Source organism: Bos indicus x Bos taurus, chromosome 10 (assembly GCF_003369695.1).
Source record: "Bos indicus x Bos taurus breed Angus x Brahman F1 hybrid chromosome 10, Bos_hybrid_MaternalHap_v2.0, whole genome shotgun sequence".
Taxonomy (NCBI): Eukaryota; Metazoa; Chordata; class Mammalia; order Artiodactyla; family Bovidae; genus Bos; species Bos indicus x Bos taurus.
The window spans coordinates 5,241,716-5,530,073 of NC_040085.1; the positions used below are offsets into that span (position 1 = coordinate 5,241,716).

At 38.1% G+C, this 288,358-nt stretch overlaps 3 protein-coding genes and 1 non-coding gene across 8 annotated transcripts; 2 read left to right on the forward strand and 2 right to left on the reverse strand.

The window, feature by feature from the left end:
• Window positions 1–282: 282 nt before the first annotated feature.
• ERO1A (endoplasmic reticulum oxidoreductase 1 alpha) lies at window positions 283–53,499 on the forward strand. 3 transcript variants are annotated; one of them, XM_027552970.1, is made up of 16 exons: window positions 285–676; window positions 9,962–10,081; window positions 10,886–10,969; window positions 18,036–18,074; window positions 23,526–23,602; window positions 23,694–23,767; window positions 31,505–31,625; window positions 33,731–33,777; window positions 36,485–36,496; window positions 42,403–42,429; window positions 42,550–42,642; window positions 43,502–43,748; window positions 44,239–44,308; window positions 48,637–48,723; window positions 48,807–48,940; window positions 50,157–53,499. In XM_027552970.1, the coding sequence occupies exons 1-16, from the start codon at window positions 563–565 to the stop codon at window positions 50,215–50,217; spliced, it is 1,407 nt and encodes a 468-aa protein (XP_027408771.1). In that variant the 5' UTR covers window positions 285–562; the 3' UTR covers window positions 50,218–53,499. The 3 variants fall into 3 exon arrangements, with proteins under 3 accessions (XP_027408772.1, XP_027408773.1, XP_027408771.1); XM_027552971.1 differs by lacking the exon at window positions 36,485–36,496 and having other exon boundaries at window positions 283–676; XM_027552972.1 differs by lacking the exon at window positions 18,036–18,074 and having other exon boundaries at window positions 284–676.
• A 1,302-nt stretch (window positions 53,500–54,801) lies between these two features.
• On the reverse strand, window positions 54,802–117,609 carry GPR137C (G protein-coupled receptor 137C). The gene is made up of 7 exons (XM_027552973.1): window positions 117,076–117,609; window positions 81,541–81,584; window positions 79,784–80,012; window positions 60,655–60,804; window positions 58,808–58,933; window positions 58,520–58,638; window positions 54,802–57,615 (listed from the first exon to the last, which is right to left on the reverse strand). The coding sequence occupies exons 1-7, from the start codon at window positions 117,493–117,495 to the stop codon at window positions 57,438–57,440; spliced, it is 1,266 nt and encodes a 421-aa protein (XP_027408774.1). The 5' UTR covers window positions 117,496–117,609; the 3' UTR covers window positions 54,802–57,437.
• A 491-nt stretch (window positions 117,610–118,100) lies between these two features.
• On the forward strand, window positions 118,101–211,083 carry TXNDC16 (thioredoxin domain containing 16). Of its 3 annotated transcripts, none has more exons than XM_027552974.1 (21): window positions 118,101–118,195; window positions 124,900–125,017; window positions 126,055–126,352; window positions 127,544–127,626; window positions 135,007–135,080; window positions 135,877–135,951; window positions 151,305–151,426; window positions 156,208–156,298; window positions 161,821–161,971; window positions 166,933–167,099; window positions 167,478–167,538; window positions 171,837–171,954; window positions 175,946–176,089; window positions 176,836–176,895; window positions 182,210–182,378; window positions 182,713–182,849; window positions 191,631–191,715; window positions 193,342–193,480; window positions 198,244–198,404; window positions 201,470–201,660; window positions 209,313–211,083. In XM_027552974.1, exons 3-21 carry the CDS (start codon window positions 126,193–126,195, stop codon window positions 209,579–209,581), a joined length of 2,457 nt encoding a protein of 818 aa, XP_027408775.1. In that variant the 5' UTR covers window positions 118,101–118,195; window positions 124,900–125,017; window positions 126,055–126,192; the 3' UTR covers window positions 209,582–211,083. The 3 variants fall into 3 exon arrangements, with proteins under 3 accessions (XP_027408775.1, XP_027408777.1, XP_027408776.1); XM_027552976.1 differs by lacking the exon at window positions 209,313–211,083 and adding an exon at window positions 201,955–202,174; XM_027552975.1 differs by having other exon boundaries at window positions 118,143–118,327; window positions 209,313–211,078.
• LOC113900583 lies at window positions 151,875–151,981 on the reverse strand. Its single transcript, XR_003513213.1, has one exon. It is a non-coding gene; the product is annotated as a U6 spliceosomal RNA (small nuclear RNA).
• Window positions 211,084–288,358: the final 77,275 nt, after the last annotated feature.

A 288,358-nucleotide genomic window follows, 5' to 3' on the forward strand; every position in this document is an offset into this window, starting at 1 on the left:
TCACAAGTATCCTTTTCAGCTTTATGACTCAGCCAGGGCCACCTTGGACACGTAATTCACGGTTTGATTTCCTCGCATTGAGATACGGAAGGATTGGCCAGGAATGAGGAGGCTAGGGCGGGGCCCTGCCGGGAGACACAGACCCCTCCGGCTTTGGCTCGGGCTCGCGGAGCTGGGAGGATCCCGACTCCCGCGCGGAGCTGGTGGCGGCAGCCTGGTCGAGTACACAAGCCCGGGGCGTTCAGGGGACTCGGGGCGGGGGCGGGCGCGGCTCTCCGGGCTAGGCGGAGTCGGGAAGAGGGTTGGTGCGTCAGCCACACGCGCGGGGAGGAAGCGGGCCTCAGGTCCCGGGCGGCCCGCGCGGGCGCCCCGGCACGTCCGCAGGCTGCAGCGAGAGGTGGCGGCTTCTGAGAGGAAGGAGAGACGAGGGCGGGCCTGGGAGGCGGCCGGGAGGTGGGGCGCGGCCGGGGGCTGGCCCGCGCGGGCTTCATCTGCGGACGCACGGCCTGCTCGCGAGCGCTGGGGATTCCGAGGCGCGGCACGACAAGCGGCTGGAGCGGCTATGGGCCGCCGCTGGGGCTTCCTGATCGGCTTCTTGGTCGCCGTGGGGTTGCTGGGCTTGGGCCACGGCGAGCAGCAACCCTCAGAGACGGCGGCGCAGAGGTGCTTCTGCCAGGTAAGGGGTATGCACGGCGGGGCTGCAGGTCCCGGGACCCCTGGCTGCGCCTTGCACTGCGCCCCGCGCGCCCGGGCAGGTGGGGCGCGGGAAGTGTGTCTTTATTTCTCCACCCTTCCGGGAGAAGCCCCTTGTGCTTTTGCTCCCTGGCCGGGGCTGGGTCCTCTGCAGCTCTCCTGGGTTGGTGTGAGCAGGTCCCCCATCCGAAGACCCTGAACCGATGTCAGGGCGCCCTCCCGCGCTTCTGATCAGGCTTGGGGCGAGAGGTATGGGTACACCGTTGTCTGTTTCTACCTAGTTGGTTTGTGCACACACTATTTATTATTTTCACAGAACACACACACACACACACACACACAGTTTGTTATTTTCACAGAACCTGGGTCTTTTTAACTTCCAATTTGGCTTGGAACAGCGTGGGCTGTGCCTCTGCTGGGTCCCTTCTCCACCCTTTCTGGTCAGGACAGACTTTTGAAGGGGGCTGCCCTCAGATGGCTTCGTGTGGCTTTTCAGTGTCTTAAGCTCAACTGCCTGGTGTCTTTGGGGCCGCGGTTGCCCTGTGTCCTTTCCTTTTCCTGAGTGTAGTGGAACTCTTTAACCGCGGCATCCGTATTGCTGGTCCCAATTGGGAGACCGGTCCTCAGTGTACAAGTATGATTACAAGCTTATTATAATTATTTCCTTCGGTTAGTAAGACATGTGGATTCCTTGAGCAAAATATTTAAAGAAACGTACAGGTTTTTGGCATCCACGAGATGTGATATTTTAATGTCATTAAAAGTCACCTTTTGGTTGATTTCTGTTGATAAAAACGACATTTTATACAACATTGAGGGATGGGTATCCAAATTGTTCCTTTTAAGTAGATTTTACTGTTAACTTACTTAGTTCCGTTATGGTTATGGAACCTTCCGTAATGGAAGGGATGGGGGTGAGAAGAGGAGGAAGAGGATGGTAACAAATAAACATGAAGAGAAAAATGGAGACAAACATATCGACATCTATGTATCGACCAAATCAGAAGGAGAGATAAAATTTTAAAAGTGGAGAAAGAAAAGGGAAGGTGCAAATGATCCATTCAGCAAACATTTATAAACACAACGTAAATTGATCTGAGAATTTGTAATACAGAAATACAGTGGCATAATTCTCACCCTGAAGAGCTCACAGTTTAGTAAATCATGTTCTTTGCGGCTTGAGGAGAGGCGGGGATCCTCAGTATTCTTTTTTTGTTTTAGTTAATAAATATTGCTGCTGCTGTTAAGTCGCTTCAGTCGTGTCCGACTCTGTGTGACCCCATAGACGGCAGCCCACCAGGCTCCGCCGTCCCTGGGATTCTCCAGGCAATACACTGGAGTGGGTTGCCATTTCCTTCTCCAATGCATGAAAGTGAAAAGGGAAAGTGAAGTCGCTCAGTCCTGTCCGACCTTTGCGACCCCATGGACTGCAGCCCACCAGGCTCCTCTGTCCATGCTGGAAACTAAAAAAGCAAATTTTCACCTAAGGTTTGGCAATAAAAGTTCAAATCTTCTCTGGTTCTATTAGCATTGGCCACAGAGTCCTTTTGATTCTTTTTTTGTTGCTAGTTGTAGCCCTATCTTCCTTCCTGTTGCCTGTCCTTACCACTTCTGCCTTGAGTTACCACACCATCACTCCTCACCACTGCTGCGTGGGCGCCTGGCTTGTTGTACATGAGGGTTCTGATTTGACCCAGGGCAGCATGTATTTAGGGCTTCTGTGGTAGCTCAGGGGTGAAAGAATCCTCCTGCAATGCAGGAGACACAGGTGATCCCTGGGTTGAAGATCCCCTGGAGGAGGGCATGGCCACCCACTCTAGTATTCTTGCCTGGAGAATCCTGTGGATGAAGGAGCCTGGCGGGCTACAATCATAGGGTTGCAGAGAATCGGACACACTAAAGCAACTTAGCAGCAGCATGTAGTTATTGGACCTCAGAAAGCCAATGAAGTATGTGCAAAGCTCTACAAATAATTGGACTGAATTCAACAGGCATTTATTGAGGCCTAATGTGAACAGACTTTGAGAGATCAAAAAGTTAATTAGAAAATTACAATTTAGTATCAATTCTTGCCACTCCAGAATACAGAGACTGATACATAATTCAGTTCAATTCAGTTCAGTCCTTCAGTTGTGTCTGAGTCTTTGCAACCCCATGAATTGCAGCACGCCAGGCCTCCTTGTCCATCGCCAACTCTCGGAGTTCACTCAGACTCACGTCCATCGAGTCGGTGATGCCATCCAGCCATCTCATCCTCTGTCGTCCCCTTCTCCTCCTGCCCCCAATCCCTCCCAGCATCAGGGTCTTTTCCAATGAGTCAACTCTTCGCATGAGGTGCATAATTGGTGCTTAGCAAATATGTGAATGCTACACTAGCTGAAGTATATTCTTAATTAAAAATGGGCTGATAGCTCCCAATGCATTTCCCCCCCCGCCAGTGAATCTTTAAACTTAGTTATTGCATATGCCTGTTAGTTGATATCACATCCTAGTAAAACCATTTTCACTGTATGTTATAAGTTCTTTTGAGAATAGTGCTTCAGTTTAGTTGCCCACAATTAGTGACCAGTTTTCTGGAAGTTATGAGTCTCCCTTGTACATTCCTCATCCCCCTTGTAACTGCCACTCATATCATTATGTTAAAAAATGTTAAAAAAAATTTTTCTTATACAGAAAATTGGCTTTTTTTTAAACCTTTTGTTATACAAGTCAGTGAAGTCTAACACATGAACAGTTTCGTGTAAAAATCCTGTAAATAAGGACTCACCCTTCCTTTAAATTAAAATAGTATTGTAGCAGGTATGGGCTTGAAGTAAGTGAAGATTTTTCAGAGTTTATTTCTTTTCGACAATTATTTTCTCATTATGCACCATTAGAGAGAATGAATATAACTGAACATTAGTCCCAATTCGTAGAATCCCAGGATGCATTTTAAAGAAATCATCTCAAGAAGAGATATTGAAGCCAGGTATGGAGGCAGTATGGACACCTTTTTCAGTGACATTAATTAGAAATGTGTTTGTAAACTTTTATACTCAGAATGTTTTGTCACTCAATATAGTTAGTGCTAATAAACACTCAGGTCCACTTCTTTGAATTCAGTAAATCTCCATCAGCCTAATGAAAGGGGAGTAGTTTGGATAATCCAAAACGGCTACGTCAGAAGTGGATTATTTCTTGCTTGGGACGCATTGTGGATAGACTCTATGTATATGTATTTTACCTGTCTGGGTGTCTTGTTCAGGTCAATTTAAAAAAGTTTGTGTTAGTCAGAGTGGCAGGACAATGGAAAAGACACTTAAAAATATGTTGGGTGGTGGGTGGAAATAAGCCCAGGATTAAAAGTTAATCAGAGGGATCTTTGAAACAGGTTATATTGGAGAGATGTCATTGGCTCCGAATGCCACCTGCATTCCAGCATTTTCTGAACAAAGCATGTGGCAAAGTGTGTTTCATGTTGGTCGCTATGCTTTGGGTCATTTAACAATGATTCTAGTTATAGCAAGACCAAGACTTTAAAGCAGAAATTGCTCTTAGTGTTTTATGTCCTTAGAAAATTGCCTACTACCCAGGATAGAGTCTTTTTGGTGCGTCTACGCTTTCTTTTGACAGAGTTGTTCCAGTCTGCTCTGTCAACGAATGAATGTGTGTGTGTTTGTGTGTATGTTTTAATGGTCACAAAACTCAGTAACATTAAGTGCAACTAAAGTTCTTTGCCAAGTAAAGCACATTTTGAGCACTTTAAAAGCTGTTTCATTCAAGTATGAGGAGTATACTCTTACAGTGCTTTGCAAAAAAAAATAATAGTCTATGGTAGGACTGGAAGTTTTTAGGACACAAGAAAACTCTTTAGGAAAAAAAACTATTTTGATAGTGTTTTTTATTTTGTCTTTTGTTGCAAAGTAAAGGATACCTGTATCCAAAAACTTGAGAACAAGCAGACCAGTGTTATTTTCGTTTCCCTTGCCTTTTATATTTTGGAATTTGGTTCAAACCAATCAGAGTCAATGGAGAAAGTAGTGGAGTTAACTTTTGATTGTCGGTTCTGTGGGCTACAGATGTAAAATTTTTGGAGAATTTTAACTGCAAACTTGGCTTTTTTTTTTTTTTTTAAATCTTGTTCATTAAAAAAACAATGTTGTAGGGAGCTTTAGGGGAATAGTTAAGATCCCTATCACTGGAAACACTTAAGCAGTGGTAGAGCAATAAACTGTGGAAAATTCTGAAAGAGATGGGAATACCAGACCACCTGACCTGCCTCTTGAGAAATCTGTATGCAGGTCAGGAAGCAACAGTTAGAACTGGACATGGAACAGGCTGGTTCCAAATAGGAAAAGGAGTACGTCAAAGCTGTATATTGTCACCGTGCTTATTTAACTTATATGCAGAGTACATCATGAGAAACGCTGGGCTGGAGGAAACACAAGCTGGAATCAAGATTGCTGGGAGAAATATCAATAAACTCAGATATGCAGATGACACCACCCTTATGGCAGAAAGTGAAGAGGAACTCAAAAGCCTCTTGATGAAAGTGAAAGTGGAGAGTGGAAAAGTTGGCTTAAAGCTCAACATTCAGAAAATGAAGATCATGGCATCCGGTCCCATCACTTGATGGGAAATAGATGGGGAAACAGTGGAAACAGTGTCAGACTTTATTTTTGGGGGCTCCAAAATCACTGTAGATGGTGACTGCAGCCATGAAATTAAAAGACGCTTACTCCTTGGAAGAAAAGTTATGACCAACCTAGATAGCGTATTCAAAAGCAGAGACATTACTTTGCCAACAAAGGTTCGTCTAGTCAAGGCTATGGTTTTTCCAGTGGTCATGTATGGATGTGAGAGTTGGACTGTGAAGAAGGCTGAGTGCTGAAGAATTGATGCTTTGGAACTGTGGTGTTGGAGAAGACTGGAGAGTCCCTTGGACTGCAAGGAGATCCAACCAGTCTGATTCTGAAGGAGATCAGCCCTGGGATTTCTTTGGAAGGAATGATGCTAAAGCTGAAACTCCAGTACTTTGGCCACCTCATGCGAAGAGTTGACTCATTGGAAAGGGCTCTGATGCTGGGAGGGACTGGGGGCAGGAGGAGAAGGGAACGACAGAGGATGAGATGGCTGGATGGCATCACTGACTTGATGGACGTGAGTCTGAGTGAACTCCAGGAGTTGGTGATGGACAGGGAGGCCTGGCATGCTGCGATTCACAGGGTCGCAAAGAGTCGGACACGACTGAGTGACTGAACTGAACTGAGGGTAATAATAATGATCAGCATTTACTGGGCTTTACTCTAGGTCATTTTATCCTGATATGAACTCTTTGAGATGAGAGCTACTATTCTGTTGGGTTCGCCAAAAAGTTCATTCAGGTTTTTCCATAGTTTCTTATGGAAAAATTCCAACAAACTTTTTGACTGCCTCAGTATTTTTGTACTCAGATAGGAAATTGAAAGTGTTAGTCACTCAGTTGTGTCCGACTCTTTGCTACCCCATGGACTGTAGTTCGCCAGGCTCCTCTGTCCATGGGATTGTCCTGGCAAGAAAATTGGAATGGGTTGCCATTTCCTCCTTCAGCGGATCTTCCTGACCTGGGAATCAAACCCTGGTCTCCTGAGTATCCTGCATTGCAGGTGAACTCTTTACTGCTGAGCCATTAGGTTGAAAAGCATGGGGAATGTCAACAACTAAGAAGTATCAGGGATGAGACTCAACCCTAGAAGGCCTAACTCCAGAGCCTGCCTGCTAACCCTGTTGTTACACACTGCCTCCCCTCGAGGGTGGGAGAAGGGGATTGCTGGGTTGCTTGGAAGAAAGCAATGTAAGGCCTTCAAAGGCTTCCCTACTCTTAAAAGACCAGGATTGAATAGTGTTAGGCCTACTTCGGTCCATATAGCTACCACCCCTCAGCAAGGGCCTTTCCATTGCTTCCTATTCATTTGGCCTCCTGCCTCGCCAAGGCTGATTATTACCTGAAGCCCAGAGCAGCAAGCTGCACATTTTGGCATTCATTAGTCACTTGTGTGTGTTGTGGGAGCAGATAGGGGAGTGCATTTTTTTAAAAATTCAAATTCTTATGGTAGGGCCACAGTTCTGTTTCACTTTGGGAGATATGATAGTGGTTACTTATGCCCCCATAGCACATTCTGAAGGACAGCACCAAGCCATCCTTCTTATATATCAGCACCCATCTTTTGGTCTTAGTTTAGGTAATAGGACTCTGCTTCATTTTCAAGGTTCTGCTCTGGGTCCATTAACTGGAATTCTACCTTAGACTTTTCCTGAGACTGTTCTGGTAACATACATGGTTCTTTAATTTCTAGAACTGGGTCTGGTATCATACCTCCTAGACTTCCTTCCAGGGATCAGGTTCTGCTGCCTGTTGGCAAGCTTCTCCGAACAGTCAGATGGTTTGGATTTCCAAGTATCTTCCTGCCTCTCCTTTGCTGGACTCTTCCATCCAGTGAAGCTCCTGTCACCCCTGTTCCACCTCCTTAGCTGCCCTTCGAGCTGAATTGTAGTTGATAATACCTCCCACTTAATATCTAAGGTAAGGGGCAGAAGATTTCTAAATCGACCATTGTCCTGCTTTCTCTTCTCAGTGGCCTCTAGGTTATAATCCACCTCTGCTTTGGAGGTATCATGTATTTCTTTCTGGTTTGGAGCTTCTTATCACTTTCTTTGTAATTAGGATGTGATCAGCAGAATATTGGACCCAGAGATTTGTTTCTTTGCTGCTTGCTTTCATTCTCCCGTGAGTGCCTTCTGTCCTTTGACCTGGCATGGCCTGGGGCACTCACCTCCAGTATAGGTGACATGAAAGTGCCTACTTACAATTAGGCAGCGCGGTGCTGGGCTCCAGTGAATCAGAGTGACAGTGGACAGCTTTCATTCATTTATTCACCAATCCAAACCAAAAAAATCGTTGAGCATCTACTGTGTGCTTTCTAGAAGTACAGTGCTCAGTCCCAGGCATACAAAAATGAACAAACATGAATTTGCTCTCAGGGTTCTTAACTCTAGTGAGAGGGAGTGAAATATAGATACATTCAGTACAGTGAGGTCATTCTTGTGTAGGAGTATGTGGAGTGTGGTGGGAGCTCTTGGGAGAGACAGTTAACCGAGCTCGGGGTGAGTGGTACCTTAGGGGAGCTTCCCAAAAGAGAGGAAGATAGTTTTTTACCTTAAAAATGAATTCCTCAGGGGGAGAAATGGATTGCCTCAAACCCTTCTTCTTCAGTCTGTTTGTGTTTTTTCTTCTGTGATTTAATGTGACTCTCTGTCCCCTGTCCCTTTGGCCTTTGCAGCCTTTGGGCCTATTATTCTTTGTGTAAAAATTTGTATCCAAGGGGAGAAACAGTAGCTTATTTTATGTTCTTAGAAGTTTTGCCTTGAAAGCACAAAAAGAAAGAGGCATGAAAAATCAAATCATCTATGTTAGAAGCACTTTGGGCTTCCTTCATGGTGGTAAAAAATCTGCCTGCAATGCAGGAGACCCAGGTTCAATCCCTGGGTCCAGAAGATCCTCTGGAGAAGGGAATGGCAACCCACTCCAGTATTCTTGCCTGGAGAATTCCATGGATAGAGGAGCCTGGCAGTCTACAGTCCATGGAGCTACAAAGAGTTGGACACGACTGAGCAACTTAGACACACACGCACAGGAGCACTTTTGTTTTGTTGGTACCCAGAATTAGGACTCTAAGATTATTGTAAGATTATTGTATACTGAGAAAATTTTTAGCAGGAAACAAGGACACATTTGCATATGAAATGAAAATAGTTATTACAGTGACAAAATATGCAGCTCAGATTTCTAGAAACTGAATTCTTTAGTCCAAAACAAATAAGACTAGGCAAATTGGATAAAAAACAAACAAACAAACAACTTATCTCTTGAATATTGCTGTCATCATTCCGAGTATTCTTATTTCTTAGGTGAAAATTTCCCTTACTGTTTTGTGATGTTTTAAAATTAAAAGATAGTGTAGGATTTTACATATTCCAAAAGGAGAACACCTAAATTCAGTATTTCAATGAATTATTCTTTATTTGCTTCCTTACCAATAGACTTTTAAGTTATTATTTTATTGGCAATACATCTCCCAGAAATATAATCCAAAGTAGTTTATAATGCAGATATTCAGGCCAAAGTCTAAGGATCTCTTTTCTGCAGCATGCTGTATATTAAAAAAAATTTTAAAGTTACTTAAAAAGCCATAATGTGTTTTTTACTTATTTAAGGCAATGCTTAATTAATTCTGTTAGACGTTTGCCTAATCCCAAATAAATATCTCAGAATTTTACCTTCACAATTGATAACATTGTCTGATTATAGTATGTTTTCCCACTGCATATGATTATAATATGATTTAATAATTTGATTTCTTAAATACAATTAGGACATTGGTTTTAAACATTTGAAGATCAGGATTGGCTTTGTGGGTTAATTTGCCATCTCAGTGTTGCTGATGATAAGTAATTTTTAGCATTATTTCAAATCTATAAAATTTATCAAGGCCAATATTTGAGGGTTGTTATATCCTTAAAACAAATTATTGTTTCACTTATAAATTCAGTATCACTTCTTACATTCACCAACCTTGTCTGTGACCTACACATCCTGTTGGAAACTAAAAGGAAAGACAGAGACAACTGAATTATAGGAATACTGGGTCTCAAAGAATTCAAGGGTGGTAATGCCTTCAGGAAAGATGGTAGAAGTGGGAGCAGGCAAACTCTAGGGAATTCAGCTAGCATATGTTCTCCATCTTCTACTTCTGCTTCTTCTGATTCTTCTGTAGAATCTCTCCTCTCTCTGCCAGCTAGCTGGCTTATGTGTTCCTCAGTTCACGTGATGGAACATGGTCTGAGTTTACTTCTTTAGTGACATGGGGAGACATCGCTCCTTCTTAGCCTCAATTCCAGGGTCCTGGAGTGGAGACAATGACTCGTTTTGGATTAGAAGCCCACCCCCGGTCAGTCTGGAGGGTGGGGTGGGGATACTGAGTGGCTGCAGGGAACCAACTCTTTGGGAATATGTGTATCATTTTGAGCTCAGTACACGCTCCCTACAAATGGTATCCACTGCATTCCTATAGATACATAGTAAGAGCAATAGCATTACTCAATTATGGCCATCTCCCAGCTCAGAAAATTATATGGAGGCAAGAGGCTAGGGGCTGGTTGAGTAAAGGGCTCTTTTATCATAACCATGTGAGGAAAAAACTCTGTTGCGTCTATGATATTTTGATATAATACTCCATTTTCTTTGTAACAGGTTAGTGGTTACTTGGATGATTGTACCTGTGATGTTGAAACCATTGATAAATTTAATAACTACAGGCTTTTCCCAAGACTTCAAAAACTCCTGGAAAGTGACTACTTTAGATATTACAAGGTATTTAAAAATTTGTGGGGTGGTATAGGAATACTTAAAGCTTAAATGGATAATTACATTTTCTTAGGAATCACTGACCTTCAAAATTGTGTTTATTATTTAAAATTGAGCAAGGCTATATTAGGAAAACACAGTTCCTAAGAATGAACCATATGGTTCTGAAATGACCCATTGAATACTTTTAATTTCAAAAACTGAGTTTTGAACTCTAGTGTTGGAATCTAGCTGGTTAAATTGAAGTCTGAACAGAAACTATTATATTGTTATCAAAGTCATGAGTTGTTCATAACATTCCAAAACATCAGATTTGCTCCAATTAATTTAAAAAAAGAAGTATTTTTAAGAAGCATGACTTTATTCTGACCAGTATTATTTTAACAAGTAACTTGTGATGTTTTATCTTGAGATATCTGTTGAAAGAGTATAGAAAACCTGATCATTGGACTCTGCAGTACACTCTGTGTTCACAATTGTCTGTTAGCTATTACTTTCATTGAAAGGCTTCGAGTTGAAAAAAAAAAAAAGACTAAGTTGAGCAGTGATGACATGAACTACTTTGGCTCCCAGTTGCCATCTGTTCAGGAACTGTTTAGTAGCATATTTTGTCTTTATGACCAAGTCTACCAATTTGCTTAGACCAGCTACGTGTTTATACCATCACTGAAACTTGACAACTGGTAAATGGATGAAGTAGAATAATTGCAACTGATAACATGACCAGGTTATAGTATCATAATTCAACATCTGTCTGTTACAATCTTGAGATTCTTATTTTTATAACTTTTCTCTAATTTTATTTTGCAGGTAAACCTGAAAAGGCCATGTCCTTTCTGGAATGATATCAACCAGTGTGGAAGAAGGGATTGCGCCGTCAAGCCTTGTCACTCAGTAAGAACAGTCTATACATTTAAGAACTGTCACGTTTTTGGAATAATTGCAATTTTTGAAAGGGTCCAATATAACTAAAATAATATTTGAATCCTTAGGTTAAATATCAGTTCAGTTCAGTTCACTCAGTCGTGTCTGACTCTTTGCGACCCCATGAATCGCAGCACGCCAGGCCTCCCTGTCCATCACCAACTCCTGGAGTTCACTCAGACTCACGTCCATCGAGTCAGTGATGCCATCCAGCCATCTCTTCCTCTGTCATCCCCTTCTCCTCCTGCCCCCAGTCCCTCCCAGCATCAGAGTCTTTTCCAATGAGTCAGCTCTTCGCATGAGGTGGCCAAAGTATTGGAGTTTCAGCTTTAGCATCAGTCCTTCCAATGAACACCCAGGACTAATCTCCTTTAGAATGGACTGGTTGGATCTCCTTGCCGTCCAAGGGACTCTTAAGAGTCTTCTCCAACACCACAGTTCAAAACCATCAATTCTTCAGCTCTCAGCTTTCTTCACAGTCCAACTCTCACATCCATACATGACCACTGGAAAAACCATAGCCTTGACTAGACGAACCTTTGTTGGCAAAGTAATGTCTCTGCTTTTCAATATGCTGTCTAGGTTGGTCATAACTTTCCTTCCAAGGAGTAAGCGTCTTTTAATTTCATGGCTGCAGTCACCATATAACGTTGTTTAAAATCAACATACTAAAACTCTAAACTTATGACTATAAAGCCTATTTTGAATTGTTCTGTCTTCACAATAGTAGAATTTAGATTTTATGGGTAATACAATCTCTTGATTTATTACTGAGAGTAGTAAAAGCTATTGCTCTTTGGTGTGATATTTTTATTTATTTTTTATTGGCTGTACTGGGCATTGGTTGCTGTGCAGACTTTCTCTCGTTGCAGCAAGTGGAGGCTCCTTTCACTGCGGCACACAGTCCTCTCGTGGTGGTGGCTTCCCGTTGTGGAGCACAGGCTCTCGGCGCACTAGTTCCGTAGTTGCAAAACTCAGGCTCAGTAGTTGAGGCTCGTGGGCTCTATAACTCAGTAGTTGGAGTGCACAGGTTAGCTGCTCCATGGCCTGTGGGATCTTCTCAGACCAAGAATCGAACCCCTGTCTCCTGTGTTAGCAAGTAGATTCTTAACCAGTGGACCACCAGGGAAGTCCCTTTTGGTTTATTATTTGTTTTTCTTATGTCTTAACTAAAGTTATGTATGTAGTATTAAAAAAGTGAAATTTATTGAGGTACAAATGCAGTCTTTCCCCTTTTCTGAGGATGTATTCATTTTCCTCCTTGGCAGGGATTTGAACAAAACCACTGGCTTTGCTTAGGAGTTCTGAGAGCATTAAAATTTGAAATATTCTACTCTGAAAGCAGAGAATTTTATCCTTTTAAATGAAAGCATTTTTTTCCCTTTAAAAGTACATATTTTTATTTTACTTTCTTTTATTGAGATAAAATATATATAACATAAAATTTACCATTTTATTTTAGCCATTTCTAAGTGCGCAGTTCATTGGCATTAAATACACTCACCCTGTTATACAGCCATCACCACCATCCATCTCTAGAACTTTTTCATCTTTCTAAACTGAAACTTCATGCTCATTAAACAATAAATTCCTATTCCTCCCTCCCTTCAGCCATGGGAAGTCACTATTTTACTTTCCTTCTCCATGGATTTGACTACTCTAGGTACTTCATATATAAGGGGAATCTTTATAATATTTGTTCTTTTGTGTCTGGCTTATCTCACTTAGCATATTTTCCAGGTTATCTATATTGGAGCATGAACTAGATTTTTATCTCTTTTAAAGACTGAATAATATTCCACTGTATGTGTGTACTACATTTGGTTTATTCATTCACCTGTTGATTGACTTTTGGGTTATTTTCACCTTCTGGCTCTTGTGAATAATACTGCTATGAACATGGATGTACAAATTATGTTTGAATCTCTACTTTCAGTTCTTTGGGGTATATACCTAGAAATAGAATTTCTGGATCATTTGGTAATTCTTAGTTCAATTATTTGAGCAACACCATGCTATCTTCTGAATTTGGCAATAAGGAGTTCATGATCTGAGCCACAGGCAGTTCTTGGTTTTGTTTTTGTTGACTGTATAGAGCTTCTCCATCTTTGGCTGCAAAGAATATAATCAATCTGATTTTGATATTGACCCTCTGGTGATGTCCATGTTTAGAGTATTCTCTTGTGTTGTTGGAAGAGGGTGTTTGCTATGACCAGTGTGTTCTCTTAGCAAAACTCTGTTAGCCTTTGCCCTGCTTCATTTTGTACTCCAAGGCCAAATTTGCCTGTTACTCCAGGTATCTGTTGACTTCCTACTTTTGCATTTCAGTCCCCTAGAATAAAAAGGACATCTTTCTTGGGTGTTAGTTCTAGAAGGTCTTATAGGTCTTCATAGAACTGTCAACTTCAGCTTCTTCAGCATTACTGGTTGGGGCAGAGACTTGGATTACTGTGATATTGAATGATTTGCCTTGAAAACAAACAGAGATCATTCTGTCTCTTTTGAGATTGCGTCCAAGTACTGCATTTCGGACTCTTGTTGACTGAGGGCTACTCCATTTCTTCTAAGGGATTCTTGCCCACAGTAGTAGATATAACAAAGGTCTGTCTAGTCAAAGCTATGGTTTTCCTGGTAGTTACATATGGATGTGAGAGTTGGACTGTAAAGAAAGCTGAGAGCTGAAGAATTGATGCTTTTGAACTGTGGTGTTGGATAAGACTCTTGAGAGTCCTTTGGAATGCAAGGAGATCCAACCAGTCAATCCTAAAGGAAATCAGTCCTGAATATTCATTAGAAGGACTGATGCTGAAGCTGAAACGCCAATACTTTGGCCACCTGATGCAAAGAACCGACTCATTGGAAAAGACCCTGATGCTGGGAAAGATTGAAGGCAGGAGGAGAAGGGATCGACAGAGGATGAGATGGTTGGATGGCATCACCAACATGTTGGACATGAGTTTGAGTGGGCTCTGGGAGTTGGTGATGGACAAGGAGGCCTGGTGTGCTTTAGTCTAGGGATCGCAAAGAGTTGGACACTACTAAGCGACTGGACTGAACTGATGCTGTCTTCTACACTGACTGTACCATTTTACTTTCTCACTTGCAGTGTACAAGGGTTCCAGTTTCTCCACATCTTTGCTAACACAGGGGTTTCCCTGATGGCTCAGACATTAAAGAGTCTGCCTGCAGTGCAGGAGACCCAGGTTCGATCCCTGGGTTGGGAAGATCTCCTGGAGAAGGAAATGGCAACCCACTCCAGTATTCTTGCCTGGAAAATGCCATGAATGGAAGAGCCTGGCAGGCTATAGTCCATGGGGTCGCAAAGAGTCAGACATGACTGAATGACTTCACTAAAATTGCTAACACTTGCTGTTTTCTGTGTTTTTTTGTTTGTTTGTTTGTTTTTTGGGGTTTTTTTTGATAATAGCCATCCTAATGGGTGTAAAGTGATAGTGTTGTTTGAGCAGCTTATTTGTATACATGTAAATATTGCTACATATACGTGTCTAGTATGAGGAATAAGGCAAGTGTAAAGTGTTATTTATGAGTATTTTATCATTAGCTGAATGAAAAGCAAGTTTTTAGTTATTTTAAACATGAGCATATCATTAAAATGATATAAATTTAAATATTTCATTTTATTTCACTAATTCTAGGTATTTATATTTAGTAATAGGAAAAGTATTTGAGGAAATTCACATTTACCAAGTACTTTTTTTGTATGGCTTTTTAAAATGCTAAAACTATGGTGGATTCTTATTAAAGACATTTAATTGCACTTGCACATTAAATGGGCTATTAACATTAGTCAGAACAAGCAGTTTGGCAATTATTGCAAATTTGAATCTCATCTTGCAACAGCGTTACTTGTAATTATTTTAACACAGTGTAGAACTAGGGATTGCCACCTTCAGAAGAAGATTGGAGAGGGCAGGACAGCCTGAGAGACACGTCGTATAAAGGAATAGCTTATTGATTCCCAGGTTGACAGACTGACAGATGAAATCCATTTCACTGTAAATCCTAGAGAAAACAGCCAAGTGTAGCATTTAAGAAGCTAAACCTTAAGATGTTTATTATCTGACTTGAGCCCACAGAAATACTAAAATAAAATAATTCGGTGAAAGCTACCAATTTGTGCTGAGAGACTGAGAGAACCTACTTACTTCACCTTCTGTAGAACTGGAGTCAGTTGCCTTTCATGCCAATACCCTCCCCCCTCTTTTTTTTCTTGACCTGGGTTCTTGATGGAGAGAAGTCTTTTTTTTTTTTAAAGATATTTGGGCTTCCTTGGTGGTGCAGTGGTAGAGTCTGCCTGCCAATGCAGGAGATGTAGGTTCTATCCCTGGCTTGGGAAGTTCCCCTTGAGAAGGAAATGGCAACCCACTCCAGTATTCTTGCCTGGGAAATCCCATGGACAGAGAAGCCTGGTGGGCTACAGTCCATGGAATAGCAAAAGAGTTGGATATGACTTAGCAACTAAACAACAACAACAACAGAAAATATTTATTCACTCCATAAATATTCTTATATTTTAGTGTAGCATAGGAGTGCCATAATTAGACCGAAGACTCAGAAAGATTATTGGTAGTATTGTGGAGAGTAGGGAGCGAAAGATGAGATGGAGTGGAGACTGGTGAAGGACTAGCAATTAGCAATTGAATGTAATTTTATTCAATAATGAATATTTTTGAGAGTCTACTATGTACCTGGACCTGGGCAAGTAATATGAGCACTTGTCATGACGAAGTACTGGAAGAGAAACACTAAGTGATCATTTCAATACATCTAGGATAAGCCAATAATAGATATGCCGAAGGTGTACACACAAGGAGCAGAGGAAAGGGAGGGTAGAGGAGAGAGACACCAAGGAGCTCCACTCCAAATGACAACAAGGGAATGAGCCATTTTAATTCCTCTTAGGACAAGCCTGGTCTCAGTTCTAATAGTTCCTGAGTAGGGCAGTCTATCACAACTAAAGAGTGATTAGAAAAAATTTCAAATACTTTGAAATACTTGCTTCAGCCTAAATAATCAGCTGTCCCATCTAGCATTTTATATTGTACATTACTGAAATCTTGACATCTCACTATTATATTCTTCATTGTGTATCTTAAAAAGACATTGCAGGAATTCCCTGGCTGTCCAATGGTTAGGACTCCATACTTTCACTGCTAAGGGCCCGGGTTCAATCCCGGGTTGGGTAACTAACATCCCACAAGCCACATGGTGTGGCCAAAAGAAGAAAAAAAAAGGACACTGCATCATGAGTACAGTGCAATTATCACATGTGCAATACATGTACAAGGTGAAACACGGTTAACTCACTACTGCATAAGGTCTGCTGATGTTTTGTTAATACCTTTTTGAGCTAAATGAGGAACTAAGACCAGCTTCTTTTTGTCAACACTTTGATTTCTTTTTTCAGTTCATGTATATACTTGGTTCAGGTTATATGTTGGGACACAGTGGAGATAGAAAAATAATAAAAAATTGAAATTCTGTTCTTCATACGGGGCTTCAATGGAGAAGGCAATGGCAACCCATTCTAATATTCTTGCCTTAGAGAATTCCATGGACAGACCTTGGGGTTGCAAAGAGTTGGACACGACTGAGTGACTAATGCAGCACAACAATGGGGCTTTAAAATGCACATCTTTTGATTTGCACCCCTGATTCCAGAGAATATTTGAATGAGGCAGATTGTGTGCCCATGGAGGCTGGACTCTCTCTGAGAGTTATTTATTACCTTTACAGTTAATCAGAACAATGTTCTTTCACTTCCATTATTAATTGGCCAATGTGAAAAAGAAAAACAATATTCAGCATTAGTCCAGGAGTAAGAAATGAACACTCTGGTGGATAAGTCTTTTGGAGATTAATTAGAAAGATGTAGCCAATAAAAATAGTACATATCCTTTGACCTAGCAATTCTACAAAGATTTTCACTTATAATTGGATAGATGTCCAAAGATGACCATAAAGCAGTACTGAATATTGTAAAAATGTCAGTTCTGCTGAAATCAACCTATAAATTTGACCTGGTTTATTATATAAAAAAATTAGAAACCATCTAAATATCTGGTCATAGAAAAAGACTATACATTGATCTAGTTCAAAGTCTAGATGAGTACTCAATAAAGTGTTCATCTCTGTGTGGGTCTTTCCCTTTGGAATCTATTTCAGGACTGCACTGAATATATTTAGCATTGGAATAGGACCCTGCAACTTACCGCACTCTCTCACATACGTCATTATCTCTACTAACAGCATCACTTTGAGAATAGGCAGATAGATCCTGTGTTATGCAGTGGTCAACACAGAACTAAAAACTAGTACCATTTTCCTCTGAAAAGAACTAGAGTTCCTTAAAAAATGGTTGATTCCTAGACTGGAACAAGAAATATATAGGAGCCTGGAGTGTCTTTTCATAACAGAAACAAAAAGTGCTGTTAAAGATTACTGGGATAGGGACTTCCCTGTGGTCCGGTGGCTGAGATTTCTTGCTCCCAATGCAGGGGACCCGGGTTTGGTTCCCTGGTTGGGGAACTGGATCCTGCATGTGGCAACTAAGGTTCCTGCATGCTGAAACAAAGATCCAGCATGCCAGCAACTAACATCTGGCACAGCCAAATAAATAGAAATATTTTTTTTAAGAAAAGATTACTGGGGAAACATATAAAAGACACCAGTGCAGCTGAAGACACAGGCCACATAGAAAAGACACAGGCCAGCACTTAGTCTCCTAGTGGTCAAATGTGGGACAGTTTGAGCATTAAGAAGAATAATGGCCAAGATTCTGTTTTTATATTTCCATGCTCTAATATGTGTAATCAATCCACAGCATGACTTATTGAATTTTTTGTTTATTTTTAAGAAATAATATAAAGACTGCCTAACTGTTCTCAGTTAAATATTAGCCTGTTAACTTCAGTCATTTGTTCTATGAATTCTTCTTACAAATCATAGAACTATAAAATATTTTTTTCAGAAGATAGAATAACTGTCATCTAAAGCATTTTAAAATTTCTTTCAGGATGAAGTTCCTGATGGAATTAAGTCTGCAAGCTACAAGGTTTGTATATATACTTATTAATGTGTCTAGTATTGGGCAAAACTAAAAAACTCACTTCCCCTACCAACTAAAACCTCACTTCTCTAGTCCCCTGTACAGTGATACTCCTTGAAAGTTATGTGTACTCAGCGGCTCTAATTCTTTTTTCCTCCATTTTCTTTACCTTTTTTTTTTTAAATTAAAGCTTAAAAGAAAAAAGTAGGGGGGAACCCCAAATTGTGTACGCGTCACCCAGCTTAAGGCATTACCAGTATATACGGTCAATCTTGTTTCATCTATCCCTTCCACTCCATTCTCCCAATTATTTTAAAGCCAGTCTGAGATAAATCATTTTGTTTACAAATACTTTGTATGCATCTCTAAGACAGATGATACTTTAAAAACCCCACATAACCAAAGTCAGGGTTCCAGTCTCTCTTGTTGTTTCGTAAATACCTTAATGTATGTGCATGCGAGCCCAGTCGCTTCAGTCCAACTCTGCGACCCTATGGGCTGTAGCCTGCTAGGCTCCCCTGTCCATTGGATTTTCTGGCGTGGTTTGCTGTGCCCTCTTCCAGGGGATCTTCCTGACCCAGGGATCAAACCTGCATATCCTGCGTCTCCTGCATTACAGGCAGATTCTTAACCCACTGAGACACCTGGAAGCTCTTAATAGTCAATTTCAAATAGGATTCACACATATTCCACACATTTCACTTTGTATGCATCATACCTGTTATATGTCCTAAGCTCCTAAGGTGCTATTTGACTGGTTAGTGAAAAACCTGGGAAATTATAGATTAAGTTTATGAGAAATATGTATGAGAAGCAGAGGATGAGTAGTCCTGCATAGAGAGAGTAGTCCTATTTTATAGTGGCTTTATCCTTCATTGCATGGTGCAAATCAACCACTTATTACTATTTAGTACTTTTAAAATTTTACAGTGAATCCTTTTGACTGAAAGAACTAAAAGAGGAAAAAGAAAGTACATGTTTAATGAAAAATGAAGTACTGAATTTCCACTTCTCACAGCAGTTGATGACGATATATAACTCACACAAGTGTTATTGTTTACCATCCATAAGAACCATGGAAGTATCACTGATCATATGAAAATCAAAACACACAGATCTGCTGACAAAGCCTGAGCATCTACTTTGTAAGTTAGTGGTTGTTTTAAGAAGAGTGTGTCTAAGACAGCTTAACATGTGCAGCTGCAGACGATACATTTACATATCATTTTGGGATGTGTGATTTTCCATTTAGACTAAATAACTGTTAATTTTCTGATACTTTTATTATGAAAATTTTCATACATACAGCCAAGTTGAAGGAATTTTCATGTGAACACTGGATCATACTAATCATACTAATCACCTAGATTCTACTATTAACATTTTCATAAACTCACTTTACTACATATCTGTCTATCTGTTCATCCTTTTAGCCGTCCATTAAACCATTTTATTTTTTGGATGTATTTCAAACAAGTTGTAAGCATCAGTATACATTGCCCTCACTATATGTCATTAACTATATATATATATAATTAGAAGTATATCATTGAGTAGAGTTTAATATTTGCTTACATGTACATTTAATAAAATTGATATACAATGAAGTGCACACATCTTAAATGTGCATTTATTAAATGCATACATCTTTGTAACTTAGGCTTCTGTTTCAATATAGAGCATTGCTGTTACCCCAGAAAGTTGTTTCCTACCCCATCCCAGTCAATCCATACGCCTTCCCCAGAGGCAATGGCTGTTCTGCACTTTTTCTGTGTTAGATTTAAACTAATTTTGATCATTTTTGATTCTGCATTTTTTTATTCATACACAAAGAATGAAGTCATAGCTATTAATGTGTTGGCTCTAGTGCAGAGCTTTGCATGTAATTAAATGATGCCGTCATCAGCTGTTTCAAATAATCATTTTAATTCCAGAATTTTAAAAAAAATTATTTATTTTTGGTTCTGCTGGGTCTTTGTTGCTTTGCATGGGCTTCTCTAGAGTGCGGGCTCAGCAGTTGTGGAATACAGGCTTTAGTTGCTCTGAGGCATTTGTGATCTTCCCAGATGAGAGATTCAACCTGTGTCCTCTGCATTGGCAGGTGGATTCTTATCCAATGCACCACCAGGGAAGTCCCAGAAATTGTTTGATTTTTTTCATTCAGTTGATGCTCAAAGTAAAATTTTCAGAAGTTCATTCTGTTGAAGAAAAGCATTTGTCACTGAATGTTAGTATAAATTCATTTAAAGTTCAAAGTTGAAGATGAAGTATTTGTTTTGTGGGGATGATACACATATTAAATTTTGATGAAACAGTGTCCTGCTTCCCTGGCGGTCCAGTGGCTAAGACTCCATGCTCCCAATGCAGGGGGCCTGGGTTCGATCCCTAGTCAGGCAACTAGATCCCACACCCTGCAACTAAGAGTTGCAAGCCACAACTAAACATCCCACACGTCACAACTAAGACCTGGCACAGCCAGATAATAAAATATTAAGGAAAAAGAAACGATGTCCTGGTAAATCAAGAAATGTCCTTACTAAATCAAGAAATCTTAACTAAATCAGAATTGTAATTGGTTGAGGTACATACATAATTGTATCCTGACATGCTGTGATATGTTATTACTTAAGATAGAAGTTACTACTTCTATCTATTTGATGATTACTATTGTCAAAATATATATATTTGTCAAAATATATAGGAGATGCTGAAGGACAGGGAAGCCTAGAGTGCTGCAGTACATGGGGTCACAGAGTTGGACATGACTGAGCAGCTGAAAAACAAAATAAGATTTTGTATTTATATATACACTAAGTAATGACTGAAGTTTTGGGGATGAAGCTTATACTGTATAAAATATTACTTCAGCATGGTAGTGGACTTTCTTTGCTCTCCATCATCAATCCAATTTTATAAATGCTTGAGCCTTTGAAGAACTATTAATAGTCCAAGAATGCTTCATTGATATTGATCATTTTTAAATAAATGAGCCCTCTAAATGTTGGTTGCATTTTCAAAATCAGTAGAGAATCATTATTCAAAGTATCTATTGGTGGACTGCTTAAAGAAAAGAACAAAACAAATTTCAGCTTTTGAAGCTTTAGCAAGTTGTACTTATTATAACAAAGCTTGTAAACAAAGACCTGGATATTCATTGATATGAAAAGTAGGAAAGAACTTTACATATTAAGTGAAGAAAGCTTAAATGGTATACTAGATTAAATTCTGAAATTTTTACAATTTTTACAATTTTTATAATTTTACAATTGTGTTTTAGAGACTCTCCCCTTGTGGGAAGAGTCTCCTCTTGATGAACTCTTGCTTTTAACTGGATACATTTATATTCTGAGCTATGAGGGAGGCCCAAATTCTGACCTGAAATGGATTTAAATTAAGAAAGCTTACAATTTCATTTCTATTTGCAAAACATTTAAAATAATTAAAAAATGAAGATAATTTATTTGATGATTTTTGTCTTATTAAAGAGATGTACTTAGAGGCAAAGAATAGAACTGTGAAAATATGTGGGCTAAAATATTTTCATATATTTACCTGTAGAAGTAATATTTTTCTCAGTTAAAGTGAAAGTGGCTCAGTCATGTCCAACTCTTTGCAACCCCATGAACTGCAGCCTACCAGGCTCCTCTGTCCATGGGGATTTTCCAGGCAAGAATACTGGAGTGGGTTGCCATTTCCTTCTCCAGGGTATCTTCCCAACTTAAGGATGGAACCTGGGTCTCCTGCATTGCAGGCAGACTCCTCACCAGCTGAGCCAGGAGGGAAGTCTTCTCAATTAAAAACTGTATCTTCAGAGAAGAGTCAGTTGAAAGTAGGGATGATTTCAAATTAACCTTAAAATTAACTTTGAAGAAGATTGTGGGCAATTTTGTAAAACATTGAAAATAATAAGCATCTTAGAAAAATTATTTTTCTCCAGAAAAAATGCCACTGACATAGTTTTGAGACAGATGTGACTTACAAAGCTAACTAAGTTATTAAATAGGAGCTAGGAATAGTTATTTTCTTTAACTTACATTTTAATATTCAGGTAATCAGTAATAAATAACTTTTGCTTAAATATAGATAGGTATATTAAAATACATAAGTGTATGTTATCTTTTGAACAAATTTTGTTTACTTTTTGCTAAGTATTTTTAACTTTTTTATTTTGAAATAATTTTTAACTTATTGAAAAGTTGCAAGATTAATATAAAGACATTTTGTACATTTTTTATAAACATTCACTAATTTTTAATATTTTGCCTCAACTGTCTTAGCATGCTTAAATACATAAAGTTTTTTAAACCATTTAAGAGTTATACATCATATGCCTTTACCCGTTTATACTTAATTATGTATGTGTGAGCACATGCTCAGTTGTGTCTGACTGCAACACCAAGGATTGCATCCCTCCAGACTCCTCTGTCCATGATACTGCCTGGGCAAGAATACTGGAGTGGGTTGCCATTTCCTTCTCCAGGGGATCTTCCCAACCCAGGGATCGAACCCATGTCTCCTGCATTGCAGGCAGATGCTTTACCACTGAGCCACCAGAGAAGTCCTAATTATGTATAAAAATAATTTTATTTTTGAAAGTAGTATTTGAGTTGAATTGTCTTTAGGTCAACCAGTGTGATGAAACAAATCATTTCAAACAGGTATGTCATTTCAGTTATTTCAGTGTTCACTTTTATCCTCAAAAGAGTCCTTGTCTGGACAGTCATTTGTACGATCATCCTTACAATAAGGACATAATAGGCACTCAGTTTATATTTGTTGAGTGATTGAATTTGTGGTCTCCTGCTTCCAGTGTCATCTTTTAGCTGTATGGTAGTGATGCCTGGTGTGTTGTGAAGTCTCATGATCCATATTACTTCCCTTGTACACAGCAAGCAGAATACATATCGTGACTTTGACTTTGCAAAGAAATACAGTTGTTAAACAATGTATTTTAAGCACCTAAAGATATTGGAGTACTTTTTATAAGACTTGGTAGCCTCCAGGGCATTTTTAGAATCATGGTATTTAGAGTTGAAATAGATCGTAGACGCACATGATCTAGCCCAACCACTTATTTTATGGAAAAGAAAACTGATGCTCACAATTAGGTCATTAGAAAAGTGGAACACTGCGCCATGACTCCTTGCCAACTGATTTCTTTAACCTCTAAGATTTTCTTAGTGGACATTTTGATAGTTGTTGGACTATAAATTATTCTTTATTTTGTAAACATAATAGTAAATTGTGTTCTCCAACAAAACAAAGAGCAAAGCCTTTTACTTATAGTTTAGCTTCAGGAGGAATGTGAGGCTTTTTTTTTTTTTTTTTTTTCTTGTAAAGTTTTGAAACCAAGGGGATGATGCTAGCTCTAAAAGAACCTCAAATTCCTTAGACAGTCTTCTTAAAAATTTTTTAAATACAATTAATTGAATTCTATTTCTTTCCCTTTTGTTTTAGTATTCTGAAGAAGCCAATAATCTCATTGAAGAATGTGAGCAAGCTGAACGACTTGGAGCTGTGGATGAATCTCTGAGGTTTGGTGTTTTATTTGCAGTAGTATTTTGTGCTTTTTCAGGTGAAATGTTAACTTAAGAAAAAGAATAACTCCATTTTCTTTGTTTAAAGTGAGGAAACACAGAAGGCTGTTCTTCAGTGGACCAAGCATGATGATTCCTCAGACAACTTCTGTGAAGTTGATGGTATAACATTTTTTATACTATGCATGTTAAGATTGTACCTAAGGAAAAATATTCTTTTGAAATAATTTAAAGAAAAAAATCCTCAGTTTCTAACAGTTTGGGAGTTCCTCAAAAAGCTAAACACAGAATTACCATGTGACTTAACGGTCAACTCCTTAGCATTTACCCCCAAAAGATTGAAAACAGTAAAGCAGATACTTGTACAACCTGTTCACAGCAGCCTTATTCGCAACAGCCAAAGTACCCATCAGCAGATGACTGTATAAACACAGTGTCGTGTACACGTACAGTGGAGTGCTGCTGCTGCTGCTGCTGCTAAGGCGCTTCAGTCGTGTCCGTCTCTGTGCGACCCCATAGACGGCAGCCCACCAGGCTCCCCCGTCCCTGAGATTCTCCAGGCAAGAGTACTGAAGTGGGGTGCCATTGCCTTCTCCGCAATGGAATGCTATTTAGCCATAAAAAGAAAGGAAGTTCTGATACATGCTGCAATATGGATAACACTGAAAACATTAGGCTAAATGAAATAAGCAAGGTGCAAAAGGACAAGTGTCCTATGACCCCACTTACATGATATACCTAGAATAGGCAAACTGATACAGGCAGGAAGTGGTTTTAAGTTACCAGGAGTTAGCAGGAAGGAGAGTGGGAGTTATTGCTTAACGGTTTCAGTCTCTGTTTGAAATCATCAGAAAGTTTAGAAACAGTGATGATGGTTGCACAACACTGTGAATATAATTAATGCCACTGAATTGTAGTCTTAAACATGGTTAAAATGACAAATTTCATGTTGTGTATATTTTACCACAATAAAACAATTTAAAAAGATAACCCAGTTTCTGGAAAAAAAAAAAATCACCTCCTGAGTTTGCAGTTCTGTGTACTTAGTAATATATATATTTAACTTTTGTAATATATTCAGGTACTTGTATAACCTGCTTTGTTATACTGACCTTGGATTGTTAAATATTTTCCTTAATGATGATTTGTGTTGTTTTTTGGAAAGAAAATAATGAACCATGAGTTATGTCTGTGACATTTAAATAAAACCAAGCCAGAGCTCTGGTATGATTAAAATCTGGAGTCCTAGAATGCATTAGAACCATTTGATTTATGGATTTTTAAATTAGATTTATAGATTCTCCCAGTCTTCCATTTTTTTTTAGTATCTCCTTTTTTGTAAGTTTACTTGTTAGCATTTTAATTGGCTAAACAAAATTAAACTGAGTTGAGTTTTTGTATCCTTCTTTGTTTCTTTTGGAACAGACTAATGATTTTTTTAAAAAAATCAGTGAAAAGAATGATATAGATCATTTTAAATGTAAGCAAAAGATGAATCTGAAACACCCCCCTCCCCAAAAAAGGGAAAAGAAAAAGGGAAAGTACTCGTATTTAATTTGTGGCTTTATTTTGGGGAAAAAAGTACATAAACTTTACTTAATGAAAACCATGACCACATTTTAGCAGATACATATGTGTAATCCATTGTTTCTAATTCCCAAATCTGAAACTTTAAAAAATGACTATTTTTCTCCTTAAATTTAGTGCAGATTCACTCAGTATGAATATTCATGTTTTTTTACTACAGAAATATTTATGTGTTTGTTTAAAGGTTGCTGCCCCAATCTCTGCTGGAATAATATTCAGCATATGTTGCATGTACTATATTACTGTTCTAAAATCTGAAAAGTTCTGAATTTCAAATCACATTTGGGCCCAAGGGTGTTGGGTGAAGAACTGTGGACTTATACCTAGTGTGTTAGGCCAGTAAGGAAAGGATGATAAAATGCTCTCCCAACCCTAATTTTCCCATCTTTTCGGCAAGGATTCTTTGGTCTAAACATTGCTATGTGAGATAAAATTCACCTTGTAACATGGCAACTTATATTTTTATTAGGCCTGCAGTATTAGAGAAAGAATGGGAATACCTTTACCAAAGCGTCCTTTTAAAGCTACATGCTTACTTTTGTGTCACAAATCAGTAATTCACTCTGTATATGATGGAGTTCTGTTATCTTGGCTGAATAACTTGTCCACATATTTTTGTTTCTTCTCTTACAGGAAGGTGAATATATTTTTTTAAAAAGGACAGCTTTATAAGAAATAAATAATGTATGTAATGGTAGGTAGAGGATAGGTATTTTGTAAATCTTTTTTTTTCATATATTATTTTTATTTTTCTTATAACAAGTCTATAAGGTAAGCATTTGTCTTACTTAGGACTTGGTTTTTTTTGTTGTTGTTTATAGCCTTTCAGTATTTTTTTTAATTAATTATTTTAATTGGAGGCTAATTACTTTACAATATTGTAGTAATTTTTGCCATACATTGACATGAATAAGCCATGGGTGTACATGTGTTCCCCATCCCGAATCCCCCTCCCACCACTCTCCCCATCCTATCCCTCAGAGTCATCCCAGTACACCAGCCCTGAGCACCCTGTCTCATGCATTGAACCTGGACTGGCAATCGGTTTCACATATAATAATATACATGTTTCAATGCTATTCTCTCAAATCATCCCACCCTCACCTTCTCCCACAGAGTCCAAAAGACTGTTCTTTACATCTGTGTCTCTTTTGCTATCTCGCGTATAGGGTCATTGTTACCATCTTTCTGAATTCCATATATATGCGTTAGTATACTGTATTGGTGTTTTTCTTTCTGACTTACTTCACTCTGTATAATAGGCTCCAGTTTCATCCACCTCATTTTACTGATTCAAATGCATTCTTTTTAATGGCTGAGTAATATTCCATTGTGTATATGTACCACAGCTTTCTTATCCATTCATCTGCTGATGGACATCTAGGTTGCGTCCATGTCCTGGCTATTGTAAACAGTGCTGCGATGAACATTGGGGTACACGTGTCTCTTTTAACTCTGGTTTCCTCAGTGTGTATGCCCAGCAGTGGGATTGCTGGGTTGTATGGCAGTTCTATTTCCAGTTTTTTAAGGAATCTCCACACTGTTCTCCACAGTGGCTGTACTAGTTTGCATTCCCACCAACAGTGTAAGAGGGTTCCCTTTTCTCTCTACCCTCTCCAGCATTTATTGTTTGTAGACTTTTTGATAGCAGCCATTCTGACTGGCATGAGATGGTACCTCAGTGTGGTTTTAGTTTGCATTTCTCTGATAATGAGTGATGTTGAACATCTTTTTCATGTGTTCGTTAGCCATCTGTATGTCTTCTTTAGAGAAATGTCTGTTCGTTAGCCATCTGTATGTCTTCTTTAGAGAAATGTCTGTTTAGTTCTTTGGCCCATTTTTTGATTGGGTCATTTATTTTTCTGGAATTGAGCTGCAGGAGCTGCTTGTATATTTTTGAGATTAATTCTTTGTCAGTTGCTTTGTTTGCTATTATTTTCTCCCATTCTGAAGGCTGTCTTTTCACCTTGCCTATAGTTTCCTTCGTTGTGCAAAAGCTTTTAAGTTTAATTAGGTCCCATTTGTTTATTTTTACTTTTATTTCCATTACTCTGGGAGGTGGGTCATAGAGGATCCTGCTGTGATTTATGTCAGAGAATGTTTTGCCTATGTTTTCCTCTAGGAGTTTTATAGTTTCTTCTTACATTTAGATATTTAATCCATTTTGAGTTTATTTTTGTGTATGGCATTATAAAGTGTTCTAGTTTCATTCTTTTACAAGTGGTTGACCAGTTTTCCCAGCACCACTTGTTAAAGAGATTGTCTTTTCTTCATTGTATATTCTTTCCTCCTTTGTCAAAGATAAGTTGTTCATAGGTGCATGGATTTATCTCTGGGCTTTCTGTTTTGTTCCATCGATCTAAATTTCTGTCTTTGTGCCAGTACCATACTGACTTGATAGTACTGTCTTTGTAGTATAGTCTGAAGTCAGGCAGGTTGATTCCTCTAGTTCCATTCTTCTTTCTGAAGATTGCTTTGGCTATTTGAGGTTTTTTGTATTTCCATACAAATTGTGAAATTATTTGTTCTAGTTCTCTGAAAAATACCATTGGTAGCTTGATAGATTGCATTGAATCTATAGATTGCTTTGGGTAGTATACTCATTTTCACTATATTGATTGATTCTTGATTCATGAATCAAGATTGATTCTTGATTCTTCCAATTCATGAACATGGTATTTTTCTCCATCTATTTGTGTCATCTTTAATTTCTTTCATCAGTGTTTTATATTTTTCTATATATAGGTCTTTTGTTTCTTTAGGTAGATTTATTCCTAAGTATTTTATTCTTTTCATTGCAATGGTGAATGGAATTGTTTCCTTAATTTCTCTTTCTGGTTTCTCATTGTTCGTGTATAGGAATGCAAGGGATTTCTGTGTGTTAATTTTATATCCTGAAACTTTACTATATTCACTAATTAGCTCTAGTAATTTTCTGGTGGAATCTTTAGGGTTTTCTATGTAGAGGATCATGTCATCTGCAAACAGTGAGAGTTTTACTTCTTTTCCAGTCTGGATTCCTTTTATTTCTTTTTCTGCTCTGATTGCTGTGGCTAGAATTTCCAAAACTATGTTGAATAGTAGTGGTGAGAGTGGGCACCCTTGTCTTGTTCTTGACTTTAGGGGAAATCCTTTCAATTTTTCACCATTGAGGATAATGTTTGCTGTGGGTTTATCATATATGGCTTTTATTATATTGAGGTATATTCCTTCTATTCCTGCTTTCTGGAGAGTTTTTATCATAAATGGATGTTGAATTTTGTCAAAGGCTTTCTCTGCATCTATTGAGATATGGTTTTCATCTTTCAATTTGTTAACGTGGTATATCACATTGATTGATCTGCAGATATTAAAGAAACCTTGCATCCCTGGGATAAAGTCCACTTGGTCATGATGTATGATCTTTTAATATGTTGTTGAATTCTGTTTGCTAGAATTTTGTTAAGGATTTTTGCATCTATGTTCGTCAGTGATATTGGCCTGTAGTTTCCTTTTTTTGTGGCATCTTTGTCTGGTTTTGGTATTAGGGTGATGGTGGCCTCATAGAATGAGTTTGGAAGTTTACCTTCCTCTGCAATTTTCTGAAAGAGTTTGAGTAGGATACGTGTTAACTCTTCTCTAAATTTTTGGTAGAATTCAGATGTGAACCCATCTGGTCCTGGGCTTTTGTTTGCTGGAAGATTTCTGATTACAGTTTCGATATCTGTGCTTGTGATGGGTCTGTTAAGATTTTCTATTTCTTTCTGGTTCAGTTTTGGGAAGTTGTACTTTTCTAAGAATTTGTCCATTTCTTCCAAGTTGTCCATTTTATTGGCATGTAGTTGCTGACAGTAGTCTGTTATGATCCTTTGTATTTCTGTATTGTCTGTTGTGATATCTCCATTTTCATTTCTAATTTTGTTGATTTGATTCTTCTCCCTTTTTTTCCTTGATGAGTCTGGCTAATGGTTTGTCTATTTTATTTATCTTCTCAAAGAACCAGCTTTTAGCTTTGTTGATTTTTGCTGTGGTCTCCTTTGTTTCTTTTTCATTTATTTCTGCCCTAATTTTTATGATTTCTTTCCTTCTACTAACCCTGGGGTTCTTCATGTCTTCTTTTTCTAGTTGCTTTAGGTGTTGAGTTAGGTTATTTATTTGATTTTTCTCTTGTTTTTTGAGGTAAGCTTGTATTATCATGAACCTTCCCCTTAGCACTGCTTTTACTGAGTCCCATAGGTTTTGGGTTGTTGTGTTTTCATTTTCATTCGTTTCTTTGCATATTTTGATTTCTTTTTTTATTTATTCTGTGATTTGTTGGTTATTCAGAAGCATGTTGTTTAGCCTCCATGTGTTTGTATTTTTAATAGTTTTTTTCCTGTAGTTGACATCTAATCTTAATTAGAAATTTGAGCTTTTGTCATCTGGCAAAATATGGTTATAATAACTTTATAAAATGAAGTTGGAGAGAGATGAAGTATGTCATAAGTAAAATTATGAGTCAGCTAATGTTTATCTCTAATGAGGCAGAACATTAAAAATTTAATCATTCTTTGGTGGTTTGTTTTCTGTCTTAAAATACTAAATGCTGAGTATTATTTATTTATTTTGAAAGCCAGTGTTATTTTTTATAAATTTATTATAATTTGCTATACTGAAGCAATCTCTATAGTACTATTAATAATTGAGATGAACAGAGTTATCTGTTCCTAAACTAGGTGATTCCATACAGATTTGTTTTTAAAGTTTTTATTTTTATTTCTAGTTATTTTAATTGCTACTTTTACCTTGAACTCTCAGTTATTTCTAGGTGCTATCACTGTGCTGTTTCCAGAAGCAAATTCCCTTCTAATTTATGACTAATGAACTGCGAATTGGGTTAAAAATAACCAAGCTTAGTTTATCTTAATTTTTTAAATGAGAAGTAGATACTGTAGAGAGCTTGATGGACTGTCATGTAAGCACCTTTTGGCTCAGATTTTTGTCATCCACTTTGGTTGCTTTGAGGCCATTTTCACTCCCTTCCTCATTCTTTGTTAGTTCATGCTGTTAAGCTTTATAGATTAGTTATTACTGTATTATTAACTAATTCCATAAGGCAACTGGAGGACTAGGGGTCATATTTTTTTGGTTTCATTTTAAAGTTTTAATACATTATACAAATTTATATAACATATAAGAAACCAATATCCCACCAATTTTGGTGTGGTTTTCATATATATCTATAATTATCTTTTCTATAGTGCTTATCTTTTCATTTTATTAGGTTGCCTTTGTACTTAATAGTTCTCTTGATTGTAAAGTGGTCTATTATATATCATAATACCAGTGGAAGTGGAAATGAAAGTGTTAGTTGCTCAGTTGTGTCCAACTATTTGTGACCCTGTGGACTATAGCCCACCAGGCTCCTCTGTCTCTGTAATTCTCCAGGCAAGAATACTGGAGTGGGTTGCCATTTCCTTCTCCAGAGGATCTTCTAATACCACTAGTTAATATTTATTTTACTCTTATTATTGTTCTCAGCACTCTGCATCTTTAAACTTCTTTAAGTCTCACAGTAACACTATGAATATTATCCCCATTTTACAAAAGAGAATTTACATGACTTGCTCAGGGTTTCAAAGTCAATAAGTAGTAGGTTGTTTGTTGTTTTGCCACTCAGTTGTGTCCAACTCTTTGCAACCCCATGGACTACATCATGCCAAACTTGCCTGTCCCTGGCTCCTAGAGTTTGCCCAAACTCATGTCCATTGGGTCAATGATGCCATCCAGTCATCTCATCCAGGTACTCTGGCTCCAGAGCCTGTGCTTTGCTCTGTTGGACATTTAGGATGCTTCTAATTTTCCCTTTTATAAATAATACTGATACAGATATCATCCTGCTTATAATTTTTTGCATATTTAGGATTATACCTTTGGGACAGCTGTGTAGTGGTCATGTAAAAAGGAAGTGGTACTAATACGTCTTCACTTACCTCAGTTACTTATGAACTGCTTGTGGTTAATGTGATGGGAAATGTACATATATTCTTTGCCTGGATAGCTTACTGGAATCGAATTACTATGTTCCTTCAATTCTGTAATTCACATACTCCTTTTTTTTTTTTTACCTTTGTAAAACCAGGATGCTTTTGCCACTGGTGTGTAATTTAATGTGGATGTTTTTGTTCCTTCTTCTTTTCCCTTGTATTTTTCTCCTTAAAAGGTGTTTTTAAGTCCCAAATGCATTGTTAACATTTGTAGTGCCTTAGAATCAATGCAATACAGTCTGTCATACTAGCTTTTTAAGGTAACTGAAAAAAAAGAAAGATTATTATAAAACATGTTGTTTTACAGATATACAGTCTCCTGATGCTGAGTATGTCGATTTGCTCCTTAATCCCGAGCGCTACACGGGTTACAAAGGACCAGATGCTTGGAAGATATGGAATGTCATCTATGAAGAAAACTGTTTTAAGTATGTGTCATTTTCAAAATTCCTGAAAGATGTGCTCATTTCTCTTTATAAGCAAACAGAATCATAATGACTTAAAATTACAAATCAAATTCATTTTATTAAAGGATGTATTTGGACATAGTAACATATTCATTCATTAATCCAGTTTCCCTCTGGGGAAACATGTAGACATGCATGTCAACAAATACTTTTTTAAAAGACTTAGAATAATATTAGACTTTTATGGGAGTGTTGTAGGCATTTCTCAAATGTTCCTTAAGTGGGTTATAGAATCTCAGGTGAGCTAACCTAGAGCCAGAGAGATGATATAGTTAGTGCAGGGAATAAATTAGGGTGTATAGCTGCATATTCTTTTCGGTGCTCTATACTCCTCTTTTTTTGTTGCTGTGGTTATTTTACCTGCTTTCAAATTAAAGTTAGGTTCTTTTCAGAGAAAAATATTACTTATTATAAATAAGTAATATTTGAGCACTCATGATGTGCCAGTTGTTGTGTTAAATATGTTATAAACATTTCCTCCTTAGTCCTTGTAACAACTCTGTGCTATAGTCATCACTGTTTACACATGGAGAAACTGACACTTGGAAAGGTTAACTGATTTGTCTAGTGTCAAAGACATAGTAAGTGGAAGAACCCTCTTTGTCCTCCTACCGACTACAGTGGAAGCTGTCAGTTTGAACAGTGGGAGACTGAGACATGCTTCAAGTTTTCCCACTTGTAAGCCTCTAGGCTGTAAACAGGGTACTTATTGGGTTTTGGAAGGGACGTGTGTGTGCACATGGATGTTATGCTATCTCAGAGGTGGGGATAATTCTGGGAAAATTTCAGGAGTTTCCAAGTATGGCAAAAATAGTTTTTACTTTTTGTGTCAACTATAAGCATTTGAGATCAGCAGTTTCTTTTTTTGACTTGCAGAATTTCTGCAATTTAGAAAGTGGAGAGTTTTCATTATTTACTCATTTCTGCCATGTGTTACATTTAAATTCTCTTCACTCTTATTAGGAATGTTTGATTTATAGAATTTATTGACTTACTTTAGAGGTTTTTTCCTAATTTTTTATATAAACTAAAATAGAGCCCAACTGAAGCATTTGTTAGATTTTGTATTAGTTATTAGTTAGTTATTGTTTCCTAATTGATTTATATCATTGTCCGCATAATATTTCTAAAACACAATGTAGGAGGCACTAAAATTGACTATGTTAAAACATAGCTTACGTGTTCTGTTCTCAAAGTGTCTCAAGTTGTGCGATTGTAAAATAAATACAGTACATTAAAATGATCCCTATACTCTAGTAGTGATACTAGATTTAATTTGGGATTTAAAAACATTTTAGTGACATTACTCTCTTTTTTCTTATTAAATACTTATAAAAACTTATTTTAAACTTATTAAAACTTATTAAAAACCATCTTTATTGAAATTATAACAAACTTGAGGCCACAGAGCAAATTGATAGACTTAAAATTATCAAAGTGGAAAATAATCTAACCACAACTGTTTTTATCCCTTTTTATTTTAGTGCTTGTATTGAGTATTTGCCTCTTTTTCCTGCTTGTCTTTGAAACGAGTATATTTTATGACATACACATGTATATAACATATATAAAAATATGCTAGTAACTAGGAGAAGAGCTTGACTGGTGTTTTTTATCTTCCTTTGTTTGAAGAAATGATTATGAAATGACTTTTTGGCTGCTACAGTGGGAAAAGATCAGAAACTTTATCACTAAAACAAATAACCATCCTCCCTTATAGCAGTTAGAAAAAAGAAATATTTTATAAAATCAGTAAAACAGCTTGATTTTAGATATAGTTATTAACCAATGCAAGAGACATAAGAGATGCGGTTCAATTCCTGGGACAGGAAGATCCCCTGGAGGAGGACATGGCAACCCACTCCAGTATTCTTGCCTGGAGAATCCCATGGGCAGAGGAGCCTGTCCCTGAGGTTGCAAAGATTCAGACACGACGGAAGTGACTGAGCACACGTGCACACACATAATTAGTAAAAATCTTTCTGAGGTAATTTCACTTTTACTTGACTAATTATAGCATGATGGGTAACATATTTATATTTTATACTTTAATTTTTTGTTTCTAGGCCACAGACAATTAAAAGACCTTTAAATCCTTTGGCTTCTGGTCAAGGTAAGTTATTTATTTGCCCTGTTATTTATCGGCTAGTGAACTTTGGTTAGAAGGAAGGAGGAGGCAAGAGAAGGATTGGCAGGAGCATTTGAGATCATATATTCCTGTTTTCACAGAAGTTATGACTCATTCTTGCAGAGAAATTGGTGTTGAAAATATTTACACTTTAGTAAGGAATATTTTTGTAATGAATGTAGACTATCATAGGATGAAGTTTAAATTATACATTTTTTATATATTTTTGCAGAATGTGTGCGTTCAGGCTTTCAGTTATTTTTACTCATCTTTTAGTTCAATGAATATCCAAAAAACTTCTGCCTCACTTCTTCCTAAAACTTGAAATTATTGTATATCTTGGGAGTCTGATTTCAAATTCAGTTGACTTTATATCTCATTAACATTTTTCATTTTCTGCTTATTCTCAGGGTCTGGCTTAAATGCTTCCTTGCCCACCCCATCAATTTCTCTGCTCTCCCCTAACTGGCAGTAATCTTTCTCCCCTCATAAAATGATCTTATGTATTATTTTGTTCCTCTTTCAGCTCTTTCCACTTACTAGCATTATTTTACTACTATTTATGTATCTATTGGCTTCCCAGCTGGTTCAGTGGTAAAGAATCCGCCTGCCAAGCAGGAGACTTGGGTTCAGTCCCTGGGTTGAAAGATCCCTTGGGGAAGGAAATGGCTGCCCACTCCAGTATTCTTGCCTGGGAAATCCAATGGACAGAGGAACCTGGTGGGCTGCAGTCCATGGGGTCGCAAAGAGTCAGACACGACTGAGTGACTAAACCACCACCACCATCACCATGTATCTGTTAATCTACCCTAGTACTTTGAACATATGAGTAGCATTTCTAGGTTTCATCCCTTAGTAAAGAGCCTGAAACTAATAGATGGAATAGTCAGTTAAATGATCAATGAAAATCACCCTCCTCATTTAATGGTCTTGTCTCCAGTAGTGAAAATCACTTGTTCCTTCAACAAATGATTATCCACTATTTACTATGTGTTAGGCACTGGAGAAGGCATGGCACCCCACTCCAGTACTCTTGCCTGGAAAATCCCATGGATGGAGGAGCCTGGTGGGCTGCAGTCCATGGGGTCACTAAGAGTTGGACACGACTGAGCGACTTCACTTTCACTTTTCACTTTCATGCATTGGAGAAGGAAATGGCAACCCACTCCAGTGGTCTTGCCTGGAGAATCCCAGGGACAGTGGAGCCTGGTGGGCTGCCGTCTATGGGGTCGCATAGAGTTGGACACAACTGAAGCGACTTAGCAGCAGCAGCAGCAAGCACTGGATAGGTGCAGAGGGGATGTAAAATTGAAAGTCACAAACCTTTCCAGTCTATAATAGGCAGAACAATTTGTTGAATAAATCATTTTAAGTGTATCATTTCAGGCTTTCTCCCTAGGAAATACATATCCATGTTTTCTGAATATATGCTTACTGATGAATTCTTTGATGTACTTTTAGCAAATGTGGAATGGTTTTCATTTTTAAAATTTATTTGAAAAACTGCTGATCTTATAGAGTCAACAAACAGAAATTTACTTCTGGAAAGCAGTGATATTGCATCATTCCATAAATGTTGGCAGACTAGTCATTCTTAGGTTAGAAATGAAAGAATATCTTTAAACACGGCTTATGAAGTCACATATGGTACTCAGTAGAAACTATTGATTTAATATCAGATGAGATGCAAATTCCTAGGCAAGAGATGATCTTCACTCTTAAGTGAAGTCAGTCACATTATGATCTGATAAGTTAATTAACCACCTTCGCTTATTTTAGATAAATGGGAACAACGTCAGTGTTTATCATCAGGGAACTGGTTAAATGAGTTATGGTATTTTATATAGTGGAATATAGCCATTCTTAATGTTGCTGAAAATTTTGTATTCATTTATATCAGTGGTGATCAATAGTACATTTAGGAGACGAAGCAGGTATTAGACAGTATGTATTAATATATTTTTTTATAAAAACATAATTAGTATAATATCTCACTATCCTGTGCACAAAGAAAAAAGACACCAAAATGCAAATGGTATTTATCTTTGGGCACAGGGAGTTACGAATGATATTTTTTATTTTGTCTTTGTCTTATCTTTATAATATATATTTGCAATGAGCATCTGGTACTTTAATAAATGATGGCATTAAATAAAAGTGGCAAAATGAAGGCAGTTTTTCAGCACTTAATGAGCAGCTGCATACAAACTGCTGGACTGTGCATATTTGGATCTTACACATACTCTTTAAAAATATTGCTGAATAAGGTAAATTTTTATAATGTCAGTTCTGCGAGTTTTGAAGCAAAAACACAGATCCTTAGCAGATACTGTCTTATAGCCGTAGGATAAATAAATAAGTAAAAAGGCTCTGACAGCCAAATAACTGTGAGTCCTTGAGATATTTAAGAGTACTCTTAGATGATAGATTACATTTCTCTTTCCTGTCAGCCCACATTAAATCTTGAACAAGCTGAAACTACTCTTTATCCAGGCTCTTGGAAATGAGGCCATTTAGTTAAATTAGGCATAATTCCTTTTATGACCAGGAAGAGTTGCATTCACAAGCATATCACTCTCAGATGGCATCTATGTGGGTGAACTGATGGACTAAAAGTAACGGAAGTGTAGCATTTTAAAAGGGGCATCTGGAAGCAGTTTTCAATAATATAACTTTTGTTTTCTTTTTTCAGGTAAAAGTGAAGGTAAGTATAATTTCTTTATCATACATGACTGATATGAATTTGCTTATATTCAGAGGTTTGTGGGCAAACTTGTTTTTTCTTCCCACACATGAGACTTGAGAAGTTACTTTTTATTTGTTTATCTAAGATGCTGACAGGGACAGCATAGGTTAAAGGAAAAATGACTCTTTGTGCCTGGGATCAGACAGTAGAGACAGGCTGCCTCAGACTCTGATAATTCACTCATACATTTTGTGTGTGTGAAAGTGAGGCATTTCCTGGCCTCTGTCAGGGAAAATTTCTTCTTTATTGACTGAATCTGGGATCTGCTGGGTCACCCATAGGAAGGTTCTAGGCATGATCACTGAGGAAACAATAGAATGGGAAAGACTAGAGATCTCTTCAAGAAAATGAGAGATACCAAGGGAACATTTCATGCAAAGATGGGCTCAATAAAGGACAGAAATGGTATGGACCTAACAGCAGAAGAAGATATTAAGAAGAGGTGGCAAGAATACACAGAAGAACTGTACAAAAAAGACCTTCACGACCCAGATAATCATGATGGTGTGATTACTCACCTAGAGCAAGACATCCTGGAATGTGAAGTCAAGTGGGCCTTAGGAAGCATCACTACGAACAAAGCTAGTGGAGGTGATGGAATTCCAGTTGAGCTATTCCAAATCCTAAAAGGTGATGCTGTGAAAGTGCTGCACTCAATATGCCAGCAAATTTGGAAAACTCAGCAGTGGCCACAGGACTGGAAAAGGTCAGTTTTCATTCCAATCCCAAAGAAAGGCAATGCCAAAGAATGCTCAAACTACTGCACAATTGCACTCATCTCACACGCTAGTAAAGTAAAGCTCAAAAGTCTCCAAGCCAGGCTTCAGCAATACGTGAACCGTGAAATTCCAGGTGTTCAAGCTGGTTTTAGAAAAGGCAGAGGAACCAGAGATCAAATTGCCAACATCCGCTGGATCATGAAAAAAGCAAGAGAGTTCCAGAAAAGCATCTATTTCTGCTTTATTGACTATGCCAAAGCCTTTGACTGTTTGGATCTCAATAAATTGTGCAAAAATTCTTCAAGAGACAGGAATACCAGACCACCTGACCTGCCTCTTGAGAAATCTGTATGCAGGTCAGGAAGCAACAGTTAGAACTGGACATGGAACAACAGACTAGTTCAAAATAGGAAAAGGAGTACGTCAAGGCTGTATATTGTCACCCTGCTTATTTCACTTCTATGCAGAGTACATCATGAGAAACGCTGGGCTGCATGAAGCACCAGCTGGAATGAAGATTGTCGGGAGAAATATCAGTAACCTCATTAATGCAGATGACACCACCCTTATGGCGAAAGTGTAGAAGAACTAAAGAGCCTCTTGATGAAAGTGAAAGAGGAGAGTGAAAAAGTTGACTTAAAGCTCAACATTCAAAAAACTAAGATCATGGCTTCTGATCCCATCACTTCATGGGAAATAGATGGGGAAACAGTGGAAACAGTGGCTGATTTTATTTTTTGGCCTCCAAAATCACTGCAGATAGTGACTGTAGCCATGAAATTAAAAGACATTTACTCCTTGGAAGGAAAGTTATGACCAACCTAGACAGCATATTAAAAAGCAGAGACATTACTTTGCCAACAAAGGTCCATCTAGTCAAGGCTGTGGTTTTTCCAGTGGTCATGTATGGATGTGAGAGTTGGACTGTGAAGAAGGCTGAGTGCTGAAGAATTGATGCTTTTGAACTGTGGTGTTGGAGAAGACTCTTGAGAGTCCCTTGGACTGCAAGGAGATCCAACCAGTCCATCCTAAAGGAGAACAGTCCTGAGTGTTCATTGGAAGGACTGATGTTGAAGCTGAAACTCCAATACTTTGGCCACCTGATGTGGAGTTGACTCCTTTGAAAAGACCCTGATGCTGGGAAAGATTGAAGGCAGGAGGAGAAGGGGAGAACAGAGGATGAGATGGTTGGATGGTATCACCAACTCAATGGACATGAGTTTGGGTAAACTCCAGGAATTGGTGATGGACAGGGAGGCCTGGTGTGCTGCAGTCCATGGGGTTGCAAAGAGTCGGACACGACCAAGCGACTGAACGGAACTGAACTGAGGCATGATCAGAGCGTTGATCTACTGGCTTCTAAGCCTGTGCTGATTCTTGGGTGTAGATATCATTGCCAGCGCTTTCAGTTATTGTAATGCCCCAAGTTTTAACATATTTTAGATTTACTGTGTCTTTTTGAGAATATTTTTGCTTTATGAATAAGATTGAAATGATTTTTGTTATTCCTTAAGGCCACGTGTTTAGCAATATGAGAAGACTCAGCAGTACGTAGCTTTACTCTAGCTAGATGGGATTGTTAAAACGTAAAGGATCACTTTTCTCTCATTCTAAATTCTCTTCTTTTTAAAAAAATTTATTTATTTATTTATTTTTGGCTGTGCTGGATCTTTGTTGCCATGCAGGCTTTTCTCAAGTTGCAGGAAGCAGGGCCGACTCTCGAATTGTGGTGCGTGGGCTTCTCATTGCCGTGGCTTCTCTTGTGGCACTTGGGCTCAGTAGTTGTGGCTCCTGGGCTCTAGAACGTGGGTTCAGTAGTTTGGCGCACAGGCTTAGTTGCTCTGTGGCGTGTGGGATCTTTCCCTACCAGGGATCCAACCCATGTCTCCTGCATTGGCAGGTGGGTTCTTTACCATTGAGCCAGGGAAGCCCACTGTATTATCTGTCTTCTGAGCATTATTTTTACAGGTTGCTTTAGATAACAGAATCCTAAAGTCTTATAACTTTGTTCTTTTATTATTATATTTTATTTTATAGTAATGGTAGCAGCTAAATAAAATATACTTTATTTTATAGTAATGGTAGCAGCTAAATAAAATACTGAATCATAACTATACTATTTGGAAGAGAAATTCTTTAGTGTATGATTATTTTTGCAAAGGTGTCTCATATTTTGTTACTGTTAGTGGTGATCCTATAATTTCCAGTTATGAATAACTTTATTCCACCTTGGGTGTTCCCAGTTCTATGCTATATTCTGGCTACATTAAAAGAAGCTATTTCACCAGTGCAGAGCGCCCTTCCTCCTGGGCCATGGGGCATGGCCAGAAAGGTGGCCGCCCCCTCACCCATCATGCACCACACATTGGTGGGGAACCTGGCGCTGAACCATTGGTAGACGACCTGCTTCTGGGTCAGGGTTTCGTATGTAGCAGAGCAGCTGCCTCACTGCTATCTACTGAAAGTCAGCCCTCAACACAAGGGTTTATTTTAAAAATTTAATAAAATAAACATTTTAAAATTAAAAAAAGAAGCTATTTCAGTTTTTTAATACCATTTCAAGATCTTAACCTGTCTCATTATGAAAGTAAAGATGGTTAACCTGTAGAGGCTATCCTTAGAGAAAACATCTTATTTATGAGTGTAATTTTAAGTGTTCATTTTGGTAAAATATGAAAGCTGACATATTAGGCGATTATCTAACTGGATCATATTCACAGACAATCTACTTCAGGACTATAAAACTGAATGAAAATTCCTTTGGAAAACTAGGTCCTAACTTAAAAAAAAAAAACAAAACCCAAAACATAGAGGTTCCCAATAAGGAAACAAATTACTTGTAATCCCACAACCCCAAAATAATTGACAGTAATAATGGCTAAGAAGACATGCCAGTACTTTTCAAAGTAATTTGCAAATATGAGTTTATTTAATCCTTCCAACAATTCCAGGACATTTTGTTAGGATTTTTATTTCCATTTTTATAGACAGAAAATGAATCCCAGAAAGTTTTAGCAACTCAGCTAAAACCATATGATTTGTAAGTAGCAGAGTTTGGGATTCAAATCAGGCAGTTTGGTTCAGGGTCTATGCTTTTAACTACTTCATACTGCTTCTCTGCTAACATTTTGATAATTATTATTATTTTCATGTTTATACCAATATTTTTGTAATATATAAATTATAATTTTATATATTATTATTAGCATGTCAGCTTGCTTCCTCAGCCTGTGTCCTCATCAGCTCAGGCTGCTCTAACAAAATACTATAAGCTAGGTGGCTAAAATAAAAGACATTGATTTTCCCAGAGTTCTGGGGGCTGGGAAGTCCATGGTCAAGGTGCCAGCAGATTTGGTTCTTGGGGAGGGACCTCTTCCAGGCTTACAGATAGCTGTAAAGACACTGATTCCATCATGGTGATCCCACCCTCATGACCTCATCTTAGCCTAGTTATCTCCCAAAGACCCACTTCCAAATACCATCATATGGTGGGGGGAGGAAGGGGAAGTTTAGGGCTTCTACATATGAATTTTAGCGGGGGACACATTCATTCATCCATAACAACTTAGATTTCTAGAAATGGATTTACTGGATCAAATGATAAGGACATTTTAGGCTCTTGATACATATGACCAGAAGATCCTTTTTGTCATTGAAAGGGTGTGCTAATAATTTACACCCCTTTCAGTCATTGTGCCACCTAGTTTTACCTGACTCTTGTCTAAATTAAGTACCATATTTCTTCTTTACTCTTTAAAGTTCTATCTTTACAGTTTTAATTTGCATTTTAATTTATTTTTTCATGAAGGTATAGTTGATGTATAATGTTATATGTTTCAGGTGTACAACATAGTGAGTCAGGATTTTTCAAGGTTATATTCTAGTTATAGTTATTTAAAAATATTTGCTTTGTTCCCTGTGTTGTACAAGATATGCTTAATTTGCATTTTTATTATTAGTGTGACAGAACAATTTTTATCTGTTATTACCATTTGTGTTTTTCCTTTATGGATTCTCTGTTCATATTACTCGCCCTTTTTAATGGGTGCTTTGGCATTTTTATTTGGTGTATGAACTTTTTATACACTTAAGATATTATCCTTTGTTGCATTTGCAACATGCATTTTACTCAGTTTGTTTGCATTTTGCTGATGTTTGTAAAGTTTTCTGACACAAATGTTTTAAGTTTTTATGTAATCTGTAAATATATAAATGCATGTTTATTCTATTTGTCATTTCTTCCATTACTTTTATGCTTGTTTGGTTCATTATTAATATTACTGTAAACAACTCTGGTGAAAAGGACCATATAGTACAGTGTCTGCCCTCTCTAGTAGATTAGACATAGAATGTTCACATAGGTATAATGTTTCTTATGCCTTTTTACATGTTATTTCAAACAAACCTTTTCATGCATTGTCTGTGTTCCACACGCTTGGCATTTTAAGTTTTATATTATTCAGTCCTGGTAACTGGTATTCTATCATGTTAGCTCAGGCCTTGCTGTGCATTTTAGTTATTTCAGGTTTTAAAAATTCTGTAGAACATAATCATCTTTCTACATATTATCCCGCCACCTCCATTTTGAGTTATTTCTTTAGAGCATAATTCTAAGAGCAATTATCAGGTCTAAGTATATGAACAGTGATTGCTGTAGATCATAGAACATAAGTGATATTTGGTTTTTGTTACATTTCCTTAAATTGTTCTTTTGAAATACTGCATGGCATAAAATACTATCAGCTATAGACTAATATACTTCGAATTTTATAATTTTGACTTCTCTCAGTTTAAAAAGTGTATAATGTGTTCTTAATTTTTATAACATGAATTGTTATTAAGGCTAAGTATTTTTCCATGTATAGGTTTACTATTTAATTTCTGTGCTTTGACCTCATATGAAACACTTTATCCAGAAAGTTATAAGGCTAGGCCCACCTAAGGCAATGCTAAAGCCTTCTAAAGACTGAGCAACTGAGTGGCGCTTAAAGTGAATCCATACCAAGAACATTTCTCCTTTGCAAACAAGACTGGGACCTTTAAATTGCTGTTTGGCACAAATTTGCTATAATATTTTAAAACTTTTGAAAAATGTATATTTTGGCAGTTTTACAATCTTGTGACTTATTTTTCTTTTAATTTCAGAGAATACTTTTTACAGTTGGCTAGAAGGTAATTGGACACTTTTAAACAAATTTAATTTTTTTTTTCATTTTAAAATACACATAAAATTAATTTTATATCTTACAAGTTTCACATATGAAATTTCTATTTCCAAATTACCTTTTGTAGGTCTCTGTGTAGAGAAAAGAGCATTCTACAGACTTATATCTGGCCTCCATGCAAGCATTAATGTGCATTTGAGTGCACGGTATCTTCTACAAGGTATATAATAGTCACTTTTATTCACTTTACCACACTTAATTTCGGGTATTCTTAAAATCTTCTTGGTGTTTACCTGGATGGGAAAAGATTGGCCCTGTTAAATATTAGGCAGGAAAAATTAATTCCTAAGTGGCAGTAATCAGGAATGTGGAACTGTGAACATTATCAGGAAAAGTTCAGCCTGTTCTTAGCAGTCTTCACTTTCTTTTGGGAAGCTGCTCAAAATCATACACATCACTTTGGAAATGTTCTTTCGTTTTGTTGTGGGAATTGAAATAGCTTCTAAGAGCAAAGTTGTTTTCATTAGACACTACTGTATCTGAATCCTTATGTTTGCATGTCAGCTTCAGGCCTGCAGTTTAATGGGTAAAAGCGTTTTTTTTGTTTTTTTTTTTTGCTGCTCTTCATGCTTTACAAGGCTGTTGAAAAATGAGAGCATGTTGGATTTTCATCAGTAACATGTTTATTCTAGAATTAAAGTATCTCTTACTTCTTAGAAACAAAATCATATAACTTTAATTAGGACTTCAAACTCATTAGTAATTTCAGATAGTCATCTTTGACTTCTGTATCTTGGTTTTATGAATATATTTATATTCAGAAATTTGATTAGATTAGTCCTGGTTTCTCAGTAAAGTAATTGAGTTTATTTTCCTTTTAAGTATGGGTTCTAGAAGATAAAATATTAATATGAAACTGTTAAAGGCTCAATTATGTAAAGCAGTTTTCATGGTTGTATTGATTATACATTTTAAAATATAAAATAAAATTAGCTTCTGCAAGCATAAATAACCTAATATAAGTACAATGAAACTTAATTTTAAAATTCGCTTTTTAATATTTAATTCTTTCTTCTCAGATACGTGGTTGGAAAAAAAATGGGGACACAACATTACAGAATTTCAACAGCGATTTGATGGAATATTAACTGAAGGAGAAGGTCCACGAAGGCTTAAGAACTTGTATTTTCTCTACTTAATAGAATTAAGGGCTTTGTCTAAAGTGGTTCCATTCTTTGAGCGCCCAGATTTTCAACTCTTCACTGGAAATAAAGATCAGGATGCAGAAAACAAAATGTTACTTCTGGAAATACTTCATGAAATCAAGTAAATTGTGTATTACAACTCATACAACTTATATATTAATAAGAGTGACAAGTGATATCCAAAATTAAATTCTTAAGTAATCAACTTAAAATTATCTAAAAAATAATTAAAAGCTAATTTTGCTCATAGGTCTTTTAAAATTGAGTTTTGGTTTTATTTTCATTTTGATTTTGTACTAAGAGGTGCATATTTTTAGTTTTAAGAACCGTTCTTTTGGTATTTGATACTTGGCATTATTTTTATATTTAGTTGAACAGGTTGGGTTTGGGCCCTAATTCTACTATGTTATACAGTTAGCTTGTATATTGAGGATAAGAATTTGTTGGGGGCATCAGAATTTTGATTTTTACTATATGTTCTATTCTGTTGTACTTGTATTATTCATCACTGACCAGCGAAATGTTGTATTAGCAGGACTTTTAATATTTTATAATACATGAAATGATTATTTTTTTTGTTTTATTCAGAGAATATGTTTTATTTAATGCAGGTCATTTCCTTTGCATTTTGATGAGAATTCATTTTTTGCTGGGAATAAAAAAGAAGCAAACAAACTAAAGGTAATAATTTTATACTTTTAATTTTTAAATGTGAACTCACATGCAGATATGACTATAAGGCCATGTTTTTATTCTTAACAGTAAATCCGAATATACTTCTTGAAATTATAAGAAAAAATCAGAGTCATAATCTTTCTTTTCCTCAAGAAAAAGAGGAAGTCCAAAAGCAGGTCCAACTTAAGATTTAGTCTGTGTTGTTTTCAACATAACAACGGAAATGTGTGTGTGAATGTACTCTTTACAGAAGGGTTTCATTTCACACTGATTCTCGTGTAGTAAATAGAGCTTACGAATGAAAGGAAAGGGATCTAGGGCTGGAGAAGCAGAAACTGTCTTCTGCTGGAGAGAATTCTGAAAATAGTTTTGGCTAAATTATACGATGCTCTTTAGGGGGAGCGGGCGTAGTGTTGCTTTGTCATTCATATCATTCCCTGGGAACTAAAGGCATCTAGGCCTTCTTAGGTGGCTCAGTGGTAAAGAATCTGCCTGACAATTCAGGAGACACGGGTTCGATTCCTGGGTTGGGAAGATCCCCTAGAGAAGGAAATGGCAACCCACTCCGGTATTCTTGCCTGGAAAATCCCATGGACAGAGGAGCCTGGTGGGCTACAGTCCATGGGGTCACGACGAGTCGGACACAGTGAGTGACTGCACACACAAAGGCATTCAGGTCCGTCAGCATGAAGTCCTGGAAAGAACAGAAGACCTGAGATCGCACAGGATGGGTTCTGGTCTTTGTCTTGCCTCTTAATGGAGGTATGACTCCAGGCAAGACCATCTTTGTGCCTGTTTGCCTCAAAATACAACAAATAAGAAATTTCATTGAAAAGATTTATTAAATGCTCATTGTGTGTAGAGTGTGATTTTTGTCATTAAAGGGAGAGATGGCTTCCATCCTCAAGGGATTTCTAAGTCTTCTTGAAGACTTAGAAGGGCTTCCCTTGTGGCTCAGCTGGTAAAAAATCTGCCTGCAATGTGGGAGACCTGGGTTTGATCCCTGGCTTGGGAAGATCCCTTGGAGAAGGGAAAGGCTACCCACTCTAGTCTTCTGGCCTGGAGAATTCCATGGACTATACAGTCCATGGGGTTGCAAAAGGTTGGACATGACTGAGTGACTTTCACTTTCACTTTGAAGACTTAAGTAAAATTATATTATTGTTCTCAATTATAAAGGTATAGGTAAGTAAAGCAGGTGGTCCTCAGTAGAAGTGGGCTTGATCTGGTGTCATCAGAATATTTATGACAGTCTACCTTCGTTTCTAATTTTTTGTTTCTTTCGATATTGAAAGAACCTTATTTTTTATAGCTTGCAAACAAAATACTTTTTGCATTCTTGTTTTTTTTGCTGTTAGATAATAGTTATTTTTGACTGCCTATCTACCTCCTACTTAAAGCATTCTTGCTAGAAATACATACCTCAGTGCTTATATAACCTCCCAAACAGCTTCCAGGAACTTAGAAGTGAGGGGGAAGATGCTGTAATGACTTTTTTTCCCCTACTATTTTTGCTATCTGTCTTATTTTCAGTACACTTGCTGGTTTATGGAGAGAATGTTTTGACATCTACTTGTTTTATATTGTGCAGATTAGAAATACTTCTCACATTGTTTTATCGAAACTCCGAAATACTCAGCTTTGATATCCTATGAAATTTAACACATAATTTTTCTGAGTCCTTTTACAAGAGAAGAATAAAACACCAAGGAAACTTGTTGATATTGGTATTAACTTTTTTTTGAAATTGTAGTTTATAGTGAACATCATGGATTTGAACAGTCATAAGCTTATTTTAATATCTCTTGTCTCCTTTACACTCTATCAGTGTATGGTTGTAAGTAGAGGACTTGTATGAAAGAGAAGTGTTCAGTGTTCACTTCAACACAGAATAGGATCTCACTTGAAGGCTTATAAAACATCTGAGAATTGGGTGAGAATTGTGTTTTAGCCAATTGGTTTCATTGAATATAGATCACAGTGTTTAACCACAGAATGTTTGATCATTCTCCTCACTGACTGTAATTTTTAGTATTGATCTTAAAACTATGTGTATTAACAAGGAGAATTTGTAAGTGACTTAGGGTCTGTTTATTTTAAGGATAATACATTTTTCTAATCTGAGTTAATTTTAGAATATACTCAGGTTATTGGACATGGATTGTTATTTGTGGAAGTCATAAGGATTTTCTCTTTGTTCTGGTCTAGTAAATTTCTAGCTTATTAATTTGGTTCTTTTATATTACATTCATTTAAGCATTTGTGCTTGGTTTTAATTTTACAATGTTACTTTGACTCTTGTTAAGCAACCACGTTTATTCTTCATATATGTCATACAAAGACTCAAGAGCTGCCACATTCAAGTATTTGAATTAGTGAACATAGATTCAGATACTGAGTTTAGACACTGTACAAAAGCATGCCCATTGTTTAGAGGCTTCTAAGCTTTAAAAGTGTAAGTCTAAGTCAAGAGCTTTCACGCCTTTCCACATGATAATAGTGTTTTACTAGTGAAAATATAACTGCCAAAGTCCACCGTGCATTTATTGACACTTGTAAAGTAAAAGCTGTGTTTTATTGACCATAATATTTATATCCATTTGGAAATTTATAGTGTGTACATGTGAGCTATTTGTTCTGTCTATATACAAATACTTGTCTACTCAGGGATTTTATAGACTTTTACACCAACTATTAATCCTCCAGAGGTCAGCACCTCATAGGATGGGAACATCAACTTCAGAGTAATTTTAGTGCTCTGTTTCTGTTTTTCTTGTTAAAAGTGTGAGTTTTCTTTAATTTGAAGTTGAAATACAAGTTTAAAGGAAACTTCAAATCACCAAAAATCTACTTAGAGTAATATTGCTGGGTAAATATTTTTTAAAAGTTGAAAATTAGAATTACTTCTTACTTATTCTAAAGGGTATAGAAATACACGATATAGAATATTGCTAACATATGGTAACGTTTAATATTAATAATTTGGGCTTTGTATTAAATTAATAAGATATAAGACCTGGGACCTTATTATAAATCTTTTACATGGTACAGCTGTTGACTGTTTCAGTCTCAGGCTGAATGATGCATCTTGGGAAAGATGTCTCCAGAGTGAACTGAGGTCTGCTTTGAATAGTAGGTTCCAGTCTTTGCTGATTTATTCCCACTTTTAGATCTTTGCTTATGTTCTCTTCTGATTGAGCTCAGTGTGTGGTTTAGCACAATAAAAACAAGCAAACAAAATTATTACCAAATTATAGGCCATTTGATATAATGAATGTTTCATCTGAAATGTATGTCAGATTTCCTGCTTCAAGTACTGTAAGCCTGGGATTCCACTATAAATTCAGGACAGGGGAGTCATTGGAGAATTAATTAATAATTTCCACTGGTGTGAAAGAAGGATATGTTCTTGGCTTCCTTTCTTTCTTCCTTACCCCTTAAAGACATATACTGTTTTTGGATGAGTTTAATGAGTTTCTCTCTGAAACTTGGTGGAGGGTACATGGATTTCACTCTGTTCTGTAGATTTTTGTATGATAATAAAGTATGAATGATAATAATAAATGGTAAAAGATCTGGTTGTTTTTCCTTATACCAGAGAGAAGGGCTTTCATTTAACTATTATGAAACCAAAGGTTTTTACTTGTTGCTCCTTCCATTATTTATTCCTTTCTCCCTTCCTTTTTTTCTTTTTTGGTAAATGATGTCATACAACCTCTGCCCCCTCTCCTGATACTGACATGTGGTTAATAATCACATACAATAGAACATCTCAACTCATTTACTTTGTTTATATTTACAGATAGTCTAGTTTTGGAGGCAGGCAGTCCTGGGGTTTAGATTTGCTATTTACTAGATATGGGAATTTGGGCAAGTTACCTAGCTTCTCTGGACCTTATGTTTTTAATTCATTAGCTGTAGATTGTAATAATACCTTGGGCTTCCCTGGTGGCTTAGCTGGTAAAGAATCTGCCTGCAACGCGGGAGACCTGGGTTCGATCCCTGGGTTGGAAGGATCCCCTGGAAAAGGGAAAGGCTACCCACTCCAGTATTCTGGCCTGGAGAATTCCATGCATTGTATAGTCAATGGCGTTGCAAAGAGTCAGACACGACTGAGTGACTTTCACTTTTGCATTTGTGGTGAAGGTGAAATACAATTGTATGTGTAAAGATTCTGGTGTGTAGGAGGTGTTCCGTGTACACTGACTTCAGTTTTCTTCCCTTCTTTGGTGCTCTCCAGTGCTTTGCATACAGTGAGGCACATAGAAGGCACTCAGAGATACTTAGTATTTGACCATATACTACATCTTAATAAAATTTTAAATTATTTTTAGGAGGATTTTCGACTGCATTTTAGAAATATTTCAAGAATCATGGATTGTGTTGGTTGTTTGAAATGTCGACTGTGGGGAAAGCTTCAGGTAAGCATATCAAGCTCAATCCTGTTTTCTTTCTCTGCACAAGGAATTTTCTGATTTTTCTTTTTTTCTTATTTCTATTATAGACTCAGGGTTTGGGCACTGCTCTGAAGATCTTGTTTTCTGAGAAATTGATTGCAAATATGCCAGAAAGTGGACCCAGTTATGAATTCCATCTAACCAGACAAGAAATAGTATCATTATTTAATGCATTTGGAAGGTTAGTTTGCACCAAAAATTTTTTTGCTAGCCAAGTAAGCCTAATGCAACACATATACTCTCAGATAAAACTGGGTAAGAAATATCCTGTTTAGTGAAATTATCTCACTACAGAATTCTGTGATCTTATGAAATACTTTAACTTTGTAGATACATGCAATCATTAGATGATATTCTTTATTGTCACCTCTTGACTCTTGTAATCATTATTAATTCACTGAGTGCTTCAATATTCATCTTACAGAATTTGTAAACTTTTTCTAATCTATGTGCTATCCAAATGTTTTTTTGAAGGTCCTAGAAAAAATCATGTTGTGTAATGTAGGTGTACATATAAAATTTGTGAATTTGCCATTGTGTAAAAAGGCTAATCATGCTTTTAAAAATAATTTTCATCAAAATGATCAGAAAATAAGCTTAAAATTAGGAACTTACATTTTAAAATTTAAGTACAGATGCATTTCCTCCTGGCCTGTCATATCTAAAGAATGCAGAGATTTATTAAAAAAAAAAAACCTAACACTTTCTAAGGACTATATTTCTTCACTTAAAAAATTGATTTAATAATTGACCTTCAAAATTATTCTTTAGTACACAGAAGCTTGACAGTTATATTTGAGTATTTTGCTACTTTTTTCATGGTGGAGAACAGAGCTAAAGTATACTTAAAATAACAAACTTTTTATAAGTTTGTGAAAACAATTTGGTCACACGTTTACTGTTCTCACTCTTTGTAGTCCAAAGGCTTTGATTCTTTGTGTATTTAATAAATATGGTAAATTGATTAGTTTAAGTGTTCATATACTTATGCATACTTAGAATACATATTTTAATGCTATGTACTTTATAAAGTATATACCTATACTTTATATCTAGGTATAAAGTATATACTTATATACTTTAAATAATAAGCATGTGAATATACTTATGAATACTTAAAAATACAATACTTAAGCACTTTATAATTTTGTACTTTGAAACTTTAATACTTAGTTGTGACTAATTAAAAATAACTGATTTCTGGGGAATGTTATCTTAGTTTTAATATGTCAAATTAAGAACACAAGTGCATCAAAACAGATTAAATGTTTTATGCACCTTTATGTTTGCTGAAATAAATTAACATTTTTTTTCTGTGTTCTGAAAATGCAATGTGAATAACTTGTAGAGAAAAGTTATCTAAAATAGTTTCTGAGTGAAATTTATTTTGTTTACAGAATTTCAACAAGTGTGAAAGAATTAGAAAACTTCAGGAACTTGTTACAAAATATTCATTAAAGAAAGCAAGCTGAAAAGTGCCTGTTTCTGGACAGTGGAGGCCAAAGAATGGAATTTCATTCAAAGGCATAAATAGCAATGACAGTCTTAAGTCAAATGTTTTATATAAAGCTGCTTTTGTAAAAGGGAATTATGTTGTTTTAAATAACAATTTTTTAAATTGTGTTAAATCTATGTGTAATATTATTGTGAGTAAAACTTTGATAATGTGGTATACCTTTAATGTTTAATATTAAGTAAAATCATCAGGATTATGAAATTCACATATGGTAAATCTAAGTAAATGATGTTTTAAGTCTCTCAAACTAGAATTTTGTGTAAGAAGACATAATATAAATTAAACTATGGCCAATGTGAAAAGTGTTTATAAGAGAATGTTATGACCCATTATTAATAGCCTAAATGTTCAACATTTAGGGTGAACAGATTTAGTAAATAAAAATACAGAAGTGAAGTGAAGTGAAGTCACTCGGTCATGTCCGACTCTTTGCGACCCCATGGACTGTAGCCTACTATGCTCCTCCGTCCATGACATTTTCCAGGCAAGAGTACTGGAGTGGGTTGCCATTTCCTTCTCCAGAGGATCTCCCTGACCCAGGGATCGAACCCAGATCTCCCGCACTGTAGGCAAACGCTTTACCGTCTGAGCCACCAGGGAAGTCAAAAAAAAAAAAATACAGAATGCCTAGTTAAATTTGAATTTCAGATATACAACAGTTTTTTTATATAAGTATGTTGCATGTAATATGGGACAAACATATACCAAAAAATTATTCCTTCTTTCAAATTCAGATTTACCTGGGAGTCCTGTGTTTTATTTGGCAACCCTACAATACATTGGTATGAAACAAATCACTTTTAGAATTATTTTGCTATTTTGATTGGCTTATTTTGGTGTGTAGAAAGATACAATGATAATTCAAGGGTGTAAGGGATTTCTAAACAGTGTGAAAAGTTGAATAGATTTATATATTTATTCTCATAGTACTTTCCCTGATTCTGAATAAAAATTTGGGGAAACTTTTTATTTTTATATAATTTCAAATTTATAGAAATGTTTCCAGGATAGTATCAATACAAAGAACTCTTTTACCAGATTCCTTAATTGTTCATATTTGCTTTCTTGCTCATGCTATCTCTGTATATATACACACATATACTATTTTTTTCTCTTGAAGAGTCAGTTATAGGCATCATGTCCTTTGAACCATGTGTAATATGAATAATGTTTCAATGATTTTTTTTTTCAGGAAAAATATCTGCAACTATATACTACTATAAGCCTTAGAATAAGGAATCATTTTGAGTTCCAATCTAAAATTCTTTTTTGAATTTTGTTACCCTTTTTATGCTGTATAGTTATAGGCATAAAATTTTGGGGTTTTGCACGTGATATTTCTTTCTTTCTTCTCCCCATAACTAAACTGTAATTTTTAGAAGTCTTCATTAAGGGAAGATCTTCAGTGATAAAAATATTTGAAGGGGTTTAGGAATTTATAGCACATGGTAATTGTAGGAAAAAAGGAAGTGTATACCTCAAAGTTATGGGTTCTTTCTGTATGTCTTAGCAGGTATATCAGGTTGAGATGTAACATTATTCATAAAGCAGGGTTTATTTATATAATGGCTTAGAAATGCTACTTAACACTACTGTATACTTTTTCTTCTTTATGTCCCTACGGCCTGATACAGTGTCAAGCACATAGTAGGTGTCCAATAAATATTTTTTGAGTGAATGTATGAAAATGTATTCAATATATTTAAATTAATTATCACAGAACTAAGTTTAATAATATATGTCCTATTTCCTTTCCCCCCTAATTTGAATAGGGCAGGAAAAGAAAGATATTAACCTACTATGAAGTCAGTATTCTTAGAGACTCAAAAGACTATGAAATGAGCACCAAATATAGAAGTGTAAGGACATTTGTGGTACTCTGAAAATCTGGTAGAGGGGTTTAAATTTATTTTAAAATTATTTTGCCTGTGTGACTCTCTCTCATCTTATGCCCCTACTCTCTCTCTTTTTTTAACAGCCAAACTTTTGGAAAGAATATTCCTGTCTTCACTTTGTCCCCCTCCACTTGCTCCCTTAACTGAAATTTGGCTTTTTTCCTTAGTAGCTAACAATCTTGCCTTTTGAAGTCTAAATCCCAATTTTAAATCTATGGTTTGGTTCACAAGCCATTTCTTACTTTTTTTCTGCATTTGACACTGTTGACAGCTCCTTCTTTAAAAATCTGTTTTCCACTAGGTTTCTTGTATTTCCCTCACTTCTGAGTGCCTCTTTTCATGTATTCTTTAAGTTATTCCTTAGGCTTTTATTCCTGCTGTCTTCAGCACTACCACTTCTCACTCTTGAGTCCTTCCAATTCAGTGATCTCTTAAATCTGTACCTTTAGCCCAAACTTCTCAGACCATCTTCATTCTACGCATCTTCACTTGGTTGTCCCACAGACACCTGTGTGTATCTTAAAAAGTTATTCTGCCCCAAACCTACTCTTATGCCTATGCTCCTTCCTTTGGTTAATTTTAGAACCATCACCATCTACATCATCTCTAGGCTAACCCTTCCACTCCCCTGTCCAGCCAGTGTCTAATCTCTATGGATTTTATTTCCATATCTCTGATATATCACTGTCTTTCCATTTTCATTGCTCTTGCCTAAAGTACAAACCTTTTTCCTTGTACCCAACCTGTCTCCTCTCTTTTGCTTCACAGTGTTACCAAAGTGGGCTTTCTAGAAGCACTCTCACAATGTTACTCCCTGCTTAACACACAGTGAATTCATGAACCTTTAGGAGGAAACCAGACTTCTTTCCTTGGTGAACAAAGTACTCTGATAGGGGTCTTTCTGTTTCCCCCAACCTCATGTTCTGCTAAAACAGACTTAGAATTCTTCAGATGCAGCATCGTCAGGCCTCCACACCTTGGTGCCTGCTGTTCTCTATCAAGTGCCCTAGCCATCCTTCCCCACCTGGGAAATTTCTATGTATCCTTGCAGGCCCAGCATAGCGATCGCTTCTGTGAATTCGCCCTTGCTCCATCCAAGGAGGATCATCTAAGTTCTTCTTTTGCGTCACCACTGTAATTACAACCTACCTCTACTGCGTCACTTATTGTACTGTATTGTTTTTGTTTTTTAAAGTTTCCTTTACTAGAATGTGAGCTCCTTAAGAGCAGGAAAAGAAACTTTATCCATGTTTGCATCTCCACGGCATAGTTTTTGGCATATGAACACTTAATAAATGTTTGTTGAATAAACTGCTTTTAAAATGACAACTTTATTATTGCTAGTGATCATACCTTCACTCCAAATATTCTTCACAGTAAGTCAATAGGTGCCCAAGGATTTCCGGACTTTAGGTGATCAATAAAGCTTCTGAAACTATATTAGAAATTTAGTGTGGTTTTGGCAAGTTATGAAAGGGGCCTATTATGGAAAAAATGGTAAGAACTCTTTTTTCAGGGGAAAGCATTACTGAAGAATTTCTTGAATAATCAAAGAAAAGCTGCCCAGGATTATGAGCTAGATAAATTTCTACCTGTTTAAGAATCTAAGGGGAAGGAGAGAGGTGTTGTAAGTTCTTTCACACAAGGATTTTTCTTAGCTTAATGTTTCAATAAACATGTACTATCTAATATGGTCTTCCCAGGTGGCGCTAGTGGTAAAGAACCCACCTGCCAATGCAGGTAGACGTAAGAGACACAGGTTCAATCCCTGGCTCAGGAAGATCCCCTAGAGGAGGGCACAGCAACCTACTCCAGTATTCTTGCCTGGAGAACCCCATGGACAGAGGAGACTGGCAGGCTGTAGTCCACAGGGTCGCAGAGTCAGACATAACTGAAGCGACTTAGCACTTACGCACGTACTATCTAATAACATTGGTATTTTAAAGTATGGCATTTCATATCAAATTAGTGTGTAATACTAATTAGTGTACAGCTAATGTCGTACATGGTTATCTCAGTGTTCAGTACGTACAGTTATCCACGTGTACAATAATAGTTCGACTTTAGATTTTTCAACTTGACAACAGTGCAAAAGCAATACACATTTGATAGAAACTGTACTTCCACTTTTGAATTTTGGTTTCTCCCCCCAGGCTAGTGATATGCGGTACGGACCTCTCATGATTTGGGGCAGTGGCAGCACCACAGCACCCGCTCAGCCACGCAGTCAGAAGGGAACACAACCCATACCCAACCATTCTGTACCGAACACAACCATTTCGTTTCTCACTTTCAGTACAGTGTTCAATAAACTCTACATGATATTCAACACTCTGTTACAAAACAGGTTTCGTGTTAGATGGTTGTGCCCAACTGCAGTTTAATGTAAGTGTTTTGAGCATGTTTAGGGAAGGCTAGTCTAAGCTGTAATGTTCCAGGCCAGCTGTATTCAATGCATTTTCACTTAGGACAAGCCAAGGAATATCTGTAATGACAAGCTCACTTAAAGTAAACTGTCATTTGTAACTCTACATATTTTTCTCTTTCCTATGGTAGGCTTCTTATCCTTACATGACAGAAGCTCAATGGGTGTAGTCTGTTAAAAGAGATTAAGAAAACCCAACCTCCAAATAAAAGCACAAACACTTTTATTTTTAACAGTAGTGTTTTGTTACAATTTAGTGAAACAAATAAATACATTCATTGGCCACAGCTATACTTTTATAACCAGTTTGACACTGATTTTATAGCTGAGAAACACTTAAACAATAAAAAAGGCAGCTATGCTTAAAAAAAGCCACTTTAGCTATAAATTACATCTTTCATAAAACTACTACCAGCTATAATGAGTGGCAAGAGTTTCAAAATTAATGACCGTCCAAATGAAACAATAAAAACAAGTACTGCTAATCACTGTAGAATTACACACTTAAGCAATGAAATTCTCTTTTCTAGTTAGTGAACCAAAAAGAAGGTTTGAAATTGTCATCATGTGCTTCAGTGCAGGATGAACAGGGGATCGACAGCCCTTTGATTTGATAAACAACTCCTTCTTTCAAGACCAGACTTAAAGTGCTCCTAGTGCTTTGAAATTTTTAAGCAAAAACTGGGCCAGAAGCTTATCTTTCTTTGTCTTTGGTGATTTATTGTGGGAGATGTCTTTAAGGAGACAAATGCAAGAATTCAGGTTCCCTGGTCAGGGATAAGAAATTTACAAATCTCAGATTTGGAAGAATCAACTAATGCAACTGAAAAAACCACGTTATTTTATCTGAAATATTTTTAAAAGAGTAATCCTCACTTATCTGGTCAAATAGGAGCATTATGTAGGGAAGTCTGGGGAAGCTTTCCTAGAAAAAATGTATCACTTTGAACCCCAAGGATTAACAAAGGCAACACATCTTCTTAGATAGCTCTAGATAATTAAATACCTAACATTATTAAGACAATAAATAGTCGGCATTCTGAAAAGAAACCCAGTAACTGAAGTTGCAGTAAAAATACACTCAGGTAAGTGCACGGTATGTTGTCCTGTTACGATCTATAAATTCTATACTATAAATTTTATAAATCCAAAGTGACATGTATAAGTTTATGATTTGGACTAAATTCAGAATTTTTTTTGTACTATAAAAAGATTAAATTTCTTTGTCTGTGTACCAGCTTCCCAAGAGATCAAAAGCATTAAAAATTTCATTTTTTTCTTGGGGTTTCACTTACTGTTATACTTCTGTGAAGTTACTGAATCAATCAAAAAGTTGAAAGATGTTTTATGTAAGAGCAGAAAAAGAACTTCCTAATCAAAGTAAAGACAGAAAAAGACAGTTGTATTAGTTCCAGTTCTGAAGAAATAGATTAGCAAATAACCGTATATAGTCATCTTTAAGCATGTTGTGACAACTTCCCAATGTTGCCTGTTACCTTGGGCTCTTGAGGTATTTAGCATCTACTTTTTTCCATATAGACACTAGTAGAAAGTGCATTTTAAAATTCTCTATCACTTTAGCCTACCATATATATATATTATATATATATATATTTTTTTTAGATCTAAGATAGGACGTTCAAGACAGTTTTAATGTAATTCTAAAAGTACTCCAATATTGTTAACCACTGGTTTTTATACTTACCTAGTTAGTACCTTCACATAAGTTGTTCATTTAGTCTAGTGCTGGGATTAATTTGAATTAATTTGGCTTTGCCCATATGCAAGATACAAAAATGAAAACTAAAGGAAAAATTATATGTATTACAAAGTATTGCACTTGAGCTCACTGCAATAACATATCATGATTTAATTTACCTGAGGTTAATCCTGATTCATAGGAATAATGGGTAAGATTTGCTATATTTTATTTCAGCTAATTGAATGCCTTTGAAAATGTATTCATGTTTTAACTTAGAATTGTATATTTTCTGAATAATTCTTAAATGCATCTGTAAACTTTAGTCCTAAGAAGTTTCTATCAATATCTCCCTACACAAAAATTGCTGTTGTTTTCTTGAAGAATCATGCTTAAACTACTGTATTGTCTTAACCATACAGAATAATCACTTGACCAATTCTACTCAAAGTAGCCACATAATTTTGATTAGTATACTTTGCTCTTGAAGAAATGACTGTGACTTTCCAAAGAACACTGCTGGTCCTCACTGTAAAGGATTACTAGTATCATTTCTTTAAAATGATTGAATAATTTCAGTTAGTACTGTACAATCATGCTTAAAAGAACTATCTTCAATGATTACCTATTTTCAATAGATCTTTCAAAAGAATGATACGTTTTTATGCCTTCATTCTGTGCACTGTTCACACTATAAACTTTATTGGGTAAGAATTCCACATGGAGTACACTGCTGAATATACAGGCTTTGATTTTTGTAAGGAATCTGCCTCCTGATTTGATGTACAACATAACATCCCAGTGTGAACACTGGGTATGACTTTGGGGACTGCAGTGTACTCTTTCAGAACAAAGATAAAAGTGCAAATATGCGTTCGATATTCCAAAGTCAGGATGTACGGAGGCCATCGAGTCCCTTAAGATCTAATCCTTCTTTTCTCTGGCTCCAAATTTTCCATTGTACTTCATTTTACCAGGACGAGGTCAAAAGTAACAGCTGTGTCCTCCACTGGACTCAGCCACATTTCCAGGCTTTGTTTTCAGTTGTAACGGATAATGGAATGTTTATGCAAATGGAATTTAAACACACTGAATATACACATTCATGAAAAATGATTGAAGAATCACAACTTGATGATGCCATCAGTTTTGTGGTGTTACGTATAAGCTATGGTGACTGTTCATATCTAAGTTACTACAAGTAAAGAGCAAAGGAGCAGTGTCCGTCAGAGGTCCATTCAGGTGGGGAGAGACTGTGTAACTGCTGCTGCCACAGCCAGTCATGGTGCCGTACCAGCCCAAACCTTGTGAATTTGATAAACTGCAAAAAAGGGGCAAAAAAGGACTGTGATCAGGATATAATAACTCATGCTGGCACTTCTAGTTTTGAATGAATTATGTTCTTCACCAAATAATGGCTTTCTACAAAATTCAATAACTTATATCTAATATCCTTGATTCTATATCACATATTAGAAAAGAATGAATAAATACCATTCAAAATTAGTAGAACTTGATTATCAGATAATAATAATAGTAACATAGTGCTTATTATGTGCTGGGCTTTATTCTAGGACATACATATGTATGTTTACACACACATGCACTCAGCCTTCACAACAATCCTATCAGATAGGTTCTATTATTATCCCTATTTTACAGATGAAAAACAGACAAAAAATTGAGGTTAAGTAACTTGTCCAGATGAAGTGAGGGTTATAGAAAATGCTGCATTAAATTCAAAGCATTATTTAGTGTGCATTAAGGCTTCCTCGGCACTGATACCAAAGCTAATGGGATGGACTTGTAATGATTTTGGAACAAGGAGGGCACTGAAGATTTCTTATAGCAGCTAAGCTTCCCAAGAGTTTTATTTAGAGTTTCTCTGTGCAATTTGAACAGCATAGTAGATATGGAAACATATATAACAGTATTTCTTCTCTGCTCACCAACCCCCATCAGCTTTGAACTAACAAGGGATCCTGAAATGAAAGGGTGCCATTTTACCCCCAAAGGCATTTCTCAAATAAAGGTAATATGTGGACTTAGAAGCAGATGATAATTCTTTATAGTACAGGTCTCATCATGGGTTTAACATCTACTGTTCTACGCGCCAATGTTAAATGATCTTATTTATTGACATACATCAGCAAATCACCCTTTTCATATTTGGGTTAAAGCTTTTTTAAAAAAAATCTATGTTGGTACCAATTCAGTGCAACTACCTTCCTTCTCTTGAACTTCCCAGTCTTGGCAAGTCATCATCACTATCATATCGCCTCGGATTGTCGAAGAAGTATGCTCTGGAACTATAACTGTGACTGTTTATCATGCCAGCAGGTGCCTGTGAACAATGTAGTAGATAGAATATGAAGATTTACTTTTCAACTAAGAAAGGAGGCTGAGATCTATAATCCTTTTTAGTCTTTGCCAAAAATAGAAAATCAATATAAATGTTCTATTATTTTTAAAAATAAGGAGAACAGGCATTAGGTAATGTTATGATATCATACCAAATTCTGGTTTAATCTCTGTGCCCGGAAAAACAGTACCACTGACCATGCTGGCACATGTTCCCACAGAAAGAGGACCATTCCAAATACAATATACTCTTCTCCACTTATGTCTTTTACATGAGCCTGTGAATAGAATATGGTCGAGCAGTTTTAAAATCAGTCTTACATGTAAGGAATCACCCTCCACAAACAACTTGCTCCAGGTAGGGTAACTTAAAAGATCAACTTACAAGCACATAGAACTCTAAATTAATTTTCCATATTTTATGGCTTCTCATGTAATGATATTTATCCTTTAAAGATCATAAAATGCTTTGATGTTAAGTAGAATAAAGAGGTATTAACTTTTTCAACACATCAATTTATGAAAATATTTTTAACACATGGGTAGTGGTGTGGGTGGTTTAGGTCCTGTAGTCTGAGGAGGGTTATAAATGAGACTACAGGTTCCAGCTGCTCCAAAGGCAAAATAATCGCACTTACCCTGAGTTACACCTGTAGAGAAATGTAACATGCAAGTCACTCAGCTCTGTTGCTATTTAAAAACATGCTTTTGGGCTTAAATTCCATGCTGAATTTGTTTCTATTCTAATAAATGTGGGGAAAGAGAAATGGGAAAAGGAGTGAAGGGAATCTGCCACACGGAACCAAATGTGAAAATTCCTTCTTTGAAAGATAATTAAAATCCTGATAAAACAGCATTCCAGGATGCTTAAATTCAGTACGAAGCTAAATTAATATAAATAAAGACATGACATGCACTTAGGTCAGGCTACTTCTAGCAGAAGGATGGAGAATGCTGGGAGGTCAGATATGCACAGCAAGCGTGCCAGGAGTCACTACAGAAAACACCTAGACACCCAAGGAACTATGAATGCGCTCCCATTTTCAAGACTGATAATGCCAAATTTTCATAAAAGTCATACATCTAAAACTAAACCAAATATTTAGGTTATATATAGTTCTTGGGTAAGAGAGAATTAATTTCATCCTAGCAAATTAAAGACATAACCATATTTACTAGCTAATGACAGAATATCAACTTATAAAGAGATACTTAAACACTATCCTTTACAAATTAGTAAAGCAGAGACACTACTTTGCCAACAAAGGTCCGTCTAGTCAAGGCTATGGTTTTTCCAGTGGTCATGTATGGATGTGAGAGTTGGACTGTGAAGAAGGCTAAGCGCCGAAGAATTGATGCTTTTGAACTGTGGTGCTGGAGAAGACTCTTGAGAGTCCCTTGGCCTGCAAGGAGATCCAACCAGTCCATTCTGAAGGAGATCAGCCCTGGGATTTCTTTGGAGGGAATGATGCTGAAGCTGAAACTCCAGTACTTTGGCTACCTCATGCGAAGAGTTGACTCATTGGAAAAGACTCTGATGCTGGGAGGGATTGGGGGCAGGAGGAGAAGGGGACGACAGAGGATGAGATGGCTGGATGGCATCACCGACTCGATGGACATGAGTCTGAGTGAACTCCGGGAGTTTGTGATGGACAGGGAGGCCTGGCGTGCTGCGATTCATGGGGTCACAAAGAGTCGGACACGACTGAGCGACTGAACTGAACTGAAAATAGATTTATGACCAATAGATTTAATACACTGTTAATATTATTCACAAAAAGAAAATAAAATACTATTTTGGGAGAAGTTCTCTCTGAAGAATGATTTCAACTGCTACATATGAATGAGAATTTTTAAACATAGAACTTTGAAGTATGATTACTGATAGTGGCTAGAGATTCCATAAAAGTGTTTGCAAGTCAAACACTCAAAACATTCTCCTAGTCAGGCTAACTTCATTATCATACACTTAGATTTGCAATACATGTTAGGTTCTTACCTTATCTGAAAGATTATCCCAGCCATAATTAAATGGACTTTCTAATGTATCCTGAGATATGGTGATCACCACCAAATTATAACATGCTCTTGAAGAGTACAGAAGAATGACCACAGAGCCTACGACAACAGTCTGGCATAGAGACATACCCTAAAAGAAATAAAAGTCATCATCACAACAGTATGCACATTTATCATGATATACATTGTCCACGTACAATATAGTCACCTCTTGCAATGCACCCCTAGAAAACACTGAGTGAGTGCCAGTTGAAATCAACTCTTGATTATCATGCTTTACAATTCCTATTTTTAGAACCACTTGTGTTTCAACTACCCTGTTAATACATATAAGTTCTTTGTCAACTTTCCCAGCAGCAGCTGGAGGAAGATTTTGTTCGGCCAAGGTTACCTTACTCCTTTAAGTAATATATGAATAAACAAGTTGGCAAATGATTGATGTTAATCAGAGAGGTAGTTTAGGCACAATGAGAAAAGAATGGGAGATAGAAACATTAGTCCATTTGATACACTTAATTTCCAATAAGAAGTAAAATTAGAATAGAAACACAATTCCTGTACTATTTGCTTTGTTCTATTAGAGTTGATGTTAATCCTCTGTTGATATTGTTATGTTGATGACAAAATGATGCAGGCACCCAAATGCACTTTCAAATCCAAAATATTTTAATACTAAAGCTTTCACCATTTCCTGAAATATAGAAAGAAAGCCTTACATAACAGTGGTTATAACAGTGGTTGTCAGCTGGAGTGTGTATATTGGAGAAGGGTGTGGTATCCACTTTTGCAGAGATTCTTAACCTGAAATATTTGAATACAGTTGGTTTCCTTTGTAATCCTATTTATCTTAAAGACATTATTCTGAAAAGTGACACAATTGCCAAACATATATTGTGAAAAACACCTAATATGGTGTTTTGGAAGTTTGTGTTTTAGTGTCACAATGATTAAGCGGAAATGATGGCATTCACCACACAAGGGCCAGGGCTGCTGGATGATTGACAATTTACAGGAGAGTTCTCCACGTAAGAGAATTATCTGACCTTCATAATGTCCCCATGTCCTCTTGGACATTTATGAAGATGAAAAACTTATCCATAATGATCTGAGCCAGAACCTAAATCTGTTTTAAATATAAACAGAGTTTATGCTTACACAGTTTTAAATAGATGCCAACATATCCAGAAACACACATAACATGTAAATCGAGGGAAATTTGTCCTTTGTTTTTTGTTCAGACCTTTATCAAGAACAGTCAAATATTTCAGAAAGGTATGAAAGTGACAGCAATACTGCTTGTGGTGTACAGTGCAAAAGCAACACACCTGGAACAGTATGCATTTATAGTCTCATCCACAGTTTCTATGTGTAGATACAAGCATCCGACCACTGTAGCATACCCTCAAATCTACACATTCAAATATTTATTAATTACTTTCCTTTTATTTTCTCATTATATTACAATTAGGGCAATTGCACTGAATTTTTGAAGTTATGTGTGTATGTACGTTACACAATCTATTAATTTCAGCATAGAAATAGGTGATTAAAATTTATGAGAAGGTTTCAATGGGTTTGATAGGATTGAAAAATATTATTATAACTGACATCCTCGTAAGAACAACACATTTTTAGAGGTGAATGAGAAGAAAGCAAACTTAAAGATGAAATATATCTTGAAAGATTTTGGGATAGCAACAGCATATCTTCTCTGATCTAACTCACTATTACAGCAAAAAGTATGTGTGAAAATAAAATCCTAGCAAGATTAAAGTTTTTAATCAAGACTAAGCTTTTCTACAATGTGCATTTTTACTGTGCATATTTATTATGAATCAAAAAAATGTTGCTAATAAAAAGCTAATCTAAAAGCAATCCAATTTCCATTTTAAAAGTACTATATTATTACAGAAAAGTAACAAGTTAGAATGCTATAAGCATTATCATCCTTTAATATAACCATAAGTAAATTTATAGTCACTGCTTTAAGAAATACTATGACTGCTAAAAGTAATAACATCTTATAATACGGAGTTTCTCTACTTACACTTGTAAATATTATAAAAAACTGCAAAGAAGTGTGAGCAAAGAATAGTATCAGAGCAATTAACAAAGCAAAATTGCAGCCAAATTACATACTTATAATAGAGAAAGAAGTCCACCAATTTAGAAAACAAATTAAGATTCTTCCCACAAAATATAGGGTCATAAAACAAAAGATATCAGCCACATGGAAAGTTACAGAAAATTTTTCTAAATCGAATAGTCATGACAAACAATTCCACTCAGGAGCAATCCTCAAAGAATGATTCTCCCTTCCTCTACCTCAGACATTTACATACCACTGTTTTAGGAATTCCACACTTGACAAGTAAAGAAGAGTTAGATCTCACTCCGGTATGCTTACCATTAACTAGAGTTCAGTATTTGTTTATAGGTACTTTTAGGACACAGATATGTCGATACCTCAACTTACCATTCATTGGTTTTGACAACTGGTGTATACAAATAAAAAACATTACCATCACTCTCAAATGTTCTCTGACATCCGTTCCCCACCAGCCAACCCCTCAGACACAAATATTCCCCTGCTTCTGTTTTCACTACAACTTAGTTTGGCGTACTCTAGAACTTCACATAAATGGAATTATAGAATATGAACTCTTGCGTAGGTATCACGCACTCAGCGTAACGTTTTGAGGCTCATCCATGCTGTTGGATGTACCAGGAGTTAGGTCTTTGCGCTGCTGAGGTGGACAATTACGGTGACCAACTCCTGGTTTGCTCAAAAGTTTCCTAGTTAAAAAAACGTTCCTAGTTTTAGCACTGAAAGTCACGTATTCCAGAAATCCTTTGAGTCCCTGGCAAACCAGGACAGTTAACCCCACTAATTCCACTGTATAATTAATTACATGAATTTGTTTATACGAGAATTTGTTTATTCACTTTTTCTGTTGATGGACTGTTTCTGTGAATGTTCTTACTCAAATCTTTTTGTGGACATATTCTTTCGCTTTTCTTGGGTAAATACCTCAGGATGGAATTGCTGGGTCATGTGATAGGTTTAAGTTCAGCTGTATAAGAAACTGCCAGATCTTTCTCCAAAATGGATGTACAATTTTATATTTCCAACAAAACATGAGAGTTCCAGTTGTTCCAATTCCTAGATAACATTTGGAGTTGTCAATCTCTTTAATTTTAACCATGCTGTGGATATTTTGGTTTTAATTTGCATTTCCTCAGATGACTAACGATACTGTGTTTATTGGCCATTTGTACATCTTTTGTGAAAAGTCTGTTTATATCTTTGACCATTTTTAAATTGGGCTGTCTTTTTAAAAATTATTGAGTTGTAGACAGTCCCTGCATATACTGGAAATGATTCCTTGTTAGATGTATGCATTGCAAATATTTTCTTAAAGTCTGTGGTTTGCCTTAGCATATTCTTAGTCTTGCCTTTTGATGGGAAAATTTAATTTTGATTAAGTCTAATTTATTATTATTCTTTTGTGATTACTTTCAATGACCTGCTTAAGAGATCTTCTAAAGGAAATTAGTCCTGAATATTCATTGGAAGGACTGATGCTGAAGTTGAAACTCCAATACTTTGGCCACCTGATGCGAAAACTGACTTATTGGAAAAGACCTTGATGCTGGGAAAGAGTGAAGGCAGGAGGAGAAGGGGATGATAGGGGATGAGATGGTTGGATGGTATCACTGACTCAATGGACATGAGTTTGAGCAAGCTCCGGGAGTTGGGGATGGACAGGATAGCCCAGAGTGCTGCAGTCCACGAGGTCACAGACAGTCAGACATGACTGAGTGACTGAACTGAACTGATCTTTGCCTGTATCCAAATTGCAAAGATAATCTCTTATGTTTAGTTTTAAAAGCTTTAGACTTTTTGAATTATATTTAAATTTGTGACCCATTTTGAATTTTTGTGTGTATATGAGATGCAGCTAGAGGTTCATTTTATTTCATGTGGATATCCAGTTGTTTCAGCACCATTAGCTTTCCCTTTGAATTGTTTTAGCACCTTTGTCAAAAATCAAGATTGTTTCCAGGCTCTCTATTATGTTTGTCTTTGTTTTAATTACTATGGTTTTACACTAAGTTTCCGGAGAAGGCAATGGCACCCCACTCCAGTACTCTTGCCTGGAAAATCCCATGGACGGAGGAGCCTGGTGGGCTGCCGTCTATGGGGTCGATAAGAGTCGGACATGACTGAGTGACTTCACTTTCACTTTTCACTTTCATGCATTGGAGAAGGAAATAGCAACCCACTCCAGTGTTCTTGCCTGAAGAATCCCAGGGACGGCGGAGCCTGGTGGGCTGCCGTCTATGGGGTCGCACAGAGTCGGACACGACTGAAGCGACTTAGCAGCAGCAGCAGCAGCGGCACACTAAGTTTCAAAGTCATGTGGTCTAACTCTTCTTTTTCAGAATTACCTTCTGCATTGTTCGCTACAATAACCGTTAGCCACATGTATTTACATAATCACATTTAAACACGTTAAATGAAAAGATCAGTTCCTTTGTAGCTCTAGCCCTCTTTCAAGTGCTCAATAGTTACATATTGGCTAGTACAGATACAGAATATTTTCATCATCACAGAAAGTTCTATTGGAAAGCACTACTTTTTTAAGTATTTTAGGTCCTTTGTATATCCATATAAATTTTAGAATAAATTTGTCAATTTCTGTTTTTTAAAGCCTCAAGGTACAATTATAATTGGGATTGCATTTTATTGATCTTTTGTGTGGAAAATTGTCATCTTAAAAATACTGTATCTTCTAATCCATAAATAATGGTCTTCAATGATTTAGATCTTTAATTTCTCTCAGCAATATGTAGTTGTTTTCAGTATAGAGGTACTGCTTATTTTTTGCAAAATTGATTCCTAAGTATTTTGGGTTTTTTACGCTATAGAATTGCTTTTTGAATTTAATTTTCAAACTGATTATACCTTGTATATGTATGAAAATCATGTAATTTTGCATTTTGACTTTGTATCCTGAGTACTTGCTATATTCATGATTCCTCGGGATGCTCTACTTAAACAACCATGTTATCTGCAATTAGAAACAGTTTTCTTTTCTTTTTTTTGATGGGCTAGGTGGTTTTTAAAAAATATTAACTTATTTTAATTGGAGTATAATTAGTTTACAATATTGTGATGGTTTTTGCCATACATCAACATGAATTGGCCACAGGTATACATGTGTCCCCCCATCCTGAATCCCCTTCCTGCCTCCCTCCCCACCCTATCCCTCTGGGTTGTCCTATTATACACAGTGAATTAAGTCAGAAAGAGAAAGTCAAATACTGCATATTAATGCATGCATATATATGGACTTTAGAAAGATGGTACCAAAGATCCTATATGCAGGGCAGCAAAGGAGTCACAGATGGAAAAAACAGTTTTACTTCTTAATTTCTAATTTTATACCTTCTGTTTTTGTTTTATTGGACTATTGAATAGAAATGGTGAGAACGGACTTCCTTGCTTTGTTCCCAACCTTAAGGGTAAAACATCCAATACTTTCAGTGTGACACAGATTGCAGGGTTTTTAGAGATGTCTTTTATCAGATTGAGGAATATTCCTTCTATTCCCTATTAGCTTAACGTTTCATTACGGTTATTTTTAAATCATGAAGGGTGCTGAATTTTGTCAGATGTTTTTGCTACATCTATTCAAATGATTATTTATCTTTTCTCCTTTGTTCTCTCAATGTAGTGAATTACATTGACTGACTGATTTTCAAATGTTAAACCAATGTTGCTAGATTCTGTATCTCTAAGTACAAGAGATTATGTGTGTGTGCTCAATCACTTCAGTCATGTCCAACTCTGTGTGACCCTATAGATTGCAGCCTTCCAGGCTCCTCTATCCATGGGGTTATCCTGGCATGAATATTACAGTGGGTTGCCATGCCCTCTTCCAGGGGATCTTCCTAACCCAGGGATTGAACCTACATCTCCTGAAGCTCATGAATTGGGACTGAGCATAGGGCGCTAAAAGCTCCAACTATGATTGTGGGGATTTTTATCCCTTTGTTTCTTACTACCTGGTAAGCTCCTCCTCTTTATTCCTACTATTTGGCTTCATATACACATCTATTATTTTTATGTGTTTGATGAACACCTCTTTATATTTCATAATATTCTTTGCTTAACTTTTATATCTGGTAATACCCTTTGTCTTAACAGTTCTTTTGCTTAATATTAAAGTGCCTTCCTCAGAGAAGGCAATGGCACCCCACTCCAGTACTCTTGCCTGGAAAATCCCATGGATGGAGGAGCCTGGTAGGCTGTGGTCCATGGGGTCGCTAAGAGTCAGACATGACTGAGTGAGTTCACTTTCACTTTTCACTTTCATGCATTGGAGAAGGAAATGGCAACCCACTCCAGTGGTCTTGCCTGGAGAATCCCAGGGATGGGGGCGTCTGGTGGGCTGCCATCTATGGGGTCACACGGAGTTGGACACGACTGAAGCGACTTAGCAGCAGCAGCAGCAAAGTGCCTTCTTACACTTATTGAATGAATAGTATATTAGCTTCCTTGTTCAACTTATATCTATTTAAAGTGCCTTCTGGAAGTCAGAGTATAGATGGGTCTTGTTTTTTTTTTTTTTTAAATTCATTTTGACAGTCTCTACCTTTTAACAGGAGTGTTTAGTCCATTAACATTTAATATAATTAGTGATATGTTTAAATTTAGGTCTTACATTTTACTATTTGCATATTTATTTGTTGTTCCTCTATCCATTATTTTCTGCATCTTTTGGTTAATTGAATATCTTTTAGAACTCCATTTTAATTTATCTACTGAACTTTTAACTATACTTTTATATTCCTTGTTGTTTTCTTTTTGCCTTAAGTGGTTGCTCTAGGGTAGCAGTCCTTAAAGTGTGGTCCTGGGATCTTAAAAATCAAAATCAAGATGATTAAAAACAAGAGTACTAAGATGTTATTTGCCTAATATATTTTCATTCTCTTTTGTAGATACAGCAGAGTTTTCTAGAGGCTTTATGATATGTGATGGTATCAACACTCTGTATCCATGTGTGTTCTTGTGTTTTCTATTAACAGATTCCTGATATAATAGACTTAGGGTATAAATACATTCATTTTCAGAGATTAAGTCAGCTTGTTCTCTGTATCTTTATTGGGTTCTTGTTAATTTTCTTTAGTTATACCTGATATAGCAGCTAAAACCTCATTATTATCAAACTATTAGGTTTATTTTCTTTTTTGGCAATGCCCATAACATGGCATGTGGGTTCCTAGTTCCCAACCAGGGATCAAACCCATACCCCTGCAGTGGAAGCACGGAGTTTTAACCACCAGACCATCAGGGAAATCCCCAAACAAGTAGTTATTCTGAAATCCTAGAAGAAAAGAAGGGAAAGGGGGATTTCCATGGTAATCCAGTGGTTAGGACTTGATGTTTTCACTGCTGTGGCCTGGGTTCAATCTCAGGTAGGGGAACTAAGATCCAGCAAGCCACAGCGTATAGCCAAAAGAAAAAAAAATGAAATCCTAAATTTTTCCTTGTATCTACATGGCAGCACAACAAGAATAGGTACAATTAATATGTTTGTTTCATAATATTTAAGCATTTAAATAAAAACTTAAAATATTAAATTTAACATTAAACTCATTTTAGAAATTAATCACATTTTACTCTAAAATGAAAAATTATAATTCTTTTCATATTTAAAAATGGATTATTCAAGAGACATGTGTACCCCAATGTTCATCGCAGCACTGTTTATAATAGCCAGGACATGGAAGCAACCTAGATGCCCATCAGCAGATGAATGGATAAGAAAGCTGTGGTACATATACACAATGGAGTATTACTCAGCCATTAAAAAGAATACATTTGAATCAGTTCTAATGAGGTGGATGAAACTGGAACCTATTATACAGAGTGAAGTAAGCCAGAAAGAAAAACACCAATACAGTATACTAACACATATATATGGAATTTAGAAAGATGGTAACAATAACCCTGTGTACGAGACAGCAAAAGAGACACTGATGTATAGATCAGTCTTTTGGACTCTGTGGGAGAGGGAGAGGGTGGGGAGATTTGGGAGAATGGCATTGAAACATGTATAATATCATGTATGAAATGAGTTGCCAGTCCTGGTTCGATGCACGATACTGGATGCTTGGGGCTGGTGCACTGGGACGACCCAGAGGGATGGTATGGGGAGGGAGGAGGGAGGAGGGTTCAGGATGGGGAGCACGGGTATACCTGTGGCGGATTCATTTTGATGTTTGGCAAAACTAATACAATATTGTAAAGTTTAAAAATAAAATAAAATTTTAAAAAATGGATTATTGGCTTAGGAATGGGGACTTATCTTTTTATTGGTACAAAGTTTCAGTATGGGATGATGAAGATGATCTGGAGATGGACAGTGGTGATGGTTACACAACAATGTAAATGTACTTTATGTCCGTGAACTGTACATTTAAAAATGGTTAAAATGGTAAATTTTATGTTATGTATATTCATTAGAATAACAAATATTTTTCTCTACACACAGCTTCTCTGTTTACTTCTAAGATACTGAGAAAGTTGAAAGTGTTAGAATTCTCTGACTCAGTGAAGAAAGAAATCTATATAAAGTAACTAGGTGAAACTGATTTCCTGTTTTATCAAATGAAATGCAATGAAAACTACCTTTCAATAAGTTTTATAAGTGTTAATAATTTACCTTATTGTCTTTTGCGATAGAACATTTTGTCCAAGTTAAGCTGCAGCATCATTTTGAGATCAATCATTCAGAGATTAAAGCAAAACAACTGTAATTGTAAATGCAGGTGTGGTGAGCATTTAAATTCCACAAATTGTTTTTATAACTTTCCAAACTAGAAATTAAGAAACCATTCAGGCATTTTATAGGCGAAGTTGTTATACTGCATTGGGTGGCAAACCAATCACAATAGCTGAGAGACTAGTAAAGCCTTGAAAAGTTAACATTGCTGAATGCCTCCTGGATGAAACATGCATTACCATTTTCCAAGATAGAAATTCACTGATTCAAAGATTTAACTAAAAACATAGTGATTTAATGTCTTATCAATAGATGTGTTACTATTTTTGCCTTAAAAATAAATAAATCTGATAGAGCAGGACTAATTTTGTTTGTATTCATCTGGTGTCAGCACCAACTAATCATACAAGAAGATACTCTTCTGGAATGCCTGAGAAGTACTACTGAAATATTCAAAGTGTTGAAAATTCTTCTGACCATTTATCCTGGGCCAATTGCGCTGATAATCTCACTAATGGTACAGAAACAGTCGAGGGTAAAACTGTGGGCTGTAGCACAAAGCAATGCAGTGGTACCAAACAGTATTGTGTTCTTTACTACTATGTACTCCCAGTTAAAAAAGAAAGTTCATTTAAGAATATCCCTGATGAAACAGTGAAAATATTTATTAAGTATTGACCCCCCAGTACCTATCTATTTACTATTCTGTGTGATTAGATAAGATATGCACTGAAGTAATTCTTCTGTATACTGAAGCACAGTAGATGTCTTGAGGAGAAGCACTTATGTGGTGGTGGTTTGACCTGTGAGCTGAATTTGTGAGCCACTTTTTTCATGAAATCCCATTTTCTACTTGACAGACAGCTATGACTATCAAGCTATCATTCAGACTTGGTTAATAAGCATACTTCTTTTTGCAAAAATAAATGAAATGAGCCTGTCATGTCAAAGAAAACATCTAATAATATTTATTGCCAATGATGAAATATGAACTTTCAAGTGAAAATTAGAATTTTTGAAAACCTGTAAGTACCTGTATCCACTGTAAGACTGGCAGTTTCCCAAACTTAAATACTTTCTTTGATGAGGTTGGTGGTGGTATTAACAAAAGTGATTCTGGATATTGTCTAATGAAATGTATCAACATTTTGAAGATCTGTGACCACTTTTCCTATGATCAATGCATGATGTTATAACTCATTCAAAGTGTAAGACAGACCAATGGAGAGTACAGAAAGTTCACTAATATGGCTTTAGATTCTATATGGCAACTAACCTTTAAGAAACCTCCACTTCAGAGTTTTGGTGTAGTATTAAAGAAGAATATCCACAATTATCTGAAAAGGCTATTTAAATTCTCCTCCATTTTCCAACTACATATATGTGTGAGGATGGATTTTCTTCATATACTTCAACCTAAACAACATATCACAACAGATTGAATGCAGAAGCAGACATGAAAATCCAGATGTCTTCTATTAAGTCAGACATTAAAGAGATTTGCAAAATGTATAACAATGTCAATCTTTTCACTAATTTACTTTTGTTTTGGAAAATATAATTATTTAGCATAAAAACATTTTATTCATGTTAACATAGAATAGATTTGTTATTGATATTTTAATGAATGAATATTTTTAATTTATCATTTTTTCTAAAATGTATATATAGGTATATATAAGTTATATAAACAAAATCTCTTTGGGGTCCTCAGTAATTCTTAGTATTGTAATGGGATCTCAATACCAAAACGTTTGAGAATCACTGCTCTAGGGATTATAAAATATATCCTTAACTTTTCATAGTCCAAATAATTGTTAATATTATACCACCTGGTGTAAAATATAAGAACTGCAACAATATAGGCCCTATCCTTTATGCTACAGTGCTGTAATTGTTCTATATACTATACTGAGAATTATGTATTATATCTACACACCTAAGCCTCACATTATCAATTTTGCTTTGCACAGTCATATTTATTTTAAAGAAATTAAGAAATTATATTTACCCACATATTTTTTATTTCTTGTGTTCTTCATTCCTTCCTGAAGGGCTAAAATTCAAGCCAATTTTATTCTTCTTCAGTCTGTAAAATTTTCTTAGCATTTCTTATAGTGTAGGTCTGTTGGTAGTGAATCTTCTTTGTTTTCTTTTTCTTTTATCTGAAGATGTTTTTACTTCTTCATGATTCTTAAAGAATATTTTTGCATGATATAGATTTTAGAATTGACAATATTTTTCTTTTAGCATTTCAAAGATATTGTTTCCATGTCTTCAGGCTCTATTACATCTGATGAGAAGTGATTGATCCTTTGAATCAATGTTCCCTTATGTATGTGTCATTCTTCTCTATTTGCAAAATTTTTTTTTTTAGGTTTTAAGCACTTCAGAGCTTCCCTGATGGCTCAGTGGGTAAAGAATTCGCCTGCAATGTAGGAGACACAGGAGACGTGGGTTCGATTCCTGGGTCAGGAAGATTCCCTGGAGGAGGAAATGGTAACCCACTCCAGTATTCTTGCCCGGGAAATCCCATGGACAGAGGATCCTGGCAGGCTACATCCAAAGGGTCACAAAGAGTTGGACATGACTGAGCAAATAACACTTTCACTCTCACTTTAAGCACCTTGACTACAATGAACCTAGGTGAGATTTTCTTTCTAGTTATCCTGATTGGGATTGCTGAGGTTCACGAAATTGCAAATATATGTCTGTCATCAAAACTGGAAAATTTAGGTCATACGTCTTCACACGTTTTTTTTCCCAATTTCATTTTCTTCCTCTTTTCCTTTGGGAATTCCAATTCTACATAATCTGACCCTGAGACTCTGTTCATTTCATTGTCATCTCCCCTCCCTGTCCCCCAGCATACTCTGGTCTTCAAATTGGATAATTTCTGATTGATTTAAGTTCACTGACTCTTCTTTCATCTCCAATCTGCTGCTAAGCCCAAGTAGTGACTATTTAATTTTAAATACTGTATTTTTAAATTCTAAATTTTCTGATAGTTTTAAAAAATAGTTTCTATTTCTCTTAAGAGTTCTTATTTATTCATTCATTCAAGTATTAATGTATATTTACTTCACATCCTTGAGCATATTATAAATCATTAATAAATTCAACATCTGGGTCAACATCTGGGACTGCCACCAATGATTGCTTTTTGAGTTTTTCTTTCTGCTCTTGAGTATGAGTTATAGTTTTCCTGTTTCTTCATATACCTAGTGACCTTGGATTCTGTTCTGGACATTGTGAGTGCCATGTTTTAGAGTTTGGATGCTGTTATAGTTTTCTAAAATATATTGATTTTTTTTCTTTTCCCTTAAAATTTTTTTATTTTTAGCAAATGATTAAGCTGGCTAGACTCAAATCTCAAACTGTCTCTCATGTATGAATAGCAGCTGAACTCTCAGTTCAATTTCTTTAACCTTCACTGTGCTGCTGCTTAGAGTATATCCTGAACACGTCTAGTTCAGGTATCAGATAAAAATTTGGCAGAGTTTAAATCAGAATTTGGACCTTCCTCTACTTGGCTGTCTTCTTCCTGAGATTTTCCACTGACTTTTCATTTGGAATAGTTTCTTGAATTTTGCCCTGTGATTCTTCAAGCAAGTAAAACAGCAGGTTTCTCTTGAAGTTTTGGCTGCCCCATGGACGGGACTTTTCCTCGGGCTAGAAGCTGTAAAAAACAAGAAACTCACGCAGCGTCAGTTCCTTCTTCTAAGAGGCTGCTCTCCAGTGTTGTCAGTGCTTTTTATATTTTTTCCAGGATTTATCTTTGCTTTCTGCAGAAGGTTGAGTCCAATAGAAGCTACTTGGCCAATAGCAGAAGTAGAACCCTGCACATGTTTCTGAATCCATCTCACAAATGCTATTTCCATTTTGAAATTAGAATGCCAAACTAAGCATCAAAAATAAGAAAACAAAGTAATCTCAATTAGTAAATTTAAAATGTATTTTGATAATTATAAGGCCTAAACAGTTTTAAAAATAGTTTCATGGTGCTAAGACATAGTGAAATTAGATCTCTGGCTTTAATGACTATACTGTTACAGATAAGATGGCTTTAAGTTGATGAACTTTATGTCCATGGAAAAATTTTAAAATTCTGAAAATGCTGGCTGGTCTAGTAGAAGAATTTAGAAGTATAAAGGAAAGGTACTTGAGCTTAGGAAGAGATAACAGATATAAACCCAGTGTTGTAAGCAGGGATTTTTCAAAAGGGACAAGTGTGTGGTAGATTGGTTCAGCAACAGAATAGGAAATAAGACTTGCAGTATAAGAACTGGAATAATGAAGGCAGTAAATTAAAGAAGCACCACAGCTTAAAATGAATGAAAAAAATTCCAATGACTCAAGAGAGAAATCAGAATACTGGGAAGGTAGCAATCATATCTATTATAGAGGATGATGCAGGCTCTGGTTTTTTGGGTTTTTTTTAACCATCATCCTCAACAAATTCTGGCAAAGTCATATTTCAGGGTGGTGGATGACAGACATTAATGGTATTTTAGCCTATTACTTCGGAGAAAGCAATGGCACCCCACTCCAGTACTCTTGTCTGGAAAATCCATGGATGGAGGAGCCTGGTAGGCTGCAGTCCATGGGGTTGCTAAGAGTCAGACATGACTGAGAGACTTCACTTTCACTTTTCTCTTTCATGCATTGGAGAAGGAAATAGCAACCCACTCCAGTGTTCTTGCCTGGAGAATCCCAGGGACAGGGGAGCCTGGTGGGCTGCCGTCTATGGGGTTGCACAGAGTCGGACACGACTGAAGCGACTTAGCAGCAGCAAGTAATCATAAACTACTTCTTTAGTCTTATAGGATCAGCTGGTCTCCATGAATGGTCAAAAATATAGTTTAGTTGAAAGTTACTGTGTCTCTGCAAGATGCTGATGATGCCTTCCATCCCAATATAGTAATTAATATGGATCAAGAGTTAAGAGAACATGGGTCAGAAAGGTTTGCATAGTAATTAAAACTGTTAGACATTCAGGAAAGACAGACAGAAAATGCATTATTTGCAAACAGCTAACTAGGCAGGGAGACAAACTAACCTTGAGTCAGACAATGATTTGTTTTACACTCTTATCCAGATATAAAATTGTACATGTCCTTAATCAGAGATGTAAGGCTAAAAGCTCAACTTCTGTACCCACCCTAACTTTGAGTGGCCTTTCATACAGATAATCCCAACTTGCCATTATTTTGGCTCCTATAATGGCAAGTTGGGGTTATCTGCATGAAAGACCACTCAAATTAAATTAACTAATTTGAAACCTTTTTTGTGCCACTATTTTATCCATTAAAAATAACATGTCTCCTATATTCTTATAAATATGCTTATTTTTCCTAAAATGGAAATTAATATTAGAATAAAAATAATTTTATTGTATGTATTTTAATGTTAAAAGTTATATTATAATTCTGAATAAAAGTAAATAAATTCAAATATACCACAGAAAACAAACAAAGAAAGGCAAAGCAAAGAGCAGTTTAAAAAACTTAATTGCTTGGGGCTAGTGCACTGGGACGACCCAGAGGGATGGTATGGGGAGGGAGGAGGGAGGAGGGTTCAGGATGGGGAACACATGTATACCTGTGGCGGATTCATTTTGATATTTGGCAAAACTAATACAATCATGTAAAGTTTAAAAATAAAATAAAATTGGAAGAAAAAAAAAAAAAGAAAAAAAAAATAAATAAAATAAAATTAAAAAAAAAAAGAAAGAAAACGAAAAAAAAAAACTTAATTGGAGAAAAGGACTAATACTGACAAATGATCATATTAATAAATATAATATATTTGTTTACCCTATAAAGAGTTTGTAAAAAAGAAACATTTTATCTAAAGTTAATGAGACACAGTTGAAATGTTAGCAATATACAAAAAGTTTAAAAATAATATTAAGAAAAAAATTAAAAAACAAATAAAAAAGGTCATTATATACTTTCAACAATACATGTTCCAAAAATTTCTAAGAAAAATGACTCAATTATTATATGAAATGTCGGAGACTTCAACCCTTACAAAATCTGTGCAGAATGGAATATAAAGAGTCAAAATTAAACTATTTAAAAGAGAAATCCTATTCTCCAGTAATTCTTATCTTTTTCACTGTTCCTTTGGAGAATTTGATATATAGAGGATCTGTCTCCAGACACATTTTGCCAACAATTTTGGGTATTCAAGAACTTTTTAAAGCTACATTACCATTCTTTTGTATACATTAGGATCATAATAGCTAACATTTATAAGGCCGTCCTAAGTGCTAGGAATTATACTAAACACTTTATATGCATTTTAATTTAATTTTTATAACAACATTATAAGGTAGGTACTACTCTTATCCTCAAACAACCTATGAGATCAACATTATCATTATTTTCATTTTACAGACCAGGAGAGTGACCATTAGAGATGCTGTTACTGAAACAGGAGGGAAGGTGGCAAGGAACAACTTTTAAAAGAATGATATAGTCATAGGACATGACAAAAACTAGTTAGAACCAACTAGGTCCAATGTGGCAGAAGATCTGACTTCCAGTGGACCTCGTTATATGCCCATCATAACACATTAGCAAAAGCTAAGTGACACACCCACCAGTGCCATGACAATTTCAAGCTGGACTGTCAAAACCAAAAGGTTGACAATAGTCCAATTCCTGGAAATCTCTGTCCCTGCCTCAAAATATTTGGAATAATCCTTCCACTCATTAGCCTATGAAATTACCCAATACATAAAAACTAACCACCCCGTATTTCAGGGCCTCTTGCCTTCTGAGATGGCCCACACTCCATCTGTAGATGTGTTTCTCTCTAAATAAATCCACTTCTTACCTATCACTTTGTCTCTCACTGAATTCTTTCTTCAGTGAAACATCAAGAATCTGAGTTTCATTAAGGGCTGAGACCAGGTGTGTGATATCAAGACCATGGGTTCAAATCCCAATCTGAACAATCTGCACAGTTTCATTACTTGTCCAATTGCTCAATTGGTCATACAACCAATGAACAAGAGAGATAGGATCTATTTATATCCTTATCTCTCTGATCCCAGGGTTTGGTTTTGTTTTTTTTTTTTTAGCTCTTAATCACTATGATACACTGTCTCTCACTAAGGTCATTTCAAATTAATTAAAAAATCAATATATATGAAAAAGGATGGGGTAAGATGTAGGGATGGGGTAAGAATGTGAAATGAAATGAGAGGTAGACCTGGAACAAACCTGGGTATCATAAGATCACCTGTGATTGATATAAAGATGAGCCACAGATTTGCCGCTGCACAACACAGTAGCCAGGGAAAAGAACTTTAATATTTTTCTTGGTACTCAACTGGAGAAAAAGATCTTTTCTAGGGAACAACAACATAATACGATAAGACTTTAAGACAAACGTTTCTCACAAGAAATTTCTTACACATTTCCTGACATAGACCAAAGCATGATGTGCCAGTATATGTCAGGAAAGACAATTCTATCCAGGGTATAATGCAGTCTCAGAATACAACTCTATAATGAACTGGATTGAGCAGAGGATATATATGGAATAGATGGGATTATGGATAGATTGTATATCCTTCAGGTAATGTTTCTGGCAATTAAGCTTTTGAGTTTAAAAACTAATATTTTCTCCAACAAGAACCTGGAGTACAGAAATTCTACATTGTTCAGGAGGCCAGAGTCATATGTATGGACAATCATGCAGAGGGTAAAACTGATAACTTCTGTGGAAGTTAGGGGGCCCAAAGAGAACATATATCTGAATATTAGACTTTTCACCAAAGTGAAAGTAGAATAGTATCTATCTATGTGTAGAGATAATATCTAATTCACACCAATGTGTAAATATGTAGTATTTAAGACATGGCTGAAATCCAAAGGATGTTGCTATAATATACAGTAATGATATTATGGAAAGTTGCCAAGGCAGTACTTGAGAAAACACATTGCTCTAAATGCCTTTATTAGTTTAATTTAAAATAATAAATTAAGTATCTGTATAAGAACATAGATATGGAACAAAGTAACAACCTTACATATGTAAGAAAATCAGAAACTGAAAGAGAAGAAATTAACTATTCAAAATCATAATAATGAATATTTAAAAAGCAAGTCAGAGTTGCTACTTTGAAAAAGAACCAAGTCACAGCACTGATCTAGTAGCTAAAAGAATAAAATTAAGAGAATTCAAACAGAAAATTATTTCTAAATTTTATTTTGGAGATGAAGAAGAAGGGACAAAATTAAGGTCATAAAAAGGAGAAACATTAAAGTTATGCCTTAAAGTTGGGTAAGATAAGGACAAACCACGGAATAAAGCACTGGGAGTGGAAAGACATTTTGGGGAAGATGAAACAGCCTAAGGATATAGAGACAGAGAAGCATACCTGTACTACTTAGAAATAAGGTTGGTAAGACTGAGATAAATCATGGAGGATCTCATTGTCCTGATTATGTAGAAGAAGGAAGGCAGAATAAAGAGAAAAACAGAAGACCAAAGTCTGAACTTTAAGGAAACTCTCTTAGGGATAACAAGAAACAAGGTCAGTTTGAAAGTGGAGGAGACAGATGCTCAACAAACATTTGCTAATTGAATAAAAGAAATGGCCATTACTATATATTGTTATAGAAGTCAAAAAACAAAAATGAGTCTAGAGATTTTACAAAGAAAATGTGAAAGCAAGATGATGTACTATTTGAATAAACCTAATTAGGAAAACCAAGAACTACAGAACAGTATAATACAAATAATTTACTATCTCATATTATATTTACCTTTATAGGTATGTATTTGAACATGTTTCTCTGTAGTGTTCCGAGAGAATTCTGAATACATGCACTTTTAAATTTAAGTGAATATCTTTCATATGATAGTGATGGGAAGGTATTTAATTCTGGAGGAATTATCAGATTAACTTCCCTCCTCACATTGGTAACTTAACTACATCCAGAGAATTCTGTATATCACAGTGAGCAAAACCAAACTTAAAAAGTTTCTAAGTATTCAGAAAACAAGCCTTCAAATTCAGCCTCATTTATTTATGTTTTATCACTAGACCAAAGAGGTAAGGAATTTATCCTGATGTTGTCACACTATGAAAAGATGCTGTTGCTACATCAAAAGATTATGCACCACAACAACGGTGGTTGTATTCTTCTTAACACTTATATGGAAGCCAGAATTAACTAAAATATTTGACTTTTAGGAAGTAAACTGTTAGAAGTTGAATTAAAAAATTTCCAGGCAAGATTAATGGATTTGAAAGTAAGTCTATGTCTCTCTCTCTCTCTTTCTCTCCTCTATTTCTATTTTTGTTTCTATATTTATATTTCTATTGATATAAGTTTAAAAAATAAAATTAAAATCTTCACCTAAACTTAAGGGACAAGTTGATTTTCATGCTTTAGTAGGATTATATTAAGGGTAATAATAATACAGAAGTCTAAAAAATATTTCAGAGAACTGTTTAAGAAACTATCTTGCTTATTGTCAGTGAATAGGCAATGATGCCAAATTAAAGCAACCTCCTATGTACATATAACCCCCCACCCCAATATCCATACACATATACCCCACACCCAATGCCACATATACACTGTGATACCGATTCATCACTCATCCATACTGTCAATCAGCAACAGCAGAAACATTCATGGTTCTCTGTTAACAGGTTAACATTGGCTTTTGTTTCCTGACCCAAAAGTATCCGGAAAGGGAGAAGCAAGGCATTTATAAATTCAGTTACATGACTAGCTGTTTCAAATACCATAGGGACTTCATATTATGCAGTGAAGTAACATTTTCTAAAACTTTATACAAATAAACAACACTATACCAGTATGACATCTTGACATTGCTAACCCAAATATATATAGACATAAAGTGGTAAATCTGTTAAATGGCAATACTGCCACCCTTACTGATGAAACCTAAGTTGTTAGTATGGCAACTTAGTTAGTTGAATATCAGACTATTTGTGATACATTTGTATACATTCTGGCTTATGTAGTTTAATTATAGCCTCCAATGCAGAGGATATATCATAGAAAATACAATATGTTCAAGATAAGTGTCTTTGTTTAAAAAAACCATGGTTTAGTGAGCACCAATTTTTGAATACTTTTTAATTTCTTGTGACCATTCTTTCATGTTCAGAAATGTACCTGACATTCAGAATGCTTTTTAAAGAAATATAAAATTTCCATTAAAATATGGTTCATAAGATGAGGATTTGAAGTATAAATTTGTCAAGTATAAATTTAATGATGAGGATTTGTCAAGTATAAATTTAAAAAACACACTTACCTTTGATTCGAGGTAGACATTTGCTGATGACATTTTTGTAATTTTGCATATGTAACTAACTAAAGAGATGGCACAAAGAATAAACAGGCTATCATTAATTAATGCTCGAACAAACACAGTCCATTTCAACTGATTTTCTGGGACATCTCCATGGACTAACATCGCGCAAGTCAAGTTCACCACTAAAAAAAGAAGGCTTGCCAATATAAAGCCCAAATGCAACAGAATTCTGAAAGAAAAAATGAATTTATTAGATTTTTATAAAACTAATGAGAAGCTAAATTTAATACTGAATTAGTGTGTTACTTTAAGTACAATAATTCCTTCAGTTTAAACTGTTTATAATTTCATTAAATACAAATTTAATAATTACACAGAGTTACTTAGGATATTTTTGAAATTATGATATTAGTAACTAAGCCATTTAAAAATGGCATCAGATTTTAAACCATGAGTTTAAAAATAATCTCATGTGGACTTGAATTCAGTTGCCTCTATCAGGAAGAGTAATATAGGATTATCTTAACTAATTAAAGTAATCCTGAATTTTTCATTTTGTAACTGCTGAGCATATTTTCATTGACCTTTCCATTCTAAGAATTAGCAGGCTTCTAAAATTTGCTTGGAAAATTAATATACCATATATAAATTTAAATTGATCACTAATATTAACTTTAGAAGGTAAGGGAAATGTGTTTTAAACAATTCTCCCCTTTATGAACATCTGATTATAGCAAACATTTATTTCAAACAAGACTAAAGAGGAACATAGGGACAATATATGTAGAGTTTCATATACCCATCAATATCTCATCTTCTTCTAAAGTGGCATATTTATTATGCATACAGAACTACTCCCAAAGTAGAATGCTAAACTACTTCCCCTTAAGAAAAATTAGACCACTTCATAAAAACTCTTCAGGTAAGGTGTGGCTCTCTGTATCAAGTAGCTGGAATAGCTATCTATACGAAAGTAACTCAATTCAAATACATTTATACTCCAAATTACACGATCAAGAAATTTATTTGCCATTCTAGTAGCCTCTACTTTGGATTACTTTTACTAGTGGGAATCATAAAACATTGTTTGCCTTTGTAAGTAATTTACACAAGGAAAATGGAAGGCAATGTGTAATCTGTAACAATCAATCTTTATTAAGTATACATGCAAAATACAAGGATTCTAGTTTGAGAAGTTTAGATCTTAATATTCTCTCAGGTTAAATAATAAAAATAATAATTATATAGCTTGAAACCTAAAATGAACCTTGAAATTATCCATACATCCAGGGAATTATAGTGGTTTAAGAAAAAAAGCATCAAGAGGTTAGACGAGGAGCACTGCTGGCAAGTTTATAGAAGAACTGGTCTGAAACCCAAGGCTCCTGACTCCCCAGTTTAGCAATCTCATTTTTGAGGTGAATCAGAACAGAAACATTAAATATTTCATGGAATGACACTATACATTCTCACTCCAAACAGCATAATCTGATTATGAGAGTATAGTTGATCTTGAGAATTTGTGGACCCTATGAAACTACATTTGACATCTGAAGTGGGACAGTGGCAGAGCACCAAAACAGGTATGCTGCAGCAATACTGCTGAGGGGGGAAGGCCAGATTACTCAGTTCACTTTCTGTGAACTAATCTAAATGCATGATCTTCTACAAAACTGCTAAAGCCTTCAACTACCAAGCCTTCTACCTTGAGAAGTATACTGTAAACAAAATTTACATATGCTATTCATGAAACTTACTTGTGTTTGTCAAGTTCAGTTGCACATCTGACTTTACATATAACCTATAAAGAGAGTATAGAAAAAAGGTTTTGAAAACATGTGTAATATAGTATTTTTAAATTTGCTTTGAATATGTGTTTCAAAGTGATACAACAAGTAATAATAGCAAGTAAACCTCAAATGTTAACAGTTCAACCATTGAAGCAAAAATAGGCAGGTTTTCAAAAGCTTAATATAATAAATTAATAACTTTCTTTGGTATAATTTTAAACTTGAATTTCTATCTTTAAATTTTAAAATTAAAATTTTTAAACTGAAATAATTCAGTTTCAATATGTAATATTTTAAACTGAAATAAATATACATTTATTGAACTTTTATTTTGAGCCAAACATTGTGCTGGATGGCTTGTAACCTATTTTAAACGTATCTTAAGATGGAACAACTTACTTAAATATGAATATGGCTGAGTGTTCTCCAAATATTATTTCCCCTTAAGATGAAATGAAGTCATTAAAGGAAACAAAGGACCAAAAAATGAACACAAAGATGATGAACATATATTTAGTAAACTTACTTCTTTCATAAAGTCTTGCAAAAGGCAGGTCCTCAAATACTTGATGAATCAAGATTAAGCGTAGATAAGGTGAATTTGAAATAAACATGGTAACTTCTGAGAACATGGGTGGAAGGTCTAAATTCCTGACTGGTTAATTTGGATTTTACTTTTTATATAGTGGGAAGATAATGAAGGTTTTCATGTAAGCACTCCAAAATACTTCATTAATCTGGCATCAATGTACAGGCAACCACAAAGAAACTAGGCTAAAAGTAGAAAGACTAGGGACTTCCCTGGCAGTCCAGCAGTTAAGACTCTGCACAACTGCAGGGGGCACAGGTTTAATCCCTGCTTGGGGAACTAAGATCGCATATGTCCATATGAGGCTCAGCCAAAATAAATAAACGTAGAAAGACTAGCTACAAGACTATTGAAATAGATAAGAACTTTGAGTGGGGGTGGGAGTGGGGGGGTGGGGGAATCTAGAAAGAGGCAAGTACAGAAGGTTATAAAGAAACCTAATGTTAGTCTTTTAATAACTTATTGATTTCATTCAAACAATTACTGAGCACACACTATGAAAGGTACCATGGATTCATAAACCTAGTAACTGTTTCTGCCCTCAAGGAGCTCAGTGTATGAAAGACAGAGATAAACCAACTATTTTGAAACATGGTGATATCAATGCAAAAGATACTGTCACAACATCTAAGAAGGGAGAAAGACTAATTCAGTCTAGGAATGCATTGGAGAAGGAAATGGCAACCCACTCCAGTGTTCTTGCCTGGAGAATCCCAGGGACAGCAGAGCCTGGTGGATTGCCGTCTATGGGGACGCACAGAGTTGGACATGACTGAAGCGACTTAGCAGCAGCAGCAGCAAGGCGAAAGAGGAGAGATTGTCTAGAGTCAGTGAAAGTGAAAGTCACTCAGCGGAGTCCAACTCTTTGCGACCCTATGGACTATACAGTCCATGCAATTCTCCAGGCCAGAATAATGGAGTGGGTAGCCTTTCCTTTGTCCAGGGGATCTTCCCAACCCAGGGATAGAACCCAGGTCTCCTGTGTTGCAGGCAGATTCTTTACCAGCTGAGCCACAAGGGAAGCCCAAGAATATTGGAGTGGGTAGCATATCCCTTCTCCAGCGGATCTTCCCAACCCAGGAATCGAACCCAGGTCTCCTGCATTGCAGGTGGATTCTTTACCAACTGAGCTATCAGGAAAGCCTGTAAAGAGTGGTTTTCCAAAGCCCAGGGAGGGCTTTGGAAGCTACATTTGAGTCAAGTTATGGTGGAGAAATGAGTATTAGGTAAATGCTCAGGCAAAGATAGCAGCTTGTGAGTTTACTTGTATCTATTACATTTTGGTTAACAGTGCCACCATCTACCAGAAGCTAGATGTGATAAAGGATTCTAAAATATCACCATATTAATCTCTAAATAGTACCACTAAATCATTCTCAGATGTATCTTTCTTTGTCACTAATACTATACTGAATTATTACTACAGCCTTTTAATTGGTCTCTCTGCTTCCATTCTTAACTCCATCTATATCTTTAGAACATAACTGGGCATTTTGCCATTTTCCCTTTATTCTCACTTCTCTACATGTTTTATTTTTATTCAAAATTGTACTAAAATATATATAACATAAAACTACAACTTAACCATTTTCAAATGTACAGTTCAGTTGCATTGAGTACCTTCACATTGTTATGCAACCATCACCATCAACATCCACCTTTGAGATTTCTTCATCCTCCTGAATTGAAACTCTGTATTCATCTAACAATATCTCCCTGTTCCTCTCCCCTCTAGTCTTTGGCAATCACCATTCCAATCTCTGTCTCTATGAATTTGGCTACTCCAGGTACCTCATATAAAAGAAATTATACAATATTTTTCTTCTTGTGATTGGCTTATTTCACTCAGCATAATGTCTTCAAGGTTTATCCATGTACATCACACATGAGCATGTGTCAGAATTATCTTCCATTTTAAGCCTGAATAATATTCCACTTATGTATATACTATATTTTGTTTTATATTCACCTCCTGATGGACACCTGAGTAGCTTCTGCCTCTTGGATGCTGTGAATAATGCTGCTGTGGGTACTGTGGATAATACTGCTTGGATACTGTGAATAATTCTATACATGAATATGTTTTTTTGTTACTCATTCGCTAAGTCGTGTTCAAATCTTTGTGACCCCATGAGCTGTAGCACGCCAGGCTTCCCTGTCCTTCACTATCTCTCAGAGTTTGTTCAAACTCAAGTCCATTGATTCAGTGATGCCATCTAATCATCTCATTCTCTGTCGCCTACTTCTCCTCCTGCCCTCAATCTTTCCCAGCATCAGGCAGGGTCTTTTCCAGTGAGTTGTTTCTTTGCACCAGATGACCAAAGTATTGGAGCTTCAGCTTCAGCATCAGTCCTTCCAATCAATATTCAAAATATGATTTCCTTTAGGATTGACAGGTTTGATCTCCTTGCTGTCCAAGGGAATCTCAAGAGTCTTCTCTAGCACCACAATTTGAAAGTATCAGTTCTTCAGTGCTCGACCTTCTTCATGGTCCAACTCTCACATCCATACTATATATGACTTAAATCATTCAAGAGTAAGTTGCATATGCAATGCTCCTTTACCTTTAAATATTTAAATGTATATAATACTTCCTTTATAAAGGAAATTATCTTATATAACCTGTATAATTATAAAAATAATAAAATTGATATTGATAAAGTATCATTATCTAGTCTGCAGACCTTATTCAGATTTTGCCATTTGCTCCCCAAAGTGCCATTCACAGGGTGGGGGAGGGAATCCAAGATTATACATTGTGCATAGGTTTATTGTATACTTAATTCCTTAATTGTTATTTTTTCCCTTTGTCTTTTATGATATTCAGTTTTAAAGAGTTCAGACCAGTGATTCTGTAGAATGCTTCTCACTGGGTTTATCAGATAGTTCCTCATGTTAGATTCAGAATACGTATTTTGATAGGAAAACCACAGAAATGATCGCACTGCATTCTTCTAGTGCATTATATTATGAAGCTCAAGATGCTGATTTGCCCCATTACTGTGATGTTAACTTGGATCATTGGTTTGATCAGATGGTACCCACCAGGTTTCTCCAGGTTTAAGACACTGTTTTCTCCACTGTAATGAATATCATGTGGAGAGATATTTAGATTCTTTTTTTATTATGTTTATTTTTAATTGGAGGAAAATTGCTTTACAATGTTGTGTTGGTTTCTGTAGTACAACAACGGGAATCAGTCATAATTATATATATATTTGCCCCCTCTTGAGTCTCTCTTCTCTCCCCCTCATCCTGCCACTCTAGGTTATCACAGAGTACTAGGCTGGACTCCCTGTGTTATCCAGTAGCTTTCTGAGATATTTAACTTCTAGTAAATATCTTTTATTCTTCAAACTTTCATACACTAGTTTTAGTATCTAAAAAAATGAATCTGATCATACTATTCCAGGAAAAAGCCCACACGCCTTTGATACAGCAAGGCCTTTTACCACCTAGCTCCACCTTCCCATCATTGTATCCTTTTATCCCTGTCTTCAGTCTTACAGTCTGCTTATTCTGAGTTACTTACAACTTTCAGATAAGGGGTTTCATTTCACATCTCCATGCCTTTGTACATGTTTTTACTTTACCTGAAATATGATTTCATGGTCACATAACAAATTCTAATTTATCCTTCAACACCTTATTCGAGTGTTGATCTTTGTTTCACCATAAGTGCCTCAGGAAGAAGGAAACCACTCTGTATCCTTGCATTACAAATCACACTCTATGGCATTTATTCACATTTTTATCCCCCTCTTAAGAGAGACTGTAACTTACTCATATTTATAGTCCCAGTGCCCAGCATAATGCTTGGTTCATAGCAGAAACTGTTTGAATAAGTGAGCAGTGAATTTAGGTCAAAGCAAGTACTTTGGTATGTTGTTGTGGTGTAAGTGAGTATAGGAAATATGGCACAAGTAGAAACTGAAGGGAAAATCAGTCGTCCAATAATGGAAGACTTGTGTAAAACTGTAAAAATATTAGACCTTAATTCTCACAAACTGTATAATAGTTTTTATGCTTGAGTAATTTATTAGGTGTCAGTATAGACAATGGATCAGAATGCCAAAAAGAATTTGAGTTAAGGCTGTTGCATTTGAGCAAATTGACAGTGTTAGTAACTCAGTCCAGGCTCCTCTGTCCATGGGATTCTCATGGCAAGAATACTGGAGTGGGATGCCATTTCCTTCTCCAGGGGATCTTCTTAACCCAGGGATCGAACCTGAATCTCCTGCACTGCAGCCAGATCCTTAACTTTATGAGTCACCAGGAAGGGAGTCTACTTTTCCTCATTCTCAAGTTTAGAATCTAAAGAACTATTAGAATCAAAGTCCTACTGACAAAATTTTTAAAGTCAGGTCATGTAATTGATTTTTAGTTTTAAAATTTATTACATATAGGCAGAAATAGAGATAACAGGTGAGTTTTGGAATATAAGAAATAAATCATAATCACCTAGAGAGGTGATAGCTGCAACTCAAAGTAGAAGGTACTTGGGAAAACAAATGTAGAATGAGAAATCAACCTGTGATATGTTCACATTTTACAGTAAAAGTGAAAAAGCCCAAAAGGTGAAGAAAAGAGAGATGAGCAAGGGAGAGAGCCTTAAGAATCAGACTAGTCATAGGAAGCAGTGGAGTAGTTTAGAGGTAAAAGGAAGAAAGTATAGCCTTTGTTCAATTCTGCAAAAAGTCAAGAATAATTAAGAAATGAACTTTTGACTGGGATAACTTGAAGAGAATAGTTTTCAGTGGAATTGCAGAAGAAAAAGCAAGGAAGTAAGACAACAAAGGCAGTGAGCACAGACTATATGAGATATTTTTAAAGATAGGAGATAAGAGGAACCTGCGTATTTTTTTGACTGGAAATCATGTATTGGAATATTGCATGTTTCTGCATGGTCCAGGGTTTCTGCTATGCAAGGGATTTACACAGTGAACATCCTTGAAAACTAGAAATGGTGTCTATCCCAGTGGCAGAGGGAAGATCTGTCTCTTGACTGGTACAACAGAGAGAACATCTCTCTCCCTGAAGACATTCCAGGGGAGTAAAATTTTCATCTCCCTCCCTCGTGAAGATTTGCTTACATTTCAGAATAAAGACAAGGTCTGCCTGTCTTATTTATTTGGGGTTATCTCTCCTGTAACAAACCTTGCTGCACACACAGTTAACACCTGACCCTCACTGGTTGCCTTATAGGAACTGGGCTTGGGGAACTGGTTCAAAACACTACTTTGGTTGATTCTTGTTTTTTCCCATGAGCAATAAATGGCCTTTTTCTCTGACCTATGGGTCTTCTGCTTTCTTTTGGTATATGTCTATAAAACTGTGGGAGGCTAACCTATCAGCTTTCAAATAGAATAAAATCTCAGACATTCACAATTTCTGATTTAATGATCTGTTGATCCGAAATGAACTAGAGAGGGTGAAATGGTAAATGGAGGAGAGTGGGAGAAAGGAAAGGAGAGCTCAATTGTTAAAGAAGGCTCTAGGTGAGGCAGGTCAGCCCTGAAAAGGAAAACACATACTTTTGAGATAAGAGAGAGGAAAAGATAGCTGAATAAAAACTTGGAGATCTGTACAGAAAATGTAAAATAATCTACAAACCACTTTGTTAAAATAAGAAATTTGGATGTAGCAATTTTGATATAGAGAAAATGGATGAGGGAATTTGGCAGATGGATTCTATTTTTTTGTTGTTGTTGTTGTTAAGTAAAGTAGGAGGCAAGGTCATATCCTGAGACGGGATGTTAGATTTAAGCACTTGGAATATGGGAAACATTTGGAACACATGGATAGAGGGCTATAAAATATTATTTCCAGAAACAGAGAGGTCCAGTTAAAGTCAGGCAGTTGACAGTGGATGTGTCAGCAAGGGTTCCTAATTTTAAAATTGAAACAACCTAACAGGGAAAAAATGGATGTCATTAAAAAGTTAGGATATGTCGGACAGTGTTTTGCCTATGTTCTCCTCTAGGAGTTTTATAGTTTCTGGTCTTACGTTGAGATCTTTAATCCATTTTGAGTTTATTTTTGTGTATGGTGTTAGAAAGTGCTCTAGTTTCATTCTTTTATAAGTGGTTGACCAGTTTTCCCAGCACCACTTGTTAAAGAGATTGTCTTTAATCCATTGTATATTCTTGCCTCCTTTGTCAAAGATAAGGTGTCCATATGCGCGTGGATTTATCTCTGGGCTTTCTATTTTGTTCCATTGATCCATATTTCTGTCTTTGTGCCAGTACCTTACTGTCTTGATGACTATGGCTTTGTAGTAGAGCCTGAAGTCAGGCAGGTTGATTCTTCCAGTTCCATTCTTCTTTTTCAAGATAGCTTTGACTATTCGAGGTTTTTTGTATTTCCATACAAATTGTGAAATTATTTATTCTAGCTCTGTGAAGAACACCGTTGGTAGCTTGATAGGGATTGCATTGAATCTATAAATTGCTTTGGGTAGTATACTCATTTTCACTATATTGATTCTTCCAATCCATGAACATGGTATATTTCTCCATCTATTAGTGTCCTCTTTGATTTCTTTCACCAGTGTTTTACAGTTTTCTATATATAGGTCTTCGATTTCTTTAGGTAGATATATTCCTAGGTATTTTATTCTTTTCGTTGCAATGGTAAATGGAATTGTTTCCTTAATTTCTCTTTCTATTTTCTCATTATTAGTGTATAGGAATGCAAGGGATTTCTGTGTGTTGATTTTATATCTTGCAACTTTACTATATTCATTGATTAGTTCTAGTAATTTTTCTGGTGGAGTCTTTAGGCTTTTCTATGTAGAGGATCATGTCATCTGCAAACAGTGAGAGTTTTACTTCTTCTTTTCCAATTTGGATTCCTTTTATTTCTTTTTCTGCTCTGATTGCTGTGGCCAAAACTTCCAAAACTATGTTGAATAGTAATGGTGAAAGTGGGCACCCTTGTCTTGTTCCTGACTTTAGAGGAAATGCTTTCAATTTTTCACCATTGAGGATAATGTTTGCTGTGGGTTTGTCATATATAGCTTTTATTATGTTGAGGTATGTTCCTTCTATTCCTGCTTTCTGGAGAGTTTTTTTTTTATCATAAATGGATGTTGCATTTTGTCAAAGGCTTTCTCTGCATCTATTGAGATAATCATATGGTTTTTATTTTTCAATTTGTTAATGTGGTGTATTACATTGATTGATTTGCGGATATTGAAGAATCCTTGCATCCCTGGGATAAAGCCCACTTGGTCATGGTGTATGATCTTTTTAATGTATGGTTGGGATTCTGATTGCTAGAATTTTGTTAAGGATTTTTGCATCTATGTTCATCAGTGATATTGGCCTGTAGTTTTCTTTTTTTGTGGCATCTTTGTCAGGTTTTGGTACTAGGGTGATGGTTGCCTCATAGAATGAGTTTGGAAGTTTACCTTCCTCTGCAATTTTCTGGAAGAGTTTGAGTAGGATAGGCGTTAGCTCTTCTCTAAATTTTTGGTAGAATTCAGCTGTGAAGCCGTCTGGACCTGGGCTTTTGTTTGCTGGAAGATTTCTGATTACAGTTTCAATTTCCGTGCTTGTGATGGGTCTGTTAAGATTCTCTATTTCTTCCAGGTCCAGTTTTGGGAAGTTGTACTTTTCTAAGAATTTGTCCATTTCTTCCACGTTGTCCATTTTATTGCCATATAATTGCTGGTAGTAGTCTCTTATGATCCTTTGTATTTCTGTGTTGTCTGTTGTGATCTCTCCATTTTCATTTCTAATTTTATTGATTTGATTTTTCTCCCTTTGTTTCTTGATGAGTCTGGCTAATGGTTTGTCAATTTTATTTATCCTTTCAAAGAACCAGCTTTTGGCTTTGTTGATTTTTGCTATGGTCTCTTTTGTTTCTTTTGCATTTATTTCTGCCTTAATTTTTAAGATTTCTTTCCTTCTACTAACCCTCGGGTTCTTCACTTCTTCCTTTTCTAGTTGCTTTGCACATCCCAGAATATTGGAAATAAAAGCAAAAATAAACAAATGGGACACAACAAAGGAAACTATAAGCAAGGTGAAAAGACAGCCTTCAGAATGGGAGAAAATAATAGCAAATGAAGCAACAAACAAACAACTAATCTCAAAAATATACAAGCAACTCCTACAGCTCAATTCCAGAAAAATAAATGACCCAATCAAAAAATGGGCCAAAGAACTAAATAGACATTTCTCCAAAGAAGACATACAGAAGGCTAACAAACACATGAAAAGATGCTCAACATCACTCATTATCAGAGAAATGCAAATCAAAACCACTATGAGGTACCATTTCACACCAGTCAGAATGGCTGTGATCCAAAAGTCTATAAGCAATAAATGCTGGAGAGGATGTGGAGAAAAGGGAACCCTCTTACACTGTTGGTGGGAATGCAAACTAGTACAGCCACTATGGAGAACAGTGTGGAGATTCCTTAAAAAACTGGAAATAGAACTGCTTTATGACCCAGCAATCCCACTGCTGGGCATACACACCAAGGAAACCAGAATTGAAAGAGACACGTGTACCCCAATGTTCATTGCAGCACTGTTTATAATAGCCAGGATATGGAAGCAACCTAGATGTCCATCAGCAGATGAATGGATAAGAAAGCTGTGGTACATATACACAATGGAGTATTACTCAGCCATTAAAAAGAATACATTTGAATCAGTTCTAATGAGGTGGATGAAACTGGAGCCTATTATACAGAGTGAAGTAAGCCAGAAAGAAAAACACCAATACAGTAGACTAATGCATATATATGGAATTTAGAAAGTGGTAACAATAACCCTGTATATGAGACAGCAAAAGAGACACTGATGTATAGAACAGTCTTTTGGACTCTGTGGGAGAGGGAGAGGGTGGGATGATTTGGGAGAATGGCATTGAAATACGTATAATATATATGAAACGAGTCGCCAGTCCAGGTTCGATGCACGATACTGGATGCTTGGGGCTGGTGCGCTGGGACTACCCAGATGGATGGTATGGGGAGGGAGGAGGGAGGAGGGTTCAGGATGGGGAACACATGTATACCTGTGACAGATTCATTTTGATATATGGCAAAACCAATACAATATTGTAAAGTTAAATAAAATAAAATTTAAAAAAATAAAAATAAAACTTCCCATTAAAAAAAAAGTTAGGATAACTACATTGTACTTTTCAAGTAATAATTTAGAACTGTGACATGTGGAACTACTGTAGAGAAAGAAAGAGTGGGTGAGCGAACCACAATGGCACAACATAGTCAAGAGAAGAGAAATACTAGACAGGCCAGGTACTAAATGCAAATCACACCAGACAGAAGCTAATGGAGTGGGGAAAACAGAAAGGGTAAAGTGAGTAAAGGTTAGGACGAGGGTGAAAAACAAATAAAGGGATGAATGCAAATGTATAAGGGGAAGAGAAAAAACTGGTTGACAAGAATTGCTTAATTTTCAAGAACTGATCCAAGGCATGATCATGCTACTGAGCAGCTCAAATAGAAATGGAGGGCTTTAGAGCTTTGAGAAACCACTGAAGTGAGAGACATTGGATGGGTTATCAATATGGGCTTTGAAAAAGATCTATATAACAAGAGACCAGGCTAGGAGAAGGAAAGTAATGATTCATCCATGGAAGTGGAAGTTATTATGATAGCCAATGATGATCTAGTCAGATGGCATGTGTTTAAGAGAAATGGTGATGGTGTAACATTAGTAAGGAGTATTGGGAAACATAAAATAGGCCGATTATTCTTCCCACAAGTCTGCAAAAAGCTAGATTTCAGTGAAGGCATCTAAAAGGTTCAAATGAAGAATAGAATAGGGACAGAGTAGAAAGTGTAATTCAAAAGGTCATGGAATGGGATAAATAATGGGTATGAAAGGGAGTGGAGCTGAATAAGGAAAAAAATTAAAGGTCAGCAGTCCTCCCAGATTTGCAATATGTTACAATGCATCATATAAACACAACTAGTTGCTTTGATCACACTTAGATTATAAGATTAAAAATGATGACCTGACAGTAGATTCCAAGTATTTTATAGAATATAGCTAACAAGACATGACGCTAGGCAAAAAATTAATATCATAAAATGTCAAGCAATTATGATTTACTAAGATGTTAAGACAGTGAAGGATAGTCCATGAAACACAGTAAACATTTACTTGATGTAGATTTCCAGAAGTTCCAAAAGTTTTTGATGGTAAATAACATATAGCTACGTAATTCACCAATGACAATTTATGGTCAGAGAGGCCATATCTTTTCAGGTCTTTCTTAATATCAGAAAAACTGAATAAATGGGCCATTTTATTTTTTAATCAAACATTAGGAAATTGAAGTATAGTCGATTTATAATCAGTTGTGTCTGACTCTTTGCGACCCCATGGACTATAGCCCACCAGACTCCTCTGTCCATGGAATTCTCCAGGCAAGAATATTGGAGTAGGTTGCCATTTCCTCCTCCAGGGGATCTTCCTGACCCAGGGATCAAACCCAGTTTCCTGGGTCTCCTGTATTGGCAGGCAGATTCTTAACCTGCCACCTGGGAAGCCCTGATTCATAATATTATATCAGTTTTAGGTGTACAACATAGAAATTTAAAATTTTTTAGTAGATTATACTCCATTTAAAGCTATTATAAAGTATTTGCTATAGCCCTTGTGTTATATAGTATATCCCTCTAGTTTACATACTGTATATATAGTAGTTTGTACCTCTATCCCTATCTTGCCCCTCTCATCTTCTCTTTCTCCCTGGTAACTGCTAGCTTGTTCTCTATATCTGTGAGTTTGTTTTTGTTTTGTTATAGTCATTCATTTATTTTTCAGATTCCATATATAAGTGATAATACGCAGTAGTTGTCTTTGACTTATTTTACTATGTGTAATACCCTCCAAGCAGGGTGACAATATACAGCCTTGATGTACTCTTTTTCCTATTTGGAACCAGTCTGTTGTTCCATGTCCAATTCTAACTGTAGCTTCCTGACCTGCATATAGGTTTCTCAAGAGGCAGGTCAGGTGGTCTGGTATTCCCATCTCTTTCAGAATTTTCCACAGTTTATTGTGATCCACACAGTCAGGTTTTGGCATAGACAATAAAGCAGAAATAGACGTTTTTTGGGAACTCTCTTCCTTTTTCCATGATCCAGCAGATGTTGCCATTTGATCTCTGGTTCCTCTGCCTTTTCTAAAACCAGCTTGAACATCTGGAAGTTCACAGTTCACGTATTGTTGAAGCCTGGCTTGGAGAATTTTGAGCATTACTTTACTAGTGTGTGAGATGAGTGCAATTGTGCGGTAGTTTGAGCATTCTTTGGCATTGCCTTTCTTTGGGATTGGAATGAAAACTGACCTTTTCCAGTCCTGTGGCCACTGCTGAGTTTTCCAAATTTGCTGGCATATTGGGTGTGCAGCACTTTCACACAAGCTGGAATCAAGATTGTCGGGAGAAATATCAATAACCTAAGATATGCAGATGACACCACCCTTATGGCAGAAAGTGAAGAGGAACTCAAAAGCCTCTTGATGAAAGTGAAAGAGGAGAGTGAAAAAGTTGGCTTAAAGTTCAACATTCAGAAAACGAAGATCATGGCATCTGGTCCCATCACTTCATGGCAAATAGATGGGCAAACAGTGGAAACAGACTTCATTTTTGGGGGCTCCAAAAGCACTGCAGATGGTGACTGCAGCCATGAAATTAAAAGACGCTTACTCCTTGGAAGGACAGTTATGACCAACCTAGATAGCATATTCAAAAGCAGGGACATTATTTTGCCAACAAAGGTCCGTCTAGTCAAGGCTATGGTTTTTTCAGTGGTCATGTACTGATGTGAGAGTTGGACTGTGAAGAAAGCTGAGTGCCAAAGAATTGATGCTTTTGAACTGTGCTGTTGGAGAAGACTCTTGAGAGTCCCTTGAGCAGATTCAGTCAGTCCATTCTAAAGGAGATCAGCCCTGGGTGTTCTTTTGAAGGACTGATGCTAAAGCTAAAACTCCAATACTTTGGCCACTTCATGCAAAGAGTTGACTCATTGGAAAAGACTCTGATGCTGGGAGGGATTGGGGGCAGGAGGAGAAGGGGACGACAGAAGATGAGATGTCTGGATGGCATCACCGACTCGATGGATGTGAGTTTGAGTGAACTCCGGGAGTTGGTGATGGACAGGGAGGCCTGGTGTGCTGTAATTCATAGGGTCACAAAGAGTCGGACATGACTGAGCGATTGAACTGAACTGAATACCCTCCAAGTCCATTCATGTTGCTATAAATGGGAAAAGTTCATTTTTCATGGCTGAATAGTATTCCATTTGTATGTATACATCTTCATTTATCTGTTTGTGGACATTTAAGTTATTTCCATATTTTGGCTATTATAAATGATGTTGCTATGAACACTGGGGTGCATGTATCTCTTTGAATTAGTCTGTTCTCTTTCTTCAGATATATTCCCATTAGTGGAATTGCTGCATCATAGGGTATAGCTCTACCTTTAGGTTTTTGAGAAACCTCCATTGTTTCCTACAGCAGTTGTACCAATTTACATTCCCACAAACACTATACAGGAGCTCTCTTTTCTCCACATCCTCACCAACAGGTTAGTTGTACCCTTTTTGATTGATGATAGCCATGCTGACAAGTGTGAGGTAATATTCAATGTGGTTTTGGTTTTGTATTTCTCTGATTAGTGATGGTGAGTACATTTTCATGTGCCTGTTAGCCATCTATATATCTCTCTTGGAAAAAAATGTCTACTCAGGTCTTCAGCTCATTTTTAAAATCAAGTTGTTTGTTATTTTGATGTTGCATTGAACAAGCTGTTTATATGTTCTGGATATTAACTCCTTATTAGTTGTATCTGCAAACATTTTGTCATTCAATATGTTGTCTTTTTGTTTTGTTGATGTTTTCCTTTGCTATGCAAAAGCTTTTATGTTTGATTGGGTTCCATCTGTTTGTTGTGGCTTTTGCTTCCTTTGCCTCAGGAGACAGATCCAAAAAAATATTACTATGATACATCTCAAATATTACTATGATACATTCTGCCTATGTTTTCCTCTAGAAGATTATGGCTTCTGATCTTTAATTTTGAGTTTGTTTTTGTATATGTATTTTTGTACATGTTCTAATTTCATTCTTCTACATGTTTCCCACACCACTTATTGAAGAGTCTGTCTTTTTCCCATTGTATGTTCTTGTCTCTTTTGTCCTAGATTAATCACCATAACAGTGTGGGTTTATTTCTGGGCTCTCTATTCTGTTCCATTGATCTATGACCCTGTTTTTGCGCCACTACTACACTGTTTTTATGACTGTAGCTTTGTAGTATAGTCTAAAGTCAGGGAGCATTAATGAGTTTACTTAACACAGGTATCTCAATATTTAAGGAAGAGTTACAGTGGAAATGTGTATCATTTACTGTCTCCCAGGGCATGTAGAATAATGGTGCTTAGAAATAGTAGATATTGAAATACCTATAGAACGTGTGCTTTTCTATAGAATTTTTTTGTCAATTTTCCTTCATTTGTTGATTTGAAATAGAAAGTTTACTGGAGGACATACCTATATAAACTTTGAAATTGATGCAAAAATAAATTGTGGTGAATATACTCTCTTTCCCATGGTACATAGAAACTGAAACTGAAGTTGCTCAGTCATGTCTGACTCCTTGTGACCCCATGGACTATACAGTTCATGGAATTCTCCAGGCCAGAATACTGGAGTGGGTAGCCTTTCCCTTCTCCAGGGCATCTTCCCAACCCAGGGATTGAAACCAGGTCTCCCTCATTGCAGGTGGATTCTTTACCAGCTGAGCCACAAGGGAAGCCCATGGTAAACAGAAAGACATGTATTTCCAACTAGGTAGCTTTCTTTCAGAGAAACATTTTCCTTAGTTTCCATCTCAGTTTAAGTTCCTGTGGAGCACAGTGCACCATTCCCAATTTTGCCATTGCTACTGTTGCAGATTTTAAAAATTAGACTTTTAGTTACCTTAGCTATAAATATAATATTTTTATATTATTTATATTTATATTATTTATTTATATTATTATTATTATATATATTATATTTAATTATATAATTATAATTATATAATATATATATAATATATACATATAAAATATAAAAGACTTTCCTCACATATTCTCTTTCAGTGCCTATTTTACATTTCATGTTTTAAAAACTCCTTCTAATCTTCTAAATATTTTTTTCTTTATAGAAACTTATTTCTAGGATACATAGAATATAATATCTGTCTGTCAGTTTCTTAGGATACTAGCACCTTTTTAGATTTCTTTGCTTAGTCTGATTTTTTTTCAAGTTGCTTAAAAATGATTTTATACAATTAAATTGAGGTGTTTTGATTTATAATTCAATAAGTTCCAGATTAATACTGAAGATATATATCTAATTTTGTTCTCACCTGAAACTCCGCTAAGACAATAGTAAAGGGATTTTCTTAAAATAGATAAACCTATAAATGTGAGTAGAATGGGAAATGATAAATAAAGTGTTAGAAGCTAGAAAGCATATGGATACTGTGTGCAGAAAAGAGTTAACATAGTATTCCTGAGACTGTTATCCTTACCCACTTGTAAGGCTGGTACTTGGCTGGCATTGGGAACTTGGGATTTTGGGGAAGATTTTCAACATTCCCCAAATGAGAAAAGTATTTCATTGTGCCCAGGCTATTTGTACAAACAATATGGTTTATACTCAACACTTGCTTTCTCTATGGGAGTCTGGAATTTGGGGGTTGGGCAAAGAGTGTTTATATAACTAAGCCCCAATAAAAAAACTTTGGCACTGAGTTTCTCAAGAGCTTCCCTGGTAAATAACATTTCACATGTGTTGTCACAACTCATCAAGGAAGGAATTAAGTATATCCTCTGACTCTCCTCAGAATTCTTGGAAGCTTGTGCCTGGTTTCCTCTGAACCTTATGCCATATATCTTGAAACCTTTACTGATTTTGCCCTATCCTTGCAACAAAATGTAACCATGGTATATAAGTCCTATTAGCAAATCACTGAGGCTGAGGGTGGTCTTAGGGATCATCAACACAATGTGATGAATCCCAAGCTAGTAGTGAGGAGGACTGAGAACCAACTTGATAAATATTTCAGAATCTTCAAAAGGTTTAGGAACCAACAGAACCAAGTACCACTGGAACTGAGTAGTGGAAGTGACTGAAACAGAGATTGATAAGAGCTGTTTATGAGCAGTTAAGTCCCTAAGTGCGAAGAAAGAAGTAAAGAGCTAAAGAACTAAAGAGCCTCTTGATGAAAGTGAAAGAGGAGAGTGAAAAAGTTGGCTTAAAACTCGACATTCAGAAAACTAAGATCATAGCATCTGGTCCCATCACTTCATGGCAAATAGATGAGGAAACAGTGGAAACAGTGACAGACTTTATTTTTGGGGGCTCCAGAATCACTGCAGATGGTGAATGCAGCCATGAAATTAAAAGATGCTTGCTCCTTGGAAGAAAAGTCATGACCAACCTAGACAGCGTATTAAAAAGCAGAGACATTACTTTGCCAACAAAGGTCCGTCTAGTCAAAGCTATGGTTTTCCCAGTAGTCATGTATGGATGTGAGAGTTGAACTATAAAGCAAGCTGAACACCAAAGAATTGATACTTCTGAACTGTGCTGTTGGAAAAAACTCTTGAGAGCCCCTTGGACTGCAAGGAGATCAAACCAGTCCATCCTAAAGGAAATCACTCCTGAATATTCATTGATAGGACTGAGGCTGAAGCTCCAATACTTTGGCCACCTGACGTGAAGAACTGACCCATTGGAAAAGACCCTGATGCTGGGAAAGGTTGAAGGCAGGAGGAGAAGGGGACAACAGAAGATGAGATGGCTGGATGGCATCACCGACTCGATGGACATGAGTTTGAGTAAACTCTGGGAGTTGGTGATGGACAGGGAGGCCTGGTGTGCTGCAGTCCATGGGATTGCAAACAATCGGACAGGACTCAGCGACTGAACTGAAGTCCCTAAATCTCTTTCCCTAGTCCATGCCCTGAAATGCCACTTATTCATTCTGGCAGATACCTGGGTGTTTATTCTCTGTAGAGGTTACTCTGACCTAGAATATAAGTTAGATGGCAGGCACAGTTGATAGTTTGGTACAATTCCAAAAACAAGGAGACTAGTGATAAATATCAATTAAAGGGAGTCTCCCATGCCCAAACTCTCTTCCATGACTAGATTCACAAAGTGTTGTAAACCACAGCTTTATTCTCTGAAGGATTTTTCCTCCTGAGAAATCTGATTAGTCCAAAAGGAAAGACACAAATATAACAATTCCAGTATCAGGGGTTCCCTAACAAATTGTCTAGCCAGTCTGTCTACTGTGTACATGCCTCACCCATATGCTGAGAGCTTCCACTTTTAATTATGAAAAGACAGCCAAGGATAACTTGATAACTCAAAAGTTTTCAATGAAGGATGGTGATCCCAACAAACTAATAGAAAAAGAAAAGTACAAACAAAAAACTAGACAAACAGCCCATCATTAGTAGACTTGGAGAGATAAGAAAATCTACTGCACTCAAGAAACAAAAACAAGATGCTATTAATAAAAAAATTCAGAGAACAAAAAAGAGCTCTTAGAAATTAAACAAGCTAATGGAAATGAAAATGTCAAGAGAGGGGCTAGAAATCTTTCCCAAAAAACCTAGAGAATAAAGACATATTGAAAAATAGAGAAGAGGTAAGAAAAAGATCTGTCTTGGAAGTCCAACATCCAAATGTTAGGGGCTCCAGAAAGAGAGAACAGAAACAAAGGAGGGGAGAAAAATCAATGAAAAATTGAAGAAATGTTTCTCCAAACCAAAGCATACATATGGCTAAACTGAAAGGGCATGTTCAATGTCCAGCAAAATGTATAGAAAACATGAAGAGAGATCATTTTGGAACTCTAGGGTCAAAGAAAAATCTAATAGGTTTCAAGAAAATAAAAACAATTCACATGTAAAGGATCAAGAAACAGAATGGCTTTCAAGCTTCAATCACAACATTCAAAGTGGAGCAACACCTTAAAAATCTTTAGGGAAAATTATCTCCAACTTAGAATTCTATAGCTGCTTAAACTATCAATAAAATATAACAGTAGAACAAAAATATTTGACATGAAAAGCCCCCCAAAATTGCTTATCAAGCATACTTTCTCAAAAAGGTTCTAGAGAATTACTTGACTGAAAGGTATGCAATAAGGGATTAACTCAGCAGGCCTGAGTTGTATAAACTCTGCACATTACACAGAAAGATCTGGTTCTTGCCTAGCACTTGGGAGGTATTTCTGAATCCTTGGAGTATCCTGCCTGATAAGAATACCTTTGTTTACCTGGGGACTTGGGCCATACCAAATAATTTATGCTAACAATGTGATTTATGGTGGCCATGTGACCACCATAATAATTTATGCCAATATATGATTTATATGACCTAAACCATTTAATATGAGTTTGACCTTTGAAGAGGTGGGAGACTGAGTAATTAAAATCCACCAGGGAGACCATGCCTATTTGACCGATTCCCAATAAAAAAACCCTGGACACCATGTCTTAGGTGAGTTCTCCTGGCTGGCAATACTTTATAGGTGTTGTCACATGTTGTTGCTAAGAGAATAAGCACTGTCTATAAGAATACTGGGAAAGGACAACTGGAAATGTATCCTGGTTTCTCCTGGACAAAAAGAAACCTTAGAGATTTAATTCAATAACTTAATTTTATAAATAAAGCTATGCTTTAGAGATGAAGTGGACTGTCTAAGAACACATGAGAAATTAAAAGGATTAAAATCTAGGTGTCCTGACTCCTAATTCAAGGCTTATAGGGATCCTGGTTTTCTCTGATACATCTATACATTTAGATCTTTGATGGTACAGAGTTCAATTCCTTAATTTCCAAGGAGACAAATACTGCTTTATTAATAATAGTGTCATACATATGTCACTGCAACTACTTGTTCATTGTTCAAGATCTGCAGAATTAACATGCTCAAGAAAAATATACTCAGAAACCAAATAATCTGTTTAGTAAAATATAATGACTTAGAAGCAGTTTAACATCTTTATTTTGTGCTCTTTTGCAGACTATAAAGTACCTTTACTATATCCTTTACTTAACTAGAAGTAGATTTTTTAAAAAGCATAAATAACTATTTCAGGAATGAAGTATTAATTTTTTAAGGAGGAAAATTTGTAAGCTGTCATTATTGAAAATCATCCCAAAATATAACAGGTTACTATGGGTTACTCATTAGTTTACCATGCATAGCTCTCTTATTGAAAATTTAATATACCTTATATTAAGGAATAAACATAATTTATTTCTGAACTAAGAATTTCATACATTATAGATTTAAACTTCTTTGGAATCTAAACTGAATTTGTGATGAAACTGTGGTAACCTTTACAAAGTTTTTCCATATAAAATTCCTCATTATATATTACTGATTTTTCATAAAACCTTTCATGCTTTCCAAACTAGGAAGATAGCAGAATTGCTTTGTGTAAAGAAAGAGACAGAGAGCCAAATTCATTGGACAATATCGTTCTAACTGATAATGGTGGTCATAAAAAGAGGCAGAATGTATCAGAAGTAATAGAATATCCCAGGAGAGAAAGAAGCAGAAAGAACACTGATTATTTTCTTTCCATCTAGATACCTTAAGGACAGTAACAGTTTGACCATCATCAGTGATGGTGATCATTCACATTAGCTTAAAACCTGCTAACTCCATGGTATGACAGAAAAGTTCGAGAGTACACAGGAACACCTCCAACCAGCCCAGGTGGCTTGATCAGCAACTGGGCAAAGTTCTAAACGATAGCTGTAGAAAGAACACAAAAGGTTAAGAAAATACTACTTAGCATTTTTATGTGTGTGTGTGTGCTCAGTTGTGTTCGACTATTTGTGACCCCATGAACTGTGGCCCACCAAGCTCCTCTGTCTATTTCCTGGCAAGAATACTGGAGTGGGTTGCCATTTCCCATTTCAGGGGATCTTCTCTACCCAGGACTTGAATCTGCACCCCTGCGTCTCCTGCGTTGGCAGGTGGATTCTTTACCACTGTGCCCCTTGGGAAGCCCTAAGCATTTTTTTGAAAAATTCATTTTTAATTGGAGGATAATTGCTTTACAATATTGTGTTGGCTTCTGCCATACATCAATATGAATCAGCCATGGGTATAATGTCCCCTCCCTCTTGAACCTGCCTCCCACTTTCTAGCCCTCTAGGTTGTCACAGAGCACCAGATTTAAGCTCACTGCATCATATAGCAAATTTCCACTGCTATCTAAGTTGACATATGGTAATGTATATGTTTTAATGCTACTCTCTCTCAATTTGTGCCCCCACAATCATTTTTCTACTGAGAGACTAAAGCTGAAAAAAATTGTAGCACATGATCAATATGCTAATGGAAAATGGCAGCTGTAATTGAATTTTTGTTAAAAGTTAGAATATACATATTCAAAATACAGTTATATCTTATCATATAAAGCAGATGATTCTAAATATTTAAATATTTGTGTCCTAAACAAACTAAACTTTGATTGATTTTAACATGATATGTGTAACTTAAAATTCACAGTAAGTTAAATCTAATCTAATACAGACACTGTATTTTAATCTAATACAGACACTGTATTAGATTTCGGAACTAGGTCACACAGTAAGAAGAGATTATTTTTTAAGAAACCCTCAAATTCTAGATGCTTTATCACTGTCAGATAATGACAACTACATGTCTTAGATATCAGTGAGACTAACCATTTTACAAATTAAACAATTGGCTCAGAAAACTAGTGATTTGGAAAATATCAATTAGCCAAGTAAAACAGAATTCGGAGTAGAACTCAGACTTTCAGAATTGATGAAATTATACTACTTTAAACAGATCCCTTAAAGTTATAACAAAAAGATAACAAGGATACTTAATTCATAAAAGTTTGTCTTTATTTAAAACAAATTAGATGCAAGGTTCAACTTGCTAAAGCTAGAGATTCTGATTGTATCTGTGCAGATGAAAAGAATTTCTTTTAAATTCCTTTACCTTACCATGAATTTGCTCTACCATCCAAATCATTAAGCACTGATCTACATATGTAACAGTGCTAGGTGCTGAAGAGCATGCAAAACTTCCTTCAAAACAAATATACAATAGTGACTAACCTAAAGCAATGGACAGTATAGCAGACATTGCTGGTGTATCATGGGATGTATGGTACTTTCTTTATACTTGTTCAAACTTAGAACAAAATCAACTTCCCATAAGGTGTAAATTATTCAGAGTTCATTTTAACTAATGTTGTTCAGTCACTAAGTCATGTCTGATTCTTTGTGACCCAAGGATTGCATGTCAGGCTTGCCTGTACTTCACTATCTCCTGGAGTTTGCTCACATTCATGTACATTGGGTCGGTGATGCTATCTAACCATCTCATTCTCTGCCATCCCCTTCTCCTCCTGCCCTCAGTCTTTCCCAGCATCAAGGTCTTTCCCAATGAGTCAGCTCTTCACATCAGGTGGACAAAGTATTGGAGCTTCAGCTTCAGCATCAGTCCTTCCAATGAATACTCAGGATTTGATTTCCTTTAGGATTGTCTGGTTTGATGTCCTTGCTGTCCAAGGGACTCTCAAGAGTCTTCTCTAGCACTTTAATTCAAAATCATCAAGTCTTCGGCACTCAGCCTTTCTTATGGTCCAACTCTCACCTCCATATATGACTACTGGAAAAACCATAGCTTTGACAATAAGGACCTTTGTTGGACACTTTGGGTCTTACTCTCATTAAATTTCAAACAGAACTTTGCACCTTTTTCAGGAAGGATCCATTTCATTGAGGTATAATATATGTATGCAGCTGTACAATTTGATGAATTTTGTCATACTTCAACAACCTAAGAAACCACTATTTCTGTCAAAAACAGAGTATTTCCACACCCTCTAAACTTCATCCTGCTTCTTTGTTGTATATATCCTTCCCTTCTGGCTCAGGTTCTAAGCAATTGGTGATCTACTTTTTGTGTCTGGGTTTTCTAAAATTTAAAATAAATGTAGTGATATAGTATGAGCTGAGCTTATTTTTTTCATCTGACCTACTTAATTTTAGATCCATCCTTGTTGTGCTTATCACTAGCATGTTCCTATCTTATTGCCAAGTATACTCCTTTGTATACTTTATATCATATTTTTTTATCCCTTTGCATTTTATGGCTGTCTGGGTCAATTTCAGTTTTGGCCATTGTGAGTAAATCTACTTCAAACATTCACACTCAAGTTTTTGCAGAGACATATGCTTTCCTTGTTTTATGATGTGTTTCACTTTTTAAAAACTGTCCAGCTGTTTTTCAAAGTGGTTATAAAATTTTACATTCCTAACATCAGGGTATACTTTCTTATTAATTCACATCTTTGCCAATACTTGATATAATCTTTTTAATTTGTCTTTCCAGTCAATATTTAATGGTATCTCATTGTGGAAATTTTCGTTTTCCTGATGAGTAATCTTGAGCATGTTTCATGTGTTTTTTTTTTTGGCCATGCATATGTATTCTTTTATCAAGTGTCTTTCAAAATATTTTGCTCATATACTTTGGATTTTCTTATTGTTAAGGAAAATTAGAGAGAGAGAAATTAGAAAATATCTCAAGACATAAAATGATGTAGCTTTGTTACACTGAAGTAATTTTTTTCCTATTCTTAGTTTGTTGAGTTTTTACCATAAAATGGTGTTCAGTTCATTTCAGTTGCTCAGTCATGTCTGACCCTTAGCAACCACATGGACTGCAGCATGCCAGGCTTCCCTGCCCATCACCAACTCCCCGGGCTTGCTCAAACTCATGTCCATCGAGTTGGTGATGCCATCCAACCATCTCATCTTCTGTCGTCCCCTTCTCCTTCCACCTTCAATCTTTCCCAGCATCAGGGTCTTTTCCAGTGAGTCAGTTCTTCACAACAGGTGGCCAGAGTATGGGAGTTTCAGCTTCAGCCTCAGTCCTTCCAATGAATATTCAGGACCAATTTCCTTTAGGATGGACTAGTTTGATCTCCTTGAAGTCCGAGGGATTCTCAAGAGTTTTCTCCAACACTCCAGTTCGAAAGCATCAGTTCTTCAACAATCAGCTTTCTTTATAGTCCAGCTCTCACATCCACACATGACTACTGGAAAAACCATAGCTTTGACTGGATGGACCTTTGTTGGCCAAGTAATGTCTCTGCTTTTGAATATGCTATCTAGGTTGGTCATAGCTTTTCTTCCAGGGAGCAAGCATCTTTTAATTTCATGGCTGCAGTCACCATCTGCAGTGATTTTGGAGCTCCCCAAAATAAAGTCTCTCATGGTTTCGTTTCCTCAACTATTTGCCATGAAGTGATGGGACCGGATGCCATGATCTTAGTTTTCTGAATGTTGAGTTTTAAGCCCACTTTGTCACTCTCCTCTTTCACTTTCATCAAGAGGCTCTTTAGTTCCTCTTTGCTTTCTGCCATAAGGGTGGTGTCATCTGCATATCTGAGGTTAAATTTTGTCAAATACCTTTTCTGCGATCTATTGAAAACATGTGCAATCTTTTATTCTGTTAATATGGTGTATCACATTGGTTGATTTTCCTATATTGAACCATTCTTACATCTGAGGGGTAATTCCCACTTGGTCATAGTGTACTGTTAGATATTTTTAATGTGCTGCTGGATTCAGTTTGCTAATATTTTGTTGAGAACTTTTGAATCTATGTTCATTAGGAATACTGACCTGTAGTTTTCTTTTCAGGTGGTATCTTTGACTTTAGTACCAAGGTGATGATTGTCTCACTGAACTTGTTAGGAAGTATTCTCTCCTCTTCAATTTTTTGGAAATATTTGAGAACTGACATTAATTCTTTAAATATTTGGTTGAATGGTCCAATGAAGCCACGTGTCTGGAGTTTTCTTTATTGGGAAGTTTTTGATTATTGATTCACTCTCCATGTTAGTTATAGGTTTGTTCATACTTTCTTCATGATTCAGTCTTGGTGTGTCTCTGGGAGTTTATCCATTTATTCTGGGTTACTCAAGTTTTGGTACATAAATGATTGTAGTAGTCTTATGATCCTGTTTATTTCTGTGGCATCAGTTGTAATCTCTCATCTTTCATTCTACTTTTACTTGTCTTCTTTATTAATTGTCTAGCTAAGAATCTGTCAATTGTTTAGCTTTTCAAAAAACTTAGTTTCATCAATTTTTATATTATTTTTAAATTCTATTTTATTTCTGCTCTAGCCTTCCTTATCTCCTTCCATCTGCTAATTTTGGATTTAGTTGGTTCTTTTTTTCCCCAGCTCTTAGATATATGAAGTTAGGCTGTTCATCTGAGATCTTCCTTCTTTTTAAATACAGATGCTTATTAGTTTAGAAATCTCTCTTAATACTGCTTTTTTGCTGTGTTTTCTTTTGTCATAACTTATTTTCTAATTTCCTTTTTGATTTCTTCTCTGACCCAGTGGTTGTTCAAGAGTATATGAATTTCCATACAGTTGTAAATTTTCTAGTTTTACTTCTGCTACTGAGTTCTAGTTTCATTCCAGTGTGGTCAGAAAAGATACTATGCATGATTTTAATCTTCTAAAATATGCTAAGGCTTGAGAAGAATGTCTATTTTGTTGCTGTTGTGCAGAATGTTCTATATATGTCTGTTAGTGCCATTTGGTCCATAGTATATTATGGACCTAACAGAAGCAGAAGATATTAAGAAGAGGTGGCAGGAATACACAGAACTGTACAAAAAAGATCTTCACGACCAAGATAATCATGATGGTGTGATCACTGACCTAGAGCCAGACATCCTGGAATGTGAAGTCAAGTGGGCCTTAGAAAGCATCACTATGAACAAAGCTAGTGGAGGTGATGGAATTCCAGTTGAGCTCTTTCAAATCCTGAAGGATGATGCTGTGAAAGTGCTGCACTCAATATGTGAGCAATTTGGAAAACTCAGCAGTGGCCACAGGACTGGAAAAGGTCAGTTTTCATTCCAATCCCAAAGAAAGGCAATGCCAAAGAATGCTCAAACTACCGCACAATTGCACGCATCTCACACACTAGTAAAGTCATGCTCAAAATTCTCCAAGCCAGGCTTCAGCAATACGTGAACCGTGAACTTCCAGTTGTTCAAGCTGGCTTTAGAAAAGGCAGAGGAACCAGAGACCAAATTGCCAACATGTGCTGGATCATCGAAAAAGCAAGAGAGTTCCAGAAAAACATCTACTTCTGCTTTATTGACTACACCAAAGCCTTTGACTGTGTGGATCACAAGAAACTGTGGAAAATTTTGAAAGAGATGGGAATACCAGACCACCTGACCTGCCTCTTGAGAAATTTGTATGCAGGTCAGGAAGCAACAGTTAGAAATGGACATGGTAACAACAGACTGGTTCCAAATAGGAAAAGGAGTATGTCAAGGCTGTATATTGTCACCCTGCTTATTTAACTTACATGCAGAGTACATCATGAGAAATGCTGGGCTGGAAGAAGCACAAGCTGGAATCAAGATTGCCGGGAGAAATATCAATCACCTCAGATATGCAGATGACACCACCCTTATGGCAGAAAGTGAAGAGGAACTCAAAAGCCTCTTGATGAAGGTGAAAGAGGAGAGTGAAAAAGTTGGCTTAAAACTCAACAGTTCAGAAAACTAAGATCATGGCATCTGGTCCCATCACTTCATGGGAAATAGATGGGGAAACAGTGGAAACAGTGTCAGACTCTATTTTTGGGGGCTCCAAAACTACTGCAGATGGTGACTGCAGCCATGAAATTAAAAGACGCTTGCTCCTTGGAAGAAAAGTTATGACCAACCTAGATAGCATATTGAAAAGCAGAGACATTACTTTGCCAACAAAGGTTCGTCTAGTCAAGGCTATGGTTTTTCCAGTGGTCATGTATGGATGTGAGAGTTGGACTGTGAAGAAGGCTGAGCGCCGAAGAATTGATGCTTTTGAACTGTGGTGTTGGAGAAGACTCTTGAGAGTCCCTTGGACTGCAAGGAGATCCAACCAGTCCTTTCTGAAGGACATCAGCCCTGGGATTTCTTTGGAGGGAATGATGCTGAAGCTGAAACTCCAGTACTTTGGCCACTTCATGCGAAGAGTTGACTCATTGGAAAAGACCCTGATGCTGGGAGGGATTGGCGGCAGGAGGAAAAGGGGACGACAGAGGATGAGATGGCTGGATGGCATCAGTGACTCGATGGACGTGAGTCTGAGTGAACTCCAGGAGTTGGTGATGGACAGGGAGGCCTGGTGTGCTGGGATTCATGGGGTCGCAAAGAGTCGGACACAACTGAGCGACTGAACTGAACTGAACTGATGGTTCAAATGCTTGCTTTCTTTATTGATCTTTTGTCTGGATGCTTTATCCATTATAGAATGTAGAGCATTGAAGTTTCTTACAGTTATGATATTAGTGTCTTATTTCTCCTTTCAATTTTATCAATATATGTTTTATATGTTTAGGTTCTCTGGTGTTGGATGCATACTCATTCATAACTGTTACATGTTCCTGGTGGATTCACCCTTTTAGCATAATATAATGTCCTTCTTCAGTTTTTGACTTGAAGCCTATTTTGTCTAACTAAAGTAACACCTACATTCTTTGGTTATTATTTTTATAGTTTCTTTTTCCATCCTTTTACTTTCACTCTATGTGTGTCCTTAAGTTGAAAGTGAATTTCTTACATATAGCATATTGTTGGGTCTTTCATTTTCTTAGTTCATTCAGCAACTCTTATGTCCTTTGACTTCAGAGTTTAATTTACGTTTAAAGTACTATTAAAAAAAATTATTTATATTGCCATTTTGTTGATGTTTTCCTATTAGTCTTATACCTGTTTGGTCTGTTATTTCTCTCTTGCTGTCTTCCTGTTTTGTTCATTTTTGGTATTAATACATGTTGTTTTCTTTTCCCTTTTAATTTTGTGTAACTTCTATAGCATATGTGTGAGTGCTTACCTTAAGGCTTACAAAAATATCCTACATAAAAGTCTATTTAAAGCTGATAACTTAAATTCAATTGCATACAAACTCTATACTTAAACTTCTGCCCACACTCCAACCTTTTAGTGTCATCATTTATGTCTGTTTATCTTGTGTATCTTTTAATATCTTTAATAGTCTTTATTTTTATATTTTTCTTACCTTTTATACCAGAATTATTTACCCACCACCATTATAGTAATACAATTTCTGTACCTGTCTGTATATTTGTCTTTATCAATGAGTTTCATACTTATGCTATTGTGTTACTTTTTAGCATCATTTTCAACCTGAAGAGTTTGCTTTAGCATTTCCTATAAGACAAGTCTAGTAGTGAACTCTTTTAGCTTTTGCTTATCTGGGAAAATCATTCTCCATTTTTTTGAAGGATAATTTTGCTGAGTATGTTATTCTTGCTTGGCAGTCCCGTGTCTGCCACCCCCTTTTATCCCTATCCTGCTTGTTTTCTGACCTGTGAAATTTCTGCTGAAAAATCTCTCATAGCCTTATAGGGGTTCCCTTGTATGTGACAAGTTTTTTCCTTCTCTGCTTTCAAAATTCAAAGGTCTTTGACTTCTGATAATTTGATTATAACATGTCTTGAAGTGTGTGCATTTCTTTATATTCTTTTGACTTCTTGAATCTGGATGTCTATTTTCTCCTCCACTTTTGGGAAGTTTTCAGTCATCATTACTACTGAATAACCTTTCTAGTATTTTCTTTTCTGCCTGGGATTCAATGTGTATATTGGTTTAATGCTGTACCAGTAAGTCCCTTTAGCTTTGTTTATTCCTTTTTCTTTTTCTGACTGAATTATTTCCAACGATTTGTCTTCAGATTCATTGATCCTTTCTCTTGTTTTATTATCCAATCTGTTGACGAACCACTGAATTTTTCACTTTAGTTTTCATGTTTTCAGCTCCAGGATTTATATTTTGTACTTTTTAATATATACATATATATACATTTTTGTTCACACTGCGTGGATTGTGGAATTATAGTTCCCTGACCAGTGATTGAACTTGTGCCCCTTGCAGTGGAAGTGTGAAGTCCTATAACTGGATGATCAGAAATTGCCTTAATATTTTCTATCTCTTTTGAAATTCTGCTTTGTTGAGATTGGTCATGCTTTGGTCTGTTGCCTGTGGTTAGCATCTTTATGACAGTCATTTTGAATTTTCTGTCAGGCAAATTATATAGCTCTGTTTCATTGGGGTTTCTGGATATTTATTTTGTTTGAAACATCTTTGATTCATTTTCCTCAGCCTCAACTCTCTACATTAGTGTCTGTGCATTATACAAAATAGGTATCTCCCCCAATCTTCACGGACTGGCCATGAACAGCAGAATACTGTCATCAACCAACTTTTTCAGAGACTCTGGGGGCCTCGACCAACTCTTTCCCTCCTCAGGGAGTAGCAGGAAGTTGTAGCCCAGGTTTCTTCACTCTCTGCTGAGAAGTAGGGGAGCTACGCTGTTTGCCAGTTGAAGGTGCTGTCCCCATTCTCCTCCAGGCAGTTAAACTGTATTGGACACCTCAGACTTCCAAGACTGGTAAGATAGAAGGTCTCACCTCTGGAGAGCACCCTACAAAACACTGGGGTGCTGGACATACGACCTAACCCCTTCCTTTGGGAGAAGCTCAGAGCTAGGAGGTCTCGTCCCAATTGTATGGCACTGTGCTGGGGTCAGGGACTCTAATGTGAGTCTGTCCCAAACCTCCTTACTGGTTTTGATGATTTTTGTTTTGTGTTCACCTGCTATACAGGAGACTTTCGATTAGTTTCTGGATTTCTCACACAGGCAATTTGTGAATTGTTGCTGAATTGGTATGTTTGTAGGGAGCTGGAGGGTCCATCACTATCTTGCTGATGTCACCCCAACATGGCTTCTATTTTTTCCTGTTGTTGACAGTGTTACTGTGAGCAGAATTTTAGGTTAGCGGTTATTTTCTCTCAGCAATTTTAAGATGTTTCACCATCTTCTGGATTCCTTAGTTGTTAATGAAACACCAAAACAAACTAATTTTCATTCTTTTTTTTGTAATATCTGTATCGAGTTGTTTTAAACACAGTTTGTCTTTGGTATTTTGAGATATTACTCTTTGTTCATTTTCCTTTAATCTGTCTTAGGATTTTTTTGGCTCTCTGAATTTAAAATTTAGCATCTTTCATAAATTTGGGCAAATTCTAAGTCATTATTTTTTAAAGTAATTTCTCTAAAATTCCAATACATTGTACCTGTTCATTATATATTAATTCTTTAATCTCTGTTCTTATTTTCCATCTTTTATTTCTCTGAGATATATTTTGGGTGATTTATTCCTCGTATCTTTCAGTTTAATGATTTCTTTTTAGCTATTTAATTTGTTCAGTTCATTTCAGTTTGTAGTTTTAAATTTTTTTCATTAAAAAATGATTTCCCAAATGTGCCTAGTTAATTTACATTATTTATTTATCATGTATCAATAGTGTTACTTTATTAAATCAAATAAATAGACATTTTATACTATCTGTTTGATAATTCTGACATCTTCAATCTGAAAGGAAGAGTCCTCAGAGTGATTTTTCATTTTGAGCTCATGTTCCTTTGAATTTTGTCAGAATTCTCAGTTTATAGTATACTTCTCAACAGATTATTTGGATTTGCTCCCTCCAGGTGCTTGAGGTTACCACCAAGTCATGGTAACATTAAACTACATTTTTCCAGTTGAGCTTTTTCCTCCTCTAAAATCAAAGAAGTGTGATTTCAGGCTTCAAACCTGTGTGAGAATAAGCTTGCTATGCATTTTCAGAGAAGACATTTTTCCTCAATTTGTATCTCCTTCACCCAGAGCCATGGCAGAGACAGGCACAAATTCCACCACCAACCTCTAAGAACCTTTCTTTCTCCCTAATTCATTTACTTAAGATGTGTATTTCAAGAACTCTGGCATTAAACTGGAGGGGATGAGTGCTCTGATTAGATCTCACCACAAGGTATTGCCTCCAATGTCACCTCTTCATACCAAGGTGTTGTCACCCCAAGACATTGAAATTCAGGATTTAGGTTAGCAGGAAGCAGCAAGCAACCACCCCCAAAACCCAAGACAAACATCTGTGTGGTACTTTACAATTTCATATTCACTTCTTTCTTTGTGGCTTCTTGTCTCTGAAGAACTTCCTCACTTACAAACTCAATCATTCACTGAAAGGGATTAAATACTCTCTGCAGCATTTTAAGACATTTCTCTGAGTCTTTGTTCAGCCAGATGGGCCTGGTTTCTACTTCTATAAACTAGGAGGTGAGGGTCATAAGCTGAGTAAGAAGGAGGAAAAAAGTTTGCTGAAGAGTGGAAAAGGTTTGAAATGGTGGGAAATGGGAAAGCAAGACAAACAGTGAACACTAAATAATAAGCAGTATAAATGGTATTCAGAAAAGTTCATAGGCAGGAGACCACTTGACAAGACTTTATAGATCATGGGCTATACAGTAGTCTCATTTCTAATACATATTAGACATAAAACCTTGGACAAATCCCACTGTTTATACCTACCTATTTCATAGGGATTGTGAAGATGTGACGTGCTTTGAAAATACTAAATCACATAGAATGTAAGACATTGTAATCATGTTTTTGCCATAGAAATGTATCTCAAACTCTTGCTTTACAGATGATCCAAGAAGGATAGAATCAAGTTAATGGATAGAACAGTTTAGTAGATTTGCATAAAAACAGTTTATAATCACAGTTATGGATAAAAATCTAACACTGAGAAAAGTATAGTTTCCAGTAGACAGTAACTGACTCATGAGGTGAGACTTAATTTGTTTTGCAGGCTTTTCTGTTTAATAGAATTTGTTGAAACCAAATTAGCAAAGCCCTAATTATTATGGGCCATTTGCCATGCTATAAAAATAGTTTTGCTAAGTAAAACTCTAATATATTAAAGCAACTTCATCAGTAAGATTTTACCTGTAGTAATCAGAAGTAACTAATTGAACCAAGAAAATCTAAGAGAATCTTAGCATTCATATCATAGGCAATGTTTTAGGCACAAAATATAAAGATCCCAGAAAGTACACAAATAATTTACGTCATATATTCATCAAAATTAACTCTCAAATTTTAGATGGTTAAATATTTTCAAGATTTTGGTCTTTTCAAGATTGTCATCCAAAAATATATTCACTATTGTTCTATGAGTTTAAAATATGATAAAGTAACTTCTTATCCTTAGGGAGTTTCTATTTTAGGTGATAAAAGTACTTTTGTGAGAAATCATAGACCATTATAACAAAATGAAAGTACCTGTTAAGTTGAACTCCATCATGTTCTCTGACATACCATCAATATTTGGAAGAATATATCGAATGTCAGGGACAATGACAGCAGCCATGTATGTAAGAGTTAAGATTCTGAATTTAATTTTCCTAGCTGTACTGGCATTGTGATTTAGTAACTGCATTTTATTGTGATTAAGCAACTGGCACTCATGTTACAAAACTGCAAGAAAAAATGTCAATATGGGTCATGGAGGTGAACTCATTGATTTTGGCATGCATCAACAACACCGCAAAGGTACTATCAACTCTCATTTTAAGTCCTTTTACTTGTTCCAATGGTAGGTAGCATGTTTAATAGAATAATTTGTTTTAAAGACTGAACCCTTCTCTGGTAAAAGCATAGGAGTGTGAACTTTTCTTTGGTAAAGTACATATTCTATTAATCATGCTGGAAAAAGTTCAATAGGTGCTTTAAACTTAGTGCATAGGTTTATTATTTTTTTCCAACTATTTGTTCTAGGAGGTAAGTACGTAAATCTAATTATTTCAGAAAGGGCTACCTCCCCCTACCTGAATTCCATTCAAGTATGGTAAAGAAAAGAAAGAGTGGTTTAGGCAGTCTTAACTTTTTGAAAACTTATTTTTAGAATAATTACCACAATGTATTCAAAGTAGTAATGGTTATTTTACAAACCTTATTTTTATACTGCTCTATGGTTCTTTGTAACTAAGTCTTTAAGTTAGAATTTAATTTTAAACTACTACTATATGTTTTTAATTAGTGAGAAGTGGATACAACAAATACTTAAAAGAAGTCAAAAGTAAAATGAAACTGGCATTTAATAGACAGCCTGGGTAATCAAGAAGCACAACTATTTAAAACAGATATAAGGGTCTCTTGGTAAACTAATACAATTATGTAAAGTTTAAAAATAAAATAAAATTAATTAAAAAAAAAAAAAGTCAAATGTTAAGTTTTATATTTGTCACCATGTAGATTTTCCCTACCACTCTGCTGTAATACAAAGAACTCATTGGGAAAGCCTTATTCATTCAGAGTGATCAATAGTTCTTCCAATTACTTGGAATTGATATAAAAATTTGAATTAAAAAACTGGACATGTAAATTGCTTGTATGTAAAAAAAAAAACAAAAAAACTGGACGTGGAACAACGGACTGATTCTAAATTGGGAAAGGAATACTCCAGTGTGGTATACTGTCACCTTGCTTATTGAACTTATATGCAGAGTACATTATGCGAAATGCTGGGCTGGAGAAGCACAAGCTGGAATCCAGATTGCAGGGAGAAATATCAATAACCTTAGATATGCAGATGACACCACCCTTATGGCAGAAAGCAAAGAAGAACTAAAGAGCCTCTTGATGAAAGTGAAAGAGGAGGGTGAAAAAGTGGGCTTAAAACTCAACATTCAAAAAACGAAGATCAATGCATCTGGTCCCATCACTTCATGACAAATAGATGGGGAAACAATGGAAACAGTGAGAGACTTTATTTTGGGGAGCTCCAAAATCACTGCAGATGGTGACTGCAGCCATGAAATTAAAAGACGCTTACTCCTTGGAAGAAAAGCTATGACAAACCTAGACAGCATATTAAAAAACAGAGACATTAGTTTACCGACAAACATTGTCTAGTCAAAGCTATGGTTTTTCCAGTAGTCATGTATGGATGTGAGAGCTATACTATAAAGAAAGCTGAGTGCCGAAGAATTGATGCTTTTGAACTGTGGTGTTGGAGAAGACTCTTGAGAGTCCCTTGGACTGCAAAAAGATCAAAATTGTCAATCCTAAAGGAAGTCAGTCCTGAATATTCACTGGAAGGACTCAAGCTGAAGTTCCAATACTTTGGCCACCTGATGCGAAGAGCTGACACACTGGAAAAGACCCTGATGCTGGGAAAGATTGGAGAAGAGGAGAAGGGAATGACAGAGGATGAAATGGTTGGATGGCATCACTGACTCGATGGACATGAGTTTGAGCAAGCTCTGGGAGTTGGTGATGGACAGGGAAGCCTGGTGTGCTGCAGTCCATGGGGTCTCAAAGAGTCAGACACAACTGAGTGACTGAACTGAACTGTTTTAAACAGATTCCTTTGTATTTTTTCTATTGAATATAGAAATGATTTCTGGTTAAAAATGTCTCTTTTTAAACAGGTAAAAATATGTTCTTTTAAGTATAGTTATGTGTCTTAAAATCGTTCGTTTTATAAAAAGACTAGGATAGACAAATAATTTACACTCTTTCTAGGAGACACTCCAAAAGGAAAAAAACTTTAGCCCAGCTTCTTTCCAAATTATGTTTTCTAGGATAATAGAACCTTACTGTGTTTTAAAAAGTACATGACATAAATAAGATATCCATTTAATAGGAAGACTTTTAGACATTTAAATATCTTCCTCACTAGCTTGGAATAACAGCAATCAAAAGTCTGAAAATCCAATCTGGATACTGTGTAGTTTACACTGTAGAAGTATACTTTCAGAATTTCAAGCTTAAATATAGATGCTTTTTCCCTATGGTGATAATGTTTAGTCAATTTGTGTTTACCTTAGGGTGAGAGGTATGACTGGGAAAAGGCACAAGGGGACCTCCAGGGCACTGAAAATGATGCATATCTTATTCTGGGTGGTGGTAACATGAGTGTGTGCATATGTAAAATTTCACGTACCTGTGTACTTTATGTACTTTATGATATATGTTATATTTCAAGAAAAAGTAAAAAGGGTGTTTAGCTACTTATGAAATGCCCAACTGTTTTACAATGCCTCATTAATATGACTTTGTTAGTCAAAATGGTATCAGATCAGATCAGATCAGATCAGTCGCTCAGTCGTGTCTGACTCTTTGCGACCCCATGAATCGCAGCACGCCAGGCCTCCCTGTCCATCACCAACTCCCGGAGTTCACTGAGACTCACATCCATCAAGTCAGTGATGCCATCCAGCCATCTCATCCTCAGTGGTATAAGGAAAAAACAAATTATCTGATATGCATGGCTTAAGGACTGCTAATCATGCTTAGGCAAACTATATCTGAAGCTAGAGCAAAGTTTTAGTGATGAGATGTGCTGGTAGTATATCAGAAATTGCCAGGAAGAATACAGTGCATCAGCTTAACTATAAAGGACTGAAGTACTGTAACAGTTTAAGCAACAACCAGAAGATCAGAACATCTGCAAATAAATGATGTGACTATGGCATGTTTATTTGATTTATTAACCCATACTTTTTATTTCTGCTTACTGTTTGGGTTTTTGTCACTGTATTGTTTGTACTTCCAAATGATTGGGAATTCTGTTACATATTCTAAACTGTTGTTTTTAGTGTGGTAAAAAGCTGAATTTATGATTGTGCTTTTAAAATTATGCATTCAACTTCATAGCTATTACTGGAGAAGAGTTGGTTTACGCAGGAAATACAAACACACAATCTGCCTCAAATGATTTTTACTTTTGCTCAGAACCATGTTAATTCTCATCACCTCCAAAAGCCTTTGAGAGGATTAGCTGCATAGACCAATATTGTTCTATATTAGTCAGTATTAAGCATATGATGTCACCTTGTTTCCTCCCCTCCTTAAGCTTTTTTTTTTTTTTTTTTTGCGGGGGGGAGGGGAGTGGGGTTTTGTGTGTGTGTGTGTGTGTGTGTGGTAATTTTCAAAATTCCGTGGCTTAAATACCACTAGCTGGCACACATGATTGATAAACTTACACTCTCAAACCTGTTTGAAATGGGTCAAATACCTAAGTGCTGCAGAACAATGCAAACCAACCAGCAATTCCTCATAAAAGAGAAAGGGGGTGTGATTAGGTGCCAGCTATTAAGCAAGTTATTGCAAAAACAGTTTGGTGGTTTGTTTCTGCAATAGGCGCAGGTTAAACTAGTATTTTCTCTTAATTAGCTGGAAAAAATAAAAAAGACTAGGCTTTAGGAGGTAGAATAAATAGTCGAGGCATGAAGCCACTGGGGCAAACACACTCGGGGCTTTACGAAGGTCTTTATACTGACCCTCGGGATTGGTTAGTGATTATTAACCCCGCCGGGGAACTATCGAACGAAATCTGTGTGAGGCTTATCGAGCGCCGGGTAAGGAGATGCAGGAGGTAATATAAGCTTCTAATAAAAGAAACGCAGTAACAATAGCAGAGGAACAGCTCTGCCTGGTGACGTAATGGCTGGCAGCAGTCCAGCTTCAGCAGAGCTGCTGCTACCTCAGCATCCAACCTCTCTCAACAGAGTCCAGCTTCGGCAGAGCTACCCCGGCTGCTACTTCTTGCGATGCCACTTTGTCGGTGCCACCGACACCTTCGCGTACAAGGGCCAGGACGCCAAACAAAGGCTGGTCCTGCTGTTTCAAGTTGTCTGAACATACACTCTCACTCACCACCAGCCCTCCCCTCGCCGACTCCCCAAGCCCCTCAGTAGTCGAGTCAATCGGCTGCTTAAGTTTAGGGCCAGAAACCTGGCGCACACTCCAGGCGTGCCTCAGTTTCCCCGGGCTGCTCTCGGATTCGCTTCTCCCGGTCCGCACCCCACCCCCCAACCCGCCACCGATCCTCAGCCCGAGTGAAACGCGGCGGCCCCACTCTCCCGCCCGGCCCCGCGTGCCGGTCCTCCCGCCTTACCTCCGCCAGGTAGAGGTTGAGGAGACAGAGCGTGGAGAACTGGAGACAGGAGGGGAAGCAGTAGAGCAGCCAGTGGGGGAAGAAGTGCAGGTGAGCGGGCGGCCGGAGCAGGGGCAAGGAGCCGCTGAGCGAGAAGGCGGCTGAGAAGAGGGTGGTCCTGAGCGCTGCCCACAGGAGACAGAGGAAGAGACAGAGGCTCTGGTAACTCAGCCGCCGCTCGCGGTACAGGAGCAGCCGCCACAGCTGCAGGTAGGCAAAGGCGAAGAGCGCGGCGTAGAGCAGGGCGTGCAGGATGCTCAGCGCCAGCTGCACCGAGCCAGGCACCGCGGCGCCTGAGGCGGCAGCGACTGCGTCTCCGCCGCCCCCGCCGGGCGTCGAGGGCTCGCGGCCGGCCGCGGGACCCGGCACGGACACCCTCATGAGGGGGCTGGGGGGCGGGCGAAAGAGCGCGGGAAGGAAGGGGCCGGACTCGGAGCCGCCGTCGAGGGGGAGAAGGATGTCCCTCTGACCCCCCACCCACCCCAACCTCCAACCCCAGGAAGCGCCGTGACAGGACCCAGAGCCCCGCGGAGAACAGCCGCGGCTCCTCGGACCCCGCCTCCTCTCCCCGGCCCCCCACCCCCGGGGGTCTCGGCTCCTCCTGCTCCGGCTCGGCTCGGTAGATGCAAAAAACAACTCTCGGCTGGAGACAATCAGCTGAGAAACCCGAGCATTTGAGGCGCTCGCTCCGCACCTTGGGCTCCAGCCGATTGGCCCAGGAGGGCACGCCCCCTGGGCGCCGCGCTCGGAAGACCACAGGCCACAGGACCCGTCGCTCAGGGACCCCACGATCTCATTGGCCGCTCGCTTTCCCCGCCTGCTCCCTCCCCTTCATTCCCTAACCACGCTGCCGATTGGCCCAACTACTGTACGGCCTACTCGCGCTGGCGGGCGGACTAGACGTCGCCTGTCACCGGGGTGGCTCTTGCCCGCCCCCTGCGCTTCCCATTGGCTGGAAAGGCCTCACGTAAGGCCCACGAGGACAAGGAGGAGCCTCGTGGGTTGTTTTTTGCCCAGCCGTCCGACTCAGATGAGCGGTGCAGGCTGCTGCTGCGGAGGCGGGAGGAGAGTGAGCTCGCAGGTAGGGGGAGCGGTTCGCGGTTACTGGGCAGGCAAAGCACGGCCCCGCCTTCTGGGTCTCATCCTTCACGTGGAGGGAACTGTCGGTCCGCAGTCCAGATCCCAGCCGGCAAGTCTTGTCCTCAGGTCTCGGGTACGTAGGTGGCAGCGCGGGTCCTGGAGACCAGGGCTATGGTATCTGCAAGCAGGGATGCTTGCCGGCATTCGGACCTGGTGGGTCTACCTCAGCAACGACCGCACCACCCGGCTGTGGAGTTTGGCTTAAATAGGGTCTCACCTGGATGCTTCTGTTTTGTTTTCTTCTTTTTCCCTAGCGTGAGCGCCTATAAAAAGTGAGCCTTTTGTGGGGAGGAATGAGGCGAAGGCTGAACGGAAGGTCTAAGAGATCTTTCCCTCCCTCAGGACATGTTCCAGAAGAGAGTGGAATGGGATAGGAAAGAGAGTGGAAAGAGAATGGGATGGGTATGGAAGCCGTCTCTGAGTAGGGAGAAAGTGGGCATTTAAAACTTAGAATTTGGAAAGATGCTGTGAGCGTTAGGCAAAACGAGAGAATCAGAATTTTAAGTATTTGATGGATGTCTGGAGAGGAAAAGGGGAATAGTCTGTGCTTTTTAAATTCCAGATGTATTCCTTCAAAGACCGGACATGTGTGTGGGTGGATAGTTGCGCTGTATCTAGGGCTCAGACATAAGGAAACAAAATGCTATATTATGTTACTTAATGCTGTAAATAAATGAGGAGTAAATAGATCTTCCCACGTATAGTGGACTGACATATGTTTTGACTTGGGGGGAGGGGAGTTGTTTGGTAACAAAATGAGCAAAGTAGTGCAAAATGATGAGAGAATCATTTGTGTTCCCCGTAGGATGGGTGGCGCATTGTTATTTAAGTATCCCTGTGAAAGACACTGCTACATTTATTTGTGTAGCTAAGACTCGGCCTTTCCTAACTCACCATCCTAAGAAGCGTGTTGCTGCCTTCTTTCCTAGCTAAGAGATTCACAGAGAAGGTTAAAGTCTCCAGATTGTGGGACAGTAGTTCAACCAGGCACCACATGTTGGTGTGTTCTGGGTTCTGTATAGGGTGTGCTGACAAACTGATGGATGTTGAGGTCTGGTACTGTTCTGTGAAGATCCCTCAGATGAAACACTCAGCTGAGCAGGTTGTGCCGTGCAGCCAGCCTACAGTAGGGCAAACTTGGAGCGAGAAGTTCACAGGCCTAATCCAACATCAGTGCTCTACAGAAGGATCTTGGTTTGTTTGTTTGTTTGCAGCTTAAGGCATTTGCCTCATGTATTCATAAAGAATGTGGTTAGGCCAGTACACTGATTTGAAAGGGTTCAGAGAGCTCCTCGCCCCAGTGAACTAACTGATTGCAGTTATGTGCTTCAGTTCAGTTCAGTCCCTCAGTCGTGTCCGACTCTTTGTGACCCCATGAATTGCAGCACGCCAGGCCTCCCTGTCCATCACCAACTCCTGGAGTTCACTCAGACTCACATCCATCGAGTCGGTGATGCCATCCAGCCATCTCATCCTCTGTCGTCCCCTTCTCCTCCTGCCCCCAATCCCTCCCAGCATCAGAGTCTTTTCCAATGAGTCAACTCTTCGCATGAGGTGGCCAAAGTACTGGAGTTTCAGCTTTAGCATCAGTCCTTCCAAAGAACACCCAGGACTGATCTCCTTTAGAATGGACTGGTTGGATCTCCTTGCAGTCCAAGGGACTCTCAAGAGTCTTCTCCAACAGCACAGTTCAAAAGCATCAATTCTTTGGCACTCAGCTTTCTTCACAGTCCAACTCTCACATCCATACATGACCACTGGAAAAACCATAGCCCTGACTAGACAGACCTTTGTTGGCAGAGTAATGTCTCTGCTTTTGAATATGCTGTCTAGATTAGTCATAACTTTCCTTCCAAGGAGTAAGCGTCTTTTAATTTCATGGCTGCAGTCACCATCTGCAGTGCTTTTGGAGCCCAAAAAAATAAAGTCTGATACTGTTTCCACTGTTTCCCCATCTATTTCCCATGAAGTGATGGGACCGGATGCCATGATCTTCGTTTTCTGAATGTTGAGCTTTAAGCCAACTTTTTCACTCTCCTCTTTCACTTTCATCAAGAGGCTTTTGAGTTCCTCTTCACTTTCTGCCGTAAGGGTGGTATCATCTGCATATCTGAGGTTATTGATATTTCTCCCGGCAATCTTGATTCCAGCTTGTGTTTCTTCCAGCCCAGCATTTCTCATGATGTTCTCTGCATATAAGTTAAATAAGCAGGGTGACAATATACAGCCTTGACGTACTCCTTTTCCTATTTGGAACCAGTCTGTTGCACATCAATTAAGCATGGATTCAGAGTTATGTGCTTTTAGGCACTTGCCAAAATCAGGAAACCCACTTATTTTCTGGCATGTTTTATTTTTGTATGTTTTATAATCAATGAATCAGGTCATGAATAGATTTTCTCCATGAAGGGGTTTTTCTCTTTTCCCCAAATTCTCTACTCAAAGTGAGAGTAAACCACACATGGGCTTCCCAGGGGGCTCAGTGGTAGAGAGTCTGCCTGCCAGTGCTATAGAAACAGGAGACACAAGTTTGATCACTGAGTCAGGAAGATCCCCAGGAGAAGGGAATGGCAACCCACTCCAGTATTCTTGTCTGGAGAATTCCTTGGATAGAGAAGCCTGGCAGGCTACAGTCCATGGGGTTGCAAAGAGTTGGACACAACTGAGTAAACACACACACACACGTGTTTCACATCTTTGCTTGTGAGTTTTTTTTTTTTTTTTATTTCAGAGTCATAGGAAATCGGGATAGTTACCTTTTTCTCCTTCCTTTTTGGGGCCATGTATATGGGGAGGTGTAGATAGAAGATTTGCCTCACTCCCTCAGGGAAACTCTGTAAGTGGAGATGTGTTGACTCCTTTTATTGCCTCCTTTGGGTCATAAATGATAAACTGTGAGATTTATCATTTATGAGATCTAATCAGCATTTTATTGGAGGCTGGTTCAGTGAACAGGTTCTGTTCTCCAATAGCAGTGTTAAACTGTAAGTAAGCTAATTTTTGACAGGATGTTCTTACAGGAACTTTGCAAGTATTATTATATGCCCCATTTGTTGCAGAATATGAAGTGTGGCTTTTCCCAGAGAATGATGCCTGCAGATCTTTGTTTAATGTTTAGAGTTGCTGATTTCCTCTTTCTCAAAAGGGGAAACCATTAGTTTTATGTTTAATGATAAGGGAAATTTAGGCTTTTACAGAAGAAACTAACCAAGGGTCTTCTAGAAAAGCTTGTGCCTGGAAAACCTAAAATATGGAATGTGTCCCTGATGCACAATGGTTGAATACTGTTGTTTCGGGAGAGGAGATTAGCACAGTGGTCTTTGAAAGCAGAACTGTTTGCCAAGTGTTATATATGGGACCCAGTTCCCCAATGAGATTGCTCCAACTGAAAAGGGCCATCAGCTGCTCCATCTGCACAGAAGGGCAAATCCTTGTCTACACCTCTCACTAACAGGAGTATCAGTGTTTTTCTCCTGAGGTACTTCCTCCTCCTTTCTCAGAATTCTGGTGCTGAGCAAAACAAACTTTTGTTGCCGTTAACATTTTATTTACAAGCTTTAGCCCTTTTTGTACTAAACCTTCATGCATCCTTTCTTACAGTGTTTGTCAGCCTCTTGTATTTGTCCTTGGTTAAATGTCACATACTTTTTCCCAACTTTTAAATGACCTGTGCATGCATACTTGTTTAGAGTTTAGGGATGAGGCAGAAGTTACATCTTACATACTAACTCTGATTATTCATCCAGGAGCATCGTGTTGAACTGAGGGCTCTTTCCAGATCCAAAGGCTAAGAGTCGCACTTAGTGGGGAGGTGTCTGTGTGTAGCATTGGCAAATATTTGCGCATGAGTTCATTTTCTTTTCATATTGGCACTGGTTGTGGTAATAGTCAGTTGCATTGTAGAGTCATCTTCCCTTTTAAAATCTTCCTAACTTGAAATTGGGTCAACTTCTTGTGAATTCTTTGAAATATATTCCTTTAAGATCTAGGATATGTTTTTATGTTTAAGTCACTCTCTTCTTAGCTGTCACTAAAACAAATAGGGCTAGGTTGGGTTATAGTGTAATAACAACCCTAAATCTTTAGAAGTTTAAAACAAGATGTTTATTTTATTTTAACACTAGTAGGCTGGGAGCCTTGTCCCATGTTGCCCTCTTCCTGAGACTTGGTTTAACAGTTGAGTATTTTCAATCATCGTGGCAGAGATAAAGTGTATCATGACTCATACACATTGACTTTTAAAAGCTTTTGGAAGTTACATATGATACTTTGCACATTTCATTGGCCAAATCAAGTCATGGCCATATGTAACTCAGGGAAGTGGGGAAGTGGAATTTTAACACATGTAGAGACCTAGAAACATTTGGACACTCTACCATTTTTGTGAGTAGATATTGTCCTTCCTATATGTACTTCAAAGAATCCACCTGCCAATGCAGGAGACGTGGGTTCAATCCCTGGGTCAGGAAGATTCCCTGGAGAAGGAAGTGGCAACCTACTCCAGTCTTCTTTCCTAGGAAGTCCCATGGATAGAGGAGCCTGGCAGGCTACAGTCTATGGGGTCCCAAAGAGTCAAGCATGACTTAGTGACTAAACAACAACTATATTCTTCTTCCTATATGTACTTCATCCTTGGCTCTTCCATGTGGAGATAACCCCTAACTCCCGTTCAGTCACTCTGTCATGCTCAAAGTCTGGGATCTCTGAGTAATGCTTAGTAGCCATGATCTCTGGACTTCATAAGTTATCCGTTTCCCTTACACTGTTGAATTCATAGAGTAGTTGTAGGGACATATAACTACAATACGTGTTCTTACTAATAATATTTGAAGAGAAGAATGGAAGACATAAACCAGACACTGAACTGTAGTGGTTTTGGAACCTTGCTGGACAGATATTGCTAGGGCTCAAAGTATAAGAAAAATGAAATAAAAAAGCATATCAAATGACTAGTTAACATTTGATTAGCCCACAGATTTACTTTGTGAAATTGCTATAAAAGCTGCTAAACATTTATAGTCAATTTCTGTGTTTTTCTCATTATTGTAGACCAGTGCTGCTGCTGCTGCTGCTAAGTCGCTTCAGTCGTGTCCGACTCTGTGTGACCCCATAGACGGCAGCCCACCAGGCTCCGCCATCCCTGGGATTCTCCAGGCAAGAACACTGGAGTGGGTTGCCATTTCCTTCTCCAGTGCATAAAAGTGAAAAGTGAAAGTGAAGTCTCTCAGTCGCGTCTGACTCTTCGCAACCCCATGGACTGCAGCCTATCAGGCTCCTCTGTCCATGGGATTTTCCAGGCAAGAGTACTGGAGTAGGGTGCCATTGCCTTCTCCTGCAGACCAGTGACAAACAGTTAATATTCTAGCACATGCCCTGGAGCATAGTTCTTTATGGTCCTTGGCTTTGGCTTGCAAGAGGTCCTTTGATTTTTATCATCTTTGGCCACATCTGAAGTTGGACTTTGGAGAATATGGTTTTTTTTCTGTGGCTGAGCAGTTTTGTTAGTGTTTCCTGACCCTGCAAAGGTGGGGACTTAGGAATTGTTTTAAGTTTTGAACAGCTAGACTTTTAGATGGTGGTGCTTCTTTGAGTACCTTTCTTTTATTTCCTTGTTAAACGTAATCAACAGCAACTATCACATGCTACTCATCTTCTGTCTTGCAGCCATAAATAAGTTCTTTAGCCACATGAACCTAACTACATGCTCATAAATTCATTAGGTACTTCTCATTTCCAAATTATTGTAGTGACAGTTATATCAAATGTTTTGTTATTCCTTAACACAAATCATTTGTTGAGGTCCTGTCTCTGTGTTTCCTGGAAGAGAAAGAGTTTCCATGAGTAGTCTCAGAACAGTTTCCTGCTGCTTGGCCCCTGAGCCTATGTGTGGGGTTCTTGTTAAGGCAGCACCTCACTTGTGATTTATATACTGGTGAAGATAAACTAGATTATGCTGCAGTAATCCACCCCCTGCCACACCAGTCTCAGTGGTTTAAGACAACAAACCTATGTTATTTCTTCCTATGTCATATATTCATTGCATACCACCTGGGGGTTCTCTGGGCTGCACCCCATCTGGGACCTATGCTGACACACAGCCACCATCTGAGTGTTTTCAGTGACTGTGACGGAAGAAAAGAAAGCCAGGCACATTGCACAGTAGCTGTTAAACTGTTGTGTGAGACAACCTTACGTGCTTATAGTGTTGAAAAAGCAAGGTATATGGGCTTTCAGTTTATCAGCTCTATTGTAAATTGAGAACTAAATTGTTTCTCATTATCCCTGAAATGTTAAATTGAAGAGTAAATGGTCTTCATGACCACTGAAATGATAAATGTCTAATTTAGTATGATTTTTTTTTCCCTAAATTTTCCATTCTCCATTCTTTACTGAAAAGTTCCACTCCTATCCTTATGAGTAATTCTTGCTACTTTTTTTTTTTCCTGTCTCCTGTTTTGACATAGTGATCTTTTGCTTAAAAGATAAGGAATCTATTTAAAATTACAGTTAAAAAATAAATAAATAAAATAAAATAAAATTACAGTTAAAATTCTCACCTGTACCTGTTGGTGTATCTTTACTTTCTAAAAGTATGATGTTTAATATAAAAACTAATTTCCCCAAACTATGTTCTTTTAAATGTAGATAATGTATATCAGCAGTAGAAAAGCTTCCTGAAAGAAGAAATTGTTCAAAAGAAATTTGAAAGTAGCAAAAGTATAAGAAAAGAGAACTGACAGTGGACACAGAAAACAGCATGGGAGTAAGTACAGCATGAAAGAAGATGAGAAGATGGTATATAGACTAAATCTGCGTTCAGAAGATAGAACTGAATTAAAATATGAGTTGAAGGAGCTATTTGCTTTTCTAAACTGTTTAAATCCATCAAACGTTACTAAATGTATATTTGGAAGGAATGTTCTTAAATAGTTTCAGTAGATATCCTCTAGGGTAGGTGGCCCCAACCTTTTTGGTGCCAGGGACCAGTTTCGTGGAAAACAAGTTTTCCATGTATGGGGGTAGGGAGCAAGAAGGGTGGTTTCAAGATGATTCAAATGTATTACATTTATTATGCACTTTATTTCTATAATTATTATATCAGCTCCACCTCAGATCATCAGGCATTAGATCCCAGAGATTGGGGACCCCTGTTCTAGAGGATTTAAAGTAAAAAGAATGTAGACATATATTTTGGATCTCATTTTCATGTTAGTGGTTTTAATTGCTATTTGAGTATTAATTGTAAATCTACTCTGGGTAGAGAATGATTAAATGCCCTGTTTAAAAAAAATGGATTGAATAATGTTTGAGAATTAATTTTAGAATCCTTAGAAATGACGGCTTAACACACACCAGTAAGTGGGGCTTCCCTGATGGTTCAGTGGTAAAAATCCACCTGCAATGCAGGAGATGCAGGAGACTCAGATTTGATCCCTGAATGAAGTTGGGAAGATTCCCTGGAGGAGGAAATGGCACCCCACTCCAGTATTCTTGCCTGAAAAATCCCATGGATAGAGGAGCCTAGTGGACTATACAGTTCCACTGTATAGTGGTTCACAAAGGTTCACAAAGAGTCAGACACAACTGAGAACACACACACACCAGTAAATAGCTATTAAACATAATATACTTAGTATTGTGTTTTCCAGATATCCTTGATATCTTTGTATCAAAAATTAATAGTATTATAAAATCAATGTCATTATATATCATCCCCTCTCACATTTGTACTAGAAGGAAATAGTAAAGTATTAGCAAAATCAAACCTGAGACTAATTTCTTCTATTATTCTTTTTACAGATTTTACTTCATTCATTCATTTAACAAATTCCTGGGGCACAACTTTGTCGCACACCTACTCTTACCAGGTATTGTCCTGGGCAACAGAAGACAGCAGTGAAAAGAGTAGATTCTCCTGTCCGTACGCAGCCGCAGCTGATGATGCCTTCCAGTTTCAGCGTGTTTAGAGCTGGCATCTCTTTTGTCATGATGTGCATTTTTTATACATCAGCAGTAGACTCTCCAGAGCTGAGTCCTCAGACATTCTTCAGTACATTGCAACCAGGAAAAGCCACCTTAGTTTATTTTTGTCAAGCTGGTAAGTATTTTTTATATTTTAATATGATTTTTGTGATGTTTCTATTGGTGTTTAATCATTATGCTCAGGGAGAACTTATTGTCAGGATTAATAAAATGTGCTTTAAAGTTGCTACTATGATATGCCTACCTGGGTTTGAATCCTGACTTTGCTTCTTCACCTGTTGTGTGACCTGGGTCAAGTCACTTAATCTCTCTGTGTGTCTTTTTTGTCATCCATAATGAGGAAGTAGTGTGTGCTTTATAAATTTGTTGTGACGATTAAGTGACTTAGCTCATGTCCCTAATCCATAGTAAATACTAGGTGAGAATTAGCTATGAGTAATATCATTTCATTATCATTTCTAAAAGTAAACATTTTGATATTTTTAGCATGTAAATATTTTTAAAGTGTTTTAAAACTTTAAATATAGTAATACTGATGCTTAAGTTTAATACTCTGCTTTAACCATACTGTTGATTATACTGAATTAATTAATACAGCTATTGAACATAACTGATCACTGTCACAGTTCTATTAAAATTTCTCAGGCCTTAAAAAATACTATTCTTGGAATTAGTAAGTGAATTCACATATTTGTTGGCTCCCTTATAGGGGTTCTTTGGTGTCTTAGAAGGTAAAGAGTTTGCCTCCAATGCAGGAGACCTGGGTTCGAACCCTGGTTTGGGAAGATCTCTTGGAGAAGGGAATGGCAACCCACTCCAGTGTTCTTGCCTAGAGAATTCCATTGTCAGAGGAGCCTGGCGGGCTACAGTCCATAGGGTCACAAAGAGTCAGGCACGACTGAGTGACTAACACTTTATTATAATTAGGATTTGAAAATGGTATGTTAAAATCATTTTGAAATTTTTGTACATGTATGTTTGTGTATAGTATTAAACTTGGAAAAATAATGACAACTGTTCCATTTAAATTAAACGTTTATTTATCCAGTTTATGTCTAGAAAGCTTCTAAGGTCACAAAATGAAAATATTTCATGATAAAAATATTAGAAATAAGAATAATGAGGCAATAGGAAATAGGGTACAAAAATATGTAATTGGTTTGTTTAGTTACTTATTTGTTGTTGCATAGTAGTTGAGCAAACTAATATATTTCTTTTGCAGTTTGCAGCTTTTGGCTTTAATTTTAAAAATTCATTTTTCCTAAGGGCAAGTCATAAAACATTCATAAAACATTTCTTATTTTAGAGTCTCCAAGAACTTCTATGTTTCTTGAAGAATTGAATGAGGCTGCTAAACCTCTCCAGGACTATGGAATTTCAGTAGCAAAGGTAAAAACATATTTATGTTAATAAATTATTAGTGACAAACATTCTACAGTTGTGTGACCTAAGAGTGAGTATCTAAAAGTAATATGTTGTTTCACATCTTTTTTCAAACTGGAAAAATATTTTTTCTATCTTTTTTTTCATAAGAATAAGCAGAAGTATAGATGGTTCCAAATTATTATACAAGTTAGTACAAATACAGAGGAAAAAGCTATTTAGAATTCTTAGAGCTTTATTTTGTAAACCATTCTATTGGAGCTATAGTGTCATTTTTTCAGTCTTGTATATAGGCTCTTTTTATTTTGCCTAAGAAATATATCATAATAGATATTCATAACTATTAAAACATTTGTATTAGCACAAACTGAGGTATCAAAATTGAAGTAATTGAAGTGTGTGTTTTTGTTTTTTCTTTCATATTCTGTCTTTATAATTGCTTATGTTGTGGTTGTCATATTTATTTTTAGAAAAATGTTAAGACGACCTAATTTGAAATTACATATTTAATTTCTCAAAAAGTGTTCAAACTTGCTGTGGAGTATTATGGAAAATTTCCAGATGCATCATGGTTTAAATAGCTTCATGAGCCTTTCATTTAGTTTAAACTTAGAATTTGTACCTCAGAAAGTGGAATGATTAATTACCCAGTGATTATTAAATTCTTCAGATTAGTGTCTCCCTGACTTTCTGTGTACATTTATTCTTTTCTAGTTCATTAACCTTCCTCCTTTGAGAGATGGCTACTGTCTGTCTTGATCCCTGCAGCTTGAGTTCCCAGGGCAGGAAACATAGAAAAGTTAACTGACTGTGACTTTTAAAGGGAAACTCTTCACTTTCACCACAAAACACTTCTGACACCAAATGTGTGTGTTTTCCACACCAAGCAGGTCTGACACCAACAACCCAGCATTAGCACAGACCCCTCAGGGGAAGGGTACAGTCCTGTGAGATTGCTCTCACTTTAGATTCCAGTCACAGGGAGTGAGAAGATCCCCAGGCTTCCTACGACTTGGCTACAAATGGGGGTTCTCACAACCCCATCCTCAGGGTCCATAATTGGCTACAGTGACTCACAGAACTCAGGGGAAGACTTTACTTAACTGTTACTGGCTTCTTACAAAGGATATCTTAGGAACAGCCAGGAAGAAATACATGGGCAAGATCTGGAAGAGTCTCAAGTGCAGGAGCTTGAGAAGGGAAGGGAAGTGGGGCTGAAAGTTACCACTCTAATCTTGCCTTTTGCTGGCAACCAGCCCCCTTCCTGAAGCTATCTAAGGGCCCCAACTGCCAGTCATTTCATTTGCATACAGACAGACTCTTATCACTGCCAGAGATTCCAAGGGTTTTAGAAACTCTTATATTTGGGGTTAAAGGACCAAATATTAGAACAAAAGATACTCCTACCACTCCATCATTCAGGAAATTACAGGGTTTTAGGTACTTCCCTAGTGGCTCAGTCAGTAAAGAATATGCCTACAATGCAGGAGACCTGGGTTTGATCCCTGGGTCAAGAACATCCCCTGGAGGAGGAAATGGCAGTCCACACCAGTATTTTTGCCTGGGAAATCCCATGGACAGAGGAGACTGGTGGGATACAGTCTCTGGGCTTGCAAGCGTCAGACATGACTTAGCAATTAACCACCATAACCACCACCAGGAGCTCTGTGTCAGGAACGAGGGGTAGAGACCAAATATATATTTCTTATTATATCATAGTTATATTCCTTGGAGAAGGAAATGGCACCCCACTGGAGTATTCTTGCCTGAAAAATCCTGTGGACAGAGGAGCCCGATGGGCTATGGTCCAAAGATCACAAAGAATTGGACACAACTAAGCGACTAAGCATGCATGTATATACCTTTAAAAAAAAATCTTTTTTTTTTAAAGTGTCAGTTCTCTTTGTATAGAGGTCTCAGGGTCTCGATTAATTGTGAACCAGTTTATACTCTGGAATGATAATGGTGCCCAAGCTTTGAACAAAAATTGGGATTTAGAAACAAAATACTGGGTTGGTATGACACTCCAAAGGGATAATCATACTGTTTATCTAGCAGTCAGTAAACTGATGACTAGTGACTATGTGTTTGCTCACTGGAGTAGAATATGAAGGTTCATGCCTAAAGATCACCTTTATGAACTAACAGTTCATAAAGCTTTTACAGTGAGGGCTTTGAAGTTATGTGGAAAGGAAACCATGGTGAAAGAGACAGACCTGGACCTCGAGTACCTAGCTCAGTCCCTGGTGCATAGTAGATGCTCAGTACTGCTTAGGAGGCTGAAAAGAGCTCAGGATTATTTAGTCTCTTATTGGATTGTAGACTTAAAAAGTATTCACAACCTAAAAGTTGAGAGTTATGTTTTCTTAGGAGGGGATTTTTAGGACTTAAAACCCAGGAGCCAGCACCTCAAGTAACCCTGAGAGAATAGCTCTGAGGAGTTGACAGGGGCAACCGGATTTTGTAGAAGTTTTGCCAAAAAGGGCAGGTAGTCCGAATGTCAAAATTGATTGCTGTTAATTAAAGGAAAGTCAGATATGGCAAGTTAAGGAATTTAGTGGTTTTCTGTGTATGGGAATATGCAAGAATCCGGGCTCACTGAAATCATTCCTTTGATACGTACCTCAGCTATCTGGTGCCAGTATCCTGTATTTTCACATCCTGAGTTTTCTCAGGGCTCACCTTCGGTGGTGGCTGCAATAGCTGATCACCGTGACATCCTTTGTTTGCTGATACGGCAGGAAATACTCCATTTCTCAAGACGGAAAAATAACTAAGATCCCAGACTTTTCTTTGGAGAGTAGATATCCAAAACACATTCACAGACCTTTTTTTTTTTTTTTGGTTACGCTGCACACCTTTGGGAATCTTAGCTCCCTGACCAAGGATTGAATCTGGGCCCTTGGCAGTGAAAGCTTGGAGTCCCAACCACTGTACTGCCAGAGAATTCCTGCAGACCATTATAATAACTGGCAGAACTTGGTCATTATAAGAGGTACAAATATAATGCTATAGAGGTTTAAAAGAAAGAAATCTTACATGATTATCAAAGTGGACATCATATTATGGTATTGGGAAAGACTTCACAAAAAGTAGCATTTTGAGATTGTCTTCAAAAGTTAAGATTTCTTTAGGCAGATGTAGATGAAGAAAACATTAAATTATAAATGGACTAAATATTCCAGGTAAGAAAACGATTGTCAGGCTGGGAACAATCAGATCAGATCAGATCAGTCGCTCAGTCGTGTCCGACTCTGCGACCCCATGAATCCCAGCACGCCAGGCCTCCCTGTCCATCACCAACTCCTGGAGTTCACTCAGACTCACGTCCATCGAGTCACTGATGCCATCCAGCCATCCCATCCTCTGTCGTCCCCTTCTCCTCCTGCCCCCAATCCCTCCCAGCACCAGAGTCTTTTCCAGTGAGTCAACTCTTCGCATGAGGTGGCCAAAGTACTGGAGTTTCAGCTTTAGCATCATTCCTTCCAAAGAAATCCCAGGGCTGATCTCCTTTAGAATGGACTGGTTGGATCTCCTTGCCGTCCAAGGGACTCTCAAGAGTCTTCTCCAACAGCACAGTTCAAAAGCATCAAGTCTTCGGCGCTCAGCCTTCTTCACAGTCCAACTCTCACATCCATACATGACCAAAGGAAAAACCATAGCCTTGACTAGACGAACCTTTGTTGGCAAAGTAATGTCTTTGCTTTTGAATATGCTCTCTAGGTTGGTCATAACTTTCCTTCCAAGGAGTAAGCGTCTTCTAATTTCATGGCTGCAGTCACCATCTGTAGTGATTTTGGAGCCCAGAAAAATAAAGTCTGACACTGTTTCCACTGTTTCCCCATCTATTTCCCATGAAGTGGTGGGACCGGATGCCATGATCTTCATTTTCTGAATGTTGAGCTTTAAGCCAACTTTTTCACTCTCCACTTTCACTTTCATCAAGAGGCTTTTGAGTTCCTCTTCACTTTCTGCCATAAGGGTGGTGTCATCCGCATATCTGAGGTTATTGATATTTCTCCCGGCAATCTTGATTCCAGCTTGTGTTTCTTCCAGTCCAGCGTTTCTCATGGTTTACTCTGCATAGAAGTTAAATAAACAGGGTGACAATATACAGCCTTGATGAACTCCTTTTCCTATTTGGAACCAGTCTGTTCCATGTCCAGTTCTAACTGTTGCTTCCTGACCTGCATACAAATTTCTCAAGAGGCAGATCAGGAGGTCTGGTATTCCCATCTGTTTCAAAATTTTCCACAGTTTATTGTGATCCACACAGTCAAAGGCTTTGGCATAGTCAATAAAGCAGAAGTAGATGTTTTTCTGGAACTCTCTTGCTTTTTCTATGATCAACCAAATCCAGTTGTAAGATATTTAGAAATGCATCTTCAAGACTTTAGAAACTCTCAAAGTAAATGAAGGAAAAATAATATATCATGCAAATAATAACCAAAAGAAAGCTGGTGTGACTATATTACTTTATCAATGTAGATTTAAAAGCAAAAAACCTTTGGGTCATCTTTTTTCTATCATAACCAATCCATTAATAAGTCCTTCAGGTTCTACTTCCCTGGTAGCTCAACTGGTTAAGAATCCGCCTGTAATCAGGAGACCCCAGTTCAATTCCTGGGTCAGGAAGATCCTCTGGACAAGGGATAGGCTATCCACTCCTGTATTCTTAGGCTTCCCTTGTGGCTCAGCTGGTAAAGAATCTGCCCGCAATGCGAGAGAGCTGGGTTCAATCCCTGGGTTGGGAAAATCCCCTGGAGAAGGGAAAGGCTGCCCACTCCAGTATTCAGGGCTGGAGAATTCCATGGACTGTACAGTCCATAGGGTTGCAAAGAGTTGGACACAACTGAGTGACTTTCACTTTCTCTCAGGTTCTACTATCAAAACCATGCATACTTGACCACTTCCGGTATCTTCATTTCCAGTATCTTGTCCAAACATCCTCACTTCTCCTCTGGGAAACCACAACAGCTGCCTATTTGGCCTTTTTCCTTTCACTTTTGTCTCACCAAACCCTTCTCCACACATAAGCAAATGTATCAGATCTCAGAAAGGCTTCCCATTAGAGTTGTGTTAAAATCGAAACTCCTCTTTGGATACTGACTTCCTCTTATCTCACTTTCTGTTCCTCCACCTTCCTCAGTTTGTTCCTGGCACTTGCTAGTTGTCTTTGTGTTACTTGAACCTGCTAGATTTTCCATAAGGCCTTTGCAGGTATTTCCCACTCATCTCTTCCACATATTTATATATTTGCATGCATCATTCCGTTACTTCAGTTCTTTGTTCACATGTTACCTCCTCAGAGAATCCTTCTTTGATGAAGATAAGCCTTCTTTAGGTAAGCCTTCTTACCTAAAATGTCCTGTCATACACTATCCCCATAGTAAGTTTTTTTTCCTTCATAGTGCTTAACATTACATATTATTTAGTTTTTAAATGGTCTATCTCTGCTTTTAGAATATGAGTTCTAAAGGGAAAGATTTTAATTTGGAACCTAACTGTGCTCCCAGTGAAGAGAATAGTGACTAACATACGATAGGTGTTCAAATGTGTTTTGAGTGAATGAATGGACAAATCTGTTATCATAATATCAACCATCCCCTATGCTCTGACTTAAAAAAAATTTTTTTTTTAATTATAGTAAAATTCATGGCTTTTGGTTATGACTATACTCTGACTTTTAATTCTGGTTCTCTATTCCTCATATCCTTTCTGGGTATCAGTTCTCTTTTAGTAGCTGTTTGAAAAATAAAACAAATGTAGCTTTTCCACTTGTCACTGTGCTTCCTCAAACTCCATTAAAGTTAACCTGAAAACAAAAACCAAAAACAAAACAAAAAAAACCCATTAACAAATGCAAATTTAACAAAATCCAAAACAAAATACTAACTGTTCTTCCTATCTTAGTTTTGGTAAGTTATGTTTCAGGCAACCCACTTGCCCTGTCTGACAGCCTCTTCATTCTCTCTCTTTCCTTCCCCTCTATGTCCCGTGGTGCATATTATACGCTCAGTCTTCTTAGTTTTACTTTCTGTATTTGTGAAAAGTCTCTTGAATCTCTTCTGTCCTTTTCTGCTTTACTTCAGGCCCTTGTCAGCCTTGACCTGTGAAAGTGAAAGTGTTAGTCGCTCAGTGGTGTCCCACTCCTTGCAACCCTATAGACTGGAGCCTGCCAGGCTCCTCTGTCCATAGGATTCTGCAGACATGAATACTGGAGTGGGTTGCCATGCCCTCCTCTAGGGGATCTTCCTGACCCAGGGATCCAACCTAGTCTCCCACATTGCAGGTGAATTCTTTACAGTCTGAGTCACCAGGGAAACCCTTCTTGACCTGTGGTGGTGGTGGTTTAGTTGCTAAGTCATATTTGACTCTTGCAACCCCATGGGCTGTAGCCCGCCAGGCTCCTCTGTGGAATTCTCCAGGCAAGAATACTGGAGTGGTTGCCATTTCCTTCTCCAGAGGATCTTCCTGACCAGGAATCGAACCCAGGTCTCCTGCATTGCAGGCCGATTCTTTACCAACTGAGCTATGAGGGAAGCTTTGACCTGTACTGATGTGATACTCTGTCATCTGGCTTCCTTGCCTTTGTGCTATACCTTCCATTTCATCTGCATGTTGCTGCCAGGATCGTCCTCATATTTTTCACAGAGTCTTCATTGTAAACTATCAAGAGTGTTGTGGCTGCTCTAAAATCATCAGGAACTCAGACTCGTTCTTTCTTTTGCACCATCCTTAGCAAGGGTTTCTCCTTTAAGGATGCCTTATGGCCCATGATGACTGCTGGTGCCTACCTGCCTTGTTAGGTTTTTTTCTTTGTCATCAAGGAGTGGGAAGAGCATGAGTATCAGACAACCTCCTTTAAGACCCTTCTAGGAATGCCAAACCTGTGACTTCTCCGCACATTATGTACCTATCCTTAGCTTTTGGGGGAGTCTGGAAAAGTCTTTTAATGGGGGAACTTGCTATTAGTGACATTCTGTTAGTGAAGCAAAGAGAGTGGGATGGATTTGGGGTGGGGAACCAGCAGTATCTGTCATACCTGTGTTCCAGCTACTGAGATGCTTCTGTGGTTCCAACTTACCATTCACTTCTCTGTTTCCTGGCTTTTGCCCATGATTTTTTTGTCTTGCTTTTATTGTTTCCTTCCTTTTCTACGTCATTATCTCCTACTTCCTTCATAAGATTGAATTGAATTGTGCGTGATTAAATATAACTCTTCGGTATAAGTGAGCAGTTACAGCATATAAGTCAGAAAAAAAGTAAAATAAGAAATGTGATCTGGAGATACACTGCACTATTTAACTTTCCTTTGTGTTTCCCTAACCAAGAAACTCTGCCATTTGCTCTACACTCTTAAGCGTTAAATATAATCTTTTAAAGGTTAATTGTGTCACAGAAGAAACATCGAGATACTGTGGAAGTGAAAAGGATTTGATAAAAGCATATTTATTCAGGTAAACTAGTTTTTTTTTCACTGGGATGGATAAATATAAAGCTATGCCTCTAAAATATTCAAGTATACGAAATGTCACGAAGCCAGAAGGAAGCTCTGTGTAATGGGGATCATATGAAGCTTAGCAAAAAAGTCTAAGTAATAGATTTGTTACCTCCACTTTGGCTTCCTAATCGATAGATTGAGGAGAATGATACTTAACTGTCAGGGTTGTTTTGGATATTATATGAGAATCTTATGTAAGCTTTGACTGCAAATGCCTGGTAAGTAAGCACTTAGTATATGTCATGTTCTAAGTAGGTATGTCAGGTCAGGTGTGAAATAAATGTCTTACTACTTTATTTTTTAGGGGTCTACAGGTTTCCAGGTTATAGATTTCTCCATACTGGGGTCTTCTAATCTGAGTCAGCAAACTCTTGGGATTTGGCCTAGGAAGTAGGGACAGGTCCTTTATCCTCCGGGACCTACTGCTAAGGACCCTTCTTTGTCTCTTCTGCTTGTCTCCTTCCCAGCCCATTTGGGGCATCTGTGTATGCTGTGAGAAAGGGAGGCAGGAGGAAGCCCTGTTGGGACTCATGTTTTTTCCCAGTCTTTTTGCCAACCACAGAGCTTTTCAAAGTGAGCCTGTCTATGAGGTGTGTATAGTAAGTATTTCAGTGTGTGTTATGACCAGTGCTCTGGTAGGTGCATCGGATAGTGGATGAGACACAGGTTCTAACATCAAAGAACTTCCAGTCAGTGTGTTAGAGCCACAAGTGAATTGAATGCTAAGGAAATCTTTCTGTAATGCTTTACAGGGGCAACATACCGCTGAGAGAATTCCCAACGGATACCTTGTTTGACGTGGATGCTATCGTTGCTCATGTGCTCTTGTAAGTTCAGGGGGCACTTGTTTACTTACTCATTTGTTATTTATCTATTGATTTCATTTTAGACAATCGCAATCCATTGTAATACTTCAGGGCCTTAACATTATATTTGTAAGCATCAGTTTTATACATATTGCTTGTCTGTTTTCCCACGTAGTGAAGTGAAAGTTGCTCAGTCTTGTCTGACTCTTGGCAACCCCATGGACTAAACAGTCCATGGAATTCTCCAGGCAAGGATACTGGAGTTGGTAGCCTTTCCCTTCTCCAGGGGATCTTCCCAACCCAGGGATTAAGCCCAGGACTCCCACATTGCAGGCAGATTCTTTACCAGCTGAGCCACAAGGGAAGCCTGTTTTTCCATGTAGGGTATCTATAATTTCTTGAATGGCAAAGTATACAGAAACATGGAAATATTCTGCATAAAAGTAGGAAATGGTACAACATGGCCACCTGGGTCATACTATTGCTCTTGCCTTTGATTCTGTCTGTGGAGTGAGGATTTTACCAGGTCAGAAGCTCATTTTTGCTATTCCCACTAGGGTTTTTGAAGTGTCTAGCCTCCTTTTCACCTCTGCCTGATTTTTTTCTGGAGTCTGTAGCTCTGTGCCTGCTCAGTAAGTACAGAAACATTTCAGATATCCTCAGCACATATTGAATGTTTATTGAGGGAGTGAATCTAATTTAACTCTCCTAGCACGGAATCATTAGGCCTGGGATTCAGACTCACCTGGAGTCCATTCCTCCTCAAATGAAGCAGTAATATCTTTGGTGACAGAGCTAACAGCTACGACTTTTCAGGACATGACTTTGCATGGACTTTTTCAATTTAACATTTACTGTGGTTCTTTTGCCACTGAGACCTTTTCTGAAATTGAGTATCTTATTTTCTGTGTGGCTCCCATCTTCCTTCTCTTCTACCTGATTCTCACAAAAATGAGACTTTGGGTGAAAGTTAGTGTTAGTCACTCAGTCATGTCTGACTTTTTGTGACACTATGGACTGTAGCCCACCAAACTCTGCTGTCCATGGGATTTTCCAGGCAAGAATACAGGAGTGGGTTGCCATTGCCTTCTCCAGGGGATCTTCCCAACCCAGGAATCAAATTTACATCTCCTGTGTCTCCTGCACTGCAAGCAGATTCTTTACCCGCTGAGCCATGAGGGAAGCCCTGGGTGAAATTTAAGTTACAGGACATTCTCAACTTCAAAGGTGAAAAGTTGTGGTTATCACATGTTCCAGTACTAATATTAGTGAATAGTCTTTAGAAATCTCTGCTAACCGTGAACCCTGAGGCCTGTGGCCTGAACAGCCAGTTGTAAGTGATAAGAGATGGTCTTTTGAAGAAGGAATTCTAAAGAGCTCCTGGGCTGTTCCAGAATAAAGAAGGGATGGCTATCTTGATAGTGGGAGTGATAAAAAGCTTAGCAAAAAATTCAAGTCATAGATATATTAGTTCTCAAGAAGCTTACTCATTTATGCTCTTTTTACAGTGGACACCCATTGACTATCTTTGACCCAGAAGTAAGGGTGACGAATCAGAGAAAGGTTCTTTAAGGGATGGGGGAGGGGATACTAAGGTTGTCTTTGACAAGTTTGACAGCAAATTCTGGAGCAGCAGGTTCACGCTAGCTCCATGACAAAGGTGGTTTTGAAACTATTGGGCAGTAGATGTAGAGAGGCTGCCCGAGCTGGAGACCCTGATACCTGAACTAGGTAGCCTGTGGGGCTTATGTCATTCAATCCTTCTGTGGTGTTCTGTTCCTTTGCTGTACAAAGGCTGATTTATAGAACACTACTGCCACAAATAGAGTATTCCTATATACCAGATACTTGTAAGGCATTGGAGATGCAAAACAGAATAAGATACAGTTCTGTCCTCTAAGAATTTAGCATTTTGTTGCAAAGACAGATATGATAAACAGAAAATATTATATAGTAAGTGAAATAGAGCTTCATAAGGGCTTAAATGTCAACAGGGTAGAGAATATTTCCTTGGGTCTAGAATGAGGGTGGATATTTGGTAAGAAGCCTTCCTGAAGGAAGGTAGCATTTGGGGTGTGTCTTAAGGGATAAACAGGCGTTTGCTCAGTGAAGAAATGAAAGGTGGAAGAAGCAGAGGGAACTATGAGCCCAGGCAGGGAGGTCAAGACAGTTTGGAGAGGGTAGTTTTTACTGGCGTTTCAAATGTATGTAAAGCAGGAGGTGAGAGCAGAGAACTTGGCATGGGGTCAGCGGAGGGGATCTTTGTTTACCATGAGAAGGAATTGAGGCTTTGGGGTAGCCAGTGAAGGGTGAGGAGGCCGGCTCTGGGCCACAGTCCTTGTGGATCTTCCAGGCCCAACCACAGGCAGCTGCAGGCTGTGTCTGGCAGGCCTCATAGAGGGAAGGTGCCCGCTCACATCAGAGATAGGAGCCAGCTCTTTGGGGCTCCTTGGAATGAGATGACTCCTGTGCCCAGTGGCTCTGGCCTGGAGCTGTTCTGTGGTTGGGGAAGGGAATGGAGCTTGTGGAGCTGGTGTCTCTCCTCCCCTTTTGCCTCTAGCACTGTCGCAGTGAGTAAATAAAGGCTTGGTTGTGACTTTTACTCTTTGTCCTAATTGACCTGATTGTTCAGCAGAAGGTTGTAGGCAGTAAGAGATGTGATCGGATTAGCACTTAAGAGCTCCTTCTGGTGGGTGAGAGACAAGTCCATGGGATCCACACACATGTAGACACCATTGTGTGGCCATTTAGAATCTAGGGAAATAAAGATAGCAAAGAGGAGGTTTCTTTTTAATGGTGAGGAGGTGAAATTTTTAAGAAATACTTATTTTTTGGTTGTGTTGGGTCTTACTTGTGGCACAAGGAGTCTTTGTTGTGTCCCGTGGGATCTTTTGTTGGGGTGCACAGATTTTCTAGTTGTGGAAAAGAGGCTCCAGAGTGTGCGGGCTTGAGGCCATCGGCTTAGTTGCCCCGTGGCCTATGGGACTCTTAGTTCCCCAGTGAGGGATCAAATCCACGTCCTCTGCATTGAGAGGCAAATTCTTAATCACCAGGCCACCAGGAAAGCCCTCTGCTGCTGCTGCTGCTGAGTTGCTTCAGTCATGTCCAACTCTGTGCGACCCCATAGACAGCAGCCCACCAGGCTCCCCTGTCCCTGGGATTCTACAGGCAAGAACACTGAAGTGGGTTGCCATTTCCTTCTCCAATGCATGAAAGTGAAAAGTGAAAGTGAAGTGGCTTGTGTCTGACTCTTTGCAACCCCATGGACTGTAGCCTACCAGGCTCCTCGGTCCATGGGATTTTCTAGGCAAGAGGACTGGAGTGAGTTGCCATTGCCTTCTCAGAAAAGCCCTCTAAGAGGTGAAATTAACTGAATTTGGTAGCGATTAATTTGAATAATCCCTGATCTCTTCTTTTCCTTCCTTCCCTCCTCACTCTACCCCATCAGATGCTGATCTGATCACCATCTGAGATAGGCAAAGGAAGAAGGGCAAGGTTACAGGAAAAAATAAGTCTAGTTTAATAAGTCAGATGCTCATCTTATCTGAGTCTCCAGTAGGCAGTTGTAGGAATTTGCATTCCTAAGGAGTGTTGTCAACATGTAGGTCATCTAGGGAGCATTCTAGGACAGAACAAACATATAGAGGAGGAAGAAACTGGGCAGAAAAAAAAAGAAATATCAGGAAAGTAGAATTCTAAAGATGCAATGTCCTCATTTTTGTTTAAAGCATAAGAAAAATGACTTGTGGAATACAGTAATTTACAAAAATTTTCAGTAATGATATGTAGGATCTTGAAGAACTGTGCTAAATAAATAGTATGCAATATCAGAGCTGTACTTTTTTTTTCCTCCACGAAGAAAGAGAATGTCTCTTAAGCCATCATCCTACTTGTTTGTGCTAAGAGCATCAGTTTGAAATACCCAGTTCCTGGCAAGCAGTTTCTCTCTTGTACTCTTTTCAGTTGCATACTATTCATAGAAATGAAACTGAACTTGTTGCTGGATATTTTTTGCCCTTTTTTCTATCACATTTTGAACTTTCTTATTAATTGCAAAGTACTTTCTGTATATAAAGGAGATAGAAACTGTACATTTTCCTGTTTGTGATTTATCTTTTGAATTTCCCTATTTAAAAAAAAAATATTATCAGGTCAAATTTATCTTTTCTCTTTTAACTTCTGGATTTTAAGTTGTACCAAGGTCTCCCTTTTGCTTTTGTTACAAAGGAATTCACTTAAAAACTTAACAGATGTTTTTTAGAGCAGGTTTAGGATTACAGAAAGTTGAACAGACAACGCAGAGAATTCCTGATTTCTCCTCTGTACTCAGTGTCCTCTGTTACCGTATTACATTGGTGTGGCACCTTTGTCACAGTTGATGAATTCATATTGGCACATTATTATTAACCAAAGTGCATACTTTTTAGTAGGATTCACTCTTTGTTGTGTAGTTCTATGAGTTTTGACAAATGTATGATGACATGTATCCATCGTTATTTATCAAACAGAAAGTTTCACAGCCCTAAAAATCCCCTGCACTCCTCTTAGTTATCCTTCTCTGCCACTCCCCAACCTCTGATCTTTTTACTGTATAGTTTTACCTTTTTGAGTGTCATATAGATAGAACTGTAACCCAGAAAAAGGGCTCATGTGTCAGAGTTTCACAGAAAGCCAAGCTCTGACAGTGACTGCAGCAAGGTAAGGATTTATTGCAGGCTGCTGAGCAAGTGAGTGGGAGACAAACCTCAGGTCCACTCCAATTTGGTCTCTGAGTTAGGAGCTGGGGGAGAAGAACAGAGAAGCTGGGGTTATTCATTGTCTAGTGACATTTCTGTGACATTTCTTACTTGTAGTTTCAGAAGTCAGGATACCTACATTTTACTAACATCTGGTTGGGTGGACCATGACCCCAGGAGGTGGTGTTGGGGAGGTGGGGAGGTCTGATAGCTCATCCTGCCCTGGAGAAAAAACCTGAGTCTGTAAGTTAATGATAAGTTATCCATGACAGCAATTTTAGTATGTTAACAGTGTTATAGGCAACAGCAACTTTAGTCATCTGACTGTTGATTACTGTTCAGTTAGCACAGAGTTGAGGTCAGAGGGCACAAGAAAGGGAATACAGTTTTGGATATAGAAGTTAATCATAAAGTTGTCAGGGGGACTTGATTTTAGAGGGGGCTCAGTTTCAGAATCATACAGCATGTACCCTTTTCAGATTGGCTGCTGCATAAAATTAGCAGTATGTTTTAAGATTCTTGCATGTCTTTTCATGGCTTGGTAGCTCATTTCTTTTTTAATGCTGAGTAATATTCCATTGTATGGATATACCACTGTTTATCTCTTCACCTGTTGAAGGACATCTTGCTTGCTTCCAAGTTTTGGCAGTTATCATTAAAGTTGCTATAAAGCTCGTGTGTAGGTTTTCTCTATTGATGTGGTTTTTCAACTCATTTGGGTTAAATCTTCGGGGTATGATTTCTCAATCATATTTTAAGACTGATTCGGTTTGTAAAAAACTGCCAAACCGTCTCCAAACTGTATCATTTTGCATTACCACCTACGTCGAATGAGTTCCTGCTGCTACACATCCCCACCAACATTTGGTATTGCTAATTTTCTTCTTTCTTTTTTTAACTGTAGCTATTCTGTTAGGTGTGTAGTGGTATTTCGTTTTAATTTGCAACTTCCTAAGGACATATGATATTGAGTATCTTTTAATATGCTTATTTGGCATCTGTATATTTTCTTTGGTGGGGTATCTGCTCAGATCTTTTGCCCATATTGTAAATGTTTTTTTTTTCTCTTTTTTTCTCATTGTTGAGTTTAAGAGTTCTTTTATATATTTTGGATACACTCCCTTTAAGAGTTCTTTTATATATTTTGGATACAAGCCCTTTATCAGATATATATGTTTTGCAAATATTTTCTTCCAGTCTGTGGCTTGTTCGTCATTCTCTTAACAGTGTCTTTTGTAGAGCAGAAATTTTTAATAGTAATGAAATCCAACTCTATAATTTTTTTAATGGATCATGTTTTAGGTTGTATCTAAAACTTCATTGCCATATCCAAGGTCACCAAGATTTTCTTCCATGTCTTAACATTTAGGTCTCTGCTCCATTTTGAGTTATTTTTTGTGAAAGGTGTATAGTCAGTGTCTGGGTGCACTTATTGGCATGTGGATATCCAGTGGCTTTAGCACCCTTTTTTGAAGTCTAACCTTTCTCCACTAAATTGCTTTTGCTCCTTTGTCAAAGATCAGATTCTATTTATGTGGGTGTATTTCTTCTCTTAATGTCTTACTGGTTCATTTTTACATTTAAATCTTGGCTTTGTTTGGAATTTAGGTGAATGGTATGAGCAATGAACTTAGCTATATAGTAATCAGGTGGTTAAATAGTTATCCCAACAGAACTGAGATTAATCTCAGTTTTCAAGATGCCATTTTTTATACTAAACGCTCATATATATTTGGGCCTACTTTGGACTTTCTGTTTCATTAATCTGTCTTGTTTTTTTTCTTTTTTTACTGTTATCTTAATTACTGAGGCTTTATAATATACTGTCTGAAAGATCCTGGACACGACTGAGCAACTAAGGACAGCACAACACAGCACATCCGAAAGATCCAGATCCCTTCGTGTTTCTTTTTCTAGAATTACATTTTTATTCTATTTACATGTGACATTTAAAATTGGATTGTCCAATTTCTTCTTCTCCCTGACTAAATCCTACTGGCATTAAATTTATAAGTTATTTTAGGGATACTTGGCATCTTTGAATGAATCTTCCCATCCCATAACCAGATGTCTTTCCATTTATTCAAGTTGTGTATCCTCTAAGTAGTGTTTTAATTTTTTCTTTGTGTATGCTTGGACAGTAAAATTTATTACTAAGCATTTTTTATGTCTTCTATTCCTATTGTAAATGGGTTCTTTTCTTCCATTATCCCTAATACACACATACTGATACATTTGTATGTGATTAGTAATCTACAGTTATTTATACTTGAAATAGAAAAGATTAAGGTTTTAGACAATTTCTTAGTCTCAGAAATTAGAGAAAGAATTGAGTTAGTAAAATCTTAGAATAAAAAGTGTAAACTAAGGTAATCCTACACTAAATAGTTATAGAACTGCGTGTTTTTGAACCATAATGGCCAGTTAAATCATGGAGTTTTTTTTTTTGGTAGAACATTTAAAATATTCCTAAAACATCAGTGATTAAAAGTATGTTGACTTAATGGTCTATTAAGATTTTTCACACATTGATTTTTCAGGATATATTAATGACATAAACCAAGTGTTTAGAGTATAGCAGAGTTCTGTGTGTATAAGAAAGGAAGTGTTAGAGTCTAAAACTTTGAAGGGTCTTCGATGTTACCCTCCTTACATATATACATGTAGAAATGCCAAGTCTTGGAATCGGCGATCACACACAGCAATAACAGCAGTCAGAGTAACGTGATAGTACTGGATTGCTTTATCCAGTTCTCCACAGAGCTGCAAGGTGAACGCTGTATTCTTAACATCTGTATTTACAGCAAGGTCTGGAGAAGAGCTTAAATTATGAATCTCTGAGTTTATATAGGAGCTGGCATATCTACTTTTTCCTTCTAGAGATAAAGCACTTATCTTTTTCTCTGGAATTTAAGTAAATAGCTTGGGGTGGGAGATAAAGGTTTCTGTCCCTAAATATAAGAGTGTAGCTCCAGGGGAGATAAGAAAGATTTTATTACCTTTGAATGGAAGCAGATGGCTCCAGAGAAAAGAAGACAAGATTAAGAGGAGACATTTTCCATCTTTGTGTCCTATCAGTTTTCATCTTCAGGAGAGCTGGACTGTACAGGAACACTGAGATATCTAGGAGAAATAGTCTTCTAACAGAGGCATATATAATATATATTTATAGCATGTATGCATTTCAGTTCAGTTGCTCAGTTGTGTCTGACTCTTTGAGACCCCATGGACTGCAGCATGCCAGGCTTCCCTGTCTATCACCCACTCCCGGAACTTGCTCAAACTCATGTCCATTGAGTCGGTGATGCCATCCAGCCGTCTCATCCTCTGTCGTCCCCTTCTCCTTCTGCCTTTAGTCTTTGCCAGCATTAGGGTCTTTTCCACTGAGTCAGTTCTTTGCATCAGGTGGCCAAAGTATTGGAGTTTCAGCTTCAGCATCAGTCCTTCCAATGAATATTCAGGACTGATTTCCTTTAGGATTGACTGGTTGGATCTCCTTGCAGTCCAGGGGACTCTCAAGAGTCTTCAACATTACAGTTCATAAGCATTAATTCTTTGGAACTCAGCTTTCTTTATAGTCCAGCTCTCATATCCATACATGACTATTGGAAAAACCATAGCTTTGACTAGATGGACCTTTGTTGGCAATGTAATGTCTCTTCTTTTTAATATGCTGTCTAAGTTGGTCATAGCTTTTCTTCCAAGAAGCAAGCATCTTTTTATTTCACGGCTGCAGTCACCATCTGCAGTGATTTTGGAGCCCAAGAAAATAAAGTCTCTCACTGTTTCCATTGTTTCCCCATCTATTTGCCATGAAGTGGTGGGACCAAATGCCATGATCTTCATTTTTTGAATGTTGAGTTTTAAGCCAGCTTTTTCAGTCTCCTCTTTCACTTTCATCAAGAGGCTCTTCAGTTCTTGTATGTATTTAGTATAAATATTTCAAAGTTTCACAAGAAACTGATGATTGGTTTATGGAAATGGAATGGGAAAGCTAGGATGGGAAGAGAGAATTGGAGGTAGACTTTTCACTCTTCAACTTTGCAGATACTTTTTGAGTCCTACAAAGTGTTAAAATGTGCAAAATAAATAAAATTTAAAATAGAGGTAAGATTATAGGTTTAGAGTCTAAGAATTCTTAGCTCTATTTTCTAAAATATATATAGTCAAAAAGTTTGGTAACTGTAAGGAAAATTTCACTTCCCAGCTTTAAGATGGCATTAAGAAAGGTAATATTTAGAAAAAGATAATATTTAGTGTTATTTCACTAAGTAACAATTAATCTTTATTTGTTGATTGAGAAAACCTTATGTAACACTCCTGAGGCAAGTCAGATAGAGATATAGGAGACTGAGGCACTGTAATCTCAAAGGTGGGCTTCCCTGGTGGCTCAGATGGTGAACAGTCTAAATGCCAATAAAGGCCATTTCCCCTACTAGTCATTATTGATGTCTAGAAATTTATCAAATGATCCAAAAAGGAAAGATTGTCTAGTGCTGCAGAGAAACACTTAAATCTCATTAACTCTTTATTAAGGTGTGCTAATTGATATTCTTGTGGCAATATTTAGTCAAATGGAAGGTTTCTTTCCTCTTAAGGTTAATATACTCCTGACAATCATACAGATATTATGGGAATTATTTTCAACTATCATAATTTCTGCTAACAGTTTATTTTTAACGCATTACTGCAGAGCCTGGGTACTGCGACTTTAGGTGATGTTGCTATAGAGCCTCTGGGGAAAGATCCTACTGGAGGTGTCTTCCTCTAAAACTCCTGAGCTGTGCCCAGGCTGGTCCCTTCTGATAGGTTGTGAGCTATTGTTAAATCCTTTATCTCTATCAGATTTGTTCCTACCCAGTATTGTCACCTGGGTTCCTGTTTGATAGTGACATACTGGGAGAAACTGTAATAAAATAATTACTTGTCTTAGATTTGAATTCCTCACAGCTCTTTGTTAATTTGGTAGTAACTAATATTATAAACACACATCCACCTCTATCACCACAAGCATCCTGTTTTGGTAGTAATGGTTGTATCCTCAGAGTGTGCCCTCTTATACACAATCCTTCTACCAGAGCATGGCATCGTGTGTGACATGTGTTATGTGTTCAGAAAATATCGGATTGGTGGAAGAATGAAATAGGAAGCTTCACTTTTTGGTTGTTAAAAATTAGAGGAGCAGAAATCTTATGTTACAAGCCTGTAAGATTATTTCTGGTGATAAGAATTTTTTAAGTGGTAAGCCAGTAGGAGAATGTATGCTGTTGCTGCTGCTGCTGCTGCTGCTGCTGCTGCTGCTAAGTCGCTTCAGTCGTGTCTGACTCTGTGCGACCCCATAGATGGTAGCCCACCAGGCCCCGCCGTCCCTGAGATTCTCCAGGCAAGAGTACTGGAGTGGGTTGCCATTTCCTCCTCCAATGCATGAAAATGAAAAGTGAAAGTGTAAGTCACTCAGTCGTGTCCGACTCTTAGCGACCCCATGGACTGCAGCCTACCAGGCTCCTCCATCCATGGGATTTTCCAGGCAAGAGCACTGGAGTGGGGTGCCATTGCCTTCTCTGAGAGGAGAATGTATAACATATGACAAAAAGACCAAGACTGATGCTTTGGAGAAAGATCCTACTGGAAATATCTTCCTCTAAAACTCCTGAGCCAGGCTGCTCCCTTCCTGATGTTTTTGAACTTTATTACTTGTTTTCTCAATTCACGTTTCACTGGCTTCAGTTTTTTTTTTAATTGTATTATTTAGAAAATGTTGAAGTATTTGGGATATTTCATTTTATACATGGATCTGCCTTGTGTAATATACAGTCATCCCTCAGTATTTGAGAGGGACTAGTTTCAGCACCCCCTAACCCCCCTCCCTTTCTGACCCCCTCTCCCCCATACCAGCATCCTCAGATACTCAAGTCCCTTACATATTAGCATACAACCTATGCACACCTTCCTGTAAACTTTAAATCATCTCTAGATTACTTAGCCTAATACAGTGTGAATGCTGTATAATGAATAGGTATCATTATATGGCAAATTCAAGTTTTGCTTTTTAGAACTTCCTGGAATTATTTTTTTGGAATACTTTCCATTCACAGTTGGCTGAATCTGTGAATGCAGAACCCACTGGCCAACTGTAATTAATTTAGATAAAGTAATTTGTCTGTCTCCCCGCGCTGTTTCCCTCTTTTCCCTACTCCCTCTTTTTCATTTTGCCCTAAGGGTTTTGGTAAAATAGAAGGTAACTGTTCCTTTTTATTGAATTTTTTTAGAATTTGAATAGTGACAGAACATAATAAAAAGTGGGGTTTTTTCCTGAAAAAAAGGCTAAGCAACCTGCTGCTCTAAAAGCAGGGTAGAGTAGACTCCTGAGTCCCCCCGCCCCCCCCAACGCCTTTTTTTTTTCTGACACCCACTGAAGTCTTGACCATATATTTTATGTGCCTAGTGGTTGTATTAGGAGAGTCTCAGCAAGAGTATGCCAAGGGAAAGGAAGGCCTTTCTGGGGCAGGAAGAGCCCCCAGGTCAGAACAGGCTCACGTGTTTTTATCGCATCTTTGGAGCAGGAAAATCCTAAGACAGATTTTTCCTTTAACCCATTTCTCCTCCTTGGAACTGGAGTAAAGGAGCACTGGCTCGTGGAATGGATCCTAGAGATCCCTAAGTGTCCGTATATTCTGGAAATTAACATTTAAAAATATATTAAAGTTAGGAAGCCATTGGGAATAATCCCAGAGATCATGAGAATATGAATGTCATAACCAAAACTAGGTTATTATTACCTCGTGGATCACTCGCTTGCTCTTTGTGACCTGATGGACTGCAGCACACTAGGCTTCCCTGTCCATCACCAACTCCCAGAGCTTACTCATGTCCATAGAGTTGGTGATGCCATCCAACCATCTCATCCTCTGTCCTCCCTTTCTCCTCCTCCTACCTTGTGAATAATGACTCTTTAATAATAATAAGCTTTGGGACTTTAGACAAGATGACCTCTTTAAGTCCCATGACCTTTTCTACATAATGGAGTTAATGATAGTACTGATCTCAGATGGTTGCCATGAAAATTAAGCAAGACTAAGAGCGTACCTGGGTGTTCTTAGTTATAAACCCCCAAATCTGGGTCTGACTGGCTTAAGCAGAAAAGAATTTGGAGAGGATATAGGGATTCTCAGTCTCACTAGAAGGGTTGGAGAGCTGGACTCAGATTTATGTGGCTCTGAATTAGTCATGGTCATGACACAGAGCTAGTCTCGGGAGGACTGCTACATCTCTGCTGGCCATCAAATGCCACAGCTTTGCATTGCTGGCACTGCGGCTGTCGTTAGCAGTGTTGTCATTCCTGCCTTTGAAGCTGACTCTTGCTGCCACTGCTTCTGGAAATAATTCTGCACCGTCCCTGATTCTTTACATCACTGGCTCCCAGTTTAGGATGTCAGACAAGTGATTCTGGGCCATACAGCCTAGCAGCAGAGAACCTGGAAAGGCAAATTTACAAAATGATCAGCTTGTATGAGGGGACTTGGACTTTGCTCACCATGAAGACAGAAAACTGGGAATTTCTGAAGCAAGAGCGTCAGTCAGTCCCAAACTGATAAATTGCCACTACTTATAATATACTTAGTACTATGCCTGACATGTGGGAAGTGTCCCCCCAAACACTGGCTTTTATTAATTTATACTTTACAGTTTTTGAGGAAAAGGTTAGATTTCTACTCCTGGGTTTGGTTTTTGAAGCAAAAAAAAAAAAAAAAAAAAATTGCTTCTAGAGCAGTAAAGGTAAATGGATAGATATAATTCCCAAGAAGAATTTACATGGCAGTCCAATTACGTTCACTAGATGGTGCCTCCCAGTGATTTTGAAGTAACTTGAGGGTAATTCTGGTCTTGCTAGCCAAAATGTATAAGCAGCCAGTAACCCAGATTGCCACTGAGACTTTCTTGCTATTTATTAATTGCCTCTCTTTTTACCTGGCTTACCATTTATGAAAAGTGAAAGTGAAGTCGCTCAGTCATGTCTGACTTTTTTCGACCCCCTGGACTGTAACCTACCAGGTTCCTCCATCCATGGGATTTTCCAGGCAAGAATACTGGAGTGGGTTGCCATTTCCTTCTCCAGGAGATCTTCCCGGCCCAGGGATTGAACCCAGGTCTCCCTCATTGTAGGCAGACGCTTTACCATCTGAGCCACCAGGGAAGTCCTACCATTTATGAGGGGTCAGTAATAACAGTTTAGAAAGTTACAGGCAAAGTGTCAGAAAACCTGGGTTTGAAAATCTCTACCAGTGACTCCTGGTATGTCTTGGAGCATGTTACTTAACCTCTGAGATTCTTTCCTCTGTGTGTCTGTATATGTGTTCCTCTGTGTGTGTGTGTGTGTGTTTGTGTAATAAGAAATTTCCCAAGAATATTATTGAGAATTTAAACGTGCTAAGTCACCTGTGATGGATTCATTTTGATATTTGGCAAAACTAATACAATTATGTAAAGTTTAAAAATAAAATAAAATTTAAAAAATAAATAAAAAGAAAAAAAAAAAGAAATGTGCTAAGTCACTTCAGTCATGTCTGACTCTTTGTGACCCTGTGGACCATAGCCTGCCAGGTTCCTCTGTCCATGGGATTCTCCAAGCAAGAATATTGGAGTGGGTTGTCATGCCCTCCTCCAGGGGATCTTCCCCACCCAGGGATCTAACCTGCATTTCTGACATCTTCTGCATTGGCAGGTGGGTTCTTTACCACTAGTGCCACCTGAAGATTTAAATGAAAACGTGTGAAAATATCTAGGAAATAGTGAGTACTTCTCAGTAAATATTTCTTTTAAAAATAAAACAAGAGCCCTGGGAATTACAGAAATTTAAGTTTCACATTTCTTTTAAAAAGTGGAAGAAATCTGTAATGTGTAGGTAAATATTTAAGCAGTGTAACTTAGGGCAGCCATTTTAGGGTGCCCCTGAAGTTATGATATTTTTATAATATTGAGATGTTTGCCTTTTTCACTTTCATTTTTTTATGAATGCACTTTCTAAAGATGACGTGTGTGTGGTGTCACAACAGACTGAACAAAGAAGCAAATATGAGAATCTACCTGTCTTCTATTTAGTTCAGTGTTACAGAGATTTACAAAAGTGTAAAGTAATGCCACTCTTTTTATTAGACTTTTCTTTCATTTTGAAAATTTTAGTTATTTTTAATAAAAAGTGTTAATGTGCAATGGTGTTTATTTTTTAAAGAATTAACATTTTAAATTGCTGTTTTAATTTCTGTTTTGGCAACTATTGATAGATGAAACCTACATAAATGCAAACCCATTGAAGAGCTCAGTAATTTTTAAGGGTATAAAGAGATTCTGAGACCAGAAAATTTGAGAATTGTTGTATTAATGGAAAGTGCTATGTTTTTCAATAAGAGGAAACTATGATTGACTAATTTATTGGAATGAACCTTGGGCTTCCTTGGTAGCTCAGACAGTAAAAAATCCACCTGCAATGAGGTTCAATCCCTCAACGGGAAGCTCCCCTGAAGAAGGGAGTGGCTACCCACTCCAATATTCTTGCCTGGAGAATTACGTGGACACAGGAACCTGGCAGGCTGTAGTCCATGGGGTCACAAAGAGTTGGACATGACTGAGTGACTCACATTTTTGCTTACTAAGTAAGTGGACTCGGAACAACTTTCAAAATTCATAAAGTCTAGCTTAACAAAAATACACATACAGACAGAGATATGCATGTAGAGATTAAGTGGAATTTGTTGTTAGTTACAGAGAATTTATATAGAAGTAGAAGTTTTTAAAAGGAGATTCTTTTCAATGAACTAATGTGATCAGTTATTCTGATCTATACATTAAATGTGCCAGGTTCTATTCTAAGTTATCATGGAAATACTGACAAAATAGACAAAGTCCTCGCCTCAAGAAGGTAACAGTTTAATGAGAGAGGCAGGGATAAACAAGTAAAAAAATATATATGAATAATTATAAATTGTGATAAGAACTACAAAGGAGCAAATATTATGAAATTGAAGAGGAAAATGATGCAGACCTACTTATACAAGAGAGGCTTCTCTAAGTCAATGATTTTTAAGCTGAGGCGGTATATATGAGAAGGAGCAGAGGGAATAGCTTTCTGCAAAGAGAATGGTGTGTGCAAAGACCCTGAGGTGTTGCCTAAAGTAGGGTAGACATGAGGAATGGTAGAACAAAATGATGTTGGAGAAGTAGGCAAGATGTAGGCCATGCAGGGCCTTATAGGCAATGGAAAGAAGGCTTTAGTTTAGACGTGTGAAGAGCTCAAACGTGTCTATGGCTGAGAGGTTTGTAAGGGATTATTTGGCCAGAAGAGAATGTTAGTAAGTATAGTTTATATTGAGGTAGTTGTGATAGAGGATAAGCAGTTATTTCTCATAACTGTCCCTGGTTGATGTTCTCAGTGACAGAATAATGATTTCGAGAGTGATTTTAATTCAGTATTGAAATTCTTAAGTTCTTACTACTGAGAGTTTGTTCAGAAGATTAAATTTCTTTTTTGATTAGGTTCTTTAACTTACTCAAAATATGTATTAAATAACTAAGTGCCTATCAGATTTTTCTACCAGTTATATATGTTTGTTTCAGTGCTCTTCTTCTTTTTTTTTTTTTTAGTGCTCTTCTTTTTAATGAAGTAAAATATATTACCACCCTGGGAGACCTTCAGAACATAGAAAATGCTCTAAAAGGGAAAAGAAACATTGCATTCTCATATGTCAGAGCCATTGGAACACCAGGTATTCATCGACTTTTGCTTTAATCTTTGCTGTGCATCTATGTTGAAGGACTTAACACAATGTATTTTAACTACCATCTTAATGTTTTAAAATAAATTTAAAGGATCTTTTACCATTACATTTTCTTTCTTCAAGTATGCAGCATAGTATAGTGATTGAATAAGAACTCTGGAGCCAGACACCTAGGTTAGACTCCCTGTTCCACCACCTACTTACAGTATGACCTTGGCATGCTCAGTTGCTTCAGTCATGTCCAGCTCTTTGTGACCCCATGGACTGTAGGCCGCCAGGCTTCTCTGTCCATGGAATTCTCCAGGCAAGAATACTGGAGTGGGTTGCCATTCTCTCCTTCAGGGAATCTTCCCAACCCAGGGATCGAACCCATGTCTTCCATGTCTCTTGCATTGGCAGGCGGGTTCCTTACCATTAGCGCCACCTGGGAAGCCCAAAAAATACAGAATGCTTCACACATTTGTGTGTCATCCTTGTGCAGGGACCATGTTAATCTTCTCTGTATCATTCTAATTTTAGTGTCTGAGCTGCCAAAGCAAGCACATGACCTTGGACAACTGATTTATTTAACCTGTTTCTTGGTCACTAAGATGGTGAAAATAATTGTGCCGACTTCTTAGTGTTATTGTGAGAACCAAGTGAATTTGAAAAAATAAAAAGGTTGCTGTCATATAGTAGGTGCTCTGTGTCTGCTATTACTGTTTTTATTTCCTAACAGTCCTCATGGTACCTGATTTAGTATTCAGTAGTTTATAGTATTTGGTAAATGTTGTTGACTGACTTGGCTTCCATTTTTATTTTGGTGTTTGCTGTTTATGACATATTTTTCTTGACTTTTAAAAAGTTTTGACATCACCTTAGCCTTAATAGGTAATTTTGTCATAAAGAAATTTATAAATGTTTTATAAACAAATAGTAATTATGCTTTCATGATTTTTATGTTAATGGTTATAACTTGGACATGTTAGTATAAAATGTTGTTAAAAACATTTAAAATTGTATATGCTCTATGAAATAAAATCATTTATTGGAAAATTCTGTTTTTACAGACATAAAGCTTGATGGCTACATAGTTTAAACTTAATGTACATGTAAAATAATACCCCACAATCAGCCTATTAATTGTTTCCTTTTCAGGGCCCCTCAGGTTATTGTATTTTGTCCACAGTCTGTAATTAAAGTCAGTAAGAGGAATGAACTATACAGGGACTTACACTGCCATAGTGGAGCCAGAAATCCATGATTTATATTTTAACAGGATCAGTCTGACTTCTGGGTTTGGAATAGAGTAGAAGGAGCAATAGTAGAATAAGGGAGAAAATCAGGAAGTTATCACAATAATGCAGGCAGGAGATGGTGGTGGGTGGTTTGGACCAGGGTATCAGCAGCAGTGGCAGTGGAAATACATTCGAATTTTAGCAGTAGTTTGCTAAAATTGTAAGAGGTACTGAATTTTCTGACATATTGGATATAGATTGAGAGAGATAGCAGAGACAAGGCTCTAGGATTTTGGCCCGAGTTCCCTCCCTGAATGGTGAAATTGCTAATAACTAAGGTGGGGCATACTGGAAATAGTTTGGAGAAGAAAGCTCTGCAATCAACTTTCGGACACCATACTTGTGAAATACCTGTTAGACAGGCAAGTAGAGATATCAACAAGGTAGTTGTAGTTGGATATTACTAGTCTGCATTTGATGGTGGAATACAGACTAGGGATATACATTTATGACATAAAGTTGTGAGACCAGAGGAGACCATGAAGGGAGTGAGGCTAGATGGAAAAGAGACTGAACTCATTAGATACTTCATCATTCACAGGTCAGTGGAGGAGGTGGAAGGAATGACCTGTGTGTAATGAAGTGAAGATAGAGTTTTAGTGAAGAGATAGTAGCAATTGTATCAAAGGATGCTGAAAGATTAATTAGGATAAGAACTACCAGTTGGCCATTATGCTTAGCAATATGAAGTTACCCATGCCCTTGATATACATGATTTTTGTAGAGTGGTAGGGATAAATGCCTGACTAGGGTATAAGAGAATAGGCAGAGAGCAACTGGAGACTGTGACTATGGAGTCTCATACAAGATTTTGCTATTAAGGGAAGGAGGATACGAGGCAGTGGCTGGAGCAGTATGTGGGGTTGAGTGATGAATTTTTTAGGAAGCGTATTTGTATGTTGACACGAAAGATCTTGTGGAAAAAGGAAAATACATTATGGAGAAAAAGGAAGGAAAAATTATTGGAACAACATCTTTGAGTAGACTAGGGTAGATGAAATCTAGTGAATGGGGGAAGGGGTGGCTCTTTGCTGGGAGAGTGGAAAATTCACCTATGGTATTAGGAGAGAAGACAGAATATTGGCTTCAATTTAGTTAAGGGGGCAGATACATACGATGCTGGGAACTTTTGGTTTTACTTAATTGATTCATTTTCTTAATGAAATAGAAATAAAGTGATCAGATAGTGTGAGGAAAGAAGAGATGAACCAGTTGTTTTAGAAGGCCTGAAAACAAAGAATGGCTGTTATGCAGCAGTGGTAGTTGATGTCAGTAATCTGAAGTGAGACCATGGGCGTGGTTATGCTGGCAGGTTCTTGTTTTCTTCCCCCAGTCATATTCATTTTTATGGGTGTAAGTGCAGAATGGGCAAATTGTTTGATTTAACTTGGACTGTGTTTTGGCTAGACAGGCGGGTGAGTGATTATAAAGACTGACCATGGAATTTAAGCTGGACTAGGAGGGATGAGAGGACCTGAGGTGGGTGAAGGACAGTGAAAATGGTAAGACTGTAAATTCAGGAAGGTTAAGGTTATGTACTAGATGAGTGACCCAGAGATGGAAGGGTGTGTGTGTGTGTGTGTGTTTATTTTTGGGGGGATGTGCTAGACATTGAAAATTTGGAGGATTTGCAGATTGATGATTACAAGCCTGAAGTGGGACAGTGGCTCTGAGTGGTTAAGGCAGGGCTGAAGAGAAATCACTGGAGTTTCCAGATAAGACCAAGGACTGAAAGGCTAGGATTTTTCAAGGAGAGCCTGACAGTGTGACAGAAGCTAAATTTTTCATGAGATGAGGGGATTAACCCTGGGTGGGGTAGTAGATGACTCCAACAAGGCAGAGTGGTGAGTGGAATAATCTGATGAAATGTGATTCCAGTGATAGAAGATTCGGTCAGGGAGGGGAAGATAACTACCTGGAAATGGCAGTGAGAAAAAAAAGGAAAATAAGATATGGAAATGAAGAAGTTGTCAAAGGAATGCTTTAAGAAAATTTCCCCGAACTGAGGGATTTGAGCCTCCAAATTACAAGGGTTCACTGAATCCCAGCAGATGACACCATCCTTATGGCAGAAGCAAGGAAGAACTAAAGGGCCTCATGATGAAAGTGAAAGAGGAGAGAACATTTGAAAAATGAAGATCATGGCATCTGGTCCCACCACTTCATTGCAAATAGATGGGGAAACAGTGGAAACAGTGAGAGACTTTATTTTTGGGGGCTCCAAAATCACTGCAGATGGTGACTGCAGCCATGAAATTCAAAGACGCTTGCTCCTTGGAAGAAAAACTATGACCAACCTAGATAGCATATTAGAAAGCGTTACTTTGCTGACAAAGGTCCATCTAGTCAAAGCTATAGTTTTTTCCAGTAGTCATGTATGGATGTGAGTTGGACTATAAAGAAAGCTGAGTGCCAAAGAATTGATATTTTTGAACTGTGGTGTTGGAGAAGACTCTTGCAAGTCTCTTGGTCTGCAAGGAAATCCAACCAGTCAATCCTAAAGGAAATCAGTCCTGAATATTCATTGGAAGGACCGATGCTGAAGCTGAAACTCCAATACTTTGGCCACTTGATGTGAAGAACTAACTCATTGGAAAAGACCTTGCTGCTGGGAAAGATTGAAGGCAGGAGGAGAAGGGGACGACAGAGGATGAGATGGTTGGATGGCATCACCGACTCGAGGGACATGATTTTGAGCAAGCTCCAGGAGTTGGTGATGGACAGGGAAGCCTGGTGTGCTGCAATCCATGGAGTCACAAAGAGTCAGACACGACTGAGCGACTGAACTGAACTGAACAATATGAAAACTGACTATTGATCTAATAAAAACTAGAACTATATTGGGCAAATTGAGGGGATAGAATTGTGTACATTTGTGGAATGAGGTTTCAGAAAAGAGAGCTATTTATCATCTTTCATAGTGGGAAGTCAGTAGACAATACTAACACACACAAATAAACAGGAAATAAGAGTGTAAGAGTGTCATTTAGGGATTTGGAGGTAAATACCTAAAGAAAGAGTGAGAAAGTTGGAAGTAGTTGTCCCTTGGAAATTGGAAATGGGGTCAAGGGTAGAGGAACTGTTAATTTTAAAAATATACCTTATAGAATTGTCTCTTTTTAGATAAGAATAAGTTTGATTAAAAAATAAGCCATAAATAGCATACAGACATATTCATATATAAAATATAACATATAAAAGTTGTGTGGTGAATTCATACTCTCTGCCCTACTACTGGGAAAAAAATATCACATATTTGTTGTATATCTTCAAGTATAACTCATTTTTAACTCCCTCTTAGTTCTGCTCTTACCTTGATTTGACTAGAACAGACTTTTTATAACTTCTTTAACTGCCTGCATTTTCCCAACTGGGATCCCTACAAAAGATTTTTCTTTAAACATAGTAGAGCATAAAAGGGTGTAGGAAAGTATTCAAATAGAATCACACAAACTAACCTCTCCTCCCTCTCACCTCCCCTCTCTTTTTTAGAGCACAGAGCTGTCATGGAAGCTGCTTTTGTATATGGGACCACATACCAATTTGTCTTAACCACGGAAATTGCCGTTTTGGAAAGTATTGGGTATGTATAAGACACATAAGTAAACTATTTTAAGTTTCACCTATTTCACATTACGTTTTCAGCATTTCTGTCGTACTTTTACAGCGTGGACTAATCTGACAGGAATCGTAAGCAGATGTGAATATATAAATGAAACCTGAAATCTTCTTCATTACTATCATGTGAAAGTGAAAGTTTCTCAGTTGTGTCCGACACTTTGCGACCCCATCGACTATACAGTCCATGGACTTCTCCAGGCCAGAATACTGAAGTGGGTAGCCTTTCCCTTCTCCAGGGGATCTTCCCAACCCAGGGATTGAACCCAGGTCTCCTGCATTGCAGGCAGTTTCTTTACCAGCTGACCCACAAGGGCTGTACTAAAATGAGCTTGAAGATACAGAAGTGATGTTAAACTAAGGTGAACCAAGACAATATGGATAAGCCACAGATGTGATCCCTTGAGTGGTCATGTGTTTAGAAATATATCTACCCCCCAGTAATCAGCTAGGGGATCAAATAACAGCTTTTATGACTAAGCTCTAGAGATTCTTTGAGAGTTCCATCAGTTACTATACCAGAAAAATCTTAAATATATTTGAGTACAATTTTGAACAGGTGTTTTCTAAATGTTTAATTTTCTTGTCTAGTTTCTAGCTTATAGTTGTAGGTAGAGACCTTCTTTGGACTCTTTTTGGCTGGGCAACCTAGGGGTAAAGTTTTTCTTCCATTTAGTATATAGGAACACCAGTGCATTTGAATGACTTTTAAGTTTGGCTTCAAGATATTATTCAAGAAAATTAATCCAAAGCAAGGCAAAAGGGTGATTGTGTGACCCTTTTAAAACCATGCAAGAGTTTTTAATGAGTCCTCTTGCTCACCGCTCAGAAAATAGTGACTATTTGTTAAACTATACACAATTAAATCCCAGATATTTTACAGTTTGGTAAATTTGGATGTTAGTGCATAGAAAACTGATAAAGTGAAATGATTTTTTTCGGGGGGGGGGTTGTTGGGAGTGCATAGGCAAAGAATGAAGTACTTGTAAAGAAAATTTATTGCTCTGTACAGTATCAACCAACATTCCTTTTCCCCTCTTCTTCGTATTCAACTGCCATTCTGCTAGTTCCCTCATTGAGTTAAAGAAAACTTCGATGCATGTTTACTATTTGTATAAGAATTAATATTCTTAACAATTTGAGAAACATGCTGGCAGTATAAAGCTCTATGATATTTAGTCACTGCATCTCAAGATACAATGAGCAGTAGTTTAGACAGCCTCTTTGCTACTGCCAGAGTAGACTGCCAGATTTCCATCTTGGGATGGGGGAACCTGGCTGTTCTCAGTCCCATGGTGATTCTGGGGTAGCCCCACAGTTTCTCTGAGGATTGTTTGTACTTTCTCTTCTGTTATCATCTTCTTTATTTTTCTGCTAATGAATAATTGCTAATAACAGTGACATGCTTCAAATATAGAGGGTTGGATATTTACCGGCAAGGTATGGGTCCTCTCATTTGTCTTACAAATCTGTTCAGCAAGACCAGACTATATGATGATCAATGACTAAACATGGTAGTCTTCTGGAAAGATTTTTGCTTGTCTCCATTTTTAAAATGAGAATTAAAAACACAGTTATTCTGTTTTTCATAAATTTGTTAGTATATGACACATTGGAGAGGTTTATTCATGGCTAACAAAGTGGTGAGGAGTCATACTTGGCCCCGATGTGGTAAGGAAGGACTGTGGATTCAGAATATGTAGTCAGTGGCTCAGATGGTAAAGAATTTGCCTGCAACGCGGGAGACCTTGGTTCAATTCCTGGGTTGGGAAGATCCTCTGGAGGAGAGCATGGCAACCCACTCCAGTATTCTTGCCTGAAGAATCCTCATGAACAGAGGAGCTTGGTGGGCTACAGTCCATGGGTTCACAAAGACTCGGACACAGCTGAGCAACTAAGCATATGACATCACTTCTAGATGAAGTAGTTAACTGACTTTGAGTTGTCACCTAATGGAGGAGAAGTGTTAGTCACTAAGTCATTTCCAAATCTTTGTGGACCCATGGACTGTAGCCTGCTGGCTCCTCTGCCCATGGGTTTTCCCAGACAAGAATACTGGAATAGGTTACCATTCCTTTCTCCAGGAATCTTCCCAACCCAGTGATCGAACCTAGGTCTCCTGCATTGCAGGCGGATTCTTTACCATCTGAGCCACCAGGGAAGCCCCACCACTTAATGGAGGAGAGATGAATGTATGTTTTCTTCCATCTGTTTTTTTTATTTCTTCTTTGCTTTGTTCATTCTCTCATTCAACAATTATCTGTTGAATGCTGTCTATGTTCTAGGTACTGTTCTTCTTGCAGGGTGATAACTTTGGATAATCTTGTATATTAATAGTTATGTTGGACCTGAGTATGTTTGAAATGGTTAAGAAGGGTATGTGTGCTCTGGAATGACCTATGTGAGAAAAGAAGAGGATGTATGTTTATGTATAACTGATACACTTTGCTGTACACCTGAAACTAACACAACATTGTAAGTCAACAAAACTCCAGTAACAATTTTTTTTTAATGGTAAGAAAAGAAAAGGGTATATATGATGGGTAGTAAAAGAGGTAGCATTCTGTAGAGACACATGTACTTTCTGCTACCTCCCCATATTCCCTTCTTAAAGTATCTGTGTATAGGCCAAGAAGGGTGTTACCCCTACTTCATACTTATCACAGTCTGTTAAGTTAGAGGTGGCCACCTGACCTAGAGTCAACCAATCCATGGGCTTACCTGAGCAAAAGAGATGTCTTCTTCTAGGAACTTGGAATTGAACATGGGAGAAACTGGATTATAAAGCACTTTGTCTTGCTTGCTTGCCGGGGACCAGCCCCGGCTGATCCAGGGAATTCGAAGCGGGGACGGCGTTGGCGAGGATCAGGAAACAACTGCTTAATTAAACGTTTATTAAGGATATAAAGAGTGGTGAAATAAGGATAGCTCAGCGAAGAAATTCAGTGAAGAAAAGAGGCTGAAATAAGGATAGCTCAGTAGGAAAATTCAGTGAAGAGAAGAGGCTGAATAATTCAGCCAGAAGGTAAGAGAAAGAACGACATGGGGAGACCAAGTTTCAGTGAACAAGGCCCGCACTTTATTTTCCAAAGTAGTTTTTATACCTTAAGTTATGCATAGAGGATAATGGGGGAAGGGGTAGAGTCCTGCAGCAAGCCAGGCTTTCTTCCGGCAAACTTATCATATGCAAAAGCTTAGGTGATTTGCATCATCTTCTGGCCCAGAGGCCTGTTAACATTTTAAGAAACTTATTTTTCTCTAAAGGTGATTATTCTAAAGTCAGGCGCCAGCCTCCAAAAAGCATTAGATAAAGTTGCATTCCTACAGAGCAAAGGTGTGGTGGGCTATAACAAGAAAAAGAATTAACTCAAGGGTCCCAGGTTACAAACATTAAAGCTACTACTTACACCAATTATATTAATCAATACACTGCCAGGGACACAGCAGGTAAGGGATATGGAAACTTAGCAGCAAACATTGGCCCAACAAGTGAAAATCCCTTCACCAATACAATTTCTAATCAATCTTTTAACTACTCAAAAGAATCTGTGTTTAGACAGTTTAGAACATCTCCTGCCTCTCACAGTTGGGAGGCTCTGAACAATCACATGTGGCTAGAAAAACCTATTCAGGCAGGCTAGAGGATTTCCAAAGGAGTTTGTAGGTTGAAACACTGTCACACCCAGGAATTATTAACTGGAGCTGTAAGCTAACTCTTTTTTCAGAGAGGTAGTGGGGGACAGCCCCCCGTAAAGTCAGAGGTGTAGGTGAAAGCACAAAGCAGAAAGTAGGCAGACTCTGGTTTTGGGGGTAGATGGAGGACTCCTGAGGCTCGATCCCGCCTTTGCATATGCCGAGCCTCCTTCCTCATGACCTTTGTCATGGGCGGAGTTCCTCACGCTGGCTCCCGGCAGTGATAGAATTCCAGTTGAGCTATTCCAGATCCTGAAAGATGATGCTGTGGAAAGTGCTGCACTCAATATGCAATATGCACTCAATATGCAATATGCCGGCTCCCGGCACTTACTGAATGTTTTGCCCATGTAGAAGTAAAGCAGAAAGAGTGGGGAGCTAAAAAGTGTTAATGCAAAATGAAGGACCCTGAACTCTTGCTGTTCAGATCTGTGCATTTGTTCTCTGATCTAATTACTTGAATTTTCCTTGTATTCTGTGAGATACCCTTCTAAACTAGTAAGTTCCCCCTACCCCCACTTTTTTGGTTTCTGTTACCTACAACCAGATGATCTCTGATTAGATAACTTTCTAACATAATTTTATTATTTCATAAATTATGGTATGTAGTCCAGCCTAGCTGGGTCATCTTGCTCTCAACACTTCCCATTCAGTAATATGTGACTGTTTATGGTTTCCCTCCAAAAAGTTATGTACTTTGGGGCCTTGGCTATATTGTTCCTGTTGTCTGAAATACTCCTTAGTCTTATCTTCTTGGAGAAGTCATTCTCTTACTGTTTTTAATCTCTATGATGATCTTCCTTTCCCTTTGCTTCCTTCTCTTCCCTGGCTTGAGCAGAATGAAATGTTTCTTTGTTTCTCATAGCACCCTGTATATTATAGTACTTATGAACCACGTTTTTGTTTTCTTTTTTTAACTAAATATATGTCCTTTAGCCCTTGCCCCTCAAGGATTTGAAATATCTTATTCATCTTAGTCTTTTATATTTAGCACAGGGCCTAACATAGTAGGCATTAAGTAATCTTTGAGTGATCATTTCTTTATTCATTGAATCTATTAGATATTGCTTTGTAATGAAATTTAAAGTCAGTGAATCTTGGCGCTCAGTTGAAACATGTGTCAATAATTAAAATAACATTGTAGAAATAAAAATTTGCAGTATTTTGCCAGACTGTACTAATGCCATATGGAGATTTATAAAATGTTATTTTAATTTTGGCAAACCTTACTTACTGTAAGTTTATCTTTGAATTTTCATTTTGAAGGGTATGCCAAAACTCAAATTATAAGCCGCATTTGCTGGGTTTTCTAATATTTCAGACACAAACTCACTAACTCTCACAAAGTGTCACATGGTGTCTATCTTAAGGCATGTTTTGGCTGAAGTTTATTCAAAACAGATTTGGGTTTAAATTAAACCTAGAAGATTTGTGTTACAAAGCTTTATTTAGCATAGCTGTAGAAAAGAAACTATATTTTAAGGTAATCTCATTGTCCTCAAGGTGACAGTCTTTTATTTAAAAATAATTGTGTAGACCTGTCTCTAACCTAATTTAAAAGTTACCGTATGAAACAGTTCAGGAAAAAAAATTGTTTATACATCTCAAAAATTCCTTTTATTCTCTTTTTTTGCTTTGGTCCACTTAATTTTGTTATCCTGTTTTAGGCTTTTACCAAAACAGTAATCCAATAGCATGAGACTTAGGACAAAGAGATTTATTATGTCTTTCTGCATAGTAGAAGAGTCACACATTGAACTTCAAGTTGGTCTGTCCCTCATTTTTAATTTGCAGCCCTGAGGATATAGAATATCCACATCTCTACTTTTTTTACTGTAAACAAGTCTTGGACTTGACCCAGCCATGTAGGAGAATACTGATGAAACAGTCACTGACTACACTGAACATTCATCGATTTATTAAGACAATGGAAGCACCTCTGCTGGTATGTGTCTTATTTAAATATGTTAGATAATTCGTATGTAAAATTTATTGTTTTGATTCATAGATATGCATTTAACTTAAATGAGCTATATCTTTTCCCCTTGAACATATTTATTTCATGTAGGCAGATTTAGGAGTAGTACCTTATTACAGGTAGATTAGAGGATAAACTGTGTATTCATAAAATGGTATTTTAATGCCTTGAAGTGTTGTTGTTTTGAACAACCCAATATAGCATTGTGTAATTATAATGATAGTTATAATAAACTGTGGAATTATTCTGTGGTAGTTACAATGAACTGTGACCATTCTAAGATCACAAAGATTACATCATGGGCTAAGAAAAGACCTCTTTTGTGAATGTTTTGATTCCTGTTTTAAAAGTTTATAAATATTTGCATTATAGAATTTTTGGTGTCTCACTTTCCTTAGTGTCAGACTGAAAGACTCTTAGACTCAGTAGCTGATCAACTGACTTCTCTCTGGAAGTTCAAAGGGTTGTCCTGAGCATATGTAAAACCTTCAATAGGCCTTCTCACTCATCATATCCTTTTTACATAAAAGTTGTGCATATGTGCTATAAATAATTCAAACAGTGCAGCAAAGTATAAAAAATGAAAAATTTTAAAGCCACCAATTCCCATCATTCAGAAATGAACTGTTAGCTGCAACCAGTCATCTCTGCATCCACATAGATACACACAGATAGAGGGATGAATGGATTCATGGGCGCATATTGCATGAGCTGCTTTATAGTAAGAAGCATCAGATTTAACGTTATTTGAATTTACTAGAAGAAAAAGAAACTGATAAGAAACTAGAGGAATTATGGAACTTTTGAGAAATTGTTTCATCATTAGAAGGCTGTTTAGGAAATACTGTCTTAAATGTTGAAATGATTATGGAAAACACTGAGAAGTGAAAATTATTATTTTAAGAAAACTGCTTGTTTTCATTTTAGATAATATTGATTTACTCCTTGGTGTAAAAGATGAGAATATTAACTTCATATATTTATTTCCATCTCAGTTTCTCTGTACCCTCCAGATTTTTGTTTTGTGTTATTTTACATTGTAAAGGTTATAATATTTATATTGTGTTCTATAGCCCTGCTTTCATATTTAAATAGATTCAGAGCTCATCAGTCCCAGTTCTACTGGCTTCATTCCTGAGTTCTTTATTCTGGTCAGTTGTTATTTGGTTATATTTTGACTTCAAGCAACTAAGAAAAAACAAAACAGTATATAGGTCTTTTTCCTTTCTGTTCACATGGGAGAGGGAAATATTTATCTTAGGTCTTTTGGGAGAAGATCCTCTGATTTTGGTTTGATCTTCCACTTCCCCACAAAGCCCTCAAAAGTTCATTGTACAATTCATCATTTCTCTCCATCCTCATTTCCTTTTCTTCCAGTGTTGGGATATTAAGAATTCTCAGGATTTTGTCTACTCACCAGTCAACATTATCTATAAACATTAATAAAAATGGAAGCTGGGATTCAGAGTTTTTGATAAACTTCGGATGCATGATCATTGCAATTATATGCTTTGTTTCACTTCTAAACATATGAAAATAGATGCAGGTTGGAGAATCTGTGTGTTTGTGTGTTAAGCAGATAGGGTTCCTGGACATTTAACTGTTGTAGATACATAGCACAGCTGCATCTTATTATCATGACAGGCTCATTGTCGAAACCCAGCAACTTTGCTGTGACATTAAGCCTGAGGATAAATCATGTGAAAAGAAATTGAGGCCCCTAGCCCACAGCTCCGGAGAAGGCAATGGCACCCTACTCCAGTACTCTTGTCTGGAAAATCCCATGGACGGAGGAGCCTGGTGGGCTAGGTCCATGGGGTTGCTAAGAGTCAGACACGACTGAGCGACTTCACTTTCACTTTTCACTTTCATGCATTGGAGAAGGAAATGGCAACCCATTCCAGTGTTCTCGCCTGGAGAATCCCAGGGACGGGGGAGCCTGGTGGGCTGCTGTCTATGGGGTAGCACAGAGTCGGACACGACTGATGCGACTTAGCAGCAGCAGCAGCAGCAGCCCACAGCTCTGACTGAGCTCATACTAGTCAACAATAGCTTGCTAACTAGTAAATGAGCCATTTTTAAAGTGAAACCTTCACCCTCCAGTCAAAATGCCCCACAAATGCAACGTGGGCCAGAGATGAGTTTGTAGACATATGGACAACAGAAATGATTCTTTTATTTTAAGCCATTAAGTTTTGGGGTGCTTTGCTACATACACAATGATAGAGGCTCAGAACACACCCTCAATCTGTTTCTATGGCGTTAACTACTCTTAATTTTTAAATCTGAATTTTCAGGTCAGATTTTTCTTTGAAGTTCCTGTCCCTTATATTTAACTACTAATTAGATGTCTCTCTCCTAAGCTCTATGTGTCTGACATTAACGTGTTGTCTTTTACCATCTGTTCTTGCTCCATTATCTTGGTTAATTTACTGTCCAGTCACTCATGGCAGAAGCCTAGAAAATCATTCTCAATTCCTGCATCTCTCTGCATCTGATTTTAGATCTGAAATATCTTCTCGAATTCTTCATTCTAACAGCCAGTGCTTTAATCCAGGTTCAAACAATCCAGGTTTGAATGTTGAGTCTCTTGAACTAGTCCCTCAATTTTATTATCTTCCTCTCTCTTGTGTACTACTTTAGTAATAAGAATTGACCTGGTCTATATTCCTATATTTCCCTCTCTTTTAAGTTCATACTCCCTGTTGCTTGCATAGTAATATATTTTAAACACACATATATGATCTTGTTCTGGTAATTTTTGCAGTTCCTAAATGGCTTCAATTATTTACAGAATGAAGGCCTACTTTCTTAGGAGGATATACATGGTTTTTAATGATCTGGTCCTTTGCCAATTCTCCAGCCTTACTTGTCTGTTCCCGTTTTTACTTTTTAATATTGAATTGCTTATGGTTCTCCAAATACTCAAAGAAGAAACCAGGCTTTTCTGTTCCTTCAGGCTGTTATACCCATCCAGGTCTTGACAATTCAGTTCTGTGTGGTTGTGAGGCTGAGGTTTCTACCTTCTCACTAGCTTATGGCTGGTGTTGCTCTTAGCTCCTATGGTCTGTTCTCAGATTCTGACCACGTGGCCCTCTCAAAAAACATTGGAAGTTTCTCCTTCAAAGCCAGCAGACAATCTTGCTCCATTGTGCTGTGACAGTCTTACATGGTATAATCTAATCAAGGGAATGACTATACTGTGAGTACCACCCCCGCTCAAGGAATTAGGATTATACAAAATGTGTACACCAGGAATTTTGGGAGTCATTTTAGAATTATGTCTACCATAGCTAAATACAGATTTCTCTCTGGAAACTTTAAGGATTAGAAAAATGATTTTCTATTATTAGACAATTTGCAAGAAAGCATCTTTCTGCGTATCTGCTTTTATCCCCTATGCTGGTTTTACTCAGTGGGCTCTTTCAATCTGGCAGCTCGTGCTCCTTTAGTTGTGGGAAATTTCTGTGTTTATTTCAGTGATGTTTTATTCTCTTCTGTTTTCTCCCTTCTCTCTTTCTGGGACTCCTGTTTGAATGTTGAGTCTCTTGAACTAGTCCCTCAATTTTATTATCTTTTCTATTTTCCAGCTGTCTTTGCCATACTTTCTGGCAGATTTATTCAACTTTAGTTTTCATTTTTTGTGGATATAGTATCTTCTCATCTTTTTGAGCTTATCGGTGGTGGTTTTCTGAACCTTTCTTCTTCCTGAATAATCTGTTTCCTCCATGTTACTTGTTTTTCTGTTTGTTCTGGTCTTCCATGTTAGAGGCTTTCCTCAAATGCTTATTACTCCTTGTTCATGATTTAGAATATGAAACTAAAGAAGTTGGCTGGAAATTCTGAGACTATGGATCAGACTTGTTAACTTTGAGCTCAATAGGGTGGTTGGACCTGGGCAGCGTTTTGGTGAACCACAATGTCAGTAGCTTTAGGCTTTAACTTGTGGTTGTTCAAGATCCCCAGAGAAAGATCTTCCAGTTTTCTGCTGAAATACAGAAGTCTAGCTTCTAGCTACCAGAAACTGAGTGGGGAGGGGACAGAATGAGTCTCAGCATTTGGTTGCTCAGTCCCTCTGCTTTGAGCATGGTATTCACACTCAGCTGTTCCTTCAGTCCCCCCAGATTTCTTCTGGTGTGATGCAGGGGTAGTTGCCTAAGCTCATGGAGTGAGGGAAGAGGATCTAGAGATCTAACTGCTTCTCCAAAGGTTTTGTCTGTTCTTTCTTACTCTAGAGCCTTCTTGCCATCATTCCCCTTCTGCTCCTTCTTTCCCTGTTCCAGAGGCTCCAGGCACTGACAGTTCCTGAGCAGTTTTAGGATTCTGCAGTTAAAGTGAAATTGTTTCTTACCCTTTCCTCTCACAGCTTAGGATTTTGTTGTTCTCTAGCTTCTAAGACTTTGCTGCCTTTACTCTTTTCCCTTCTTCATGTGTGTATGTTCATCTGTTTTGAAAAATCCTACTGCTGAAGTTGTCCTGGGATTTCAGAAAGGAGTGAAGTTAGATGTGTGTTAAGCTGCTGTCAGCTCAGATGTTCCTCATTGTTCTGTAAGATGTCATTATATATGTTAAATTCTTATATGGAAGAATTTGTTATGTGTTTCGTTTTTGTTTCAAATCTCTTTCTCTTTATTCAGCAGCACCACAGTTTTATTTATTGCTTTTTTTTGGTTTCTCTATGATATCCTTATTCTTTTTGGTTGTAAATATCTGTATAACTACTTGTAGAATTTGTTAGTTTCATATGTTAGTTTAAATTATATAGGTTCATGGGAGCATGAAACTTAGAAAACCATGAGACCGTTTTTGTAAATTGTGGATTTATTTCACAGACTTGTTTTTTCACTTATTATTAGCAGGGTTTAAATCCAAATGTTGGAACATTATTATCACATAGTGAAGACGTTTTGTTCTTTTTCTAAATGAAGACTGAAGTTGCTGGAGATCCTACACAAGTTTCAACTGTTCATCTACAACTAGGATTACCACTGGTTTTTATTGTTGGTCAACAAGCTACTTATGAAGTTGATAGAACAACTGCAGAATGGGTTGCTTGGCGTCTTCTGGGAAAAGCTGGAGTTCTACTTTTGTTAAGGTATTTTAAACATGGAATAGTAACTGTTCTCTCTTTAGCAGGACACTAGTATTTTTCTTGGTAATGTGTTCACTGGTAAATAAATTCAAATCTCTAATAGATTCTAATATAGTTAGAGCCAGTTGCTGAGTTGAAGTCTTTAATTATCAGCTTGATTAATATTTAGACCTTTAAACTTTACTAAATGAAGTTGTAGATTAAGATAGAGTATAGAAAACCTGGTCTGTATTTACATGAAAAATTTCTCAGACTCACTAAATTGTAATCTTTTTTCATAAACATTTTTAGTATAAAATTTTCAGTTCAATTTTAGATTGACCTCCTGGATATTATTTCTGAGATTGGCAACATATAACATTTATTTCCATTTTGATAAAGGGACTCTTTGGAAGTGGACATTCCTCACGATACTAATGTTATCATCAGAAGAGCAGAAGAGGTTGGTCATTTTCTATATTGGTCGATAACGTGTGCTTATTTAAAAGAGGTTAATACACATGGTCCTAAAGTAACATATGCTTATTACAGGAAAATTCTATGAATTGGCACTATTCAGAGATAACTGTTGTTAACATTTTCAACTGTTGTGTTATTTTCATTTGTTAATCTCTTTTTCCGTGTGTGTTTGTATATTTATATAAATATATGTGTATCTGATGCTGCTGCTGCGCTAAGTCACTTCAGTCGTGTCTGACTCTGTTCGACTCCAGAGATGGCAGCCCACCAGGCTCCCCCGTCCCTGGGATTCTCCAGGCAAGACCACTGGAGTGGGTTGCCATTTCCTTGTCCAATGCATGAAAGTGAAAAGTGAAAGTGAAGTCGCTCAGTTGTGTCTGACTCTTAGCAACCCCATGGACTGCAGCCCACCAGTCTCCTCCGTCCATGGGATTTGCCAGGCAAGAGTACTGGCGTGGGGTGCCATTGCCTTCTCCAATATGTATATCTACATATGCATATTTTAAAAGAAATTTAGGTTCATGCTGTATTCATCCCACCTTTCACATACAGTTGTATTTCATTACTTGGTATTGTGCTGTGATGCCTGCATTTAAACACTGTTTTGGACATCACTGATTTATTTCCCTTTGCTAAATTTCTGGAAGTAAATTTTGTTAAATGAGATTTTTCTTTTTTCAGAGCTCGGGCCTTAACCACTTTAATTAATCTTTTTTGTGATTTAAAAATTTTATAGATTATATTTCATTTAAACTTATTATAAACTATTGGCTGTATTCCTTATGCTGTACAATATATCCTTGTGACTTATTTATTTTATTCATGATAGTTTTTACCTCTTAATCCCCTCCCCATTCCCTCTTTCTACTGGTAACCATTAGTTTGTACTCTATGTCTGTGAGTCTGTTTCTGTTTTGTTATATTCATTAATTTGTTTTATGTTTTAAATTCCAAATATAAGTGATAATGTACAGCATTTGTCTTTTTCTGCCTGACTTATTTCGTTGAGCATGATATCATCCAGGTCCATATGTTATTGGAAATGACAAAATTTCATTCGTTTTTTATGGCAGAGCGATATTTCATTGCATATGTATGCCACATCTTCTTTACCCACTTGTCTGTTCATAGGCACTTAGGTTGCTTCCATATCGGCTACTGTAAATAATGCTACTATGAAGCCTGGAGTGCATGTATCTTTTCAGATTAGGGTTTTTGTTTTCTTTGGATTCTACTGATTTACTTTTCATGTGTGAAGTTAATTGACTTTCATATTTTTTTTTCTGAATGTGATTTTTCTTTCTTTTCTCCCATGGAAAGACATTTTATTTTAAATATAGCAGTGTGTACATGTTATTGGGAATTTTAAAGACTTTTAAAATACACAGTCAAATTTCCTTCCAGAAATATTATTTTACCAGAAGGATTTAGAATTCCTTGTTCTTCATACATCTTTGCCGGTACTGAGTAGTAATCTTTAAAAAAAATTATTTCTATACACAAAAAAAGTTTCCATATTAATTTGCATGTCTTTGATAACTTTGACTAGTGAGATCACCTGTATTTCCTTTGTAAATTTCTTAAATTTTTGAATTTTTTAAATTCTTAAAAATTGCCCCAAATTTTTCTTAATTAAGAACTCTTTGGAATATCTTCTAAATATTTTAAACATATGCTAAAAAATTGTTGATATGTTTACAAATGGTCAGATAGTTTAAACTTAAATTCTCTTGCATAAGTCTATGGTATGACTACTGGATTCAGTTATCAAGATTGCTGGGAGAAATATCAATGACCTCAGATATGCAGATGACACCACCCTTATGGCAGAAAGTGAAGAGGAACTAAAAAAGAGCCTCATGATGAAGGTGAAAGAGGAGAGTGAAAAAGCTGGCTTAAAACTCAACATTCAAAAAACTAAGATCATGGCATCTGGTCCCATCACTCCATGGCAAATAGATGGGGAAACAATGGAAACAGCGAGAGACTTTATTTTGGGGGGGCTCCAAAATCACTGCAGATGCTGACTGCAGCCATGAAATAAAAAGACACTTGCTCCTTGGACGAAAAGTTATGACCAACCTAGATAGCATATTAGAATGCAGAGACATTACTTTGCTGACAAAGGTCCATCTAGTCAAAGCTATGGTTTTCCCAGTAGTCATGTATGGATGTGGAAGTTGGACTATAAAGAAAGCTGAGCGCCGAAGAATTGATGCTTTTGAACTGTGGTGTTGGAGAAGACTCTTGAGTCCCTTGGACTGCAGGGAGATCCAACCAGTCAATCCTAAAGGAAATCAGTCCTGAATATTCATTGGAAGGACTGATGCTGAGCTGAAACTCCAATATTTGGCCACCTGATGCAAAGAACTGACTCATTGCAAAAGACCCTGATGCTGGGAAAGATTGAAGGCAGGAGGAGAAGGGGACAACAGAGGATGAGATGGTTGGATGGCATCACCAACTCGATGGACATGAGTTTGAGTAAACTCTGGGAGTTGGTGATGGACAGGGAAGCCTGGCATGCTGCAGTCCATGCGGTTGCAAAGAGTCGGACACGACTGTACAACTGAACTGAAGTGACTGATGAATACTGAGTTAAAAAGTCAGAAGACTTGACTCCATTGCTGCTAGTTCTGGGCCCAGATAACTGAATTAACTTCTTCCAGCTCAGTTTTCTCATTTGTGAAATAGTTATAAAACCTCTCCTTCTAACTTATAAGAAATTTTATAAGACCAAATAGGAAAATACTTTGAGAACTGTAATATTGTTCAAATATGTGTATTGTGAGGTCATTATGCTTTGCTTTTAGACCAGGTAATGGAAAGAATACTTACTGAAACTTTTTTTTTTTTTTTTTTTTAACTATTAGATAAAGGATTCCAAAATAGGACATTACTTTGTTATTGGGAAAAGGGTTTTATAGAAGAATTAAAGTTCATGCTATTTTCCCAGTACATATGAAAGTTATGTTTATACTATACTGTAGTCTGTTAAGTGTGCAATAGCGTTATGTCTAGAAAAATCAATGTATGTAGCTTTAGTTAAAAAATAGTTACTGCTAAAAAATGCTAACCATCATCTGAGCCTCTAGTGAGTTGTAATCTTTTTGCTCATGGAAGGCCCTGCCTTGACGCTGATGGCTGCTGAGTGATCAAGGCAGTAGTTGCTGAAGGTTGGGGTAGCTGTGGCAATTTCTTAAAATAAGATAACAGTGAAGGTTGCCACATTGATTGACTCTTCCTTTCACAAATGATTTCTCTGTAGTATGCAATGCTACTAGGTAGAATTTTACCCACAGTAGAACTTCTTTCAAAATTGGAGTCAATCCCCTCAGACTCTGCTGCTGCTCCATCAACTAAGTTTTTGTAAGATTCTCAATCTTTTGTTCTCATATCAACGATCTTTAGAACTGCTTCACCAGAAGTAGATTCCATCTCCAGAAACCATTTTCTTTGCTCATCCATAAGAAACAACTCCTCATCCGTGCAAGTTTGATTGTGAGATTGCAGCAGGGATGATTACTGAAATAATCTAGTGGCCTAAAATTTCATGTTTTAAAAAAGTTTTGGTTGAGCCTTAGTGTAAGAAATTTTAATAGAATAATTTCAATGGAATATAATTTGGTATTCTTAAAATACCCGGAGCCAGGTATTATTTTTATGTTTATGGCTAAACAGTCAATTGAACTTTATAGTGGAATTATTTATTTATTTATTTTTATTAAATTACTTTTTCCCCCTTCTTTTTGGCCATGCCACACAACTTGTGAGATCTAAATTCCCCAACCAGGGATTGAACCCAGGCCAGGGCAGTGAAAGCCCCAATCCTAACTGCTAGGCCACCAGGGGCCTCTCTAGTGGACTTATTTTAGATTAAGTATTATTTTGAGTGGTGGTAGTGATTTGGTCACTAAGTCATGTAAAATATCAAAAGAATTTTGGTGCTATTTGCAATAAAATTGCATATATTTGTATCTTGTATTGAGGTAGGACTTACTGTTACATGTAAAATACTTCAGATTTCAGCAGAATGTAACTGTGACAAGAAGCAAATGAGACTTTCCAGTTCCATGTTTTGCCTTCTTTTCTAGTAGTATGCACTATCTTTCTGTAATGCTTAGATACTTTTAATATTTTGGAGTTAATTTCCCATTTTTATTTTTAAATATTAAAATTGAAATTCACAAGTTTAGTTTCATTTTAGTGTCAAACAAGTAAAATATATTAAAATGGTTCATTATATTCTAGTCATATCTTTTAAAATTAATGTATTTCTAGGACACGCAAGTGGAATTTTTGGCGTTAAGTCATATTGATTTAATAGTATTCCATCTGGAAAGTACCATGAACGTTGAGGAAATGGTCAAATATGAAGACATGGCAGAGCTAAACATAGGTAATGTGTTTTTTGATGCTCATGTTCCCCTCCCATTTCTGCCCAGCATCCTTAAGGTCAGTGAAATTTCAGTGAATTAACTTTCACATTCAAGAATATGCAGAGACCTGAAGAAATTTGGAATCACATTTTAGCAAGTTGATTAGGTGAAAAGATACAAGGATGCTCTATTTTGCTTAGTGTGATACCTTTCATTGTTATGTATCAGGCTTCTCTCTTTCCGCCTGTGCCTTTATCCTCCAGATCAGTTCCTTCAGTGCTACTGGTCTATTCCATGTTTAAAAAGGACCCAGGAGCCACAATATGATATTTATTTTTGTTATTCCTATTAGGGTATGAAATTCTGATGAATGTAGTTATATTTGTAGTTGTAAATGAATCCAGTTGTTAACAGTAAAAGGAGTAAACTTTGATAACTTTTATACTTATTTTTAACGTTATTTTTAATAACGTTAAAAATAATGATTGTTTTAACATTTAAACATTTAACATTTGTATTTTAACGTTAAATTAATTTTACCATAATGTCAAAATAATTTAAATTAATTTTAACAGAATTTTGCCAATTTTGTTTTTCTTTTTATTGTTCTATCACCTATGTTTTGAAGTATTCTATAGTTTTCAAGGCTATTTCCCACACATTATTTACTTTGATTGTTTTCCTCTGAGTTAGTTGAGGTCACCTTCATTGTAGATGAAAAATCTGTGTTTTGGCAGAGTTAAATGATCTGCACAAAGTCACAAATGGCATGTGGAGCATTCTGACTTGAAATTTCATTTGTGACCATTATCATTCCTGATACTTCTTTATAACATATCCTATTCTGAAATTGCTCATTTGCTTTTCTCCCTTCTGTACTGGTCTATTATAAACTTCTAAGGCAGGGATTATGTCTTGTGCATTTACTAAATGTATCCCGTTTAGTAAATTATTGAATTTTTATCATGAGTCCCGTTGAGTAAATACTTTTTATGTAGTCCTGTTGTTATGAGTCCCAGGAAGGAAGGAATTTGCATATTCTTTTCATGAGATCAGTTTATTATGATGATCAAAATCTGTATTATAAATTTAGTAAGGCCTCTGAGCTTTAACTGGTACATGACCAGCCTCATGGTTTGAGCACTGCTCTAGTTTTCTGGTATACAGAGCTTAGAACTGCTGATGATTTAAGCCGGAGTTCTTCTCCATAGCATCATCATTATACAGGCAGGTCTGTGTTCTGGTCTCTTGGTCCTTGCTTTGTTCCTATCATCATTCATATATTCAAACTTTCAAAGTTACAGGAACCATCCAGGTGTCAGTTTTAACAGGATTCCTGTCCTCAGCGGAAGTTGCCTTTTTCAAAATTTTGTTGCCATGTCTCGTTTTACTTAGTGACTCTGGCTTCAAGATAGCTTGCCCTCTGGTGCTGCCTTCTCGTTTTTTCTCTCTCCTGTCTTTGCTCCTCAGCCCAGTTCTTGTGTTTTGGGGGTGGGGGTGTTTGGTCTTAATTTCCTATGTTTGTAATCCATATTGACTTGTAATATAGTATGATGTTGTGCCCAAATACACAATTGCCCTCTTATTTTCATTCCTTCTCATTAATTAGGAAAAATAGATGAGGTTTGGAAAGACTTTGTTACCATGAAAAAGTGAAATATAAAGAAAAATGCTCTTCAGAGGAAATGAACACACAGTGAGTCAGAATTAAATGAACTGGGTTCTACAAAAAGAGTATGAAAAACACTTATGTGACTAAAAAGAATATATATACATGTTGATAAGTAGGTGAAATGTAGAGCTGAGGAGTGAATATATTTATAAACTTAAGTGGCTTATTAAGAGAATGGGAAAGCAGAAAGGTGTTAGAACAAGGTAAGAGAAGAAAGGATGGATTAGGAAATAAGAATGGACTGGCAGGAAAATGAAAATATGTGAATAATAAGAAAATACTGTAAATGAGAAAATTGGCCTTCATTAATTTTGACATTGAGGGCATAACTTTTAGTGTCATAGAATGTGATATTTTAAAGTATCTTAAAATTAATAGTGTAAGTCTTATGGTTCACAGGTTTGAATACTGAAATTCCTAGAGTTATGTAATTTACTAGAGTCACACAGCTAAAAATTGCTGATGTGATACTAAAATCTAGATATAGTCTTTTATGGTATTGGAAATCATATGGAAAATAATAATTTAGTTTTCTGAATGCATTGTCTTTCTCACTTCCTTTCTTTTTAATATGTTATTACAGAGAATTATAAATGTATCATAAAATAGGATAATAGAACAAACCTCCAGATAACCATTTCCTGGCCTCACTCAACTACCATCAGTCCGTGGCTAATCCTGTTACATTCGTAGCCCTTTACTTATTATTTTGCACCTAATTCCAAACATATAAATTCATCCATAAATATTTCTCTGTATTTCAGACATGTAAAGATTCTTTTAAAATTAACATAATGCTATTACTTCATCTACATGGTTAAGAATTGTTAATATCAGATGCTTAGTCGACATGCAGATTTCCAGTTTCATCATGCTTCTTCATGCCACTGTTGCTTTGTACATGCTGTTCGTTTTACTCATATGCCTCTACTGCCTCCTTAAGTTTCATTTTTCTTTTAATAATGTTCAGCTAGTGTCAACTTCTAGGAAGCTTTAATTGTCTCTAATCAAGTTGGATGTGCCTCCATTGTTACCATATGATCTGTACAAACTTCCAACAGGACATTTGTTAATTCAGAATATGTGTGTGTATGTGTGTTTACTACATATTTGAATGGATAGATGAATGAATGGGTGGGTGGGTCTGTCTGTCTTACTGAAGTTTTTTTTTAGATTTAATTGATATGTAACATTATATTAGTTTTAGTTGTATACCATAATGATTCAATATTTCTGTATATTGTGGTTAATGAAACGATTTTTACATATTCAGAATCTACCCATAACTTAATACACATAGAATAAAATAAAAATTTCTTGGTTTATATGACCTCTTATGGCTTTCCATGTGGTACTAGTGGTAAAGAACCTGCTTGCCAATGCAAGAGAAGGAGACATAAGAGATGCAGGTTCAATCCCAGATCCGGAAGATCCCCTGGAGGAGGAAATGGCAACCCACTCCTGTTTTCTTGCCTGGAGAGTCCCATAGACAGAGGAGCCTGGCAGGCTACATACATGCAGTCCATGGGGTCGCAAAGAATTGAACACAACTGAGTGACTGATCCACACATGATCTAGAAACCCTAGAGTTTTCTCACGTCATTCCTTCAGTCTATTTCGTTTTAGTCAAATGTGCCTTCCCTCAGTGCCTAGAGTATGCTGAGCTCTTTTATGTCTCCGAGTCTTTGCTATGTTGTTCTCTTTGTCTAAAACGTTCTTTTCTTGATTATCCGGTAGACTTTGGATTGCCCAATTTAAATCTCCCTGTTAAAATCTCTCAGTGTATCTTTTGCCTTTCTTCTTAAACTGATCATGTTTATAGTTACATATTTATTTAGTGATGAGTTTATCGACTGATTTTTCCATAGATAGAAACCGTGTGGTCAGGGACTACGTCTGCTTTGCTCACTGCTTTCCTTAGTGTCCATCCCAGTGCTTGCCGTGTAGTAGAAGCAAAAGAAATACTGTCAAACGTGTGTGGTAGGACTTTTTTAGGTTATAAATTAATATACTGATTAGAAACAAATGTTATTTGTTGACAAGTTTATTATTTTTATATTTATATTTATTATATTATTTCTTGACAAGTGTAAGTAATTCCTTTTGGAATTAACTAAAACTTGATCATTTCTAGCTCAGGAAGCATCTGAGAGTCATTTAAGATAGGAAGCCAGACAACTGGAAAGTTTTCTAAATATCATGCATTTAAAATATTAAGATAGTATGAATTCATGAGTTTCTATGAAGTGCCAAATTTTCATATGCTTGCCTGGGAGAAGAGCTTAAATATTTTAAATTGTACATTTATGTTTACATTAATTTCTCTTCAAACATTTCAGAAATTCAAGATGATGAAGTGGAAGAAACTGTTTACAGAGACAGAAAGAGACAGTTACCTTTGGAACTCACTCTGGAATTAACGGAAGAGACATTTCATGCGACAGTGACAGCTTCTGACAGCATAGTGCTTTTCTATGCTGGCTGTGAGTATTATGAACCTTTAGAGGTGACTGCTGTACTGCACATTAGGACATTTAAAGTAGGCAGATTTTACTTTTGCCTTCTGTTATTACACATTGTAAAATGACATAGCTTTCATATGTCCCACACTTTGAAACAATTTACTTCGAAGCTGTTTCTAGGGTTGTAAAACTGATTATATATAGTATAGTCTAAGTGGTAGTTGCTCAGTCATATCTGACTTTGCAATCCCATAGACTGTAGCCCGCCAGGCACTTCTGCCTGTGGGATTCTCCAGGCAAGAATACTGGAGTGGGTTGTCAATCCCTTCTCCAGGGGATCTGAGCCTCGTGCATTGCAGGCAGATTCTTTACCATGTGAGCCACCAGAGAAGCCCTGATTATATAGTTGATTATAAATTGAAGATTATGATTAAACTAGATGTTAAGCTTACTAATTTGGAAAATTGTTAATCAAGCTAATGATTTTAATAGATTAACAGTTATTGGAGGTTTATAGGCATTATATTGCTTTTATCTTCAAACAATAGCCATTCAACTATACTCCTTGCCATATGAATGTAGAAAATTAGTTGTATTTGGAACTATCTTGAATGTGTGGACAATACTGAGTGCTGCATATTAGAATATTTCTTAGTATAAAATAATTTTGAGATACCCCATTAATCTATATGTTTGTTATATATAAGTATGGATGCTTTAGAAATATGTATGTTGTAATATCTATTTATTTTTTTATTTTAATGTAGGGCAAGCAGTATCCATGGCATTTCTGCAGTCCTATATCGATGTGGCAATTAAACTGAAAGGTATTATTTTCCTGGTTCTGAGCTATAGCTATTTGTAAAATTTTGTCTCGCTAAAGGTGTAGAAAACCACATAAAATTTCAGATTATTATGTTTGTGTCTCCACAACAAACATAAGTTAATACTGAACATTAGACTATTCCACTTGAAACATGATTAAGTATTAAAACCATTTTATAGCAAAGAAAATTAAAAAGTGATAACTTCAGTATAAGTTAATACTCCACGGTTAATAAGTTAAGGAACCATGAGTTTCAAAACTGTTAGGAGCATTCCCTTTGATTGTCTTCATTAAACTGTCTTATAGCTTTATACTTAATCCAGTAAACTTTTTGGCTGAATTCAGTCATTCAGCAAACATTTATTGAGTGCCTACTATGTGCCAGTTACTGTTAAATATTATTAAACATATACTAAATATTATTAAATAAAAATTTGATAGATAAACCTATATCTCACAGTCTAATGAAGGCTCTAAGATCCCAGTGTTCTTGAAGCTATACAGTTAGCTTTTCATGGGTAGGGAATTTCTTAATAGCCAGAATCTTTTTATTTTAACTATTCTATGAAACCTGATTCAGTGGTAGACAAACAGTAATCCAAGCAATGAACTCAAAATGTCTATGCCACTGTCACAGCAAAGAAAAGGAGGAGTGGGGAGGCCTGTTAGTGTTAGTAAGAGAGAGAGAGTAATGGATTAGGTAAGTATAGTATTTTTTAATCATTCGAATAAGACAGTCCATATCATGCTTTGTATCTTTAATATGATTTCTTCTTACTCTGTTTTTCTTGTTAATAAAAGCTGTTATGGCTAAATGGGCTTTTTCTTGGCTACTCCAGAAATGCATCCACCATTTAGTTTTTTAGGACATTAGCTTATAGCCTCTTTTATTATTTAGTAAGTTCCTTATGGGAAGAAAGTATGCCTTATACTCAGTTCATTGGACTTGGTGCATTGTCTTACACTACAGAATATATTGTGTTTAATAATTGTTGAGTAAATAAATTAGCAAATATAGTAGAGTTTCATAAATTTTATTTTATTTTGTGGAAAAGGTGTACTGGTATACAACGTGTGTGTGTGTGTGTGTGTGTGTGTGTATGTATGTGTGTATGTATGTATATATATATGTGTGTGTATATATACATATATAGACATATATATATACATATATATATATATATATATATATGTATATGGGGCTTTTGTGAATTCAAGAAGTTGATTCCAGAAAGTCAACCCTAAATACAATATGTTCTATAATAATAAAAGCATCGGAGATATAAAAAAATCATTGTTGATCCATTTCTCTTCCATTCAATTCCAAACTACATTTGATCCATCGTTTGATTATTTCATTCCCCAAGTGAAGGGATGATTAAGTCTGTAGATAATATGATCCCTAATATTTTTTTTAAAGCAAATCCTGTCACTCTCTAGTTCTCTTTTATGATCGCAATCTATAGACTGATATAAGTTTCTTCTCTTAGGTTTTCCAGCCTTACTAGAAGAAAGAAAAAGTAGGAAAATATAAAAAAAAAACCATATATATAAATATAAAATATAAATAAAATATAAATATAACCATTTATATGTATAAAAAAAGTAGGAAAATATAAACCATAATAAAGTAGTAATTGGATAATGTCCCTGAATACTAGAATTATCCCCTCTCCCCAGCCCATTTGGCTAGATACCAAATGACAATGGAAGGAGGTTCTCTTACTTTTTGTCTGTTAATGACCACATAAAGACCTGACCCCTCAATGCAAGGACTCTGAGTTGTATGTGTTTGTAGAATAAAAAAGAAGATTAACCACCAACCTAAAGACTTGATTTCTTTTTTCAATTAGTATGTTCTTTATGAATAACAATTCTTTTAGTAATTAGATATCAGATAGGTGGATTATTTTGGAAGTTCATGGGGCTTCATATAGAAATGCATACTATAGGTAACAATAATGTTTTATGTCTGTGGTAAAGCCTATACTATAATTTTATAAACTAGGACAATATTGTAATACTTTGGGGGTTGTATAATCTTTCATGTTGTTTTGGGAAAAAGCCACTTATTTAATCTTAGTCCAAGAGGATGAAGAATATTTTATACTTAGTCACAAGGTGGCAGCAAATGTCTGTTTTTGTTTTTCTTTTAAATTAGGATCCTTATTTGAAATTACTGTGTTGTTAAAGTACGTGGAGTGTAATACTACAGTAATCTTAGAACATTAGACTATTCCACTTGAAACATGATTAAGTATTGAAACCATTTTACAGCAAAGAAAATTAAAATGTGATAACTTCAGTATAAGTAGCCTTATCATTTTTTAATAATATATATCAATATTCTTTTTTTCAGTTTTAAATTTAACATCAAAGTTTTCAGCTTGGACTGCTGGGACATTTTAAGCAGTGCTAGACCCACTGAGGATGCTTATTGAAGGAAGAGAACTACATTTATTATGACACCATGTTCCATCCTTTGGTGGCAGTGCATAGTATGATACTCCATCTGAGCAGGCACCAGCACATGCACCACTACACATTTACTGACTAAATGACTAACATAAAGGAGCAGAGAACTTTATAGATCCAAGCTTAGAAGGAATAAAGGTTTATCTTTGTATGTCATATAATATTCAGGTATTAACATACTTCAATGTAAACACCGAAAATTTGTTCATGAAGAAATATCAGGGTACATTTCACAAGTTTTTACTGGATACATAATAGGTAATAGACATTGTTCTAGGTAGCAGGTTTATAAGACAGACTAGACCCTGTGAGATAGAATCTAGGATCATAACGTAAAGATGGATTTTTAGTATTAAAACTTTTGAAGATAAAATATTAAAATATTGCATTTTGCAATTTTAGTCATATGGGTAGGTTACATCCTAATTTAGAATTTAGGATTAAATTGATATACAAAGATTCCTTCTTTGATCTAATACTATATTAAAATTTCCTTTTATTAGATTTTCTTCCTCTCTTTCATTAGCTGAGTTTTATGGTACTTTGTTATTTGGTTTTTGATATCTCTGCACCTAACTATATATTTTGGAGAACTGGAGAACTTTGCATATACAGTTGACTTAGACAATGCAGGGATTAGGGGCGTTGACTTTCCATGCAGGAGAAAATCCAAGTATAACAGGCTTGGCCCTCCGTGTACACGTTTGCTGGAGAAGGCAATGGCACCCCACTCCAGTACTCTTGCCTGGAGAATCCCATGGACAGCGGGGCCTGGTAGGCTGCAGTCCATGGGGTCGCTGAACAGTCGGACATGACTGAGCGACTTCACTTTCCCTTTTCACTTTCATGCATTGGAGAAGGAAATGGCAACCCACTCCAGTGTTCTTGCCTGGAGAACCCCAGGGATGGGGGAGCCTGGTGGGCTGCCATCTGTGGGGTCGCATAGAGTCGGACACGACTGAAGTGACTTAGCAGCAGCAGCAGCATACACGTCTGCTGTGTATCCAAGTTTCCACATCCATGGATACATCCAACCTTGGGTCATGTGGGACTGTAGCATTGACTATTGAAACAGATCTGTAAGTGGGCCTGCACAGTGCTTTCCAAGGGTCAACTGTATTAGTACAGAACAAGTAGGAATTTCTCTTTGAGGTTCTGCTATGTGTTTTCTCAGGCTGAAAAGAAATTATTTAGATTAAATAAATATGTATGAAATTATACTGTTGAGACAGGTTGGGTATGTGAAAGTGAAAAGTGAAAGTTGCTCAGTCGTGTCCGACTCTTTGTGACCCCATGGATTATACAGTCTGTGGAATTCTCCAGGCCAGAATACTGAAGTGGGTAGCCTTTCCCTTCTCCAGAGGATCTTCCCAACCCAGGGATAGAACACAGGTCTCCCACATTGCAGGCTGGTTGTTTACCAGCTGAGCCAAAAGGGAAACCCAAGAATACTGGAGTGGATAACCTATCCCTTCTCCAGGGGATCTTCCCAACCCAGGAATCGAACTGGGGTCTCCTGCATTGCAGGCACATTCTTTACCAACTGAGCTATCAGAGAAGAGAAGTGAAGTGAAGTGAAGTTGCTCAGTCATGTCCAACTCTTTGTGACCCTGTGGACTGTAGCCTACCAGGCTCCTCTGTCCATGGGATTTTCCAAGCAAGAGTACTGGAGTGGGTTGCCATTTCCTTCTCCAGGGGATCTTTCCTATCCAGGGATCGAACCCAGGTCTCCCACGTTGTAGGCAGACACTTTACCGTCTGAGCCATTAGGGAAGTCTGAGCTATCGGAGAAGCCCTAGGTAAATATCATGGAGGCCCTAGATAGTATATTCACACATATATTTAAGGTATTTCATGTACGAGGACTGCTCTAGATTCTGGAAACTCAGTGATGAGGAAACCAGACACAGTCCCTGCTCTCAGGAAGCTCAAATCATACAACACAAATGAGTACATAATTCCATGATGAGGTAGGGAAAAGAGCATGGTCCTTTAGGAGTATAAGAATCAGATGTAGATCAGGGTGTCAGTGGAGGCTTCTCTGAAATGGTCACACATGCAGAGATCTGAAGGGTGAGAAAGACCTGACTGGTAAAATTGGTAGAGGTGGGCTGATACCAAAATAGATTTGAGTTTTGAAAAGATATCTCTAGCTTCAGCGTAGAGACATACTAAATTCTGGGAGATGAATTAGAAGTGATGACTAGAATGGTGGCAGTAAAGAGAAAGGGACAGATGCAAGAGGTACTCAAAATTTAGGTGGTAAAATTGGAAGGCGTGCGGATTGATAATGTAAGACCTGCGGAGTTTAGGAATGAAGAGGTGTGAAAGGTGATACTTTGCTTTCAGAGTTGCTCAGGATGGCAACGTTCACTACTGTTCAGAGGAAAGAAACCATGTTTGGTTTTAGACGTCTTGAGTTTGAGGATGTTTCTGTTCAAAGGGACCTAGAGAAGGCAGTATGGATACATGGATCTGGAACTTTGAGGATCCTGGGCCAAAGCTATAAATTTAGGATTTATTAGGTGGTTGTTGATTATTGAGATTGTCTAAAAGAGAGTGAAGAACAAGAAGAGAAAGCAACTTAAACTGAGCCTTGAGGGAACTCCCGACTCCACTGGCCGAAGAGCCTGCAAAACGGAACAAAAGGAGGCAGCTGGGGAGAGGTTGGAGCCGATGGGAGGAGGTGCTGCAAAGAACCAAGGGGAGAGAGTCCCCCAGGAGTACATCATGCTGCCGAGAAGTTGAAATCAGAACGGGATATAAAGACATCAACAGTTCTCAACAACTGAGTTTTCTGCATTAACATTTATAAAAATGTGCGTTTTCTTTTTATTTAGGCACATCCACTATGCTGCTTGCTAGAGTAAACTGCGCAGACTGGTCTCATGTGTGTACCGAGCAAAACGTTACCGAATTTCCTGTCGTAAAGATGTACAAGGAAGGCCAGAACCCGGTATCTTACACTGGTATGCTGGGAACTGAAGATCTCTTAAAATTTATTCAACTGTAAGTATTCAGCTTCACCCTAAGATTTTTTAAGTTTTAGATCTATTCAACTCCTAATTCCCTTACTTATTTGACACACCTTGGATAGGTTAAGGAAGTATGAACACTGATGAGAAGAGCCTGTCTATTACTTTTTATCACTTTTGGGGAGATAGAAATTTTATTTAATGAGACTGATTTTTTTTTGTTTTGTTTTGAATAGTGTTGTCTTTATTTTGTCAGATGTTTATCCTATGGAATATACTAAGTTCAGTATACATATATATATATATATATATATTATAAGCTGAGAAGTATTTTTTAAAATTAATTTTGACTATAAATATTCATCCAGCAACAGGATTTCATGCCCAGTGAACATTATGTCTGTCCAAGAAGCAGAAGAATATTTAAATGGGGAATTATATAAAGACCTAATTTCCTATTCTAGCATGTCAGTACTGGGACTGTTTAGTCCAACCATGACAAGAGGTAAGTGGAACTGAACATTTAAATTATATAATGTATAGTTGAAGGCTTGTTTACTTGTTTTCTTTTTAAAGAATTAATATCTTTTAAAGAGAACTCAATTGTAGAGAATTTTGAAAATACAAAGAAGTTTGAAGAAAAATAAAAATCTTTCGAGTTGTTAAATTTTAAGATAATTTCTTCCCTGTTTTCTTGTGAACTTACGTCTTAAATATTAATATACATTTTAATGTAATTGGGCTAGTACTGTGTATTTAGGTTAGTATCTGCTGTTTTTATTAACTTTAAGTGGGTGCATTTTTCCATGTGATTAATATTCTTCAAAAACATCATGGCTGTATAATATTTGATTGGATGAATATACCATAATTTATTTAACTGTTTACCAACAAATAATTTCTTTTATTTCCTTTTTGCTTTGTATTGTAAAGAGTATTTTTATTTATGAGTCTTTGTGTAGGTTTTAGACTATTTAATAGCTATGGATTCCCAGTAGGTGAATAACTTTGTCTTCTGTAAACTGTATATGTGTTATTCATTTTTTTTTTAAAAAGGTTTTAGCATTTGTCTAAGGAATTACTATGAGATTATTATATACTAAAGATATTAAGCTTTTGTCATTTGACTAATATTCCAATTATTTCCCCCAGCTTGTTGTTTGCTTTTTAGCTTTGCCTAGTAATTTTATATGTAATAGTTAAAATTTTTTTCAAATTTATTCATTTTGAGATTTCTTCTATTGCTTTAGCTATAGAAAATCCTTATCATTTTGATTAGTTAATAGTTACCTGTCTCTTCTTGTTGCTTTATATTTTCTTATGCTATATTGTCTTCTTGTTTTGAATATTCTTTTTTAAAATTTGTGAGTGATAAGACACAGATAACATGAAACTTAGCCTCTTAATCATTTATAAGTGTATAGTTAACTAGTGTTAACTGTATTTCTATTGTGTGCAAATTCTGATTTCCAGAACTTTTTCATCTTACAAAATTGAAACGCTTGACACGTTAAAGAGCACTCCCTTTCCCTGTTTCCCTGCTGCTGCTAAGTCGCTTCAGTCGTGTCCGACTCTGTGCAACCCCATAGACGGCAGCCCACCAGTCTCTCCCATCCCTGGGATTCTCCAGGCAAGAACACTAGAGTGGGCTGCCATTTCCTTCTCCAGCTCCCTTTCCCTGTTTCCCTAGCACTTGGCAAACACCATTTTCCTGTCCATTTCTATGAATTTGACTACTCTAGTACCTCATGAAAGCCAGATCATGTAGTGTTTGTCTTTTTCTGAATAGCTAATGTATATACACATATCTTTTTAAATGTTTTCTATTTTATTCACTTTACCTATTGATAGTCTATTTATTTTATAAAGCATGTTGAATATGATTGGGTTGTCTCTTTTTCTTTTTGACAACTTCTTATCTTTTTTGCCTATTGACTCTTCTAAGTGAACTTCAGCCATTTACACATATTGTCTAAACTTATTCAAATTTTTGTTGCTTGTTTTATGCTTCATTGGTATTTCTTTTTTTTAAAAAAATTTTTTAAAATTTACTGAAGGATAGTTGATTTATAATGTTGTATTAATTTCAACTGTACCTCCGAGTGACTCAGTTATATACATATATTTTTTTAATATTCTTTTCCATTATGGTTTATCATAGGATACTGTAATATTTCCCTGTGCTATACAGTAGAACCTTATTGTTTATTCATCCTATATATAAAAGTTTGTATATGTTAATCCCAAACTCCCAGTTCTTCCTTCCCTCACACTTCCCTCCTTGTCAACCACTAGTCTGTTCTGGTTTGTGAGGCTGTTTCTGTTTCATAGATATTTCATTTATGTTGTATTTTAGATTCCACATATAAGTGATGTCATATGGTATTTGTCTTTCTCTTTCTGACTTACTTCACAGTCTGATAATCTCTAGGTCTATCTGTGTTGCTGCAGATGGCATTATTTCACTCTTTTTCATGGCTGAGTAGTATGCCATTATATATGTATGTACCCCATCTTCTTTATCTGTTCATCTGTTGATGGACATTTGAGTTGTTTGTGTCTTGGCTATTGTGAATAGTGCTTCTGTGAACACAGGGGTGCTTATGACCCTTCAGATTTTAGTTTTGTCTAGTTTTATGCCTAGGAGTGGAATTACAGAATCATATGGCAACTCTATTTTTGGGTTTTTGAGTAACTTTCATATACTGTTTTCCTATAGTGGCTGCACCATTTTATATTCCCACCAACAGTATAACAGAGTACCTTTTTCTTCACACCCTTTCCAACATTTATTATTTGTAGACTTTTTAATGATGGCCATTCTGACTGGTGTGAGGTGGTACCTCATTGTAGTTTTGATTTGCATTTCTCTAATGATTAATGATGATGAGCATCTTTTCATGTGCCTGTTGGCCCCTGTATGTCTTCTTTGGAGAAATGTCTGTTTAGACCTTCTGCCCATTTTTTCAATTGGGTTGTTTGTTTTTTTGTTATTGAATTGTGTGAGCTGTTTGTGTATTTTGGAAATTAAGCCTTTATTGGTTGCATCCTTTGCAGACGTTTTTTCCCAGTTCATAGGTTGTTTTTTTGTTTTATTTTTGGTTTCTTTTTCTATACAGAAGCTTGTAAGCTTCATTAGGTCATATTTATTTTTGCTTTTATTTCTATTTCCTTGGGAGACTAACCTAAGAAAACTAATTCATCTTATTTTTGATGCATTTCAAATTAATGCTTTTGCCTTCAGCTTTGATACAATGCTTATACTAACAAGTTTAATTTGTTTGTTTTACATAGTATCATTGGTTTTCCGTAGTATCATAAGCCTACCAGTGGGCTTCCCTGATGGCTGAGATGGTAAAGAATCTGCCTGCAAAGCAGGAGCCCCGGGTTCGATCCCTGGGTTGGGAAGATTCCCTGGAGAGTGGAATACCCACTCTAGTATTCCTACCAGGAGAATTCATGGATAGAGGAGCTTGGCAGGTTATAGTCCATGGGGTCGCAAAGAGTCGGACACAACTGAGCAATTAGAACTCTCTACACTGTTGGCTATAGTGTTCTTTTAATATTAAAACCTCTCTATACTTAAACTGCCTCTCTTTACTTTTTTTGTCCTTCAAAGGACTGTGTCTTTCAATAAGTTTTAAAGAGAGAGTCCACAGGACATTTATTCTAACCAATGGTGTTGCTTAGAATGTTATTTTCTTGGCTTTGAAGATGGATGGCCTCTTGACTGGGTAGCAAAAAGTGTTTTCTTCATCATGTCAACTGAGAAAAAAAAAAGCACAATGTGAGAGTTGTGAGTTAAGTTTTATTGGGGGGCAAAATGAAGATTATAGCCTGGAGCCAACCTCTCCGATAGTTTTGGGGATCTGCTCTGAAGAGCTGATCGGGGAGGCAATATATATGTAATTGTGGTGAAGAGGATTACATGCAGTCAAGCACACGTTTTAATAGAAGACTGCTGCTAGTCACAATGAGCAGATGTCTCTGTTAATGATTTTAGTGCTGCTTTTCTAGATACGAAAAGATATAAGAAATTGGGTCCATAAAATCTTGAAAATATCTATCTGAAGGCTTGTTCTGCCAGTTTTGCCCAGAGTGCAGAGTGCCTCATTCCTGATTTCCACCCTGAACTCCTTTCAGGGTGTGTTCAACTGAACACAACTAAAATGGTTGGTTGCCTCATCCTTACAGAGGCAGATGGCAAGTAACAATGTTTAGTTGGCATTCTCATGCTGTTTCCATTTATGTAGCAAACTTCCTCTTTCGTTTTTCTTTTATTTAAGATGAATTTCAAAGTCTGAATGAAATATTTTAAGAGTGTTTGTATGGGAAGAAGATCCCCAATGTCCAGCATTATAATTGTATATAGGTGATACTATTAACTATTGATTCTTATTAAATTTTGCTTTCTAAAAATTGCTGTCTAGTAATTTTTGCTTTCTACTTTGTCTTCAAAATTAAAAAAAAAAAAGAACTCACTAGAAAGAAGAATAAGACTGTTAATGTGTGCCATGTGGCTTACCATCTTAGAAAGCAAAATCCAGAGGGCGTAACTTTTTAATTTCTATTCTATGAAAAATCATGAAGTAAATGCCTCTATGTTTTACTCCTTTTTCCCTTTCTCATGTTTTTTCACCCACATTGACCTTGTTTTCTGCCTACCTCAGGTGCCTGGTGTCCTGAAGTTCTTGTTTATTATTTACACTGGGCCTCCTTCTGAAAAGAATTAGTCTTTAGATAATAAAAAGCACAAATACAATAAAATCATTAAAACAAGGATAAGAGTCAAGCAATAAAAGTAGGAGATAATTAGGTAGAATACCTAGAAACAATGCAGTGATCGTAAAACTTAACCCTGAGCAATCTGGTAGCAAATAGAAACAAAGATGAAATTTTTGCCAATTATCATCATTATATAATAAATGGCAAAATACTAGTTAGGGTGCTGAGTCACCCATAGAGAAAATATTTCTCTGATTGTACATGCTGAGGGGAATTTTTCATATATGTGTGTATATACATATGTATTTTATTTAGAGATCGACATAGGAACAGTGTGTTGTTTAGTCGCCAAGTTGTATCCAACTCTTCTGTGAGCCCATAAACCGTAGCCTGCCAGCCTCCTCTGTCCATGGGATTTCCCAGGCAAGAATACTGGAGTGGGTTTCCATTTCCTTCTCCAGGGGATCTTCCTGACCCAGGTATTGGACCCACATCTCCTGCATTGTCAGGCAGATTCTTTACCACTTAGCACTTGCATGACCCCCAGAAACACTGTACTTGACCATATTTCTATACAAATGATGATAAAATTTACATATAATTACCTCTCAACAAACTTGAAAAGCATAATGCTGAAGTATTGATACATAAAGGTGGTTCTGGTGTACCAGAATGGTGTAGTCTGGGTATGATGCTTTTTTTTACTGGCTTGGTTGCTTTTAAGCCTTTTAAGTCAGGTATTAGTTCCTCTTCTTTTTTGTTTGTTTTTGTTTGCAAAAACTATCATGGGATAGTTGTTGGACTTTCAGCGTCTACTGAATGAGAAAACATAAAACAATAAAGGGCTCTTATGAATCATAAAATTTTTATGTTCATTTTGATTATATTCACAAATGCTAACTACCAGCATTTGCTGAGCACTTTTTGTATGAGATACTAATTGTTATTCATGTAGATTCTAATGGTTTGAAGACTAATGTGAGTCCCGTGAAAGCTGAAATGTCTCTTTTATCTGCTGGTTTATTTTTCAGGCCCCTCCACTAGAAAGTTACTACTTTTCCCCTTATAGTTAATAAATACTTTGTGGGAATATAATTTAAAACTCTGTAAATGTCCTGTTTGGAGAAGGCGATGGCACCCCACTCCAGTACTCTTGCCTGGAAAATCCCATGGATGGAGGAGCCTGGTAGGCTGTAGTCCATGGAGTCGCTAAGAGTCGGACATGACTGAGCGACTTCACTTTCACTTTTCACTTTCCTGCATTGGAGAAGGCAATGGCAACCCACTCCAGTGTTCTTGCCTGGAGAATCCCAGGGACGGGGGAGCCTGGTGGGCTGCCGTCTATGGGGTCACACAGAGTCCGACACGACTGAAGCGACTTAGCAGCAGCAGTAGCAAATGTCCTGTTTCTCATCTTACTTTGCATACTGGTTTTAGAATCCACTCACTGCCTGAAAGAGGCATTACTATGATAGTTGCCAAGTGGGCACTTTCCAATTCCATTATTCCTTCTACCTTTATTAGTTGGCATACTACTCGTTTGTTTATCAGTATGGTTAGCTGAGTTCTTATTTTATTCAATGGATTATAATCAGCCGCTATCATTAATTTGCTCAGGTTGTCCTAGGATCCCTTTCATCCTATTATACTTTTTTCCCCATCATCCCTGGTACCTGTGACCTTTTGATATGTCTCCATTGTTTTTTGAATGTCCTTTTGCCACAAAATGTTCCCAGCCCCGTTCCTAGAATCAGCTAGTTCTCCAGGGAATCCAGTTTCCTTTAGTGAGACATTGAATCTAAAAGCTGAGATCTAGGGGTTAGGAATGCTTTTAATTACTGGGGTGTTCTTGCCTCTTGCTAACAGAGCTAAAATACAGATGAATCTACATATGTGTGTGTATAAATATAACTATGTAATAAAATGTAACAGTGGAAAGAAGCAGTATTGTTAAATTAATGTATTTATTTTATGCAGTTAAATATGCTTAAAGTTAAAACAACTAAATATTGTAAGTCACTATTAATATTACGTTTCAAGTATATTTATAGTGGTTAAAAAACTTTTTATTTAGATAACTGATCATTTCCTTATATTTGGGTTGGCATATATTCTGACATACATGGCAGTTTTCACCAAAAAGGAGAATGTGCCTGGTTTCAAACATTCAAAGGGGAATTTACACTTTGATTTAGTGGAAACGGATATAGATCTGAGGTCTATAGTCTTAAATACTCCCATTCCCCAAGGAACTCTTGGATTTATGAACAAGTAGACTCATGAAGAGCCTTCCAAGAAACATATTCATGAGTTTAGAATCTTATGAATGAGCAAATTATATGGAATGTTAGTGTCTTTCCCTGCTGTTTTTTATTTAAAAAAGAAGATGCTAAAACAGATTCCACTATGTCACTGCTTTAGGTAACAGTCATCAATTATGGATCAGAATTTAGGGAAATTTCTCTTAGAAATGAGAGTGTAGGCACTCAGTTCCTTCTGGTTGCCTTGTTTTCTTACGTATCTTTTCTAGCTTGGTATAGCACAGGCTAAGGAAAATGTTTTCATGGATTACTCATTTCTCACTAACTTGATGATCATAAATGAGCTCTCAGTGCTGCTTGCAGCTGGATCTTGCCACCCTAGTAAGTGGCTTTACTACAGTGTCTCTCAGTCTTGTGGAAAGCATGCCTCATTTTTAAAGACAATCTGGTGATTACCCAGTGTTAATGGTGTTGGTGCTCACATCACGGACATAGTACTGACTGCTAAGGGACAGATCTTCTGGGTTCAGCATACCCAGACCTCTAGGTGCTTTATGATTCGGCTCTTCCATCGTTGTGTTTCTATTTGAACTGCTGTGAACCTTTCATGCAGCCAGCCGAGGTATCATCTGACCTTCAGTTGGCAAGAATACATCATTTACAAAAGTCCATCTCTGCTCTTTTCTCATTAGTCTATAGCTGTTTAATTCAGACTTGCTTCTGGGTTGTAAGATCCAGAATATGCTATTATTTATGAAAATGTATTCACAAAACCTAGAGATAATAGTTCTTGTTTTGAATATGCATATCATAACAAATGGGACAAGACTAATACACAAAGTAATCAAAGTTCAAAAGTAACAAAAACACCTTACAGAAAAATACAGGAAATGAAAAAAGAAGATGCAAATCCCTCATAATTGTAGAACCCTAACACAGACAGTGTCAGAGGACTAGAATTTCCAGTCTTCTGTCTTTTTCTATGCATATAGGTCCTTTTAGGTTTTGTGGTATAAGGTGTGCATCGTTTCACATACCTGCTGTCTTTCCAGGCTCCATATAGCACAGCTGTCTCCATTTACCTTGCCTTAGGAGTAGATTACGGAGAAGGCAATGGCACCCCACTCCAGTACTCTTGCCTGGAAAATCCCATGGGTGGAGGAGCCTGGTGGGCTACAGTCCATGGGGTCACTAAGAGTTGGACACAACTGAGTGACTGCACTTTCACTTTTCACTTTCATGCATTGGAGAAGGCAATGGCAACCCACTCCAGTGTTCTTGCCTGGAGAATCCCAGGAACGGGGGAGCCTGGTGGGCTGCCGTCTGTGGGGTCGCACAGAGTCGGACACAACTGAAGCAACGTAGCAGCAGCAGCAGGAGTAGATTAAAAGGCAACAAATATTTATTTAACAAATTTGTATGATCAGAACCCTATAAATCTTATAAATTACAGTTGACCCTTGAAGACGAAGGGGTTTGGGTTGCTGACCCCCTGTGCAGTGAAAAATCTCCATTCTGCTGTCTCTGCCTTAAAAACAATTGGTTTGATAAATGATCTACCCAATGGCAGGAAGCTCAGTTTGGGTAGAATTAGGACTCAAAGCCTCTTTCTTTTGGTTCCACATATTTGTCATCTCTGATTGAGATCTCCCCATCTCCCCATTGTGAACTCCCCATCTCTGAGTTTATGGAGAACATAAACCTTTCCTCACACCTAGTTTAAATGTCTATAAAATGAAAATACAGGTACTCTATTTATTGAAAAAAATTCATGTTTAAGTGGACTTGTGAATTCAAACTCAATGTTGTTCAAGGGTCAACTGTACATTTAGAGTACATTTATTTTCAGAACATTACGATATGTACATTATCTATGTTGCATTATATTAACGTACATTTTTATAATAATCAAATGTCATGATAACACAGGTTTATTTTAGAACCAACAAGGTATGTAAGGTCTGCACTTGTTTAGTCACTCAGTCATGTCCAGCTCTTTGTGACCCCATGGACTGTTGCCCGCCAGGCTTCTCTGTCCATGGACTTCTCCAGGCAAGACTACTGCCATGGGTTGCCATTTCCTTCTCCAGGGAACCTTCCTGACCCAGGAATTGAACCCACTTCTCCTGCTTTGGCAGGTGGATTCTTTACCACTGAACCACCAGGGAAGCTCCAGGGTCTATACTGAAATATATTTATAATGAATAATAAAGCACTATCATCTATAAATCTGTTCATCAGTTGAATAGCACATATAACTTTAAAGGTTTCAGATTTTTATCTTGTTTGTATATTTATAGCCAAAGAAGAGTTCACTGAAGCAGGAAGCTACCTAAAAGGATATGTTACCACAGGAATTTATTCTGAAGAAGATGTTTTGAGACTGTAAGTGTATTATAATTTTAGGGAGGAGGAAGTTTGCAAAATAATGTATTACCTGTCTTCACATGATTCTTTTTAAGGAAAATAGGGCAGCAACATACCTAAATTTTTAATTTCATCCTGGGAAAATCTGTAAAGTACTATCTGGCTATTTAGAATTTTTACATACTCAAAATTCTTCTTGAGGCTAGAGCCCTCCATGAGGCAACATTGGATTCATACCGCTTCATCTTCCTATAAAATTTTTCCTCTTTGGATTCTGTTACCTGCAGTTTAAATTCTTTGCAGTTATAGTTTTTTGAGGAATTTTACATCTTGAGTGTCTGGGTTTTGATTTGCCATCAAGGTATGCATAAAAATCAGAGTTTTTACATATTTCTCCCAGAGTTTTAGGTGATGAACCAATAGTTTTACTTACTTTTGTTATTGCAGACGTACACGTAAGCAGTGCTTTTTATAGCCACTTAAGTTGCTTTATTTGTAGAATTTGGGGCTCCTGTAAACTATCAAATGTTTCAATTGCTGCAGAATGAATGAACTGAAAATTTAGACGTTATTAATACACATCACATTCTATACTAACGACTCATCTTCAGATGCACGTGGAGTTGTTTGTGTTTCTTACCCTCTGACTATATTATTTCCAATTGTGATTTCTGAGCTTAATTAAATCTTTCATCCTGAACACTGGTGACGCATTTGATGATTGAGCTCCTGTTCTATCCAAGAAATCAGTGACTTTTGAAAAGTGAATACCGAACTCTAGACTTTCAGGGAATATGACACATGGCTATTCACTGACACATGGCTATTCAACTGACACATGGCTAATCACCCACTGTCTTCTAGACCAGTAGTTTTCAGAGTATGTTTTGTTTATAACTAAGAGCACCTTCCAGGTAATCTGAAGACTGGGCAGTAGAAAGCCCAGTCTTCAGATTTATACTTTGTTTTAGCATGAATTACGTTTTTGCATGATATAAATGTTACCATATCACTGGTAATTTCACACAGTCATTTTTTCCTGTTTAGTGATTTTCTTTTAGGTTTAGTTAGCAAAAGTAGTGGTAGGAGAAAGCGGATTTCAGGTTCTCTTTCAATGGAGAGAGCTCAGACTCTGTATCTGGAATACCTCAGTGTGAATTCTGTCTCTGCTATTTATCACTCTTTCATCATCTGTAAAATGAGGATTATAGGGCCATTCTGAGGGTTAAATAAAAATGTAACTAGAAGCACCTGGTATAGTGCCTGGCAAATACAGGCCTATTCTCATAAATGCCTATCTCCTTGCTCAGCAGTTTGGTGAGCAGTCCGTAAAGTTAAGAACCATTCAGTGTGTTCCTAATCCTGTTTAGACATTTTCTTGATGAGTAACTTGTCTAGGAAAAGAAAAACCTGGCTAGATTAGTATCTGTTGTTTTCTTCTAATCGAGGTTGTTAAGGCTCTTGAACTTGCTCAGATAGCCTCACATAAGAGCTAAGTTTGCCTGGAAATGTTTTTTTTTTTTCTTTTTTCTTAGTAGGGCTTCCCGTTTGCTGCTTCCATTGTGACTTCTTTGCCTAACTGTTCATGTTTTCGATGACTTGCTGTATTTTGGTTGGGAATTTTAATACTCCGTTTCTCCACAGGTCAAGTAAATATACCGTAACTCTTCCAGCCCTGCTGCTTGCCAGACACAAAGAAGGCAAAATAGAGAGCATTCCATTAGTTAACGTCCATGTGCACGACATAGTTCAAATAATAACAAATGCATCACTGGAAACATTTGTGAGTATATAATAAGGATGTTTGAAATAGAATCTAGAGCAGTTAAAGGTAGTGTAAAGAACTTTGCGTGTTTTAATACATGGTTTTCCATCTTTTGTTGGCACAGGGCTTGATGTTTGGTGAGCTCTAGATTCATTGGGTTGCTCGGTTTTATTTTTCACCCATCATGCGTATAGCTTCTTTAATCCACTGCCAAAAGTCTACATGTCTTTGGATTATTTTTCTTGCTGAGATGCTTGTGGCTGATGGCCAGTTGAAGTACTCCATCTGGGCTGAAACTTGGCAAGAAGCAAGTTTGGATTCCAGAGAGCGGCATGCTAGGCTTCCAATCCTTGCTTGCCTCCTTACTGGCTGTATGTCAGCGTCTCTCCACATGTGTAAAATGGTTATTGTAAGGACTGAATGAGAATGGGTGTTCAGTGCTCTGTGTACAGTGTTTAGCCTGGTAAACACTCAGAAAATGTTAGCTAGTATTGCTTACATTGTTGTAGAGAAAAATATGTTTTATCAAAGTCCTTTTCTGATGCCTACTTTGTATAATAGTGGATTTAAAGGCACAACAGATGTAACCTGCATTTCTTGATTTTGATTGTTTTGCATTAATATTAAACACAGCTAGACTATTATAAATTGATACTTTTCTACATTTCTAAAGTGACATGGGAGCAGTATTATCAACTATAAATACTGAATGAATATCCTCTTGTTGTTGTCTTTTGTCATGATGATCTAAACAATATTACAGTTTAGGCTAAAGAATGTGTTCTTTAAGTCATTTTTTGGCCTCAGTCCCACTAACTCCCCTTCCCTAATTAAAGTTACGGTTTATAATTAATCAAGTCATTAAAATTTTTAGGATGCGGTTTTCTAAATTATTTATTAAAGTAACATTTTTGTTTTTAATGACTTTATTAAATGACTGTCTCTTTAGCACATCCATAGTGTTAATATTTTTGGAATTTTTATAAGATGTTAGCTTTTTTCCCCAGATAATACAGAAAACTATAAAGAAGAAAATTAGATAAATCATAACTTCTTTAACCAAGCTTAAATTTAGGGATAGATTTTCCCAAACTTAAAAAAATTCCATGAGTGCTGTTGTTAAATTTCCTAATGCTGCTTTGTGTTAGAGCTTTTAAGTCGAGAGCATCAGTGACTGTATACAGTAGCTAGCTAGGAGTAAGCTATCTTCTGGCCTGCCCTTAGGTACTAGAAAGACTCCCTCTGGATAGGAAAGAGCAGTGGATGGCCAGATGGTAAACATTTTTTATATAACATCAAACTTTTATTTTAATGAACCTGATGACAAATTAGTCCAGGTAAATAATGCTCATAGTTAGTTAAATGTTAGTTGCTCAGTCTTGTCCAGCTCTTTATGACCTCATGGATTGTATGTAGCCCACCAGGTTCCTCTGTCCATGGAATTTTGCAGGCAAGAATACTGGACTGGATTGCCATGCCCTCCTCCAGGGGATCTTCCCTGGGATTCAGTTCCCTTGCAGGGATTGAACCTGCATCTCTTATGTCTCCTGCATAGGCAGGCAGGTTCTTTACCACTAGCGCCACCTGGGAAGCCCGGAGAATGACATGTATACCATCTATGTAATGGCTCACAAATTCATATGGCCAACACAGACCTTGGGCCTGCTCTCCAGGCTCCTATATACAGTTGTCTACTTGACAGTTTGTCTTGAATGTCTTTGAAAGTGAAAGTGGTAGTCGCTCAGTTGTGTCTGACTCTTCATGACCCCCCTGCCAGGCTCCTCTGTAGAGTTTTTCAGGCAAGAATATTGGAACTCTCTAGGCAAGAACACTGGAGTGGGTAACCATTCCTTTCTTCAGGGGATCTTCTCAACCCAGGGATTGAACCTGGGTTTCCTGTATTGAAGGTAGATTCTTTATCATCAGAATCATCAGGGAAGCCCCAGATCATAGCTAATTACATGCTAATTAACTATGTAGTTATTCCAATTAAGCAATAGTATATTTAAGGCTGTCACACTTAGAACTATTTGTTGGGTAATATGTTTAGCATTTTTCTCAAATACATTGAGTTCATTTTTGTGCTTTTATTATAAATAAGAATATGGGAACACACATAATTATAGTCTCTTATATACTCAAATAGCCAACACTCATCTTCCAGTAACCACATTTGATGACTTTTTCTTCTCTGAGTAGCCTCTTGAGTAGCAATCAAAACCCTTGATTGTGCTTTTCCTTTTTAAGATTCTCTCTTTTTTTGGCTTTTGCAGTTCCGTCCTCTCCAGGTACACCTTCAACCGTCTTGCCACTCTAGAATTACATCTTCAACCATTTATTCTTCTTTTGCTACATTCATTCTTTGGGAGACTTAGTATCTATACCCATAACTTATATGGGTCATTATACCAGCTGATGAATCCTAACTTTTGAGTTTCTAATCGTAACTAAACTCGGATAACTCTTAATCTTTCTTTCCTGACAGGAAAGAGCAATGCCTGCCACTACTGGCCTGTCTTTCCACAAATTCATACTCTAGTTAGTCATCTAAAACAGGCCTGACCGTGTGACTTATTTGGTACAAAATCTTCTCAGTATTTCTGGGAGCTAGAAAGAACCTCTCTAGTCATTTTCCCACAGCCATATTTGCTTCTGCCTGCCTGAGTCTGGTACACTTCACTATCACTGTTCCCCAGATACTCTGTATGCCTAACACCTGTCTGCACTCTCATTCACCTCTCTGTTCCCTGTATCTGGAATCCCCACTCTAGCACACACTTCAGTCTGTAAAGGTCTTTTTCCTTATCCAAGGCCCAGGTCAAATATCACTTCCTAAAATCACCCATGAGCTCCCCTACCTTGTTTTTTAGTTTTAATTTAGAGGCAATAGGCTTCCTTATTTATGCTCAGTCACTTCAGTCATGTTGGACTCTTTACAACCCTATGGGCTGTAGCCCACCAGGCTCCTCTGTCCATGGGATTTTCTAGGCAAGAATACTGGAGTGGGTTGCCATGCCCTCCTTTGGGGGAACTTCCCAACCCAGGGATCGAACTGTGTCTCCTGCATTTCAGGCTGATTCTTTACCACTGAACCACTGGGGTCTTCTTATTGTCGTACATTAAAATTTTTTCTTGGATCACAGCAGTTTGCACACTTGTCTCCTCCTCTAAACTATGAACTCTTTGAGGGCAGATTAAGCATCTTACTTCTTTTTGATTCAGTACCCAGCATAAGGGGCTTCCTAGGTGGTGCACTGGTAAAGAATCTGCCTGTCGATATAGGAGACACGGATTTGATCCTTGTGTCAGGAAGATCCCCCCTGGCAGTCTGCTCCAGTATTCTTGCCCAGAAAATCCCATGGACAGAGGAGCCTGACAGGCTATGGTCCATGGGGTCACAAAGAGTCGGAAACAACCAAGAGACTGAGCACACACTCATGCACCCACCCAGCATAAGATCTTAAAATTCTCAATAAATTTTTGAATTGAGCTGTGATGGCTCCATCACACCATATCCATCAAATCTGTTCTGCTGGTTTGATAAGAACTGTCAGTTTTAGGAAGGGGACATAACTCATGTAGAAGAGAAATGACGATAGTTAACATAAGACAACATGGGGGAGTTTGGAGAAAAGGGGATCTAAGATTTAAATCATGAAAGAGGAAGGTGTGAGAAGAGGATTTTGAGTGGTCAAAGAGAAAGAATTCAAAGAAAAATGAAAACTGGCAGAGGAAAGTGGCTTTGAGAACTAAGTAGGGAGAAGTATGTGCCAGAGTTCGGTGTTTGAGGGTGAATTGGAGGTGATTGGCACCATAAAAAAATTGTTCATTTGGATTTCTAGTGTGATCCAGTGAAATGGCATACTGGTAAACAAAACCCCTGGGTGCTAGTTTCATTTAACTCTTCTTCCTACTTAGCTGTGTGACTTCAGCAAGTCAACTTCTCATCCTTGGTTTCCTCATCTGTCAGCTGGGGATTTGTTTTCTGATGTAGGAAGATTTAATCCAGCTCACAAGTATATCCAGAAGATGAATTAATAGATGTGATACTAAAAATGGAAAATGGTAGAAGCCTTTAATACTCTTAAGTCACTGCTGTTTTTAATCCTAAGTCTTTTAATTTTGTTTCTTACTCTTTCCAATTCTTGTTAATAACAGCCTAAACAAATTGTCTTCTACAAATATATTTTTAAAAAATGTTCTCTTTTAATTAATAAAAAGAGTAAGATTTCTTATTCTTACTACTTTTTCTTTATTTTAAACCACCCCAAAATAAGATCCTTTAAAATTTGTTTTAGCATATTATTGGATTACTTTAATTATGCTAAAAACTCAGTTTTGAAACAAAGTAAGACTTATTAATTTTTAAGTAATCATAGATGTTAAAAGATTATATCTTTAAAGCTTAGCTTATATATTTGTTTAAATTTTATGCTAGAGGAAAAATACTTGTCATATGTGTGTTGACTAGTTTGATCCAGATTTTAACATAAATTACTAGAAATGCTACATGCTTAAAAAACAAGGAGCTCCTTTATTTTCAAATTCTATTAGTAGTTTTATTTTGAAATAACTAATTCATTATTGAAATAAGATGAGTTTAAATAAAAAACACTCTTGAGATTCATACTTGTTAATCAATATAGTAAAATCTCCACTTAAATGAAAATTTGTTTGAAATACATTTTAAAAACTAACATGCATGAGTGATTTGAACATTATTTTCTATTTTATGTATTATAACTTCCCATTTTTTCTTGATTTGTTTTGTTTTTAAACAGCCAGAGATCACTGTGGAAAATCTTCCCACTTACTTACGACTTCAGAAACCATTACTTATTTTATTTAGTGATGGTGGCATAGATCTTCAGCATGAAAAAACAATACTGAGGCTGGCAAGAAAGAAATACTTGGATTCAGTTACCCCTTGTTGGTTAAATCTGTAGGTATATTTTTATTTTTTAATATGTAAAAAGTAAAGAAAGTAATAAATATTATTAAGTTTTCATTGGGGAATGAAACTACCTTTGGAGTTAATGTTATTAAACCAATATAAAAGTCATCATTTTAGTAATTAACCCGCCTCAGATGGTCTGAGATGATCTTGTTTTAGATTGAATTCTGTTTTACAATAAATTCTTTTTTTTTGCTGTGAGTTTTTTTTCAGCTTTATTCAAGCATAACTGACAAATAAATTTGTAAGATATTTAAAATGCACATTGAGATAATTTAAACACAATGCATACATGTATGCATTGTGAAAAAACTCTTTCATCTAGTTAATTAACACATCCATCACCTCATATATTTGTTTTATAAATGTAAATTTTGGGATGGGGTGGAGTGAGAACATTTAAGTTCTACTCATGTAGCAAATTTCAATGATACAGCACAGTATTATCAACTATAGTCACTGTGTTATACATTAAATCCTTAGATCTTATTCATTTTGCAACTGAGAAGTCTGTTTCCTTTTACCAGTCTCACCTTCTTTACCCCACCCTGCAGTCCCTGGCAACTTTTCTATTCTGTTTCTGAGTTTGACTTTTTTTTTAGGATTCCACGTATTAGTGTTACTGCTGTGTAGCATTTGTCTTTCTCTGTCTGTCTCTTTAAGTATCTTCTTATTTTATAGTTTGTAGCCATTTATAGTTTGTAGAGTGCCTGATGAACTATGGAATGAGGTTCGTGACATTGTACAGGAGACAGGGATCAAGACCATCCCCATAGAAAAGAAATGCACAAAAGCAAAATGGCTGTCTGAGGAGGCCTTACAAATAGCTGTGAAAAGAAGAGAAGCAAAAAGCAAAGGAGAAAAGGAAAGATACACACATCTGAATGCAGAGTTCCAAAGAATAGCAAGGAAAGATAAGAAAGTCTTCCTCAGCAATAATTGCAAAGAAATAGAGGAAAACAACAGAATGAGAAAGACTAGAGATCTCTTCAAGAAAATTAGAGATACCAAGGGAACATTTCATGCAAAGATGGGCTCAATAAAGGACAGAAATGGGATGGACCTAACAGAAGCAGAAGATATTAAGAAGAGGTGCAAGAATACACAGAAGAACTCTACAAAAAAGATCTTCACGACCCAGATAATCACGATGGTGTGATCACTGACCTAGAGCCAGACATCCTGGAATGTGAAGTCAAGTGGGCCTTAGAAAGCATCACTACAAACAAAGTTAGTGGAGGTGATGGAATTCCAGTTGAGCTATTCCAAATCCTGAAAGATGATGCTGTGAAAGTGCTGCACTCAATATGCCAGCAAATTTGGAAAACTCAGCAGTGGCCACAGGACTGGAAAAGGTCAGTTTTCATTCCAATCCCAAAGAAAGGCAATGCCAAAGAATGCTCAAACTACTGCAAAATTGCACTCATCTCACATGCTAGTAAAGTAATGCTCAAAATTCTCCAAGCCAGCCTTCAGCAATACGTGAACTGTGAACTTCCTGATGTTCAAGCTGGTTTTAGAAAAGGCAGAGGAACCAGAGATCAAATTGCCAACATCTGCTGGATCATGGAAAAAGCAAGAGAGTTCCAGAAAAACATCTACTTCTGCTTTATTGACTATGCCAAAGCCTTTGAGTGTGTGGATCACAAGAAACTGTGGAAAATTCTGAAAGAGATGGGAATACCAGACCACCTGACCTGCCTCTTGAGAAATCTGTATGCAGGTCAGGAAGCAACAGTTAGAACTGGACATGGAACAACAAACTGGTTCCAGATAGGAAAAGGAGTACGTCAAGGCTGTATATTGTCACCCTGCTTATTTAACTTCTATGCAGAGTATATCATGAGAACTCCCAGCCCAACGCTGGGCTGGAAGAAGCACAAGCTGGAATCAAGATTGCCAGGAGAAATATCAATAACCTCAGATATGCAGATGACACCACCCCTATGGCAGAAAGTGAAGAGGAGCTAAAAAGCCTCTTGATGAAAGTCAAAGAGGAGAGTGAAAAAGTTGACTTAAAACTCAACATTCAGAAAACTAAGATCATGGCATCCAGTCCCATGACTTCATGGCAAATAGATGGGGAAACAGTGTCAAACTTTATTTTGGGGGGCTCCAAAATCACTGCAGATGGTGACTGCAGCCATGAAATTAAAAGACGCTTACTCCTTGGAAGGAAAGTTATGACCAACCTAGATAGTACATTAAAAAACAAAGATATTACTTTGCCAACAAAGGTCTGTCTAGTCAAGGCTATGGTTTTTCCAGTGGTCATGTATGGATGTGAGAGTTGGACTGTGAAGAAAGCTGAGCGCCAAAGAATTGATGCTTTTGAACTGTGAAACTCTTGAGAGTCCCTTGGACTGCAAGGAGATCCAACCAGTCCATTCTGAAGGAGATCAGTCCTGGGTGTTCTTTGGAAGGATTGATGCTAAAGCTGAAACTCCAATACTTTGGCCACCTCAGGCGAAGAGTTGACTCATTGGAAAAGACTCTGATGCTGGGAGGGATTGGGGGCAGGAGGAGAAGGGGACGACAGAGGATGAGATGGCTGGATTGCATCACCGACTTGATGGATGTGAGTCTGAGTGAACTCCAGGAGTTGGTGATGGACAGGGAGGCCTGGTGTGCTGTGATTCATGGGGTTGCAAAGAGTCGGACACAACTGAGTGACTTAACTGAACTGACAGCCATTTAATTTTGAGCTGACATGATCAGATACTTGACTATACTTTGAAATAAATATATATTGATTATATCAGGACAAAATTGATGATCCTGTGGACTGTGTCTGTTTTTTTATTAAAACTCTCATGCTGCCATTTTTCTCCTAAGAGATATACAGTACATACCTCATGTTAAAAGAAACGTTTTACGACTCTGATTACTAGTAACGTAGTTATAGACCTCTTGATTTTTAGGACTTACTTCCGTAAAATAAACTTCCTGGTATGGTGCTGTATTTAAAGGTGAATGTTTTACAAACAGTTGTTCTTGTTATTTTGCTATAGAAAGAAATATTCATTAACATGTTCAGTTGCTCTCTTTTCTAGGAAGAAGACGCCAGTGGGGAGAGGAGTCTTACAGGCATATTTTGGTACCCTGCCTCCCCTTCCTCTTCTTGTTGTGGTGAATCTGCATTCAGGTGGCCACGTGTTTGCATTTCCTTCAGACCAGGCTGTCACTAAACAGAACCTTTTATTGTGGCTGAAGAAATTAGAAGCAGGACTAGAAAGTCCTATCAGTAAGTTTCCTGTTTTAATGTGTACAATTTTACATTTTGTTTCATGGATTTTTAAACTTGAATTATAGCTGATGAATGCTAGAATTAATTGAATTGTAATGTTTGTAAATATTCTAAGTATTAATATGCTGATAGCATTGTCCATACAGTCTGCTCTATGGTGGATGTTCTTACCCACAGAAAATGAGTGCTGTTATATTAAACTTAATAATAGCTAAACATTTATTGAATGCTCAGTAGGTATCATGCACAAAGTTACATGCTTCACATGTATTATCTCGTTTATTCTCACAGGAGTCACAGGACATACCTGTAGAAGAGCTAAATAACTAGTTCAAAGTCATATAATTAACCAGTAAATGAGGAAACTTGGATTTCAACATGGCTCTGTTGTACTCCGGAGCCAGAATTTTGAACCACAAGAAAATAGATCTTGGCCCAGAATTCACAATGCTGGTTTTATGACATGCCATGAAAGTGAAAGTGTAGTTGTTCAGTGGTATCCAACTCTTTGCGACCCCATGGACTGTAGCCCACCAGGATCCTCTGTCTATGGAATTCTCTAGGCAAGAATACTGGAGTGGATTGCCATTTTCTTCTCCAGGGGATCTTCCCGACCCAGAGATCAAACCTGGGTCTCTTGCATTGCAGGCAGATTTTTTACCGTCTGAGCCACAAGGGAAGCCCAAGACATGACATGCCATAGTTGCTATTTTTCTAAAACCACTGTGGGTTTGTACTTGTGGCATAGATGTGTTTGTTAGTTTATGTACAGTTGTGGCAACAAGCCTGTTGCTATAATTTAATTAACATGTAATAACCTACATCATTAGTCTGTTGAGGAAATAGTGATGTTATGAAGTTTCCTAAGGCTTGTAAAGGTTTTGTTATTGGAAAGCAAATGAACTATTTTATAATAACATATAATGCTGTTCATGACTGAGTTCTGCAATAAGTTTGTGTATGTGTGTATGTGAACACATGTGAATATATGTGTACATGCACACACACAATTCTGGTGTATAAACTCCAATTCAGTGTTTCTCTGTCTCTCAGCTTGCATTTTGTGAATCTATCACTATGTATGTTTATGCATATTTAATCATATTCTTGAATTTATTTAAGTATCAATGGTTGCAACATTCTTTTTCTTCCCAGGAGGTCTATCCATTTCATTTTTGTTAAATTAGGCAGTTTTAACTAAATTCTTATGTCTAAATAGTCTATAGATATTTGGATATTGAAATACAATTCACATACCATAAAGTACACTCTTTTAAAGTGTACAATTCAATGTGTTTTGGGGTTTTTTTTGTTGTTGTTGTTATATTCGCAAGATTGTACCATTCACAACCATTACCACTACTGAATTTTAAAATATTTTCATCACCGCCTAAAGAAACTCTGTACCCATTCACAGTCACTCTCCATTATCCCCTCTTTTCATTCCCTAACCACTGATTTATCTTCTGTCTTTCTGGATTTGTCTAGTCTAGACATATCTTTTTTTTTTTAATATAAATTTATTTATTTTAATTGGAGGTTAATTACTTTACAATATTGTATTGGTTTTGCCATACTTCAACATGAATCCGCCACAGGTGTACACGTGTTCCCAATCCCGAACCCGCCTCCCTCCTCCCTCCCCATACCATCCCTCTGGGTCGTCCCAGTGCACCAGCCCCAAGCATCCTGTATTCTGCATTGAACCTAGACTGGCGATTCGTTTCATATATGATATTATACATGTTTCAATGCCATTCTCCCAAATCATCCTACCCTCTCCCTCTCCCACAGAGTCCAAAAGACTATTCTATACATCTGTGTCTCTTTTGCTGTCTCACATACAGGGTTATTGTTGCCATCTTTCTAAATTCCATATATATGCATTAGTATACTGTATTGGTGTTTTTCATTCTGGCTTAACTTCAGTCTGTATAATAGGCTCCAGTTTCATCCACCTCACTAGAACTGATTCAAATGTATTATTTTAATGGCTGAGTAATACTCCATTGTGTATATGTACCACAGCTTTCTTATCTATTCATCTGCTGATGGACATCTAGGTTGCTTCAATGTCCTGGCTATTATAAACAGTGCTGCAATGAACATTGGGGTACACGTGTCTCTTTCAATTCTGATTTCCTTGGTGTGTATGCCCAGCAGTGGGATTGCTGGGTCATAAGGCAGTTCTATTTCCAATTTTTTAAGGAATCTCCACACTGTTCTCCATAGTGGCTGTACTAGTTTGCATTCCCACCAACAGTGTAAGAGAGTTCCCTTTTCTCCACACTCTCTCCAGCATTTATTGCTTGTAGACTTTTGGATCGCAGCCATTCTGACTGGCATGAAATGGTACCTCATTGTGGTTTTGATTTGCATTTCTCTGATAATGCTTGATGTTGAGCATCTTTTCATGTGTTTGTTAGCCATCTGTATGTCCTCTTTGGAGAAATGTCTATTTAGTTCTTTGGCCCATTTTTTGACTGGGTCATTTATTTTTCTGGAATTGAGCTGTAGGAGTTGATTGTATATTTTTGAGATTAGTTGTTTGTCAGTTGCTTCATTTGCTATTATTTTCTCCCATTCTGAAAGCTGTCTTTTCACCTTGCTTATAGTTTCCTTTGTTGTGCAGAAGCTTTTAAGTTTAATTAGGTCCCATTTGTTTATTTTTGCTTTTATTTCCAATATTCTGGGAGGTGGGTCATAGAGGATCCTGCTCTGATGTATGTCGGAGAGTGTTTTGCCGATGTTCTCCTCTAGGAGTTTTATAGTTTCTGGTCTTACATTTAGATCTTTAATCCATTTTGAGTTCATTTTTGTGAATAGTGTTAGAAAGTGTTCTAGTTTCATTCTTTTATAAGTGGTTGACCAGTTTTCCCAGCACCACTTGTTAAAGAGATTGTCTTTAATCCATTGTATATTCTTTCCTCCTTTGTCAAAGATAAGGTGTCCATATGTGCGTGGATTTATCTCTGGGCTTTCTATTTTGTTCCATTGATCTATATTTCTGTCTTTGTGCCAGTACCATACTGTCTTGATGACTGTGGCTTTGTAGTAGAGCCTGAAGTCAGGCAGGTTGATTCCTCCAGTTCCATTCTTCTTTCTCAAGATTGCTTTGGCTATTCGAGGTTTTTTGTATTTCCATACAAATTGTGAAATTATTTGTTCTAGCTCTGTGAAAAATACCGTTGGTAGCTTGATAGGGATTGCATTGAATCTATAGATTGCTTTGGGTAGTATACTCATTTTCACTATATTGATTCTTCTGATACATGAACATGGTATATTTCTCCATTTATTAGTGTGCTCTTTGATTTCCTTCACCAGTGTTTTATAGTTTTCTATATATAACTCTTTACTTTCTTTAGGTAGATATATTCCTAAGTATTTTATTCTTTTTGTTGCAATGGTGAATGGAATTGTTTCTGTAATTTCTCTTTCTATTTTCTCATTATTAGTGTATAGGAATGCAAGGGATTTCTGTGTGTTGATTTTATATCCTGCAACTTTACTATATTCATTGATTAGCTCTAGTAATTTTCTGGTGGAGTCTTTAGGGTTTTCTATGTAGAGGATCATGTCATCTGCAAACAGTGAGAGTTTTACTTCTTCTTTTCCAATTTGGATTCCTTTTATTTCTTTTTCTGCTCTGATTGCTATGGCCAAAACTTCCAAAACTATGTTGAATATAATGGTGAAAGTGGGCATCTTTGTCTTGTTCCTGACTTTAGGGGAAATGCTTTCAATTTTTCACCATTTAGGATAATGTTTGCTGTGGGTTTGTCATATGTAGCTTTTATTATGTTGAGGTATGTTCCTTCTATTCCTGCTTTCTGGAGAGTTTTTATCATAAATGGATGTTGCATTTTGTCAAAGGCTTTCTCCGCATCTATTGAGATAATCATATGGCTTTTATTTTTCAATTTGTTAATGTGGTGTATTACATTGATTGATTTGCAGATATTGAGGAATCCTTGCATCCCTGGAATAAAGCCCACTTGGTCATGGTGAATGATCTTTTTATGTGTTGTTGGATTCTGATTGCTAGAATTTTGTTAAGGATTTTTGCATCTATGTTCATCAGTGACATTGGCCTGTAATTTTCTTTTTTTGTGGGATCTTTGTCAGGTTTTGGTATTAGGGTGATGGTGGCCTCATAGAATGAGTTTGGAAGTTTACCTTCCTCTGCAATTTTCTGGAAGAGTTTGAGTAGGATAGGTGTTAGCTCTTCTCTAAATTTTTGGTAGAATTCAGCTGTGAAGCCGTCTGGACCTGGGCTTTTGTTTGCTGGAAGATTTCTGATTACAGTTTCAATTCTGTGCTTGTGATGGGTCTGTTAAGATTTCTATTTCTTCCTGGTTCAGTTTTGGAAAGTTGCACTTTTCTAAGAATTTGTCCATTTCTTCCACATTGTCCATTTTATATAAAAGGAGTCATACAACATGTGGCTTTTTGTGTCTGGCTTCTTGTGTAGGTTTTTAAGGATCATCAGTGTTGTAGCATGAATCAGTGGTTCATTCCTTTTTATGGATATTCCATTGAATGGATATATCCCATTATCAGCTGATGTACATTTATACTGCCTCCATTTCTTGCTATTATAAGTAATGCTGCTATGAACATTCATGTACATGTTTTTCTATTAACTGTACAGATGTCTTATGCCAGTTATCCCACTGTCTTGAATACAACATCTTTGAAATAGGTTTTCAAATTGGGAAATTTGAATCCTCCAACCTTGTTCTTTGTATGCAAGATTATTTTGGCTATTCTGGGTCCTCTTGAATGGTATTTTTAAGTCTTAGTTTTCTGAGACAGTGTATTAGTTTTAGCATTTAGAAATGTAAAAAAGTAACTAAATTGACTATTTGGTTTGTCATAATCTGAAAGAAGCCTCTCTGTGGTTGTCATCACTCACTGATGGCCTCTTCATTCTAACCACACAGCAGAGGGGTCCTTTCAGGCACAGCTCTTGAACTCTTCAGATAGGCTGCATTCTCTGTCCGCATTGCTTTTTTTAGAAGCATCTGAGTGCTGTCATTTTGCAGTTGCTGTGACACAGAGGCCTCATGGACTCTGACTACATCAGACAGGATATGTAAGTCAGGCCAGAGTACCTCTCCACTGAACAGTTTTTAAAAAGGTCATGTGATGTTTAGAGATAAACCTGAACTTCTGACCCAGCTTCCTTGACTACTAACTGTGTTTTTTTTTCCCCTTATTTCCTCCTGATAGTCCCTACTCTATGTTACAGTTATTTCAAAAATTAAAATTAAGTGTGCAAAGACATACATTTAAAGTGTAAAACCTACAGTATTTATTATTCTTTGTATAAAGATCCTTTCCTACAAGGGGCCTCCTTAGGGGCTTTGATTTCTCAACTCAAACCATTACCAAGGATCAGAATTATCTGAGTTTCCTGAGAGATTAGTATTTCTTCCATTGCAATGATGGTGATGTCTCTGGTTTCCATTATTTCTTTGTATCACTGCTCCTGATCTTAAGTTATTCCTGCAGCCTCTGCAGCAGGGAAGAAGCCAAGGTCCACACAGGACCTTTCTGTCTGGCGGCCCGTCCTCCGTGCTGCCAGGACCTGCTCTCACTACATCCTGGGAGGCAGATCTGAGACACGAATGTTGTAGCTACCCTTAGGAAAGCCCGCGTCTGTAACACGGTGCCGCTGGTCTCCGCCTCACCTTGCTTGCTGCACATCTTAATTTCTGTGAAATTGTGACCACTGGCTGTTCTTATTTGACATTTACACTTAATTTTGGTCAAGTTCTCTGACCTTTCTAGGACTTGGTTTTCTCATATATAAAGTTGGGATAATAATTGTACTTACCTCATGAGGTTGTAAGGATTAAATACATAATTCCTGATACATAGTAAAGCCTCAGTCAGTGTTAGTCATTATTATTATTATCATTATTAATTTGATAATAGCGTCTTTCTTGTCCATATGTGAGGAGAGTACAGTTTTATTTAAGATCTTTGTAGCATTCCTGAGGAAATATTGAGCAGAATTAGAATGTCCAGTTTCAGGCATTTTGTCATTGTCTCAGACCACTAGGCTGCTGCTGCTAAGTTGCTTCAGTCGTGTCCGACTCTGTGCAACCCCATAGACGGCAGCCCACCGGCTCCGCCGTCCCTGGGATTCTCCAGGCAAGAACACTGGGGTGGGTTGCCATTTCCTTCTCCAATGCATGAAAGAGAAAAGTGAAAGGGAAGTCGCTCAGTCGTGTCTGACTCTAGCAACCCCATGGACTGCAGCCCACCAGGCTCCTCCATCCATGGGATTTTCCAGGCAGAAGTACTGGAGTGGGGTGCCATTGCCTTCTCCGACTAGGCTGCAGTGCTTACCATGAAAATAAACATTGCTAAATCTTTGCTGTGCTTTAAATTGGACTTCTCTTAAAGATACTTCATCTGCATATTGCACAGTACAGTTATTTTACTTCTTACCTATTCATTATATTCAAGAAACTATTTTATCCATTTGTCACTGTTGACACTGACAGCAGACTATATTTGAGTCTGTTATCTGGGCAACACTGTAATTTGAAACATCAGTTACAGGGGTAACTTAAATGTAGTACCTTGCTGATGTACCACGGATTTCATATTCTTGAGCCTGAGTGAAGAAATCATATCAATGAGTATAGACATACATATGTACTGATGCAGGTTTTTGTTTGTGTTTTAATCCCAAATTAGAGTTTGTATGAATGTCCTAAGCTTTTATTTGATTTATGAGAGATGCTTGAGTTTTTACTTTATGAGCTTTACTTTCTTTTCATATAACAGTATATAGATTCTTTCATTGGAATTTAATTTTTAAATGTTTAGTTTGCACCTTTCCTTATGTAATTTCTCAAGTAGTATTTTGAATAGGCATCTAAACTCTGAAATTGTGTGAAATCTGTTTACTAAATGGAGTAAAGCTAGTCTATTTATCCCATATATATGTTATCAGCTTAAATCCTTTTTCTTCTTTTAATGACCAATATTTTAAAATAATGTTAAGACTCACTGCCATGAAGCCCTCCTAAGTGCTTCTAATCACTGCCTGTTTATAGTACAGTTGATTCCATAGCAATCTTCCAAAACAGAAAATGCTTTAAAATATGAGATATTTTTCTAAATTATATATATATATATATGTGGTCCAAAACTTTTCTAAATTTCAATGTATATAAAATATATATATATATATAGTCCAAAATTTTTATCTGGAATGATTTGTAGTTACAGTACTTTGGGTATAAAGACAGGAGGAAGGAGGGAAGCAAGAGACTTCTTCATTTTAACTTGTCCCTGGCTGTATGTAATCTCATTACACATATTGCTATTTTTTAACCCTCAGTAAGGGTTAACAGGCAGCGAAATTATGAACCTTTATGTTTTTTGCCTATTAATACCTGTCTTTATTTAAAATAGCACAGCCTATAAATGAAAATGTCTGGTACTGACAAATGTATCAAGTTTCTTAGACGATGATAATAAAATGTAGCTTTCCCATAGATAAAGAAAACCAATAAGGCCTTCACTCCTGTAAATATATTTTTCAAAAGAAAACATTTTCTAGTATATTCATGTGATGGGATTTTATATCTGTTCCTCTTTAATCCTTGATTCTACCTTCCTTGCAGAAGTTTTACCTGCTCAGGAATGGAAACCTCCTCTGCCTGCTTATGATTTTCTAAGTATGATGGATGCGGCAGCATCTGAGCATCTTGCTAGGAAAGTTCCCGAGTGTATAAAAGAAACTGACATGCATGAAAGTGATAAAGAACAGCCTGACGATAAATCTGCCATCACAGAGGAATCAATTGGAACATCGAAAATGAAGCATTCGAGCAGAAGTAGTTGGCTTGAAGAAATCAAAAAACCGCTCAGGCATGATAATCAAGAATTATGATACTCAAAAGTGAGCTAATTTTATAGGGCTGTGAAAAGCTTCCCAAAGTCTTTTTGGCTCGTTTGATAGACTTGAGAATTTATTTCACTAAAAAGTAATACTGAATCATTTCAAGTTTCTAGATCAGGGCTGTTCAATGAAATATAATGTGCAATATATGTAATTTAGAATTTTCTGTAGCCACATTAATATAAAACTGAGCAGGTGTAATTAATTTTATTTCACCCAATTTAAGTATACCACCCCAAAATAGTTCAGTTAACATAAAAATTGTGAGTTATTTTACATTCTTTTTTTGTATCAAGTCTTCAAAATCCAGTGCATATTTTACGCTTACTACACATCTCACTTCAGAGTAGCTACGTTTCAAGTGCTCAGTAGCCACATATGTCTGGTGACACAGGTGAAGCCATACATATTCATGTAAACTCCACTCCCATCCAGTCTGCCACACAATATGGAGCAGAGTTCCTTGTGCTATACAGTTGGTCTTTCTTGGTTATTTATTTTAAACATAGCAATGTGTACATGTCCATCCCAAACTCCCTAACAACCATAAGTTCATTCTCTAAGTCTGTGAGTCTCTTTCTATAAAACCAGTGTTTCTTAATCAGGGGAGAGTTTTGCCCCCAGAGGGGGCATTTGATAATGTCAAGAGGCATTTTTGATCATCATTACTAGGGGCATTACTGGTGTATAGTGGGGCTAAGTAGAAGCCAGGGATGCTAATAAGCATCTTACAACGCATTGGACAGCTCCTCCCGCCCCAAACAAAGAATTATCCTGCCCAATTGTCAATAATCCCAAGTTTGAGTTAAACTAATCTGGGCAAACTGTTAAATTCCCTTATATTTTTAAAGTAATGAAATAACCCTAAAAAGAATGCAGAGTAAGATATATATATTATGTTATATATGTTATATAATGATTCTCTTATATATAATAATATATATTACATATAATATATATAATTCTCATATATATACAGTTGGCCCTTAGACCAACCCAGATGTGAACTGCACCATTCTACTTACATGTAGATTTCCTTCACTGAATACTTTCTACAGTACTATCGCGTCCGTGGTTGATTGACTCTGCAGATGTGGAACCATGGATATGGAGGGCTAACTGTAAAATCGCTGTTTGTTCGGGGGTTGGCTCCCCTAAATCCCACATTATTCAAGGGTCAACTGTATATTTCATTGTAACATAGATCATTTGCTCCTCCCAGCACCCTTCCTAGATGTTTTTGTTATGACATGTAATCTGTATTATTTCAGTTCATTCTCATTTGTTTTTTATTTCTTACATGGGAGATATGAGAGTGAACTCCAAATATAGCTTGTATAGTAAAATGTCACCAGCCTAACCATTAACTGCAAGCACATAAAAACTTGAAATCAATTAGTCATTGTACCATAGCCAGAAATTTTGACAGTTATTAATATGTGTTTTTAAAATAATTTTAAATAAAGTATCTGGATTTCAGGCTACCTTTAAAAGCTTCCTGTGGCCTCTGTCATGCTGTCTGTTGGACCACTTTCCCTGTATCAGTAGCATTTCTTTGGTTGCAAGCAACAGAAATTTAGCTTTGATTAACTTAAGCAAAGTAAGAATATTGGTAATTCATAGAGTTAAGCTATGCTTTGAAAAAATACAAACAAAAGCTGTTTGGGGATTTGTATAGCAGGAACCAACCAGCTCAGTAATTTTTCTGTCTTTCTCTCCAGCTGTTTTTCTGTCTTTCATGTCTCAGGGACTCCTGGGAATGTTGGTTAGGGGAAGACTAACTGGCAGCCCTAACCAGATTTCCACAATACAGAAGAGGTGAGCCTTACAGAAGAAATCTAGATTCTGTTTGCTAAGAAAAGGGAGCGTGGGTGTGGAGAGGGAAAAAAAAAAAACAGCAAAGAGAAAATCTGTGAATCCTCAAAACACCACTTGCTGTGCTCCTACCTAGCCTTTTATCCTTTTCAGGAGTTTCTGTCACATCCTCCTGTTGATCTGTAAGAGTTTCAGACGTTCTCTCTCTACCTTCAAGTGTTGAAGTTTTCCTATGTGTCTCCCTGAATCTCTGTAAGAGTTGGCCAGTGCATATGTACTTTCTGAGTAACATTTCATTCCTCATGAATCAAATTATTTTACCGTCTCCTGACTCACCTATGCTGGAAGAAACATCCTTGGTCCAGCCCTTATGATGAAATATTTCATTCATTTCACATTTCCTGGAGTTCATTACCCAAACTTATGCTTCTTTTAAAAACTAACTAAACATGCCTAGGCAGAACATTATATTCAAAGGTCTGTAAGTGTCTATCATTGGTAATAGAAAATAATCAAATAGGTATACCTTGGGAGTTGTGCTTCCATTTAAGATGTTGAAAGCTGCAAGAGAATGTTCCTCCCATCTTAATAAGAAAACAAAAATGAAAACTTTTCTATTACACATCAGAGAAGGCAGCCAAAGGAACTGAATTCCAGAATGACAGGCCTCTTAGAATACTTGAACTGTTTCACCTTTGGCAGAGAATAGGAGGCTGCCAGTAAAGACACTTGGAAAGATCTAAGATGTGTCCCTGCCTGCAACTTATAAGTTAGCTTGCCACAGTTTCTTGTATCAGAGACAAGGGACTTCATTACTTAACCTAGTAGTATCAATCAGTGTCAGTATCTGTGCTGGTTCCCTGATCCCCAGTCCCATAGGGCAATGAGAAAAGGGCCAGGTGACACCTATACATGCAGTGGGTTGCATTTCAGGGAGGTACTCTGAGCTGCAGGAACCTAAATATTTTATAATGAGTGTTAAGCATGCTGGTCCTTTGCTCTGGAGGGAGACATCTTCATTATAGTAGAAAGTAATCAAATGTGTCTCTTCCCAAGGAAGATGCTATCTCTTTTTACTCAAGCTGAGAAGGTGGTTGAGACAGAACAGAGGCAGTCAGTGCCTCTCCATAGATCATGCACAAACATGAGAGACCCATGAAAAAGTATCTCCCAACAAAAATCAGCTAAACTTTTGAAGAATTTAGGGGCAAGTATGGACTGAATATTAGCTTAGAGTAAGTGGGAGCTTATCTCTCCTTGCTATTCTTTGGAACTCTGCATTCAGATGCTTATATCTTTCCTTTTCTCCTTTGCTTTCCACTTCTCTTCTGTTCACAGCTATTTGTAAGGCCTCCTCAGACAGCCATTTTGCTTTTTTTGCATTTCTTTTTCTTGGGGATAAGAAAGCCTTCCTCAGTGATCACTGCAAAGAAATAGAGGAAAACAATAGAATGGGAAAGACTAGAGATCTCTTCAAGAAAATTACAGATACCAAGGGAACATCATGCAAAGATGGGCTCGATAAAAGACAGAAATGGTATGGACCTAACAGAAGCAGAAGATATTAAGAAGAGGTGGCAAGAATACACAGAAGAACTATACAAAAAAGATCTTCATGACCAAGATAATCAAGGTATGATCACTTACCTAGAGCCAGATATCCTGGAATGTGAAGTCAAGTGGGCCTTAGGAAGCATCACTACAAACAAAGCTAGTGGAGGTGATGGAATTCCAGTTGAACTATTTCAAATCCTAAAAGATGATGCTGTGAAAGTGCTGCACTCAATATGCCAGCAAATTGGAAAACCCAGCAGTGGCCACAGGAGTGGGAAAAGTCAGTTTTCATTCCAATCCCAAAGAAAGGCAAAGCCAAAGAATGTTCAAACTACCGCACAATTGTACTCATCTCACATGCTAGTAAAGTAATGCTGAAAATTCTCTAAGCCAGGCTTCAGCAATAAATATGTGAACCATGAACTTCCAGATGTTCAAGCTGGATTTAGAAAAGGCAGAGGAACCAGAGATCAAATTGCCAACATCCGCTGGATCATCAAAAAAGCAAGAGAGTTCCAGAAAAACATCTATTTCTGCTTTATTGACTCTCTCTCTCTCTCGAGAGAGAGACTATATATTTATATATAGAGAGAGAGACTATTTATTTATTATATGCCAAAGCCTTTGTGTGGATCACAATAAACTGTGGAAAATTCTGAAAGAGATGGGAATATGAGACCACCTGACCTGCCTCTTGAGAAACCTGTATGCAGGTCAGGAAGCAACAGTTAGAACTGGACATGGAACAACAGACTGGTTCCAAATAGGAAAAGGGAGTATGTCAAGGCTGTATATTGTCACCCTGCTTATTTAACTTATATACAGAGTACATCATGAGAAACACTGGGCTGGAGGAAGCACAACCTGAAATCAAGATTGCTGGGAGAAATATCAATAACCTCAGATATGCAGATGACACCACCCTTATGGCAAAAAGTGAAGAAGAACTAAAGAGCCTCTTGATGAAAGTGAAAGGGGAGAGAGAAAAAGTTAGCTTAAAGCTCGACATTCAGAAAACTAAGATCATGGGCATCCCGTCCCATCACTTCATGGCAAATGGATGGGGAAACAATGGAAACAGTGACAGACTTTATTTTGGGGGGCTCCAGAATTACTGCAGATGGTGACTGCAGCCATGAAATTAAGAGATTCTTACTCCCTGGAAGGAAAGTTATGACCAACCTAGAGGCATATTAAAAAGCAGAGACATTACTTTGCCAACAAAGGTCTGTCTAGTCAAGGCTATGGTTTTTCCAGCAGTCATGTATGGATGTGAGAGTTGGACTATAAAGAAGGCTGAGCGTTGAAGCATTGATACTTTTGAACTGTGGTGTTGGAGAAGACTCTTGAGAGTCCCTTGGACTGCAAGGAGATCCAACCAGTCCATCCTAAAGGAGATCAGTCCTGAGTGTTCATTGGAAGAACTGATGTTGAGGCTGAAACTCCAATACTTTGGCCACCTGATGTGAAGAGTTGACTCATTGGAAAAGACCCTGATGCTGGGAAAGATTGGGGGCAGGAGGAGAAGGGGACAACAGAGGATAAGATGGTTAGATGGCATCACCGACTCAATGGAGATGAGTTTGAGCAAGCCCTGGGAGTTGGTGATGGACAGGGAGGCCTGGCGTGCTGAGGTCCATGGGGTTGTGAAGAGTCGGACACAACTGAGCGACTGAACTGAAGTGGGAGCTTTGACATGACAGTTCACATTCTCCTTGGCTCCTTTCCACCAGCTTCTACTGGGTGCTATGAGAACTACTGGGGCAGGAGTGTGGTGAGAAGATATCCCTCAAAGACACAGGCATGCAGTTAGTGGTTGATCTGATGTTCTTGGGTGACAGAGGTGAAACACTGACCACTTCCTCAGACTTTCTTTATTTTGAGTGAAAAACATTAACCACTGCTGGAGAGAGCATAACTTCCTGCCTCCAGGGCCCAGGCACAGACCGACTGCCTCTGGGGAAGGAGTAAATGCAAAAACCTTTGGCCCCTGGGGAGAGGTAGAAAACCTCTTCCGCCCAGGATACTGTACCAACACCAAGCGGAGATCTGCTATCTATGGGAGAAGTGCAGTTCACCACTGGAGGAGCTTGAGACTGTGGGGTGACGCAGGGTAAGCAGGACTGGCTCAAAGCTGAGGGTGGAGAAGGAGAACAGATCCTCTGGCACCCAGGTCTGACCCAAGTGCAAGATGACTTCAGCCCATCCCTGAAGGTACACAGACTGTATTACACCAAAGGTAAAAATAATAAAAGCCAAGCCTGTTTTCACTGACTTGATTCATTCAGTCCCTCACACTAGTGGCCATGTATAAATATTATTTATCTTTCTCAACTGTTCTTCACAAGATGTGTGGCATTCAAAAATTCTAAGACTTAAAAGTAAAACAATTCATAGTCAAGAGATGAAACAAATGACACAACTAAACTCAGAAATGACCCAGATATTGGAAATTGTGAGGCAGAGACTTTTAACATGATGAATGTGTTAAAGGATTTACTGGAAAAACAAAAGGTAAACTTGAGCATATCTGCAGAAAACAGGCAACAATAAAGTCACCAAAGTGGACCTGAAAAAGAACCAACAGAGAACTTTTATAAATAAGATTGCAATAACTAAGATTAAAAATTTAAATTAGACACAGCTGAAAAGAAAGCGATAACTAGAAGACAGATGATAAAAATTATCCAAAATATACCACAGAAAGATAAAAAGATGAAACATACAGAAAAGAGATTAAAAGTCCAGGATGATGGAGAGAGAAAGATTAACATCTGTTAATAACTAATAGGTATTCCACAAGAAGAGGGAGAATGGGGGCAGAGATACCAAATATGGAGACAATTACTGAGGATTTTCCAGAATGATGAAAGATACCAATTCACAAATTCAGAAGTTTATAAATTTCTAAGTGGATTAAATAAAAAGAAATCCACACTAGACACACAGTGAAACTACAGATCAAAGGCAAAGAGAATCTTAAAAGATGTCAAAGAAAAAGACCAATTACATCCATACTATTAGAAGCTGGACAACAGCTGAATCAAAGGCTGTGGCAGGATATTTTCAAAAGGTTGCAAGAAAAATATTTTCTAACCCAGAATTTATATCCAGTGAAATTTTTTTTTTTTTAAAAAAGGATAAGATAAACACAGTTCAGAACTGAGTGGCCATCAAGAAAAATAAGGAGATTCCGGATATTTATTTCATGTGGAAGGAAAGAGATCCCAGATGGGAGGGCAGAGAAGACAAAAGACATAAAGGAGCAAAGTGATAAATACATGGGTGAATCTGAATGAGAGCATGAAACACTCATAAATGCAAAACTTAAAAGAAAACATGATGGAATTAACATATTAACAACAACAATGTATAAGTAGGGAAAGGAGTCAATAGAGATAATGTACTCTTAAGTTCCCTGGGAAATGGAGATGGTTATTGATTAATCTTAGCTTATGACAGGCAGTAAGTATGCATTTTGTAATTTTTAGGGTATCCACTAAAAGGATAGAAAACTTTCACACAGTGAGAGGGAAAAAATGAAGGTATCAAAAATAATCAACAGCAAGAAAGGAAAATAAACATAGAACAGGTGGGATAAATAGCACAAAATAAGACAGCAATTTAAACAGAACTGCTAGTAAACAAGTGCAAATGGGTCAAATATTCCAATTAAAAGAGCATCAGGTGGGATCAAAAAGTCAACTACACAGAGTTTATAAAAGACACACGTTAAATATACGGAAAGGTTAAAGGTAAAAGGACAGAAAAAGAAATGCCATTCAATTTCTAGGTAAGAAAAAGTTGGTCAGATTAGACAGCCTTAATATCAGATAAGAAAGACATTAAGGCAAAAAGCATTATTGAAGATAAAGAATCACTTCATAATAATAAAATGTTCAATTTGTAACACTTGTAAATTCGTGATCACCTAATAACAGTTTTCATACCGTTCATGGGGTTCTCAAGGCAAGAATACGGAAGTGGTTTGCCAGTGCCTTCTCCAGTGGACCATGTTTTTTCAGAACTCTCCAATGTGACCCATCCATCTTGGGTGACCCTATAGGGCATGGCTCATAGTTTCATTTAGTTAGACAAAACTGTGGTCCATGTGATCAGTTTGATTAGTTTTCTGTGACTATGGTTTTCATTCTGTCTGCCCAATGACTAATAAGGATAAGAGGCTTATGGAAGCTTCCAGGTAGGAGAGACTGACTGTGAGGGAAACTGGGTCTTATTCTTATAGGCAGGGCCATGCTCAGTAAATCTTTAATCCAATTTTCTGTTGTTGGGCAGGGCTGTGTTCTCTCCCTCTTGTTTGACCTGAGACCAAACTATGGTGGAGGTAATGAAGATAGTGGTGACCTCCTTCAAAAGATCCCATGCACCCATTGCTGCAGTCAGTGCCCCCGACCCTGTAGCAGGCCACTGCCGACCTACGCCTCCACCAGAGACTCCTGGACACTCACGGGCAAGTCTGAGTCAGTCTCTTGTGGGGTCACTGCTTCTTTCTCCTCGGTCCTGGTGTGCACAAGGTTTTGTTTGTGCCTTCCAAAACTCTTTCCCCAGGCCTGTGTAAGTTCTGTAATCAATTCCCACTGGCCTCCAAAGTCAAATTCCCTGGGGGTTCTCAGTCCCTTTGCCAGATTCCCAGGTTTATTGACTACACCAAAGCCTTTGACTGTGTGGATCACAAGAAACTGTGGAAAGTTCTGAAAGAGATGGGAATACCAGACCACCTGACCTGCCTCCTGAGAAATCTGGATGCAGGTCAGGAAGCATAGAACTGGACATCTAACAACAGACTGGTTCCAAATCAGGAAAGGAGTACGTCAAGGCTGTATATTGTCACCGTGCTTATTTAACTTATATGCAGAGTACATCATGTGAAATGCCGGGCTGGATGAAGCACAGCTGGAAGGAAGATTGCTGGGAGAAATATCAATAACCTCAGATACATGAATGACACACTTTATGGCAGAAAGCAAAGAAGAACTAAAGAGCCTCTTGATGAAAGTGAAAGAGGACAGTGAAAAAGTTGGCTTAAAACTCAACATTCAGAAAACGAAGATCATGGCATCTGGTCCCATCACTTCATGGCAAATAGATGGGGAAACAAAGGAAACAGTGAGAGACTTTATTTTCTTGGGCTCCAAAATCACTGCAGATGGTGACTGCAGTCATGAAATTAAAAGACCCTTGCTCCTTGGAAGAAAAGCTATGACCAAGCTAGACAGCATATTAAAACACAGAGACATTACTTTGCCAACAAAGGTCCATCTAGTCAAAGCTATGGTTTTTCCAGTAGTCATGTATGGATGTGAGAGCTGAGCGCCGAAGAATTGATGCTTTTGAACTGCGGTGTTGGAGAAGACTCTTAAGAGTCCCTTGGACTGCAAGGAGATCAAATCAGTCCATCATAAAGGAAGCAAGTCCTGAATATTCATTGGAAAGACTGAGGGTGAACCTGAAACTCCAGTACTCTGGCCACCTGATGTGAAGAGCTGACTCATTGGAAAAGACCCTGATGCTGGGAAAGATTGAAGGCAAGAGGGGATGGGGATGACAGAGGATGAGATGGTTGGATGGCATCACTGACTCAATGGACATGGGTTTGAGCAAGCTTCAGGAGTTGGTGATGGGCAGGGAGGCCTAGTGTGCTGCAGTCCTGCTGCTGCTGCTAAGTCGCTTCAGTCGTGTCCGACTCTGTGCGATCCCATAGACGGCAGCCCACCAGGCTTCCAGGTCCCTGGGATTCTCCAGGCAAGAACACTGGAGTGTTTATTGCCATTCCATGGGGTCGCAAAGAGTCGGACACGACTGAGTGACTGAACTGAACTGAATAGCAGTTTTAAACTATATGACACAAGGTTAATAGTTCACAAATTATCGAGTTTCATTTAATAATCTTACTTTGCTTGACCACAGAATATTCATTCTTTTTGTGCATACATGGAACATTTATAAAAACTGACATGTGCTGAGCCATAAAGCAAGTCTCAATAATTGTTAAAGGACTAAAATCATACAGAACATGCCCTCCAGTGCAATTAATCTAGGGGGAAAAGAAAGACCAAATGATAACTAGGGTATGTAGAGTTAAGGGGATGAGTATGCAAGTCTAAGCTTTAGATGAAAATCTGGGAGTCATACAGTTTATTAATGGCAAGACTTGGAGTTAAATCTGAGTCTTTTTTAATATTCATTTAGTGGCATGATACCATATAAAGGCTTTTCTGTCTTTTTTTTTTTTTTTGCACTGAAAAAATACTGCAATACTTCTTTTTGGACTGAAAAGTCAGTACATATAATACGTAAAAATAATACTAAAATGGCCTATTGCTGGATTATTGAATAAGCAGAGAATTCGAACATCTCTCCCACTTAGAGTTGTTTCATGTTCTCACACTTTATGGTTGTAGGTTGTAATTTCATAGTCTTTTAAAATACGCCTTTTTTTTTTTTTAACTAAGATCATCCAAGACTTAGTTTGGATAAGCCAGGGCCAAGTTCTTATATAGACCTCAAGAGCTATTAAAAAAACAGATGAGAATCTGGAGTCTTGCGAAATACTCCAGACAGCCGTTCTGACTTATAGTAGGTGAAATTTCACGTCAGCCTTTTAACCAAATAAAGTACTCATTTCCTCTGACCTTAGGCGCAGTCCTAATTTTCTGTTTCTTACGTAGATAGTTTATAATAGTTACAAAGTCTGTTTCTGAAAAACTAATTTTACTCTCACCTAAACATATTTCCTGGCTAGAGAAACAACATAACCTGCTACCAGTTCTTTGTGCCATGAAACTCCTCCTGAGTGCATGGTTTCTTATACTAAGAGTAACCAATGCATTTAAATCCCTTCCCCAAAGTTACCAGAGTGGAACTCTAAGGATGCATCAGCTTTACATGGTCTTGACAAGTGTGAATAGTTAAGTAATTCCTACTGAGACACTGAAACAAGGTAGGATCATTCTTGTTTCTAAAGATAATTGTACTCGAGGGAAGGAGAGAGGGGAGAGGGGAGGAAGTTATTGGAAGACAGTTTCCTTAAAAAGAGTCTAAGGAAAGCATCATTCAGTTGTTATTACTAACAATTTGTTTTGTATTTGACCGAAATATTTCACTTCTTATTTTTAGTTTTTGAGATGCCTATGTTAGAACATGTTTCTTATTCAGGTTTGGTAAAAAGAGTTAAAAATATCTACATATCCAGAAACATCTGGGAGAGGCGGTATTGCCCTGTACTTAGAGTATGGGCTGATTTGGACTGAAGAGTCTTCAAGTCCTTATTCTTTCAATAGCTAGCTGTATGGTGTTGTGAAGTTACTTGAAGTTTTTACGTCTTAGTTTCTTTATTGAACATACTGCTCATCACATAGTGTTGTGGATTAAATGGGAGAATGCATAGAGAGCATTTGATAAAAACCTTCTTAGAGGTGGTTTTATTTATCAGAAACTTTTTCCTATTAGCAAAGTAATACATTCTTGTAACAAAAATTCAAAGAATAAGGAAATCTAAAAAAGCACAGTAGTTGTCTCACTTCTCTCTGACTCTAATTACAGAACCAAGTGTTAACCACTACTAATAATTTGGTTTGTATTTGACCTAAATATTTCACTTCTCATTTTTAGAGTTTGAGGTGCCTATGTTGGAACATGCTTCTCATTCAATTTACTTTTCCTTTCCATATATAACATTAGAAAAATGTTTCTTTCCCTCTCTGGTTAAATCTATATTTAGTGTTCACACAGACGTCTAGAAATAGAGGTTGTAGAAGAATCATTTGATCATAAATATACTCCATATTTGCCTTAGAATTGGAGTTTGCTTTTCCAACCTAAACTTAAAAAATTAGCATAATTATACCTACAGTGTCTCCCCAGGCATCCCAGAGTACAAGGCCTAAGAGCATCATTCTGAACTGAGTAGCACACATCCAGATGTCCTGTTAAGGGCAGCATCCCCCGTATACCTAGGTATCGCTTGTGCTAGTGTCTGATGAATACTACTGGGGGTGTGAGTGTCATATCAACTAAGAATGCTTTAACTGCACGTAACAGATAACCTGACAGTAGCTTAAATATGTAGGGTTTTGTTTTACCTGATGAGAAGTCTGCAGATACAGCAGTTCCATGGTAGCACTAGGTTCTGTTTTTTGCTTTGCCATCCATATTGTAATGGCTTGTTTCCCCTTCTCTGCAAGGCGCTTGCTGAGGCTCAAGTGTCCAGCAATGTATTTAAGGCAGTAAAAAAGGAGGGAGGGTGGTGCCAGATGGGTCTTTCCCCATTTTATATGGAAAACCAAAAGGGTAATCAGAAGTCCTGGGAGACTTCTGTTTGTGTATCATGCTTGGACCAGAACTACTCCTACCTACAAAAGAGCTGGGAAGTAAGTCATGTATTTGGTTTCCCAATCTCTTATTGGGAAACAGCAATGGAAAATAATGCAACCAACTCATAGTCTCTGGCACAAGGAGGAAAAGTGGGAGATGAGGGGGTGGATTATAACTGGTCTGCTGCTTTTTTTCTTCTTAGTGCTGGTCTGAAGACACACCCGAGTCATAGCAGTGAAGATGACTCACAAGCTCTCCAATGAGAAGCTCCATACCAAGGGAAGGCCTGCTGCGGCTGCTGCTAAGTCGCTTCAGTCGTGTCCGACTCTGTGCGACCCCATAGACAGCCCACCAGGCTCCGCCATCCCTGGGATTCTCCAGGCAAGAACACTGGAGTGGGTTGCCATTTCCTTCTCCAATGCATGAAAGTGAAAAGTGAAAGTGAAGTCGCTCAGTCGTGTCTGATTCCTAGCGACCCCATGGACTGCAGCCCACCAGGCTCCTCCGTCATGGGATTTTCCAGGCAAGAGTACTGGAGTGGGGTGCCATTGCCTTTTCCAGTGAAGGCCTGGATCCCCCCAGTTGTTGCATCTCTTAATGACCAGCTCCCTTGGTTCATACATAGCTACCTGCCCAGGGTGCCAGTGCCCCCTGAGGCAGGGTTGAGGCAGTTCTGACATCTGCCATCTCTTGAGACTCAGGCTCTTTGTTGCTGTTCTCTATCAGTTCAGTCATGCATTCAGTCAAAAATTATCATAACTTTCTACCCTCAAAGGTTTGTTTTGGGGACTCTTCCTTCCCATCTTCCCTGCTCCTGAGCATGGTTGAGGGTCACTCTGGCCCACTGGGAAGACCTCTCAGAGTCTTATCTGCATAAGATATCCTTATGCAAATAAGTCCACCCTTTCTTGAATTTTGCCTACCCAGGGGGAGTGGACTTCATGTGCGCTTTTCTGTAGCCAGAGGATCCTGGCTTACACTTGCTTAACAAGTAAGAAGCATTCAAATGACTCTCTGAAGAACAAGGAATATCATCCAAGGTGACTGGACTGACTACTTGCTTATCAGAGAAGTGGAGTTCACCTCCTCCCACCTAAAAAAAAGAAAAGCTGGCTACACAAAAAATTAGAAAATATGCAGTAATTGCAACACTTGCACATGGCATAATTGATTCTGAAGTTTCATGCAACATATCTTTAGATCACGTTATTCATTCATTCAACCATCTGTGGTGCCCATAAGTGCCAGACCCTAAGCCAAATACTATGGATATAAAGTGAAATCAGGCATTGTCCTTTACCTGAACGACCTTAGCATCCAGTGTGTGCGGGAGATATGGAAACCATTTTCGCCTGTTGCCTTATGAGTGCTAGGGCGGAGGGGTGCCTAGGATGATAGGGAATCCCAGGGGATCCAGGGCAGCTAAACAAGCTAAGGGCCAGACAGCTTTCTAGGGGAGATGATACTTGGGCTGAATTTTGAGTATAAGTAGAAGTTGCTAAGGGAATTTCCAAGGAGATGAAAGAGCATGTGATGACAGGATGTCCATGGTATTTTTTCTGCTACACACACCAGGTCATTTCAGCATAAGCCAGCTCATTATACAACTGGTGCATGAAACAAGAGAAGGAATTCCATACAGAGAGAAAGGTATTTGGTGAAACGGAGTCCAGGAGGCCAGAGAGGAACAGGAGCCAGGTACTACAAATTGATGTTAAACTAATGAGCTTGAACTCTGGATCATAGGTTATAGATTTAAGTTACAAGCTTATTAGGTGATTTTCCCCTCTAAGAGTGAAAAAGTAAACTTTAAATGTTTCTATTTTAATGAAAGGGAAAAATTAAAACATCAATGATGGGTTGAGTGCAAAGCCCCATGGTCTTCCTGAAAAGATAGTTACAATTATTTTAGAGTAATAGTCCCTTTCTGCCAGTGTGTTTGCTTGCATTAGCTTAAGTAGATTAAACCCTCTGAGGATTTAAAAGTTGTAGGTGAATGTTTTATCCTGGAAATTATAATGAATTAGAAACTCTCTAGGGCCAGAGTCATTTCCTACAGTAATTTTTCCAGGCTATTACAGTACAATTTACTCCCTTGCACTAGAAAATGCACAAAATGGAGAGTGAGTTAGTAAACCTCTCTTGGCATCTCAGTTGTTACAATTCCAGGAAATGACGAAAGTATGGGGAAAACAAAGACCAATATTTGCACATCAATTTTCTTTCTTTATTTTGGCTTCAAAGTGTTCCAGTATTTCTCTAGTTTCCTAGAAGACCAGGACTTTGAGAAGCAAATTCTCATAATGAAGTCAATATAATTCAAGTCAGAAAGAGTGAATTTTATTTTTAAATTTTTTTTTTAAACTTTAAATTGCAGTAAAAGTATTCATTTACTGGTTTTAAAACCCCTTTATGTGTATACATACCACAGTGCTGCGATGAACATTGGGGTATATGTGTCTTTTTCAATTATGGTTTCCTCAGGGTATATGCCTAGTAGTGGGATTGTTGGGTCATATGATAACTTTATTCCTAGTTTTTAAAGAATCTTCATACTCTTCTCCATAGTAGCTGTATCAATTTGCATTCCCACCAACAGTGCAAGGGGGTTCCCTTTTCTCAGTGGAACATTACTCAGCCATAAAAAGGAGCACATTTGACTCAGTTCTAATAAAATGGATGAACCTAGAGCCTACTATACAGAGTTAAGTAAGTCAGAAAAGCAAATACCATATATTAATACATAGATATGGGATCTGGAAAGATGGAACTGATGAACCTATCTGTAGTGCAGCAGTGGAGATACAGAGACTTGTGGCCATGGCAGGTGTGGGGAAGATACACTGAGAGGAGAAGGTATGGTGAATTGAGATAGTAACACTGAAACATATGCATAACCAAATGTAAAATGAGATAGCCAGTGGAAATCTGCTCTATGACACAGGGAGCTCAAATTCAGTACTCTGTGACAACCTAGAGGTGTAAGACGGGGTGGGAAGTGGAAGGGAGGTTCAAGAGGGAGGGGATATACATATACTTATGGCTGATTCATGTTGATATATGGTGAAATCATACACAATATTGTAAACCAATTGTCCTCCAACTAAAAATAAATAAATTTTAAAAAGAAACCCTCTTTATGCATTTTTAAAATAGTATCCTGGCCCACCCTGAGATTTTATACTGTGAGAATATCAGAAGATCATCAGTACTGATCGTTTCTAATGTTCTGTGTATGATGCTTGTTGCCGAAGTGATTAATACTGAACTTATTCCTCTCTAAACCCCACAAAATATTGACTCATAATTATATTCAGTTTTCTAATTTATAACACTATTTTCCCATATATTGCCTGTTTAACCTTCATAATATCACTGTAAAATAAGACTTGGCATTTTATAAGCTAGGAAAATAACTGAGAGGTTCTGGCAAATAAATCTCAAACGTAAGTCTTCATTTGCATCACCTACAGGAGCTTTTCGTAAAATAGACTCCTGTGTTTACTCTCCCACTCAAACTCCAAGACTCTGATTTAACAGTTAAAAAGCTGCCTGAACGATGCTGATAGTGAACCTAGTTGGGAACTCCTGTTTAAGAGGACTTTTCTAGAGCCCTTAAGGAATGGAACCAGAACTCAAGCTAGAAATGCTGACTGTAGGTCGACAGATTTCCCCAAAGATCACAAGTCAGGTGGAAGAAGTAGGTAAGCAGCAGGGATTATGGGAATGCATGCAGGTGGATGTGGATCGATGGTAAAAAGATACATCTTAGAGCAATTTTCCTTCAAAGAATTTTCAACAGTAAAGATGGAGTGACAGTCAATGAAGACAGAAATCTTCAGATTGGTAACATTTTATAGGATGGTGGGGGAAGAGGACAGACAGGTTAGTTAGTATGCATGTGATATTTGTTTCTATGCATAAAAAAAATAAGAAATATGGGAAATGAGACAAAAGAAATAGTGAGCTGGTTCCTTGTATCTTTTCAAAAGCCACAGTGGAAAAAAAAACCATGATAAGTTGGAAAATTGAAAACAAATAATTGAAAAAATAGTTGCCTTCAAACCAAAGTAATTCCTAGGTATTTATATGGGGAAAAGATGCTGCATGTTTTAGAAGATGAATTATAGTGAAGCACTAGGAAGGAAGACCTGAGTGGTAGGTATTTCCAGTTTTGTATTACAAATGATGAAACTATGGTTCAAGGAAGTAAAGGGTATTACTTAAGATGTGTCGTGAGTGTGTGGGAGAAGGAATTGGAACCTGTGAATTATTAAAGTTTTCTATCAAACACTGTCTATAATAAATAGCAGCACCAAGAAGAACCCACAAGAGGAGAATAGATTCTAGGAGAAGAAAAGAAGGCCTAGGAAATGCAACCTTCACTCCATTCTGTGATGCGGATGGAATGTAATGTTGCCTTCCTGTGTTTTTGTCGTCAAAACCACAGAGCTGTGACCATGAAATTTCTTCTTGGAGAGTTGACACTGGGACTTTCCAAATTTTTATTATTCAGAAGACAAAATTTCAGCCTGAGGCAAGATTTTAAAATGGATTTTGTAGAGAATAAAATTTAGAAAATTTCCTTGGCTGCTGCTTATCAACTGTTGGTTGAGAATTTTTGTTTCAGATAATGCCATCTTAAGTATACTACAAGCACTTTCTGCTTGTGTTTGTAGTCGTAATGTATTTCATCAAATGTATTTTTTTTCACAGCTATACAGGACTTCTAGAAGTTTATTTTGTTATTTTTAATCGTTGATAATCTATGCACTGGATTGATGCATTCCCTCCAATAAAGCCCCCTTTCATAGAGAAAGAGAGAAAGTTGCTCAGTCGTGTCCGATTCTTTGGGACCCCATGGACTATACAGTCCGTTGAATTCTCCAGGCCAGAATACTGGAGTGGGTAGCCTTTCCTTTCTCCAGGAGTTCTTCTCAACCCAGGGATTGAACCCAGGTCTCCCACATTGCAGGCAGATTCTTTACCAACTGAGCTATCAGGGAAGCCCCAGCATAGAGGTTGTCACATCCAGTCATTATTTCATAGTTATCCAGGTTTCCTCAGAGGCTATGTCTACTTTCCATTTCTTTTCCAGAGGCCTTTTCATGTGCTAAGACCCAAGTTAGGCCTCTCACGCCTCTTATGTCTTAGATAAATCTGAGCTTAGCTTCAGGAAAACAGTAGAGACAACTAGTACCTAAAATGTCTTCGGTCTGAATGTTTTGATACATCCTGAATCACTTCCCACAGTCCATGGAAGGAATTTGATTGGGCTCTGCTTCAAAAACTGTCTGATCATAATTTGTTTTTCCTAAGACAAAGTAATCTTGTATATCATGAGCAGGAACCCAAGAATCCACAGCGGTCATTTTCTTATAAGAACACGAGAGATTATTTGCCTTTTTAAAGGTAAATGCAAAACCTATAAACTGCATGATTGTTCTCTTCTAAGTCTCTAGAAATCACCTCAAATGCAATTATTATAAACATTTAACATACAGTATTTAACATTGAGAACATTAAAAATCCTTTTATAATTTTATTTTTTATAATTTTATTTATTTCTGTCTCTGTGAGGTCTTCTTTGCTGTGTGGACTTTTCTCTAGTTACAGCCAGCTGGGGCTACTATCTAGCTGCAGTGCACAGCTGCACTGTGGTAGAAGAGGTAGCATCCTCTTCTTGCTGAGCATGGGTCTCTAGGGCACATGGGCTTCAGTAGTTGCGGCTCATGGGCTCAGTAGTTGTGGTTCCCGGGCTCTAGAGCACAGGCTCAATAGTTGTGGCTCATGGACCGAATTGCCCCTTGGCATGTTGAATCTTCCTAGATCAGGGATTTAGCTCACGTCTCCTGCACTGGCAGGCAGACTCTTTACCACTGAGCCACCAGGGAAGCCCAATTACATAAAATTAAAAAAAATATATATATGTTTGTTCATAATGGAACCAGAAGCAAAGCAATACTTATCATATAGGAACTTGTTTTTTTGTTTGTTTGTTTCACTCTTCCTTCTCATAGGTATTAACAGACAGATGCTGTAAAAAGAATTTAAATTCAGTATTGGTGGGAAAGAATTTCAGAGTTATTTCTAGTAATTCCCTTGCTCCCTTAATGGTATCAGAATTTTTAAAAAATACGTAGCTGACTTTATTTTGTTAACACTTGCTCTAATCTTAACTTCATCAAATGGCTGTTTTTCATCCCCACTAACAGAACTGGAAATCTGATAGTTCAGGGTCTTTGAATGGTTTTTGTTCCCCTTGAGAATTGTCTTTAGCTTTTTGCCTATGAGAGAAAGTAATGATTTTTATAGTTTTCAAGAGTCCTTTTAAAAATAGAGACTTCTCTTATTTTGATGATAATTTCAACTCACTATTTATATTTTCTGAATGGATAATCATTTCATATATACATATGGTGGCAGTTGAATAAACAAAATTTCAGTTAAATAAACCATTTTGTAACTTAAAAAATTAAGAATTGCATTGTAAATGAAAATTCATACAATCTGGATATGTTTATGCAATTTGAGAGCTTGACTGTGTATGCCTGTATATGTATCTGTGTATGTGTGTGTGTATATATATATATATATATGCCTGTATGTGTGTTTCTGGTAGAAACTGATTTAAGAAACTATTTTAACAGGAAAAAAAAGCCCATAATTAGCTCATTCATGCTTTACTTTTATTGTATGAAATTTAGCACACTAAGTAGTTTGTTCTGTTTCTGGTTTTATCTTGTTTTGCTTGTCATTTCTGTTTTCCAATGGTTACCAAAAATAATATTTGTAAGTATTTGTAACACCAGGCATCTTGTTTCATCTTTAGTCTAATGGTCTAAAATTCTTTGATCTTGAATACAAATAGAAATCCCAGGGCCTTTCAGAGGGTTGAAGGGAAAATGTTGAAAAGTAATTTGAACTCAGGACCACATGCAACATACACCTGAATGTGGTATGCTGCAAACTGCTGAACTGCGGCAGCAGTGGCTGTTAGAGTGTGCATACTTGCTCCTGTGGACCTCCTTTCTATAAATATTGTATAGCAAAAGAGGCTCTTTACTTCAGGTCTATGATTCATTTAGGCACAAGGGAGTGTACAGGTGGACATAGGCACTTTTCTGATGGATAGATCGATAATCTTTCTTTAGACTGTCAAAGGATTTCATAATGTAAAAATGGCAAAATTTAATGAACTAAAAGCTTAGAAGATGACTGTATACAATTAGCTATACATTTCAGATTTTCTAAGCATCACTTATGTATCAGGATTCTCCAGAGACACAGAACCAATAGGATCAATCTATCTATCTACTGAAGAGTAGATTTGCTATAGGAATTGTTTAAGCAGTTGTGGAAGCCCAGAAGTCCCTTGATCTGCAATCTATGGGCTGGAGAATCAGGACAGTTGTCCACATGCAAAGGTCTAAGAAGAGGGGAGCTGATGGGATAAATCTCAACCTGAGTCCAAAAGCCTGAGAAACAGGAATACCAATGTATGAGGCCAGGAGAAGATGAAAGTCTTCACTCAGGAAGAGAGTGTGTTCTTCCTCCACCATTTTTTTTTAATCTATTCAGACTCTCAACAAATTGGATGGTGCCCACCCACACTGGGGAGGACCACGTGCTTTACTCAGTTCACCAATTCAGCTGCTAATCTCTTCTGGAGACCCTCTTAGAGACACATCCAGATAAAATGTTTTACCAGCTATCTGGGCATCCCCGTTAGCCCAGTCAAGTCGGGACATAAAATTAACCATCACAACTTAACAGCTCGAGACTTAAATTCATGACTTGGTTTTCTGCCTCTTAAGATTCAGATGCCAGTCAGAAACTAAAGAAGAGTAATTGACTGAATGGTACAGGCATATGACTAGAGCAGAGAAAGCACAATTTTATTTTATGAGTAATGTGTTCCTGAAGACTTGGCAGAATTCAAAACTTGCATATTTCATATCTAGTTGCTCCCGTAGGACTGACAGTGTTTACTAGTGAAAGTGGCCAAGGCATATGCCAATTACAAAAACACATTTGGTAACTTATTCATCCCTCTCCAACTTAAAATTATAATTCTTCAAGATTAAAAAATAGATTTACTTTATTTCTAATTTTGTGCTGAAAGCAAAACTTTATTGATATTTTAGGTTCAGCCTTTTCAAGTTAATTCTAATTTGCATATATTTGCGTTATGTATGTTATACTCGTCGGAGAAGGCAATGGCACCCCACTCCAGTGCTCTTGCCTGGAGAATCCTGTGGGTGGAGGAGCCTGGTGGGCTGCAGTCCATGGGGTCGCTAAGAGTCGGACATGACTGAGCGACTTCACTTTCACTTTTTACTTTCATGCATTGGAGAAGGAAATGGCAACCCACTCCAGTGTTCTTGCCTGGAGAATCCCAGGAATGGGGGAGCCTGGTGGGCTGCCGTCTGTGGGGTCGCACAGAGTCGGACACGACTGAAGCGACTTAGCAGCAGCAGCAACATGTTACACTCTGTGTGGTAACTGAGCCTTCTCAAAATTAGAAAGAATGAATTTTTAAAATTTTTAACTCAGCAATTTTATCTCTTATAAGATGCCATTCACAAATAATTTTGTACAACCAATAGTACCACTAACACTACTGTTGGTAAAATTACTGTAATTGATGGCCCAATTAATCTATAAATGGGAATAAATTTCTGTCCATTTTCCAGTAGTTGTCTATGTTTTGTTTCTTTTATATCCTGTAGCAGTCTGACAACTAAGGAAATCCAACTAGAAGGAGAGGTTGAGCCAAAGAAAATGCCAATTAAAAACAGGTTTGAAAATATATATCTAACTCTTATTTTCATAAAGTGCGTGTGTGTGTTTAATTTTCATTTTGATTCAGTGTTCTGTGGATAACTTTAACACTTGAAAAATAGTTTGAATCCACTCCAGTACTATTGCCTGGAAAATCCCATGGATTTTTAAAAAAAAAAAGAAAAAAAGAAAAATAGTTTGAACAAGTTAAGCCATTCATTTTGATTCTTGGACTTTATGGTTTCCAATCCCTAATTGGAAAGGAGATTATAAATACCCTTGATCTGACTGTATACTTGAGTCACAATAGTATAAGTAAAATCTTTCGGGCTTTACAATAAAAATTAAATGAAGTATGTCTCTTTTTTTTGCATTTGAGAAATTTGAATTTTAAGGACACTATGATTTATCATGAACCAAACCTCTGGCTTTTAGGTGTTTTGGTCTCAACTTGCAAAGCTTCTTTATACAAGTTAACCAAAAGTGGCATGTTTGGTCTTCAGGTTACAAGTAATACTGACTCTCTTGATTGTCTCAAATAAGAGAGTCTTACTTTAAATACACAGGGGAAAAGAGTAAGGAAAAGAGGCATCTAGGGCCTCATGGGGACCAAGTAAGAGCAACAGAGCCAGAAGTCATGTGAAGACAGCCAACAACACATATCTGGGCTCCATGGCGATCACAACATAGTTTGAGAACTAGAAGATTTCTATTCCTCAAGATCCAGTTCTATCTTTGGGGACCCATCATGTCACCCCTGAATAGTGGAAGTCCAAGGAGCCCCCCAGAAAGCCATCCTTAGTCACTTCAGTGTCCCTTCTCTGTGTTCCCACAGTGTAACATGTGATGTCACACTCTGGGTGTAACTTGCGATGCCAGGCTTTCCCATGTTGCTCTGTATTTCTCTTTTACTTGTCAAACACCTCTGCTAGATTGTGAAATGGTGTTCCGTGCCTTGGTCATCTCTGTATTCCTATCCTCTGGCTTGTCTCTGTGATTTTCAGTCTTTGCTCCCCTTACCAGCTGCTTTTAATTGACTTTCTTTTTAGGATTGAATACTTTCTCAAAGGGAGAATTAGATTTGTCATTTAGTCACCATCTTCTCGGAGAAGGCAATGGCACCCCACTCCAGTACTCTTGCCTGGAAACTCCCATGGACAGAGGAGCCTGGTAGGCTGCAGTCCATGGGGTCGCGAAGAGTCAGACACAACTGAGCGACTTCACTTTCACTTTTCACTTTCATGCATTGGAGAAGGAAATGGCAACCCACTCCAGTGTTCTTGCCTGGAGAGTCCCAGGGATGGGGGAGCCTGGTGGGCTGCCGTCTACGGGGTCGCACAGAGTCGGACATGACTGAAGCGGCTCAGCAGCAGCAGCACCATCTTCTCGGGGGGCCAGAGCTTTTGTGCCATATTACCTCCCAGGTTGCAGATATAAAAATGGCTGCCCTGATCCAACAGCCCTAGCTAATTGATGACATTATATTACCAGCATAATAATTTCTGTAGTCCAGGTTCGCAATGGGTTTGGTGGGGTGGGAGGATGGGGTGAGGTGGTGGGTGGTTGCATTTTGAGACCTGAACTGTGCAGTTCAAGAGATCACATCTTTGTTTGATCGAAAATCTTGTTGAGTGATTAAATACATGAACAATCTATATTGGTTATCATTCGGCCTCTCCTTTCTGAACTACTTTCTTTTAGACTGAAAAACTAATATTCCTTTGGGGAAGAAGTATGATCTCAGTTTTCAACAGGCAAAAATTTCATTTCCTTCATTAACATCCCTGGTAACAAGAACCAGTTGCTGAGAAATAGGTCACAGTTACACAAGAAACGCCAAACTGCTGGTGTAATAACCTCAAATGTCAGTAGATCTTTAATGAAAAGTTTTCAGCGGCATTTTGATGACTAATTTCTACTCTATAATTTGTATTTTTACAAATATAAATTTGTACCGCAAATTCATCAAAATTAGGCCTGCTTTTCCCTGCCTTTCCCAATACAGTCCTTGCTAGACCTTTATTTACATTATTCATTTCAAAAAACCACCTTTGGCCACATTTGCACTTCAAGCTGTTTGTTCTTCACCTCTGGTCGCCCAGCCATTTCTTACTACTGTAGTACCTAGGAAAATCAGTGCAATCCGTTTCAGCTCCGGCGATGGTTAATGTATTTGCCAAATTAACTAGATTATGGTGCCAGTTGTTTGGTCAAACACCAGACTAGCTATTGCTGTGAAGGTATTAATATTTAAATCAGTAGACACTGACTAAAGCAGTCTGCCCTCCATCATGTGAACGGGCTTCATACAACCAGTTGAAAGCCTTACAAGCCAAGACTGAAGTCCCCGGAGAAAGAAGGAAGAAGTCCTTCCTCCAGACTGCATTCAGACTCCAGACTGCAAACTTTGGAAATTCCAGCCTGCTGGCCTACTCTGCAAATTTCAGGGACTGAATTTCAGTGATTGCCAGTCCCTTGTAATCACATGAGCAAATTCCTTAAAGAAATCTCTCTCCCCTTCTTTCTCCCTCTGTATGCATTGTACATTATATACACACACACAGACTAAGTGAATTAGAATACAGACACATACACATCCTGTTGGCTCTATTTCTCTGGAGAATTCTGGCTAATATAGCTACTCTCACCCTTAATAATAAAGTGGGACTATTTATGCCTGCTGCTGCTGCTGCCGCTAAGTCACTTCAGTCATGTCCGACCTGTGCGACCCCATAGATGGAAGCCCACCAGGTTCCACTGTCCCTGGGATTCTCCAGGCAAGAACACTGGAGTGGGTTGCCATTTCCTTCTCCAATGTGTGGAAGTGAAAGTGAAGTCGCTCAGTCGTGTCCAACTCTTAGCGACCCCATGGACTGCAGCCTACCAAGCTCCTCCGTCCATGGGATTTTCCAGGCAAGAGTTCTGGAGTGGGTTGCCATTGCCTTCTCTGATTAATGCCTACTGGAATAAATTAGATCAGTGATTCTGAATCAGAGGGCCCGTGGAGGTATCTCAGAGACCAGCAAAGGGAACGAGTAAAGCTTGGAGAGGAGACATTCTGTTCCTCCCTTTCTGAGCTTCAACCAGAATGGTCCCACTTTTATCTTATATATTGGAAGATGGTGTAAAGGTGCTTAGAAAATATTCCACTGCTAAAAATAGAGCTTGAAGATTACATGGTTACAGTTAGGATGAACCAGTTTCTCAAAGTTTACATGTATCTGGTATCTGAATTTTTTTACTAAATATTTCCATGTAATTTTTGACTTGATGACAGGGGAATATCCCTAAATGTGCCAAATGTATATTTTTGTAGGCTGTGAGGATATCATCTTTATGATAAAGATTTTTCAGGACATGTCCCTTCCCAGTACCTATATTCTATCCAGCTCCATAGTTTTATAAACATCTGGCTTCCCAGGTGGTGCTAGTGGTAAAGAACCTGCCTACCACTGCAGGAGACCTAGGAGACGTGGACTCGATCCCTGGGTCAGGAAGATCCCCTGCAGGAGGGCATGGCAACCCGCTCTACTTTTTTTGCCTGGAGAGTCCCATGGACAGAAGAGCCTGGTGGGCTACAATCCATGGGGTTGCAAAGAGTCAGATATGACTGAAGTGACTTAGCACACACAAGAAGATATAATTAACTTCGTTTCTCACCTGCAAGTCCATCTTCTTGAGAGGCCTTTCATTAGAGCAACAATCTCTAAGAATCATGAAACATAAGGATTTGTTTTCTACAGGATCAATGGAAATCAAGATTTGGCCACAGGACCAGGGAAGGGCTGGATTCTCTCTGAGTTGCTGTGTGCAGGAACTTGGGAAGGAAAAAAGGAAAACCTGGACTGATGTCTACCAAGTTCTGAAGCATCAGTGGAAAGTATGAGGAGGAGTAAAAGCCTGTGAAGTGGTGGGCTGATGTGTTGACAGCATTGTGGTTGCGGAACTCAGTGGTAGGCCTGAAGGAATTTGATCTTTCATCTAGAACTAGCTGGAAGTGGTGTCAGAATCCTCTGCATTTACTCACATTGTTTGGGTAGGATTAATAGGAGAAGATGCACCTTGTAATGGAAATGGGCTTCCAGAAACATCTGATGGGCTGGGGTCCTGCTATCCAATATTGCCTGGGCCAGCAAACCATGAAGTCTTAAGATTTCTCTGAGTTAGAAGGTCATCATGGTGGTTTTGCTATTGATGGGGATGGGGATTTTGTGGGGAAGTAGCAACCTGAGCAGAGTCTTAAAATGCATCTGTGTAATCAGAACAGTATGGTACTCACACAAAAATAAAAACACAGATCAACGGAACAGGATAGAAAGCCAAGAAACAAATTAATCTGTGAAAGAGGAGGTAAGAACATACAATGGAGAAAAGATAGTCTCTTCAATAAGTGGAGCTGGGAAACCCGGACAGCTACATATAAAAGAATAAGAACATTCTTTAACACCATGCACAAAAATAAACTCAAAATGGATTAAAGATCGAAATGTAAGTCCAGACGCTATAAAATTCTTAAAGGAAAACATAGGCAGAATACTCTCTGACACAAATCACAGCATTATCTTTTTGGATCCAGCCTCCTAGAGTAATGAAATAAAAATAAACAAATGGGACCTAAACTTAAAAGCTTTTGCACAGCAAAGGAAACCATAAACATGCATAGAATGGGAGGAAATATATGCAAAAAATATGACTGACAAGGAAACAATCTCCAAAATATACAAAGAGATTATGTAACTCAGTATATATATATATAAAACCCATGGAGAACAGTGTGGAGATTCCTTAAAAAACTGGAAATAGAACTGCCTTATGACCCAGCAATCCCACTGCTGGGCATACACACCAAGGAAACCAGAATTGAAAGAGACACATGTACCCCAATGTTCATCGTAGCACTGTTTATAGTAGCCGGGACATGGAAGCAACCTAGATGTCCATCAGCAGATGAATGGATAAGAAAGCTGTGGTACATATACACAATGGAGTATTACTCAGCCATTAAAAAGAATACATTTGAATCAGTTCTAATGAGGTGGATGAAACTGGAGCCAATTATACAGAGTGAAGTAAGCCAGAAAGAAAAACACCAATACAGGAATTTAGAAAGATGGTAACGATAACCCTGTATGCGAGACAGCAAAAGAGACACAGATGTATAGAACAGTCTTTTGGACTCTGTGGGAGAGGGAGAGGTGGGTATGATTTGGGAGAATGGCATTGAAACATGTATAATATCATATATGAAACGAATTGCCGGTCCAGGTTCGATGCAGGATACAGGATGCTTGGGGCTGGTGCACTGGGATGACCCAGAGGGATGGTACGGGGAGGGAGGTGGGAGGGGGGTTTAGGATGGGGAGCATGTGTACACCCGTGGCGGATTCATGTTGATGTATGGCAAAACCAATACAATATTGTAAGGTAAAAAAAAAATCAAAAAATGGGTTGTTAGAGAAATGCAAAATGAAACTACACTGAGATATCACCTCACACCTATCAGAATGGCCATCATAAAAAGGCTACAAACAATAAGTGGTGGAGAGGGTGTGGAGAAAAGGGAACACTCCTATGCTGTTGGTGGCCATGTAAACTGGTACAACTATTTCAGAGAACAGTGGAGGTTGCTTAGAAAACTAAGTATAGAACTAGCAGCATGATCCAGCAATCCCACTCCTGGGCATATATCCAGAGAAAACCATAATTTGAAAAGATACCTACACTCCAAAGTTCATTTCTTATAATAGCCAAGACATGCAAGCAACCTAAATGTTCATCAACAGATAAAGAAGATGTGGTACATGCTGGAATATTACTTAGCCATAAAAAGGATTAAATAATGCCATTTGTAGTAATATGGATTGACCTAGTATGATCGAGGTTATCATACTAAGTGAATTAAGTCAAACAGAAAAATACAAATATCATGATACAGCTTATATGAGGGATCAAAAAAATCATACAAATGAACTTATTTACAAAACAGAAACAGACTCACAGAATTAGAAAACAAATTTATGGTTACCAAAGGGGAAAGGTGGGGGGAAGGGATAAATTAGGAATTTGGGATTAACAAATACATACCACTGTATTTAAAATAGATAACCAACAAGGACCTACTGTGTAGCACAAGGGATTCTACTCAATATTCTATAATAACCTAAATGGAAAAGTAATTTGAAGAAGAATAGCTATATGTGTGAATAACTAAATCATTTTGCTGTACTCCTGAAAGTAACAACATTTAAAATCAACTATGTGTTCTAAGTCACTTTAGTCATGTCTGACTCCTTGCGACGCTATGGACTGTAACCCACCAAGCTCCTCTGGCCATGGGATTCTCCAGGCTAGAGTACTTGGGTTGCCATTTCCTCATTCAAGGTATCTTCCTGATCCAGGATTGAAGCCATGTCTCTTACATCTCCTGCACTGGCAGGTGGGTTCTTTACTACTCGTGCCACTCCAATATATATGCATTTTTAAAAAAACTTTAAAAATGCATCAGTGCATCTCACTCTTCTCAAGTTCCCTTCCTATTATAGGATAAAGTCTAGGTGAGTGTTTTTCAGACTGTAGAGTACATCATAATAACCTGCAGAAACATCAATTGCTAGACCCATCTTCAGAGTTTCTAATTCAGACAGCAATGAGATCAAACCAGTCAATCCTAAAGGAAATTAACCCTGAATATTCATTAGCAGGACTGATGCTGAAGCTGAAGCTCCAATACTTTGGCCACCTGATGCGAAGAGCTGACTCATTGGAAAAGACCCTGATGCTGGGAAAGATTGAGGGCAAGAGGGGAAGTGGGCAACAGAGGATGAGCTGGGTGGATGGAATCACCAACTCAGTAGATGTGAGTTTGAACAAACTCTGAGAGATGGTGAAGGACAAAGAAGTCTGGCATGCTGCTGTCCATGGGGTCACAAAGAGTTGGACATGACTTAGTGATTGAACAACAATAATAAGGTCCAGGATAGGACCTGAGAATTTACATGTTAATAAATTTCCAGGTGATGTTGATACTGCAGGACCATGGACCATGACACTGAGAACCATTAGCCTAGGCTACTTAGCATCCCACAAATGGACTTTCTTAGTTCAGTCCTTGCCAATCCCTTTTGTCTATCTTCCCACCTCTTGCCCTGAACTTTGTGATTCAGCAGTTTGGAACTACTTATGGTGAATTTGGCAGTCACTGTGCTCTTTCCTGCTGCCTAGGTTCATGTCCTTCACTCTGCTTGGGGTGCCCATCCCTCCTTATCCCATTTATTTACCTGGTTAATTTGTACTTAGCTTTTATGAGTCTATATCCGCCATCCTTCAATAACCTTCTTTATCATTTATGTTGCCTCCCACCTCTTCAGCTCCTCTTCTAGCCAGACAGTCCTCCTCTAATGCTTCCATAGTCTGAACACCTTTCTGCACTGCACATATCCCCTTAGACTAGAATTGTCAATTTGTGTGTCTGTTTCTTCCGTGACACTGTCAATTCCTTGAAACCTGAACTGAATCTTTTTCTTTGAATGCACAGTGCACTGAAAATAGAGGTTCTAGATAAATTTGAGGGAGGGAGTAGAAGGAAGGGGGAAAGTGAAACAAACGTGTGCCCTTGGTTACTGGGGCCTCTAATACACAGACAGCATATGGCCTGGCTTAGAGTCAAGCTTCTGGTGGTTATCAGGCAGTAAAAGGATTCTTTCAATTACATCTGTTCTTGATCCTGTAGTCTATAAACATTTTGGTGCAAATCAAACAAACAACACATTGGGGTTATATAGCAGGCAATCTTCTATGCGGTTAGGCTGTGACCACTGTCCATAGCATGGAGGCTTATGATGAGGGGCTCTATGTGATTAGTATAGCAAAGTCTGGCTGGTGTCACCTTTAACTTCTCCTCAGTTGAATGAGGTACACCCTTATTAAAATGTAGGACAATTTCAGTAATTTAGAATACATAGTTATTATCACCTTGCTTCACATAGTACACGAGGACCATTAATTGCATACTGAAACATGCACAGGAGGTTCACTCTGTGAACTCTGGTTCACAGACTCCTTTAAATAGTCAGTGATTAGGCTTTCAGTTTTTCCATTCCTCCTGTCTGTCTTCATTATTTATTATTCTGCTCCATCCAGGGCCCCACTGATGATGAAAGACCTTAGTCCATTTTACCAGGAAAGAGCATAAAGAGAATGCCATGTAACCCTCTCATTTTCTTGATGCTGAGCACAAGGGATCTGTCAAGTCCCAGAGCTGGCTCCAGTGGAGGACTGGAATCAGGCTCCTGCTCTCAGCACTGCACCAGCTGCCCTGTATCATCTGTCTAAGAAGCCCCACTTTACATTTTCAAATTCTGCTATTCCCAAAGCATCAGTTTGGGAATAGTAGAATTTGAAAAATAGCTGCAAAACAGACTCAATTAGAAAGCCCCTAAAATAGGATAGAGCAAATTTAAAGGTGAAATCCAAGAGATAGACTGCACAGGAAGGTATGGTTTATTATGCCAATTGTATAATCACAAGTGATGTGTACTGAGGGTTTTCTCTGTTGTGGGCTCCACACTAAGTGCTTTAAGTGTACTATCTATGTGTGGATCCTCGCAGCCACACTATGAGCAGGTCCATTGTTATTCCCAGTTTACAGATTGGAAACTGAGGCTTAAAGGCCAAGAGGCACCCCTCAAAATCTACACTAGTAATACCAAAATTCAAGTGCAGGCGGCTTGTCTCCAGAACTCATGCCCTTCACTGCTACACTGATAGAGTAAAACCAGATAGAAATCCCAGTCTGGTTGCACTAGTGACCGAAGCAAAACAATTGCTACCAAAGGTAAATAGCAAGACGACAAGGTACCCATGGGCACCTCCTATTCTACCTTGGGTTTGTGAAAGCACGGGCATTGTAATGGGCTGGTATCCTTATGATTTAAGTTCTTGTCATAATAATTTGTAGATGAATTATAAAAACTTAGGTTTGGAAGACACCACAGAGTTCACCCAGTTCAGCATGACCAGATCAACATGGCCAACCTTCTGCAGGATCCCTGGGGAAAAGTGGGAGGTCTTTGCTGAAGACCAGCCTGTGATGGAAGGTTCACCTCAGGAGAGTCTGCTCAGTCAGTACAGTCTTGCCTCCCTATCTGTGGGGGATCGGTTCCAGGACCTCTACAGACACCAAAATCCAAGGATGCTCAAATCTTTTATGTAAAGTATCTGTACTACAGGTGGGCCCCATGGCCGACCATGTTTTGTTGTTGTTCAGTCACTTAGTTGTGTCCAACTCTTTGCGACCCCATGGACTGTAGACCACCAGGTTCCTTTGTCCATGGGGTTTTTCAGGCAAGAATACTGGAGTGGGTTGTCATTTCCTTCTCTAAGGGATCTTTCCAGACCAGAGATTGAACTTGCATCTCCTGCATTGGCAGGTGGATTCTCTACTACTGAGCCACCTGAGAAGCTGATGACTGACCATGCTGCTGCTGCTGCTGCTAAGTTGCTTCAGTCGTGTCCAATTCTGTGCGACCCCATAGACAGCATCCCACCAGTCTCTGCCGTCCCTGGGATTCTCCAGGCAAGAACACTGGAGTGGGTTGCCATTTCCTTCTCCAATGCACGAAAGTGAAAAGTGAAAGGGAAGTCGCTCAGTCGTGTCCGACTCTTAGCGACCCCATGGACTGCAGCCCACCAGGCTCCTCCATCCATGGGATTTTCCAGGCAAGAGTACTGGAGTGGGATGCCATTGCCTTCTCCGATGACTGACCATACTGTCTTGTAAAACCTCGAGTCCTCCTGTGTTGTTGACTCTGCATATTTTGCCTTATTTTTCCAACTGGATTGTAACCTATATAAAATCAGGTTTTGGGATTCATTCATCCTGTTATTTTCCAAAGCACCTAGCATTCTGTAGCCTTAAAATAAAAGTTTACTGATTGAACATGAATCCCTCAAACTTACAGATCTCACAACTCTGTCCTCTTTGGGGGATTGGATATATATTGCTCTAATGAAGGGTGATGGAAGAATGGAAGTGTTTCTTATTCTACAGATATTTTTCAAAGGAATGGGCTACTTTCTAACTATGAATTCAGTATAATCTTATTTGAGATTAAACATATTAGTATTAGGACTTCCCTGGTGGCTCAGTCAGTAAAGCATCTGCCTACAATGTGGGAGACCTGGGTTTAATCCCTGGGTCAGGAAGATCTCCTGGAGAAGGAAATGGCAACCTACTCCAGTACTCTTGTCTGGAAAATCCCATGGATGGAGGATCCTGGTAGGCTACAGTCCATGGGGTTGCAAAGAGTCGGACATGACTGAGCAACTTCACTTAGCTTAATATTAGTATTATTTCATTTGCCTGACACTACATTTTAGCTCATCTCCAAATACCTATTTAAGAAGAATTAGTCATTTGCTAGACATAATCTGAATCTCTTTTATATCCTATTTTTATTTCTTACTGGGGATTTCCTACAAATCATACATGGCCCATGAATTTCTCTTTAGCACTCCAATTTTGGGGGAAAAAAATGATCCTGTGTGCTGGTTTGGTTTGTTCTAAATACACATTTCCTTTTTCCAAATACACATCTATACCATGTGGGTTTACCACAAGTGAAGAATAAAGGTCAAAAGAAGTTAATTGGTACAAAAGGTCATTAGGTTAAAAAAATGTTGTTTGTCATAACATGAAATTTTTAAATGCATATTTGATTTAATATATAAATAAGCACAATCAATGGAATATAAAAAAGAATATTACAAAATGTAAATTCAACTGGTTATGATCTTTTATTGACTTGAATTCAAATTCACTGGGACTTCCCTGGTAGCTCAGTGGTAAAGAATCTGCCTGTCAATTCAGGAGACGTGAGCTTGATCCCTGATCCGGGAAGATCCCATATACCTCAGAGCAACTAAGCTCTTGCACTGAAATGATTGAGTCTGTGCTCTAGAGCCCAGGAACTGCACCTGCTGAGCCCATGTGCTGCAATTACTGATGCCGACCCACCTAGAGTCCGTGCTCTGCAAAAACAGAAGCTCTTGATTGCAACAACTAGAGAAAGCCCACGCAGCAATGAAGACCCAGCACAGCCAAAAATCAAAAAGATAAAGAAAATAATTTAAAAAATTATTTTCGCTGTGCTAGAAAAAAAATTAAAACTCACTACTTAGGTAGTTGTAGCACTCTTGGATAGTGATATGGGGAGTATCAGTGCCATTTTGAACATTGCTGTGTACTTACAGTATTTATTCAACATTCAACAGATATTTATTCAGCCCCTATGTGTCAGGCATAGTGTTCTGAGGTTACACTAGTAACGAAGACAGACAGTTTCTGCCCTTTTGCAACTTACATTCCAGAAAGCCTCCCTCCCCAGATAAAGAAACTCCAGTGCAGGTCCAAATCTGTCTGTGGTTTGGGTTGCTACCTGCCTCATAAAGCAAAGTAGGGGGTTTGTCTTCTGAAAAGACAAAAACCTCTGAAAAAAACCTCTTATACAGTAGGAGGGGAAAAAAGTAACTAAACCAAACAAGTAACCAAAATGACAAATAACTGCAAGCTCTAATAAGTCCTGAAAGGAGGCTGAGATAGAGAATCAGTTTGAAGTGAGGTTGGGGGAAGAGTTAAAAGGCTTTAGAAAGCATGGTTTGGTGTTGGCCTTTCTGAGGAGGAAAGAGTGAAGCTGAAAATTGAAGCATGAGTAATAGACGAGAGATGCGTGTGCGTGTGTGCATGCGTGTGTCTGTGTTTGTGCGCACATGCACCCCACCAATGGAAGCCACGGTTATAAAGACTGTGAGGCAGGAAAGAACTTCAGGGACTGAGCAGCTCAGAGAAGCCCCTTTTGAATGGTACAATGTAAATGATAGAAAGGGAGCGGTAGCAGAAGAGGTGGGCAGGAGCTGGTTTGGGCAGGAGCTGGTTTGGGCAGGGCCTCACCAGTCATTGCAAAGGAGATGGGATCTAAGTCCAACGGACGCCATTTAAGGGTGTTACAAAGGGACATGACAAGATCTGATTTGTGCCCTAAGAAGGACACTTTCACTGTGGTGAGGAAAATAGATCCATGGAGGAACAAGGATAGAAGCAGAGGCTGAAGGAGAGCAACTATGGTTTTGGGGTGAAAAATGATGGTAACTTGGACTAGGAAGGCAGTAGTGAAGGCAGACTGGAGTGGATGGGTTGTTGATGGGATGGATGAACACGAGGTTAGGGAAAGAGAAATGAAGCTTGACTCTTCTTTTTGACTTAAGCCAAACATAATTGAATGTGGGGGTGGGGAACTGCTTTTGTGGGTGGTATTATTTTGAAAATGTTATGTTTGAAATGTTTGTATGCTATCCTAGCTTAACAAACAATGTTGAGTTGAGAGATGACAAGCTTAAATCGTGTGGGGCTATAGGAGGGGTCTCAACTAGGAATATCACTTAGGGAGTAATTCATTATAAAAAGAAATATTTGAAGAAGTTCAAATATTCTTGAACAGAATGGGAAGGGATGGGAATGGGAATGGATGAGATCACCTAAGAAAAAGAATTCAAAAGAGAGAGTACTGAGGAGAAATTCCTAAGAAACACTACCAAAATGAATTGCTCTTCCAAAGGGCCCAAGGAAAAGGTGGTCAGTGGGGTAGAAGGAAAACCAGGAAGCTGCCAAGAAAGAATAATGTTAAGTAGTCAAAATTTGGACAAACTACCAAAATTTGGACAAATCAATATTTCCAGGCTTCTATTTCCTCATTGCTAAAATAGATTTATACATTTTCATTAAATAAAAAATGTATAGTAGCATATTAGTTTTATATTGCTTCTGTAACAGTGCCATAAACGTGGCTTAAAGCAACAAAATTGTGAAGCAACTTACTTTTCTGGAAGTCGGAAGTCCAAAATAGGTCTTTTACACCAGACTAGTATCAGTATATCAATGGGCCTGCTTCTTCTTGGAGGTACTAAGGGAAAATCTGTTCCTTTGCCTCCACTAGCCTCTCGAGGCTGCTCACATTCCTTGACTTACAGCCCCCTTTCTTCTTCAAAGTTAGCAGTGGCAGGTGGAGACGTGCCATCTCTCCCAGCAAGCTTCTGACATCTCTCCAAGCAAGCTTCCAACATCTTATCTCCTTCCGACTCTGCCACCTCCACTGCCTCCCACTCTCTTCAACTGAACTGAAAGGCCCTGTGATTACATTGAGCTCACCTGGGGAGCCAGGCTACTCTCCCTATCGCATTGTCAGTTGATTGGCAACCTTAGTTCTAACTGCAGCTCAATTCTCCTTTATCATACAAAATATTTGTTGAGTGACTACATGGCACAATGCTTAAGAAGGTTTAGTGAATAAATGACTGCAGATGGTATATTTCAGATAGAGCTACAGAAGCACTGCACTAACCTCATTTGATTTTACCTTTGCCAGAAACTTGTGGGATGGACTGGCATTCCTCCAAGCCAGTTTGTTTTCTTGACTTCTCCATTGAAGTTCACAGACCCACCACTTACTCATGTGTGAAAACTCGAAGTTCTTTTATGGTATACTTTGAATTATTTATATCAAGTCTACTTTCTCTTCCATCTTTTGTTCTTTTTGACACTTTCCCCACTTCATTCATTCAACAGACATGACATCAAAGTCTATTACATGGGACCTCCCTGATGGTCCAGTGTCTAAGACTACCCAGTGCAAGGGGGCAAAGGTTCAATCCCTGGTCAGGGAAGATCCCATATGTCATGTGGCCAAAAAAAAAAATAAGAAGTCTATGTACATGAACCGAGAACTTCCAGATGTTCAAGCTGGATTTAGAAAAGGCAGAGGAACCAAAGATCAAACTGCCAACATCCATTGGGTAATAGAAAAAGCAAGAGAATTTTAAAAAAAAATCTACTTCTGCTTCACTGACTACGCCAAAGCCTTTGACTGTGTGGATCACAACAAACTGTGGAAAATTCTGAAAGAGATGGGAATAACAGATCACCTTACCTGCCTCCTGAGAAATCTGTATGCAGATCAAGAAGCAACAGTTAGAACCCAACATGGAACAAAAGACCGGTTCCAAATTGAGAAAGGAGTACTTCAAGGCTGTATATTGTCACCCTGCTTATTTAACTTCTATGCAGAGTACATCATGAGAAACGCTGGGCTGGATGAAGCAGAAGCTGGAATCAAGATTGCCGGGAGAAATATCAATAACCTCAGATATGCAGATGACACCACCCTTATGGCAGAAAGTGAAGAACTAAAGAGCCTCTTGATGAAAGTGAAAGAGGAGAGTGAAAAAGCTGGCTTAAAACTCAACATTCAAAACACTAAGATCATGGCATCTGGTCCCATCACTTCATGGCAAATAGATGGGGAAAAAATGGAAACAGAGACTTTATTTTCTTGGGCTCCAAAATCAGTGCAGATGGTGACTGCAGCCATGAAATTAAAAGACTTGCTCCTTGGAAGAAAAGCTATGACCAATCTAGACAGCATATTAAAAAGCAGAGATGTTATTTTTCCAACAAAAATCTGTCTAATCAAAGCTATATTTTTTCCAGTAGTCATGTATGGATGTGAGAGTTGGACCATAAAGAAAGCTTAGTGCCAAAGAATTGATGCTTTTGAACTGTGGAGTCTTGGAGAAGACTCTTGAGAGTCCCTTGGATGGCAAGGAGATCAAATCAGTCAATCCTAAAGGAAATCAGTCCTGAATATTCATTGGAAGGACTGATGTTGAAGCTGAAACTCCAATATTTTGGCCACCTAATGTGAAGAACTGATTCATTGGAAAAGACCCTGATGCTGAGAAAGATTGAAGGTGGGAGGAGAAGATGATGACAGAGCATAAGATGGTTGGATGGCATCACCAACTCGATGGACATGAGTTTGAGCAAGCTCCGGGAGTTGGTGATGGACAGGGAAGCCTGCCATGCTGCAGTCCATGGGGTCGCAAAGAGTCAACAACTGAGTGACTGAACTGACTATCAGCTGGTTAGGACCCTCACTACCTCTCTTGGCTTCTGTGGAGTCAGTCTCCATGGCCTCTGCCACATTTCTTTACTAGAGCACAGTAGGACTGTTCTCCAAATGTGCCTAATATTTGCCTTCATCTCTTGTTCACTTTGTTTCTTCTGCCTAGAATGTCTTTACTCTTTTTGCCAATTAGCATTATATGCCCTCACTTTTTCAGCTCCAGTTCCCACCCTACTCTTAGAAGCCTCTTTGACCCTGACAACCATGTCTTTTCTCTCCCTGAACATTCTTGTCCTCTTGATTTCCTGCACAGTCACCTGGGTTGTAAGCATGTCTGCACGCACTCAATTTCTCCCCAAGAGGCTCTCAGCTTGTTCAGGGCAGTAACTGCATTTTCTTGTAGCCACACAGGCTCTAGATTTCAAGTTTGAATCCTGGCTCTGCCACATTCAAGCTCTGTAGCTTTGGGCCAGTTATTAACCTTTCTCTATGCTTCAGATGGAACAACAGACTGGTTCCAAATAGGAAAAGGAGTACGTCAAGGCTGTATATTGTCACCCTGCTTATTTAACTTCTATGCAGAGTACATCATGAGAAATGCTGGGCTGGAAGAAGCACAAGCTGGAATCAAGATAGCTGGGAGAAATATCAATAACCTCAGATATGCAGATGACACCACCCTTATGGCAGAAAGTGAAGAAGGACTAAAAAGCCTCTTGATGAAAGTGAAAGAGGAGAGTGAAAAAGCTGGCTTAAAACTCAACATTCAGAAAACTAAGATCATGGCATCTGGTCCCATCACTTCATGGCAAATAGATGGGGAAACAGTGGAAACAGTGTCAGACTTTATTTTGGGGGGGGGCTCCAAAATCACTGCAGATGGTGATTGCAGCCATGAAATTAAAGATGCTTACTCCTTGGAAGGAAAGTTATGACCAACCTAGATAGCATATTCAAAAGCAGAGACATTACTTTGCTAACAAAGGTCCATCTAGTCAAGGCTATGGTTTTTCTTGTGGTCATGTATGGATGAGAGAGTTGGACTGTGAAGAAGGATGAGCGCCGAAGAATTGATGCTTTTGAACTGTGGTGTTGGAGAAGACTCTTGAGAGTCCCTTGGACTGCAAGGAGATCCAACCAGTCCATCCTAAAGGAGATCAGCCCTGGGATTTCTTTGGAAGGAATGATGCTAAAGCTGAAACTCCAGTACTTTGGCCACCTCATGCGAAGAGTTGACTCATTGGAAAAGACTCTGATGCTGGGAGGGATTGGGGGCAAGAGGAGAAGGGGACGACAGAGGATGAGATGGCTGGATGGCATCACTGACTCAATGGACGTGAGTTTGAGTGAACTCTGGGAGTTGGTGATGGACAGGGAGGCCTGGCGGGCTGCATTTCATGGGGTCGCAAAGAGTTGGACACGACTGAGCCACTGAACTGATGCTTCATATTCCTTATCTGCTCAATGGCATTAATGATATTCCTGAGTCAATAGTGTTCTTATGAGAACTGATTAACACAGGGACTAACAAAACACGTGGTAAGCACTCAATAAACATGGGTTGAATTTCCACATATCTAGATGATTGAGAATTTTATATTACCACTTATTTGAGGGAGAACAAAGATTTTAAGAGTTAAATTAGTTCAGTTGCTCAGTTGTGTCCAACTCTTTGCAAGCCCAAGGGCTGCAGCACACCAGGCTTCCCTGTCCATCACCAACTCCTGGGGCCTACTCAAACTCATGTTCATCAAGTTGGTGATGCCTCCACCCATCTCATCCTCTGTCATCCCCTTCTCCTCCTGCCTTCAATCTTTCCCAGCATCAGGGTCTTTTCCAATGAGTCAGTTCTTCACATCAGGTGGCCGAAGTATTGGAGTTTCAGCTTCAGCATCAGCCCTTCCAATTCAGGACTGATACCTTTAGGATTGACTGGTTGGATCTCCTTGCAGTCCAAGGGCTCTCAAGAGTCTTCTCAACACCACAGTTCAATTCTTCAGATTCTCCCCAAATTAGGAAAGAACTAGGTTTAGAAGTTGCATCACTTCAGCTCCACTTCCCAAATACCTCCTACTTCTGAGTTGGAAGGAATAGATTTATTTTATTTAAGAGTGTTTTATCTTTTTCTTAAATAGAAGGCTAGAGTCAAGCTACCTGATTTTATGTACTCTGGTTTTAACATATGGGAGATGATTTGGGCAAACTTCTCAGCCTGTAAAAATGTTCACCTTCTTATGGCTGAGTCCCTTCGCTGTTCATCTGAAACTGTCACAACTTTGTTAATCGGCTATATCCGAATACAAAATAAAAAGGTTTTCAAAAACATTCACATTCTACAGTATATCTGGCCAAGCCCCAAATCTTCATTGTAAACTTCTTGACCCTAAACCCGTGAAATACTTGGAAGCAGGCTAACAGTTCCTCTCCATTACATGAAATTCCCAGTGTACTGGAGGACCTCAGTGGTTCCAGGAGGGTACATGACATTGTTCCTAGTTCCCTTGTTTTTTCACTCCAGGTTTTGCTGGGGGCCGGGGGAAGCACTGGAATGTAAATCTTCAAAGTGCCTTAGATGATACAGATAACTTTTAAAATTTAGGGGGAAAATAAAATTACTCCAGGGCTATCGCTGGCTGGGAGTTTTCAGAATGGACACGGGGGCTTCAAGGTTTCATTCAACTGTCAACCTCTTGGGGCAGACCTTGAAATGTCAGTGTTTTGAGGACCCTTCTCTGCTTCAGGAAAACCACAAGTTGCAAATGCAAATCCCGTGGTAGCACCACTTGTAGAAGTAGGGCGGAAAAACTCGAGCAGCTCGAGAAGGGGTGAGACACTTGCATACCCCATTTGCGTTCTGTACTGGTCTGCTTTAAAACAGGTCTGTTTAAAACCAATCACATCATTCTCCGGTTCAGACCATTTAAATGGCTATTTACTGTCAACAAGATTAATCTAGACTCTCTGGCCTAGCCCGTAAGATCTGCCATCACTCAGCCTTAATTTACCTAAGACTGACTTTCCCAGGCCTGGCAGCAGCCACACTCCTTTTTCTAATCATTCTCTAAATAAGTACACGTGTACTCTAGTCTTGCTGAGGCAACGTTAAAATATAATCTTAAAGGGGGAAATAGTAATAGCCCACTTCTAATCTCACAGGGTGCATGATAATATTAATAAAATTACTACATAACAAGCATTGTACAAAAAAAAAAAAAAGCACTTCGTACACATTAACCCATCGTACTCTTTGTAACCTAAACACCATTACATTTTTATTCATAAGGAAACTCAGGGATTAAGAAAATTGCCCAGAGTCCTATAGTGAGAAAATGGTGGAATCAGGATTCCAACTGATAGTCTGGCTTCTTAACTGCTGTGACCTTCCAGAAGGGTTATTCTCCAGCGAGCGATTGTTCTGTTGACATCTGAACCTTCAGGAACTTTTACTGTCTCTGCTGGCTTCTGCCGACTTAGCTGGTTAAAATGGAGCCTTACAAGGGGAAAATAGACCAAATAAATCTCCCTTAAAGCCCATGTACATCCAAGAGCCACAGAATGCAGTATAATTTGATAATTGTCTGTTTTTTTTCTGAAAAGGACCAAACAAAACTAGATTCTCTGCATCATCTCCCTTGCTGAGAAGTCTTATTGAATTACAATTTCATAAGAGAAATGTTTACGTGAGTTGTATAATGTAACTAAGCTTTCCACGAGAATGCCCAAGTTAATGGCTAACAGCTGTGGGGAGCATAAAAACAACTTGTTCATACCTGGAGTGCCTTCAGACTTGGAGAAGCTGGCCTGCAGTGGCTCTCCATCGGCACTGCACGTTATAATCACAAGAGAAACAGAGCTTTTGAGAAATGCCTGGTCACTGGGCCCCTCCCCAGACCAGTTAAATTGTATTCTGGTGCATTGGTAAGTGTGTGTGTCGGGGGTGGGCGGTGGTGAGGAGTGGGTGGGCAGAGGCACTGGGAGTTTTTGAAAGCTCTCCAGGTGATATTAACATGCAGCTGCGGGGACTAGAACTGCTGGGCTTCCCTGGTGGAGCTAGAACCAGCGCCAATGCAGGAGACATGAGAGATGCAGGTTCTATCCCTGGGTTGGGAAGATCCCCTGGAGGAGGGCATGGCAACCCACTCCAGTATTCTTGTCCAGAGAATCCCATGGACAGGGAAGCCTGGTGGGCCATAGTACCATCCAGCTGCAAAGAGTCAGACACAACTGAAGTGACTTAGCACGCACACACAGGGACTAGAACTACTGAGCTAGAGAAGAAAGATGTGTATTTGTTTTTAATGATCTGCAATCCTTCACAGTGATTCCAATCCCTAATTCAGTTAAGACTTGGACAATATGGGCCTTTTTCAGCTGTCCAAAATGTATTTTAAAAAATGAGAACAAATGGCAGTATTCTGAATGCATGCACCAGTTAATGAAACAAAACCCAAGTGTGGTTTGAGGGTGGGCACCACCAGCCAGAACTGGGATCTGGTTAGAAGCTGAATGTTAGGCCCTCCCGGAGAGCCCCACACTTTTCAAAACCCATATATTACAGTCTGAGAAGCACTGCCTTGGACATCATCTTTTCCAGCCTCATTTTACAAATGGGGGAAAAGGGAACAGGATACGAACGAGTTGATGGAACTCCCATCTAGAGACTGGACTCCCATCCTGGGAGCCGAGAGGCCAAGTCAACTGCTTTCCTGGACTTGTTACTTTCTACTACATTATGCTGATACACCTAAAGAGTCAATTCTGGGTTTCTTTCCCTGAGTGGATTCAGATTCTTATCTTCCCTTTCTATCAAGGAGGCTTCCACGATGAGGCCTCTAATGATCAACTCATGTTTGAAAAGGGGAGAAAGACACCTATGACAAAACATATGCATGAAAAATAGAATTGATCTGTAAAATCTAATTTTACCTTGGCCTCAAAGAGAAAACCATAGTAGAACTACTGTAAAATTTTTTTTCTTAAGAGAGGAAAAAATCCCTTAAATAGGACACCATAAGATGGAATTATTTAAAGTTTGATGGATAAAAACACATCTTAAATAACAAAAGTTGGGTGTCACTCCAATGTCTCCATTTCAGCTCTGCTTGAAGTTGTTTGTTGGTATACATTTTTACCAGGGTACAAATTTTTCGTGTGAGGAGATATAAATGCTTATGTCTCTCCATACTGAAATGACTTTGCTCCATAGCACTCAATTCTGCCAATGGTTGCAAGATTTAATATTAGCAATTCAGGGTCTGTTAATCAAGCAGTCTCTTTGGATTAAATGCTGAGGCAGAAATATGAGTCTTCCCTGTCACATGAAGGGTGAGGTTGGGGGCAAGGGTGCTTCTGGAACATTTGGCACTGGGGCAGGGTGCAGGCGCCACTTGGCACTGCTTGTCGAACTGAAGGGCATCCCCTGGTCTGGTCCCATCAACACACCCGGTGTCTGTTGCCTATCTCTGCAGCTTTGCCGGCTGCCCTCAGGACCTTGTTACCTACTCCCCTTGGGGCCAGGTCACCTGCATCTGCTTTGTCTCAGCAGTCCTTTCTGCTCCAGGATCTCCCAAGCTTACTTGTAGTTTTTCCTGTTCTCCCCACCCTCTTTCTGGCTGGGTCCAGAGAAGCAGAGGGCAAGGCACTGGCATTTCTCAAAGACACAGTGCAGCTGAGCCTGAGTCTCAGAGTCCAGGGATCTCTCTTGCCTTCCTGGGTGTGTAATGCCTCTCTTTTTGGTGGGAATGGCTCTTACATAATTACACACTTTTTCTGTTACATGGTTCATGATATAAATCCTATGCTCTAATTTGACCAGCTTGTGGCTCCTGATATTTAAAAGGAAGTTTTGTGTGTGTGTGTGTGTAAAATTTCAAACAATCCTTTACCCTCAATTCCAGTCTTCCAGCTAGGTGAGGGTCTCCCTGGGTGCTCAAAAGCCAGGTGCTGAAAGGGTCTTTCTCTTTCCAGCCATGTTACTCACAGCCTGAGAACAGTGCACAAAGAAAGCTCTCAATATAGCAGGCTGGGGATGGAGAGAAGAGCAAGAACAAAACGCCGGACAATACATTTTTAAACCAAAACACGATCCTGCCAAACTCCTATAAACCAGGCCATATTTTAAGTCCAATATGCCACCTTTATTCTTAAGGCATCTATCTATAAGAGACAGAGAATTCAGTTGTATGAACTTTCTTTGAACCCGTTGTGCAGGACATTTCATAAGGTCCTACACAGTATATATTATACTTGTCCTCAGGTGTCTATTAGGTACCTCTTACTGTTGTAAAGGACTATCACAAACACAGAAACTTAAAACAACACAATTGTATTATCTTAACAGTTCTGGAAGTCAGAAGTTCAAACCTGGTTTCACTGGGCTAAAATCAAGGTGGGCTTCCCTGGTGGCTCAGACCGTAAAGAATCTGCCTGTGATGCAGGAGACCTGGGTTTGACCCCTGAGTTGGGAAGATTCCCTGGAGGAAGGCATGGCAACCTACTCCAGTATTCTTGCCTAGAGAATCCCCAAGGACAGAGGAGCCTGGTGGGCTACAGTCCATAAAGTTGCAAAGTGTCAGACACGAAAGTGACTAAGAACACACGCACAAAATCAAGGTGTTGGCAAGCCTGTGTCCTTTCTGGAGAGTCTAAAGAAGGACCCATTTCATTGTCTTTTGCACATTCTCAAGGCTGCTTACATTCCTTGGCTCATGGTCTCTTCCTCCGTATTCAAAACCAGCAGTGGTGCCTCTCTCCTCTCTGGCCTCTGCTTCCATCCTGTCTTCACTCTCTGATTGTGACCCTGCTTGTTGTTGTCCAGTTGCTAAGTTGTGTCTGACTCTTCGCGATCCCATGGATTGCAGCATGCCAGGCTCCCCTGTGAAGACTATCTCCTGGAGTTTGCTCAGCTTCCTGTTTATTGAGTCAGTGATACCATCCAACCATCTCATCCTCTGTCGTCCCCTTTTCCTCCTGACTTCAATCTTTCCCAGCATCAGGGTCTTTTCCAATGAGTCAGCTCTTCGCATCAGGTGGCCAAAGTATTGGAGCTTTAGCTTCAGCATCAATCCTTCCAATGAATATTCAGGGTTGATTTCCTTAAGGATTGACTGGTTTGATTTCCTTGTAGTCCAAGGGACTCTCAAGAGTCTTCTCCAGCACCACAGTTTGAAAGCATCAATTCTTCAGTGTTCAGCCTTCTTTATGGTTCAACTTTCACATATATACATGACTACTGGAAAAATCATAACTTTAACTATATGCACTTTTCATGGCAAAGTGATGTCTCTACTTTTTAATATGCTGTCTAGTTTTGTCATAGCTTTCCTTCCAAAGAGCAAGCGTGTTTTAATTTCATGGCTGCAGTCACCATCCGCAGTGACTTTGGAGTCTCCTGCCTCCCTCTTATTAGGACTCTTGTGTTTGAGCCCCTTGGGCTCCCTCAGAATATCCAGGATAATCTCATCTCATGATCCTTCATTTAGTCACATCTGCAAAGGCCCTTTTAGGGTATAAAGTAGCATAATATTCACAGGTCCAGGGATTAGGATGTGGACCCCTTTGGGTAGAGGAGGGCATCAGTCACCAAGGGGTGCCTGAAGGAGAGGACAAGGTTGAGAAATTTCCTGTGATACAATTGATTTTTGTTGTTGAATTTTTAAATTATTGTTTTATATTGGAGCACAGTTGATTAACAATGTTGTGTTAGTATCAGGCATACAGTAGTGATTCAGTTAGACATATACATGCACCTATTCTTTTTCACATTCTTTACACAGTTAGGTTATTATATTAGGTTATCCAGAATATTATGCTGAGCCCCCTGTGCTCTACAGTAGGCCCTTGTTGGTTATCTATTTTAAATATAGTAGTGTGTACATGCCAAGTTGATGCTTTTCTTCCTGTATCTTTTTCTTTATCTTCCTTCATTTAAGTAGGGAGCCAGGTTCTGGCTCTGCCTTAGAGTGGGGAGGAAGCAGAAATTGCTGGCAGGACACTTCCCTTTCTGATTTTTGATTTTTAAAAGCCTAAGTGCAATGAGGAAATTGCACTGGGAGATCAAGGAGAGGTGGGAGGGAAGCAGGAGGTGAGAGGGGTTTCCCCAGCCTTGGAGGTGAGTGGGATTAGGAATGGGGTGCGGAGCCCTTGCTCCATGGAGGTGGTGAGACCTCAGAAATAAGACTGCGTATCTCTTGGTCTTGAATAGGACCCTAGTGCCCTCAGGCACTGCCCAGAATCAGCCCAGCGGCTAACTGTGCACGTGTCCAGTGTCCTGGTGACTGACATCCAGAGGAACCTCCCCAGGGTCTTGGTCCTGCAGGGCGCCTAACAATGTGTGAAACTAAGATACACCCCAGCATGGCAGGATGGAGGCTTAGAATCAAAATAAATTGGATGGAAGAAAATAAGGAAATTCAGTATTTCTTGCCCAATTGTCTAAATCATAAATATAAGATGAAATAGGATCACTGCTTAATAGACACATAGTGAAGAAAGCTAAGTTTCTTCGTTCCCCCCAGCTCCCTTTATGTCTAAGGTGTTGTGAAGTCAGATCATAGGGGATTGCTCTAGTGTGCGTGTGGTGTAATGGAGAGGGAAGGGCAGAGTGCAGAGGCGCACCTAATTCTAGCTCGGGGGGTCAGGCTTTCCTGACCAATTCTTTCGGAAGAATTGGCATCTAAGCTGACTGGGAGATGCCAGGTCTTAGTGACTGAAGGAAACAGTGACAGTAAAAGGAAAGACGGGAAGAAGAATGTCAGCCCAGGGGTTGAAATTCAGCAGGTGTTTTGCAAGCCAAGCTAAGCGCCCTGGCCTGCACACCCTCCTCCCTATTCCCCTGGAGCAGGGGGAGGGCATTTTTCATGTTTCTCTTCACTTCCTCGTCAACCCTCCCTGCACCCTCAACTCTAGGGAGCTCCTAATTAACATTCCCATAGGTCTCTGGGAAACCTTCTGGATGTCCTGGTATGAGATGTGTCCAAGGCCTTGGACAGTGTGTGTCTGGTGCTCAGACAAGTTGCACCAGAAGCTAGGATTTGACCATGTGCATAGAGGTGTGACCCTAAGCTGAGAAACTCGATGGGCTAAATAAGGTAGAGAAAGTAGAGATGCAAGAGAGGAAAATGGTGAAGAGAACCATGAGTTTGATTGTAGGTTGGTGGAGTTTAAAATGCCTCTCACCTATATATATATACTTTAATCAAGTGTTGATTTAGTTTTCCTGGCCAGTCTTCACATCATGATATAAGAAGGCCAAACTATAATATTCAAAGCAGTAGAGAAATCCCTTCTGATTACATCTCTATTTGTTCCAGTTTCCAACCAGGGAGTCCAGGAACTCTTATTTCCCTGCCTTTCACTCCCAGCCTCTTAGTTACACAGGCCTGACTTCCACATATGCCCTAATGACAGTGGTGTGAGATGGGGTAGGGGGCTTCCTCCTGGCACGGGCTGCAGGGGAGGGAAGGAAGCATCTGTGGAGATGGTGAGGGGGATGAGAGAGCAGGAGCAGTGAGGCAGAGGCCCCTGCCTGCTGGGTGTGCAGGGGAGGAGCTCACACAGCTGTGGTTCTTAAGAAGCTGGTTTCTGGGGTGCTAGGCAGCATACCTCTGCTTTTCCTACAAGGATTACAAAAAATAATCTATAGTATGAATCCTTTTATTTTTCACTCAATTTCGTTTCTGACTCTGTCCCCCTTCACCTGTTTACTGCTACATAAAAAGCATATCATCAGGTCCTCTTGGGTTTCTCATCTGGCACCCCACTCCAGTACTCTTGTCTGGAAAATCCCATGGATGGAGGAGCCTGGTGGGCTGTGGTCCATGGGGTCACGAAGAGTCGGACATGACTGAGCGACTTCACTTTCACTTTTCACTTTCATACATTGGAGAAGGAAATGGCAACCCATTCTGGTGTTCTTGCCTGGAGAATCCCAGGGACGGGGGAGCCTGGTGGGCTGCCGTCTATGGGGTCTCACAGAGTTGGACACGACTGAAGCGACTTAGCAGCAGCAGCAGCATCTCTTCTTTAATTCAGTATCTATGGTTTGAGGTCTTCAGAAGGGCATTGGAGGTAGGAAGGAGCATGTGGCCCTGGTCTACCCTGGCATCTGTGGAAAGAGATGACCACAGCTCCTGAGGCTTGGCCAATCCTTGGACCACAGGAATTTTGTGAGGCTGCATCTTTTCCTTCCATCAGTTCAGCCTTGTGTGGCCTGTAGGTTGAGTTTAATCAAACACAGATACTGCAGTGGAAGAACATTTATGTCCCCTCCTCTCTCCCAATTCATAAATTAGAATCCTAACCCACAAGGTAATGGTATTTGGAGGTGGGGCCTTTAGAGGGTGATTAGGTCATGAGGGTAGAGCCCTCAGGAAAGGGACTAGTGCCTTTGAAAAAGAGGACCCAGAGAGCCCCCTTACCCCTTCCGCTATGTGAGGACATAGTAAGAAGCGGGCTATGAACCAAGGAGCAGGCTGAATTGTCTGGTTCCAGAATCTCAGACTTCTCAGCTTCTAGAATTTTGAGACATAAGTTTTTGTTGTTTATAACCCCCTCAGTCTGGTATTTTGTTAGAGCAGCCCAAATGGACTAAGACAGGTATATAGTTAGTTTGACCTGTACAACTGAGCCCATTAAAAATTAAGTTTGTCTTTTTTTTTTTTTTTTTTTATTTTTAAACTTTACATAATTGTATTAGTTTTGACAAATATCAAAATGAATCCACCACAGGTATACATGTGTTCCCCATCCTGAACCCTCCTCCCTCCTCCCTCCCCATACCATCCCTCTGGGTCGTCCCAGTGCACTAGCCCCAAGCATCCAGTATCGTGGATCGAACCTGGACTGGCAACTCGTTTCTTACATGATATTTTACATGTTACAATGTCATTCTCCCAAATCTTCCCACTCTCTCCCTCTCCCACAGAGTCCATAAGACTGTTCTATACATCAGTGTCTCTTTTGCTGTCTCGTACACAGGGTTATTGTTACCATCTTTCTAAATTCCATATATATGCGTTAGAATACTGTATTTATGTTTTTCCTTCTGGCTTACTTCACTCTGTATAATAGGCTCCAGTTTCATCCACCTCATTAGAACTGATTCAAATGTATTCTTTTTAATGGCTGAGTAATACTCCATTGTGTATATGAACCACTGCTTTCTTATCCATTCATCTGCTGATGGACATCTAGGTTGCTTCCATGTCTTGGCTATTATAAACAGTGCTGCGATGAACATTGGGGTACACGTGTCTCTTTCCCTTCTGGTTTCCTCAGTGTGTATGCCCAGCAGTGGGGTTGCTGGATCATAAGGCAGTTCTATTTCCAGTTTTTTAAGGAATCTCCACACTGTTCTCCATAGTGGCTGTACTAGTTTGCATTCCCACCAACAGTGTAAGAGGGTTCCCTTTTCTCCACACCCTCTCCAGCATTTATTATTTGTAGACTTTTGGATCGCAGCCATTCTGACTGGTGTGAAATGGTACCTCATAGTGGTTTTGATTTGCATTTCTCTGATAATGAGTGATGTTGAGCATCTTTTCATGTGTTTGTTAGCCATCTGTATGTCTTTTTTGGAGAAATGTCTATTTAGTTCTTTGGCCCATTTTTTGATTGGGTCGTTTATTTTTCTGGAGTTGAGCTGTAGGAGTTGCTTGTATATTTTTGAGATTAGTTGTTTGTCGGTTGCTTCATTTGCTATTATTTTCTCCCATTCTGAAGGCTGTCTTTTCACCTTGCTAATAGTTTCCTTTGATGTGCAGAAGCTTTTAAGGTGGGCTTTATCCCAGGGATGCAAGGATTCTTCAATATCCGCAAATCAGTCAATGTAATACACCACATTAACAAATTGAAAAATAAAAACCATATGATTATCTCAATAAGTTTGTCTTAAACTCTGCATTTGAAAAATCAGAAGGCAATGGTGGGCCCACACTCCCATTGGGCAGCTATCAGCAGACCGTGGGTTCGCCGTTGCCATCCCACGTGGGCCATTCCGCTCCAGGACACTACAGCCTACAACTTCTTGCTGACGTTTTACAACCATCTCTGCCTCCTTCACTGATGTCAACTATTCAGCCCCTGTAGGCCTCTGAGTTGTAACTCCTAGCCTAGATACAGACATTTATTTTGTGGAATCTTCCCCTTCTTACCCCTGTCTCCTGCCCCACCTGGCAGCTACTGAGAACAGCGAACAGCGTACAAGTTATTTCTGTTCTAGAAACTGGAAAGATCTCTTTCTCCCTCTGAGTGCTTCTCACATTCTCTCCCTCAGCTTCTCCATCCAGCGGCCTCTTTTCCTGTTTCTGACTCTGCCTTCCCCTCGCTGTTCAATAAGACAATTTGCTTAGGCACATAACAAATTCTCTTCCCCTAAGGGTTTGTGCTTTTGGAACATAACAGCCAGAATGACTGGAAAGGCTATTTTTAATTTTTGTTACCTTCCTGGAGGGAATGAAAAACAGAGCCTGCTTGAATAAAAGAGAGGGAAGAAGAAAGACAACTCCACTGTAAATTAATCTATAAAAATATCACACAACCATGATTACTTGTTTTAAAAAGTTAGACATGCTCACTGTGATAGTTCAAGCATTACACAGATGATCTATCAGGAAAAGGAGGTTTCTAGATATCCCACCACCCAGAGATGACTGCTATTCACGTATTCTTTCAGAATTGCTATTAGGATTTTCTTCAGAAATGGGCTTACACAATTATATTGCTCTATACCTTGATTTTTTTTTCACCTTTCTATGTCAGTCCACACTGATTTACCTCATTGCTTTTATTGGTACTGAGTATCCCTGTACATGATTGAACCCTTGTTTAGTTCTCAGATCCGACATTGCTGGCCCTTTTGGTTGTTTTAGATTTTTGTTATAACAGAAGCAGTGAACGTTCTTCTACACAATTCTCTTCACAACTTGTGTAAGTAGGTCCCAGAAGAGGATCAGCTGGGGCAAGGAACATGGACATTTAAAATGTTGGTAGATACTGCCAATGAATCCCCCAAACCCTACAGTGTCAATAACATTGAGTTAGAATTTCTTTTTCCACACCCCTGCCAACATTAAGCTCTATCAAATAAAGCTGATTTGAGTCATTCTTTGCATATTAAAATACAAACAAAATACACTTTTCTGCCTTAGAAGAATATAGTAAGTATATTGGCAACAATGGAAATTTTCTTTAATGAGCAAGCATTTTGATGTGTTCCACTAAGGAGAGGCTTAATGAAAAATGATCAGCAAGAAGAAACAGACATGCAGGGGTCTAACAGAGACCAAGTCCAAGCAAGGGTGTGGAGATGAGGCCAGCCTCAAATCAGGTGATGGGGACCAAGTAGGTGTGCAATTTGAGGGAGAGAAAAATAAAATTATTTTTTAGTGCAAATGGCCCTCTAACTAAATGTAGGGAAAATATTTATGAGTAAAATTTATGAATAAAGTATCATCATATCTATTAAATACAGAATACCAAAAAAAAAAAAAACACCTTCAATCTCTGATGGAAAAGCCATTTAAGCTTTTGTTGACTTGATCATGAATCAGTTAAAATTTTTGAGTTATGGGTTTCAGAGGACTGGAAATAGAAGTAGGAGGTACAAAGGAATGTTAAAAATGGTTTATTTACTTACAGTTTGAAATCTAATTGGAAGACAAAATTTAAATACAGGAAAGTTGAATAACTTCCCTAGATTAGAATATGAGGATTTATCATAATTTGGAAAAGAAAACTCCTTGATGAGGTTTTCAAAGACATTGGCAAGATGAGGCAGTCACTGGCATGTACAGAATTCTGGCTGAGTTCTGGGATGATTCTGACCCGAGAAACGAGAAATTATATTTCTCTGCTACTGCTCCCACTGCAAGCCCAAATAGTCAGACAGAAGGTAGGCCAGATTATTACCCACTTACAATTGAAAATTGTTTGATTTGCTTGGGCTTATGCATATGGCAAACATTTGGAAATTCTGGACTTGCTGCCTGCAGAACGTTTTAACTAAAAGCAGGAAAATGAACACAGATTTTGGACTTTTAGCCAGATCATTTTTTCTGTACACATTGCCATTTCTGCTTCATACTGAGAGTTTTAGCTGGCAACCTTAGGGAGTTTGCATGAGAGAAAAGTTGACTCCAAAAGAAACGCAGAGAATGCGAATCTCGTTCAAAGTTTGGCCAAAGTAAAGAAGTAGTTACACTTCAGCATGAGTTGCCAATAATAATGTTATAAAAAATGTTTTCCGGAAGCCAACAATCTTTTTTTTCTTTGGTCTGCATGAAATAACTGAAACCATACTTAGTAAACAGAAGTTCTGGATACAATTTAAAACAATGGATCTCCATTGTGTGACACATACAAATAGAAAGGTAAAGATGGAGAACTTATTCATGCAAAGGTAACTAAGGTTTCCCACAATAATTGGATCTGAGTAAGCAAGTACTCATTGAATGCCTTTTATGTGGCCAGCACTATGAAGGGATTGTGGAGGAGGGGAAGGGGACTAATGAAACACCATACAAAGCCCCTGATTTGAGGACCCTTCACCGATACGGAGGGATAAGAAAGAAACGCATGAAACTGCCAAGTAACCATATAAAGCAGTGTGAGGTGATATATTTGTGCGAGTAGTGAAATTCTGTAAGTGTGATGAGTGGTTGAAGAAAGTGAAGGTATTAGAGACTGAAGGAGGTTTTCATGGACCAGATAGTGTGGAGAGGATAACCCCAGCGAGGGACATTCCAGGATGGGAGTAGCAGGAAGCAAGGGGGCATGTAAGGGTGGGAGGAGTGGACTGGTCTGGAAGAATGATCGGGTCAGAGTGACCCAGTCACTTTCTAGCAGGTAGAAGTCTTGGCTGCCTGCCCACACCTGCTTACTGTATCCGTCCCTTTTGTTTTACACCCAACTCTATCTCTTAGCGCTGCTGGAACCATTTGTTTTTTCTGAATACTGTGTTCCTCTCTCCCTACTTAGGCTGTTTAAATACTGTATCAGGAGTTAGACTGCTTGGGTTGAATCCAGGCTCCTCCACTTACCAGTTGCGCAAATTATTCAATTTCTTTTTGCCTTTGTTTTCCCATCTTTAAAGAGGAGTCAATAATGATTAAATTCATTAATGCATATAAGGTTTTTACAACCATGACTAGTACATAGTCAGCAATCAATGAATGTTAATTATAATATTAGCTATTCCTTGATTGGTGGCAAGGATTCATTTAAAAAAATTATACTGGTAATATATGGGGATCATCTTTGGAGGCACTAACAATAATCCAGAGTCCAGGTAAGAGAGGCTGAGTGAGGGTGGATATAGTGGCTTAGTTGAGGTGCCAACCTTGATGCCCTCCCAATAGCCTCACCAGTACCAGTGTCATTTCTTGGCACTGGCCCTGTCTGATATCCCCCACCCTCAGGAAACACTTCTACAGGTGGTGATGGTCAAGAGTAGATGGATGAAGACGTAGATTTTGTTTATGGACAAAGAGGAGACACTGAACGGAGACAGGATAAGATCCAAATAGCTTCTGAGAATAGTTTAAGGAATTGATTCTATAGATAGAGGATGTGAGACTTGGAATTAGGAAACCATGTCCATGAATGTGAAGTTTAAGGAAAGGGAAGAGAAAGAGGAGTCAAAGAACAGCAGTCAAAGAGAAGGGAGACAAACTAGAGAAGATGACCTTGTGGAAGCGGGGAGAAGAGTTTCAAGCAGAAGAGATTTTTATTTGTGACCCAAATGAATGTCGCATTCTCTCCTCAGAACTTAGGCTTCCTTTGCCTATGGTTTTTCAAACATTTCTCACAAACCCTAACATTTGGTGGCCCTGTCAACACTTTTCAGTGGTTCTTGTGATTTTGCTCATTATTGGCAAATTCTTCTGCACACGCTTCAAAACTAAACTTGACCTTTTGACTCTTAAACTCAAAAGGACCTAGTTCATGGGGTGCCCATCACTACCCATTCTTTCTGCCACTAGTCTGGTTTCTTCTTTCCTTAAGCAGAAAGGCCAAAATATATTTGTGATGATTTTGAAATTATAGCCATGTATCAAACCAGTCAATCTTAAAGGAAATCAACCTGAATATTCATTGGCAGGGCTGAGGCTGAGGCTGAAGCTCCAATACTTCAGCCACCTGATGCAAAGAGCCCACTCATTAGAAAAGACCCTGATGCTGGGAAAGATTGAGGGCAGGGAGAAAAGAGGGCAACAGAGGATGAGACGGTTGGATGGCATTACCGACTCAACGGACATGAGTTTGAGCAAACTCCAGGAGATAGTAGAGGACAGGGAAGCCTGGTGTGCTGCAGTTCATGGGGTGACAAAGAGTCGGACACAACTTGGCACCTGAACAACATATTTTAAACTCTTTGCATTTTTAAATGATGTAGTCCTTGTACATAATTTCCATTTTCTTTCCTATCTCAGCTTTTCACATGTGGTGGACTGACATGTAGCTGCTGATTTATGATGTTCCCCTGAGCAAGTCCCTTCCCCCTCTGTCTTAAGCTTCTCATTCAGGAAGTTACCAATTAATGTTTAGTAAACTATCTCAGAATGATCCAATAAAACAAACCTATTCCAAGGATTTATAAATTTATTCAAGATTCTCCATCTTTCTCTCTGATGCCATCAGTCATATTTTTGCTTTCCTTGAAGCTCCCTAAATGTAGCCACAGCCCAGGGCTCATGTGTTAGCTCTCTGTTCTCTCTCAAGGTGTTAATCTACCCTAAGGGCTTTATGTATCTCTTCTATACTGATGTCTTCAAATCTGTATCTCTGCTCATCTCACCTAAACTCTAGCTCTACCGTTTTCATTGCCCTTGGTTGGATGTGCCACCATCAGTCCAAACTGAGAAAGACCAGGCTCAGCATGGCACCAGCTGCCAGTCACTGGGACTCTCGTCCAACTTTTCACTTTCCCCTGCCCTCATACAAGTTCGGTGGATGAGCCCTAGAAGTTTTTATAACAGGGAGCATCCTATTCTGCTCTCTAAAACAGTCCCTCTTAAACTATAATTCCTGTTTGGTTTTAAGCTTTTTGAGGATAAGGATTATACTTTGTTCACCTTTAAATTCCTATAATCCTTTATCTTTGAAAATAGACATGCAAAAAACATATGTTTGAATTTAGAGTTGCAAAGAGAGTGTTCCATGCTGAAATATGTTTATAAAGCCTGAGTTGAAGTTAATTAGGATTCCTTATTAGATTGCTAATGGTTATTATTATTAATTCCTAAAATGAGCATTATAGTACACAAGTGGGTCAAAACTTCATTGATCTTAGGATCCATTTTCCCCAGCACCAACTGCATCTCTCTGAACAAAAGTCCCCAGAACAAAGTTTGTCAAATGTGCTAGGATGACTGATTAACTATCCATATACAAAATTACAAAATACAAAAATTAAACCCACGTGGATCAAAATGTTATCTATAAGATACATACACATATACATACATTTAAAACAACTAAAGAACTTTAAGAAAATATATGTGAATATGTCTCAGTCTTGTTGTGGGAAAGAATTTTCTAAGTATAACACACATAGCAAGAACCACAAATATTGACATATGTAACTATATATTTAAAATTTTTTTAATATTTCAATGCATTTTAAAAATTTTGAGATTAATTCCAACACCAGAAGATAGAACATTGTGAATAAAACATTGTAATGTATGTGACAGATAAAGAATGGATATCCTTATCATATAAAAAACTCTTAAAAAATAAGAAAAAGATGTACATCTCCAAAAGAATAATGGGGAAAATACACACGTAAGCCATTCACAAAAGAAGGGATATCTACAGATGGCCAAAAACAGCTGCTCAACATCACTAATAACTAGAGAAATGCAAATTAAAACTACAAAAGAGGGATCACCTCACAAGTCAGAACAGTCATCATAAAAAAAATCTACAAACAATAAGTGCTGGAGAGGATGTGGAGAAAAGGGAATCCTCTTACACTGTTGGTGGGAATGTAAATTGGTACAATCATTGTGGAAACCATTATGGCTGCCCTGGTGGCTCAACTGTAAAGAATCTGCCTGCAATGCAGAAGACCTGGGTTCAATCCCTGGGTTGGGAAGATCCCCTGGAGAAGGAAATGGCAACCCACTCCAGTATTTTTGCCTGGAGGATCCCATGGACAGAGGAACCTGGCAGGCTACAGTCCATAGGGTTACAGAGTCAGGACCCAACTAAGCAACTAAACTTTCACTTTTCTTTTCGTTATGGAGAACAGTGTGAAGGTTGCTTAAAAAGCTAAATATATAACTACAATATGATCCAGCAATCCCACTTCTTGGCTAATAGCTGGAAAAAAATGTAATTCAAATAGACACATGCACCCCAATGTTCACTGCACCATTATTTACAATAGCTAAGACATGGAAGCAATTTGAATGTCCCTGGACAGATGAATGTATAAAGAAATGTGGTACATTTATACAACAGAATATTACTGAGTCATTAAAGAGAATAAAATAATGCCATTTGCAGCAGCACAGATGGGCATAGACATTGTCACACTAAGTGAAGTGAGTCAGACAGAGACAAATCATAAGATGTCACTAATGTGTGGAATCTAATTTAAAAAGTGATACAAATTAACTTATTTACAAAACAAAGACAGACTCATAGATCTCAAAACCAAATTTATGATTACCCAAGGGGAAACGTGGGGAGAAGGGACAAATTAGGAGAATGGAATTAACATATACACACTTCTGTACATAAAATAAATAAATATACACATCTGATTCACTTTGCTGTACACTTGAAACTAAACACTACATTATAAGTCTACTCCAACAAGTTTTTTTAAAAAAGAAAAGAAAACAAATTAAAAAACTAAAACTGATAAAAAGAAGAAACGCCAATGGTCAATAATGTTAGGGGACAAAATTCAACCAAGCTATGTATTTAATTAAATACAAGTTAATATAGAAGATTTGACAAGAATATGAGGGGAAATGGGCACTCTATTACAATGATGGTGGAAGAGCAAATTTGTATAATTATTTGAAGAGTAACTTGTCAATATTTACCAAAAGCTTTTGAAAGTTGCCTCTCTTTTTACCCAGCCCATCTATTTACATGAATTTATGTTAAGAAATTATTAAAACGAGTATTCAAAATGAACGTATAATAGTATTTGTCAGAATGTTGTTAATAATATTAAAGAACTGAAAAAAAACTGGAAAAATCCTAATTGTTCAATTGCAGATGGAATTTTATATACCAACATTTAACAGCTAAATTGGGGTTAGAAGTGATCTGATTTTCTTTGCACTGTGTGCGTGTATGTTTCCACACTTTCTAGTTTCAGCATGCATTTTTTTTTTATTTCTAGAAATAAGTGACTTCCAGTTATTTTTAAAAGCAGGTTATTTACACATAATGCAATATTCAAGTTTCTGAATAAGGAATTGGAATTTACTACTTCAAATATCATTGTTTTCATACAGTTCCGTTTTTAATTTTCATTTCTAATTCTTTCCCTTCTCCTAATAAAACACACTCGGAGGAAAACAAAAGTGTCTTCTGGATGTGGTATTCCAATTCCCCTACCGTAAGTCTCCCCTTTCCCTAAATAATCCAGCCCTCCAATCTGCCTGTGTGTGAACTTCCTCTCTTTGAATGTCAAGTTTCTTGGCTCCCTTTACTCCAGCTCCACCTCCACTCCTGAATAGACTCCGGAAGGAAGCCTCAAGGCAGTCCAGACCCTGCCTATGGGGTCAAGGCCTTCCCTCTCCTAGAAACCTGAGAGATTTTTAGTCTAACCCATGTGACAAGTGCCTGTTCAAACTAGAGACCCAAATCTTGCTTAACTGGTAGCACCGTTTGCTTGCAAATCTCTCCTCAGCCTCAGGATCTGCTCCTGGGGGTTGAGCAAGGATGAAAGATGTGTTTTTAATTTGCCACAAGATAATTGTTTCTCTGAAACCAGGTTAATCATCACCAAAGATTTGGTTGATCATTCTTTGACTTCTCTTGCAAGCACATTTTCTCTTTCATTCTCTGACCTTCCCAGACTCTGCTCTGATTCCTATCACTACCAGATCCCTAAGTGTGCTTCCAAAGGTCCTGACTTCAGCCCCTCCCAAACACCCTCAGCCCAGGCTGTCACATCTTCAGTGCTCACCTGCCAGCTAACACTACCCAAAGAAGCTTTGCTCCAGTGCAATGGCTTTCTGGCTCCAACTCCACATGCCCAGCCTACTTCTGGAAAGCTACTCCAGGCTGCCCTCGTGGTGCCTCAGACTCAATAAATTAGGTCTGTAATCAGCTAACTATGCCTTCCCCAAATCCCCCGACCTTCCTGTTTCTGAAGTAAAACTGCCTTTTTTCCTTTTTACTAAGCCCCAAACCTTAGTCACTTTTGACCACTTTCTCTTTTCCTTCCTTTCTGAAGCTCTCTCTACCTCCCATCCTCAAGTCCAGTTAAACCTTTCTTCATACCCTCTCTTCCATCCATCTTTTTTTCCCTCTAGTGCTACCATCTTCCCCTGAGCCCAGCTCTATCACTCAAGCACAGAGGCTGCTGTGATCTCTTGACTCCTCCCTGTCACCCCAACTCACCACCAAGCGAATCTTCCTAAGGCATTGCTTGGATCTGGTCATTCCTCCCTTCAGACACTGAGAAGGCTCCTGTTCAGTCCAGTCCTGCAAGCCTAGCATTCAAGGCCTTCCGTCATCTTTTCCCAATGGCAATCATCAACTCCTATATCTTACTGCTTTGTAAACAAGTTTGGGGCTTCCCCAGTGGCTCAGTGGTAAAGAATCTGCCTGCCAATGAAGGAGACTCAGGTTTGATCCCTGGGTCAGGAAGATTCCCTGGAGTAGGAATTGGCAATCCACTCCAGTATTCTTGCCTGGGAAATCCCATGAACAGAAGAGCCTAGTGGGCTAAAGTCCATGGGATCACAAAGAGTAGGACATGGCTTAGTGACTAGACATCAACAACAATAACAAACACAAACTTAGTATCCAGTTCACCAGATATTTTGACCACTGTGTAATTCCATCTAGCCCTTCTTGTCTTCATACTTTGGCAAAACTTCTTCTCTCATATTTCTTTCCCTTCTACATAAGTACCACCTCCTGAAATTATCACTGCTAGGTTCCTAGAGAGGACTTTGTTTCAAATGGCATATAACCCATTCTCTATTGCATTACTGTCTATGTTCATGTCTAATCTCCCCTACAGGATTAAAGTCTTTGTCTTACACATCAATGTATATTCACATCTCCTGGCACATATTAACTACTAACTATGAAGTACTTGTTTAATGAGGAAATGAATGAACACTTATAACAAGTTGGCAGCTTATGTTTCAGCCTTTCTGCCTCTTAGTGGGAATCATCTAGGGATGGCCAACTGGCTATATCATTAAAATCAGCCTGTTTTGGCAAAGATGCTCACATACAGCTACCATTTTGTAGTGTGACTTCTGTCTCTATAAAACAAAACACAAATTGTTGTGATGTGTTAGTGGAGAAGACACCAGAAAAAAAAATTGCCATATGAGCAGGAGTAGGGTCAGCTCTTCTGCCTTAGATGCTTTTGTTCCTTTTCTATGTGGAAACCCTGCCACCTTCTTTCTAGTAATGGACCCCGCATACTTTCTTGGCCCCATTACCTCCAGCCACAAGAATCAGAATGTGACAGGTAACATGCAGTCTTAGGAGTCTATTTGCATGTGGACTCTGAGCTCAAATCATACCAGTTAGACACTTCACAGAGACTTTCTTTTGGAGCTAGAAAGGAAGTGGAAATAGAGTATTGCTTCCCTGGTAGCTTAGTCTGTAAAGAATCGGCCTCCAGTGCGGGAGCCCCAAGTTCAATCCCTGGGTCATGAAGATCCCCTGGAGGAGGAAGTGGCAACCCACTCCAGTACTCTTGCCTGGAGAACCCCATGGACAGAGGAGCCTGGCAAGCCCCACTCCATGGGGTCGTAAAGAGTCAGACATGACTGAAGTGACTGAGCACACACCATGGAGCACATCTCCAACTAGAAAACAATATAGTTCTCTTAAATTTTATATATCCTAAATAGAGTTCTTTATCATGCTAATGTATTTTTCTCCATCTTTTCACATCAAAAGAAATGGCACCAGGATCCACCTGATTAGCCTATCTCAACAAATTCTACGGATTTTCGTCTAAATGGTCCAAATCTGGCCCTTTCTTTGTCTTCTCTGTCGCAGAACAAACTCTCTGCTGGCCTCCTGGCAGCTGTTTGTCCAGCCTCATTTCATACCAGTCCTCTGCCTGTTCAGTAGGCCCCAGCCACACTGGTCTCCTTTCTGCTTCTCTGATGTCCCTTTCTAATGACTTCATACTTTGGTTTTTGTTGTTCTATCTACCTAGAACATTCTTTCCACAGCTCTGGAATAGCTAACCATTTGCGGGTCTCATTTCAAATGTCGCTTCTTTAAGAGCTCTCATCTGGCAGACTCTACAGCCCTCTCCCAACTTCTTCGTCCTGTTTCTTTATGACACTTATGACAATGAATAATTATCATGCTTAATTTGTTTACCTTTGCTTTTTACTGGAATGTAATCTCTCTGAAAGTAGATTCTTTTTTGGTCTGGCACTTAATGAATGTTTATGAATTATAACAACAGTAATTATCTATAATATTTCTACTCTTTCTTTCTTAACATTTCTCCTCCTTCAATATCTGAGACATGAAATTCTGTTTTCTGTCTTGCTTTTCTTCCTCTTCCATCTTCTAAGAGTATATATTCTCTAAATTCTACCTTTTTTCCCCTTCTCTTTGGTCTACATTCTAGAAAATAAATTCCATGAAGGCAAGACCTCTGTTACTCTTGTGTCCCTAAGATCTCAGACAGAGATCCTGTGTTTGGTACAGAATAAGGGCTCAATAAAAATTAATTGAATGAATGAATGATTTCTTTCCCATGGTACTTACATGACTTCAGTTCTTCCTGCATGGGACACACTCTGACTGATCTTCTGATAATCTGTCCCACACTTTCAGTTCCTACTCGGTGTTTGCTCCTGAACTTTTTGTGAACACATACATGTTGGTATATCCATAATTGAATTCATCATTTCTCTTTAAGCCCTCTTCCTTCTCGGTTCCTTTCTGAGTTCCATTATCATTTCTGATGCCAACACCATCATTTTTCTAATCAACCAGAGTGAAAAATCTGAAGAGTCAGTCTTACTTATGCCCCACATTTGTTTGCCAACTCTTGTTAATTTCACTTCCCATCCATCCCCTTTCCCTTAGTCCCTGTATCCCTGCCCTGATTCAGTTCTCTACCACATGGCTGGAGTTCTCAGCCTTCATAGATTCCAGCTTCCTTAATGTTCTTGCTCACTCAAGCTCACCCATTTTCAATTCTCACTGCAGACCACTTCCAGACTTCTTTATTGAAAGCACTCTCCTGCTTGAAAATATCAATTGTTCTCTGGAATGAATACAGTCAAATCTAGGCTGGAAATTTAAAGTTCTTCTTTAACCATCTCTAACTTCCATTCTGACTGCATCACCTCCTACCTCCTTTCAAATTTTCTCCTCTCTGGCAGTCCAGAATTAATCAACATTCTGGTATCTATCTTGTACTTTTCGTCTCTGATACCTGTGCTCATGCTATTCACTCTGTCTCTAATCACTATGAAAGTGAAAGTGTTAGTCACTCAGTCATGTGTGAATCTTTGTGACCCCATGGACTACAGCCCACCAGGCTCCTCTGTCCATGGAATTCTCCAGGAAAGCATAGTGAGTGGATTACCATTCCCTTCTCCAGGGGATTTTCCTGACCCAGGGATCAAACTCAGGTCTGTTGTATTGCAGGCACATTCTTAACTGATTGAGCCACCAGGGAAGTGATGTTTTAAATTCCTATTGCAATTAATTCTCCTTTATATTTTACCTATTTGATTGGATCCTGTTTATCCTGTTAAATCATAAACTCCTTGAGCACAGGAACCATGTCTAATCATGTGTTTAACCTCCAGAGGTCCAATATGGTGCCCAGCACATATCTGTCGAATGCTGAGAGGCACCATAATAGAGTATTTAAGGGTATGGAGGACTTGGGTCCAAAATCCAGCAAACTTGAGCAAGTAATAAGCCTTGTTAAGAGTCAGTTTCCTTTGAGTTGAAAAATTGGAAGAATGCTGCCTACTTTGTGCAGTTGTTGTGAGAATTAAATAGAACATTTAGAGCACCTGGAGCCTGATAAGTACTATTATAAAATGAAAGGGACCTCTCTCTCTCCTTGATCATGAGGAGGTATAAAATTTAAAGAACCCACTATGCAGTTACAGCCATTTCTTTGGGGGAATTAAGGCAATTCCATGGGAAAAGTTCAATATAAATTATGTAATTCTACATAACGGATCATTTCCACTTTCATAACAGGTTACAGTATATTCATAGAATTTCAGAGTTTAAAAGAAGCTTAACCGTTTTCTCCTTGAATTCTCTCTTTTGATATGAGGAGACTAAAGCCATAGAAACAAAGAAATCTGGCCAATGTCATACAGTTAGCCCCCTTTGCATTGTGCATATTTTACTTGTTATAATAACAGTTTTAGGTCATTACCATAACAATCTGATGAGAAGTTTCATGTAATTCTTATGAAAATTACAACTTAAAAACAAAATGACATTAACCAAAAAAAAAAAAGTCATTAATCTTCTTCAAGATTTTTATGGATAACATTTAACAAGTATAATACAATCCAGTAACCCCACTTCTATATACATCCAAAGGAATTAAAATCAAAATCTTGAAGAGCTATCTGCACTCGCATGTTCATTGTAGCACTATTTACAATAGCCAAGATGTGGAATCAACCTAAGTGTCTATCGACAGATTCATGGAGAAAGAAAATATAAATATACAGTGGAATATTATTCAGTATTCAAAAAGAAATCCTGCCATTTGTGACACTATGGATGGACCCAGAGGATATTATGCTAAGTGAAATAAAGCAGACAAGGAAGGACAGATACCACAAGACACTATTTACATGAGGAATCTAAGATAGTCAAATCCATAGGAGCAGAGAGTGAATGGTGGTTAACAGGAGCTGGGGGGAACAGGAAAATGGGGAGGTGTTAGTCAGAGGGTACTAACTTTCAATTATGCAAGATGGATAAGCCCTAGAGATCTACTTCACAGTGCAGCGGCTAAAGGCGGCCACACTGTCTTGTTCTCTTAAAAACTTGCTAAGCGGGTAGAACTTATGTTAAGCGTTCTTATCATATACATGCAAATAATAATAATAATTTTGTAGGAGAAAAGTTTTGGAGGTGATGGATATATTTATGGCATAGATTGTGGTGATAGCTTTACAGATGTGTACTTATTTCCAAACTCATCAAAACTGTACACATTAAGTATGTGCAGCTGTTTGTATGTCAATTGTACCTCAATTACCCTAGCAACTGAAAAAGAAGATGATACGGATATTATATAACAACTTCACTAGCCTATGTATTGTTTTGCTTCAGTAAATGAAAATTCTAATCTATTGACACTTTTTAAATGTTCTGAGATCCTCGGTTGGGTGGACCAGTGGTGGTGGTTTAATCACTAAATCGTGTCCAACTCTTGTGACCCCACGGACTGTGGCCTTCCAGGCTCCTCTGCCCATGGGATTTCCCAGGCAAGAATACTGGACTGGGTTGCTGTTTTCTTCTCCAGGAAATCTTTCTGAGCCAGGGACTGAACCTGGGTCTCCCGCACAGCAGGCAGATTCTTTACTGACTGAGCTACCACGGAAGCCATGGAGCAGTAGATACTTGTAACGTGGTCACTTCCTGCCTTGGTGTTCTTTGATAAGCTGAGAACTAGATGTCATGTTTGGCCATAGAGGAATTTAACTTTCTATTGATTGTGTGACTTGACTGAACAGCAATTCATCTGTGGCTTGCTGTGAAATTTCTAGGTTTCTCATACCCCCAAGAAACACTGAATAATCTACTGTGGGAACAAACTTAATTCATTTTAGCACCACTTTGGAGCAAAGGTCATAAGGACAGCGTGTCTCTGGTCTATTATTACCCAGTTGCTCCTGTCCATAATGGATGTTTATGACTCATTTCTTACTGAGGAACCTTCTTTTTTTTTTTTTTTTTTTTTTTGAGGAACCACTTCTATGGAAAATTGCCAAATACCTTCCAAAAATCCAAAACAAAATGTCTTGGCTCCCAGGGTTTGGGGTTAGATCTGAATGGCTCATTTTCAAGTTGTTCAGGGTCATACCTCAAGCTATTGGTAGAAAAGATCAAGGAAGCTTAGGAACCTAAGCCTAGGCTGGGGGTGTGGAGTGCCAGTCTCAGAACCCAGGCCCTGCTGAAGTTCTTAGAGGAGGAAGACTTCCTGATGCCAGGCTCGGAGGAGAGGTGATGTGGGCGTGGTAACAATTCTTGTGCAGTGTTTTCAAGGCATGGCAGACCAGAGAGGATCTATCTATATCTTCCCACGCCAGGCTTAAGGGGTCACTGGCCTACTCATTCTTGGAGCACTGGTCACAAATGATGCTCCGTGGAAATGTTAAGAAGAACAACTTTGGGAAATAAAACAAAATTAAACAAATTTCTTTACCGCAAGATTTCTATGAGCCTTCAATATAGATTCATATTCATTATGGTTCATTGTGAATCTTCTGTAGATGCTATTTTTTTTCCCAAGTCTATTTGACCAGGAGATCTCCCCTCCTTTTCAGTGGTACAACTATTAGCATTTGAAGAATTGTTTATGGGGTTAATGACATTTCAATCTTGAGAAAAACACAGGAAGCTCCAAACCAACTTTGTTTTGAAGAGTTTCCAGGACTTTTTGATGGTTATCTCAAAATGAATGGCAGGTCGAACCCTTAGGTTTTTGGGTTTTTGTGTTTTCCTTCAGATTTTGAGTCTGGGTAGTGGGTCTTAAAAACTTGAATGGCTCCAGAAGCGATCTAGTCTCCCTGAGGGCTTTGTACCTGACTGGCCCTACTGGAGCTGTGAAAAAATAGTGTGGTTTAGTGCTTGAGAGCACTAGCTCTGGAACTGTGAAACATGGATACGGTACTTAATCTGTCTCAAATTCCTCATCTGTAAAATGGAGATAATAATAGCATCTAACCCATGGAGAAGGCAATGGCACCCCACTCCAGTACTCTTGCCTGGAAAATCCCATGGACGGAGGAGCCTGGTGGGCTGCAGTCCATGGGGTCGCTAAGAGTCAGACACGACTGAGCGACTTCACTTTCACTTTTCATGCATTGGAGAAGGAAATGGCAACCCACTCCAGTGTTCTTGCCTGGAGAATCCCAGGTACGGGGGATCCTGGTGGGCTGCTGTCTATGGGGTCGCACAGAGTCGGACACGACTGAAACGACTTAGCAGCAGCAGCAGCAATGTGCTTATATGAGAATTCGGCAAATTAATACATTTTGGTGGTAGTGGTTTAGTCGCTAAGTTGTGTCCAGCTCTTGCAATCACATGACTATGCCCACCAGGCTCTTCTGTCCATGGGATTCTCCAGGCAAGAATACTGGAGTGGGTTTCCATTTCGTCTCCAGAGGATCATTCCAGATCCAGGAATTGAACCTGGGTCTCCTGCATTGCAGGCAGATGATTTACCAACTGAGCTATGAGGGAAGCCCTACATTTTAAAAGCACATAAACAGTGCCTGGCACAAAGTAAATACTAAAGAAAAAAAAATTAGCTATTTTGGGGCCTGGACTTCAGTCTCTGAGGCTGCCCTGTACATGGAGATGGTGGGAAGGGAAGCCCTCTGTCTCTGCATTTGCTCAAGTTAGAGGCTCTTGACTGTGGATCCAGTCTAAGTGCAAATTAGCAACAACATTTTTTCACAAATGCAATCTTGCCTCTCAAAACTGACCACACATAAATAGCACCGATAGGGAATGCCTAGAAACACAGGCTTTTTTCTCAGAAAAATTAAGCATTTGTTTCCATCTGAATGAAATATGATACCCGGCTTACATGATTATTATTTATGGCGGGGTACCTTTGTGTTTACGAAATGTTCAGGAAGCACAGATCCTCTGCATAGGAAATAAAAGTATCCATAAGGCTGAATAAATTTTCCTTATCTCATCTCGCTATGACCTTCAGAACTTGCTTATTCAATTTAAAAATTACTGGTGCTGATATACAAATTGTGGGCTGCTTCCTTCTGATTCAGCCTCAGCAGTACAACTTTGAATGGGAGAGAATCTAGGGTTTCTGGCCCATTCTGGAACAACATCAGGTCGTCAAAAGTTTAGGGAATATCTATGAAGACAGGGATGAACAACACATTCTACTTATTCCCACTGCATTCCACTGGAGTTAAACTTATATATATTTTTTGCCAGATAATATCATCTAATGGTGGTCTAAGTTGAGACAACCTGATTTATTTTAACTAACTGAATTAAATGAACTCAAACCAACAGTTTAATCAGTTTAACTAAAGCTACACATCAGCTCTCACATTTCCCCCAAGCAAATATGAATGAAAGAGTCATCTCGTTATCTACTTGTGGATGGAAAACAAGACAATGACAAAAAGGAAAAAAAATGAACTATGAACAGTCATTAGAGACCTCTTCATCAGTTCACGTGCTGTTCTGGGTTTAGTTGCTCAGTCATGTCAGACTCTTTGCGACCCCATGGACTGTAGACCACCAGGCTCCTCCATGGGATTTCCCAGGCAAGAATACAGGGTTGCCGTTTCGCACTCCAGGAGATCTTCCCTACCCAGGAATTGAACCTGGGTCTTCCTGCATTGCAGGCAGATTCTTTACCAACTGAGATACAAAGGAATCCAACAATTCATAATTTGCACTAATTATTGATTTATTTTGCTCTTAACATTGGATTATTTTCTTTTCTCTCATATCTTTCTAGGTAATATACGATTTGTACATATAAATGGTTGTAATGAAATGCTTTAATGGTAATTATTTACGTTAACATTTAATATGTTAATAATTAAAATCATGCTTGGCTTCCCCGGTGGCTCAGCAGTAAAGGAATCCACCTGCAATACAGGCGATGCCCAGGAGACCTGGGTTCAATTGTTGGATTGGGAAAATCCCCTGGAGAAGGACATGGCAACCCACTCTAGTATTCTTGCCTGGAAAGTCCCATGGACAGAAGAGTTTGGCGGGCTACAATCCATGGGGTTGCAAAACAGTCAGACACAGCTTAGTGACTAAACAACAATAACACAAATCATGCTTAGTAATTCAGAAGTTTAGGTTTTACGGGTTATTTCAGCTGGGTTCTAGATGTTACTTAAGTGGATTTCCTTGAAGAAATCACAGAATAGCTAAAATATTGAGATTCTTGGTTTACAGCTGAAGTTAACACAGTATCATAACATCAACTACCTTTTAGAGATCCAATACTTGGATTGAGCAGTCCTTATTAATATAAAATAAGAAAATCTGTAAATTTATTTGCAGTTTGATAGAAAAATAGTTCTTGGGACCATGGAGAAGGAAATGGCAACCAACTCCAGTATTTTTGTCTGGAAAATCCAATGGATGGAGGAGCCTGGTGAGCTACAGTCCATGGGGTCACAAACAGACACGACTGAGAGATGATTTTTTTTTTTTTTTATGAAAGAGAGAAGGCTATGCGGGTCTAAGATTTCCCCAGGGGAACTAAGATTTGTTTAATTAAATAACCTGGGATGAAGGGAGTATATATACCAACAAAATTGAAAGTTATTTATGGTAGGTAAATTATAATATGTAAATAATTATATAACCCTTAACTAATTAAGAAAATTGTAATTAATAAAGCAAGTGAGCAAGGAAGCAATGTCCTAATGTCTCATAAATGAATATTAATTATCCCACAAGATGATATAATCCACCAACCATCCTTGATTCTGCTGAATATCTCGGTCACCCCCAAGGTCAAAGCAGTTTGAAGATACATTCTGCACCTAAAGATGCTAGAGTAATATTTAGATTAAAAGTTGGAAGCAGAAATTCCACTTGTTGGAGTCAATCTTAGAGAAACCCTTGCACCTACACACTTAAAGTAACGCACAAGGAGGTTCACTGCAGCAGTATAACCTGTAATATTTGAAAGTTTACTATTTTAAAATTCCTACTAGCAGGTCTAATGCATGAACAAATTATAGTGTGTCCTCATAATGGAATACAACCAATAGTTAAACTGAATAAACGGGCTATATTATGAATCTTGAAAAAACTATTAAGTGACCAAAACATGTTGCAGGCTAAAACTTTATAGTGTGATAGGACTTGGATAATTTATTGTAAAAATTGTTTAAGATGAGAAAAACTATACTGTATGTTATATTTCTCATACATGTATATTCATATACATTTCACATACACATGATTTTCGTATCTGTGAAGTCACCTTTCCATCTATATACAGTAAATTCAGGAAAGTAGTTGCCTCCAGGAGGGAAGGAGACTAGCTTCAGGGAATGATATGAAAGGGACTTCAACTATATGTGTAAAAGTTTTATTCTTAAATAACAAATACATGAATCATCTGTTAAACTTTTAATATCTAAGTGGCAAGTATCATTGTACTTCACATGTTCTTCAAGTATTTCATAATTTAAAAAAGAAGGGGACTTCTCTGGTGGTCCAGTGGTTAAGAATCCACCTTGCAACGTAGGGGACACAGATTCAATCTCTGGTTGTGTAACTAAGATCCCCACATGCCACGAGGCAACTGAATCTCTATGTACCACAACTACTACAGCCCACACGCCAGACCTAGAGAGTGCTTGCACCGCTACAAGAGATCCCACATGCTGCAACTCGACTAAGACCCGATGCAGAGAAAGAAAGAAAGAAAGGATTTTTTTTTTTTAAAGGATTAAGCCATAGGTATAGGCTCTTTTAGACTCACCGCAGTTGTTCCACCTTTAAAGGATAAGGAGACAGACAGGTTTGTTTCGAGGAGGATGTTATTTGCCTAGCCAAAGCCAAGAGACAATCCAACTGCTTCTTTTGGACAGAAGAAACAAGATGTTTTACTATTGCTCCGAGACAAGTTTGCAGTCTGGAAGGACTCCTAGCTAATAGTTAATACTCCTCTAGGAGTATTACTTTGGGGAATTCAAGTAATGCACTGTTGTTTGTAAATAAGCTGGAGTCTGACCTTTCATCCAAGTTTATATGTGTTTGGGAGAGCCTGGCCCCATTTCCCTGGCCCTGTCTCTCCCAGATTTTCCCAGCTGGCCCTTCAGCTCTCTCCATCAGCAAATGGAGCACCGCTGACTTCAATCAGGAAATGCCTAACCAGCTTCTCTCCCTGCCTTACTGCCTCTGTCTGGTCAGGCTTGGTAAGGAGCCCATATATCTGACAGATTAACATATGACAAGGCATCTGTGTGGGTCCCTAGAGATTCTGTCTACACCTGACTGGCCTCTGGGCCCATCTGGAAGCTGGCTCCAAGCCCCAAACCTTCAAGTCCTCTCTTGCTACCAAGTATTCAGCTGCTTCTTTTCATGAGCTCCCAGGGTTCTATTGCATTTGGGAAAAATACATTTCTCCTGCATTTGGCTTGGCCATCACTTCCCCAGCCAAGGCCAGATCTCCTGGTGTTAGATATTCTCCTCACAGCCTAGACTTCTCCTTTGAGGTCTCATCACAGCTTCAGTTAAGTAATTAATTTCACAATTAAGTTAATGTTTGCTTCCTTGTCTCCAGTGTAGGCTCCCATCAGGGCCTAGATTACATTCCCAACGTGAGGAGCAGCACCAGTCATAGAACATATATACTGATTAATGAATGACTGAGTAAAAGCAAACTTCCTCTATACAAAGAAAATATATGTATATTTTAAGAATAGAAGTGGAATGTCCTCAAATTTTAGTTTTTACAAGTTGTCCCTTTTAAATTTTTTCAAAAAATTTCAGAAAATAGATTATAATGAACTCTTTCTGCAAACACTTCTCCGTGAGTATAGTGATCGATATTTTGCCATATTTCATGTTTTTCTAAATCTATCCTTTTCTTTGCTGAAATATTTAAAGCAAATCCTAGATGTCATGACATTTCAACCCTAAATCCTTCCATACAGAGTACTCAATACAGCTCCACACAAAAAGCTAATTGCACATAACAAAATTTACAACAATCCCTATAACATTCAGTAGGTTTTCAGTTTTTCTGATTGCCTTCCTACAATTGTAAAAAAAAATTCTTTCCACAGTTACTGAGATTCAGGATTTCCTTTTTTTTAACCATTAAAAAAATTAAGTATAGTTAATTGACAATATTGTGTGAGTTTCTGGTGTACAGCAAAGTGATTCAGTTATTCAATTATTGTGTATATATATATATTCTTTCTCAGATTTTTTTCCATTATAAGCCATTACATTGAATATAGTTCCCTGTGCTATACAGTAGGCCCTTGTTTTTTATCTATTTAATACATAGTAGTGTGCATATGTTAATCCCAAATTCCTAATTTATCTCCCTCTCCTTACCCCCCTACTATATCCTTTGCTAACTATGAATTTGTTTTCTATATCTGTATATCTATTTCTGTTCTTGTAAATAAGTTCATTTATATCATTTTTTGAGTTTCACATATAAGTGATATCATACGATATTTGTCTTTCTCTGACTTATTTCACTTAGTATGATAATCTCCAGGTCCATCCATGTTGCTGCAAACAGGATTATTTCATTCTTTTTTACAGGACTGATTTTCTTTTTTTTTTTTTTTTTTTTGAGGCAAGGAATATGACTTTATTTGGAAACTCAGCTGACTGAGAAGGTGGCAGAGTAATGACTCAAAATAACCATTTTATTGGGGTCTGGATGCCAGGTTCTTTTATAGAACAGAAATGGGGGGAGGTGAGGAAACAAAGTAAAGAAACCATTAATCTTACAAATATCTCCTATAATGGCAATCCTAGGAGACTGTGTTTATTTCTTCCATCCTGCCACCCACAGGTGGACAGGGGCCTGAACAAAGGCATTTTGGTTTAATATTCAGGCAGAGAGGTAGGGTTTCCTGAGGCAGGCTGCTTTGTATGGGCAGTGTCCTTTCAGTGAACAAAAGCAACAGGAAGCAAAGGTTAAAGAAAAGGATCCAAATGAAGCTGTAATTGGCTCTTCCCCATAACACAGCTTCTGGTGGCATGCTGGCCATCTGTGGTGTCCCTGGGCTTATGGACACTGCATAACACTGATCTCTGCCTTCGTCTTCACACGATGTCCTCCCTGTGTGTGTGGCTGTGTCCAAACTCCACCCTCTTCCTTTTTTAAAAAAAATAAAGACACCAGTCATGTTGGATCAGGGGCCACTCTATCCAGTACGACCTCATCTTAACTAAGTTCCATTTTCAACAGCACTGTTTCCAAACAAGGTCAAATTCTGAGGTTCTAGAAGATAGGACTTTAACAAATGAATTTTATGCAGGCTAAGTCGCCTCAGTCCTTTCTAACTCTCTGCGACCCCCTGGACTGCAGCCCGCTTCCCTGTCCATGGGATCCTCCACGCGAAAACACCAGAGTGGGTTGCCATGCCCCTCCCAGGGGATCCTCCTGAGCCAGGGATGGAAACCAGGCTGCTATGTCTCCCACACTGGCAGGTGGGCTCCCCACCCCTAGCACCACCTGGGAAGCTTGGGGAGAGACAATTCACTGCACAGCAGATGATGTCTCTGCGAACTTGTAAAAAGCCACTTAGAGCCTAAGCTGTGTTTAGCACCCCTTATCCTGAACTTTGCACTGCAGGGAATAATCCCCAACGTAGTACCAGCACAAGCCCGTGCTCTTGCTATTTGGCTCTTGTCTCCAAGAATTGATTTTTTTTTTACAAGACTGCTTCACAGATGGTGTCACGTCCTTCAGATTGCAGCAGCTAAAGAGGGTCACCATAGCTAGTTTTCCCACTGTTTAGGGTCAGCAAGATTCATCAGTGTGGTCAAGGTGTCAGCCTAAACCCTCCAATAGGAAGTTTTTCTTTCCTCCTTATAACCAGTAAGCAATCAGTGCTTGGCACCCTGCCAATGTCTAGTTCTCATTGACCTTTCTTCTAGAATTTTAGCATTTGTTGATGGCCATAGCCTGAATCAACTATTTCATTAGGGTTTGTAGAACAGATGTTTTTGCATTCTACCATTCCTTTCCACACTTAGCAGCTCTAAGCATTTAGTAATGCAGCACATTCTGACATCAATTAGGGCTATGTAAATACTTTGAAATAGAACTTTTGTAGGAAAGGCACAGTAATTCTTTTGTGCTAATTTGTGCTAATTCTTCCTCTTTCATTACCAGTAGTAATAGAGTTCACACACAAGCTATTTCCAATGGACACAGATTGTTTCTTGAGGGCTTTTTTGAATATATTATAAATGCCTGGCTTTTAAAATATTTAGTATGATTTCAATCAATTAGCCTTGATTCTTTTTGATTCTCAAATTGACTGTGGAGAGCACATTCAAGCTGGCTCCCCCATCTTTTATAAGTGACTGTGTTAATCTTTAAAACACTTCGTTATTCTCTAGCACAGCAGAATGCCTGGGGTCATGTTGTATATTTTCTTTCTTCCCTCCTTACCCTCCTGCCTCCCTCCCTCCCCCTCTCTTTCTCACTCTCCCTTTCTTTCTTCTTTCCTTCTCTTTCTCCTTCCCTTTCTCTCTCTTCCTTACTGCCTTCCGTTCTCCCTCCTTCTCTCTCTCTTCTTTCTTTTTTTCTCTGCAAACTTTATTCATTCCTCCAAGAATTCTCTTTAGTGTTGTTTTTTGCTTTATTTTTTCTGGTAATGAAGATGATATTTAGAGACCACATTCTCAGTATTGCAAGTGATCATTGGTATTGGAATTTTCAGTGGTCAGAGGCAGAAAATATATTTTTAAATTCATGAGCTAATATTGATATTTCCAATAAAAATATGATTACAGAATTCTTACTTAAATTGTTCGATTTTATTCTTGTGTCTATTTTTAACCTAAAAACTTTATTTCTCTGTAATATTAACAAAATCACTTACTTCATCATGAAATATATAAAAGTTTCAAAATAACAGTAATAATAATATAAATATTACTAACCAAACTAATAAATTATACTGAAAATTATATTCAGTTACTGACTATATTATTTCCAATAAACTGACTATATCCTATCAAGTACATGTGGTCAAACCACTATATTCTGAAGTTCCTTGAAGCTTTGCCTTTCTCTGTAAAGCTATGTTATCAATATGACATATAATTAGTTCCATTTATTCCAATTTGCTTTCAATCTATAGAGATTTATTTTTTCATTTTGACTTAATTTTTTGAATGAGTTAAAAGAAGTACATGTCTTCTGGCCAAACTTTAAGGAGGTATTTTAAGAGAAATATTGTTCCATCTTTGATCATTCCATTCTATTTTCTACCTCTCCTATGTGTAATGATTTTTACTAATTTTTTACTTAATCTTTTAGTATTTATACTGTGAAAATATAAGGACTTATTTGTATATATGTATTCCCCTTTCTTACCTAAAATATAGCATATTAGCACACTATTCTGCACTTTGCTTTTTAAAATAGTAATTTAATACTATATCCTGTGCGTCATTCTATATCAATAAATCAAGTGCTGCTCTAATTCTTTTTATAACTGCATAGATTCTACTATGTGAATGCACTTTAGTTTTTTTTAGCCAATATCCCACTGATGGACGTTTGAACTGATTCCGATCTTCTGCTGTTATAAATAATGTCACAATAAATAATTTGTGTATATATAATCTTTTCCTTTGGGATACATTTCTAAAAATGGAATGACCGAGTCAAGGATAAATACATATCATTTTCCTAATTATTGCTAAATTTTCCCATCTTCAGTGGCTGCACAGTTTTCATTCTCACCAACAATGTATTTAAGTTCCAGTTTCTCTACAACCTGGTGAACAGAAGAAATTGTAGGAGTTTGCATTTTTGTCAATCTGTTGGTAGAGAAATAATATCTCACTGTATTTTAATTTTTATTAGTGTGAATGATGTAAAAATTTTTTTCCTGTGTTTAAAGGGCATCTGTTTTTATTTTTCTGGATAGTATCTATTCATGTCTCTCCCAAGTTTTCTATCAGGTTGTTATCATTTTCCCTCCAGTTTTACTGAGATGAATTGTTCAATTGGCATCACCAGTACACCTTAAACTTACCTTGTGTAAGTTTAATAAGTGTACAGGTGATCATTTGACACACATATTGCACAATGACTATTGTAATAAGATTAGTTAACACCTCCATCACCTCACATAATTACCATTTTGTTGTTGTGAGAATAGTTAAGATCTACTTCCTTAGCAACTTTCAAGAAGTATATGTATTGTTAACTATAGTCATCATGCTGTACATAGAGCCCTAGAACTTAATTCATTTTATAAATGGAGGTTTGTACCCTTCAACCAACATCTCATTTCCTCCACCCAGGTTGCCAGTCTTTTTTTCTCAGTCTATGATAAATCTTTCCGAGAAGGCAATGGCAACCCGCTCCAGTACTCTTGCCTGGAAAATCCCATGGACAGAGGAGCCTGGTGGGCTGCAGTCCATGGGGTCACTAGGAGTCAGAGACGACTGAGTGACTTCACTTTCACTTTTCACTTTGATGCATTGGAGAAGGAAATGGCAACCCACTCCAGTGTTCTTGCCTGGAGAATCCCAGGGACAGGAGCCTGGTGGGCTGCCGTCTATGGGGTCGCACAGAGTCGGACACGACTGAATGACTTAACAGTAGCATGATAGATCTTTATATTTTACAGAGATAAGCTCCATGATAAACATTGCAAACATATCCTCCAATTTCTCCTTTGTCTTTTGCCTTAGCTTATGAAGATTTTTGCCATGTGAAGGCTTTTTTTTTTTTTCCTATTGTGTCTGGATATTGAGTCCTAGATAGGAACATTTTCCTCACTCCCAGGTTTTAAGAGATTTCACTCATGTTATCTTTTAATACTAATAAGGGTTATTTTCATACATTTAGACCCTTGATCCATTTAGAATGTACCCTGGCATATGCTATGAAATATGAATCCAATTTTACCTTTGTTTAAATGGCTATTCATTCTAAATTTTCTAAGTCAAAAACTTTTTAATTAAAAAGATGGACTTTTAAAGTGGTCTTCTCTCCTGATTTGAAATACCATCTATATCATTTATTATATTTCCCTATCATTTGGCTCTAGTTTTGTACTTTCTATCATTCCATTGGTCTGTCTTTTCATGTAGCAGTACCATAAAACTGAATTATAGAGGCTTCTATAATACGTTTAATGTTTGATAGGGTCTATGCCTTTCCCCCATATTGTTCATTCTTTTCAGACTTTTGCTTTCCTGGCTATTCTTGCTGATTTATTCACTTATCTTTTAACACAAAGTTTAAAATACATTTATCTAGCTCCAGAAAAGAAATCTGATGTTATTTTTTTATCGAGATGGCATGCCATTTATTGCAAGCAGATTCTTTACCGTCTGAACTGCCAGGGAAGCCCAACTAACTTAAAACTGGTATTTTTTTCATGTTGCATCTTCCTATCCAGAAAACAGAATATTAAATATCTTTCTATGTGATCTGGCTTTGTTGCTATTGTTTAGTCTCTAAGTCATGTCCGACTCTTTGCAATCCCAAGAACTGTAGCCTACTAGGTTCCTCTCTCCATGAGATTTCCCAGGCAAGAATAGTGGAGTGGATTGCCATTTCCTCCTCCAAGGATCTTCCTGATCCAGGGATTGAACCCGTCTGTCCTGCATTGGCAGGCAGATTCGTTACCACTAAGCCACAAGGGAAGACCATGATCTGGCTTACTTGTATATAATTTTTAAAAACTAAAGAGACAATGTTTTGTAATTTGCCTTTACATTTTTTAAAAATTTATTTTTATTTATTTTTCATTAGAGGGTAATTACAAAGTTGTGTTGTTTTCTGCTGTGAAACAACATGAATTGGCCATAAGTATTCATATACCCCCTTCCTCTTGGGCCTTTTCATTTTCTTAACTGTGTATCTTGGAGAATTCTACCTCAATCTACATAGCTGCATCTCATTTTTTAAGGTTGTGAAGCATTCCCTTATACGAATGCAACACAATATGTTTGTGTTTCTTTTGATGAACATTGTTTTTGCTACTATAAATACACTATGATGAAAGTTTCTAAACATGCATGGGCAAGTATCGCTGCAGAATCAATTCCTAAAAGGGAAATTTCTGGGCCAAAGTATATGCAGAGTTTTGCCAAATTGCCTTCCAAGAATCATACTATTTATCACTCCAACAAAGGTCACGTGAGAATGAGTTTTTCACATGCTTGCCAGTACTGTACAGAATCAACATTTATCATCTGTATCATCTGATGCTTTAATACACTGGCACCATCTCACCTAGGCCAGCTTCTCTAGTCCCCACTGAGCCTTCTGTGAAAAGACTGAATAGAAGCTACCAGGACTGCTCTGCCTAGGAGTATGTTTGATGGTATTACATGGATTTGCATGGCACCTGGGGAACCCTGGGAGATGATGGAGAATACGCCTCAGGGTTATACTAGTCAGGAGCGAAGAAGTTTTATCTTTCAATTTCCCATCTACGAAATGGATTGAGTGACTCTCAGGGTCACTAACTCTAACACTTGTGGCTCAGCCTCCAACCACGCTCCCTGTCCAGGCGGAGAAACACGGGCATTCCAAGCCATCAGTGAGGTGAATGCTGAGAGGATAGGAAGGGGCGCCAACAGTGGTGGCTGGAGATCTCTGTCAGGAAACCACACTTTACGCCTGAAGAAGGAAAATAAAATAATTTTTATATTGCCACAGAGGATAGAACACAGCACAAAAAGAAATATAAGATATAGAGTTCTTGGAACAGATATAAAGAAAACGTTACAGGATTGTGCAATGGGGGAGGAGACGAGATAAGAATGACAGAGAGAAACTATTCACTGAGGTGAAAGGAAAAGGTGGGGGAGGACTTCCCTGTGGTCCAGTGGTTAAGACTTTGCCTTCCAATGCAAAGGTTGGAAGGGATCAATCAGGGTTGATCCCTGATCAGAGAGCTAAGATCCCATATACTTTGCGGCCAAAAAAACCAACACATAAAACAGAAGCAATATTGTAACAAATTCAATAAAGACTTTAAAAATGGTTCACATCAAAAAAATTTTTTTAAAAAAGTCTACAGCAGGCAGTGTGCAAACCTCAGTAATCTATTGATAATGATGTCGAGCCTAAACTTTGAACAATTCCCGATCACCTAGGGGCAAGGACACTGTGAGATAAATAGACTGGGAGAGTGAACAATGAGGAGAACATTTCCACTGGTCCAGATAAAAGGTGATTCTCTTAACCTTAACTGGTGAAAGGTTTTCATTAACCCCTCAGAGAGGAGAAAGTTTATGTATGAACCTCACTGTATGTTTTTATGCGGTTTATGCAGTATTTTAAACTACCCAGTCATTCTCAACTAACTCTTCTATAATTTTCACATAAAGCCCTGCATTAAGTTGTAGGCATTGTTATTACTTAATTGTATGTTTGTTTAGTAATTTAAATTTTTTTTAAGTCTTTCACTTCAAGAAAACTACTTCCCAAAAGATGGTACAGTCTCTGCACTCAAACTGCAGTAGACCCTAGTCTCTACTGGAGTCTCTACTGGAGGGACTAGGTTCAATGGCTCAGCTGGATGATCTTGAGCAACTTTCTGAACTTCTCTGATCTTTCGTTTCCTCATCTATAAGATTAGGAACCTACTCCTTAGGAATGTGGTGAAGATGAAATAAGCCAAGTCTACCTAAATGCCTGGCATATAATGAGTACATCATAAATATCAGGTATTTTGTTAGAATATGATGAAAGTCAAGGTTCAGGTGCTCCAAAAAATACAACTGGTAAAACAGCTCTCCTGGCAGAAGGCTGCTTCATCAAGCCCATCTGTGCCTGAGCATGTCTGCACTGAGGCAGGGATAGCCTGGTGGGTCTGGGTATTTCACGTTGTTCTTCTAGGCCTATGGACACACTCAAGGTCATGTGTTTGGTGGGGAAAGACTCCAGGGCTGTGAGTCTTTACTGACCTAATAAGAGTAGAGGCTTGTCCTGAGGAAACAGCACCCAAAGCGGCCCAGAAGCAGTATACATTTTGAAAACTGACTGAAGAGGTACTTCATTCCTACAGTAAACAGCCAGGCTGCTTTGTCACCTGATGAGGGGCACTGTCCTGTGCGTGCAAAAATGCCCCTGGTAAAAATAAAAGGAACTGTATCCTGAGCATCAAAGCACAGTGTTTCCTGGCATATTTAACAAACTTTCAAAAAGGAATCAAAGCAAAAATAAACAAACAAACCCCAAAGAATTCTCTGGATGATTACCCCCAAGAATTTAATTTTTTGCCATTAATTAGTATCTGGCTTATGATAGAGATCAGAAGAAATGAGAGTTGTTTTCTTTAAGGAATTGTGCAAGCTAAGGAACAGGCCAAATGAGAAAGTGGGCTCCTGGGAGATAAAAGCCACGCTGGAGCCCAAGGGTTTCATACCTCCTTTCTTGATAAATAAGCTTAATTAAAGCTTTTGCACTTGAATTCAATTCCCCTTGTGCTAACTTTTGCTCAGAGCATACTTCTCTCTCTCATTTCATCACTGAGTAGAATAATTCTTAGAGCCAAGAGAAGTTATGGAAGCATCATAATGTAGTTTAAATGTATTGAAGTTTCATTCTGAGATGACAAGTAGCAATTTCAGGCTCCATTCCATGGCTGGTAAGAGACGCTTGAATAACTAACTGGGTAGAAAATTTCCTCATGGAAGATCGTTTAAGACATTAATGTGACAAGTCATTGGAAAAAAGAAAAGTCTCATTCAGAAATGCCACAGTTAAGCACTGAAAGTCTTGCTTTTTTTTTTTCATTTTGGTTACGCCTCCTTCAGTGGAAGTATGGACAGGTCTGCCAGATGTGTGTGTGTCTTCAGTTGCTCAGTTGCATGATTCTTTTTTCCACCCCATGGACCGTAGCCCACCAAGCTCCTCTATCCACGGGATTTTCCTGGCAAGAATACTGGAATGAGTTGCCATTTCCTCCTCCAGGGGATCTTCCCGGGATCGAACCCATGTCTCTGGTGCTTTCTGCATTGCAGGCAGATTCTCTACCTCTGAATCACCAAGGAAGACCAGGGAAGTCCCTGAAAATCTTCCTTTTTATCCATATATACTTTATGGAAGATAATTCTGAAGGTCAGATAATATGAATACCCAGGATGGAGCTGCCCATCAGGATTTAAGGGCACTGGGTTGGGATGCTTATGGCCAAGTTCTTGTGAAAGGGATTTTATCTGTGGCAAGTCTATAAACATCAAGACACCAATTTTTAAAAAACACCAGCCTCTTTAAGACATCTTTACTCTCAATACAAATTTTTCCCTAGGAAGAGCAATGAACTTTTATATGACAGCAATGAAGTTAAAAGGGAGTAAAGAATCCATCTGAAAAAAATGGAAAGTCACCAGTTTTCGTTTTTTGCTATGCTCATTGGGATACTGATTTAATCAGTTTATAAGAAACTACTACTCTTGAACTGTGGTTGTTCTACAGAAAGTAGAAACACAGAACCTATTCTAATTACTGAGAATTTGTTGCTATTTTGTTGTTGCTGTTGAATTCTTTTCCCTAGTTTATGTTTCAGAAATGAATAAAATTCCATGAATGGAATTTGGTAACCTTCCACACTGAGTCATAGACAACATGTAGTCAAATCCCAGTTCTCAATGGGCTTTCCTAATGACTCCCCACCACCACCCTCTTTGCTGCTCAAATGGTTAGTCCTACAGCTTCTTTAATCTCAAGTGTTTCATTTGGTGGGGGGCTTTGTCCTCCACATACTCAGGATGGTTCTGTGGAGACCTGGGCAACTTGAGTCACTGAATTCTATGCCTTCCAAGGCCAGTACGTGAAGCAAGCCACACTACTGTGTGCATGCAATGGCTGTTGTCCAGTTGGGAGATAACACACAACTGGGTTTATATTTTGTGAGTTGTCTATAAAAGTGGGAGAATCAGTAACCCAGGCTAGAAGGGAGTAGCCAATTTGTTATTCTAATCACCATGTCTCTATAAATTATTTGTGCCTCTCAGATGGGAAAGTAGGCCTAAGTGGATAACTTGGGGGTGAAGAAAATTTAAAGAAAAGAAATACAAGGAAAAGGTCAAAATCAGTGTTTAAGATAAGTCATTTTAGATTGGTTCTTATGGATGTAATTTCCATGATTTTTTGGCAGAGTTGAGAAAAGTGGGGAACTGGAGGAGATGCAAGCCGGGCAAAGTGTCCAAAAAGTTCTACAGTCCTTTAGGGCCAGAGGGAGGTTATTTTAGGAGCAGAAACATATACTTTTAAAATGCGCCTATATTAGGGTTCTGGATTTTCCTGATTTCCTACGTTCTCTTTAATTTAGTCAAGTTTTTTTTTTTAATTTTATTTTTAAACTTTACATAATTGTATTAGTTTTGCCAAACATCAAAATGAATCCATCACAGGTATACATGTGCTCCCCCTCCTGAACCCTCCTCCCTCCTCCCTCCCCATACCATCCCTCTGGGTCGTCCCAGTGCACTAGCCCCAAGCATCCAGTATCGTGCATTGAACCTGGACTGGCATCTCGTTTCATACATGATATTTTACATGTTTCAATGCCATTCTCCCAAATCTTCCCACCCTCTCCCTCTCCCACAGAGTCCATAAGACTGTTCCATACATCAGCGTCACTTTTGCTGTCTCGTACACAGGGTTATTGTTATCATCTTTCTAAATTCCATATATATGTGTTAGTATACTGTATTGGTGTTTTTCCTTCTGGCTTACTTCACTCTGTATAATAGGCTCCAGTTTCATCCACCTCATTAGAACTGATTCAAATGTATTCTTTTTAATGGCTGAGTAATACTCCATTGTGTATATGTACCACAGCTTGCTTATCCATTCATCTGCTGATGGACATCTAGGTTGCTTCCATGTCCTGGCTATTATAAACAGTGCTGCGATGAACACTGGGGTACACGTGTCTCTTTCCCTTCTGGTTTCCTTGGTGTGTATGCCCAGCAGGGGGATTGCTGGATCATAAGGCAGTTCTATTTCCAGTTTTTTAAGGAATCTCCACACTGTTCTCCATAATGGCTGTACTAGTTTGCATTCCCACCAACAGTGTAAGAGGGTTCCCTTTCCTCCACACCCTCTCCAACATTTATTATTTGTAGACTTTTGGACCGCAGCCATTTTTTTTAATGTCAATGATAAGCCACAATAGCAAAATCAAAAGCAATATGAGTATATGCATTCATAGTATAAAAG

Excerpts from the sequence above, each read along its gene's own strand:
- ERO1A (XM_027552970.1), top strand. The coding sequence starts at position 563 with ATGGGCCGCCGCTGGGGCTTCCTGATCGGCTTCTTGGTCGCCGTGGGG. Across the intron at positions 10,970-18,035 it reads CCGTCAAGCCTTGTCACTCA|GATGAAGTTCCTGATGGAAT; the intron begins GTAAGAACAGTC and ends AATTTCTTTCAG. Across the intron at positions 43,749-44,238 it reads GAAATACTTCATGAAATCAA|GTCATTTCCTTTGCATTTTG; the intron begins GTAAATTGTGTA and ends TATTTAATGCAG.
- GPR137C (XM_027552973.1), bottom strand. The coding sequence starts at position 117,495 with ATGAGGGTGTCCGTGCCGGGTCCCGCGGCCGGCCGCGAGCCCTCGACG. Across the intron at positions 80,013-81,540 it reads ACTGAACTTGACAAACACAA|AATTCTGTTGCATTTGGGCT; the intron begins GTAAGTTTCATG and ends TTTTTCTTTCAG. Across the intron at positions 57,616-58,519 it reads GGAAGTTCAAGAGAAGGAAG|TTTATCAAATTCACAAGGTT; the intron begins GTAGTTGCACTG and ends CCTTTTTTGCAG.
- TXNDC16 (XM_027552974.1), top strand. The coding sequence starts at position 126,193 with ATGATGCCTTCCAGTTTCAGCGTGTTTAGAGCTGGCATCTCTTTTGTC. Across the intron at positions 191,716-193,341 it reads GAAGAAGATGTTTTGAGACT|GTCAAGTAAATATACCGTAA; the intron begins GTAAGTGTATTA and ends GTTTCTCCACAG. Across the intron at positions 198,405-201,469 it reads ACCCCTTGTTGGTTAAATCT|GAAGAAGACGCCAGTGGGGA; the intron begins GTAGGTATATTT and ends TCTCTTTTCTAG.